The 288,358-nt window shown below is 39.3% G+C and overlaps 2 protein-coding genes and 1 pseudogene across 7 annotated transcripts; 2 read left to right on the top strand and 1 right to left on the bottom strand.

The window, feature by feature from the left end:
* Window positions 1-41,165: 41,165 nt before the first annotated feature.
* Window positions 41,166-42,735, bottom strand: LOC134042910 (inositol 1,4,5-trisphosphate receptor-interacting protein-like 1; annotated as a pseudogene).
* Window positions 42,736-130,582: 87,847 nt separating this feature from the next.
* SEMA3D (semaphorin 3D) lies at window positions 130,583-262,512 on the top strand. Of its 6 annotated transcripts, XM_062491666.1 has the most exons (19): window positions 131,018-131,176; window positions 140,395-140,519; window positions 172,040-172,233; window positions 187,848-188,008; window positions 200,217-200,279; window positions 201,917-202,036; window positions 206,377-206,470; window positions 209,757-209,885; window positions 215,668-215,810; window positions 227,875-227,989; window positions 228,427-228,496; window positions 229,911-230,055; window positions 240,289-240,511; window positions 243,546-243,634; window positions 245,469-245,510; window positions 246,728-246,885; window positions 248,875-248,939; window positions 251,144-251,283; window positions 260,979-262,512. In XM_062491666.1, the coding sequence occupies exons 3-19, from the start codon at window positions 172,119-172,121 to the stop codon at window positions 261,390-261,392; spliced, it is 2,286 nt and encodes a 761-aa protein (XP_062347650.1). In that variant the 5' UTR covers window positions 131,018-131,176; window positions 140,395-140,519; window positions 172,040-172,118; the 3' UTR covers window positions 261,393-262,512. The 6 variants fall into 6 exon arrangements, with proteins under 6 accessions (XP_062347647.1, XP_062347652.1, XP_062347650.1 ...); XM_062491663.1 differs by lacking the exons at window positions 131,018-131,176; window positions 140,395-140,519 and adding an exon at window positions 130,583-130,717; XM_062491668.1 differs by lacking the exons at window positions 131,018-131,176; window positions 140,395-140,519 and adding an exon at window positions 130,921-130,959.
* Window positions 180,177-181,728, top strand: LOC134042909 (inositol 1,4,5-trisphosphate receptor-interacting protein-like 1). Its single transcript, XM_062490838.1, is given in 2 exon segments — window positions 180,177-180,472; window positions 180,475-181,728. Coding segments are annotated over 2 exon segments (1,062 nt in total). The 5' UTR covers window position 180,177; the 3' UTR covers window positions 181,242-181,728.
* Window positions 262,513-288,358: the final 25,846 nt, after the last annotated feature.

Here is a 288,358-nt window from a genome sequence, read left to right as displayed (position 1 = left end):
GTAGTAAGAGGAAAGAATAAGGCATTTCTAAAGCTCAGTTCGGTCTAAAGCAAATACCTGGAAGAGTTTAGACAAATAATTTTACTATTTCTCCCCACTGACTACAAATAGAGCCTGGAGTGACCAGCTCAGCTACTGACACCTATTAATATAAATGCTTAGAGTTAGGTGAGACAAATCCCACCCTAACAATCTGCAAGAGGATGTCTTTTCCAATCCTCTTTTTCTGTTTCTCTTTCTCTCTCTGGGGTAAGATGGAATTTCTGGGAAATCTAGACTGTCATAAGAAAGGAAGTTACAACTACAGCAAAAACCTTTGGGTGTATAAAGAGCCTCTGAATGCTTAACCTCAAAACACCCTTAACAGCATCAACAAAAATGGATTGCTTTTGTTTCTTAGGATTAAAAGGATAATTATTTTCATGCATACCTAGAACCAAATTGTTGGTTTAATCTTCTCAAATATCTGTATTGGTCTTCAGAGGGAAATGACTTGCAAACCACGCTGTACTACAGACCATATGCTCTGTGATTAGTTCACTGGAACAGAGGGAAGTTATTTGAGGAGGTGAAGTCCACACTGTGTTACCACTGTGCATGGACAACCTGAGTGAAGGAAATGCTTAAGGAACCTGTATCCCAGCCTCACTGCACAGAGACAGTAACAGGGCAATGAGCCCAGTGTTAGCCCCAGTTATACAGGGTAACAAAAACTAGCCTAGTTCAACAATTATAGGCTTCCCAGGTCTCCTTCAGGAGGGAAAGGCTTACCTAAAGAACAGAAGAGAGTTAAGTTTTACTTGACTTCTGGAGGATTCTGTTTTTCCCTTTTAGGTCATTCTGGGAATAGAGTGCTTCCATAAATTTAGCCTTCCTGAAGAAATGTAGGGTCCTACACTGAGGACTGAAATGTATTTCCCTTTTGCCAGATCAATTAAGTGCTGTGAATCAAGAAAGAAAGCAAGGTTACATTCAGGAAAGGGTACACATTGTGCTGCTAAAACTTCCCAGCAAAAGAGTTAAGTGAGTAATAAAGCTGTAATCCAGTAGTGATGCTGAGACATGGCAAAGCACTGGCTTGTTCTCTTTCAGTGAGGTTATTTCATAAGGATAGATTGGGTTTATTAAGAATAGAAAGTAACCTTTTATTTTTCTCTTTAACTTTTGTAAGTTCTCATGTTAGTCTTAAAAAATCTGTTCTTCCAAATCTGCTTGCTGAGAGCTGCAGAATACCAATATACACTGTGTTAACAAGCCATCTGACCTCTTTAAATATGTGCCTATGTAGTGTAATAATATTAAAGAAAGGGATTCAAATACAAATGATAGACTGTTTTATATCTATATTGAGAGAGAATCTAGTCAATAGGTACATGAAATATGGGGAAAGACACACTGCTGTGTTGGTCTGGATTAGAAAACAGCTTCCAATTGCTTTTGTCTTTGATGATGTGGAATTTATTGGCTTTGTTCTTGTAAAGTCATAGGAGAGCTGGTAGGGAAGAAATATAAATCTGTTTAAACCCCCAGAAATACCAGGTGTACAGGATTAAAGCAAAACCTTTAAAAAGTTCCTATCAAGCAGACTCTATGAAGCATATAACTCTGATCTATTTTTCCCTGGGTAAAAATTCAGTGAAAGGGAAAAAAAAATGCAGTGTGTAAGTACAGAAGGTTTACAATTTTCCCTTCTGTATTCAACATGTAAATTGGATGGACATGGGCCAGTGGCCGGAAGAGTAGAAGTTACATGGGACAAGTTAATATGCATTGGCACAGAGCTTTGTATTCAGGCTTGCTTGCATAGCTCCTGCTGTTGTTATTAAAAGCTCTGGATATCCATTATAAGAGTCATGTACTTTAGCAATCCTTACTGGGGAGAGTTTTACTGAAACAAAATGATTACTTTCTTCTAGTAATGACTTTTCTAAATGCCCTTTTCTTACATAGCAAAGTTATTTGAAAAATGTGATTTGTGCTGTGACTTCAAACCAAAGAAACAGAGATATATATATAAACAAACACACTTTTTTCCTTCCCCTCCATTTCTTTACAACTGTTAATGTTTGAACGGCTTAAAACCATTGCATCAACTGGTTGCTTAGCGTGCCATTTCCATATTTTATATCAATTACTGAAATAAAAATATTCTGTGCTTTTTCTGACCACGAGCTGAATGTTTTGCTATTATGAAATTGAAAATATTCTCCCATGTCATGAATTGGAGTACCTGTGGTTGGATTCATTCTCCTTTTTCATTCTTTGTCACCTTCCTATACATGCATCTTCCTGTTCCAGTATCACTGTGTGGTTCTGCAGTTTGATTCTGATCAAGAGGCTGAGTTTATCTGTGCATGGCAATCCTCCAGTTACAATGATAATAAGTACTGTGATCATGGTTAGATATGCACACAGGAAACACTTTATCTCTCTTTCTTTGGAATAAAAATAGGAATGATTTCTGTTGTTTTTGGAAAGTAAACAAAGATTTGATTTGAAGACTGCATTTGGGGTAGGAGTTGGCCGCAAATTTGTTACAGCTGGACTTCTATAGATGAGTGAGGGACCTAAGCCACTGCTGAAGTCCATAATGATCTAGTCAATACAGTCAAGAGGGGTGAAGAGGGAAGGACATCACCTTTGTTTTTACTTTTTTTTAAAGCTGTCTTCACTTATATTTTTCATGCAACTTTGTTCCCTTTCTCAGTTATCTGCTACCCCAGATGTCTTGCCAAGTAGTGAGGCAATGCAGAGAGTTTTGCAGCAGACTGGATGTGCCCACACAGGAAGATGGCAACACCCCCTTAGCTACTGCTACCACCTCTCCGTCTTTCACTTGTTTTCCTGCTACATCAGCTCTCTGATTGCCCCCTTTGTAGAGCTGAGGTAATGCTGCAGAGAGGAGCTGAACTGAGGGGTCAGAGCTGGGAGAAGATCAGGACCTCAAGGTCCTACTGTGCTGGCCTCCAAGACCCACAAGTGTGACCTGGAAGGATGGAGCTCTGGACTACACTGCAGCAGTCCCTGTACAAATAGAAGTAGCTCACCCACATTCAATATTAATTTATTTATGCTGTCAGGAGCAGTCTTGATTCGTGCCATGTTTGAATCATGTCAAGGTATTTATGAAAGAGTGGGAATTGACATAAATCAAATGCTTATCAGGGATATGAGAAATGAAACTATCTGCAGCTACAGCACACAGCTTGAACTGGTTTAGTTTTGACCACAGACACTCCTTGACAGACCAAGGCAGCAATGCACAACTTCAACATGCACCCAAATTGGTCTTAAAAATGGCAATTTCTTTTCTTTTCTTAGGGTGGACAAAACCAATTTGTTCAATTAAAAATGCATTCAGAGAATGTAGGGGGTTATTTTGTTCTTTCTTATCTACTGTCAAGTTGGGAAAAAAGGATGAAAAGGATAACCACACTGTTTTTTCAAAGAAGACGTCAAGCTTAAAAGAACTTCTGGGGGAAATAGGGGGCAAAAGAAAGCACAACCATATCCTCAGAAAAAGAATAAAATGAAATATTTTTCATCCTTTCTTGCGACTCGAACTATTTGTTACAGCAGTATTCATTGATTTAATTGTTCCTAAATTACAGTCATGGAAACTATTGTATTGGTCTGAAAAAGCCAACAGGAACCATTTTAATAGTTAAAGCTTACCATTAAAATGTCTTCTGGGAAATTACTTTCTTGAGTTCTCATGGCTGTCTGTGGTAATGTGGCAAAATGTCTGGTGCATGTGGGAATCCAGGTATTAAGACTCTAGTTGTGTCAAAATTCCAAACAAAAATAACTGCTTCACTTAAACCCATACACATTTCACTTACAAAATAGTTAATTTTTTCAATGGCTTTACATTTTGTGTGCAAAATATATTCTTCAAATATGGATAGTAGCACCTACACCAAGTGCCAATTTAACCTGATATTATTGGGAAATATAAAATTTCCTTCTCATCTGTTTCATTGGAAGCTCCTGTAAATTCTACTCCCTAAGAGAATTTTGTCTGGGAATTGTGGCTTGGTTTATGCTAATTTAGGTTCTTGTTAGTGCTCCATGGGGCCGAATCACTGTCGTGTCTGTTAAGTTTCCCTGTTATTTGTGGTGGATATGGACATAATCTAGTTTCACCTGGGGTAAAGATTATGTTATTTATTGCTGTTTCTAAAGCATTCTGGGTGCTCAGAGTTAAGTCATGCAAAAACAAAACATGAGAACTGAAATCTTGAAATCTTTCCAATGTGTGTATGGCTCACAGAGAGAGATGAGATAGAAAAAGGGAAAACCTCATTGTTCAACTTGTTGGGATTTTTTTTCCCTACTATTCCATAATATTCTGACTATTCCATAATATTCTGTTTATTATAGAATGATGCTTAACTCTGTAACTGGAACATGTAGTCAGTGCTACATGGATGTACTTGCCTTGGTCTAATTTTAATTTCAAAAAGTTATAGATGTATATTTACAATTATATTCTGATTAATAAAAACCTTGACAAGCAAAATTGAGGTAAACACTTTTCTATCCTTCCCTGATTTTTTTTACTAGCATGGTCTCATCTCCTACACAGAGCGAGGAACATCAAGATCCAGAAATCATCCAATTTTCTTCTGTTCAGCCATAAAACCTGATTTGAGATAAAATTAGCAATGTGTAAGCATTCAGTGTATTGAACACTGCTCTCCTCTTCCTGGGGTTTGGCTTGTGTGAAGTGGCAACCCTACTATTATTCCAGTGTTTGTTTGATCACTTCTCCTCAGGTTTCCAGAAGCCTGCTTGCAAAAATCACAAGAGCTCTTAGCATTTGCTGCATCGATTTTGTTAATTATACAAGTGACAGAAATGAAACTGCATAACTAGTAAGCATCATTTCTGTGCATTAACAGCAAATGAAGGAAATTTGCAGAAACAGAAGAAACCTAAGAGCATCTCAGTCTATCCTTCACCATGCTGATGATACATCCAACCATATTTTTCATACATATTTACTCACACTATTTTCTTTACTTTGGTCCTGTTCAACAGTTAGTACTTGGGCAAAACAAATTAACAGTGGGAGTGAAAGGGAAAAATAGAGCCAAGTGTCAAAATCAGTTATTGTCCTTCAGAAAAACTCTTGAAATCAAACCCTTTTTATAGACTTTTTGAGTTTCCTACTTTGCATGTGAGATCATCATAATTTGTATATCATGGTTTCCCATTCATAGGAAAATCTCATACATTTGTGCAAAATGTACTAATGGCAGTACTGTTCCATGTGTTATGTGTTGAGGGGGTTTTGTTTCTCCTTTCTCAAACTGCCACATGCTTGGTGTTCTGGATAGACGATTGGGAGAGTGGTTGGAATAATCACCTATTGTAACAGTCATTCTTCACTTTCACATATATTCCCTACAAGCAAAAAGTTTATGACAAAAATCTACATGTGTAAAAAAAGAAGGAACTGTAATGGTCACTTACTCTTGCCTATGTGCATGCTGGCAGTCACACCAAAAAGCTCCCATGGAGCTGCTGTGACCCAGCTTGTGCACATCTACTCCTGTGTGTCACTGGGGCACTGAGACTCCCATGGTCCTGCTTGTCAGAAGCCAAGCAATGTGCAGCAATCACATATAGTGCAAGAAACACCTGCTCTTCTTTTGCTAAAGCATACAAATTTTTAGCACATTTCACCTCCTGACTGATCTGGGACAGCATAAGGGAGTACCTCACTACACCAGAGCACACTGAAAATCACACCTGGTGCAGGTGGAATACATGCATATGAGCCCTGGAATAGGCCAACCATGTATATCTTCTCTAATTTTCTAAGAAAATCACATTTGCTGCAACACCATTTGCATACTCTTGTGGTGTGTGTGGGTGCTAAGACAATAATGATTCAGAGTTGAAGGCATGAATCAGTTTATCAGTGCAGATACATCTTTAGTCTCCCCTTTTGTAGCACCAGAATCATGAAGCAAACTCCCTGATGCATTGCGACCACCTTCACAGAATGACAGATCACAGAATCACAGGATGATTGAGGATGGAAGTGACTTCATTTTTTCCACCCCCTCCTGTTCAAGCAGGGCCACCCAGTGGCCAGGACAGTTTTTTGTAATATCTCCAAGGACAGATATTCTACAGCCTCCCTGGGCAACCTATTTCACTGCTGGATTACCCTTAGAATAAATATAAATGTTTCCTGATGTTCAGATGACCCTTCCAGTGTTTCATTTTGTGCCCATAGTGTCTGGTCCTGTCACTGGGAACCACTAAAAACAACCTGGCTCTGTCCCCTTTGTATCCTCCCTGCAATTATTCACACACATCAGTAGGATCCCCCTGAGCCTTCTCTTATGAAGACTAAATAGTCCCAGCCCTCTCAACCTTCCATCATAAGCGAGGTGCTCCTTGCTTTCATATAACTGGAATGAAAAACACAAAGAACTGGAATTCACTAAGCATATGTCATGAGATTTTTTTGGTTTAAAAACATTGCTAGAACAGCCAAACACCAAAGGATAGTAGTTTTTAATTAGTCCAATTCATTTGCTCAGTAGTTTGAGTGTATGAACAAGATGGAAATCATGTTTTAAAAGGTTCAGACAAGGACTCTGTCTCATTGTATGATGTCTGTCTCATTTCAACAGAAACCTCTCCTAGAACTTCCCCCTGGCTACATCTTGTTGCTCTAGTCATTATTTTTTATAATCTAGTATTTCAATACAGGAGGGAAACGCAGTGATTTTTATCCTTTGTTATTAAAACACACATGGGATCTGTACTGGATGCAGACAGCCTGGTCTTTATTGCTCATTCTGGTTTGTGCCATTAGGAGAAACTCTTCACTGGCTGGCTGGTGTTTCACTGTGTCAGTTTGGGCTTTGTTTATTTTTCCCTTCTCACAGTAATGACTACTGAATATTGGGACAGAAAAATATAAAGCAGTTTCAAAAGCACAAAAAAGGTCAGTGGTGGGACATACTGAGGCCACTCTCCCACTCCCAGCACATAAAGAAATGTTCCTCTCTTAGATATTCCCTATTCTGCTTCAACAGACATACTTCATATCAGGGTTTTCTTATCAGAGAAATACCTTGTCTTCATAAAGCTGTTTTGGTTAGGAGTTTTGGAAGGCTAAAGAAAAGGTGGGTGTGATCTTAGTGTTGCTTGTTGTAACATATATGTGGTAAATCAAGATGCAGGTGTGTGTGCGTGGGAGTAGCTTGTTGCCACTGCTTGTGTAAGCTGTTGGAGGGAGAGGAGATCAATAAATCAATCTCACTCATGTCTGTGGTCTTTTGAAGGGCCAGAAAATCTAGCCAGATGCAGCTATAATGCATCCCAGGTACCTCCTGGTTTGTGCACTGGAATTCGAGTCAGACTGCGGTTAAACGGTAAAATAAAGCTTTCCTCCACAAGCAGACATTTAACCACTCTACAGTAATTTTGTCCCAGAGGGCAGCTTGGCAAAATGCTATTAATGAGGGAGTGTAGCAACATGGAGAGCTTCTTGGCACAGTTTCTGAATACTGGCTGGTGTTACACAGTTGTAACTGGAGCTGTTTGCCAATGTTGTGGTAGAGCTCTGTTCCTTTAGAAAGCTAAATCTGAAATCTTCTGGTCACAACATTTGTTGAACATCTTCCACCAAACGCAGTGTGTTGACTTCTTGCCATCTGCTGCATCCAGTGGCTGACAGAGCTCCAGGCATGGATGTCTTTAACAGGGAATCAATCCAGGACCTTGGGCTGCTGGAAGTATGGTGTCTCTGGGTCTGCGGCAATGTGCCATGGGGAACACTAGGGAAAAAGGGACTCCAGGGACTCTGGGGACTGGGACACACCCGCTGGGGGATGTTCAGGCACAGGCAACTACAGACAGTGAGCTAAGGCTTCAGGATAAGGGAATAACACCATTGGCTCCAAGGGAAAACCCAGAGTCCACTACAAGGTTTGTGGATTTTTCCCTCTAGATTGCTGGGGATGGGTGTAGGTAAAATAGCAGCTAGATAGGGATTTGCACCCCTTTCAAGTTTGGAGAGGAACTTGCACTTTGTGTGCCTATAAATATTTGCATTTTTATCAGGATTCCATTCCATTCCATTCCATTCCATTCCATTCCATTCCATTCCATTCTCCTATCATTCAGTCACTACTAAACATCTTTCAACTGCTTTTGGCTCAAGGCCATCAAGTGTAGCCCGAGTTTGCACTGCAGCTATCATTGCAGCCATATTTCCCAACAGGATCAGACTTGTTGGGGATTAGCAAAAGCAGAAAGGGGCAGAAAATTCACTGGTTCCACTCAGCCTGAAACCTGAGTGAGCTTTTCTGTAATTGCTACAACAATGCATATTCTTGCAGTTAGAATGAGGGAAAAATTGTGAAGGAAAAGATAGACAACAAAACACACAATGCCATAAATGCACAGCTTGATAGAAAAGACATACCAAGTACATCTCTACTCCAGGACATTTAGATTCCTATTTCTTTGAATTTTCTTTGTGTTCCCACTCTGGCTGCCATGTTTGGGCACTTATGAGTTTAGAAAAAAACACTGTTTTTTCAGTGTAATTCTCTGTATTGTACAGAGCAGTGAAGCTCTCCCAGTTACATCCATGTTGTAACTCCTGTGTTAGTCACAACAAAAATTTCACTTGGATATTGCTCATATGTTGAAGATTTCACATGTCGGATAATTTGCCACATCTTTCATCAAACTTTTGCAGTGATGAATTATTTATATTGTTGAAATGTGAATTTCTAGTTTGAATTTGCTTCTGGCTGTTAGATCTCACACATGCTATTTCTGATCTGTGAAATATATACTGTCAGAATTGTCTCCCTCCACAGCACCTTGCAATAACAGATCTCAAAACAGCAAAATACCAAAGGAAAAGGGTTCTTTTACTGTTTGTGGTACATGTACCTTGCAGGCTGATTTTTCCTCCTATCTTCATCCAGCAGCCTGAAACCGTTTCAGCCAAAGCTCTCTATGAACAGCAGCTCTCATTAACCTTGTACCTTCACTGATTTCCACTGCAAGACAGAGGCACAAAGAAGCAACCGTGAAAATTAACCCTCTGGACATGTTTTTCTCCTCACCTCATCTGCAGAGGGAGCCTGGTGAACCTGGGAAGCCAGGCAGCTTTTAGAAAGCTGACTATAAGCGTGATGGATCCCTTTTTACGTGATACAGGCTGTTCAGAGGACAACTAGTACTTAGATATCACAGTGATTGGCACTCTCGGATGAAAATATAGGGAACAAGTCCAGCATGCCTAAAACCCTTGCTTTCTGGTTGTCAGCTGTGACATTTTAAAGTGCCAGCATTGTAAGTGCACTAGGGAGGGTCATGGGAACCCTGAAATTTCTGGCTGCAGCATAACTGAGTGATCCATCGATAATTCACCATTATTAAGGTTCATTTAACTTTCCATCTCGGATCTGTCCAGGCCCATACAGCACTCAGAGATCCTTGGCTCAGCTGAAGAGCAGCAGTGCAGGGTGAGCCCATAGCACTGTGAGGGCTGACCACAACCACTGAGGGATGTGTGCCCGCTGGTGGTGGCTAAATGAGAGGGAAGTGTTGGCCCTGGTGGGCTGAGGGGCCAGATGTGCACCTACAGCTCTGAGGAATCCAAGACAGGGACGGAAGGAAGGGCACCCGCCACAGTCCACAAAACCAGGCAGTGACCTCATCGTGTTTATAGAGGAAAGCAAATGAGAAAGGAGAAAAACAAGGCAGCAGCCTTGTTGTGAGTATAGTTTTTAGTGTTGTACCTGAAGAATACTGGAGGTAGTGAGGGACTGCTAGCATTTTCTGGAAGGGTTGGTTGTGTCTCAGTGTCTCTTTCTGTATCTCTTAGAACACAAAAAAATATTCACTCTGACTGTCTTCTAAAGAATCACTGTAAGATCAGCCTTCAGTGAATCATTGTGTACATGAGAATGGTCAGGGATGGCCAGGGCTGGGTGGAGTTCAGAAAATAGTGGGCAGCTGACAGAAAATGCCTGATTCCAGAGCCTTGGAAGAAGTAAGAAGTAAGCCGAAAACTTGATGGAGCCAGACCATAGATAGAGCAAATCTGCCTATTGTCACCACCTGCAACTAATTTAGATTCTGAAGGCCTGCTGGGAACTCAAGGCAACCCATCAGTCATAGCTATGCTTGACCAATATGTCCATTTGTTGTACATGCTTTTCACTTTTTTAAGCTAAAGGCAGCATCCAGAGAAGCATCAGTCTGAATCCATGGACTGCAAAGCAGACTGGACAAGATATCTCACAGTGGTCCCTACAAATGCAGCTGTATTTCCTTATGACTGGACCAGAGCCTGAAGATACCAAGAAGCTGATGACTAAATATGTATACAGGAGCCAGACATCTGGGTTTTGTTCTCATCCGAGGTAAAATGTCCTACAATTTACAATCCTGATTACTGCACGATTGCACTCACCTACAAGGGGATAAAATCTCTCCCCCTTCCTCAAGTTTCTGAATTTTCTTTTTGTGTCTAGCACTTAACAAAGTACTTGCTTTCAGCATCTCCAAATTTATTACTATTTCTTGAATGAATAAAGTCCAATTTACAAACTGCATTATTCCCCCAAACCCACACACTGAGTGAATAAATAATTTTTAGTGTGAGAGAGAGCAGAGCTGTTCTGCTTTCAAACAAATTGTGGTGACACATGCAATTCTCCTTGGAGCCACCTAATTCACTGGCTTGTGGATAATCTGTGGATCAGACAAACTTTTTCTATAGTAACTCAGAATTTAGGTTGCTGCTTTACTTTTTTCTCATTGCTATTTTATTGATGCAATATCCTTTTTCTTTTCAGTTGTCTGTTATATTAGATAATTAGTTATATTTAGATAATCAATGCTCCTCAACTTTTACTCAGAGAGTACTTGTCATAATGGTTTCTCCTTTCCAATATACAGATATTTCCTAATGCAAAGAGATCCTCAGCACAGCTGACAAATGCCATTACCATATTAGTAGAGATCAAAAAAAGTGTAATTATGGTGAAAAGTAAACAACCAAGACTTTCCCAAATGAAAAGACAGTAAGTTTGCTTCTGTGCTTAGAGATGCTTTCCCAGCTGCAGATGGGAGACTGGAATCATTGCCACAGCCCAGTGGCAGCACTGCCCTGCAAATGCAGTTTGCTGTGCAGGAGAATCACAGAATTATTTAGGTTGGAACAGACCTCTAAGGTCATTGGGTCCAACTGTTAACCCAGATCTCCCAAGTCCACCTCTAACCCATGTCCCCAAGTGCCATGACTATACATCTTTTAAATAACTCCAGGGATGATGACTCAACCACTGCCTTGGGCAACCTCTTCTAGTGTTTGACAGCCTTTCGGTGAAGAAATTTTTCCTAATACCCAATCAAAATCTCTATAAGTACTTTATGGCTGTGGCGGTGGCTAGTATAGGAAAAAAAAAAGATTTCTAGCTGAGAGATGGACAGTCTGATTGATGTAATCTGTTTTTCTTACTCACACATTCTCTGTACTGTCAGAAAGAGCAGTATAATATTAGGAACCCTGCTTGGACTGGTACAGAGCTGCATTTTTTTGTTTATGGTCTGCTCTCTGAGATTTACAGCATCCTCCAGGCCAGAGTTTGGCAGGCTGTAAACACCAGAATTAAGGCAGGGAATGAATTTTTATCTCTGAGTCACCAGGACAGGGTGGGTGACCACAAAGCCCTGTGTCCACCCAGCCATAATGCTGAGTCAGGAGTCAGCCCATGGCACAGCCTTTACACACCCCCAGAGTGCTGAGTCTCAGCAAAAAGCTGAAAGAAGGGGACCCGAGTGAAACCACAGGAGGAGGCTCCTCCAGCCAGCACAAGCCCCCTGTGCAACACAAACAAGGAGGGCAGAAATCACCAGTAGGATTAGAGATGCATTACTTCAAGCACTTACTGTGGGGGAAAATGCATGCCAGGGGAGTAGCAAGCACAAACACACAAAATGTGCTCCAGTTTGCTTTGTAAAATTACTCTCTGAATATAAACATACCAGAGTTATTACAAACTGTAAGCCCTGTAGTGTGCAGGGGCTTTTCCAGCCTGTTTACAACCTTCCCTCTTCTCAGCAAGTGCAGAGAGATGTGAAAACCCAGAGTTTAAATCATGAAATGAACCATACAAGGGCAGAGACTGGCTGGTGTAGCTTTCAGCTTTATGGAGAGCAGTCTGTGACCATGACAGCAGTGGCTGAATGGATATTGAACAAATACTGCCTCTTTCCTCTTTTCTCATTCCTAGTTCAAGATCTGCCCTCTATCCTCTGCCATACCTGTTGTCTCGGAATAATAAATAAATTAGTAAATAAATAAACATCCTGCTTTTAACCTGGATGTGTTCCTTCCTCTCATTCATAATCCATCCTCTAAAGAAGATACATGAAACAATGAGTGGATGAAGCATGGGCAGAAGCAAGCAGTGCCAGGAAAAGGGGAGCAAGTACTGAGGTCATGGGGTTAGCAGAGGAAAACTGTAATAGAACACCAGTCTAGATGGCCCAGTCATTCCATCACTCCAAAGGCTGTTCATTGCTTCGATAAGAATTACTGGGATTCCTGGTAAGAGGCCAGTATGCCTTTGTGTTAACTGCTGCATGAACTTAGAATGAAAAGCTGGTTCATGCCCCAGTCTGGTCAGAACTGCAGACTATAATCAGTTCCTGCCTTTTTGGATGCTGTAACGGTAGTTTAGGATACCACTGCCTCTTTCTGTTTTTTATGAACTCTCTCATCAAGTTAGCTATCCTTCCCACATCAGTAAATGCCACACAAACATCACTTACACTGCTTATTACAACCCTCAAAGCCACTCAGCCCGTTTTGCTCCTACCTGATCTTCTACCACATCTCAGTGACAGAAATGATGAACACTAGGTCATGGCCAGTCACAGACAGTTCAAGGCATTTGCTAGACAGCTTCAGCATATTTACTAGATCTACCAAAGGACATCTGAATATGCCTCAAAATCAGGACAAAATTGCAGGACCTTACCTGGCCTAGACAAAAAATATAGTCTAAACACTGGGGTTGAGAGATGTCCATACCCACAAAAATAAGTCCAAGAGCTCACAAAATATTTTAGCCATGTCTTTAAAAGTGATGTTTTACACCTGGAAATCATGAAGACAGTGCATCATAGGAGCTATGCAGCTCTCCATAAAGTGCACACTTTTTTGGTCACCTGGTGAGCTCTATTGGCATCATTAAGCAACTAGGACCTTGCCTTGGTCAGCTGGCTACTCACAGCTATCTGTGGTGCTCCAGGGATCCTGCCAGTTCACCTACTGTCCCTTCAGGAGTTTGCCAGGTGTCCCTTAGGGGCCCATGTCTTTTCTGCTCCTGTTTTGAATAACATCTAGCACCTCATGTGACAAAACACACAGACTTAGGCAGCTGGATCACATCACAAGTATCTATTTCATTCTAAAAGGGTCACAGAATGAGTCAAGCAAATCAGTAGGGTGAAATAGCCCCACGTAAAGCTCCAATGAAATCTAGGGCTTGCACATAAATGTTCATGGGCAGGCTGTTGTAGGTGCGGGGACCACAAACAGCACACAGTCCATGGCTTTAGGAAATCACAACCCAGCACTGTCATGTATAAATCCAATAAATGGCTCTGCCTATATGTGGCAAGAGCAGGCGGAACTGTGAGTAGGGAAGCAGACCTGCTTGTGGTTAACAGAATTCTTACAGTAACTCTGGGAAGCTTACCTTGGAGCATACATTGATGCCTAACTGAATATTTCCAAATAAGAGCCAAGAGGAGCTGCCTCTTTGCTGCCAACACCAGGATCAAGTCCACATTAATTTTTATGTATTTTGTGTGTACATTGGCTTGAGGCCATAGTTATACCTGAGATATAGATAAAAATCACTGGCTACATCTGTTCTGGAGGTGCAAAGGCCCTCTGAGTTAGCTGAATACTCTGCTAACATGATGTGGAATTAAGAGTGACCCTGTACAGCACATGCAGGCAGAATGAATTACAAGATGTGAGGTACAGTGCAAACATGTGGTAAAGGTGGTCTCTGTGTCAATAAATACACTTTTTTTTTCCCAGAAAAAGTTGGGAGATAACAGCTACGTAAGCAATTCTACAGGAAAGATGACAGCAAAGAAAATGAAGTTAGTCATTCCTGTACATACTTGGAATCACAGCTTTCCTTTCACCTGAAAGTTTCGCACACATCTGCAGCTTTATTTTCACGTGTGTTTAGGGGAGCCTGATTCCCTTGTAAAACGTGTGGTTGAATTCTTAGCTCTAATGAGACCTTTGGGTTCAGTTTTCTGCTCAGTCTCCAGGGATTTGCAGCAATACCTGTTACTTTGCTAGTGCATCTTACCCAGATCACTTGGCAATGGGACTCTAAATCTTACCTGGGGAGTCTGTGACATGGTTCATAAAGAAGCTACACTTTTTGTGTCAAGAAAGGAACATCTGTTCATAGCTTGTTTAGGATATTTGGATGAGAAAAGAGAGTCTTATCTATGAATCCTGACAGCATGATGCATTTTTACATTTTGAGTAATTAGGTATTTAAAAAATCCATTGAAAAACCTCAAATTAATTGTTCAACTTTCATCTTTCAAGTTTTCAGAAGGCCTTTACTAACTCCAACCCAAGTGTTTTGCTCAGCCTTTCTGGACAGGCCACACAACATATTCTGGAGGCAAGAAAAGGCTGTAATCCTTCCTTAGTCTATCTATGTGCCATATAATCAATCTGTATATGCAGTAGGTCTTATTTCTCTCAAGCAAGCTAGGCTTGCTGCATGCTTTGCATGGCTACTGGAAATGGTTAATTTTTCTATCATTTTTAAAAGTACACTTATGGCACCAAAGCACTGAGGAGGATCTCTCCCACTTGTTTCTTTTCTCATCAGCAATTCTGGGACTCTCCAGTACTGTCCTACCAAGGCTGGAGCATGATCATATGTAGGCAAGTTTCCCTGTGAAACTTGGTCCTTGTATCTCCCAAAACTTAAGGGAGGAGGAACGTGTTTGCCACCTAACTACTCATTGAGGAAGAAAGCAGCCACCAGTATCTGTAAGGCACTCAGAAATAGGTTTCTAAAGAGCTATGACAGCTGTATTGCCCATGCTAACATGGACCAGCACACCTTTATTCTGGGCCACCAAACCTGTCCAAATCTTAACCGGAGATCAACATTAACCAGGCAGAAAAATGTGAGCTGGAGACATGGTATGATGTAAGACCCAGCTCATTTTTAGGACAAATACATAGAATGGACAAAGACACAGAATTATGAAAGTAGAAAAAATTGAGCTGCTTTCATTTACACACGCATGTTCAACATGGACATCATTGAAAGTACATTGTTTTTCATGGTCACTGTGTTTTCCTGAAGAGTAGGCATGTCATCTAGTAATTTAATGAGCCAAGCTCTTTATATGCAAACAATTTATGAAAAAACTGTGAGATTACATCAAAGCCTATCTATAGCTAATAATAAAATGGATTAATAGACATCCTCAGGGAGCATTTGTTTAAATATTTAGGCTCGTATCAAGACCATTTAAGAACTTATTACGTGGAAACTAAATCCTTAATGTTGCTACACTGCAAGTCTTTGCAACATTTTTCTGTACAGAAGCACAAAGAAAAATATTTAATTAGTGTTTTCTCTGCAAACTGTAACGAAATTCAACCCAATGTTACTATAGCAATAATAAAAAGGTTTTATTCCTGAACCCACATGATTTCATCTCTTTAACATCCCAGAACAGAATCACAGCTGAAATGAAGGGCAGTTTGACTAACTCAGTTCTGTCGTTCCAGCTCATTTCAGTATTTTAATACAATGGTCTCTAAAACAGTGGGGAAAATATGTGTTTCACAGTGCACCTGCTGGGAGGATGTGTGACTCACTGGCTGAGCAGTCTGTGGAAGTCAGCTAACATATAGCTGCAATATTAACAACAGGTCCTATTACTGTCATCCCCCAGCAAGAACATGAGTAATGTGGAAAGAGACACACAAAGAGAATAAATATACACTTTTCTGCACTTACAGTAAAAGTTGCCATTTTGAGCAGCATCAGCCAGAATATCTCCAAAGTAATTAATCCTTTTTGTGAGGCACCCTCTGTAACATCAATAACTGGAATTTATTTACCTTATAAAAATTACCTCAGTGCTATAGAAGCATCATTCATGCTGCTACGCTTAAGGTTATGACAGTGTTTCCAGCAAAAACTTCACATTTCAAACATACAGGATTCAGCTGTGCAAATCTGGGAGTTGAAATGAAAGTACACACACGGAACAGCTGCTACAGTGGGAGAAATGTACACAAAGTTGCATGGAGCCGTTAGCCTTTACATTACAGAAATTATCAACATGGGCAAAAAGGCAGGGGGAGAGAGGTTGCTTCCATCCTGCTGGCTCTGCCCAGTGTGGAAGCCACATGTTCTCCTCCTTCCCTCAGATCCCAAAAACCTTCAGGGTCTATCCCACCTCTTAGCTCCCAGCCAGGAAGCATTCTAGTTCACATGTGGAGCAAGCAGGAGAGAGTGTTTTTGCCTCTGGGCTGCCCTGGAGCAGTGGGCACCCAGGCTGAGGGACTGCTCATGACACAGCTGCTCAGAGATCACAATTCACAGAGCAGAAGATGAAGGCAAACCAAAATTGATGATATTTTATTTTAAAATACTCCCCCACAAAGAGTGTTGTCCTTTTTCCATCAGCAGCTGACTAGTGGGATGTTTTGTCACAGAAACTGTATTGTGTGGCCTTGTGACCCCTCTAAGTACATCATCATTAGTGTTTTAATTTACATCAGGAGTGTGAATTAGAAATGAGATGCCTATTGTCCCCAAATATTGGTTTTGGTTTGCTTAGAGAACTAGTCCCAAGGCACACAAACTGTTTCTTTTCACTAAGCCACAACTGTTTTCCTAAAGCAGAAGATAAAGTCTGGGAATGCTCTAATGCCAAAGGGCCTCCTGGCAGATTACAACTAGTTTGAAGTTTTATCCTACAGATACCCCCATGCTGGGCTGGATTTTGGGTAAGGAACACCATGTTGATACTTGAAGGTAACACCTCTGATTTCCTGGAGGATTTTGTTTTGCTGGATTTCATTTTTTTATTTGTTTTGTTGGTTTATTTGTTTCTGCTAAAGAAAAAATATCATCATTCCATTTCAGCTGACAAAAGACATAAAGACACAAAAGAGATATATTTTGATTGAAAATTGAAAAACATTGTGTTGAATTGTACTAAATACCTGTCAAACACTAGATTTTTAAATTCTATTCTCTTGAAAGGAACTGCTTTTGTTTGCTATAGCAGAGGACCAATGCTTTAGCTGCCTGGGAAAAAAACATTTGGACTTTTTCTATACTTTGTGTACTGTTTCCCTAAGCCAGGGGAAAAAAAAAAACCTCTTCTTCAGTGGCTTAGGTTACAATAGCAGGAGTGTTATCTCTTGATATACATTTCTTAGCATATGTTCATGCTCAATTCAACCCATAGTGATGTAGTTTCACTTAGAGTCAGTAGCTGGTGAAAGGATAAACCCAGTGGACAGCACTGCAGGTGTCCAAAGGGGCAAACATGGCTCCCTTAGGGAACTGAGCAGTAGTTTGAGAATTGCTGTGCCTGCTGGTGTAAATATGGAAACCATCAGAGAGTTAGGGATACATCAAAGGTCTGACAAAACTTTATTTGACTAAAGAGAAGTATAATCAAACCCTGACAATCTGCACTTATGTGGTTGTTGTTGGCCATTTAATGACATGTTAACTAAGCACAGCTGACTAAAACGTCACTAATTGGTCTAACATATATAGCCTGCTCCTCATACAGTATAATATAACATCTAAGGGTACATGTGTTTCATATCTATCTTCAGAAGCTGTGTGTGAAGGCTGCCGCACTATAAAGCACTATAAATTTTGTGAAGGTGTCACATAAGTGAACAAAGTATGATACGGGTCCTGCTATGTGAAATTTTCAAATAGAAATTACTTTTTACTCATTATACATACTCAAAATAAATTGAAAAAGTTTCAGGTTTGACCCCTGTGATGTACATTGCCACAATTTGGCAATACAGGCTAGCTAGCTCTACAAGGGATTACAAGCAGCAGATAAAGTCTTTTGAAATTGGGAAAGTGAGACAAGAGTAGTCTCCAGTCAACAGACACAAAAATGACTAAAAGGACTGCGCTACCTAATACAAGATACACTTGAGAATGCTCAAGCCTTTTCAAGACCAGAGTGGGTTGTAGCCCTGTGGCTCCGGGAAGATCCCAGTCAAATGCAGATCCTTCCCTCCACGTATGGGAGACTCCAGACTGAACTGTGTGTTGAGCCAAATAACAGCATTTTGAAGGTAAGAAAATTAAGCCCAAAAGTACTTCCCTGTCTTTCTGGTCTGAATCTGAATCTGTCACACAGGAAAGACGGTAGGGTCATTGCCAAATGGGTCAAATAATGGCCATGTCTCCTATGAAAAGAATAGCTTCCAATTTTTAAGGTTGTTTTTAAGGTTTGGTTTTTTTTTTTTTTTCTTTTTTTCCCCTGAGGATGAAAAGCAATGGGGACACTCCTAAAAAGACTGAGTTCCTTGTCTGGCTTGTCCTTGTCATATATTTGCTGGAACAAACCTTCCCATTTGGCTCCCTTCCTGTAAGGCTGGGCATAGCATGTGGGAGTGAAGGCGTGTTTTACATTTAATGTTACCAAGCAGGGCCCATGGAGTAGCCTTTCACTAACTGGGGGAGAAAATGTGTTTTTTTGGAGTTGGCTCACCCACTGTTACCATATGTAGAAGGGAAATGATGGGGCGCTGACTAACACTGTGGGGAAGCTTGGAAAATCCTCTGAAAACTGAAATAAGAGACTATCTTAGGCATTTCCTTCACCTCTGTCTTTTAGGTGCTTTCTCTTGCCATCTGCTCAGCCTACAATTGCTTCTGTGTTCTTTCCGCCTTCTACATTGCTTATTTTGGGCTTCTTCTGGAAACTGCCTTGAAACTAGAAAGGTGTTTTTCTAAACTAGACAAAACATTGGAAATATATTACTCTAGAGTGACAGGAAAAGACATAACTATTTCAATTCTGAGTTTTCCTATTTCTAGTTTCTATTATTTTCCGTAAGTTAAAAATGCATTAAGAAACATTTAGAGACATTTTTAAAAGTGTACAATTTTTTGCCTTTCTTCTCATAGAAACCACAGAGAAATCATCACTGACATTAATGGAATAAATACAGAAACACTATTATCTTATGCAAGAACATTTCAAATTTCCACTTTTTGGCACAGAGAGAAAGAAAATAGAAATGGCCACAAGCACGCTACTGTTACTATGATTATAATTGTAAGTTATTAATTCACTTCTTCATTTCTGTACTTCTGGTAGTCTTTCAGATAACCTGACAGTGTGTTACCAGGACAACCCCTGAGATCTTCTGCAAAAGCAATGAAATGGAGAGATTACGTCTCACAGAAAGGGAGGAATGATGAAAGATAGAAGCCTTTCATTAAAAATCACGATAAAATGGATATTACCCCCTTGGCGAGTTCTATTTCCCTTAATCCTATTTTTCTCCAACATGCTTTCTTCCCCCTCCTCCCATGGCTATTTTGTAATAGCAGAACAACTCCTTTCTTCATTGGGGTAAAAATGTCTTTTATACTGTGTGAAGGAAACTGATTCTCCTCACAGCTGACATTTCGGTGACATTTTTAATCTGTAAAGTATTGGTACCTAATGTTTACAGTTATGGTGTGCCATGGGCAATTTTATAACTTATTTACTATTCTTCTGAGCTAAATGTATGGGGCTTTTAGATGTGTAATGAACAACATACAAGATGCCTGTTTGTTTCAAAGAACTGCATTTATTCTAATTACATGCTGAAGTACAAAGAAGAATTTAGCAGTGCTCCCCACACTGTTTGCCAGGAAGTCTGTGAGGACCCCAGCACTCATCTTCTACAAAAGCAACATCTGTTTCCCTGTTCCGAGGCCATTTTGCTTAGATTGGATGGAAAGGATTGGTTCATTTTTGAAAGAGAACTATGCCAAAGCCCCTGGAGCTGGATCCAGAAGCAGATTCAGCAGCTCTGTGTTAGCTCAGCATTGCTGATCTCACCCCTGCTGAGCATCAGAGCTGCTTGGACAGGATGGTAAAGTATCAGTGCTGCTGTTATACCAGGCTGGTGTACACTGTGCCATGTCATGGGCTGTAGGTGAATAGATTTTCTTGGGAGGGTGTCCAGCATGCATCTCAATTCTTGGCAGATTTTACCAGTTTGGTCCAACCACAAACACCTAGGAATCATGGTTTAAAAACCCAACAAGATCTCATGACTTGTCTTTTGCTCTACTGTTTTGAACATAATGTTGGGATTATTAATTAGCTGATCACCTGGAAATAAATACTTGGCTTATGCTCCTGGGATGTGCAGGGAAATTATCTTAATTGTTAGTCTAATATTTGATTTCTCATTTGTTTGCACAGCTTCTAGTAATGTAACAACATTAATTGTAAAAATAAATCTAACAGGAAACAAAGGTATGAATCCTTGAAAATACAGGGACACATTAAATAATACACCATTTTATAGGTGAAAGTATTAACTTCAAAAAGGTGATTTCTTTTCTCCTTTATTTTTCACTTTTTGGAAAACTGCTTTGTCCAGTACACTGTGTCTTTCTCAAATATCTGGCAAATGTCTTTTAGGGATGGCCTAAAATTGTAGAACAGAGAAAATACAAATAGCATAATTATGGCTTTATTTTGGTCAGCTCATGAAATTGAAGGATTAGCTGTACGGGCCAGCTGTTAGTCAGGGAGGTGGCTTAAGGTCAGAAGGTTATTCTCTTGACTCCAAAGAAGATCCCTGTACTAGAGAGAAGAAAGCTTCAGACAGTAGCAAATTGATGTTTCAGCTTAATCTCTTAAGAAAAGAGAGTTTATGGGATCACTTATACCTACACATTTTGTCTTATCCCCTTCCTCACAATACCTTTTGAATCCATTTGTCAAATTCAGTGCATTTTGACAGAGATCTGAAGTTCTCAAAGATATTTCTTCCCTTCATGTGTTGAAGCAACTGACTAAAGGGGGAGATAGTATTTGTTTTCCACTGAGTGAAGGACTTCATTGGAGGATTAGATTCACCAGATAGGATGAGACATAATGAAGATGCTCATTAAAGGGAGAATTTCTGTTGAAGCTCACCCTAGAGACCCCAGCTGTGAAGGATCCATCAATAGGAAGCCAGGTTTATTTAGTTATAAATTTTACTGTAGAGGAGATGCAGTAGTACAGATAAGAAGTTTATGTGAAATATGCAGTAGTGTGTATACAGAGATGGGTGTAGTTTGCTGTGATCTGGCTCATCTTGTCCTTTAAGCTGACAGAGGCAGCCCCAGAGCAAAAGTGTGCTAACCATCTTAATGAAGAGATTTGTTTGAGCTGATGTCTGCCTTCCAGCAAGGTCTTTATTATCTCAAACACAGAATGATATCCTTACGTTTGATCTACATGGGAAGAGAAGGTGAATGCTCAGAAAACAATCCCAAGAGACACTGTGATCAAAGCTCTTACCATTTCAGTTCAGTTCGGTGCTTTAACCACAGCTTGCTTAGTGGCTTACACTGAGCACAGGTTTTATCCTGCAGTAGAAAAAGGCTGATGTTTAAATCAAGAATGATGTGAAAATGGACATTTGGGTTTTTGGTTTTTTTTTTTTCTGTGAAAATTCTGTCCAGAAGGAGAAGAGTTTTAACTGAAAAACTGCTTGCTGTCCCTTTTTACTTCTCTCTCTTCTGAAGTGTCCCCATAAAAATTTATTTTCTTTGTTGCTTTGCTCACTTACCTTTCCCTTCCCCTGCTTTCTCTAACGCTCTGATCTTCCTGGAACTAACCTTCCTAAGTGGCAACTGCAGTCAGCAGCTACCTCAGCTTATTTCTGTTTAGCTTATTTCAGCTCTTTTCTGCTTCTTCTGGAGACATTCCCATTTACCATCATCTGCTTCTTGTGTGTGAAGTGGCCTTGTGAGACATTCTCATCAGACAAGCCCTGTACATCTATTCTATACTGCTTCTGCAGGGATGAGTCTGCTCCAAGACCTACAGGGACACAACGACAGTGCAAGACTCAGACTAACCCCAGAAATGCATGACCTCACATACTGTGGTGACTTATGTGCTGGGAGCAGGGAGAGAGATCAAGAGGAGGCAGGAAACTCCCCTTCCCTCTGGGAAGTGAGTTGAAGAAGCAGCAAGAGCCACCAGATTTGGCTTGACACTAGAACTCAAGAGTCCTGGATCACTTCCTGCCTCCCCAGCAGCCAAAGTTTTACTCTGATCAATTTTCTCTATAAGAACATGTTTTTACCTGTCTCACCAACTCAGCTTTGATATGTAGAGCACATAAATTGTGTAATAGCATAAAACAGTTTTTTAAAAAAAGAATTTAACAAGAGCTGTCAAATTCGGAGACTTTGATCTTTGAACAAGGCATTCAAAGTCACATGCCAGAAGTTAAGTATCTAAAATAAATGTGTGGCTAGCTCATTAGAAGTGCAGAGGACCTTTCAGTGCTGTTGAAATCTGAACATTAAACACAAAACCCAACCAGAATCAATGCTTGTCACTCTGCCAGAAAAATTTAAAAAAAAAAGCCCCACCAACCAATAACTCACCATGTAATTTAAACACATCATCAGACTGCAACCTTAAAAATATATTTACATTTATCATTGTAATTAAAAATAAGGAAGGTCATTAAATTAGTAAAACAACAAACTCAAGGAATAGTATGTAGGTTTTCACAGAAAAATGGCATCTATTTACATCTACTGATCTTGTTCTCTGTGATTGTGAAGGAGATAACAGATTTCAAACTTTACCTAACTTACCAGGCATGCAGAAAAGTCCAAGTTTTAATGGAAGAAAATATGAACCTTGTGAATTCTTTCATCTGCTTTCCAGACCCTTGAGGCAGTTTTTACTTAAAAAAACCCTCCCTAAATCCCCCTTTTAGCTCAAGAAGGGAGATTGCTTGAGACTGTCCCTGAGGGAGTAGTTCCATGCTTATCTGAATGACAGATTCCTGGACAATGGGATACATGAATATCCACACTCCCTCTATCCAAGAGAATAAAAGGGTAGGAGAGCTGGCAGAATACAGCAGGACCTTTTTCATGGGATTATCTCAAAGTTTACTATTGCAACGATCTTCTTTTCTTTGAGGGTTTATTGAGGGTTTTGCTGTTGCTCCTTTTCATTATGCATGGGATTAAGAAGATTTTCTGTCAGTGTCAAAAAATAATAGATTTGCAGTGACTCTGAAACCCACTAAACCTGAAGGTGCCACACACAAGGAGAGGAAGAGTTTCCTAAACCCAGGTTGATATGCTTGGATCAGGATTCTTCAACTGAATAGAATAGCATTCCTGCAAGACAAATGTCTGTCCCTGTGTTTTCAAGGGGCACAGAGAGAAAAAATAAACTCTTTATGTGGCTTTCAAAGGATTGAAAGAATAGAAATTAAAGTAGGAGATCATGTCCTCCATGCGCAGGTGAGATATATCTCGCCCCATTTCAGCTATCTAAGGGCTAGGCATGGAGCTTAAGCCAGCCATGCCAGTACCCTGGAGTTTACGAAGAGGCAGGCACCTACAAAGGACAATTCATCTTCTCCAAGGACAGATGTATATGAAGGATGAGGAGGAAGTCTGTCTTTCATCAGAGACTACTGGGGGAGCCCAGATGATGAGCTAAGGCCAGATGCCTAACCTTTAGACAGTTGATGATAAAGGAGATGAATCTGTGACTTTATCAGAAGATGAGAGGTGATTGTACTGCTGTGTGACCTGACAAACAAACTGGTTTCTGAAGAATATGTGCTATCAATTTTTTAAAAATCAAGCTGTATTCTCTCCTGATAAGAAAAACACATCAATATTTGATACTTAATTCACTGGGCAGCCTTGCATGGGTTTCTCCATTAGTTTTGGACAATTACTTTTCTGACAGTAGAACTGGAACATGTCTAGCCAAAATTCTTTACAAAGGATGAGAGAAGAGAGGATGATAAAAACAGACAAGCTTGCTATTAAAGTATGTGACACACAATAATTGCCACTTGAAGGATGAGGGTGCTAAGTTGCTGCTCTGATGTGTCAGCTCTTTAGAGTATAGAAGGAATGGAAACAGAAGAATCATAGGATATGCTGAGTTAGAAGGGACCCATAAGGATCATTGAGTCCAAATCCTGACCCTGCATGGGACACTCCAGGAATCCCACAGTGTCCTGAGAGCATTGTCCAAATTCTTGAACTCTGTCAGGCTTGGTGCTGTGACCACTGCCCTGGGGGCCTGTTCCAGTGCCCAACCACCCTCTGGGTGAAAGAACCTTTATCTGATATCCAACTTAAACCTCCCCCAATTCAGCTTCAGGCCATTCCCTTGGTCCTGTCACTGGTAATGAGAGTGAAGAGAATGAGGTTTACCAGCACTTCATGCAGTCATGGGAATGGATATTTGGGATCGAGGCTCCTGTTGACCTCAGAACAACACTGTTATAGATGAGTATTGGGATGATTGGCTCTCACAATTCAGGGATGAACATTAAGTGTATGTTAAGGGAAGTTTTACTGATGTATAGTTATGCTATTGTGATTTTTTGTTTAGATGTCCTCTGTTCTCCTCATAGTCTGCTTTCCCCCGTATGGTAGCCAAGGGACAGCCTTGGTAGCCAGGACATGTGAAGAGAGGGTGTGTGCCTGTGCCTCTTGCATGGGGCATTTGGGAAGAGGGCAGCCTTGCTACTGGGAGGCATGGCATGGCAACACCTGAGCTTCAGTCAAGTTACAAGAAAACAGCCTCCACCAATGGACAGCAAAGAATAGTTGACAGACTGAGTTTGTGAGGGGCCAGGGTGGGCTGATACAACCCCCAGGGGTATAAAAGGCAGGACAGCCATTTTATAGATGAGCTTGTGGTGCTAGGTCTCCAACTCTGTGTGCTGTTCTTTTGTCTTATGCAGTCTTTTGTTGTATTTTCTTAAGGATTTTAGTAAACCTTTGAGATTATTAAAACTGAGCATTGTTTCTCAAAATATTAATGGCACAAAACAACATACCAAACACTTTCTGGTGGCTATGGCTTTCTTCCATAACCCTCATATTGTTTCAAAGCTAAATCTAAACATCATAGAATCAATTACTTGGATTGGAAGGGACCATAAAGATCATCCAATCCAATCCCCCTGCTGCAGGAAGGAACACATTTCACTAGACCATGTTGCTCAAAGCCCCACTTCCAGGGATGGGGCAACAACAGCTTCTTTGGACAACCTGTTCCAGTGCCTCAGCACTCTCATAATAAAAAATTTCTTACCAACATTTAACCTAAACCCACACTCTTTTAGTTTGGAGCTATTCCCCCTTGTTCTGTCACTACAGGCTCCTGTAAATAGTCTCTCTCCATCTTTCTTGCAGGCTGCCTTCAGGTACTGGAAGGCTGCAACAGAGTCACCTTCTCTTTTCCATGCTGAACAATCCCAACTGTTTTAGCTTTTCCTCATAGGAGATGTGCTCCCTACTTCTACTCATTTTGGTATCTCCCTCTGGATTTGCTCTAAGGGGTCAATGTTATTCCTGTGCTGGGGATTCCAGAGCCGGATGCTTAAGAAGAATGACATAGGCACCTTGAACTACCTAAACCCCCATTTTCTTGTTCATAGAGTCTAAAGATTCTAACATGCAGGCCATTAACACCCTAAGCCACCCAAACTTCACACCTCAGTGCTTCCTCCCTACACAGAACATCACCTTGCAGCTGCGCAGCTGAAGGGCCTATTTCTCAAAGAGAACACACACAGGCAAAACTCATTCCATCACTCAGGACATGTTAGCCCTGATAACAATAACACCTTCCCGGTGGCCTCTTACATTAGCTGAGAACCTCTGACTCTGAGCCGTTCACATGAGGTATCCAGGATGTGTTTGCAACACCTTACCAGTCACAGGGCTCCCTGATAATGACAGTACTGCTCGATAGCATAAAAATACAGGAGCAAATGGACGAGGTATTGTTCTTCAAATTACTCTCATTAAATCATTCTTGACACCCTTCAGCTTGGCATATACTAGGGTTGTGGAACCTTTAGGACTTTTCTTCTCAGAATTATTCTCTTTCTACCAGCTTTTTCAAATTTGTCTTTCACTTTCATGTTCAAAGGTAACTGGTTTTCTGGATAGGCAAAATTACTGGCATGGCAGACCCTTGTTCTCAGGAGAAGGTCCTGAGCTTTGAGTGAAAACTTCAGCAAGAAGTAGAAGGTGACTTCATGCAGCCTTCAGTCAAGTATCAGATTTCTCTGGATACAACCTTAGGCTCCTGTTTCTATCAGGTAGTTGTAAATGATCCACCTGACTCACAACTGGTTTTTAATGTACTTCTTTCTCACCAAATTTTCTATTGGAAAACTGCTTTCTGCTGTACTACGACACTTCTGATTTCCATTCCAGGGGATCAGGAAGCACTTTTGCATTTAATTTGCAGACAGTGAAGCCTTTCACTGGGCCTACCTCTTTCCCTATAAATCTTGTCAGTAAAGGAAAGGAACTCACTTGTCAGTATCTAAGCCATCAACAGCTACTTATGGGTAAATCTGGGCAGGTGTGGTGCAGTTTTGGGCTTCTTCCTCTAGGCCCGCAGCCATATTTTTCTTTGCAGGAGACAGACAGAAAATTTATGGTTATGCAATTATTGAATAAGCTGCAATGACTCCTGGGGAAGTCTGTATGCAAAGGAATCCCTGCAGAAAGAGATTATTTCATCTTGTTTTCATGCAAGTTTTCTGCATTGATAATCAAAGCAATTATATCTACAGAAGCATCCTGGCTATTAATTTACTCTAGATTGCTTTCATTTTCCTGCCTTCAGTAAATTCAGTTTCTACAGAAAGTTTCACATCAAACTTAATTAGTCCCCTTGTAAATAATTGAAACAGCTACAATCGCTTGTCATAATTAACATATTTAACTCTATTCTTTCTTCACCTGGGGCAGCAAAAGCTGTTCAGTTCAAAGGACTGGGGCTGTGACTTCATGAGACAATAAATCTATTTGTAACACTTTAATACATGATCAACAACTCTGCAATCACGTGAAGTAAAGCACTGATACGGTCTGTGTTTTGGGTTTACTCACTGTGCCGATCACTTTGCTAATTTAAACTTGTTCCAAAAAAATGTGACTGGCTAACTTAATTCCAGGTATTAGCTCTGCTCCTGCTGCTGGCATTCAAATGGAATTAGCTGGTATATGATTTTATGTGCCTACCTGACCTCATTCGTCCTGAAAATCCTTGTGTCACCTACCTCGACTGGACTGGCAGAGTCAGCCAGAACCAGGATGTCACTGTGGCAGCTCTCTGCACAGAGGGGCAGTGAATCTAGTAAAAACTTTTAATGGGCAGTTTTAGCCTTTTCTTATAGGTGCAGAACCCACAAAGGAAAAATGTTTGTTGGTTTGGGTTTTTTTTCCCATGAATTTGTATTTGAGGAAATGTCTCTCAGAAAATTCTCTTTTAACATTCTGTAACTGGGAAATAAAGGCTTTTAGAATAAATAACTTCTGGACTAGAATTTCAGCTAGTAAAACAGATGGTGAAAAATTAGCATCGTAATCACATTATACACTTCTGATATTTTCAGAGCATTTCCACTTTCCCAATTTGCATTTGTTTACTGGTATTAAAAGTTGGAGATTTGCTCTTTTCATCTTGATCTGTGAAAGGGGCTCCTTGATTTGTTATCTTTTTTGAAAAGTCTAAATCTTACCGTTTGAGCAAAACAGCTTCTTCCCCAGCATAACACTCCCCAATGACTTTAAAAGCCTGTCAAACATCTTTCTGTAGATCTGATTTATTGAAGCCATGCCAAAGGTGGACGGTACAACTCTGTGCTTACTTGACCAATTCAAAGGGGGTGTTTATGGGCAGATACTGTGGCCTAGAGGATGTTATCTCTTTCCCACCCCCTGCCAGGATGGAATCTGACACTTCTCACTTCGCTGATGTTTTCTTCTCCCTTGCCCCTGGCTGTGGCTAAGTGATTGTTTATGGCAGATACTTTAAATCATTATCACCTCCTGGGCCTTTGAGCACAGCTACATAATCTGCTGTTGCATCAAGGAAACTCTTCTTTCAGTACAAAACAAGACCAAATGTTTATCTGGTGAGATGATAGTCGAAGTGTCTCCTCTAATATTTAAAAATAAACAGCAGTGTCCCTGCTCTGTCGCAATGAACATCTGCTGGCTGAAGCTGGGCTGGATTCCTGACACTCTGCAGTCGGTGACAAAGGACTCCCTGGATGTTTGTTTTTAAAACATTAATAAAAACTCAGGAAACTTGGGGGACGGTAGAATATATGAATAACCTCCCCAAAATATGGTTTGTATACGGCACTGCCTTAGCACTTGAAAGCCTGGTTTGCAGTGTGATGGTGCCGTTTCTCCAAGGAGAGATTTGCTGTACCCAGCAGTGACTGCAGCAGACAGCTGGGCAGGGCAGGAGGTGCTGGGAGCACCAGGAAGGCCATGACCTCTCTGCCCGACTTGGGAAACCAAAGCTTGTTGTGGTTCCTCGGGGAAGATAGGAGTAGAGGGCTGTGATTAGTGATTATCAGCCAGCCGTATCCTGGGCTGCACCAAACGATGTCATTCTCACCCTCCACTCTGTTCTTGGGAGATGTCACCTGAGACACTGTCCAGTGCTGGGACCCCCAGTACAAGATGGGCATGGAACTGCTGGAGTGCGTCCAAAGGCTACAGAGATGCTCTGAGGGCTGCAGTACCTCTCCTGGGAAGACAAGCTGAGAGAGCTGGGGTTGTTCAGCCTGGAGAAGGGAAGGAACTTAGAGCATTTTGCAGTGTCTGAAGGGGCTGCAGGAGAGCTGGAGAAGGACTTTTTACAAGGGCATGTAGTGATAGGACAAGGGGAAATTACTTTAAACTGAAGGAGGGTAGGATTAGCTAGAAATAATGCAGAAATTCATCACTATAAGGGTGTTCAGACACTGGCACAGGTTGCCTAAAGCATCTGCCTCATCCCTGGGAAGTGTTCAAAGCCAGGCTGGATGGGGCTTTGAGCACCCGGGTCTAGTGGAAGGTGTTCCTGCCCATGGCAGAAGGGTCAGAATGACATGGTCTGTTAGATCCCTTCCAACCCAAATGATTCACAGTGAGTGATTTTATTAAAACAACCTCTCCCTGAGTCCCAGTGACTACAGGTATAACCCTCCCAACTCCCGGGGTAAAAGTGCTCTTTCAGAGTAGCTTCCACAAACATACCCTGGCTCTTGCATCCTTGATGGTGCCTCTCATCCTCTTAGCTCTCCTCAAGGCAGCAACATTCAGCTTTTTAAGGGGCTCAAATACCTTCAGCAGGCTCAGTCAGCTGCCATAGCAAACCTCACAGCTCGCTGAGGATTTCTAGTTTTCAAGTAGTTTGCTGGCAGAGGAAGAGTTCAAAGGGAGCAGTGGAAGGATCCCTGTCTGTTGGCTGGTAATAGTTACATAGCTCCTTTTATACACTGGGGCCAGGTTTATTTTCTGGGAAGCTTCTATTTGGAAAGGACTTTGAAAACAAAAGTCTCACCTACTGCAAGGGCTCAAGTGAGTGTTGAATATTTTCTGAATGGAAATTGGCCCAAAATTTTCAAGTCTTAGCAATCTTAGATCACTTGCTACTTAGTGAATGAGAAAAACACTGTCAAATATTACTGTATAAAACCCTAAAATGAGAGTTTGCTTTAGAATCCACACGGAATTTTGTATTAGAATTGAAGTTTAATGGTTTACTTGATAAGGAGCTGGTGTTAGAGTAGGAGATGATGTATAGGCTTAAATTCAGGTTAAAATGAAGTTCCTCAGGGCTTTGGCACTGACCAGAGCTTTTTGGAACCTTTTTAAGGAAGTGGATGGAGAGAGAGGGGAGGTATAGGGGACAGTGATTAGGAAAGAAATAAGCAGGTTTCATGGATATTCCCATTCTTCAAAGGGAAGCTTGCTGTCCAAAAACATTAACATCAACAGAAATGTAATGGGTTTACATTTTTGGTTAACCATACAACACAGCTGTTACCTCACTCTACTGTTCAATATATTGCAGGTTTAGTGCATGAAATCACTCTGACATCCAAGCTAATCCAAAACACAGTAGCAGGAATAAACACAACTAAATAAAGAAGTCCTGGTTGTGGCTTTGAAAGATTCCTACTGTTGCACTGCATTGAAAATGTCCAGAGTTGCCAGCAAAGCCAAGGCTGACTCTCAGCATGGGTGCCTAGGAAATGTTTTAGACAGCTAAAGGAGCTGCAGTTACAGTTCAAGCCAGAGACACAGTAGTTGTTTTGTCCTTTCTGTTATATCACCCCTTTCACAGTAATTGCCTGATAAAAGCAGTAGTGGAAAACAGCATAGGAGCATTTTTGTTGACTTTGCCCCTTCGAGCATGAATTGAAGGAAAATCTCTCTGTGTATAGGAGCAGTTAAAAGGTAGCATTGTTTTCTAGCTTGGAATATCAAGGACCAGACGTGGACTATAATGACCTAATGAGATTAACATCTTCAACATTGAAAGAGCGCTTAAGTCTGGCCCTTTCCTTATTCTTTTGGCTTTGCATTTAATAACTATATTGAATATATTACCTTTGCACTCATGTCCTTCACTCAAAAAGTATTCCTGCTGTTGTAGTTACATCTCCAAAACATAATCCAGCAAGTTAAGCCTGAAAGGACATCTAATCACCCAGATCCAAACCTTTGTGAATTGGACCTGAGCAATCACATTTTCTCTCTTTCAGCTTTTCAGATTTTATTCCTGGAGAGATGTCATTCTCCTTGCTGAACTTCCTAAGCATTACTCTGCATATTTATTTCTCATGCTTTATAAAGAAATTGTTGTTTGCCTTATTGGAATCTCTGACTCAACCTCACATCAGCCTTCTTCTTGCCCTATTTTTACCTGTATTTTTTCTTTCTGTCTAATCTGATCATTACTTACCCAGCTTTGCCTTCTACTTTCACTGCCTCAAAATCTTGTATAGTTCATTCCTTATTGTCTTGCTTTGCTTACCTCTCCCTTTAATGACCTCAGGATATGAATAGCTCCATTTAAGGGGATCATTCATACTTACTCTTTTACCTCAGCAATTCCAGATTGGATAGTCAATACGGAATTACTTTTCTAATCTCCCCCTTTTGAAGTTCTAATGCCAGTTTGAACTTCAATGTGTCTAAGGAGATAGAAGTACTAATTCCTCCTGGTATCTCTTCTGCTTGCTTTTCTCCACAGTTACTGGAAGCTTCACTTCTCCATGTCCACATTCTTGAAATAATTTGACTTTGTCTTCTCCTTGTCTCCCATGCTTTCAGTCATCTAGTATTTTTTATCATTTTCTTGTCCAATATTGTCAAACTTCTCTCTCTTCAAACTGTTGTTGTCCTGCTTTTAATCAGCCACACACCTGTGCTATATCTTGCTTCAATTAATCTAGGCTTTAGCTTTTCAGGTTTTTTTTTATGAAGGTGTAGATACTGTGTTTGACCATACCTTGCTCACAATGTCTCCTGGGGATCAAAACATTTTTTCACTGTTAGTGTGTCAGTCACTGTCAGGTTCTTGTCCAATTCATTGTTAAATATGCTTTTCCCTCTGGGTATTAAAAGTATATGAAAAAGGCTGATTCCACCACCTGAGGAGGGGTGATGTTACAACATGTTCTTTGATGTATAAGCCAGTGTTACGTGGGACTTAAAAGATCCCGAGTCAAATATTAAATCCTTGAAACAGAACAAGAGATTAGAACATTATTTTTTGACCGCCAACTCCAGCTGGAGAATTTTCTTCCATAAACCCATCAGTCTTAATGTTGATATTTCCTGCGAAACCTGGCCTACTCTTCCCAATACTGCAGTGTTTAAATGCAAGAAATTAGACTCTGGGAATTCAAACTATTAGATTACTGAGTTATTTCTCTTCCTCAGTTCAATACTCCTTAGTAGGACAGAGAGAATTTTCACTGCAAACTGCATTTCAGATTACCCTGACCATTGAATTATAGGGAGTCACTTGCTTTAGGGATGTCAAAATAAATTAATGCAAAAGGATTATGATTTTAATAACATCTTTTTTTCTAAATTTGGGCATATTTTTGAAGTATCCAGAACACACAGTGTATATAGTGATTTATTTTTGAAACTCACACAGCTAATTCCATCTAATATGACCGAGAAACAACCTGACTTTGGTGGCACTTTTTTTGTAGCAATATACTCTGATCATCTATGTAAATCTAAAACAACCAAAGGAAGAATTACTGAATACTGTTATTGGCATTTTTATCCTGCTGTTGGAGATCTAGAAGAGATTTGTTTTTATGTTTGGTTTGGTTTATTTCCCTTCTTAAGTAGCAATATTTAACCGTGATAAGGGGGAAAGGGAGGCAGGAGGGCAAATAGAGGGGAAAAAAGAAGCCCATATTTGTAGATTACAAACACAAGGATATTATGAATATAAATTCTATTTCCAGCATGCCCAAAACTGCACAAACCCTGAAGCCCTTTAATTAACAAGAAGGATTTACAGAAATGTATCCTTATTGGAACTTGGACGCTAATATGGCAAATAGTTGAGAGCTTTAGTTGTCTTAAGGAGGGAGTTCTGCTGTACTCAAACTCTTGAAATATGAATTGTTGTGAGTAGAAGGAAAGGGTTATCTTTTCAATTCTACCTTCTAGCTTGATGAGTATTTCTTTTCCACTGACTCTAGTCACAGCTATTTGTTAAAAGACTTTAATACACATTGCAATGGAAAGGAACATCAGTGATACATCTCTGGGGAACACCATTGATACTGTCTTAGATCATAACCCAAAATGAGCTGTTGATCTCACCAGTTCTCCTTTGTTTGCAGTATAAAACTACCGCATGGTTTGGCACAAAAAGAATTCCCTGTCCAAGGAAAGCTGTGGCTTTTGAAGGGTGAAGCAGGTTTAGTATATAATTGAACACAAGGAACACAGGAATGGCAGTGTTGTGTAATCACTGAACTGATTTGCACATGGAAGAAATAGATTTGTGTTTTCTACCACCAGATACCTTCCTGGCTCGATTATTTTTTCCTTCTCTTTAAATTCTGTGATCCTTTCTAATGAAGGGTTTCTTATTTCCTACCAGTACTGTAGAATTAGTCTACTCAGAGTATCTATGAGTTCATTGTCTAAATGCTTGCATCATTTAGTAATAAACACAGCTGACACTGTTTAGCTGATCAAGTCAAATTAAAACTTCCCTTTTCAGCAAACAAACCTGACCTTAAAGACAATAACACCTTGGTCTATTGCATGGCCTCTCACTATTTTCTGAAATTAATGTTAAATGAATAGGATGTTGAAAAAAGTTGCTTCGGCTTTTGTGCACCTGAAACTTAATTCTGCCCTGAACTGTTGCATGCTAATTAACTCTCCACTATTCAAAGTTAACACACAATTACATCTTCTATGTCAGTGTTCAATTTTTGAGGAGGAAGTATTCAATTAGCATAGTCAAATGAAAATGTAGACATTTGGTATAGAGAAGGAACCTTTTGTTGATTTAGAGTCAAACGGTGTCAAAGGCACAGCAGGAAATTGCCATTAGCCTATCTGGACTTTCTCAACAGGCAGCTCTGCATCCCATAATCATCAGCTTCTGAAGGAGAGCAGTTTAGGTAGCAAGTCAATCACATCTGTAACTTTGGCCGACCCATCTATGGCATGCATCTGCAGATGAGATGAAGATTACTTACACATTCCAGCTCCTGGACCTACTGCTTGACTCTTTTCTTTATCAGATGTGCCAAACACCATTGGGAGACTGTTGTTATTTTGGAGGCAAGAGAGTACTAGTTTATCTTTAAAGTTAAACCAGCTCTTTCATTTTATACAGACTGTATTGCAAATATTCAAGGTTGCATTTGGTAATTGATATTTACTGCTGTGTTCAGGAGATGAAATTGTTGAAAATTTGGACTAATATTCAAATGGAAGATGGAGTCATATGGAATGTTTTTAAGCAAATTTAGAAAGATGTGCTGAGTGTGAGTCCACAATTCATTTCCAAAACCAGTCAGTATTGGAGCCATGTGTTGCGTCTATCCCATTTCTCCACCCCACAACTGATGCTCTGTGCTGAGGTTGCACGCAATGATTGTGAAGTTGTAAGCTCTGACTGACATTGTGCAGCAGCTGTACCATGGGGGAAGAATGGACTTCCAAATGTCCTGCTCACTCAGCTGTATGGAAATTTAGCTCACAGACGTCTATTTCATAGAAAAACCTTACAGAACTTAATGGAATGAAAATTTTAGATGATGGTGATGAGGGTATACTGTGCCCTTGTTTATTAGAAACTGCAGTTATTTTAGTTTTAACTAAAAAATGAAAGGTGCAATAAAGATTAATTTGGTTTCTCTTGGAGATTCAGGTTAGTTGCAAACTCAGGGATTAGAATTAAACAAATTAATTAGTTAAACACACACTGATATAAAGTATCTTCCTATTCTTATTTTGTCTTTCATTTTCCTTTGTATGTACATGAAATGATTCAGCTCAGCTATAATTTCTGTAACTTTCAAATTGAATTGAATGATTGGAGAAAATAGTATGAATAATAAATACTTAGTTTAAACATGTACCTTATCTGGAGGGGGAACTTTGCTGAAAATGAGTAGATAAGTAGGGGTAGCAATAAATATCATGAGGCAAATGTTAACTTAAAACAGCACCCTTTGTGTATTTATTGCCTAAAGAAGGCACATCAAGAGATAAAGCTAAATATTCCTTTAGGCTGTAGATAAAGAGCACCATAAAAGATTGAGTATGCTCCTTGCAATCAAATGCCTTAGAGGGGTTCAGCAAGGCTGCCAAATAAATTCCCTGATCTTAACCTGACTTGCTATTTTTTTCCCATGAATTTGCCTTTACACTGGTTTGAATAACTGCTGAGTCCAAAGCCAGGCTAATTTTGGCACGAAATTCCAGAAATGCTGAAAGGACTAATATACAGGGTGACAGATACATAACTCAGCTGACACATGGAACCAATTCTGTTATGCTGGTCTGTACTTGTCCATTACAAAATCATCCCTGGCTGAAAAAAGTAATTCAAATCATTGAGTATTTTTCAATTGGCACATAACACAAGACCATGTGTTCTTACCTTGAATTGCCATGAAAATTGAGTTTAAATGTTTGGAAGTTGCTGTTGAGTTATAAGTTAGGTTCAGCCTACTCCTGGTGAAGCAGTTGCAAATCCATGATGACAGAATAACTGATGGTATGTCACACCACTGATGAGATAATGTCATTACTGATCTACATTTTAATAACACAGTAAACACCATGATTACTTCTTTACTGGTGATCTAATCTCCCACTTCTGAAAGAGTAATAAATATCTTGCCTTAGAGGATAAAACACACACAAAAGTAAACCATTTTAAAGGAAGTTGAAGCCATAGTCTCCAAGTTTTATGGTACGTGACCTTTTGTTATGGTATGAACAGCCATCAGTTTTCTTAATCGGTAGAAATATGTTTGCAGTACAGCAGAAAACTGGTTATTTGATTTCTATAACCCTAAAAGATTTTACTGGGTATTAAGTGGGTGCAACCTACTTTGAAATAAGATCAGAATACTAATAGAGATGTGTTAGCATACTTAAAAAGACCGAAAATCGAAATCTGTTACGTGGGGAAATCCAATACTTAAGGAGAAATATTTTTCTAAATCAGAACAGAAATTAGAAAGTCTGAAGTTTCTCCTGGAAAACAAAATTTCTAAACATTTTGCCAAAGATTCTGGCATTGGAGGTTTGGCTGCTACCCTGACTCAGGAAGAACCTTACAGTGCTGAAGGATGTCACCATTGGTAGCATGGGGAAAAAAGATTTCACTACAACTGGATAAGAAGCCCAGAAGACTAAGGCAGCCAGAGGGTTCTCCCACAATCATAGGTCTGTGACAGACATGGATAGTTTTCCTTCTATCTTCAAAGCAAGATAGTTGCTGAGTACATGGTCTTGTGAACCTTGAAGAAATGCCTGAGCAAGTAGTCTTAGGATCAGGAAAATATTATACTTGTAGATTATCAGGTAAGTGGGGTACACTTGTGATCAGGCTTAGGTCATCTATCCTTCTGATCCAAATGCCCTGCTAATCAAAGAAAAAAATATAGAGAGATAGATAGATTCATATTGCATAAACAAAGATTCATAGAAATCAGTATAATCTTCTGGAAAGAAAAAGTCTCTGCAGAAATCCAAATGGAAAAGTTGTACTGCAAATTGTTTTGTTTTTTTTTCAGGCCTTTCCTCTTCTGTTGTGTCTTTGATTTTTCCTGGCTGAGAACAAACCTTTAGAACTGAAGTTATGAATTCTTAATTTTTCTCTCTGCTGATGAAAATATATATATATGGGTTTTTTTTTACTTTAGTATCATATGGAACCATACAAAGGCAGACAGGACAAAAATAATTCAAAGGCTTCTAACTTGCTCAGGTGCTATTAAGAAGGGCTTGAAAATTAGAATGTGGCAGTGCTTTTCATACTGATTTTTACAATGCTTTTGTGTAAAGGATGATAAATGTTTTTCTGGCTATTTTCAGTAATGAGCTGGAGATCTCTACATCTGATAAAGTCTACTTCTCCATCGTGTGAATAAATATTGCCATAAACATAATTTTTTATTTATAAAAATAGAATTTTATATTAATGTGCATTTAATTCCTGTGTTTTATTTTTCATCAGGGACAAGTAAATATCCAGAGAGTACAATTATCACTACAACCAACTGAATGCTTTATCTATATTGTTTGTGGATTAAGAAACTGAATTAACTATTGGCTCTTTCTGATCCAGTCTGGATTTTCTTCTCCTGGAGAAAAGGAAATATTTTTTACTGAAAACACCTGTAACAACCCAAAATATTTTTTGGGTCACTTTAGAGCTTTGTCCGATTATTGAAAAGAATATGAAAAAAAAAAGGCAATACATAAAGGATAAGGAGCTGAAGTTAGAAGACCAGAGGGAAAAGCTTTGGTAGAGGTGGTAACAAATCTGTCATTCTTGGCTCTGCTGGGTGATTTCATTACTGAGAAATTAACACCCTCCTGAAGTTTAGCCTGAAAAACACATGTAAAAAGGAAAACCTAAATATACTGTGGTCTCACTGTGACTTTTGGCATTATTAATTCTGTTACTGAATTACTTTTAAAAAATAATTTACTTTATTTTTTATTAGGTCTTCAGAATTGCAGACCATGTGACATTCCACTCAAACCAGTGGAAAATATGTCACTGGCTGGCTTTTTGTCTTTGTTATGCACCAGTTAAAAATGCCTTTCTCTTCACTGACACAGTGCCACAAGACATGAAATAAGTTTCCTTTCCCAGATTCTTGGTTCAGTCCGCAAGAATATAATTAGAGCTTCGTCATGTAAGCTCAAAGACGCAAAATTCTGAGTTCAGAAGTTCATTGTTTTTAAGAGAGGTACAACTCATGAAGTGTGTCCTTTAGCACTTTAAAATTGTCTGGAAAATGGTTAAGAATACCAGTCAAACCTCCTAATTGTTCAAATGCCTCTATTTGTCCCGTTATTACCCTGTTTGTATGATTCTGCTTATAGGCTTATTAAAATTTATTAAGGTGAAAACTGCTTCCAAAAGCTGCCTGAATCTGATCACTCCAAAAGTGCTTGAGAACTAGCAGTCAGGAATAACACATGTACTTTTTTTCCTGGCATTATGCAAGATGAGTGAAAGATATTTTCGAGGGTGGGTCAGGAAGGGTGGAGTGATAGGGTGGGAATAAATAAAAAAGAATGTACCTTTCATTGAGCTTCCCTGTAAGGTTAAAAAACAAAATATTTGTTGTACTAGGCTATTAGTCAAGTTTATCGTATATTTTTACTGATCCCTGAGGAAGAGCTTATTACCATCACTCTTTTCTGGAGATCCCAGTGATGGATGAGAAAGTTAGTGATGAATAAGAAGATAAAATTCTTCTGCTTTTATGTGAACTTAGTGTTTTGTCACATTGGTTGTTGGAAATGATCGTTTAGATGATACAAGTCATAGTTCTGAGTCAGATTTTTATAAGCAATTAAACCTGAGATTTTGTGCAGATTTGGTGGAGACTTCAGCTTAGATTCATGAAAGGCTGAATGTGACCCTATAATGAAGAATCATTTCAATAAGATTCAGTTTCATAACCTGTGTTACTCTATTTTCCCTCCAAGGCTGAGTCCCCCACCCTCTCATTTAATCAGTGCATTTGCATGTGCGGTAAAATTCTTAAGAGTGGGACCATATTCAGTTTTATTTCAAATTAGGGAGTGGCAATTGTGAATCTAAAAAATAATCTTTTTATACCAGTAAGATTCTATGACATTTCATATTTCTGTAATAAACTTGAAGACAGCAGCAGATTGTCCTGCTGCTTCTGCTCATCCTATCTGGTAGCAGCTGTATAGAACACACCACCATTTTAAATTCTAAATCAATTTTGTGCTTTGCTGATGAAAGAAGCAGAAGAAAGAGAAAGGACTTGGCTTCACACTTGGAGCAAATGTGAATTTTCTTGTGGATTTCAGTGTCCAGCTCAGAAGAGATTTTCTTCAGTAAACACAAGGGACAGCTGCCTACAGAAACCCTGCCCTGACTCAAGAGCTCTTCTGACACTACTGGTACACGCTGGCAGTTCTCTGGCTGTGATTCATTTTACTCAATCCTGCTTTCTCCGAATGTGCACCTGACAGCAGGCCTTGCTCCACTCAGCCTTCGCTGACTAAACACAGTGAAGTGGTTAAGCGCCGCTCACAGACAGGCACCCCGGGAAGGGCCCAGCCGCCCGCGGGAGCCCGTGAGAGGCTGAATGTTGAATGTGGGCCGAGGGCCGGTTGGTAGCGAGGCAGTGATTGGCTGGGGAGATGCCAGGGCCGTAAGAACAGAGAGCTGATTGGATGTGGGGATGAATGAGCAATGACACCCAGCTGCAGCAGCCAATGAGCGCTGTTCTGGGTCAGGTTTCAGTTAAGTTCTCTTGCGGTTCCGTTAGGTTCTGGGGAAGTAAAGGCCTGGTTTGCTACAATAAAACCATCTTCAGAATCCTGAGGAGGTCTGTGTACCTTGGTTCCGCATTGCTATGCTTGGTCCATTCAGAATGCAGCGGCTTCACAGGAATGACATCAAATTGGTCACACATCTTCAAAACACTTCCATTTTAACATTTTTCTCACTATGTTCAAATGTACTGTCAACTTCCTGAGGAGTGCAATGTCCATAACAAAGGGGACTTTTGTGCAAAAAAATGAGAGAACTTCAAATTTCTCTGGTACAATACCAGTGCCAGAGGGCATGGGCCTGAAAAACACACTAGTATTACAGGCTTAAGAGCCACACAGAGAAGGGTGAGGTACTCCCAAAGAAGAATTGACAGGAGGACTTCCTCAGTTACTTCATCAGTGCTGCCTCCTGTTTTCAAGGCCTAGAAGTGTTTCAGTGGCAGCACTGGAGAGCTGTGTGCTTCAGCGCTCCCCTCCCTCAGCATGGCCTTCACACACAGCACGATTGCACTTGCATCAATACCAACAGCCACACCCGCAGTTTAACCACCTGCAATGACTCTGGCCCTGGCAAATCTGGGTGGATTGTGCAGCAAGAACACATGGAGGCTGTGCTTCTCCTTGACTCCGAGCATTGCTCCAGAGGCTGCACAGCTACAGCTGTGTGGTCAGGCGTAAGGCTCCATGACACACAGAGATGGAATCCTTGCCATTGAGAGCAATGGCGGGGGCTGATGAGCCCTGGATCTGGGACAAAGTAAAGGGCAGGTATCTGCACCTGGGGGCAGAGGAGAGGGGAAATAAGTGGGTGTGAGTGTTCGGGGGCAGGGGAGCAGGGAGGTCATTCTCCTTCTTCCACAAGCAGGGCCAGAGGGGCTGTGGTGGGGGCAGTGCCTGCCTGGCAAAGGAGGCAAAAGGCAGGGACCTCAGTGAGCACAGCTCCTTCTCAGTTCTGCCGAGTTAGTATGCATACTCTTTTGGGAGGTTCCTGCTTGCTCTTCCCACAGGGAGCTGCTTGTTCCTGTCCCCACAACAGGCTTCTCTCTCTGACATGGGCCACAGCAGCTTTCTTTTCCATGCTCTGAATGAGGAGGGGGAACTTTTATAATGACAGTGGGAGGATTCATTAATCAGTATTTTAGCTGTTTCGACCATCATGACTTCTGGTTGAATTCAAGAGGCAAAATTAATAGCCCTACTTTAGTGCTACAGAAGTGGAATACTGAGAAGTGACTGCCAGACACAATCACCTTTTGAGTCACTTAGTCATTTTTTCAGTATCTGGACTGGATGGAAATTCTTTAAGAAATTGTGGGTTAAATAAAAAGGACACATTTCAAGCAATTTGAGAAACTTTTCTCCTTTTATTATTTCTTCAAACATATATATGTAGATATTACTGAAGGGCAACTATACCAGGGTAACTCAATTGCCTAAACTAACAGTAACGGGAAAAAAAATGTTACACTAACTATCCTAAAGGACCTCTTGAGGCAATTCCTACTATGAAAACTACCTGTTCTATGATAAAGTGAGTTAAAACCACTATCTACATTTTCATATACTGAGATGAACTGCATCTTTACAAAAAACATTTAAAGTACAGATTACTGAATAAATACAATAATTCCCTAATGGGGTAGGTTTTTCAGTCTTCAAGGTGTGCCAAGCAACCTCCATCAGGTTCAGTGTCTTCCATAAGGATGTGCAGGTGGAGCCAGTTTCTGCCTTGTAGACACAGGCAACATTGCAACTGTGCCATTGTAACTGGAAGGTGAAAGCCAAGGCAACTCAGAGATGTGTGTGCACAAGGAATCCATGTACAGTAACATCTTCCTTCTGCAGGAGCAGGAAAGCAGCTTCAGGATTGCCAGTGACAAATGCAGCGTTCACATGGCTGCCATCAGGTGTGAGCCCCCCCCCAGCACAGCTCTGTGCAGGAAACTCCTCTCAGTGCCTGGAAAGCAGCATCCGCAGGTGAAATTGCAGCTGACCGTAATCTTGCATCGCCTCTCTGTGGGAGATCTCATCCAGATCTCAGGCCAGGCACCCAAAGAGGTTGAACAGCTCAACCCTTTGCATTGCCAGTGGCAAGCTGATCTCTGCAGGAAGCCTCTCTCGTTGCCCAACACAAAGTGCTCCAGGTGTTTCAACTGCAGGCAGTGGCACAAGTATGCCATGATGTCCCACATCCACTGCGAAAATTCCCTTCTGCTCCATCGGGACAGCGGTACAGTGGTCAACACATGCATGACCACAGTCTTCCAGGTACAGCTGGAAAAACCTGTGCCCCTCAGGATGCAGGTGAAGACCTGCAGGCATTTCAGGTGCAGGTTCTCACACAGCACCTGCCTGGCAATGTGCCAGAAGAATTTTACCTCTCCCATAGCGTACGTCTCAGGCCAAGCTGTGCTTGCAATTAAGTTGGCCTCAGCGAGCTGGTTGCTCACAAAGATGCTAGAGCCACCTTTCTGGGCCTCTGGGGGCTGGCTGACCACAAAGATGTCAGAGTCCCCTTGGCACATCCCAAAGAGAATCCCCACCATCAGGCTCTTCTTGTCTCTGCTCAGCTGGAATTGGCAGGACCGACTGCAGGGCTGAAACAACAAGTGCCATGAGTATGACTGAGGCACATGCAGCCACGAGGATCTCACCAACTGGTAGAACCAGCGGGAGGTTTTCACCACGTCCAGGTAGGAGCTGGTGCAGAGTGTCTCCAGGAAGCTGCGCTTCTGCTTCTGCCGCAGCTCCTCCTGCGAGCGGTGCAGGAAGCACAACAGCTTCTCGCCCAGCTGCTCCCTCTTGCACATGTGCACTAGATCCACACGGACGCTGAACGTCCTTGCTGCCATCTGCCCTGCGCTGTTCAGCTCTAGGTGGAAGGCGTGCCCTGGCAGGGGATTCAGCAGGACCAGCACACGGTACACCCCGTCCCCCTCCCGGGGACTCCAACCCTCAAAGGCACTGCCCACCCCAATGGCTTCCTGAGGCACCAGGTAGAAACTACTGCTCACGCTGTCCACAAAGACACACGTGAAGCTCTCCATCAGCTCAGCTGTCACTGAGCAACCTCTCCCCAGGTCCTCCACAGGCCGCTGTATGTGATCTACTAAAAGGATGGCTTGCTTATTCCCAGCATCTCGGGTGTCTTCTCTGTCTTCAGTTCCACCACTGCTTTCTTCCTTGCCACCATCACTGCCTTCTTTTTCACTGGCAGTCATTTGTCTTCTTTTCTGTCTTCATTCTTGTTTCCCTCCACATTTACACCACCCTGTTCTTCATCCTTGTTTCTATCATTCTCATCCTCTTTTATAACTTCCTTTATTTCTTTCTCGGTTGCAGCAAAACCATTACGGTCTACTTCATTCCCACGATCACTGCTATCTTCCTGCCCAGTCCAATCACTGTTTCTTTGTTCACTGGCATCATTGCTATCTTGCTCCTTCATATCTGTGTATTCTTCCTTTTCATCTACATTGTCTTCACCTTCATTTGTATCATCACTCTTGCCTGCCTTCATATTTGCACCATGGATTCTTCTTCATTTCCATCTCCTTCTTCTTTTCCAGCATCCTTGTCTTGTTCCACCTGCACATCCTTGTTTCCTCCTTCATTTGCTTCATCTAGGTCTTCTGTATTTCCAACATCGTGAGGTTCATCTTCACTTCCTTCAGCAGTATTGTCTCCTGGCACATTCCCATCACTCCATCTTTCATCTTTCTTTAAGTCATAGCTATTGTTACTCTTAACATCCCCGTCTTCCTTCACCTTTACATCATAATTTCCTTCAATGGCATCAATTGTCACCTTCATTTGCAGCCACAGGACTTCCTACTCTGTCATGTCCACTGCCCCTGTTGTCTGCCTCATATCCATCTCCTATCAATGTTTTCTCCACCTTTGAATCAACAGCATCATCTTCCTCTTCTTTTCTCTTATATCTGCCAAGATCTTGCAGAAGCTCTGGTCCCTGCCACTGCTTCTGGCTTCATGGCTCCTTCTCCTGCAGCTAAACCACAGGCCCAAGAGGAGCAGGACTCCAGCAAGAGCCCAGAATGGCCACTGCTGCAGAACACCAAAGAGCACGGCTCCCCAGCCCTCGTCCTGCTGCTCCAGGGGCCCCTGCTCCAGCTCCTGCAGCAGCCGAGCCATCTCGCGGTCCAGCAGTTCCTGACGCTCCTGCATTCGCCGGTGCGTGGCCCCATCCAGCCCATCCCCAGCTGGCTGGGGGTACTGGATCAGGTTTTGCACGAGCACGAAGAGCAATGACAATAAAGCCATGGTCTGCAGGAGGACACAGACAAAGGGTTCAGTGGGGCCGGAATGGAGACAGACACTGGGGGCAGGCGGCAAGGCCTGCAGCGCTGCCCCAGCAGGCACCGCCCTGAGCAAGGCGTTCCTGCCAGGGGCTGGGCCCTGGATGCAGGGGCAGAACACACGTCCCGGGAGCTCCTGCCCCAGCCCTCCTCCAGCCCCGTCTCCTCACTGGTGTGCACTCACCGCTTGCCCAGGCTCTACTGAGGCAGCGGCACCCGCCGAGGCCTTTTATAGCTGCCCCCATTGTGACACGGCCCCTGTGCTGTCACAATGCCCAGAGTGCATCACAGCCCAGCCCCGCCCGCTGTCCCCGGCTCAGGGAACTCATCATGGCCCTGGGCACCCAAAGCCCCAACAGACACCAAGTGCAGACCCGTCACTCAGGAACCTGGGAACCCCAGAGCTCCCCTTTACAAAGCAGGCACATGTGCCCTCCCACACAACCCTTGTCAAATATAATTTGGTGACGTGACCCATGGATGTTCTCTGTATACAGGTGTAAGCTTTTATTTATTATCCAAATCAGAACTTTTTTACTATTATTATTGATATTTATTACTGTATTGGTGGTGCATTTCCTCTCCTCCACTCCTTAGCTGGCTGCCGTGTGGCCTTGGCCTTGACACACCATCTGGGATCAGGATCAGCTCTCTGTGTTTTTGGGCAACCTCAAGCACAGTCTTTTGTGACAATTACTTTGGTAATGTTTGGGGCTGATTTTTCCTTTTTTTTCTTTCCTCTTTGCCTGTGGAATTTTCTCTCGGGGTGGTGGGTGTGTGGGGGGTCAACACCTCAATGTTAGAATAATGTGAAAGCAGAGTGGGGGGCAGTTGCTGGCCCTTGCTCACTCTTGGCTCCAGAGGAGGAATGTCGGTGCTAGCACTGCCATCCCAGTGTTGGGAGCTGTTTTCCTCTCCTGCTGTTGGACCCTGCACCCCTCTCTGCTAGGATGCCCTCCCTCTTCAACTTGCTGTTTCCAAGCGCCCTGCCTCTCCTCCATGCCTTCCCATCCAGGACACAGACGCCATCACCCCCAGCAGTCCTGCAGCCACTCTGGGATCACCGGATCTGTCCCCACCCGCCAGGAGCCTGCCAGAGCTCAGTGCCAGCTGTGACAGCAACTGCACCAAAGGGAAAAAGTGCCCGCAAACAAAAGATCTGTTACCGGTTCCTGTTCTGTTTGTTGTTAATTTCATAATTGTTGTTGTTTTGTTTGCCTTGTTACATATACTAGTAAACAACTGTTATTCCTGTCTCCATATCTTTGCCTGAGAGCCCCTTAATTTCAAAATTATACTAATTCAGAGGATTTACTTTCTCCATTTCAAGGAAAGGCCCTGCTTTCCCTAGCAGACACCTGTCTTTCAAACTGAGACAGAGCAGCATGTCATATTGGCTAATATTTATTTACTGGTTTAGTGAGAAATAAAGAAATCCCCACTGCTTGAATGATGCACAGAAGTTTAACATTATCCAGTCTTACGCCTTACACTTCTTTTACACTAGCACTGTCATGCCTCACAGATGTTTTGTGAAAACAAAGATGTCAGGGTTTCTCTTCTGAATTAAGAACACTTCCAAAGATCTGTTTATCAACTGACAAAAGATCACACACAACCAGCTTATGGTTTGCATAGCAGCGCAAAAATCGTCAGGCCCATACAAACTACTTCTTACACTAGAGATGGCTCATCTGACCCTGAAGAATAGGCAAGATAGGGTGTTATAAATGAGTTAATGTTTGGGGGTGGAGTTGTGTGTTATTAATGTAATGTAGTTATGAATTGTTGATAAATTTTTATGAAGTTATGAATGGTTATAGGCAGGTTGCAGTTGTCACGTTGGTGGTGCTGCAGTGTGGGTGTGTGTGGCCACTGAGGGGAGGGCTGATGGGTGTTCGGTTGGTTGGGTACAAGGAACTTTCTGGAACATTACATCATGGGGTGAGGACAGCGATTTGAACTGTGATTGGATGATGAGCTGGCCTATAAGATCAAAGAACTCTAAAATGATTGGATTGTTTTTACTGTCCACATCTATTACTATTTTGGCAAATTCGTTTTATTGTGATTTGACTATTACCTATAGATTTTATTGGCATATTTTTTCTTTGTTTCTGCCAAGAAACCCACTTATTCTAATTCTTAATGACAACATGTTTCATCTTTATTTATGTCTTGTAAGTTATGAACAGAAAACAAATTATTAGTGAAAAATATTACCTTACTATTGTCTATTTTCCTCTTCCTCTCTTCCTCAGCACAACTGAAACAGTTTATTTTGTTCAGTAGTCCTGGAAGGAAAGACAAAAATTGTCTTTACAATTCTGATAGCCATCAGTTGTTCAGCAGACATTACAAGACTGTCTTATCTCCTAATTACTCAGGAAAGCACAAGTTGCACTTTCAGGGCTCTCCTGAAATGCACTGGATTTCTATTTTAGTTGTACATGCATCTTTTGCTTCCAGAGAATCAAGAAGATGGTAGGAGAATCTTCCATGGAAAACACTATGCAGCTTTCTGACCAACAGGTTTTGAAGTCTCTGATGCTGAAATTGGATTTCATTAAGGGTAAATACAAACAGCTACAGAGCTGCAATGAAACCACTGAAGGTCTCCTTGAGTCTGTGAATTGTAATAGATGATGGCAATGGGAGAGCTAAAATAAAGTGTTTGTAAATCCACAATATAAAATCAGCATATGAAATGAAAAGACCTGAAAGATTAAAGAGTCTGTAGGAGCAAAACCTGATGGCAACTTTGTTTCATCACTCTCAAAACCTACAGTAAAATTTTAAAAATTGTTCTCATGAGGTAATATGAAGGTGAAAGTTTAAATGTGTGAAGGGAAAGGAGGAGGTGTTAGGGATGTTATGAGTTTGCTGGATTAAGTGATTTGGCTCCTAAGAAGCTGTGTTGAGTGATGAGGAAGAGAGAAGGAAAAATGGGGAATTCCATTCTAGCCAATAAAACATTAAGGAGAAGCATTACATGAACAGCTCATTCTCTTGCAGCTTGATTCCTCCCTGCTGAATGAATGTAAGGGTAATAAATACTTCAGGGTTTTCAGGAGAGAATGCACTGAAAATTTTTGTTCCAGGAACAGTTCCATTCTTTTATCAGTGATGTTGTGTGCTGCATGTAAACAGTTGCCAGGAAGAGTAAAGTGATAAGAAAAGGTTTAATTTTCCAATGAAAAAAGTGCATGGTCAAGGCTTAAAGAAATTGAAGTCTGAGACATTATTTTGAACTAATGCCAGCATTTTTTTGTTCATAGTCTGAGAAGAGCCACCTTGTTGCTGTGCTCACATATTTTCAGCTTTTGGGATAGAAACCTGATCCTTTAGAAAGAATCTAAAACAGCATCTACTAAATCTGAATATGGTGGGGTTTTATTCTGCTATTTCTGAGCAGCCTGTTCTTGTGAGGAAAAATCCTTCACTGCAAGGAGATCTAGGGAACTTCCAGGCCACACTGGAGATGTGAATGAAACAAGGCTGAAGTACAGTAGGGAAAAAAGAATGTATTTGCTCTATTCTTTATGCTAAGATCTTTCTGAACAAATGTCTGTGCATCTAGAGGCAGCCAAATCAACCATTTGGTCTGGACTTCTTTCTTCCTCCTTACTTGGATAAAATGTACAACAATGAGTATGAGGGAGACTGGGAAATGGTAGGTGTAATAGTGAGTTGCTGTCATGCTTCCTATCCCTTTCAGAAGTGTAGCATAATATTATCTGAAGGCCTCTGACTGTTGAGTTGAAATCTTCAACATGGCTGTCTTGCCCTTATGACACTCAGAGGTAGGAAGGATGGGTATCCAGATTGTCACAACGTCCCTTCTCAGTGATTCTTCCTGCCGAGGAGTGTAACTCAGCCAGCCTGAACATTTTTCTCTGCATTTACAACCATGAAACACAATGACAATAGAGAAGATGCACCCTTTATATGTCTTTATGAGATTTTGACCTGTGATTCATAGAAGGTGATCCTCACTTTCCAATCTGCCCTCTTCCTGAAGGCTTCCTGCTCAGATTTGATTGATCACTGAATGCGTTTTCCAGATATGCTTTTTTGCTTTTATTTCCCCTCTCCCCTCTCCTTCCTCATTTCTGAAATGAAGCAATGAGGGAGAAGAAATGAACTATAAAAGAAGCACAAAAGCAGAGGTTTGCTGAATGACTACAGCAAACTCAAGGAGCCCTCAGATAAGAATGGAGTAATTGGACAACAAAATATCATATGATTTCAGGACACGATGTGATAAGCATTCATATGACTTTGAATTATACATGTTCAAATACTTCTCTGTCTTCAACCACCATTCTTCTGGGACTCTCTCTGTATCATTTAGCTCACAGTGAAAGATGCTTTGTTCCTTTAGGTATACAGGGATTTCTTACATGTCCTTCAGCCCTCTGTGTAGAAGGAAGGGAGGACACACATTTGCAGCCTGTCGTGGCAAGTGTGGCAGGTCTGTGACTGCCCTCACAGCTGCTCAGTTTCCTCTTCCTCTCCTGTGGTTTTTGCACCTCTGCATCCAGTCCAGCTTTCCTCAGCTCACCAGTCTTCCTGAACATGTGCCCCAATGGCTCCTTGACTTCCAGTGCATTCCAGGAAATGGCTTTTGGTTTTAGAGTTGTTCAAGGTGAATATTTATTTTCTTGCAAAAGTTTTAGGCTACCAAAGTACTTATCTGAAAATACAGGCAAGTGAGGGGATTGGGAAAAAGCCTAAGCAATACAAGACCAATGTGGTGCCTGAGATCTCTCCTGTATATTGTATATTTTTTAACCAGGAGACACAGAAACTTTCCTTTTCCTCTTTTTGAATCTTCTGTTTAGGCTGAAGAAAATCTCTCTGCAACACAGTGTTGCACACAGTGGGAGAGTCTCAAAACTCTGTGACTAATGAAGAAGCAAGGGATGGGAATTCCTTTCTAATCACAACCTGAAAACCACAGCAACTTTTAAAAAATCGGTCTTAAAACTAGGCTGATTAGTACTGCCCTATTGTTCAGAAATAGCTGAGAAACAGACTGTATCTAGAGTATTTTAAAATGTGTTACTCTTTCAAACTGTATGGAGTATCCAAAACGTGTTTTGTATATGTGTAATTACAAATAACACCAAATATGAGATACATCATGTGGGTGTCTCTGCACTGCACTGGGTTAGTCACATAGGACATTAATTTTCTTAATGTTTCTTTTTTGCTGAAAAAGATTTTATTTTACATACCTTTATAGAGCCTGTAAATATTAGATATAATGTTTATTCTTTTAAAAATTAGACTTAGAGAAATCTCCTGATATTCATATAGCATGTCACATAAATCAGTTCTGGATACACATCTTAAGACAAGTTTTGTCCAGATGTAGCGACTGTGGCATAATTATGACAATTCTTCTGTGCCTTCAGGAAGGAAAACACTCCACCATTTATTCAAAACTGTGGAATTTTATTCCTTTTTCTGAGCAGAATATGCCATTAGTAAGCTTAAAATATGTATTGGAAGTGCCTACCTCAGGGATATGTTGCTGTGTCCCTCTCCCTGAACATTGAAAGTGAGCTGGAGTCCTTTTAAAGTTTATACAAAGTACAGCTGTAAAGACTTCAAATCAGTGAAATTTGCAGCCACTTGAGCAAGTTGCATCTCTTCTTTCAGTGGAAGAGAAAACTGAATGTTGTCTTGATTAGAAGAACATGAATAGGGAAGATCCCTGGAAAGTCAATAACGACTGTTGTCGCCTTTCCTGTGACTTAAATACCCTTATGAGAAGTTTATTTGTATCCAGTAAAACAGATAGTGTTATAGTCCTGCAGCAAAACAGAGAAAACATCCTGGGAACAGCACTTCTGTGCCAACAGCCATGTATTGTTTGAACCTTTGGCACAAGGAAGCTCCTCTCCCATCCAGGGAAGGTAGAAAAAGCACAACCTAGAATTTTTTTGTGCACACAGGAAGCAAGAAGGTCTCTTCTTCCTTTGGGTGTTTCTCCAAAAGTCTTCTGTTACATCACCTTTTCCTATTGCAGAATCTTCATAGTGGGGTTGTGTGTGCAGTATAGAACTCAGTCTGCCTCACATGCCAGCCATTGTGCTAGGTTTTTTTTTTTTTTAACTTATTTGTTTCATACTCATCTTTCTGTGGTTTTGACTCTGACACAAATATTTATAGGCTTTTTGGATTTCTTTTCACTGTAAGCGATTGTTTTTAATCAGTATAAGCTCCTGGGAAGTAATTGGTCCAGAAACCAAAATGTACTTTTCCCTATGTATGATAGCAGAAGAAGATCATAGGAATCTGTTCCCACATCTCAACTAGGAGTCATTTCCTTTGCTCTCTGTATAATTCTTCTCAAATCAAGGCCAAGAAAGCTGTGTAGCTTTTATAACTGCACTGTTGACCCCCATAAGATAAGTGAATACGGACAAAGATGTTCTATGTTTTATCCTAGTGAACAAGAAATAGAGAGGAAACTGGTGACTGTTTTCAGAGTAGCTACACTTTAAAATCACAGAATCGTAGAATGGTTGGGGCTAGAAGAGATGTTACAGATCACTTAGTTTCACTCCTCCTGCCACAGACAGGGACACTTTCCACTAGATAGGTTGCTCAAAGTCCCATCCAACCTGGCCTTGAGCACATCAGGGATGGGGCATCCACAGCTTCTCTGGGCAACCTGTGCCAGTGCCAAACCACACTCACAGAAAAATACTTACTTCCTTATATCTATCTAAATCTACCCTCTTTCAGTTTAAAGCCATCCCCCCTTGTCCTATCTCTCCATGTCCATGGAAAAAGTCCCTCTCCAGCTTTCTTGTAGATCCTCTTTATGCTCTGGAAGTCCACTATAAGATCACTTTGAAACCTTCTTTTCTCCAGGTGAACAATGCCCTCAGCCTTTCCTCGTTTTTTTCCTAGGTTTTGTCCTTGCTGTGAACATCCCCATCACTTTCATGATGCTGGTTCCCTACTGAGCAGGAGAATGTAGCCTCTATATGCCATCCGTTATCTTTTAAACCAAACATTTCCAAGTCCCTGGTGCCACCTCCATGCTCCATACTCACACTGTGGTTTAGACCGTGCTGCCCCAGGTATGGCTGTCCCATCACTGATCTGCTGGTGGCAGCATTTTGTTATTACTCTGTTACAGTACCATCCACAGACATATACAGACAGGGCTATAAATATTGGGTTCTCATTTTCACCCCAGAGTATTCTAGTGGACGGTGGGAGGAGGGTATGTTGTGGACAGTCATTGCTTGGGGGAAAGGGGAAATAGTATGGGAATGGAAAACCAGAGGTCATGCACGTGCTGCTGAGGTCAGTCACAGGGCCAGTACTCTGGGCTTTTCTGAAAGGGTCTTGTGGACAGTACTAGCACAGCAAATTAAACCTGGGATCCTTTCCCTAAAACTTTTCATCCCTCAGATACATACCCTTCCAACACATTCTTCATTACCTCTGTAATATTCCAAGAGAGATCAGATTCATATTGATCACAGCTGTCTGTTTCTTCAAGCTTCCAGAAGCTGCACGTTCATCTCCAAAACAACACATCTGCCATGACATTACCATGGGAATTTTCAAGGTACTTATACTGGTCTGACTGAGGATGATAAGCCCTTTGCTTATCAAGAAGTATTGTCTATTCAAATGCATGAGTATCCCCATTGCACTGATTGAGCCATTCAAGCATTTGGAGAAATATCCTTATGACAAGACTGCGTAGCATATCCTGTGTTGTCTAAAGCATTCCAGTGCACATGAGCAAGTAGCTGTTTGAACTCATCCTTACTCATATCTCTTGCTGCAGTTACCTCCACAGGTCATTTAAGCTGTTAATTTACAAAAGGAAAATATTTTAATGCTTCAAACACTGGTTTGTGGTGCTTTCTCCTCATCTCTCTGAGAAGTGTGATCATTTTGCTGCAGATACTGTGAATGGTGCAGTACAGTGAGTGTTAATGTGTAAAACTGTAGCTCCACCTGACCTAAATCCCAAGAATTCCTCCCCATGCATGTGCAAGTGCTCGTCATGCTAATGAGGAAAGCATGCTCCTTGGAGAGGAAATACACACATCATGCCTCACGTCTTAAAGTACTCAAGATGTTTTTTTGACATGCCAGAGATAAGTAGCATGAGGCACAAATACATCCAAGAGTTGATGAGGTACCATACTGCTTGATGAGATACCATAATATACACAAATCCATTATCACTCAGATGTCTTCCACTACACATGCTGAGACTATCAATAATCACACTTGGTTTGGATTTCTGGGTAATATCCTGAGCAGAATTCAAATACAAGTATAACCTGGCACTAAGAATTTTTTCCTGCATTACAGGAAAAGCAGAGCTAATTCAAAAATGTGTTGGATTCACTGAAAATTTTGAAGCGTGTGTCTGCAACTACTTGCTGCAACTGGAATTTTTTAAAGTTTTATCCTTTTTCTTCTCCATTTTTCCAACTCTGAGTTAGGAAAATACAGAATAAGAAGGTAATAATTTCATTTTTTTATATTTATGCAAAAATTATAAAAAAAAACAGCATAAATTGCATATTACATTTTTTTTAAGAAGTCTGGCCTTGGTCAATTGCCTTTGAAACACAAACCAACAGAAGCTTGATTAGACTCAAAGGTCATGCTAGATCAAGTATAATAGTTAAAGAATTAAAATAAATGTAACCAGACAAAAATATTATAAGCATTTTAATGAAGTCATATATAATAAATATATAATTCAATATAATAATTCAAAAGAAAATAAATTATTGACTGGCAGACTGGGCACTTGGAAACTTGAACCTGGCAAAGAAAAGAAGCAAACTGTTCTTTGCAGTATTTTAAATTCACAAATTACTCCAGTAGGTTAGAAATAGGGCCTGTAATAGGAACTATAATCTTTAGCTAGTGCCTAGCTGGTTATGTTTTCCACATTGCCAATGAATCAGAAAGCAAACACCTCAACAGCACTGCAGATTTCTCTGGGGTTTGTACTCATGTTATTATTTTTGCAAGGTCTGACTCCTCACCTACCTGTGTGTAGAAAACTCTTATACATGCCAATGAACACAGATGTAAGAAGAATGCTGTATTTTACCTAATTTCTGTATTGAGTAACACAGAAGAAAGTTTGTTTATAAGTGGTATGAAATAATCACTGTAAGAAAACCTCTCCATCTGGATATGTATACTATATTCAAAGAATTACTCATAACTACCTTGAAATTGACATTATTTGCAAGACAAATGGATAATATTGCAAAACCCTTTCATGGGCTGAGAGCAAAAATAATAACCCAGCCTAAGCACTAAACTGCTCTGGGGTGTAGGCATGACCAGAGAGAGAAAAAGTATGAAATAACACAGTCCATCCCAAGACCCTGCTTTGATGTGTCAACAGGACTCAGAATCAGATCATTACTTGCACAAGTGCATTGCAGTCTTGTTTTATTGTGTGAGCCTCTCTTTCCCGCAGTATGGCTGCATCCAGCAGAGCACAGGATGAGCAGTATTCCATGAGTGAGACTGCTGAGATTGCTTTCCATTTGTTACCCTTCAGTATAACACTATGACTCATTTACTCCACACTATCTGAAGTATCCACAGAGGAATCTTGTTTGTTGTACACCTCTGATTCTTACTGCAACGGTATTTGTGCACAGCTTCAACAAGGACAAACTCGTCCCTAGCTCCCAGTTTGGGGCAAAAAACTGTTATACATGTTTGGCAGAGAAAGAAGAGATTAATCCACTTTCTTCATATGATATAAGGAACAAATGCCAAGAGCTCAAAAAATATCCAGACCTCTCAGATTGCACTCTAATGCCCTAATTCAATTAATCTCTTCTGTTCTTGATGTTTTAAACCCCTATTCCTTGTGGTCTGTGCAATGAATATAAGAGTACCAAGACCAGCAAACATCATTGCAGGACAGTGCTAAGTTTGGCACTCCCTGCTCAGCAAGGAGCTGCCTTGTGAGCACTGTGGGACTCAGTGGGCTCATGTAGCAAAAACCCAACAGCAGGGCTAAGATCATTTTGGGATTTAATGGCTCTTTCCTAGTGTCTCTTGGACAGACTTAGATAGGTTATGTTGAACTGTGCAGTGGTAGAGGAAACAAGAAATTTGACTTTGTAGCTCTATTTTCTTGGCAAATATTGCCCAGTAGTCTGGAGAAAGGACAGCAGTGAAATGTTAGAATTGATTCAATGATTCAGCCCTGAGGCAATGCAAAATAGGTGAAAGTGTCTTGTGGTGCCAGATACTGCTTTTCACAGTCAAAAGACTCTGCTTCCATTAGCCTGTCCTACATGAAGGGAAGCAGATATTTGCAAAAAGGGTTTTATCACTTCTGGTATTTACTGATTCCTAGCACTGGGATAGAGCAGCTGCCCCAGCCTTTTCCCCTAATGCCACTCTATCCTCACAGTGCTCCAGCTGCTGCATTTCCACTACAACTTTCATTCACAGGAGAGAGTGGAGAGGCCTTTTCTTCTTGCAGGTAATGCAAATTTTCTACAGGGAAATATATTAACTTTCCTGCAGCATTGTTATGAAGAACTCTGCAATGTCTGAGATGCCCCAGTATTGCTATCATTTGGCCTTAACAGGCTGGAGAAGTGAGCTGATGTGAAATATGTGAGATTTGCACTTGTTTGCCAGTAAGTCTGACCTGCCTATTCCATTTCAAGTGTCTGCCATCCAAATCCTTCAGTCATGATGTGTTTGAGATTCAGTGGTAAGCCTTCCTAATGATGCAAAATGCCATCCCTTATTTTTGAAGATTGAATCTTCTGGGGAAAAAGTCATTTTGGACTACTGTTTGGACTGAGAAGAAACAAGCTATTCCAGATGGAAAAATTAAAACAGAGAGGCAAATGGAACTGAAAGAGGTGTCAGAGAAATCTTTGTGTAGCTTTAGGGACAGGGATTGCATTAAACATGCATTTCATTGCAGCTTCAACTCCAGCTGGGAGCCCAGCTATGCATGTTGTAAAGTAATACAGGTTGAAAGGATAGTTATATGATAAAAACAAAGCATCAGGGTGGACTAGGCATTGAAATAAGTTGTTTGGTCGATTTCTCTCTCCCTTTGAATAACTACATGTAAAATTCCTGTAGTACTCGCACACCTCTTGGATTGATAAGCTGATTTCATGGAGGGCTATTTTAGGTGGAGTACAAGGTGCTGAAATATTACTTGAAACACTGGAAAGAGTATTCCCTGTTTGCCTTTAGCAAAATTCTCAATCATTTAGCTAAAAATGTTTCAGATGGTGATGAGTTTTAGCAGTATAATTGATATGATCAGAAGTGTTTAAATGTACTATTTTGACCATAGGCATTTGGGTTTGGTTTTTTTATGGCCATAAGAATATTCTGTTGGTTTTATAGACATACAAATTTAAAAAAATATAAAAAACCTAAATATAACTTATCAAAAGTCTTCCTGGGTTATCTGCATAACCCAGGGAAGACTGTCATCCTCCAGATGGTCATTCTGAATCTCAAAATTAGATTTTCCTTTGAAACTGGCTTTCAAAAGAGTATTTGCTGACTATTCAGTGACTAGAGGATAATTAAATATTGGATGCAACTCACCAGCTTTCAGTGCCTGATAGGTACATCTTCACCTGAACTAGTCATTTAGGGTCAGTGGAAAGAAATACTTCAGAGTATAAAAACATTTCTCCCAAAAGATGCACATTTGTCCAGGCAGCCATAAACAGAATTTGGAGTGGCCATTACGTAAATGTTTCCATTGAAGAAGTCTCAAGTTTTATCCCTAATGTTTAAATACCTCTTTTTTCTCTGTCCTGCTAATGAAACAGATGTTCTGATTTTCTATAGCATTTAAATGATAATACCTTGATTTTCCACACAGCTTGAAATAAAGATTATTATCCCCAAAACAAGTATATAATTTGGTCTGTCTCTTACTCTGAAGTGACAAAACTTTTGTTGAATCAACTTCTCAGGTTCAGGATTTAATTTTTAGGTAGGAATGCCAAACTCAAAAGAGCCAGAACTTGGGGAGATCTGCCCAATTCAGAAGAGGAACACGAGGTTGGCTCTTTTCATGCCAGATGCAAAGCTTATCCTCCACACTGTTGGAAGTTCTACTCTAGGTGTCTCTTTTTCCTCTATCTATCACACTCCTTGTCTCCCTTCCCCCACCTCTGAAAGGTTTTGCCAGGTTTGATTTCCCTTCCTTTGCCATCAGAAAAGAAACACTATTTACAATCTAAATTCTGTGAAAAAACAGATTTTTTTTTTTTTAGGTCTGTCTGCTTGTAAGTATCCTTAGCATCAGCAGAGCAATATAATAGTTTTGTGTAAGTGGCCAGAAGCCTCTGTTTAAAAAGGGAAAAATATGCATTGTGGCAAGCATTAAATGAAAAAAACCAAAAGCCCCAGAAATACATAGGAAATTGAAATTAAGCTAGTGTTTCAAAACAACTTTTAAAATAATGTTTCATTTTGTTTTCTGGCTTCATTCAGTTTTCTGTTTCTATGTGTTCCAATTGGGTTATTTTTTAAGAGATGCATTATTGAATTCTTTTTGCTGTAGATACTTTGTGGTAAACAGAATTTGATCCCTCCTTTTCCAATACTTTGGTCAGGCTAAAGAAAATCATCCTAATGCTTTCTGATTTTTGTTTAACAAGAAGTTCACTCACATCTTCCAATTTCCTTTGTTTCAAAACATCAAATAATGAAAAAATTTCTCCTCTGAATGTTGTTTCCATCTTCATTTTTAGTCCTTTTAAATATTACTCTCTCTGCTCTCATTGAAAGAGTAGCACTATCTTGGTTTATGAACTGGGAGACTGTCACAGGAAAAATGGCTCCTACACAGATGATTTTGCTTAGGGTTCACAAGGGTTACAAAGGTTTGGTTTTTTTGTTTGTTTTTTTTTTTTTTAATGAGCCTCTAGTTGATAACAGAAAGAGGACTCCAGTGCAGTCTTCTTGTGAATATCCTAAAGTAGAAAAGCCCATCTTCATTTATCGTGAAGGTTTTCTCCTTGTGCTTGGCCATTCTTCATCTTTAATCTTGCTGCTCACTGTGTGTTCCATGACCTTCTTATCACCTTTTCTCCTTCAGATTTCTTGATCTCCAGAAGCAAGGTGCTTCCAGAGCCTATGTTAAGAGTTAGGTAAATCAGTTACTTGTTCACTCCAGGCCGCTGCTATCTTTACAGGCACCTGAACACTAATGGTAGTACAGAGAGCAAAACTGATGCACTTAGAATCCCAATCCTAGAGTCACTGAGTTTGAAAAAGACCTCTGTGACTGAGTACAGCCCTTAACCCAGCACCACCCTGTTCACCACTAAACAGTGTCCCCAGGGGCCCCATCCACGTGCTTTTTTTGAGCATTTTCAGGAATGGCACTTCCACCACTGCCCTGGGCATCTTATTCTAACACCTGACCACCCTCTCAGTGAAAATTTTTTCCAGATATGTAACCTCAACCTTCCTGTGTACCAGGCCCTCAAACCATAGGAAAGCCCAGGCAATTTTCAGAAAAATTACCTCTGTTCTGTTCCTGACACTAGAGCCTGTGATAGGTATGTTGTGTCATTGTCTGTACAACATACAGCAGCTCGTTCAGGATGTTTCTGCTCTTTCTTATTCTCTTCTGGGTGTTGATTATGTGCCCAGTCATGTATAACATTTAAGAACATATTGTTCTCTCGCAGAAGGTCGTTGCATACATACTGGATATACAATGCAATTCTAGACCTCAAAAGAGCTCTTTCAAAGTGATTTTCTTTCACTTGCTAGTAAAAAAGGGCAAAAAAACCCTGCATTTTTCAGTCTGAAGCAAATCAAAAGCAGAGTTGGATGCTCAGGAATTTGTTCTGCCAGAGATGATGTTATGCTTAGAGCACAGGGGTCATTAAATATATCAATACACTCTTACAAGAATAAGGAACAAAGGCTTCAGCATTAGTGTCAGATACCAAGGGTGAAGTGTACTTGAATCAGAACCCTGCCATGACTTTTTAGGCCCATCTAATAAATATCAGGTAACCTCAAGCTTTGTAATCAATTTCTCAATTCCTAACTATTGTCAACTACATTTTAGAAATTAATTAAATGCTTCCTGTGTGAAATGCTTTTTGTGAATAAGGGTAAGTGAAGATGGTGAAGGGCCTGCAGGGGAAGCCATACAAGGAGCAGCTGGGGTCACTTGGCTTGTTCAGCCTGGAGAAGAGACTGAGGGGGTACCTATGATGGTCTGTAACTTCCTCAGGAGGGGAAGCAGAGGGCAGGCACTCATCTCTTTTCTCTGGTGACCACTGGCAGGGCCTGAGGGAGTGGATGGAAGCTGTGTCAGGGGAGGTTTAGGTTGGATATCAGGAAAAGGTTTTCTCACCCAGAGGGTGGCTGGGCACTGAGCAGGCTCCCCAGGGCAGTGGTCACTGCAGCAAGCCTAGCAGAGCTCAAAAATTGTTTGGACAATGCTCTCAGGCACAGGGTGTGATTGGTGTGCAGGACCAGGAGATGGACTTGAGGATCCTTTTGGGTGCCACCTAACTCAGGATATTCAATGATTTTATGGTTCCTCAGGAATTTCTGTTTACTCCATCACCTTTCAAGTGACTTTGCATTGGCCTTCATATCCTGACACTGGCTTGATGAAGTCTTTTCTCACTATCCATGACACTGGCTTGATGAAGTCTTTTCTCACTATCCAACTGCACTTTTACAATCAGCCTGCATTTTCCAATTGCAATTGTACTTCCATTTCAGCATTTGAATCCAGCTCCAAGGCTTCCCTGACAAATAAATCTCAGAGTGGTTTAGCATCTGTACAAATGACATATTGCAGACACAGTACACTGAAATGTCGTAAAAATTCAGATTTTATATGGTAGTCTAAGATACTTGAGTGAAAGCACAAACTGTGCTATCCAAGAGAGGATGTTAATTAATAAGTCTTGTATCATGTGTGCTCTTTGCTCTTTATTGTGCTGGTTCAGAAGTATATTTCCAGACTAGCTCAGTTACCTCCAAGACAGTTTGAGTCTTCTATTGTCTCATCAGTCTAAGAAGACAGTCAAATTCTTACCTTTTGGAGAAGATATTTTGTCTGAGCAGTTCCATGTGTGCTAAAGCATATCCAACTGGCATCTGTGAAGGGAACGCAGTGTGATAAATATTACTACAAATTAGCATAGTTTGAAACCTTGGCTCCAAAAGGATTTCATTAACTGTATTTACTGAATGGTCTTGGGATGTGTTTTAAGACTACTCCCTGCAGAGAGATTAAGGTAAACTCAGACTTTGACACTGCATGCTTGTGTTTGTGTGTATGTATGTCTCCTCTGAAAATTTCTCTCATCCAAAATACAGGTTTTGTTTTCTTGTTCCAAATGGAATATCCAACAACTTAGTCATTGGCAGTAAAACTTTTGGGTGCCTGAACTCTTCAAAATGAAATGTCAATAGCTGAGGTTTTTTTCAACATATGACTCAGAGTAAAAACACTATTGCCAAGGTTTATCAGTCATTAAACTTTCACTCAGTGCAGATACAATCTGTGTGCCTGGGAGCTGAAACAAGAAAAAACACTTATTCCAAGGCATAAACAAAAATCTCATATGATTATAGTGCTGACCTATCTTTGGTTAAAATACCTTCCAGAACAGCTGAGGATCACTAGGCACATACTTATGGACTGGTATTTAATTGGCAGATTGATGGAGGTTCTCCTTTTGGCAGCAGCAAGCATTAGGTGTAGGATGAACAGCTGAAGAGAAGCAGCCAGTTTTGTGAGGAAGCATAAAAGTAGCAGCAGAAGATTAGGAGAGGCAATTGGAACCACTTCTAGACGGCTAGAGATGGAAATAAATTTGGAAAGTAAATTAAATTACAACTCAAGTATGTGCAAAAATTAAGAGACTGATAACAAAACACATTAGAAAACTTAAAAAATAAATAAAAAATTATTCAACAACTGCTCAGCTTTGCTGTGTTAAGTGAAATGAAACTCCAGATGGACCAACATAAAGATATGTAAATATGGTGAAGATACTTTAGTTTCATATCTTGTAACTGGCTTTGTACACTAGTATACTGGTCCACCTACAAAGTATCACACATTCATAGCAATGATTTCTGGAAGTCAGAAGGAATTTTACTTTACAGAATGAGAATAGGTCTGGTCCTCAGCTGATGTGAATTGCTATAGTTACTTTGATTTCAGTGGAATTATGCCAGTTAATTCTGGACTAAATCTTCAACTGAAGATTTTACTTGTAAAAGTTTCAAGTGTTTTCATGTGCTGGAGAAATTCTCTCCTCTACATTTCCTCTGTACTTCTGATTATTTTTCTATAAATTACTCAGCCTCTTTTTTTCAGTGAGTAAGGCCTTTTTCTGAATTAATTAAATTAGAACAAATATTTTCCAGGAAGACATAATAGGAATGTATCACTTGGATTCATTTGCAAGGCAGAGTAATCCCAGTCAAAATGATGTTTCAATTATTAATTTTTGGAATCTACAGTTACATTGGTATTTGTATTTTATTTGTTGGAATCTGGAATTGACTTTTAACATAGTTTTGGGGGTTTTTTATAAGACTCTTGACTCAGTACATTTGAGATTTGGTGTCAATGTAATATTCATATATATATATACATATATATATATGGGCAACTTTCTTTTAGGTTTATGTATATAAAAGAAGTTATAGGTAATTTTAATGCATAGTATAACATATTTATAAAATATATCAGAGATTAGGAATGATTGGGCAAACCCCACAATATAGCCCAAGGTCTTAAGAAACATTCTGAGATTTTCTATATTATCTTTGAAAACTGCTCACTCTCTGTGTGTCAGTTCCCCTTTACTTGTTGCAGCCAAGTCCCACATGGCCACTCACTTCCTCCCCCACCAGCAGGATCAGGGAGAGAACTGAGGGTATAGGGTATAAATAGGAACCTGAAAATACCCTGAGAGGAAGGGTATAAAAGCCAGAAAACTCATGGGTTGAGATACAGACACTTTATAAAGGGCACAAAAGTTGGACATGCAAGCAGAACAAGGAATTAAGTCCCCTCTTCCCATGGGCAGACAGGTTTTCAGCCATCTCCAGGGAGAGCAGGATGGGAAGAAAAACACCATCACTCCAAATGTGCCCCTCCATTCTTCCTTCCCCTCGCCTTATTTGCTGCCCACAATATCACATAGTCTGGAACATCTCTTTGGTCTCTTTGGGTCACCTGTCCCAGCTGTGTCTCCTCCCAGCCTCCCCCACACCCCCAGCCCCCTTGCCAGTGTGGCTGTACAAAAAGCAGAGAAGGCCTTGGCTCTGTGCAAGTCCTGCTCAGCAATAACAAAAACATCTCTGTATCATCAACCCTGTGTCCAAGACAAATCTGAAACACAGCCCCGTACCAGCCACAGTGAAGAAAATTAACTCGACCCCAGCCAAAACCTGCATATACTTCTGTTTAATGAGACATATTCTCTTTTCTTATGAACAGACAGTGAGGATAAAACTGCTGTCACCTCACATGCTGCCTTGACATGGTCAGGTGAAATCAGATTCATCCCACCCAACCTTATCTTTGGTGCTGCAATCTTTAGTCTACTTTCATAGACAAAGGAGGAAGACCTACTTCCAGAAGATGCTTGTTCTTATCCATCTTCTATTCCTCTCTTATGCCAAGGTGAATCCATCCCTGAGATGTGCATCTTGTTCTCTTTGGGTTGGAAGGACCTTAGATTTATAATCTTGAAATTGCTGAAATTGGAGGACTTAATCACACATTATTAATTCATTATTAATTACAAATACAGCCAAATAAACTGCCTTGAGAAGAGTGAATTTTATAAATTGTGATACACCTAAACCTACTCACATAATCACTGATGTTCATTGCTGGCTGGAAATTTCCCAGCAATTCATAGCAGAAGTATCTGAAGGAGGATTTTGAGGGGGGAACAGATGATTGCAATATAATCAGGTCAGTCTCTAGGGAATATTTTGCAAAGGATCAATTATCAATTATCTCTTTATTATAACCTCCCAGATACTAGACAAACCATGTGTCAGTGCTTCTGAGTTTGAAAGGGAGGAAAATACTCATGGCTGGAAGTGAATCTATGTATGTGTTGAGAGGCATCAAGCAGATATAAAACCAAATTTAGCCCAGTTTATGCTGATTACAGAACCACTACAGATCTTTGTGAAGTCTTAAATGATGTGCCACCCTTAAGATCTATAAACTTGCCTGGGCAATTTTATATTAAATATGTTTTATATTAATTTATATTAATTTATATTTAATATATTATATATTAAAAATGTTCCATGGGCAAACCATTAAAGTGATTTCTTATGCCTAGAGGCATAAGAAACCTGAACTGTTTTTTTTTACTTTTTCAGTGCTTTGGTTTTCTAGCAGGCCATAAACTCAAGCCCTGTGCCTGGAAGGCAGAAGCTCTCTGTTTGACCTGTGATTGCTCTGTTTATTCCAAAGCAGGTTGCAGGAACAACATTCAAGTAAGTAAGACTTCTGTCAGAAAGACACATTTGCTTGACCTCAACTTCCTGTACTATTTCTGGAGCTTATAATTTATATATAATTATTTATATTTAATTTTTATATATAAGCCAAGATTACCTTTAACAAACACCATAGCTGAACTAAATTTCCTTCTCCACACTGATAATTAGACTCCTCTTTGAAGCTCTGTTTGTGTCACCCATGTTTTCTCCTTTGGTTTTCTGCTGCCTGCAGAGATGATATATTTGGTCTCTGATGCAGTTCTTCATGCAAGGCAATGGTCACTGACTGTGTCCTAAAATTGGAGAGAACGTAATGTTAAGAATTTTGAAAAATTGAGTATAAAATACACTTTATGAATAGTATAATGAATAATTTAAATTTATTTTCTTTAAACCATATGCCAGAATCCATAGTGAATTGTTAGATTTTATTAACTTTCCATGGAATCTCTTAGGTGTTTTCACTGGCGAAATTCATAATAAATATCTGAAAAAAACATGTTAAATTAAATACACTGCAATATTTTAGATGATAACCTCTCTCTACACACACAAGCTACATTGGCACAGCTGTGTAATGCCCTTTTGCCTGAAACTGACAGCAGACTAGAAACCTGTGCATTAACTTTACTCTTGCATACAACTTCTTCTACTTGGTTCTAACTCATTACTGACTAAACATCTCTGGCAGGGTCTAGTGTATAAAAAGCATCAAAGTAACTTAAACTCTCTTTTGTTCCCCCATCACTTTTGTGAGGAGGTACCAAATACACAATTCAACTCATTGTGCTTTATACCACTTCATAACCAGCCCTCATCTAGTTTTCCTCTCACTAATGGCAGTAAAAGGGTTCTGACTGACTTGGGAAAAGTATGGCTTTAAATAATTATGGTTTCCTGAACACAGCTCAGATGGTAGATACACTCAGCCTTTGTATTTCCTGGGATATTGGCCTAACCAACAAAAAAAAAAAAAAAAAAAAAGCACAAAAACTTCATTCATTTCTCTTTTTTTAGTAGCAGAAAGGGATATTATGTAACTTTGGAAATTCGATAAAGATGCAGCTTCAGAGATGGGCGAGTTAATGGAAGTATTCTGGTTTCCTCAAAAGAACTATGTCTCTTTGCAACAATCATGGCTGAAGAGTCCCCCAGGGCTTGGAGTCTTCTTCTGTACTGCTGAAAGGATAATATTTAGAACAGAGACAATGAACTATTCATCCCCTGCCCTGATTTATGCTTACACTTTGGATAACACTCATGCAGTAGCGGAAATTGTCAAAGCTTTGCCTATCTTTTAAGCCCTGGGCAAGGATGGAAGGGGAATAAGAAGCTTGAATGAAGCACTGAATATAATATTCTGCTGCTGTGCATAGTAGTTATAGACACATTAATATGAATCTCTGGAAATACTTTTGACCTCTAGGTGCTCAGAGGCTCAGTTTAGTCCTCCTTTTGCCATGAATAAGAGCTTTTTGCCTACAGAATCTGTTCTAGGAGGCACCATAGGGAGTGACTACTACAGCTTATTTACAGTGTGACATGAGGTTTAAGGAAATGTCCAGAAATACGCAGCTGGAAGAGGAGAAAATGTCACAAGACAAGGAGGACTGGATGCATCACAGGTGCAGAAGGAAATACTCAGCTTAGAAGAAAGCCATGAGGTTAGGATATGTGTTTACCAAGACACATAACAAGGAGAGAATTTTTGTTTGATGGCATAGTTCTTGCTGGGATAAGAATGATGACTGGTAGGTGAGGTAATTTATTCACATAATGTTTAATAGTTTTGGCATAACTCAAAGAAAATACAGTCCTCGTCTCTTGGCTTTTAGTAATTTGTTGGGCTCTGGGCCACCCAGTTTCACCACCAAACAAATTCCCTGGAGGCAGCAGCAGGGAATAGTGGAGGGATTATTCTTTAGGCAGCAATAACACAAATTTTTTTCTAGAGAGGTCAGTGATTCTCAAACTGTTTTTCCTTTGCTTCTCAGTGGGGGTCCTTGGGATAGGACACAGTAATAATTATTTGACTCTATGGCTCCCAGGAACTGTAGCCCCTATTTTCTGCTTCTGCGTGTGAGGTCCCACTTGTCCCTAATCAAAATCACTTCTAGGACAGATAGAAACTTCTTGACTCTAAACTGCCACTGCTTCTTGTGGGAATCTTCCTGGCAATATGCCTGCTCTTCTTTTCCATTCTCCGTGTCTCTAGTTTGAGAACTCTGATCCTAAGACAGGTTTTGCTTACTTATATATATCTATATCTATTTTTAAAAATTTGGATTTAAATTAACTGGTCTCCTGAAGCTTTCAACTTCCTCAAGGTCTTTGGAGTTGATCTGGTGAATAATTTCAGCCTTTTTGCTTTGCTAGTGTCGTCTTTACTTTTCCCCTCTCCTTTTGTCTTTTAAATTCTTCTCCTTCATCTTCATGATATTACAGGGACATGTTGGGAGGATGAGGAAGGAAAGGAATAACCCCTTTTTATTGTCTCATTTCCCTGTGTTACCTTTACTACTCTTGTTTTACCACTAAGAAAAACCATTGCAGTGCTGTCATACTTTTTTTCATTGGCACAGATTCAGTGCTCTGAAAAGTAACCTCATGCTCTGAATGGCATCTCTATTTGCCAGGAAATCACTTATTTACTCATGAATGGCTACACGCCTTGCTGAAACTGTCAGGTGTTCTAAACACACATGGAACTTTTTTGGGATATGGAGGTTTTGGCTTTGCTGGCATCTTAACTAAGAGGCAGTACATATCATCAAAGTGGAAAGGATCTTCTTGAATTAAACAGAAATGTTTACAAAAAAGTTTAAAACAAGAGCTTAAAGAAAAAGGGGAGAAACTTACCAAGGATAATTTCTTCTTCGTCTTGAGGAACAATTCTCAGTAAGTTAAACCAGGCAGTCACAGGAAGCCCTGCCTATGACTGTTTTGGACTCAGAAAAGTTACTTTCTTAAATGAATCCTCCACTTAATCAGGTGTTACTTGCTTCACATAATTAACAGTGTGGTGGGTTAACGCTATCCTAGGCAGACCTGGTACAGAGAGCAATTAAACATGTCCATCACCAAATAATCACAAAATTTTAAGCATTTTTGGTAAGTGATCAAGTGTCAAGAAGTAGAAGCAACTGAAAAATGCTTCAGGATAAATATAGTAAAGAGTTTAAGGAAATAAATATGATTCTGCATTTATGAGATGTCCAAGTGCTTTCAAGAACTTCCCTGGCATCCTTCCTGACAAAAGTAATGCTCTTATAGACACTGGCTTGCCTGCTGCAGTGCCTGGCCAGAAAGCCTTCATATACAGAGAAGGATGATAAGCAGGAATTCTGCAGAAAAGGAAGATTTTCTGGGATTAATTACCTGACTGGCTGCAACAATTGGTATGGACCAAGCAGGCTCGTTCAGAGTGAATGAAGCTGATTTTCTGGTATTTTTACCCTGGCAGAGATTAGAATTAGCTGAAACAGAAGGTAACACTTGAATGCTGATGTCTCTATTCTGAAATGAAGATAATATCACCTGGCTTCTTAAATTATTTCTTGGTTCCAGCTGTTTGTTTGTTTGTTCTTTTAAAGGTAGAATTACCATCTTATGAAAAGGATATTCAATTAAAATTCACATGCTGAACAAACACATTCCCTAAAATTTAAGTACTAGCATGTGCAGTACAACTAAAGACCTGAGATAATTAAATAGTAATGATAACAACAACAACAACAAAAAGACTGTTGGTATTTTTAGATCGTATTTTTAGATCTATTTAAACTTTTGCAATTGTGAAAAACGAATCATTCATCCATTTAATATGAGGAGATGAAGAAAAAATGCTCTACTAGGCAAATGTATACCTTTTTCAAAAAATCTTATCTTTTTAAATAATATAAAATTTATATGCTGACCTTTCAAGAAGAAACCACTGGAAGATATTGAAGATGATAAACTTCATTGTGAATGCTGTAATACTGAAACACATTCATATGGTTTGCTATAAAAGTACTCTTTTTGGATTATAATTTTGACCAGTCATAAAAATCACCAAGCCCCAGCTCCACCTTCTGTTTGTAATACTGCACAATTGTACTGTCAGTCATTACACACAATACTGAGATTTTGACATTGTCAATGTGATTAAAAGTGCTTATATGACCAAATTAAGCTCATTAAAATACTGCCAACTTGAAATCTTCATGGACAAAAGGAGGAAATGTCTAATACAGATGCACTTAACCCAGTTTAACCCTCATTTTGCTTGTGAGAATAAATCTTTGGATTTTATCACTGTAAAGAATAAATTTCTGTGTATGTCACTGCTTTAAATAGGTTGGGTAAAAAAACCCACTCAAACCAAACCAGCACTCCCAACACTGACCATGCTTTAATCACACTCACAAAGCACAGGCATAAATTTTCAAATTTTTTAAATTTTCAGAACGTGTCCCAGTGGAAACATTAAAGATCTTGCTAGTGGAAATGGGCTATCTAATACCACAATAAATATAAATCTGCCTGAAAAGACCATGATTATTCTGGAAGTCTAACAAATTGAGACACTTGGTTTTGGTTAGGAAAAAGCTTTCAGGTTCTGCAAGTGTTATCTGCTCAATATTAATTTCATCTCATGCAACGCTTGTGGATTTATGTTAGACTGAGGTACAAGTCCTTCTATTTTTTATTTTTTTTAGCTACACAAAATACTTTAGAGTTCCTGTGGCTGAAGGTGGATGAATTAAAATGCAAGCTTTGGTGGGATATGTAATTAATAAAACACGTTGGGTTAAAAAGCAGAAAATAAAAATTATAGTCAAACTGTTACAGTCTTCAGTTTTATATTGCTGTTACCAGGTCTAGAAAAATGACAATGAACAATTATTAATATGTACTTTAAATGTGGCTAGTGTCTAATATGATATAATACTTCAAATAAATGTTTTGAGTGAATCTTATCTGCAAAAAGACATTTGTAGAAGTCTTATGCTCATATAAATATACATCTCAGATCTTATGATTTGGCTTCTATACAAACAAATAGATCATTTTTTTGAGACTAGAATATGGTAACTTTTTATCCAAACCATTCAGTTTTTCCTATTAGAGTAGACAATAAATTTCTGAAATAATCTTCCGTATGTCAGATGCAAATTTACTCCTAGGAAAGAAATTATTTTCTTCTTTGATGTAATAAGACTGTTTATTAGATGTTATTTGGGGATTTAAAACAATGAATCTTCTGAAGAAATCCAGAAAATACTGTTCTGCTCGTAAAGCTACCAAATTTCATTCTGAGACTTTTTGTTTGAATTCTAGATCTTACACTGGATTGATGCCACCAGTTACATTCATTGGTATTATCAATACCAGTGTGTCCTTGGTAACTTCTAATGCTTTGATCTCTTCTGGATACATCTTAAAATCATCGTTTACTTTGTGTTGCCTTTATATGCATTAAAGATTCAAATTATTCATGCCGAGTGTAAGTGTTTGCCATAACCGACAAAATCTCGACATCAAAACCTCTGGCTGGTCACCTGAGACTCTCTTTGCACACAGCAGAGCTAGTTAGCAGAGATCTATTTCATCACATCTTAAAATAAATGTTAAAAATAGGTCAAGTGTATCACATCCTGGAAGTTCTTATTTCTGTATATTGATGTTTGCAAACTCAGCTCTTGCTGTCAGCTGCAGAAATCTGAGGACAAGTGTTTATACTTCCATTGTCAGATATGATTAGGAACTTGCAAATAGCACTGAAGTGATCAGAGAAACATTCCTGAGGCCTCTACTCCAAATCTGTCCAACTATTGAAGAGATGTATTTATTCCACAATGAGAATTAAAAAAAAAAAAATCAAACCGGTTTGGAGCTATGACAATTTTATTTTCTCTGACTTTGGGATTCCAGTGGCACACGCAGGGGCACAGGCTGATGTGTGCTGATTGCAAAATTCAGAAGAAGGTAATGCAGCCTGGCATGACAGCTAATGAGCACCAAGTTCACATTTTACATTTACAGGCTGGACTCGGAATTGAAAGAAATGTTACATGATAACAAATATTCTGCCTGATATGAAAAGTCGTGCAAGAAAGCAAGCAAGCAATAGTAGGGCTCAAAAAAGATGGAACTCCTTAAAGTACTAAAAAAACCCCTGATATTTAGAGCAGTTAAGCTGAAGACAAAGAATTTTGATCAGAGAGGGTAAAGAAACTAATTGCTGCATCAGAGAACACAATAGGATGACAGAAGATGAAATCACAAGCAAAAGAGGGCCAAGTGGTTCTTTCTGTGTCTTTTGGAGCGGGTGATAATTGACAGTTCTTGGATTCAAACCAAGTCTTGCTATATTTGATATAAAGATAACCTCAATAGCTTGGAGGGTGTTTCATGAGTGTATCTTACTTCATGAAAAGAGTATGTATTTTTAACTGCTAACAAGTTCATTTCCGTAGACTAGGAAAGAAAGGTGGGGAAAACTGACTGATTTCCAAATATGATAAGAAAATAAGGCAGTATTTAGTTTAGAAGGTGTGTCTGACAGCAAGCTTTAATTTATATGCCCAAAAGCTTGGGAAATTTGGAGTGGGGGAAATAAACCTTAACAAAAATAGAGCAACCATCATTCTGAGGTATAATTTACCTGCATTAAGGAGGCAATACATATCATGCCTTGTTTTGAGCAAAGTCTCTAAATGTATGGAGATTAGATCCAGCAGCAATTAAATCATTGCCTCTGGAACACTGTACATTTTCAGGGGTATAAAACAGGGTAAGGAAAAAACTGATTTATTCAACTACCTGAGAAAGAAAAAAAAAGAAAAGAAAGAGAGAACGAAAAGAAGACAGACAGACAAAAGTAGAAATATATGTATGTTTTTTATCCAATATTCAAAATCATAGTATCAGTATGTGGAATACAAGACTCAATTATCATCATTTAACTCATTACTGTCTATCACTGTTTTCTGGAAATAATGGTTAGTTTTAGCCCACCACCAGGTGTGAGGTTATAAAATACTTGTGAGATATTTTAAGCTGATTCGCATTGCCTCACATATGAAATAGGATGAGCTCAAATATATAGAAATATGAGCTCAAATATGAATATATGTGCAATAACTTTGCTAAATCCTAATAAGGTTGTGTACTCAAGTCACTGAGCCATTAGATCTACACTCAGTCACTTAGGAGCATGCAGTACTTCTTTCATGTCTGTGGAAAAAATAGCCTTGATTTCACCCAGAAACAAATTTGTAAACCATCTAGGACAACTCTCCCATTCCAAATCAACACAATTTTTGAGGATGACAGCAAAGGAAATCTGCATCCATAAAAGACAGGCCAGTTTCTGAGAACTTATATTTTACTGTAAGAACAGATTTAATCTGGTCAGAATCAGAGACTTCCAAAAGTATCCCATGGATCAGAAATTTTCAGTGTTCATTTCTGGGGTTTTTTGTTTGTTTTTGGGTGGTCTTTTCCCCTCCTTATTTACAAAATCTGATGTACAGGGAAGCAGGTCTTGAAGTTTCATTAAAACTAATTCTGGTGCACCTTTCTTCAAGAAAGACTGTCCCTGAAGGAAACAAAGCCATAAAAGATCATGAAAAGCTGGTGAAATGCAGACCATTCTGGAAAACTGAGGTTCAGGGTCACTGGTCTCTTCACTGCAATCCTAAAATTTTAGCCCTGCCAAAGCTCTGGGACTTAATGGAATCAGGAATTACAGACTACCAGATGAATTACTCTTCCAAGGGAGACCATGGAAGCTGTGGCTTTACTGTTTTGTTTTTTTTTATAGGGAAGGAGAGGTTAGGGAAAATTCCACTTAACCCTTTCTTGAAATTAGCAAAAAAATCATTGAACTGGAAATGCTTCAAAACAATCTGAATTCAATAAACCACTCCTGAATTAATGCTGTTAATTAAATTTTCCAACAAGTTTTAAAGAAAAACATGAACTATTTCTGTTTCTGGATCTTTCAAATGATATTAACTGAAAGGAAAACAAATTTATAAATTTCTTTCCAAAGTAAATTTATAAATTTCTTCCCAGATTTTGTGTACATACAAGGGTCCATTTAGAAAGAGAAACGAGAAGGAGTTTTGATTGCTCAACAGCCAACAGACTTATCTGCTCCCAGCAGGGTCTCCTTGGTGTTGAAACACTGCTCTTGTGTCTAAATGGAAAGCAAAAAGTGATCTGTTTAAAAAAATTCTGATGTTGGTCTTGGGTTCTCATGAAAGGTGGGACTTCTAAAAGAAACATGCTAACTTCCTATATGCAATTTTCAGCATGCTATGTTTTTTCCTTTAAATCTGCAGTTAAACATGAGCCTACTTGGCTGCCTGTAGAAGAGCCATTAACAGATGCAATCTGTCCCAGTTACAGTAACCTGCAGCGAGTATTTCATAACTGAGAACTGTGGAGGCATTGGATCCATACCTGAAACATCAATATCCTTAAAGCACATAAACAACTTGAGTGGCAAGGACTCTTTTCCCACAAAGTTTCGTTGTGCTGTTGAAATTCACACCTGAGGCTGCAGGGTAGGGTTGTTAACAGCTGACTTGGAATAACTAGATAATAACGAATATACACTAGATAAGATTTATTCTATTAAACTGACTTGTCAGAAGTAGTTTCACTTTGAATTCTTTCCATGGAGCTTGATGTATGAAATGAATGTCTTAAATTAACACAGTAAATGAAACTTGACTCTTTGTGTTTTAAACATAGATCTGTGCACAAATAATTGATGGTATGGCTGTACTTTTCATGATGCAATGATGTTTTGCATAGTTACCAGCCATTAATGAGGTTTTAAGAAACCACATTTTTAAAAGTCAGACTACGTGTGCTCATGGAATATATCTGGCAGCCTCAGAGAAAGCCTGTCACACTAAACAAGTTATTTTTCTGTGAGTTATCTGATAAGTGGCCTGTATCCGTGCAGAGCTCTAATGTAAATCTTTAAAAAATGTAAGAAAGCCTCAATATGATCACAATATGGTCCTGGGTGTTTTGTAAAGCCAACAAGTCTTCCAGCCAACTTAATATTCCTGCCCTGGGAGGGACTCCTCCCTGTGTTTTGGGAGCTCTACAAGTTGTTTCTGAAATTCCAATATAATTACTAGCTTTATACCAGAAATCCCATGGAAGAGGCCTGATTGGAATGTATGCATTTTTAAAAACTGTATGATTTTTTTAAAGGCTTCTTTTTGTTTAATGGAACTGACTCTAACCTCAGCCTTACAAGAACAGAAATACTTTCCAACATGTCAAATATGGTCGCTTGCTCAGCTTCAGAAAGATTATATTCATATTTCTTTCCATGCTACTTCTCATGCCACATCCACAGGGCTATCCCTTTAACTTTTAAAGCATTCCTTAAAATTGTTCCCTGGGCTGTTTACAAACAAGCAAGCTAACATCAAGATAAGACCTTTGACTACTATTAGTGATCACCAGATAGACCAAAATTATTTAATTTCCTTAAAAGCCCTTGGCTACCTATGCATAACTGTTTCACCTCCACATTTATTTTTCAGCCTTTGGTCATATGGGTTGAAGGTCCAGTAGGCCTCCTCTCTTTATCCAGTGTAGATACTGTGGCATTTTATAAAAACAGACTTGGCATGGCATTTAGATCAAGGTTGACAGACTTACAAGAAAGACATTTTCATGTGCTGTATTTAATATCCTATCTAATTTATTAACAATATAATGAACATCGTCAATGAGATTTGAGGCTGTACAAGGCACTTTTAAAGAGGTAAAATAAATTCAGCTCAGTATCTCAGATTTAGGCGTCTAAAGTCATTTGGGGTGCTTGAGAGTATCAAGATACAGATACTGACAAATCTGACAAGCTACCAATGATCTTCTGAAGCAACACTTCAGGTAATTTCAAATTACACTGGAGGTCTAAATTGCATCCTTAATCTGAATTCCACATTTTGCATGTAGAAGGTTATATAGATTATGTAAATTTCTGTCATTAAGAGGGAGAGCCAAATATCTGTGACAAAAAAAAAAAAAAAAGGTAAATTAATAAAAGTGCTGATCTTCCTGGAGTCCATTAAATATTATCTCTATTCAGATGTATATCCAAAATTCTTCTTTTCAGTAGACACCTTCCTGGGGTTGTACATTTGTTTATTTGGTCTTCCCCAGTCTGGCAAAATCTCTATTCCTAAACCTGTGCAATTCCTGTGATTAATGCCTGATGCCAAGACCAAGGGAAAGAAACTTCTCGGAACTATTTCCCTCTAAAGCACTCAGTCTAGGGTGTAGATAAAAGGTACCAGCTGGACAAATTGCTTGTATCTTTCCTTACAGAAGAGAACACATTCTGAAGGTCTGGTAGAGAAGACTTACTCTGATCTAGCTGGTGGTTTAACTGGTTCTGATCTAGTAATTGCTCTTCTAAAATGCACTTTCAACAGGACTGCAGCCTAAATTTAGCATAGTGAATGTTTTTGTTCAAAGGCCATGCTAGTCAACAATTTCCAGTGCTGGAAAATATTATAAAAATTACTGGGAACAGCAGGCTGTCTGTTTTTTCCAAAAGTATTAGAAATTACCAGCTCTGAAATGAAACCCAGGCTCCCAGCTATTCTGGAAATGGAATAAGAACCACCTATTTCTCCAATACAGTTCTTGAATTGATTCTGGCTTCTGGTTGGAAACATTATTCCTTTTCCTTTCATTTTTGCATTCTTGAAAGTTATTTTTTATTGAAACTGGGAGGTGACATGGCAGGAGAATGCCAACTTTGTGCTGCTTGTTTCTTGAGAACAAGAAAACCAGTTCCTTGATGGAGACCTCATGGAAAAGTTCTGTAAGCCTGAGGGATGAGATGGGCTGAAGCAGAGAGGGAGACAGGAGAACAGGAAGAGAAAAAGGGAGATTAGTGAAAGAGGAAGCTGAAAACAGAATGCTGTAAAGTGGAACTTGTAAAATTTTTGGGTTGCTGCTTCCAGGATTTTGTTCTGGAAAGGAAGATTTGCTCCGTTTTTTCCAAGGATTAAGTTTGGGAAAGCAAGTAGAGGCAGAAATGATTTCTGGCCTAACCTTTCACAGCAGCTTTATTGAGCTGTAGACAATTTTACAGTGGAGATGAGACAAGTTTGGAAACAGGCTTGAACATGGAATAAGGGTGAACTCCAAAAGCCCCAGGTCTTTAAAGAAATACAAGAGGTTGTGTAAGGCTTTGAAGAGTATCTGAATTATAGACTTTGGCTATATTACTGTGACTTGTAGATATACAGATAGATATACAGACAGGTGTAGATATTTCACTTTCACCTGGTGACACTAATTGGAGTGCCTTTGCTGTGATCTGATAATAAATGTTTTTCAGAGATGAAGGTGAAAATATTTCAGTAAAAGATCATCAAATTAATCTCTGTACAAATAGCAACTGTTATCCATCTCAGAGGCTTTAAGTAAATGTTAATATTTGCATACTTGTACACAAACACATTTAATAGGAAACACGGACATACTCTGAAAAATCTTCTTTAAAGTAAGCCAGCCCCAAACTCAAAACAGCAGAAAAACCAACTAAAATCTTGTATGCGAAGAATTTTATTTTAGTTTATTCCATCCTTGATTAGTTTAAAGGAAAATACTTTATTATAGAAACATGGTTTAAGAATAAATCTCTGTTCAAGTCAGCACTGGAGTAGTTGCTTAATTTCCATTACCTGTGGGACCTAAGCACATGATTCATACTAGACAGATGCTTAAGTGCTTCCCTGAATAGGACTGTGACACAGTGACCCAGCCCCAAAAGTGTATTAATGCATTATATGCAGTCTCTATAATATGCCAGTAAACCAGAAATAAAATGGTTGCTTGTGCCAAAAACTTCTCATGATATGTAGCTTACAGAATGGTACACTGTAGGTTTACTACTGTAACTCATTTTTATCACTGCAGTTCAGCTGATTTCCTGATGGAAAAGGTAAACAGAACAGAAGAATCAGCACTCCATGATTCCTCCTAATCTAAAGAGATTTATTCTCAAATAAGCTTAGGAACATTCCTTCTGCATTCTGATAGACAGCAAGCAGATTGAAGAAAGGCCATGCTGTTCCTGGGGCTCTCAAACAGTAGAGAAATAAAATGATTCCTGAGACATAGATTGTAACTTTGTCAGCACTCAGCAGAAATTCCTCAAATGTAAGTGAAAAGCAGAAATGCAGTGGAAGAATACATTCATTCAGCAACTCCTCAGTTCACCAGTTGAGAAATACCCTCCCATGTGACAGCTAGGATAAGACATATTTTAAGATTGTTTCCTTATTTTTATCAATTTATTTTGTAGGTGCTCCCAGTTTTGTAATTAGGTATCTTACTCTTTTGCTTAGCTGGAATAGAATTTGTCTTCCTATTAAGTCCAGAATTCAAAGTGATTAGATAAATCTGGGGGAGTATGCAACACAAATTCAAGCAAAATACCCAAATAAATCAGTGTTGCAAGTAAGTTCATTGCAGGGTCTATATTTTGAGAAGAATTAAGGGTTTGAAAGCAATGGTGTGCTCTTGCTAAATTCCAGTGCTTGGATCAAGGTCTGAAGTAAATAGGAATTTCTCCTAGATGCTAATAGTCAATGCATAACTTAGAACTACACTGTCCCAGGGAAATAAATCCTGAACTGCTCATTGCATTGAAAAGTGCTGCAGCTGGAAGAATAAGATGGAAAAAACTCAGACAACTGGAGCTGGAGAAGTGACAATATGTAGGTGAAGATGTGTGGGAGATAAATTCAACAAGGTGAAGTCTGTCCTGTGATGCAAGGGCTCTTGATGCCTGATTCCCAAGAACAGCAACATGTGCACTGAGGAACAAAAATGCTCCAACTGTGAATTTCAAAAGTTTAGTGTTGAAGAGGATTTAAACAACAAGGTTTAAATTGCTGTGTTTAAACTGATTACCGTAGTTTCTGAATTGAACCTGAATTTTGGTACAATGACTGAATTGTAATCTAACTGATGAAAATATACATGACTTGTTCCCATGCTGCTGCCAAATAGTCACTGTTCACACAGCATTAATACTTGCTGCTTTTTCTAAACGAACTACAAGATGTATTTGGTCTGACCTGACTGATTTTTACCATTTTTTTTTTTCTGGGAAAATGATTCTATTTTATATATTGCTAAGACGGGCCTGTAGGTAAGTGTTCTAAATCCTATCTTCACTGAAATGTCCCCAAAGAAATGGGGGAAGTGATCTTGATTCCCACCTTACTCAATCCAGCCCTAGACTTGGGCTTGGTGGTAATTACTTTCTCTCAGAGGAATTACACAGAAGACAACTGCTTTAAATTCGTGGGTTGATACAGACCTGAAATCATCACCCACCTCTCTCTTTTTTATCTTCAAAAGAATGAACAAAATTGCAGACAACCATTTAAATGAGCTTAAAGTGCAATGTGTTAAAATATTTCCCACTAATAGCTTATTGAGGAAACCCTTCTCTGTCATTCAAACATGTCCCATTCCACAGAAAGCATACAAAAGTCCTGATAGGAAATATTAAAACAGACTACAAGAATTCTCTAAAAAATCTTTACAAATGCTCTAGTTTGATTGCAGCTGTATTTGAGTGCCTAAAGCATCTCTACTGTGTTGCTTTGTGAATTAAAAGGTATTTTTGTCTTCAGACATTCTTTCAACCACTGATGGAATTTCTAATCAACAGGAGCAATTTCATCCTTTGTTATCTTCTGTAAATTGTAAAAAAAGCTCCTATTTACATTGAGGGGTCACAGAGCAAAAGTTCACACATTGCAGGAGAAGCAGGTTGTGAATATCCATGATGTCTAATGTTAAATGTAATTTATATAATGTATAATGTGGGATTGAAGATGCTTTGCATAAAGAAAAAGGCAAATAACACCCATTGTCTCAGTGCATTTACCTGCAAATGCAGATCTGCCCAGCAAGGTAGTGTCCCAGACACATTACTTGTGTCTGAAAGTAGGAGAAAACGAGGGAAGGTTGCTCCTTTGTTACTTCATTTGGTCTTTGTCTTTCTTCATAAGCCAGACTAAATATCAAGTGGATAAAAACCACTTGGAAGTGGAAAAAAACAACAAAATACCACAATGCATTTCTTGAGTAGAATGCTTCTCCCAAAGCAGAACTCTTTTGGAATGTGGTGTTGGCACTCCAAGCCTGTATTCAGGCAGGGGTTGTGCGCTGGGTGATAAGGCACTTCCTCCAACCCAGACTTTTTCTCATCCAATCTGTCAGATGGTATTTGTCCATTTCCCTGCATCATTGTGACTCTTAATCACTTAGGACAATGCTCATAAAATCATCAATGGAGAAAGGTTAAGGGTCTTAATGTGCCCCAGGCACTATAAAAGTCTCAGAGAAGAGGCTCAGTGACTGAACAATATTATCTTAAAGGCTAAAGATGCTTTCTTTTCTCCTTCAAGTATACAAGTAGATGTGCTTTTATTGTAATGAGCAGAAGTAGTCATTTTATTATAAAGGTCACTGATAATACTCTGTATTTATAGAACCATTTAGAAATATTCCCATCTCTTCCCATGATTGTGGAGGAGTTTTACAATCCTTTCCTTTCATAAGGTTGGCCAATGACACAATTTCTTCTACAAAGTTTTTGAAACTTGGAACAATAGTCAGGAATTTGGATGAACATGTTTAGGCTGTTGCATATTCTTCAGAATTATTAAAACCTTTATTTACTCAGGGACTTCAGTGAGACTTTCACAGTTCCATATATAGAAATTAATTTATTCAGAGAAAAGATCTCTGGGATTGAGCAGCTTCAAGAACTTACTCTCTTCTGTCAAATTATCAAAACAATCATCACCTACCTAGCAGGTATTTCAGGTTCTAGGTTTAGCAGCATTGACATCTCACACTCTCTTTGTGTCCCTATTTTAAAACAATGAAAATCAGATGACCCACTACTGTTTTAGCAGACATTTTAATGGGTCATGGAACTTTTTTCTCTGAAGTGCCAATTTTGATACAACAATGCATACCCTGAATTAAATAGTTCCAGTAAAAGGATCAGTGCAGCCAACTTAGCTTCAAATTGACATAAGTTGGCCTAGCACACTGAATAAATCCTCAGGAGGATGGTGTTAAGATACCAGTGATACTCTACCACTGACATCCAAAGTACTTCAAGGAAGTAATCACACATTTCTGTTTCACCATGGGCACATCTGAGGCAGAGAAGGGCTCAAGACTGAGTCATGTGGTTGTGAAGCTTCTGTATACATGGTGTATAAAAGGGATATTTCAGGCTCTGGGATGCCCACTTGGCACTTCTTCAAGAATGTGAAAAGCAGGCTTAAATGAAAAATGCAATGTTTTAAAACAGCTGATTTTTCCAAATAATAAGAGACAAAAAACTTATTTACCAAAAGCAAAACTTTTGTCCAACAAAATAATTGTAAAAGAAACAAAATATATATATTTTTTTTCCCCCATGTGATGTGATCAGGTACATATGTCATGGTAATCTGTACAGTGCATGCTTTTAGCACTGTGTTGGCCACAAGGTTTGTGCATTGCAAAGGCCCAGTAAAACCTCAGAAAAAGCTTGGAAAACAGATCCTTGCTCACTGTAACTAGAGCATGGAACAGACTGAGCAGTGAGCTAACAAATGACCCATTACAGAGGTTATTTAAATGTTTGGAATAGAAATGGTAATGCCTCTTTAGGTACTTCTAATGGCAACTTAGGAGTTTGAATTCTCTGTTGTAACAACAAAATGGTACACAATTTAATGAGAAAAGCGTGAACTATTAAACCCTACAAAGGTCATATTAATTGAAATCTATGTGTAAGCCATTTAACTGGAACTTGTTTTTTTTTTAAATCTGGAAGTTGACTTTTCCTCTTCTGTGGTTAGAGTCTATCATTATCTAAATGTTTACACAATAGCATTGATACAGTTTCTCCTTTATGAGTGAACGTATAATCTACTTTTTGCATATCGTGATGGCTATCACAGTTCTGTATTTTTGTTTACCTTTAGCTTAGTATTTTTAAATATTAAGCACTGGTAACATAGTCACTGGCAGTAGAATATTGCCTCCATACACAATCCTAAGGGTACGGATCTGCACCACAAATTCACCCACAGTAAATTCAGTACTTTAATATTCTGTGCCTATCTTTTTTTTTAATAGTGTTTTTAGGGAGTATTAAGTGTGAAAGGCTTTCTTTAGAGCTGAGAGACCATGAATTCCAGGCTGGAGGTGAGGTTTGCCTTGTTCACCTCACATACATAGTAGGATTTTATAGGTACTGGTCTAGACTCCCCCTGTGCAGGGACTCAAGTCATTACAATATCATACATTGAGTACAGTCTGTTACATATAAAGGGAATTGAATAATGCTGCTAAGTGTCTTTAAAACATAAAGGAAGACATTTTTAAATGATGTGTGAAGGCTCTGGAAAACTTAAATTAATTTACTTGGTTATGAAACATTTTCTATTCACAGAGAAATATGTAGGGTTAATGAACACTGACACCTGAAAAGTCTTGGATATCTAAGTATTGGAAGCACATCATCTTACTGTACATCCCTAAAGTCAATGCCCCTTATCAGTCACTGCATAAGCAGTTCCACTCTCTAGGACTTGTTTTCCTTCAATTAAGATTGTTTCCTATGTTCCTCAGAAATCTAGCACAGCAAGCCAAGCTTTGTGCTCCATTTGCCTGAAACAATTATTCTGGTATTTTCACTTGGAGAATTTTTTTCACTGAGTGGTGATGACTAGAGTTTGGCTGACTTTTTTCTGTCTGGTCACTCTAAAGTTCTGTTATCTGGTACATGGATAAAACTCCATACAGACCATTCTAAGGTAAACAAAACAAAATGAAACTTTAATAAAATTGAAACAAACAAATGGGAATTGGAGAAGTGTTGCATGGGATGTACAGTATCTGCAGGCTTGTTATGCTGAATATTTCAGATAAAGAGTTGAGAACTTTAGCCAGTTTCTTTTCCTCTCATCTATAATTTCATGTTCATTTTTGTATTATGGACATAAACCCATCTGCTGCAAAACCATATAGAAAAATATTTCCATAAAGCTGAAATTGCTGTGGTATACAGCACTTTTACTTCATGCCAAAAGAAAAAGTCAGAGCAGTTTTACAGTACTGTAACCAGAAAGAGTTCTTTACCAGAAAACTTCATTTTGTGACTAGTATGTATAAGGGAATAAGTGATGGAGCATTCTGCAAAGCAAAGAATATTCATAGCAAACACTTGGCTGTACAGTAGGTTTATAGCTAATATTAGAATAATTCAAACTTAAGTCACATTCCCTCTTAATTCTGTAATTAGATAAAGTGATTTCAGACCATTCTGGCTTGTAGTCATAAAGACTACTAAATCCTTAGCATAGGTTCTTGTTTTTAGATCTCTCTTTCCACTGGTGGTGAGCTATTCAGGGAAACTATTAAACCAGCATTCTTCATCACATTAGGGACAAGCAGCACAATTTTCTCTTTCACTCCTGTCCAGATCTTGTTCTCCTGTTAGGCTTAATCCATAGCCCTGTGCATGAGGTCCACCAGCCTATCAGTGATCACGTTTGCTGCTTTTTATGGGCAATCTGTTAGCTGTCATCATTTTACCATCATTCATTTTTAATTAGAATGTTGAATGTTTATCTTTATATTATCCTTTTACATTAGTACCTTAAAAATCATCGTATTACTTATATGGAGCTGAAAAACTAGAGAAGAAAATATATACCAGAACAAGAAGAAATTATTTTAAAAGGGACTGACAGATTTTCTGAATAGAAATCACAGTTTCCCTACTGTTACTTTCATGACCTAAACCAGGATAATGTTGTGCCATACAATCTCAAATGAAAAATAAAACAATTTTTAACTTTGAATTTTAAAATTAGGAGGAAACAAAAACTGTTAACAACTAGGCAGTTTGTAATTTGTAGGGCTCAGGTCTAAATCTGGACCCTAAATTTAGGAGACTGTGATGTAAATATCTTCAGGTGAGTGACAGACATTGTTCTCTCTCTCATAGAAGAAGTCAGTGGAGATCTAGCACAGGATTTAGTCTGATTTGATGTCTGGTGGCATTTCAGGTTCCCTGTGGTAGCTGCTTGGCCTCCCTCTGCCAGTTGAGAAGGATGTGCCTCCCCTGTAAATTTTTTGTTGTATCTCCCAGTCCTGTGAAAGTCTCAGACTCCCTACAGCATTTCAACTGGTGTCAGATGTCTACATTTGGATAAATTAATCGAATACACGAAAAGCTAGAGATCACAGCTGGCCAAAAGCCAGGTTGTCTAATCTAATCTAATCTAATCTAATCTAATCTAATCTAATCTAATCTAATCCAATCTAATCCAATCCGAACTAATCTAATCCAATCCAATCTAATCTAATCTAATCCCATTTGAAATATTTCATAGAATCTCACCCAGGCTCCAGTTGTCACTGTCATACATCTGCCCATTGTTCTGTATCATCTGATAAGCAGCATGTCTTGTGTGGCATACACATACACATACACATGCACATACACATATACATACACATACACATGTACATATACATACACATACACATACACATACACATACACATACACATACACATACACATGCACATACACATACACATACACATACACATACACATGTACATATACATACACATGCACATACACATACACATACACATACACATGTACATATACATACACATACACATACACATACACATACACATGCACATATAAATACACATACACATACACATACACATACACATATACATACACATATACATACACATACACATGCACATATATATACACATACACATGCACATACACATACACATACACATATACATACACATATACATATACATACACAAATACATACACATACACATACACATGCACATATACATACACATACACATACACATACACATGTACATACACATATACATACACATACACGTATACATACACATACACATACACATACACATGCACATATACATACACATACACATACACATACACATACACATACACATATACATACACATATACATACACACACACACACACATACACATACACATATACATACACATATACATATACATACACAAATACATACACATACACATACACATGCACATATACATACACATACACATACACATACACATACACATGCACATACACATATACATACACATACACATATACATACACATACACATACAAATGCACATATACATACACATACACATACACATATACATACACATACACATACACATATATATACACATACACATGCACATACACATACACATACACATACACATGCACATATACATACACATACACATACATATACACATGCACATATACGTACACATACACATATATATACACATACACATGCACATACACATACACATACACATACACATAGACATACACATACACATGCACATACACATATACATACACATACACATATACATACACATACACATGCACATACACATACATATACACATATACATACACATACACATATACATACACATACACATGCACATACACATACACATACACACACACATGCACATACACATATACATACACATACACATGCACATATACATACACATACACATACACATACACATACACATACACATGCACATGCACATATACATATACATACACATACACATATACATACACATACACATACACATGCACATACACATACACATACACATACACATGCACATGCACATACACATACACATGCACATACACATACACATATACGTGCACATACACATACACAAAGACATACACATACACATGCACATGCACATATACATATACATACACATACACATACACATACACATGCACATATACATATACATTCACATACACATATACATACACATACACATACACATGCACATACACATACACATACACATACACATGCACATACACATACACATGCACATATACATACACATATACATATACATACACAAATACATACACATACACATGCACATACACATACACATACACATACACATGTACATATACATACACATACACATACACATACACATACACATACACATGCACATACACATACACATACACATACACATACACATATACATACACATATACATACACACACACACACACATACACATACACATATACATACACATATACATATACATACACAAATACATACACATACACATACACATGCACATATACATACACATACACATACACATACACATACACATGCACATACACATATACATACACATACACATATACATACACATACACATACAAATGCACATATACATACACATACACATACACATATACATACACATACACATACACATATATATACACATACACATGCACATACACATACACATACACATACACATGCACATATACATACACATACACATACATATACACATGCACATATACATACACATACACATATATATACACATACACATGCACATACACATACACATACACATACACATGCACATATACATACACATATACATATACATACACAAATACATACACATACACATACACATACACATACACATGCACATATACATACACATACACATACACATACACATATATACACATACACATACACATACACATGCACATACACATACACATGCACATATACATACACATACACATACACATACACATATATACACATACACATACACATACACATGCACATATACATACACATACACATACACATACACATACACATACACATGCACATACACATACACATACACATGCACATACACATATACATACACATAGACATACACATACACATGCACATACACATATACATACACATACACACACACACATATACATACACATACACATATACATACACATGCACATACACATGCACATATACGTACACATACACATATATATACACATACACATGCACATACACATACGCATACACATACACATAGACATACACATACACATGCACATACACATACACATACACATATACATACACATACACATGCACATACACATACATATACACATATACATACACATACACATATACATACACATACACATGCACATACACATACACATACACACACACATACACATACACATATACATACACATACACATGCACATATACATACACATACACATACACATACACATGCACATGCACATATACATACACATACACATACACATACACATACACATACACATGCACATGCACATATACATATACATACACATACACATATACATACACATACACATACACATGCACATACACATACACATACACATACACATGCACATGCACATACACATACACATGCACATACACATACACATATACGTGCACATACACATACACAAAGACATACACATACACATGCACATGCACATATACATATACATACACATACACATACACATACACATGCACATATACATATACATTCACATACACATATACATACACATACACATACACATGCACATACACATACACATACACATACACATGCACATACACATACACATGCACATATACATACACATATACATATACATACACAAATACATACACATACACATGCACATATACATACATATACACATACACATACACATGCACATATACATACACATACACATACACATGCCCATATACATATACATACACATACACATATACATACACATACACATACACATGCACATACACATACACATACACATACACATACACATACACATATACATATACATACGCATACACATACACATACACATACACATAGTGATGCATACACATCATGCAAATAGATGTCTCCTCTCAGAGCAGCTGAATTGCTGTCAGTGATATCAAAATCTCCACAGATAGTTATGAGATCTTCAACATCTATTGAATATATAAAAGTCTGCATATATATTCCTAAATTTAGAACATTCTATGCTACCAAAATCTGCACTACATTAAATTTTATTTTGCCAGTCTTTTGATTGCTCTAAATAGCCCTGCAGGAGGACAGGCTTTCCAGCTACCCTTGTTCAAATGCACAGATCCAGGAGAGCAGCTGGGAGTGCATCCATGTAAGTCAGCAGTGGACAGCAGTAGCTGGTAGCACTCCACACTAACACCCTCGAGGCCAGCTGACCCCTGGTTTTGGCTTTGTGCTCCACAGTCAAAAAACATCCCTGAAGGTGCTCAGTGCAAAAGTGCTGTATTTTGCTGCCTAAAGACTTGGTTAGACAGCATTTCCAAATGGAATACTGTCCAGGCCACGATGGGAGACTGGTCTTAGTCTGATGGAAGTAATAATAGCAGGTGTGGAGAGATCCCTTTGGAAACAAAATGGGCCAGCATAATTTTTGTGCTAATGCAACATGTGTTCTTAGTTTCATTTGCATGAAACCTTTTCTGTTCATGTGCACTTATGCAATTGAAAAATTAACATTATATAAAAGAATACGATGCAACTTTTGGAAAGCAAAGTTTGTATTTGGGAGAAAACTGTTCACATTAAGGCCAAGTTGGATTTTTTTTTTTTGATACCAATGCAACTCAGTAAAACCAATGAACAATCTTGTTGCTGCAACTGAACAAGATTTATCCCTTGCTGTCTCATTTTTACAGCTGCATGGGGTGCTTATAAGGGTCAGGATTCTGTCCTTTTTTTTTACCCCATTCCCCAAAATCTCAGCTTTCAATCAGCAAGGTCACAGAATCCTTGGGGGAAAAAATACAGAAATTGGCCAAGAATTTGTTCTTGCTCTTCTGTTTTTGTTTTTGTTTTGTTTTGTTTTGTTTTGTTTTGTTGTTTTTTTTTTTTTTTTTTTGTTTAGGTACTACAAGCTTTTCTTTTATCAGCATGAGCACAGTGTGTTTACTTTCTGACACTGAGGGGGTTTTGGAAATGCTTGATGTGATCTGAGTTTACTCTGTGCCTCTTTCTGTCTGCCTTGAAATAGTGCTTGACATTTCCAATGTATGTACTTCTGTTGTTTGAAAACTGAATGATAATAAAACCAAACCAAAAAAAAAAAAAAAAAAATGACAAAGTCAAGCCAACAGTAGAACACATTCAGAGAGAAGGAAAACAAAGCATGGAGGAACTCTGTTGGAACCTAATGGTGAAGATGGAAACTACGTTAACAACTCTGAGGAGAAACCTTGAATCTTGTTCAATTTGGATTTTTCATGGGAATGTTTGGGAACATTTCTGTTTAAGTTAGCTTGTTGTAACCTGGAAGAAACTACAGCTTTAATAACATTCATCTGTGAAAATCTGAACAAACTAATTATGTTTAGGCATGCCTGGGCTGAGGTGTTACCCTAATTTAAGGCAACGTTTTGTGGCTTAGTGGTGCAATAGTCACAAACCATAAGGAAACATAGAAGAGACTATTAAGTCTCCTCCTAGCAGGAAGAGCTGTGTGTGGTCCTGCATCCTACATGTACTCTCAGTAAAATCCAGAAATCACTGCAAAATAAAGATGATTAGTGGAGCAAGAGAACTCAGCACAGTGACTGGCAGCTCACATTTCTGGGTCAGCTGGAACTTAGATGTGTCCTTACTAAATTTCATGACTTGTCAAAGCCTTGGAAATTGCAAACTGTAAATGGAGCATTAATGTAGAGTGTCTGGGAAGTAGCCAGTTGCTCATGCAGTTGCTTCCCAAGAAATTAAAGAAGACTTTAAATGTTTTCGGAAGTACTTTGTGCAAAGAATAACTTCTGATTGTATATAATGCTATTTTTTATTGCAGTGCATTTCTAAGTCCACATTCAAAAAATGGTGTATTTGTCTCCTTGATTGTAGGAGCACCTAGACAGTTCACTATCATTTTACTCTTTGGGAGATATAATTTGTTTTTATTAGTGAACCTAGAAACCGAACCCAACCTATAAAACTGTCTAGCTGAAGGATTACACATATATAACTTTATTTACTCTTTTCAACTCTACCTGGCAAACATTTCACAACAGCACACCGCGTTTCAGTGGAAAGGAAACACTGTACTGCCAATGGGTTAGAAGAGGGTCTCCATCCTCAGCTGTAAATTTACCAATTTTGAGTGAGCAACACTGATTAATCCCACATGAGTATGTGATTCTCAAAAGCTGTCTTGATAACATTGCAGATCTGGGATGGAAAACTAGAGGTTATGTTTCTGTTTAGAGTGGCACAGTCACATCTCCAGTGGTCTTGTGTTTTGCATACCTTAAAATCAACAACTGACTTACCTAACCTGGAAGGAATAAAGCAAAACAAAACAATACCCACACAAAACACTCTTGTAAAATGAGGAAGATTAGAAACATGCCAGTATGGCCTTTATATCTGTCATATCTTGCTGACTAGTTTGCATTCCTATGCTATTGCAGCAATTTCTAAGTATGAAACTTCCTTTTCAGTGGCATGTGTGGTGGGAAGTTATAAATTAGACCTATAGACAAATATGAATCTGAGGCAGAATGTTAGTGTGGATTATTCACAACAAAAGAAGAAGCTGTCTTTACCAGAGCTGCCAGTGACTTGCTATCCCACCCAAAATACTAGATAATGATCTGTAGGAATGAAATCTCTGCTGGCAACCAGCAGAAGTAGCATTAATAGCTCTTCTTTACTTCCATATTTTAAAAAAATCTTTCAACACAAGCACAGTTTACTGGGTATCTGGGGACTTAACTGAAATATGGCCATTTCACTCACATTGTGATAAAAACACAAACATCTGAGCGTGATCTTTTTTCCGACTTGAGAAGGAAAGTGGCTTAAGAAGCAAAATGCTGCTTTAAGGAGTTAAACCTCTGATCACATACTTTCTTCCCACTCTGTGTGACTCTTTAAGCTGCCTTTTCAGTTTTCCTCTCATTTGAAAATTCTCTTGCAAGTGGGGAGATGGTGCTCTGGTGATTAAACACAGATTCTAGTGGTTTGCGTTATTAACAATGTCTCTGTTTCTGCCAAATGTTGTTGTTGCTTCAGGATTCTTTGGTGTGTACCAAGAGCTGGCACATCTTCCTGCATTTGTTCTGGCACTTTTCAGTCCCCACAGTGCAGCAGCACAGACACTAGAGGAGTAATCCAGCAAAACACCCCAGGGACAGAAATGCCAACTAGCTAAAGCCTGACTTGAGTAATGCAGCCAGCACACTTGAACTGTCCTGGAAAACAGGAACTGGAGTAATGGAATTGAATTTCACAAAAGATATTATTAAAGAGAAAAGGAAAGGGGAAAAGAGAGAGAGAAAAAAAACCAAAATATTTTAATTGAACTCAGTTTTAAAGCCAATGTGAGCCTGAGCAGGGAGCAGTGCATAGCTGCCCACAGCAGGGCAGGGATCAAACTGGTCCACATTTTCCCTGAGAGCATGAAAATTATTTATGCCATCTTTTTTATAGGCATTGATTGCTTTCTGCTTAGTTCTGGCTAGCAGAGATGAGAGCTGCCTGCCAACCATTCCCACGCACCTGGTGATGAGAGAGGCAAATTTTGACCTTCCCTCATCACAAAGCCTGAACATCTTCCAGAAATGCAATTGTTCCCATGAGAGACACTGACCTGTGTCCTCCTGCAGGAGAGCAGGAGAGGTCTGTGCCCATAGAATGCGAGGTAGGAACACACAGAGGCTTGGGAATATGAACTCAAGTGTACAGCTGAAAATGTAAGACCAAGAACCCAAATTTGCACAAAACACTGCAGAGCAGCAGTGTGGGAAGACAATGGAGCACCAGGCTGTGACTTGAAGCCGTAGTTTTCCATGGAGAACCTGAAGTCTGTGCTGTGATCTGCAGTGTAATGTGGAGATCTCCAACCTGCAAGGTCCCTGAACCCAGAGATGTCCCTGTCACAGGAAACAGACACCAGCTTGGCCTCATTATCCTAGAGACACCGAACATGTTCCAGCTCTGCTCCCACCCTGATCCCGGACTCGCAGAGAAGTTGCACAAAGGTCAATTTAACCCTACCTGCAATATGGGAATTCTGGCTCTTGTTTAAAGTGCTCTGCAATCTACAGCTAACTGTGAACTATTAATTTGTTTCCTGCTCAAAAGAGCTCTTGTTTCCATTTAAAAAATAAGACTTTTTTACTCAAATCCCTAAGTAATCTTTTGCTCTATCCCAAACAAAATTAATTTAAAAATATTATTATATTAATTTTCATTTATTCAAACATGTGAATAATCTTATTAAATCTTTTACAATGCTTCTCCAAAAGCTTTTAAAAGATATGTAACTTATACAAAGAGTCACTTTTTTAACACGGCATTTCTATAAAAAATAATTTATTTCTTTAGAGAGGACAGGTAATATTTTCTTTCTGGCATCACACTGACATTTTGACACTCTTCTGCTTCCCTCTGTTCTTGGATAACAGGAAACAACACTTAAGAAATTACAGGGGATTTATTTACAGTGAGACATTCATCATTGAGGTGGCAATAGCCACTCTGGTACTCACTGCAATCATATGAGCTTAAATAAGTTCCCAAACAGCTGTGATGCCTACTCTCTCCAGATGTGCTGCCCATGACCATTTTAAAGATCATTAACAGTACTCATGTAAGAGCAGACTGTTACAATCTCCATGCAATGTAAAGGTTCCCTGAGTCAACTAGCAATTTTCCATTACAATTAAAAACTGTTATTAATGGCAGGGATTTGCATACTTTAAAATACTATTTTATGCTTAATTTGTCTCCTAATGACTCCAAACATGAAGTGCTTCAGTAATGACCCTTTGGACTGTGTTCTGCTTTCTTTCTGAATTAATCCTGACAGCTTTCTCACCATAAAAAATCATTGATGTCATAGTGTTGCATAGATTTCAGTCATAGTCTTGAATCTGCATTTAGTTGTCATGACTGCAGCTGAACACTCTTCAAATGTTTAAGCCCTTCTGCTACCTCAACACCTTTTTAGAAAAGCCTCCTCCCAGTGCCCACCAGGAATTAGCCATCAAAGCAAAGGCAGTTACCATGGTCTGGGGAATCACTGAAGCATCAATCAGGAAGCCTTTTTTCTCCTTTATTTGCTTGTTACCTAGGAAGAAACCCCACTGTTTTTATGTTATTGATTCTTCCCTGATTGTTATCTCGCTAAGTAGATTAAACATTAGTGTTCTGTAGGGTCAGGCCACTCCTGCTGCTCATAATTTCCAGTTCTATTGCAAAGATATTGTCAGTTTGCCTCAAACTCACTAGCACATTTGTTTTACTTTAGAACTGAAATCATGTCATGCAGATGCAAATCGCCTTGTTGCCTCCCCAGGGATTGTGTGAATTGGCATCCCTCATCATAACCTCTCCAGCTTGTGTGTTCCCTTAGAGCAGCCACTTAAATTCCACCTTACACCTGCAATATTGTTCCCTTTAGAAAGAACTGCTTTCACTCCACAGGGATATGTCAGAATATAGCTGGTGGAAGCCAAAGGAGTCTTCGAAAAAAGACTTATTGTATTTGGATTTGAATAATAAAGGCTTCTCTGCAAGACTGCAGATTACCAAAGGTCCACTTAAACCAAAATCTCTTTAGCATTCAAATAATCATTTAGAGAGGAACTCAGCCACCTAAAGAAACTCCTTTCCACTTCATCATCATTTCTGGGAATCAAGCCCTGAGACTTTTCCAGCAGTCTACCGGTATAAGACTGGTGTAAGAGGAAAATCAGACTCAGAATTTTCAATTTTTCCAGCTATTAAGTGCATTTCAGTTAATTTCCTTTTTTTGCTATTAATACTGAAAAATGTCACTTCCTCAACCTTTTTGATTACCCCTCCCCCCTCCTTTTCCATTTGGGTAATGAAAATAGAAGGATAAGACTCATGGCAGCATTACAGCAATGCAATCATATTATTACTGCCTTCAGTTTCCCCATTCCGAGCACCATACTTCCCTACTGAGTTTGTATCTATCAATTCTTTCTGAGTATGGAACCAGGTTGCTTTTTTTTTCTATTTTGAAACAGAGCAATATTAAATCAGGTCTTTACTTTCAAAATTACTCACTGGATAGATCTTTTATTCATTAAACATCTTCACAAATTTAACTGACTGCCAGAAAAATGAAGGAAGGATGATTCAGGATTGGGTCATACCTAGACTTACTACAGTTTAGTTGATTTACAGATTTTATATTTTTTTTTAAATTGCACTTTTACATCATATCTTTGCTGTTGATGATATGCTGTGGGAGCAGCACAGGTGTTTGACTTGTGCTTCACTGACACACAAGAACCATTTGCCACCTCCTCAGGTCAATTATCTCATGTACTTTCCATTTCAAAACCTACCAACTGAATTATTTTGCAAGGAAATAATCCTACATGAATGGATGTCCCATGAGTAAAGTCTACTTACGCTGTAAAGCAATGAAAAATCACAGTCTTAAATTATAATGTTGGCATTTCAGCTCTTTAGTATCAGACTCCCAAGATCTGTTTCCACCTTTCTGACGTGGAAATAATAATTTCTATTAACATATGACAGCATCTTTCCATAGACAGTGTATCTCAGGGAATTTTTGAGAATTTTGTGCCAAACCTCTTATTTGGTTCAGTTGGTATTGGGAGACTCCCTGATGGTCAGTTCTCATGGTTGCTTGTAATCCTCTGTGATAGAGTTATATTACATTTTTTTTCCTTTTTTATTATTACAAACCCATCCTGATGGATTTTGCATTGCATTCTACCCAGAATTCTTGTTCCAGTTTAAAATTCTCTGCTGCCATGTGAACAGAATAAACTGTAGCAATGGTATGCAGACAAATGTGGCCTTTTGTTTATTGCAATCACATAAATCTGTGTGTATTGATATGGTGCGAAGGTTTCTGACCATCCTGAAAGAGAGAATTTGGGCAGGATATCAATCTCTTATGATCCCAAAATAATGCCATGAGATCTTTAACTTCCACTTGAACAAGCACTAAAGGCAGAGAGATGGAAACTTGGATTAACTTCTTAGCCAAGTGACACCTCTCGCAATGTTTTTGACCCTTACTTTAAAGCTGTCACCGGTTGCCTTGATTTATGGAAACACTATCCTTTTAAATCCTCCTCCCTCTTATCTCTGCAGGCAGTTTCCTGATTTGCTTTTCTTTCTCTTAGATCATCCATATTATTTCTTGACAGGGGCTGTGTGGACAGCCACACTTTCGATGGTACTCAGAAAGAAAAATGATTCTCTGTTTTCCAGCTGAACAGAAAATATTACAGAGGTTTTAGTAGTTTCACTCAGAAGACTTCAAGACTTTTTGTTTCAGGTTACATAAAGAAAAAAAATAATTTTAAAAAATGCAGAAAAATATCACTGCAAAGTCGTTTTCATCTTACTCTAATTTCACAAGCTAAGTTTCCCAGGAAAATCTGAAGTGTACTATTGTAACAGGATACCTTTTCCATCATTCCAAATAGCTTTCGTCAGTAATAAAGAACCTGTTGGGCTAACACTGATTCACCAACAAAAATAAAAGCTGCCCCCAGCCCCAGAGATTATGTCTATACACTAGCAGTGTACAGAACCATGACCAGGGAACAGGTCAGAGCATGAGCACACCAGTATCTCTGTTATTTAACAGTTGCCATGATCCCTGCCACTGCTCTGCCTTGTGCCATTTAGTGTTATCCAGACCATACCTGGGTGCCATTCAGGGGACTGCACACTCTTGTTTCCCATGGGAGTTTTCATCCTGAATGCTCTCTGAAGAGAAGCAAGACCCAGTGTGTGAAGTCAGGCCGTGCCATACCATCAGGGGTCAGGTCAGAATGGTCTTTGTCCATTTTTACAACTCAGACACAGCCAGAGAGTCTGCAGCTGAAGCACAAGGAAAGTGGCAACAGAAGAAGACAGTGGAGTATCAGCCTGGGGAAAGGAAATTTTGTGAGGCATCACCTGGGGAAACATTGTCTACGCTGGCATAGCCTCAGCTGTATTTAAAAAGAGCTTTTCTAGAATCTGTTGGTCAAGATGAAAGAAATAGTGAAGCCTGGCTTAAATGCTGAGAATAGACAATAGGGTAAAGTTGTTAGATTTTGCTTTTTAGGCAGAAATACAGATTAGTTTTAAAAATTATAAAGAAACTACCATTGGCCACACTGTTATTATCCCCTGCCCATACTGGTGGCTTTCACAATTTCCTTTGGAGAGAAGACACTCAAGCTAATTCTGCTCTCATCCAAAAAAAAAAGAGTGATGAGGTGGGACATGAATGGAGCAGAGCACATTTCTCCTGCTCCAGTGGTGGCTGATCTGCCTTGTGGAAGCCTGACCTTTCCCAGACACTCATTCAAACACACCCCATAAAATGTTCAATACTCTCTATTATGTTCATTTTTCTGCCATGGGTTAGGAAAATCTAAAAAAAAAAAAAAATGCCTGAAAGGTAATTTTGCAAAGATGACTGCTGTTAAATCGGTTACCGTATACAGCCTTACAGCTGAGATTGATACCTCTTTTGGTATGTGAGAAACTGTAGAAATAGACTTATAAGAGTTTGAAAATATGGACTAGCAAGTTGTACTTGAAGGCCTTCTGAAAAGGCATCCACAAAGGGAATAAAACCAGAAAAAAGAGTACAAAATAGTAAGTCAAATATGTCACTTGAATTTAGACCAATGATTTCGACAGAGTAATAACTTGAATGACAAAACCATTAAGGAGAAGGATCAGATCTCCTCAATGTGAAAATAAATGTGAAATAAATCTACCTCCAGAAAAAGTCTCTTTCTCTGTGATATTAGTATTGCAATGTTCTTCTGCAAGGAGATTGAAAATGTCCTGCCTTAATTATTTTACATGCAAAACAAATTGGGGACTTGTGACCAAAAATCTCTAGGTAAATTCATAGTTTTTTATGTTTTTCTTTTTTTTACATGGACCTAGAATAAGTTTCCTTTTATTTTTTTTTTTAAGTTAAATCACTTCTCTTGTGAAGAAGTGAACTGTAACGTGAATGCCAGAACTGTCTGCAGCTTGATCTCCTGCTGCTCCAAACCAGCAATGGGGGTAAAATCACAAACAAAACAAACAGCACAATCCCAGTAGGCTCCAAATGCCTTGAACTTCCACTCATTAAAGCTGGGCCTTAAAACAATGCAATATGGCTTCCCCTAGAGATACTTTTTTCTCAGAGAAAAGAATAATACACTGAATCTTTAAAATTGTTTTTGCCATGTCTTGAGAGTGTTGTGATGAAGCAGGGAAAGTACAGCATGATTTCATTATAGTCTTGACTATATACATTGTGAATATTAACTTTTTTTGTCAATTAAATTGTAAACATAGCTTGAAGATTCCACACAGTTTTAATACATGGTCAGCACAGTTACTCAGATACTTGTGGGTATTTTAAGAACATGCCCAGATTGCAGCTATCAGAAGCAGATAACTTTACTCAATGTAATTATTGCAGCTTCCTTATATGACTTAAAACGTGCAGAGTTGAAGTTCTCTTTTTCCCAAAGTCAATTACCACAAAGTTATGGGAGAAAAGCATTTTTTTCCACATGAAACCCAAGTTCCTAAGCTCTGTTCACACAGCTGGGCATGCAGAATCAGCAAAGCTCTTAAAAATTCCCCAGGGAATCAATGTGACTTAACGGCAGTGTAACAATGGGATAGGACTTGTCACAGTCTTCCCAGTGACTTCCAAATAAAATAAAATGTAAAAAATAAATAAAATTTTAAAATAACCATTCAATCTTCTCTGACAGAGATAGTTGCAATGTTGTTAACCAGAAAATTTGTTCAGAGGCTGTGACCCTCGCTGTGTTTATTGCAATGAGACCACTGCCACAGTCATTGGAAGTGTAGTATGAAAATTTTTTATTGTTTCTGCACTAGTTTGTTCTGCTACAGTAGCTGAGGCAATTTAAAGGCCAACTCATGGGAATTACTGTAGCATATATGCTAAATGTGACCATTATGTCACTATCACAATCCAGTCTAATTTAGCAGCTCTTTAAGGTGTATTAGAAGATGATCCCTTGTCTCCTTTGAGCTGTCTTTTCTTACTGTGGGGATGATTTTAAACTGATCACCGAGAGGCATTTTGGCTGAACATTTTACATAATTTTACAGTTCTTATAATCTTGATTCTTTTTTTATAGAGAAAAACTGGCTGGTCTTTTCATGTGAATCATTCTGTTGTTGGGAAAGGGAAAACAGGGGAATTGAGGGGAATTGAGTTACCGACATACCCCAAAGCATCCAAACCAGTAAAACAAAACACATATTATTCCTGAACAGTGTAGCTTCTTCAGAGGTACCAGATTGCTTCTCCAAAGTCCTATTTAATACATGATTGACAAAAAAATGACACGCCTTGTCCTGAAGCTGACATGACTGGCATCGGTGGAGGGTCTCCTTTCATCCCAGCAACCCTGAGCACTGACAGGTCACCTGTGCCTGTTATCTCTTTCATGCTGTCAAAGCATCAGCTGTGTTCCTGCTTTGGAACCTTGTGTTCCTGCTGCCTGGCACTCCAGTCCTGAGTGTCACAGCCCAGGGTATGCTCGGTGCCACCCCTGTGTGTTGATGGACACAGCTCGTCTTTGTCTTCTTCCAGACTTTCCTGCAGTTGTCCCAAGTGTGAGGCTCACAAAAGGCTTGATAGCAATTACTAAACTGGCATGGATTGTGTGGGGGCTCTGAAAAGAGTAGACCTGTAAGATTGTTTATGTCCACAACTGTATAAAAAGGAGAGAGGGAGAAAAAGAAGGTAGTGTTTGACAACATGCAACAGGTAAATCAGTTCAGGACTGGAAAGGTTAAAAATTGAAAACCTGCTCCTTTGTCCAGCAACCCAACCTAAAAGACAGTCCTGAAAAAAGCCGCTCCTGGAAAACAGCCTCATGCCATTCTGACTCAATATCCTGTCAGTATATGCTATCAAACCCTGGGCAGGATTCAAGACATTTAGGACTTCACAGGATTTTGTGACAAGGTTCAAGGCAGCACTCTGCTGAGGACATGTGAACCTACTTCATCCCACTCAGAAGGATGCCAGAAGTGCAGCATCATTCAGCTCTTTCTATTTCCATAGATTAAGATTCAAAAAATTGGAGCATAATTACCCCTTTCCAAGTGAACACCCCCAAAAAAATGCGTGGGATAACCAGTGCTGATATTTTTATATGGAAGGATGTATATTTAAATCAAAGTTCTCAAAGGAGAGACTGGAGGAACTTCCAACATTTCTGACATAAGATTGCCATACTGACTTGAAATCATACTTTGTTTTATTGAACAGTAATGAGAGTGATGAGAGGATTGCTGTGGGAGGAAAAAGATTTAAATTACTTTTTGTTGTTAGAAACAAAATTTGATCCTGTGTTTTCCAAATTCTGCATGAATTCTATTATTACTAAGTAAAAATGAAGACATTGTTTCTGTTTCTCTTTAAGGAAGACTTAAGAAACTTGCCTTTTTACTTCCAAACTCATAAAATTTCCTGAACACAGAACTCAAGAGTGCTACCATTAAAAAAAAAAAAAGGAGAAAAAATATTCAAAATTGCCCAGCTTTCAGAGTAAATCTTATTCTTAGATTTAATCTAACCTAACCTAATCCAGGCTTCTCAATTTTCTCAGGTGTACCACACAGTTCAGGGCCTCATTACTGTGTTCACACATCAGTATTTTTCCATTTATTTATTCTGAAAATTCTCTTAATCTTCTAATTCTTATTGTAGTTATTGATGTATGGGCTTCCTGGTACAGTGAGGAAGTAATTCCTGATGGAAGGCACACGGGGATTTTTTGGGAATGCAAGAAGGCAGAAATCTGAAGAAGATGAGTCAGAGAGTCACAAAGTATATATATTGGGTAGAGAATATTGTTTTTGCTGCCTGGTGACATCACAATCACACTGTGCTCTGCACTGAATCTGCTGTGATATACTTTATTTGAAGAAATACAACTCCCATGGTACAGTGTTTCCTAAAGCCAAAGTTGAATATACATGTAGAATTCACTTAGAGAGAAGCTTAACAAAACAAAAACAAACAAAAAACAAACAAACAAACAAAAAAACCCAAACAAACAAACAAAAAAATCCCCCTACAATAAGTAGGCACTCCTAAATTAAATACTTGAACTGCTTATTTTGGACATCACTTCTCAAACTAACATAAATTCAGGTCATGTTTTCATGTTTTCCAAAGAGTAACAGTCTTGATCTCTGTTGGCTGGGCTGTAAAATTATTGTGGAAGTTGTTCTTGAGGTGAGTGTGTTTCAGTTTAGATCATTGGACTCTGAGACAAAACCTCTCTTTTGGCAGTTTGTAAAGGTTGGGGCTCTACAGAAAGTCCAAGCAAGCCCCACCCCACCCACCCCCCAAGAAAAAAGGAAAAATAAAGCCTGGGGAAAGACATGGGCCATGAATTAAGAATCTCTTTTCCTACCAATTCTTTTATGAGGGGTAGAAAGGAAGGCTGGAGGCAGAGAGAGAGGGAAGCTTACTTGGGAGTAAGGGAGGCAACAGAGCTAAGTAATGACTTATGAATAATAATTTCTTTTGTTGTCATGACATTTTATTGCATTTGGCACCAAATGGCAGTGTCGTAATAGGGATTTATGTTCATGCCTCATTCAAATGAAAAAAAAGAAATTAGCAATTTGTTTCTAAAATAAAAAGAACATGCAGGAGCATTTGCAAAGAAAATAACCTCTTTAATTTAGTCCAGTTTTAATAATGTGTAAAAGTAGGAATTAATGTCCAGCTGGTTTGGTCAAATTCTGTTTGGTTGCCCCTGGGCTTTATGGTTAGCCAAGCACAGGAAGAAATCTGCTAGCCATGTTCAAAACTGAAAAAATATGAGTAAGATTTAAAAGGTTAGAAGATGTGCTTCCAGAGACCATGTCACTCCAGTTTTTGCTTCTGGTTCTCAAATTAATTACCACAATCCTCCATCCCTATCAGAATTCATCTAAAGGCTCCCTGAGACTTGAGCACTGGGCAGGCTGTGTTAGGTTAGAAATACAGACTTGAAGAGCTCGTCAAGTGAAACCAGTGGAGCCTGTGGAGCCTGGGGTGAGAAAACAAGACATCCCACCTCTGTCTAAACTGCATGTTGCATTTGCCTCTATCCTGTCTCGTCTCCGAGGTGAGATGGACCTATCACAGGACCCATCCAGAGCCTCCACATATTTCCTCTGAAGCTCCTAGGTTGCTTTCAAAGCTGAGTGACAGCAACATTTGCACTAAAGAGATCAGGAGTTGGGGTTTGCTGAACCAAAGTTCAGTGTCTGTGGGTGTTCTCCCAGTTAGACACTTGTGTGCCCACGGCAACTGGCTTCTGGTGATGTCCACTTTGTGGTGTTGTTCTTGGATGGCTGAAATAGAGAAGTCTTTTACAGCTATTTGCTTCACTTGACTGAGGATGGAATGGTTCCAGTTGTGTAAATAGCTCCTGGTGCTCTTCCAGTTTTTCTCCTCACTACCCCATGGAGATGAGTTTGCTTAAGCTGGGCAAGTAGGAGAAGAAGCTCTGTTGGATTCCTCCTCACAAACCTTCCAGCAAATCTCAGGCCTGACCTACAGCATCTCTGTTAGTACAGCCTGTGACCTCTCTGTGAACAAAAAGAACCAGTTTTACCACATTAAGTCACGGTTTTCTCTAACAGCAAATTAAGGGGGATAACTTAACCCATGTGACTTTTGGTAGGACTTGGGCCTCCAGAGACAATCAGTGAATATCCCAATCAACTACCCATTTGTCTATCCTCATATGAATCCCGTGAGATAACTGTTGCACAGAAAGGAATATTATCTAATTAACACATGCAGTTGGAATTTGATCCTCCATCTTCCTTTGGAATATCCCAGCTGAAACTGCACTCACATCACTACAGGATTTATGAGGATTACACAAAGTGCTCTTTCCCATACACATGGTGAGTATGAGTTTCATCCATCAATGCAAGCTTGCATAAGCCCTGTGAAGGAAGGGTGAGACGTGACTTTGAAATCCTATCTCAAGTGGCAGAAAAAATGGAAAGTGCAGTAATATAGCATACAATGTGTGGATATGATATTTTTTCCCATGCATAGTTATAATCTGTAGTTTATTAATGTTAAATTCAGGCTGGAAGGTAGAACAACTTGTATAACATAGTTTTCCTTTGTTTGCTTGACAACTAAATAGCATGGGAATTAAAAATCATCTTTTGATATTCTGTGTTGGAGTAATAACATATGAGAGCTACTGCTGATTTTAGAGTCTCTCTTGCCTCCAAATACCCACAGTTACAGAGTAAAAGAGTGAAAATTAGTACTTATAATCCCCTGGTTCCTAGTTCATAGCAACATGCCTAGAGAAAATGATGGAGAAAGGAAGATGCCTGAGTTCTGGTCTGATATAAATTCCCAAAGTTGCATTTGCTCCTGGAGTTATGTTATTGATGTCTGCTGAAGATATGACACACTGTTAAAAATGTATTTAACAAAAAAAAATAAAAATGAAAGCATTCATTGCTGACTCACAAAAATTACTCTACTTTTCCACAGGTACTGGAGTTGGCACAGAATGTTGAACCTAAACAATCCAGCCAGACAAAAAGTCCACCAACCTTTCCTGTCCAGGGACTATTGCCTGAAACATATAAAACAAACAAACAAACAAACAAACAAAAAAACAACCAACCAAACAAAAAAAAAAACCACCAAAAACCAACCCCCACACAGAGAAACAGTACAAAAATGAAATGGCTTTTATCCTTCCATGGCCTTTTAGGTTTCCCAAGGTCTCATTCAGACCTTTGAAAGAAGTGGAAAATAATCAAGCTTTATAGGAGAGACCATCTTTCCTTTTTCTTTCTTTCTCAGCATTAACTTCCATCTCAAGTCCTTCAGTATCCTTAAACCTCCTTACTCCAGGAAGTAGCATTAGGAGCAGAGAAAGTCCAGACAGAAAAAAAGTGTATTCCAGAGGCCACAGAGACAGGATAAGCAGTAGAAGAATAACAAATGGAAGACTTTTCATAAAGAGCTGATCTTTGGCATCCTCTGGCATATCCACAGAGGTGGAAATCATGCCAATTCTTGGGTTCTGTTCAAAAGAGTGCAAAAGAATGAGCAGCATCATCCTCACTATCTTTAGAAGAGGTGTCCTACTGCAGAGAAAGCTGAAAAAAACAAGATCACAAGAGAAGGAGGATTCAATCCAGCTCATGTAGTTTTAATGGAGCCGTAATTTGAAGGAGTGGTGAGCACTGACCTGGAAAATCAGTTTCTAACTGAGATATCTAAGAGGTAGAACCAAAAATCTCCAGTTAGTTTTATCAGCTGAGTCTACAAAATGCAAATTCAATTGCTCAGAGAATTCCTAATGGTTAAAAAATATCTTGTCTTGTAGGCTAGATACTGATCAGGATGCTTTACTTGAACGAATAATTTCTGAAAAATAAGACCCTATAAAACATAATATATTTGCTGGTAAAGAGATATTAATTGCATTTGTACCTCATTCTGTCCAGCTGGATTAAGTTCTTGCTAATTACATCAGACAGCTTTTATTTGCTTCTTGTCATGCAAAGCAAGAAGGCATTTAATGCTAGAAAATAGCATTAAAACTATATAAATCTGTGCAGCTGCAAAAGGACCCCCTGAGACTGAAAATCCTTGCATTTTAAAACAAACTCACTTTGTTAACATATTTTAGATCCAAATATTCAAAGTAGTGTTTAACCTTTGTTGTCTTTTCTCCCCTCTTACATGACACCCTTGTTCACTTATTGCGGTACACTTGATTTAGATTACAGCTCTTCACTTTTTGCCCAATACACTAATGTAAGCATAGTAAAGTCTCATCAAAGCAAATAAATGTAAACTTCAGGTCACTCTCTTAGTAACTTTGTAAGGCAAGGGAACTGATGCATGTCTTTCACTACAGAGTGATGTGTAATAATAAAAATCCTGGGAAAGTTCAATGGTCAAATCTGGATCAGATATTCCCTCAAAAATGTCATCATTCTGTAAACCTGAGAAGCTCAACAGGACACTTTACATGCCAAAAAATTAATAATTTAAAAGTGGGAGCACAGCCTAGATTTAGCCAAGTCCAGGCTTTAGAATTTAGCAATATACTACATGGCTTATAATAAGAATCTGACAGATATGGATTTTTATCTGTTCGCATTTGCCATATACAGATGTAGACTTTATATTTTATTTTTATAATTAAGTTTTCATAATGAAAATGTTTCTGGATCATATTAGTCACCTAGTTCAAATATCCTGTTAAAGAAATGTAACTCCTCGATTTAGAAAATGAATATTTTCATGTCTGAAAAGCTCATTAGTGCTAGAAATTTTTTTAGATTATCCACAAACTGAATTATAGATTGTATTTTGAAGAAAAAACCATGAATTTTGATGGAAAAGGATTGATATAGCAATTCACTCATAAATACTAAATGAAAAAAGACAAGAGAGTGCTGGAAACCATGCATGTTAGAAAAGGATGCTCATTCCAACACTGGCCTCTGGCTTAGGTCTGCTCATCCTCGAGATGTAACAGGTATAAGCTTCATTGTTGACTCTAAATTCAGACATTTCCAGGATTTATATCATCTATGGGTAGATTCTATTACCACTGAGTTGGTTGCTCCACTCCTAGAAAAGATTTGATTACCTGAGTCCCTGCATGCAGTGATTTCCCATCCTCTGTGTTAGCAGAGGTCCATGACAGCAGATTTCAAGTTGATTATCAGCCATCAACCAGTTTTTCTCCCCGAACTCAAAAGTTAGTTCTTCTGGCTGGTATTCATCTGGGACATACCTTTAAAGTAGGAGCCAAGATAATACAACAAAGTTAATTTTTGAATGTAAATTTAGAAACTATTTGAAAGAACCTCACTAAAACAAATAAAGGAAAAATATCATAGGCACCTGTATGCAGACTGAAAATTAACTACCCTGCCAGCTTCTTGTTGAATTGGCCTAAATATTCCTGTATCACCAATTGCTTTTAATATGAATATTTGGATTTAATTTGAGTGGTGTTGAAATGCCATCTGCATAAATCTTTTTTTCAAACAGTCTTCATTTAATGTGTGCTTTGCTCAGTCAAGGCCTAAAAACAAGGAAGAATTTTTTTAAAAATTAACAGGAACAAATTCCAAGGATGAGAAGATATCCCTCAGGAGTTTCAAAGGAACATATATTGAGTAATGTTACCAGGAATTCTGTAGGTAATATTAATTGTTACCATTCCCAAACAAGTGCAAAATCAGTCATTGGCTTACATGAGACTCAAAATCTATAATATTGTCCAAACATGGTTTTCAGATATCTTCTATTTGCTTTTTATTGCTGAAGTTGTTATGGTTTGAATTTCCAAGCTTTTCTCTGCCACAGCCTGTAAGCTGATGTTTTATCTATGTTTAATGGAAACTGATCTTATATGAACATACAGCTTGGAGCTGAATTTTCAGAAGTCTGCCAGCTATTTCAAGTCTTAAAATAATATGATGAGACTTGGAGCTGCAGAGGTAGGTAAGAAACCACCTTATGGCATTTTGCTTCTGTGATCTGGGGGTCCCTTGAGAGGTTCCCTTCCCAAAAGACCCAAATGCGTTACTTTAAAACCTAAGACCTGTTCCATGAAAATCTTGCTCCAAAGAGAGGACCATAGCAGTTTGTCAAGGCCCAGGCATTCATCTCTTGAGATCTTTTCATCACACCTGTGCAGTTCTTCATTGTACAGTGGTACAGTGAAGTTCATAGACAGCTCCACTTGCTGCCTCTCTACAAGAGAAGACATAAACCCCAGAATGTGTGAGGGACCAGAGCACAGCACTGCAAGACTGGTTCTCAAAAAGCTCATTATCAATGAAATGCACTGCATGTCATTCATTAGAATGTAAGAATTGTGAACCTAAAGTAATTGTACGATGTCTTCCTTACAACAGTCTTCTTGTATTTATCTTCTCAATTTCCAGGGAATTGGTACGAGACTTTCCTATAAACTGGGAGACAGGACACAAGAGATAGATTACCTTGGACAAGTCTTCAAAAGAGTTGAACCTGGGCCATCACCAGACCACACACTTGTTCCTAACCCAAACAGGTGGAATTCACTCTTTGCTTCGCTTTCACAAAAAATAGTTCTCCTTATGATTACACTTGGAGTTTCAGTTATTACTTCCTCCCAGTGAACACAGTAGGGTTGTAGCAGATTGATCTGCCTTTTATTTTGATCAGACAAGTAGCTTGACTTTTTAACTGACTTGCTGTGATTTCTGAGTTGAGGAAAAACACAAAAGGTTTTTATTAAAACCAAAATACTTAGCCTTTTTGAAACACCCTGCTTGGTATTTACTTTCTACACACAAAACCTGTTTTTCTTTTATCCCTCCAAAACATTTTGATGAAATGGATTCTCAAGCCTTACTATTCAGCAACTGGGGCTTTAAAAACAAATTTTTGGATAATATGAGTTTTTATAACACATCTATATATTTATTTCTTGGGTTAGTGTATTTAAGGGGCTGTGAGGAGCTGAGGGGACTGAGTGCTTTTTCTAAACCACATGGGGTTCTTTTGGCATTAATGATGAAGCTGTTCTATGCCAGATACCTAAGGCTTACGAACAAAGCTACTTGATTTAAAAGTTCATGCACAGGTTACAGAAACACCAGTGGTGTGAGCAGGTTTTCTTCTCCTCCCCTCTTTTAAACCCTTAAACACCTCTATTCCCAGCAACAGCTAACTCCAGCTAAGGGGCTTATAGAAGCCTCAAGAAAGCAAAATGTCTGAGCTTCTGCTTCTCCAGCAAACCTGGGCATAGGTCCTGTGGCAAACCCTCAGTTAGTGCTTAATTCTTTTTACAGGCAGCAGGTATTAAACAGCTTCTTGCAGCAGCTGTTCTGGGAAACACTGGCATGGCTGTAATCCTCCAGGCTGAAATGCTCCAAGGTATTTACTGACTCTGCTCAGCTGAAGAGCCTCCAAGCACTGGAGCCAGACCAACTCTGGGCTCCTGGTGTTAGCAGCCAAACTTAAAAAGCAATCGAAATTTATGTCCAGGACATATTTTAGGCTAAGTAGGAAAAACACCCAGATCAAAAACCTCGACAGTGGGGCACCCAGGAAGGTACTGTTTCGCTCTTGAGTCCTTTAACATGCTTGTGTTCTTTACAGTTAATTCAACTTTTGAAACGTAGAATATAATTTCATATTGGAATTAGAAATATATTTGCTTGTGATTCAAAAATATAAATTGATGGGTTTTTTTCCCCCCTCCAGTTTTTTGTTTTAGATGAAACTACCTTTCAGGTTGTTTTCCTCATTTGGTAATGCTGAAGTTTGGGGGTTTTAAAATTTTATTTATTTTTATGCAATTTTAGAAATAAAGTATTTACTGAAAAGCATCAGTCAGCACTTTAATCTGGGTGACACTTTTCACCCAGCACTGGAAAATCCCTTTGGAAGGAAATATAATGAAAAATATTCTCAAAGAAAACACTGAAACATAACCAGCAAACATCCTACTGCAAGAGGAACAGAAATATAAAAAAAAATATAGACTTCATTAGACAGATCAATTCCTCATAATAGACTAATCTAATAATCAGGCTGACTAAGGGCTTTGTGTCCTTTACTGAAAAGAAGGATGTAAGAAATGCTGAAGTCCTGGTTCACTGCCTTCTCTCAGACAGTTTAGTTTTATATTACAGCCTCTGCTGTATTGTTTTATTATTATTTTTAATACTAAGCTGCTTTAACCTCTTTATCCAGGGACTACAGTTTTATGGATGGTTTGAGCAGACAGTGTACCAGCACCTGAATTTAAAATTATTCACTTCTAATATTATAGAAAAAACAGGTCATTTGGAATGGAAAGCTTTTACAGTCTTTGTAACCAAAATGGGCAAGGTGGTTCTCAACATTTTCCATTCACAGGATAACTAAAGATATAACGTTATATATAAACTATATAAACTTTATATATAACTATATATAAAGATATATAACTAAAGAATTTAAGATACTTAAATTTGTCTGTTTGGCTTGGAAATGAACTGCAAGCAGCTCTAATATGAGCAGAGGGTTGAGCTTTCAAGCAATCCTAGAATGTACTGCTTCCACATTAATTTACTCAATTTTTTGGAGTCAGATAATAACAGAGCATGATGCTGTATATAGGAAACACACAGACACAATGAGGTTGTGAAGTAGCTCGCACAGAAAAATCTCCCAGTGAAAGCTATTCAAACACTAACATTTTTTAGGCCTCCCCTGCTTATTGTTCAGCACAATGTGGTATCTTTGAAGAAAAGTTAATGGCCAGGCTTTCTGTGCTATTGGAAGTGCTCTCACCTGGCCATGGCTCTGCAGAGGCACCAAGACTAAACCATAGCAACCACAATAAACAACAAACCATAATTGTCCTGCCCATGTCAGGGGGGTTGGAGCTAGATGATCTTTAAGAAAAACCTTCCAACCCAAACATTTCTAAGATTCTATTCTTCTCTAACTTGTACTTAGAAGTATTCAAATTACTTCCATATTATGCCTGGCATTTCCCCCTAATTTAATCTCTTTTTCTACTGAGTATCAGAATGCATGCACTGCACCAGACAAAGTCTGGCCATGACCTTGCACCCAGGCATTCTTTTCCTCATTCTCTATGGATCCCAAATGCCTTCACACAGCTCTGCAACACCAGCAGCTCACAGTCATGCTGAGTTTCTACTCTGCTCCTCTTCCTTGTTGCTTTCAAACCCTCAGCATTCAACCCCTCCAGTAGAAAGTTTTGTTACTGCCTAAACAAGTGTTCTCACTTTTCATGGCACAGAATTTTCTCCTATTTCTATCTCTCTAACAAAAGGCTTTCCAAGTCTTTCTTTATGGCATCCCCATCTTTCACTGCAGTGACAAGGACTTCAAATGCTCTGTTGTCATGTTTTATTAGCTCAGTTCTGGGTTTCTGTGCCAAAGTCATAATGAAAACTTTACATTAAGTTAGTCCAGGTCTGATCCTCAAGAAATCCCACTGCAATATCCATGTGATCCAAGGCTTCTCATTTAGGTACAGCTTGTCATCTTCCCTCTAAACAACTCCGCAGCCAAGTTCTACTTGGTGGAGTAGTTGTCTCCAACCCAAGAAATTTCCTGTGACCTAGTTCTAAATACTTTACTGAAGTCAGATATTTATTGCATTTTTCCTCATGAGAAATTGAAGTGTTTTATCAAAGGGAGCTTCAGTATCTTAATAGAAACATCTGGGCTAATCTGTGGTTTTGTCACATTTTCATGTAACTTTTCTCCTTAAGTTAATTTTTAATTTATTATTCCTTTTCTTCAAAGTTTCCTTCAAGCCTTAAGTAATGCCATTAAGGGTATAATTTTCTTTGTTTTGTTTTCATTTTGTTTTTTACAGCAGAGGATTCCCAGATAACTAGTTTAAGGTAGTATCAATAAAACAAATATCTACATGAAACCTTGGTGGAAAACAAACTCTTTTTGTGACTCACATTCCATTAGCCTGGGTGTATATCCGTTATAGGGCATTCCTGAATTTCTAGTCTACATCTGGCATAAGTAAGACTAAAATGATATTATAAATTGACAAAAAACCAAAAGACTACATTTAGTGAATTTGAAGATGAAGTATTCTTGTCATACAAAACTGGAAATTGTGTAGTAGCTCTATCACAAAGATCTTTAGATCACTATCAGCAGGAATGTAAAGATGACATAAATTAGATGTGGGCTTTGGTAAAAATGCAAGATGAGCCCATCACATTCAGAAGATGACCATAGATATTCTATTTTTACAATACACAGTATAAAGCTAACTTGTGATATTTTACTTTTGTTTACACAGATGGACCTCTGATGCTTTAACTACAGAATCACTTTTGACCATCACCTCTGATGGATGCCCTAACCATGACAGGCTGCATTCTTCTAATCAGACATTTCACCCTCCTTAGAAATGCACGACTGAAAATGACACATGTTCACAAGTATTAGGGATCAGTGTAGAGCCATTTTTATTTTCCTCCAAATATCCTAGATTATTTTCTTAGAAAATTTCTGATTCAGTTCTTCAAACCCACTCAAAACCTTGAGGACAGATACAGATAAAACAACAGATCAGGGAGGTACTTTCCAAGCCATCACAATATAACTTGGATTTATTCAGTTTTTCTCCTGATCTGCTCTAGGGAGCAGATGATATCTTCTTGCACTGGGGAATCAGGAGCTGCAACAAACTCCTGGCCATTTTAACTCCTTTTGTTTGGATCCCAGAGCCAGATTAGATGAATATCATCCCTCATTTCTGATTCCAAACATTACAGTTCATGTGGAATAAGACTTGTATAGAAGTCCATCTTAGTGGAAGGCAGAAAGCATTTAATGACATCACCCACCTTCACTGCCCTTGAAATGTGTGTTATGCCAGGAATGAGGTTACCTGGGTGCAATATATAGATTCTTGGTTTCACAGGAGCCATATACAAGAATTAAAAACTGAGAAAAACCAGTGCTGCAATAAAAATGAAATAATTACATTAATCTGCTTTAGGGCAACTGGTGTGTTAGATTAGAGCTAATCAATTAGCCAGGCAGAACCATAATAGCCACCATACTAGGACATCATACAGGCACAGCAGATGGATTTTTTAGGAGTAACAAAGATACTTTGACACCAGATAGACTGACTTGCATTATCTCTTCACACTTTGTATAACCACAGAGCAACCCCCTTGGCTGGCATACACTCACTTGGGTCAGTTGAGCAGAGTAGAACTAAACAGATTTACAAGAGCTTACATTCAATTCCTTATACCTCTGTTTCTCCTCATTCTGCTTGCACAACTTAGCTTTACTTGCAATTTTAATCTTTTTGGGCTGCCTCTACAACTTCTAAGAGGAAATTTGAAGCAAAGTAATTTATTAAAAATAAATCATTCCACAATAAAGTTTCTCTTGGTTGAAAATCTTGCACCACGCTTGATGATCTATGAATTTCTTCACATCTGACTGTGTTGGAGAGGGGGCATTATTATTTTTCCGTTTTCTCTTCACATCAAAATACGTCAGTTTTTAAAACACTTTCTGAATGCTCACACAAGTGGTTCTGCTGACTCTGTAATTATGGAAGCAAAACACAATGCAGAGAACCAGTCCTCTGTGAAGAGTCAAAAATGGTTAAAAGTACATTGTAGCCCCTTGACATTAGACTCAAGTTTTTGAGTTAGCCAGCTTGAAATCTAATGTAAGCTCCCATATTTATACATCTAGCTTTGATAATTTTAGCTGACCATCCTACCATGACAGCTTGCACATTCAAATACTTTTTATAGCCCACAGAATTGCTTTGTTTTTTCATGCTTTTATCAAATCAAGCAGAGAGAAATAAAAAGAACTTAGATTTTTTGATTTATTTAATCCTTCCCATAAGTCCTTTGTTATTTCTTTATACTTCAATCCATCACTGGGTATAGTGAGAAAAGGTTAAAACTATTGACGGTGGTGAAACACTTGATAGTAACATAGATATCAATTTTTATGAAGCTGACAAAAAAAAGTACTGACACACAACACTTCAGTATTAATATAACAGCTTCAATAATTTTTGCTAGTTTTATTTTAACTCAAGCACAGCCTAAATTTACATATATATCAAAAGAAAGGTGTTGCAGCAGACATCTCATTAGGGGTAGAAATGAGCCAAGACACAGACTGTCATTCAACAACATCAAAAGGGTCCTGGTTTATTCTTCTTTACAGCTCAGCCATCCTGACTCTGACTACAGCAAGCTCCTACTGCAGGGTCCAGCTGCAGAGTGACTGTGGCTGGCTCCTGCTGGGCTGTGACTGTGGGGGCTGGTTTGCAGACTCTGAACACAGCTTTCACCCAGCTCAGCTCTGACTGCATCAGACCCAGACTGACCTCACAGCAGATCCTTTCTAGCAGCAACTCTCTTCCTTGATTTAGTCTCTGTATCTCTATAGATCATTCCTTCTTCCTCAGGGCTCCTCTACCTCCTCAAGGTCCTCTTTTTCCAGGCCCTCTGCCTTCAAAATCCTCCTGAGCAGCCAACCCACCCCTTTCATCACACTTATCTTTATTAGTCACAGCAGTGACCCATTGAGGGCAAGGCTGTTCCTCTTCTTTGGTAATTAGTACAAATGTGACTTATCAGGGCCAAGGTCACCTGTAACCTCTTCTTCTACACCTACAGAAAGTGAATTTCTAATATGCATTATGAACAACAACATATGGTTGTATACATTCTTAACGGAGGAAGGGATCTCATCTTCCAGTATTTGAGCTTAGTAAGAAAACTATTGGACAGTAAAGGATTAATTCTGATGAGGACTGAATTCTTTGATCATTAAAGCTACCACTGGTTTGTACAAAGTGGTTTGTTTTAATCGTTTAGCAAGTACATCCTGGATTGCTAAACATGATTTTAATTTATAATGGTATTAACACAGCAGTTTGTTGCATTGTCACTTTTGGGAAGCATGAAATGAGACATAAGAGTTACTGGATTTGTTTGTAGGCACATGGGAAAGTTTCATCACAAAAATCATTCTCTTGGCACTGAACAGTTCATACTTGGATTTTTTAAATAAAACAGGACAGACACTAAATATTTCAGTAAAATTTTGTTCTGTATTAGAGCTTCTGTTGGAAGAAGACCCTAGAGAGGGTGAATTTGAAGTGTTTGTTTGTGTTGCTACAGAAAATCCCAAGTGTGCGCTGGGATCCCACTTACAAACCTAAATCCCCAGGGCAATCATTCTGTCTGCAAAGTATTTTTCCTTATTTCTTCACCTGTGGAAAAGACTGAAGAATAAATCAGGGAATTGCTCTAACTACATTGTGAGTGTTGTGTGAAACTACAAATCTGTCTCCAGTATTTCCTGCAGCAGAGGGATGCACAGCCCAGGTGGCTCTGAGCCCGTGCTCTTGCTGCACAGTTCCCTGTGAGGATGATGAGTATGATGTGTCCTCACACTTGCACTGCTGGTGGGGAAGGGGGGTGTGGAACTGCTCCATGATCACCTGGACAGCCTTTTTCACCATCTTTGGAAGCATCTCATGTCATCAGTGCCTGTGGAAAGGGGGCAAAGCTTGAGGAAAGGATGAGGGAGCTGGGCTTGTTCAGGCTGGAAAAGAGATGACTGAGACACAACCTCATCAATGTCAGTGTCTGAAGGGATGAAGAGGATGGAGTCAGGCTCTCCTTGGTGGTTCCAAACAAGAGAAAACAGGCAGAAACTGGAAGAAAGTTCCATCTGAACATGATGGAGAACTTCTTTACTGTGCTGTCACTTTTCTATGATAGAGACTTCCTAATATAAACCTGATTTTTATGATTTTTTTTCCTATTTGTTTAATGTTTAATTCCTGTAGGTTTTTGGCATCCACCACAGCATGCCACAGTCTACACCACAATTTAACTCAGTACTGTTGTTTTCCTGGGACCTGACACTGGGTAATTTTTTGTGTCACAGGAAAAAGCAAACAGCTGTTTCCAATATGATGGGATCAGGAGTAGCAGAGATAAACTGTATGAAGTGCAGATGTGATAAAGAACCTAAAGGACAAGTACTATCACAAAAGTAACTAACAAAGAACCTAGGCTACCTCAAGGCTTTCTTTTATGTCAGCAACCTCTCCCTGAAATACTGTTTGTTCAAACTATTTGGGATCCTGTGACTTTATTCATGACCTCCACTTCCAATTGCTCTGTGAGTACTTTTACTTGTCAGGAAAAGTCTGTTCTTTAGCGTCATCACTCTGAAATTACATCACAGTGGCCAAAAGATCTGAAATGTTGGATTTTCTGCACACTGAGAAGGAAAGTTCTATAAAGCAAACGGAATGATTTTGAAGTGTGTGGCAGAGAAAAGACAGGTGGATGTTTTGGCAGTACCACCTGGATGGTGTCAGGGATAGGGCTTCGGTATTCCACACAAAAAACCCATGCCAGCTGGGTCAGCATGGTAGGCAGAGCACTCATTCATATGGATGTACACTCAGAATTGTTTCCAGATTGTCCAGCCTGGCAAAGTGATTCTGAGTACCAGTCAGTCATAGCAAACATCTCCCTGGCATTTTCATTCCTGAGAGTTCTGTGTGCCTGACAACAGCCCTGCTGTTCCTCAGGGAATATATCTCACAGGTTTCCTGTGACAAATCTGCACATACACTGCAATATGTAAACAGCAGCATTGGCTTTCCCTGGAAATGTTCAATATGCATCTGTTAATAGGATCAAATTTCCACGCATTTTCCAATCTGTTTATTAACACAGTGCTCAGATTACTGCGGCAATAGTAGTGTTCTTGCTAGCAAAACACCCTATCATTGTGAAACCTGTAGAGATGTCAGTTTGCCATGAGAATGGTTACAAAATGTTTTAGTTTGGCATTCTAGCCCAGAGCGAAACTATTATCTAAGCTGCTTGTTTCCCATTCCATGTTCTTGTTGAGTGCTGAGAACTCCACTGTTCTTTCCACTACAAATGATACTCTCTTCTTCTGTAGCAGACAATTCAGTGGCAATTCTCTGTGATAAATACAGGACGGGATCACTTATTGATTCTTATGTGCTACCTAATGCTTATTCAATACTCTTACTTCATGTCCTATACTTATGGGTTTAGGATAATTGGGTAGTTATTTTTACAAGTTGGAAAACTTTGGAAAAAATCTAGGCAAAGCTAATTGTTTTGTCTTTTAGAATGAGATTCAGCTCATGGACTAAACCTGAATTTGAACATCATTATGTACTTGTGAAACTGTGTGCTGAGGTTGCCATTGTAGTGGCAGCATATGCAGATATGTACTAAAGCACCTCAGATAACACTAAATTTCTACATTTAAGCTACTGATTTGAGTACAGAGTACTCAAAAAAAGTCATAGAAGAGAGGCCTATATTTAATTTTACAAAACTAATAAGCATGAAACTTGTCAGTTCAAATGAGAAAGATTAGTAAGGTTAGCAGGAAGCATGAAAGGCCCCCAATTATAGCTTGTTTGCAGGATGGCAACACAGTTTAAAAGAACATTCTAGGAAATAAGCATTGTTTCCCATTATTTTGCTACTTCCTTTAGCATCTGAAAATGCAAGTGTGCCAACACAATGATGCACTGGGACATAGCAACTCCTGGAACATTTTAAGAACATTAAATTAAAAAACACTAGGTTGAATAAGTAAAAGCATGCCCTCCAATCTGTTTCAATAGTTTATTTTATTGCACTGCCAGACAGCACTATTTATAGACTTCAAACGTTTTGAGTGGAAAAAGCTAACAAAGGTATGTTTCTTTCACAAAATGGTCCAGTTCCCTTTGCACATCAGAGTATGTTCTCTGTCAATGTGTGTCACTGCAAAGGCAGTGGGTTTGGACACATATAATCCTCTCCATGAAGATTTTCAGGCTGCAGCACACATCCTCACTGAATTAGATAACCCTCCCAAGCTGCAGCATGACTTCTGCATTTCGAAGCTTTATCTGCATTCTCCCTTTATCTGATGGAAGCAGACATTTTTTACATAACAAAGCTGTTAATTAGTTCTTGAAAAGATTGATAAGGACTTGTTTTGTAATAATTAGAGCTAATGCCATTACTCCTGAGGCTAGGGCTGTGCTGGAACAGAGATTGACAAGCTTTGTAGTTAAAAACAGATTCAAAGGCACTCCATAAACAAACCTGTTTTGTGAAGGTTTAATAGACATATGCATGCAAAATCTGTGTATGCCAAGTGTGTTCTGCAAGAACACATTATGTGAAGGAAAAGCAAATTTTCAGAGGTTGTAATGGGATATAATAGAGTAGTCGCATTTCTTACAGGCATCTGAATTTCTAGACTAAATTCTCTTTCTTTATACTTTTTCATATCCAGTTCTAGAAAGAAAACAATTTAGCTTTTCTGTGGAAGACCTAAAATAAATGCTTTTCTAAGGCTAAAACTCTGCCTTTGAACCTCTGCCTTGAGGTAAAACTGTCCTTTGCTTCACTGGGTTATTTGGATGATGAGCACATAATAGGAGGTATCAATAGGTAAGTCAGAAAGAGGAGTTACTATTCATACATACCCTTTAGAATACAAAAATAGTCCTTTAGACTTCCAATTACTTTTGTCAAGGATAAATGCACAGCAGGCTTTTGTTTAAGGCTTCTCTGAACCATTGCCTCTTCTCTGGAGAAAACGGGGATTTCTGAATCACAGGATGGTTTGTGTTGGAAGTGATCTTAAAGATCACCTCATTCCAACCCCCCTGACGTGGGCAGGGACACCTTTCACTAGACCAGATCACTCAAACCCTCATCCAACCTGGCCTCAGACACTTCCAGGGATGGAGCACCCACAACTTCTCTGGACAACCTGTCACCACACTCTCAGGAGATAATGTCTTCTTAATACCTAGCCTGCATCTACCCTCTTTCATCTTGAAGCCATTTCCCATTATCCTGTCACCACAGACCTGCACTAAGGTCTTCCTCGAGCCTCTTCTCCAGGCTGAACAGCCCCAGCCCCAGGATTCTTCACAGCAGAGGTGCTCCCTCCCTCTGACCATTTTCATGGCTCTCCTCTGGACCCATTCCAACAGGACCATTTATTGTACTGCAAGCCCCAGAGCTGGATGCAGCACTCCAGGTGGGGTCTCACCAGATTACCATAGAGAACCGTGAATTAAATACAGAGAAACCATGATGTCAGTATACACTTGCAAGATTAAATTTATATGACTTAGATACGGAGAGTAATAACCACTGTCTGAGTTTTAATCTGATAAAAATGTGTTCTTGAAATTTTATACCAGATGAATATAAAATTAGGAACCTGTCCCAAACTTTACTGACTTAAGAGAAATAAGCATCACTGAAAGGTTTTACTGATATGATAATTTAATGTATTTCTTTACTATGCAGGAAAGATACACATTTTGTTTTTTAAAGTATCTGTCTTAAATCCATCTGCAAAGTGCATGTTCTGCACATTCTAGATCCATTTGTAAACCTACCTCATCTGAAAAAAAGTCTAGTTTTTTTAAGTTCCTTTTCCATGATGTCTGCTTACTTGCTCATAGTCTTTGATAAATTGTCTAATTGAAAATGGCTGCAAGAATGCTTTATATCTGTAAAGTGCAATAAATACCATTAAAACTTTTTTTTTTGTGATACATAACTGTTACTCATACAGTTACCTAAAAACTGCAGAAAAACCCCAAAATGAAAGTAGTATGAGAAAAGGAGAGCAGGGAGTGACTGCTGGCAAATTATCATGATACATGAGCTTCATGGTACATGGGCATCAAATACTGAGTGCAAGATGAGTGGTCCAGCAACCAAAGGGAGGTAAACTATTAACATATAATTAAATAATAGAACTCATAAAATACTGTGGACAATCAGATCAAAAGTTCCAACTGACCAATTCATGAAAGGAAAGGACCGTGGGAGGTTTTCTCACATGAAGACACCACCTCAAACTTGAGGAGGCCATTTTAGCTTCAACTGAAGTCTTTGGCAGGGTTTGTTCAAGTGTATTCCTGAATAAAAATACCACTTGCCTGCCTTTATTTTGGTGTGACCACCACTGTTTGAACCAGATACTGACAGAGATGGGTCCTTGGGCTGCTCCAGGACTGCTGTTCTGAGGTCCTGTGAAGCTGTTTTTTCTTGTTATTTGGATATGGTGTTCAATGTCTTAAATCAGAAGGAGCCTTCCTGTTTAGATAAGGTATGAAGTGTAGAACTTAAGCAGAGAAAAATTCAAAAGCAGACTTAAAATCTTGGCTCCCTGGTAGTTTACATGGTAGTTTAACCCAGCCTGTGGATTAAGCAGAGCAAAGCCTGAGTGTCTTTGGGCAGACGTGTCCTTGGGAGCCAGACTGGACAGATGGCCATGGTACATTGATGCCAGTGGAGGAAGCTGGTCACTTAGAAAAGTTTCCTCCTCTCCTTCCCAAACTTGCTAGCCGGTGTCAAAAGGAGTAGGCCTTGTGGAATCCCATTCTTGCATCTCTGGGATGCAAGCACTGAACTTTAATAGGTTATGGGTCCAGTGCTCCATCATGAGCCACCTCATCTGCTGTTTGAATCTCAGTGCTCTAACACTGCTTTCAGCCTTGAGAGCAAGAGCAAAAGAAAGTGTCTTGAGAGTATGGAGCTATGAAGTAACCACATTCTGAAGTCAAGCACATTTTTAAAGCTACAAACTGATCTTTGCTAAAAACAGATTGCATTCTTGTACAAGCAGTATTCCTTTCTCCTTAAACTGGAGTACAGCTGCCCCAGTCTTGACCTAATCCAGCTCTATAGAAAGTTTTCTGCATGATAAATATGACTTAACTTCAGATGTTAATCATTTCTCCTCTATTTTTTCCAAGTCTTATTTCTAACCACATATATGAACCATTCAAGCTTCAAAACTTTATACCAAAATTCTAAGAGCAGGTCATTTTATCATTAAATGAATGTAAGGAAGCACATACTCAGATTGAAATACTGTGCTAGGAAAGTGCCTATGCTACTTGAAACAGGAAATAAATTGCCTTGAATTAGTATTCACAGCTACAAAGAGATGTCAGGGATCTGCATTAGGGATCCCAAGCCATCTTTTAGGTGCCACCTAAAAGATTCATCAAAATGCCACCAAACCCTTTAGGTAATTTAAGTGCCCAGATTAAGAGATTAAGGTGTCAGTGACAAAACTACAGCATCACGCTGCTTTTTCTGTTATTAATGGGCAGAAAATAACTCCTACAGGCTCAGTCCAAGTGGCTCCATCAGGCTTTTGCTCTGAAATGCCCTTCAGAGCAGATCCTTTTTCTCAGCAGGGAATAAAAGGATGGACATTAGTCTCCCACATGTTATCCTTTGTGATTACTCCACATAACTCCCCATGTGACATCCAAACTGAGAAACTCCAGAGAAGAAGGTTCCTGAACTGAATGTAAATCTTAGCCTGTCCTAACTCCACGTGAGAGTGGGATTTAGCACCCCCCAGACATCTCCCAAATCTTGTTTACTGGGGAAAGATAACTGAGGCTCAGGGCGGCTGTCATCGATGGTGAGCTGCCCAGGGCTCTTTGTTCTGAAACACTGCAGTGTCTTCTGTGCTGCAGAGCTGCGGGTCAGCTCAGGAGCAGTCCAAGAATTTGCAGTTCTGTGCCAGGAAATGTCTATTTTGAGGATGTCCAGGAGCAAGGTGCTGAACTCAAGACTTCACCCTCCAGCATGACTACATCCTCTTGTTTTGCCCAGCTCACCTGCACGGTCTGACCCAACAGAGCAGCTTGCAGTTTGTCTAACTCAACAATCAATAACAGATATATAAAATAACAGATCAGTAACTGCAATACTGGTGCCTTACCACACACTCCATATTTTCTAGGCTGCAAATTCCCCTCTTCTGAGATTAAAACTGATTTTATATGAAATGCAACGCTGTTCATTTGAGCAGCAAGTGGAAAGTAATTTTCTGTGCAACCTGTTCATGTTTTTGTTATAATTATCTATAAGGTTAATTAAATCATGGGGAGATGAATGTTCGAGGATTTTCTTAAAGAAAATCTGTTATCTTTCTAAATCAAATGGAAAGATTTATTTTCAAAACTTCCTGCTAATTGGAAACATGGAGAAAGTATTTCGAAAATTATTTTTAACAAAACCTAGGATCTTTTTAATTATTATCTTTTTTTTTTTTTTCAAAACATAGAAAGTTTCCTGAAATCCTGAAACTACATTAAGAAATTAGAAGGGACAAAACTAGCAGCCAGCTCTCTCTCTCACACTTTCAGATTGCCAGAGCTACTCCCACTACCCTCAAACCTCTCCCAAACACTTTCTCACAGAAATATTCCAATCTTAACCTGTTACTTCATCCAGAGACAACTCAGTTCCTGCTATTACCAAGTGCAAACCTGGTGAGAGAAGAACTGAGAAACACCACAAACATTGCTTGTTCTAAAAATGAAAACATTTTACTTACCTATTCAACAAACTGAACGAGCAAAATCTATACAAGAAATCACTTTGCAAAACATTGCACAGGGCAATTCAATCTCCTCCTTGACAGAAGAAAATTATGGAGATGATTTACATGTGAGAGCTGTTCATCATGTGTAGAAATGGTTATAAAAATATTGTCAGCACCTTTTCTGAAAAAGGCTGTTTTAGCAACAGTGATATATTTCAATACAAGGTTACACTGCTCCTAGCAGGGGATTCTTTGATCTAAGAAAAGAACATTTCATTTATCAATGCATTAAAAAATTTCCTTTGTAAGCTGCTATGTTTTTTCATCTTGCATGTTAGTTTTGGCATAGCATTTCACAGAATTTTGTAAGTAGCACATATGTAATCATATAAAAAGTAATAATAAAAATGCAAAGAATCTGGAAACTGAATTCAGGGCTGCTCAAAATTCTGTTCAGGTCCAGCAACACCCTTTAACAATTTAGTGCATAATTACCCTCATAACTGTACCTATATGGAGGTAGATGTATAGCTATCCTTATAGTGGCAGCCAGGCTTTCTACCATGGATTACTCACCTTTCAGTTACTGCTTGAACCTTAAAAACTTCAATTGAATTAATTTCTATCAGGTTTAAGTAATAAAAACAAAGCTCCTGAAGAAGTTTACTGCATAGGGCATCAACCCCTGTAATTATAGTGATTTAAACTATATCTTTTATAGTTTTGTATATACAAAACTTCCTGCCTGATTTGCTCAGTTTCCCAAAGGTTGAAGAGCTTGCTTTGTCTTTTATCCCGTAATTTTCCTACGGTTTATTTTAATTTAGTTGATATACTCAACAACTCATGCCCTAGAGTAAAATCCCTTCACAGATTCCTTTTCATATGGAGGAATTACATGTTTTTTATGTGCATACATTGAAGATATTTAAAAACCATCCTTCTTGCAGGCTTACATTGAGAAATAGCAGCCTTTTCTTTCTCCCTTTCAAGGTAAAAATCAACTTATCTTTTATTAGCAGTGAGCCAAGAACTTGTCTTGTTCTCATTGTGCTCACACATAATGAATATTTTAGGTTTTCAATAATAATCTTAATGAACAAGTCAGGGAATTAGTTGGCTGCATAAGTGACTACGATCAGGTCACTTAAAGGGTAAGACAGTCTTAAAATTAGTGAGGCACTGGGGAGGGCTATTTAGAACATTTCAAAATGTATATGTTGAGATATTCAAGAAACCCTTTTAACTCCATCTTTTGCTATAAAGAAAAGATCTCCCACTAGCTGAAAAATGACAAACCATCCATATATAGTTTAATTTGTTTTGTATAATTTTACACATTGTTTTATTTGGAATGAAAGGCACAAGTATGCAAGGCTTCTCAACAAGTCTCTACTTGAATTTCTGTGTTTTGGTAGTGCACAGCAGGATAAATACATGCAGAGTTTCTTTCACCCTTTAAGTAGTGGAGACAGAGAGTGGAACGGAAACATCTATCTATGAAAAGTGCTTGGTGCAATTCCTTTAGTCAGGCAGGTCAGCAGCTGATAACACCTGGTTGTGATGACCATAACGTGCATGGTGTGTTGTGTGTGTCCTTCCCTCTCACAGCTGCTGAGTCCAGTCAGGATTATCAATCAGGACAGTGGTTTATGTGTCATCAAATATTTTAGAAAACTTTTGTATGTTACATAGAATTTTACTGTCATTAAAAATGTCTTTTTATGTGACAATGTACAGCAGAAATACTGATTCTTACATAGGTGAGTGTTTGACAGTAGAAAAATAAAATTACAAAAGGCAAAACTGAGATGATGGGGTAGGTTTGTCAGACAAACAGAAGAAAAGCTAAGACAGGATCAAACTGGTATGGAACAAAAAAGCATTATGTCTGTGAACACTTCAGAAATGCTTTTATAAGAAGTATGTTGTAAACACTGCTATTGCACAATTGATTGTCCCTGCTCATAGATTCATGAGGGTCTGTGTAGAATTCCAGTTCAATAATGAGGATGAAAAGCCAAAGGCAAAAAAATCATCCTGGGGAAATTAATGTTTGTCAAGGTAAAAATGCTTTTGAAGTTAATGTTTTAATTTATTCTGTAAACAGACCCCAAATGAACCCCAGCCAAAACCCCACTCACTGCAAAATGTTGACACTTTGAAAGGATTTTACTGCTGTCACTTGACATGTCAAGTGGAGTCTGCCCACACCTAGCACAAATTAGCCATTCACTATTGAAACCAAGTTTCTGAAGTTATGGGTGCTATACATAGAAGACCTACTTGTTTAATGTACTTCAGCTCTAACCCACTCCTCCAATGGATAATGAGTAATTTATAATTTTATTTTAATAAATTATTTCACCACTTGTTCTTTTTTGAGAAAACAGACTGTATTACTTGGCATAAGTGGTCGGATATTGTGCAATTCACAACAGAATTCATATTTTCAGTCCATTGCAATGTTTCAGCACAGCTTCACCGAGGTCAGAGCTGCTGCATCAGCCAAGGATCTGCTATTGAACTGAGCTGCAAATTTAGTGTGTAACACACAGAAACAGGGAAAAAAAGCCCTATTCATAAAGAAAAAGCAGCAACAAAGGCTTGAGTCCCTAGTAAAAAAAACTCCTGTAACCAACAAAATTTTATGGTTATTGTTAATTTCAATGGCTCACAATTCACTCTTCACTAAGCCATACGAGTATTTGTTTTGGAGTATTTTTCTATTCCAGATATAGAAAATAACACATCTTAAAAGTCATGGACAGGGCAAAATGACATAATGAAACACAGACATAGAGAAATCAGCAGAACTACCTGGGACACCAAAAATACAACAAAAAAACCCTCTCTGAAAAGTCTATTGTTTATGTCAGCAGAAAGACTTGAGATGAAAAAAGAGTGACAAATTACAAATGTTTGACTTTTTTTAAATGAAAAATTATGTTTGCTTTAATCAAATATGAGAATTTAAAGCACCTACTTAAAAATCCCTCTTTTTGGTTGCAGAAATGAAAAAAGAGCACAACCATTCAAAGCAAAAACAAATCTTTTCCTGTCCTCATCCTTGCTCCAGCAAATGCCACTTTTTTCAAATCTTGGAGGAAGGTGCAAAGATTCCGCTAAAGGACACATGCAAAATAATCTGCCAAAAGTGAAGATCTGCTTAGAAAAATATATGCCATTTCTGAATGGTGCTCACCCTGAAAAATGGTAGAGCTGAACCTTGAGTCTACTTTCATACATTATCTTTCAATATATTTATATAATGTTTTAATATATATACCTCTCATATATATCATGTTATGAAAAATGTTAGCGCCATTGTGGGGTATCAGTTAAGAAAAATATGGGAGTTTTTGTATTACATTTCCTTTACAAATTGGTGAGTTTATGTCTGCCAGAAGATTATCTGTTTTTTGGAGAACATATGTAATATGACAGTTGTAAATTCTATCACATTTTTCTTCTTGAGTGTTCATGGACAGGATGCTGCACTTTAAAGGAATTCTGTGAGACTAAAAATTTGAGGTCAGTGGGTCTGGATGACTGTAACTGAGTAGATATTCTATATTTAATTAAGTGGCTGGTCTTGAGAAAAGAATCTGCTGCTTCTCCTAACCTGAAGATGTGACCATCCAAAACTTTAAGAGTCATTCCCCAAAGCTGAGATTAGCAGTTGAAGAACCCATCCTGTGACTCATGGGATCTGAGATTCACAAGTCTTAAACCTCCCTTGTTTTGCAGGGGAGTAGTGAAATTTGGCTGGCTCTGGGAATTTTCCCTGGTGGTTTCTATCTTGCCTTAATTGCTTTGCAGACTTCTAACCTGCCCATGTTCCCCTATGGACTGCATGGGAATAACAGGGATGTTCTGAGGCTATGGCATTTCCTTCTCAAAAAAAAAAAAAAAATAAAATCTTGAGGCCCTTTGGTGAGTGAGTGCCATGTAGAGGTCTTGACACAAACAAGTTTCTGCAGCAGCCTTGAGAGGGGCTCACGGTGATTGAAGGCAGAAACTCCCCCTCCATCTCTGTCCAGCTGCTCTTTCCCACAGCTGGGCTCCTCAGCTAGTCCTTCCAAATTTGGCTGAGGTGTTTGTGCATTCCCATCTTACCTCCTTTTCACACAGTTTGTTCTCCCACACGTCCTCCTTCCTCACCTTCGCTGCTATTTCTCACTTTTCCCATTGCAGACCCTGCTGCAGCACAGATCTTTCAGAAATGGAATTAAGAAAAAAAAAATCCCCATGTCCTAGACTGAAAAACTACAGAGTGCTAAAGATTGCATCTCTGTAATTGTTCTGGTTTTCTGGTGGTTTTTACATCCGTGGATTAGGATGAAAACTTGGATCTCCTGATTGTCTCCAGATGAAAGTAAAACATAAAATTCTGTTCCCAGAGGGATCTTTTTTTGTTATTTTTGTGCATGTTTGGTTTTGCATTGAAATATTATTATAATAACTTCTGTTACTACTTTTTTTTTTTTAATGTGTGTGTGTGTGTAGGGTTTGCAAAACCTCTCATTGTTCTATCCCAAAAATAAGTCTGACGTGCATGAGCTGCTTCTCTTGATGCACAGGACTTGATTCTGATGGCCACATATGAAAGGAGCGGAACTAATGGGCATTGTCCATTACAAAAATACCATTTTAATTCATGGTTTGTATTTTGCCTCATCAGTGGTGTGGTATCACAAAACAAGGCTTAGATATTTTTCAGTGAATTCCAAGCTAACAGTTTTGGAATATGAAGAATGTGTGCCTGCATAGGCATACAAAGATATGCCATAAAGCCATGAGCACAGAACCCATTTCTGCCACAAGCACCACAAAAACCGGGAGTGAGTTGCTTCAGATCACTCCAAAAACCACCTAGATCCTTGCCAAGTCTGTTTGCCTTTATAGTTTAATTCTAGACTCAATAAACACAAAGAAAAGGCCATCAAATGAACAGTATGCATGTAATTTACAATTAGAGCATGCAACTGGTATATCATAAAAATATGGACACAGTTATGTCTCTGGGCTGAATGGAAAGAACCACAAGTTTTGACAACTTGCACCTGCAACATAAATTTTGCTGGATTTTTAGAAAAGTAAAATACTGCATTACATGTACACAAAGAACATATTCCTTAGCTATGGTCCTCTTTTGAAATCGAGGTCCTGAACAATGCTGCCAAAAGAAACAGCTTTTGTGCTTTCAGACAGCCAACATCTTATAAAACCAGGCACATGAATGATGTTATGTGTAAGGGATGAATAAAAATATCAAAGACTGAAGTTCCAAACAGGCTTTGCAGGCCAAGAAAACTGTATTAAAATTCATTCCATAGAAAATAAAAGCAAACAACATTGGGACCAACCTGGGCATTTAGTTTTGTTCCAGAAGCTAAAGGCTTTTGAATATTCCTGAGACAGATTGATCCCTCTTTTTGGGGTGAAACTTCCTAAGGCTTTAGACACATTACTAGTCCAGGTTTGTTCATTGATGATAAAGGTGTGAGCTTATGGTTTATGAAAGTGTTTTGATTAAGTGGGTATGCTTATTGCTCTTTGATGTTGATAGTATTCAGAGTCATGCTCTTGTATTCTGGCTTTTGAATTTGGAATGAACCTTTTGCCATCAATGTCAGAAGACTGGATTTTATTCTGACTAAAACCAGAAAAAAAGTTTTGGTAAGTCAGACTGACAGCCTTCCCAATTTAAATTATAGAATTGCATTAAACACCCCCCAACTTATGCTTGAGTTAGCACCTAATAATGAAGTATCATGAATGCTCAGGTATCTCCAAAATTATATATCAGTGTACAACTTAAATTAAAAAATTCCCTAATTCATGTTAATGAAAGAATTGAACCCAACAATAATCAACAAAGGCACACACTGCTTTTTAGCTTTCTCATGCCAGTAAAATATGCAGGTGCAAATTTCCTCTCTGTTCTTCAAAGCAATTGCCGGTTCAATCTGCTTTCAGTTATTTATATGCAAAACATGAATATTGGTACTGTAACTAAAGACTTCAGAAAGAGCTAGATCTATTTATCAGATGTTATGCAAATGCACAGAAAAATCCATTCTTTTCCTAGGCTACACCAGATTTTAATCAGAACCTATCAACTGACCATCAAAGGTGATAAGAAGAATGGCACTATACAGACAATACAGACATCCCCTGTGGGTTGGTTATGGGTGAGAGTCACCTCACCTGACTTGACATATCTGCAGATTAAAGTTCAGACAATGAACTAGTCACCATGCTCTGCCTTTGGGGGGCTTCTCCAAAGGAGAAGTCATCTGACCTTTCTAGAGCAGGATCACATATTCTTTGGAGGTGCCTGTTTCCCTTCGTGGACTAATTGGGAGTCTCAGGTGACTGGACCATAATTAATGTCTTACTTTTGGCTTGTACTTGCATGGTTGATCTTTCTGCATGACCAAGGCGTATCCCAAAGAGAGAAACAGAAGAGGTCACAAGCTGAAAAATAGGAAGTGAGGAAACAAAAGTGTACTTTCACCAGTATTTTTAAAATGCCTTTTTTTAATGAGAATATTCCTCCTTTATCTTATTTTTCATCTTATCTAGAAGAGGGCTGCTGTAATACAGAGGGATTCTGGCAGCAACCTTCAGTGTTACAAGATCCATCTTGGAAGAATGTAGGAAGCTGGATCAGCCTCTGTCTCTCAGTCACTTAAGTTACAGCTCAGTTATATATTTGAGATTTTTATGGCCTTGCAGATGCTTCTATTGTGACCAGTCACTTCATTTGTCTCCCTCATTCTATTTTATTTGTGTTTTACTATTTTCTATTGAAAAACATTTTTAATAATGTTTTTTTTTTTTAATTTCTCAACCAAGACCTTCACAAATAGAACAGTGTAATTCTTTGATCCCTCATGACATCCAAATATAGAATAGATGTAAATACTCCCATGTAATTACTCCCAGGTAAACTCTAAAGTTATCAGGTATTTTCAGCCTGTATAGACATAACCCAGAAACCCCTAACATGCATCTGGATCTGCTCTGCTTTTCAGTTTTGCCAAAGATCCATTTATATTTGGTAAATAGTCTATTGGGTCTCATGTATTCAGAGACCTTCACGTGCCAAAATAATTTGCTGTTGTACCTTTGCCTTCCAAAAATCAGGATGATGAAACATACTGCTACAATGCGATTTGCTCTAACACTACCTAAAAATCAGTTATCTTGATAATGATCATATGGGAATGATTTCTCCAGAGATTTATCTTCTTTCTAGTTACTTGGCTATTTCTCTTCCTCCCAGTTACTTAGCTCAGGACTGGCACTTTTAAAATGTATCTGTTCTAGCTCAGCCTGAGGTTGAAGGTTGAACTCAGCGATCATTCACTGAAATTCCTGAGTCAACTCAGAGATATGTGATCAAATCACAGTTTTGGCCTTAAAGTATTTCTCTACATAAACGAAGTCTTCTCATTGAACTGACATTAATGTGTAGCTGCCAAGTAGCTGAGACTAAAATAATTAATAAATAAATAATAATACATTATGGAAATATGTCTAGTGATACCAATGGAAGAATATATGTTAAGATACTAGCTTAACTTGATTTTTTCCTGTTTCCAAAATAATTATTTAACTATGAAAAAATTAAGATGATAATATTTTTCTGTGCTGAACAAAACTGTTGAAAAGTACCCAATTTGTAGAAATTGCACTCTTCCTTTTTAATATAGATCTCTGGTTTTTTTAAGTTTGTCAATTACCTGAAAGCACCTGGAGCTTTGCATCGACTTGGTAGATGCAGCATCTTTTCACATGTAAAAACTGTTGGTGTAAATGTCTGTTTTCAAAAGGACTTTGTGAGTGCAGCACCTGCAGTGCTGCTTCTTTTCTACAGCCTCAGGTTCTGCTCTCATTGCAGCCAGTGTCTCAAGTCTTCATCTACTGAAAGACGAAAATTTGAAAGAGAAAATGTTAAAATCCAGCAAACCAAACCAATCTACATTCCATGTTGCAGTTCATGTCTGCAGTTTGCTAAGACAGAAGTTATCTCTCCAAACCAATGTATCAAATTCTGGCTCTTGAATGCACTGGGATCCTTCCCATTTTGGGTCAAGTTACAGTCTTCTCAGCTGATAGAGCCACTGAATATATGAGCATTTTATATAGATGCACATGGTTTCAATGATGCTGAACTTTTTAGACTTTTGTTGTTGTTGTTATTTTTTTAAAAATTTTTTTAATCCCTAGCCCTGAAGACTGAATGGCAGCCAGGCATAGCCACATCTAGAAATGCTGCTGATGTAAACTGAATAAAATCTAGTATAAGGCTGAATAAATTATTTATATGGAAAGTAGAAATATACAAAATCAATTAACAATCTGTTAGTTTAGTTTGAATAAAATAACTTTCCATCAGACTCTGACGGCAATTCTGTTCAACGAGGAACACCAACATGTGGCGGCTCTGTTTCCAGGTTGTAATGCTGAGATGAATAGCACCTTTCATAACAGAGTCCTCAATAACCTCTGGACTTGATCCTGAAAACACTTTGTATGTAATTATGTTGGCTTCAGCTGTACTACTTCAGGGTGGGTTTCACTCATTTAACATTAGACATTTAGAAGAAGAAAGACATGGAGGCTCCCTCTGCAGTCAAGGGAGAGATATGGAAAACACTACGGGACAAGATGTTTTCCTTGTCTGAAGTACCTTTAATTATTTTTTTTTTAAACGATGGGGTACCTCATCACAGAGGGAACTTGGCACTGATCTCTGTTGACTGCCTAAGGAGCAGCTACAATTCCAAACCTAGGTTTTATGAAATGAGATTGTTTGAAAATTTGAATGCATTCAAAATCTGGGGTCCTTACAGCAGTCAGCTGAGCTGCTTGTGGAGAGACCCAATCAGTGCAACATTCTTCACTTTACATAGTGCAAAGCATGCATTGGTAATGACTGATGTCTCTGTGGCAGAAAAGTGGTACTCTACGGGCCATCAGACCTGGATGCAGTTGTGATGCAAATGGGAGTAGTGTGCAAGAGAAAACAGTTCATCAAATGGACCAGAACTGTGGTTGATGCAGTGATGGCTCATCTACTATAAATCTACATCTGGCCATGTGGGAAGAGGGAGTTGTGCTCCTGTAAAAAGTTCTATTGAATTGTAAATAAATTAAAAATAGAGAAAAAAAATAGTACTGTTGTTTTCCCAACAGCTCCCCACAAAATACTTTTCTAATTCAAAATGTAGCTTGCTGTGGATGGTTGAGATACTCAAAATACGATGATGCAGGGATTTTGCTAAGCTTTTGGGATTTGGCTTCCATTCAGTGGGATTCAGATGTCTCACTAACTTCTTTTGGCCAGGCTAGGTTTCTTGTGCAGAGAAACTCAAACCTTTGAAGTTCTCTTCTAGAGCTCTCAAAATCCACAACTTCCATAAATATATGCCTGCCTACATAACAAGGGGTGATCTTCCAGTTAAAAACTCTTTTACTTCAAACTTATTGCAGGTATTTCATGAAAGGATTTAAACAGAATACCAACAGAGAACAGACAAAGCATGTAAACAAACCTGGTATATCAACTTATATAACCAACTTGTTTTAATCCTTCTGACAGTGCTGAAAATTCCCATCTACCAAACAAATTTCATATTGACTTGGCCAGTAGCACACTGAAGCTACTGACAACAATCTGTTCTCACTGAGGAGGCTACAACAAATTTAATGTGTAAGAGTTTAAGGGAGGTGATCTTATAATACAATCAAAATAGTTATTTATTGAAGACAGTGAACATGAGCCCACATAATGTATGCTGTAAATCACCAAAGCATGTGGTTCCATTTAACACTATTTTGCTTGAAAAGTGATCACTTAGAGGTAAGGTTTGCCCTAAGTTGGGTAGGAAACAAAAATATGCAAGAATAAGTAATAAATAGGGTGTGTTTTTTTGACAAAGCTATCTTTGAGAGCCATTCAGAGGACAGAACATTTCTATCTATAGAACCATTGCTTGGATGTTTGTCTTCTGTTAACCACAAGTACATATTTTCACTGGAAAAATGCGACTTTCAGGCATTCACAAAGATTTGTTCATGCTAAGGAAAAACAGAACTAGATATCCTGTGTTCTGAGATAAGAAAATACATGGTACCATTTAATGTAATAGCACTCATGTCTTATTAAAATGAGGGTTCTTTTATTCTTATTTCTACAGCCACTGAGGGGAAGTGGAGTTCTCTGGACACAGCTCAGAGCTGATTTTATTCTGACCCTCCCCTACTTGGTGCTGAAGCCCATACATCAATACAGCAGTCATTGCCACTTAGGGAGACCAGGATAATGCCTTAAACCAATTAGTTCAGTGGCTGATTTCACTGGAAGCAGAAATATAGAAGTTTAATTTATACAAAGCAGGAAAATTAGCTTCAGTTAATTTTTCATGGAAATTATTTTCTGACTCATAAAATACATGGAACTGTGGGCTCTGAGAAGCTGATTTTCTTTCCTATCCTGGACATAAGTGGAAATGCAACAAACCTTTTGCTTGACATTTTCTTACTATTTATTTTAAAGACACTGAATGAATATCCCAGATACAATCTGTAGACAGAATTTTTATTCTCACCATATCTGGGCTAGATCCCGCATGCACTATTTGTCTGACCAGGTGCTGGCCAGGGTGAATTAATAGGGTTAATTCCTGCAGCAGTCAGGAGGGACATGGCTAGAACCCTGGGGTTATTGATACCACCTCACAGCCATGCTCAGGGACAGAGTGGAGTGTTTCCCAGTTTTGTTGTTGCTGGTTTTTTTGTTGTTGTTGTTGTTGTTTTTTTTCCCAGAGACATAAAATCAGCATGCATTACTGTGCAGGTGTTTCATTATAATTACCAACACTGGAGTAAAGCAGATTCTCCTCTTCCCAAAGTGTTGGGAGAGGGAGAGAACAGAGTTCTTTGTCTTTCTTTGGAGAATCCCAAGGGTCAGCCTAGCTGCATCAGCACAGGGCAATGGACAAACTCTGCCAATTCCTGTGCATAAAGAGTGCAGAAAAGAGTCTTTATCTCCTGATGGACTGCAAGGTGGAAATTGAATACCTTACTAGTACTGTTCTTTTTCTTACTCATCCTCCTTAAAACACCTGCCTTCTAGTAACTCTCTGGTATGTGTGTGCCTGTGTGTACATATATATATGTATACATATAGTCTTCTCTATATAATCCATTAATCAATGTCGGTGCCATTACTGGAAGTGGAAATATGACTTATGTCTTCAGAGAACACTGATCCAGATTCCTGGACAGTGTTTGATTTGAATTCCAAGTGTGGAACTCTGACTGCCAGTGAGCTTGCACAGTTACTGCAGGAATTTAGTGACTCAAGCCTCCCCGGGGAAGCAAATTTGGTGGCCGTCACAAACACAGGCATTTGGGGCTGACTGGATGAGGTGATTTCTTGTGCTGATTGCTCCCTCTCCATCCTTACAAAGGCTTTCCCACTTGTGGATCCTTCACTGCTCATCTGGATTTCCAGTAGATGAAGGTAAATCAGTTCTGGTCTTTAGTGGCATTACTTATCATGTTAAACATTTTCTTGTTTTGCTGGAAGCAAATTCGGGGATGGACAGCAAAACGACACCTCACTTCTTGGACTTGTAAAGAGTGGGAGGATCCTTTGAAAATTTTCAGAATTGGACATGAATTACAGGACCTTCTCAGTGTCACCAAATGCATGGTAATTCAACTTGAAGTGATTCACTAGGCACAGCTTAGCCCAACATTTGGAAAACAATCCCTTCCTAAGAGATTTAAGCAACACCATTGTATTGCATCATGCTGCAGGCATTTCTGTCCCTGCTTACAGAAGGAATAATAGTGCTCAGAATAAAGATAAACACTTACAGTGTGGCAGCAGGCTGCTGTCTCCTGTTTCTCCTGCAGCCTTTACTAAAGGACCATCTATTTTACCATGACAATTAATTCGACATGAAAATAGTTTTGCCTGAAATATTCCAGTCTGGCATTACAGTTTCTGGACATTGTTCAGATTAATGATCAAGCACAAAATTAAGCAAATGGTAAGTAACAAAAATAGCTGACCTCTCTTCCTCATTTTAGTTATTCATGAAAGATCTGCTTGGACATTAAATTCATGCTTGTATCATTGCCCAATGAGAAAACAAAAATGCAGGTAACTAATGTTCAACTTCTGCTCTTTCATGAGCCACTTAACTTTATGGGAAATTTGAACAGTTGCTCTGGCACTGGGTGTGTGGAATTTGGCTTTAGGGAAGCCCCAAATTAGCTACTAAAAAAAAAAAATAGAGGGAGAAGAACTCCTCACTTTTGAAAATAGTATTTAAAAGGACCTGTCAAATGCTTCTGCCATCCAATAGTCAGTGTCTTCTGCACGAAAAATAATGGCATCATCCTCACCTTCATAATCATCACATCTTCAAAACATGGAAAGGAACCTTTCTCTTCCTATGGAAACTTTAGACCATTTCTGTAAATTTGGCAGAAATTCCTGTTTCGGGGGGCACTTCCAACACCCTGTTAAGAGCAGAAGCAGTCCTGACCAAAAAGGTCAGTCAAACAGGTGACATTAACACATATGCTGAGAAAGGTAAAATTCCTTCTGAGTCTCCCAGTAAAGCGGTACTTATCTGCTCTGGGAATTTCCTAACAGTGGTTTAAAATACAATGCCAAGGAATGCATCGAGTGATCATTTACAATGATATTGTGCAGATGGCGAATGCCTGCTCAGGCTGTGTCCATGGCATGACCTCGTGTAACCTTGTCTGAGAGCCTTCCCAGCGAGCCACACAAAAGCGCGTTCGTTCCCTGCTGTCCTCAGAGAAATGTTAATTTATCAGTTTTCCTTTAGCCAGCAGCCACAAGAGGGCAGATTTTTTCCTGCTTTCATTCACTTCATGAAGAGCTTCTATTTCACAATAAAACCATTTCCAAAACATTTTTTCCTCCCTACATTTCACAGAGTCTATAGACTTGCTCCGCAAATGAAAAAAGGAGATATTAATGCTGACTCTTTTTACACAGGAGTCTAAAACATCTCCAGAACATGAAACAAACAGAACTTGGCAGCACATTTTCTTTTATCAGGATTCATGTTCTCAGCGTACCTCAAACCCCTATTCTGTAGTTCTAATAAATGCTTAAAAAAAACCCCAAAAAACCCACAACGATTTTTCTTCCATCAACCTGCTCCTCATTTTCTATTTGTTGAGCTTCTTCAGTTGCAGAAAGGGTTATCAGCAGAATGCCTGTGATCTTCAGTGAGTGGGAACAAGGTAAAGTGCAAGAATTATTCTGCACTGGAAATTTGAAACACAAACTGGGCTCAAATCTGCATCATACTCACCCGAATTATATTTCTATTAAGCAGTGCCATATGGTGATTAAAGCAATGGAAAGTTTTACCAGTGATAATGATATGAATGTGGAAATGCAATATAAAATCTTTTTGCAGGCCTTCAACAGTAGAAGCCAACAGTCAACCTATCTCCAAATTCCTCCCTTTGTCTTTTGGGAATATAAAACATGTGTAGATGAGTACAGTCTATATTTGTGTGTGTAAAATTTATAAAAACAATGTCAGTTTGGTACTGTAGTAGCAAAGTGTTTAAAAAATGTAGATGAAAAAAGGTGTAAAGTTGACCTTTAAAACATCCTCTTATTTAGGTGAACCTAAAAACCTCCTCTTATTTAACTTCTGTCCTGTATACCCAGACCACCCATCTGACTTCTGTGTCAATGGTAGGTGAGGATGAAGTTCTGCTGAGGTGAGTTACATGGTGGAAACTCCAATATATTTCTCTGGACTTCTTTGGTTCTGCTGTTATTTCACGGGAGCAACAGTCTGGGTCTGTTCCACAACTGAGCTGCCAGCTGAAGACTTTCAATCTGAGCCCTTCACTGAGGGAAACACAGCTCTTGAAAGAGCCCCAGTGTGTCTTGTCTGGAAGTGTCTGATACTGCCTGTGCCATGTGTGCAGTGGCTCTCGGCCTGCGGGCAGGAAAGCTCTTCCTCGGGCAGCCACAGAAGGAAATATGTTGGAGAGAATGGTTTGGTGTGGGAGTGGGCTGGTCCAGGAGAGAAATTCTCTCTTAGGAAGTGGTCTGAAGCATGCGAAAGCCAGAGAACCACCAGTGTAGCACATTCCTGGGGCAAAACAAATAAATGGAAAGGCAGATGTGTCCCTGGCAGCTACTGCCCAGTTCTGCACACGGGCAAACTCTTAAATGCGCACCAGCCCTGAGCTCCGGGTCGCTTATCAGCGTGTGCGGAGAGCCGGCTTTTTGTACTCAATCAGTCCACAAGCCAGAGTCCTGCAGTTCCGTCCCAGAGGGAATGTGCCATGGGACACCGTGAGCGGACCTGCTTTAGCCATGCGGACGAGGAGCAGCAGCCGCGCACGGCGGTCCCAGGGACAGGTCGGGATGCTCCTGTGCGAGCTCGCAGGTGTGTGATCGTGATCCGGCGATGCCGGAGAGGGCTGTGCTCCAGGCAGGGCACACGGGCTCAGGGTCCCCGTGCGGGCACATCGCTGCTGGCGTGCGCAGCCCGGCGCTGCCCGGGAGCCGCGGGCCGGGTGCGGGAGAGCGGCGGAGCAGGGGGCGTGTGCCTGCGCCGGCTGACAGACAGACAGCCGGACACACAGGCGCGCTCTCAGGCGGCAGCCCATTTGCTGGAGGGGTGTGCATGTGCGTGCGAGGGAGTGGAAAGGGGTGGCGGGATGGAGGGAGGGCGGCCGAGGGAAAGTCTGACACTCGCGCAGAAGGAGCGAGACCCTCCGCTGCCGCTGCCGCTGCCGCCGGGGAGGAGCCGCGCTCGCACAACGCCTCCGACAGCCCGGCCCGGCCCGGCCCGGCCCGGCCCCGCTGCGCCGCGCTCCGCTCCGCCGCTCTCCGGCCCCGCCAGGTACCGGCCGGCCCCGCGGCCGCTGGGGCGCTTTCCGCCGCCGCGGAGAAGGGGTGGAGGGCGGTGTGGGAAGGAAGGCGCGTGGGGTCCCCTCCGCCTGTCCCGGACCCTCCGCCCGTCTCTGCCCCGGCAGGAGCGGAGCGGTGCCGGCACCTGGCGGCCCCCGGGCCACCTGCCTCGCTGTCAGCGGGGAGATGGGGCTGGCTTAGGAAAGGGCTAAGCTCTGCCAGCGGTGGGCTTGGGGGTGAAGGGACAGACGGAGTTAGTTTTGGGGAGCGGGGCGTAGAGGCTGTGCGATGGGAGAGGAACTCGTGCGCTCAGCCCGGCACCCCTGCCCCTTCTCCTGCTCCGCGGGGCTGGCTCCGGGCTCTGGGAAGGCAGCAGGGCATGAGCAGCCCATGCTCCTCAGCAGAACTGTTGCTTGCTGGAGCGGTGGCAGAATTCCTTCCCTTGTGCTCAGTCCTCCAGCATCGCCGTGAGCGCGTCCGTCCCTGGGAGCGCAGCGCACCTGGCTGGGCGCGGTGCTCGCCGAGGGCGCATCATCCCTGCTCGCACGGACCACCGCCACTTCGCTTCGCGAGGGAACTCCCAGGGTGGGAAAGCTCCTTGTTTTGCGGCGAATATTGCAAAATGAAAGTTGTTGCTTGTAGGAGGGAAACATTCCTGAGCGCGTTAGGTAATCGGTGACTGTGCTGCAGGAGCACAAAGCAACCACCTATGTTTCCTCAAAAAGAGCTTCACTTCGATTTGAACTGGAGCAACTTGTCCAAGAATAATAGAGATAAATGGGACCAGAAGCTGAGAAAGCAGCAGGTCACACTGTGTCTGTGTCTCTGACAGAGGCCAGAAAGATGCAGGCAAGAACTTGAATTGTAGCACATCACTTTCTCTCTTTTACTTGCAAATCTCCCAGACCAGTAAAGAGACTTGATTTCACTGTTTACCATTTGGAGGTGTTTAATGCCAATGGCACAATGCCTCTATACTGTTTCTCAAGTCTTCAGTAATATAATTGATGTGATTTTCCATCTTTGCCTTTTAATTAATTTGTATAGGTTATTATGGGCTTGATCCAGAAAAGCACATCATCTCCTGCAAAGTGTAAAGGCCTGAGTCTTCTGTGAAAGTTGGGTGTCTAAATGGTTTTCTATAGAGGAGTTGGGGGTATTTTAATCCATAATTGTAAACCTACTGTCAAACAGAGATATCCAAATTCTGCAGGTGCCACACCTCTTTTTCTTAAAATTTCCAAGACAAGTCCTGCTCTGAGATGTCTCATAAATTGAAGCATTTTCGCCTTGATCAGGCTGAGCAGCTTGGCTCCACTTTTAGTTGAACTTTATTTTGGCTTCGACATCCAGACTGGCCTAAGATCCAGGAACTAAATTTGCTTTCCTTCTTTTTATTACTGGATTGATCCAGCAGGGAATTTCAGGGTGTGGGCAGCTGAACAGGCTCCCATTAGGTGCAGTGCTGAAACACTGGGAGTTGTTCTCTAGACCAGCAAGAAGTGTTGTGAATCCAAGTCTCCTATAGTCATTGTGTGGGCTATGCCCATTGAGTGCTTCATCCAGAAATGGAAATAGTAGCTTCACCAGTCTCTGTGTCTGAAAATACAAGAATGACTTCTATTACAAAGGCTGGTAGGTGCTTTCAGGACAATAATCCCTAGAAGGGAGAAGTGCCTTTCAGTAGCACTGAATAAGGTGGCTAATATGAGAAAGATATAATTTCGAGTTTTATTCCCCCCCTCAGCTTTGTCTTGGTGAGTAGCTATGGTCAGATCCCCAGAAGACTGGTACCTCTTTCTGACCCTACTCCCAAGTACTGGCCTCTGCCTGCTTATTTCCCAACTGCAGGTTGTGCCATCAACCAACCTTCCAAAACACTGTAATTGCTCTGATGTTACTCTGCTTCCCAATGGCTCTTTTTTTGTTTTCTGAGAGGTGATGTTTTCACCACAGATACCACTGTGTTCATTACGCAAATTGTGCTGCAGCCTAGACATTCTACTGGGATTTTGCAATTGAATTAAATGAAACAAGACCCTGAGGGGGGAAAAGTTTTAATTAAGCTAGAGCGTTAAATGAAAATAGATGTCGTTCATTGGGGAAGAGCCCTTTAAAGTGTTTGAGGATCCTGCATCTTTATTACTCAGAGATTAAGTAATGATAATTAAGCAGCTAACCATGTAAACAGCAAGGTATTGAAAAGCAAAGGCAAAGGATGAAACACTCCCAACAGCACCTGTCCTTATTTTGATCCTAGCAGAAGGGATATATATGCTAAGCCTCTCTTCCATGTCACAAAATAAGCAGAGGAGCTCATGTCCCACGCAGTCAGGATCTTCACAGTTCAACTGGCAGAAAGCCATGATCATTGGAGTCACCCTGTGAGCCTGCTGTTAGCTCAGGGTGGCCAAAATAATGATGCCTTTCTTTTTTTAATCGCTGTTTTGCTTTTCCTCTCATTCTTTTTGCTGTTAAAAATCCCGCAGCTCTAATCTCGGATGTCGCTTCACTGTGCCACTGCAACTGTAGACATGCCCGTCACCTGTGGATGCAGAGAGGCTGATTCATCAGCTGGGAATCAGCTGAATTCCCAGCACATGCCAGGATTTCTTTGGCTAAAACCCCTGGTGCTGGAATTGGCCACTGAGCCACCTCTGTGCTCTTTGAGGTTTCCCCTGTGAGGGAATCCTTTGGGGCTGGTTAAGCAGGATTTCCCACCGCGCTCTCTTGGCAAGGCAGCCTGCGGGATTGCCGGAGATCTGTTTGGCCCTTTGTCTTTTAAACCCCTGGAAAGAGCCAAAGGTGTGTGCTAAATGTCGTTAAATCAGATGGACGCAGGGAACATGCCATGTGTTTGTTTTCCTTGCTTTCTGGATTTTCTCCAGCTGCAAACAAGCAACAGAGAAGCTCACAGTAAGGCCATGTGCATGGGACCTGAAGCGTAGTGGCTGTATTTATGTGTGAAGGAAATTTTGCTCCATGGGTGTGCTATTTTTAACTTTTTTTTTACAGTGCTGCACCTCTGTTGCAATTCTCAACACAGTTTCCCCCTGCCCCAACCCAGATTTCTGTCTGGGTTTTATATATTTTATAAACTTTGCAATGGCAGTGAGTCTTTATTTAAATAATCCCTGTATAAATCTTTAGCCCTTTTATCATCTCCTTTCTATCCTTGTGTATTCAGAAAGGCCCCTCTCTGGTATTGTTGGTTTTTTTCCACATTCTAGAGACATTCTGCAAGAACGTGCATGTGTTATCTGACAGTGGGTGATAGAAAAAAAGAAAAAAATCACAAAGAAAAAAAAGCACAGCCCTTTTATTCTGCACTCCCCAGCTTAGATGGATCCAACGTCACATGGAGGGGATCCAGGATGAGTCAGGAAGCAGCACTGTGGTCCAAAATTCCACTTTGCATTACAGCTGGAAGACAACATTTAGCATCATGTGGATTTATTTTTTTTTTTAAAGGGAACTGCAAAATAATTTATGGAAGTCACATAACCTAATGGGCAGAAGAGATAACAGTAAGCCAAGAAGAACCTGGATTCCCATCTGGGTTGAATCATTGACTCAATTGACTATCAGTGTGATGGGTGTGGTAGTTTAAGCCTGGGACATTATACTGGCCTTAACTAAGTCATTGTGCTTCCCCACAACGTAACTGGAAAATGTGATTATTGTTCAGAGCTCTGTTGGTACCTGAGAGTTTCCCTAATAGTTTCCCTGTTCAGACTCAGCACTGGACATTAGGGACATTCATTTTCAAACTTAATTTTCAGGACTAATGCTAAACGGCTCAGAACATAAGTGGCTAAAGACAAATTTATGCTTTAGAGCTTATATGTGCATGGAAACCTGTAAACTGTGAGGACTTTCTGCACTGCATGAATTTCACACTGGGTGTATTACTCAGCTTTCAGTAACACTTACCCTTTTTTGTACATCTTTGCATATTTTTCTTCCTGTGCTACTATAAACAGAAGAGTTGTGTGAGCTTTTTCTTTTAATGTGGTCAGTTTAAAAGCAAAATAAATAACCATAATTAAACTATTTCCAATTTAGCTGGTCAGAGAATCAGGAGACTTGCAGGAAGCAGATGTCATGCAGTAGAAGAGAGGCTAAAACCTCTGTAACATCTAAACGTACTCTAATGACGTGTTGGGTTGTTGTTGCTTTCTTATTTTCTTTTTCCAAGGGGGTGGGCAGAAGAGAAGTTACTAGGTTTCCTGGAATATCCTCTTCCAAAATTCCTGAAGACACTGCAGCACCAAGTCTGATCTCATCTTGTGTCAGCATAACTCACGCCTAAATGCACTGGGAACAGAAAGCCTAGGATTAACTAAAATTATACAAAGCTAAGGCTGTCATAAAATGAAAGACTTGAGCCTGTACTCAGTGACTTCAAGAGACTTAAGCCCATGTTTAAGATAGGCTGCTGTGTAAAATGTTTTCTTGAAAGAGTTACTTTCATTAAGTCTAAGTTTGGAGTGAGATGGAGCCTTTTAAAAGTAAAGTGCAGTCCTGAGGGCTGGTGTGGTCAAATAGTCCAGCTTAATCTTGGCTAGAATTGTAAGATTTTGAACAGCTAGAGCTAATGGTATGTGCCTACCTAGCTTGTTGTATTCCCCTGGAATTTATCAATGACACACTCCATATAATTGTGGTTACTTTTTGTCTGTCTAAAATCCATTTTTGGTTTTGCAAGAAGAAGACTGCAAGGAGGGAGTATGTAAAAAATTCTTTCTTAAACAAAAGCAAAAAGTTGATTTTTTTCCCCCTTCCACAGTGAAGAATTAAAACAATGTCTGTTGCTCTCATGCTTAATGTCAGCATCTCTGCTAAGAAACAGTAAGAAAAAATAAGATGAATTTTTCATATGGAACTTATTCCCTGTAATTTTATAATACATATGTGTGAGGTTTTATGAAGGCTTATACTAAAAGGCTTTAGTAATAAAGGAAAAATGCTCATAACATCCTTGGGTATCCAGAAAACTCCACGTTGAGAGAGGGAAATAAAATAAAGGGCAATGACAAGTAGTAATAGGCTGTTGCAAGTGCACTTAATTTTCTCCAAGATTTACAGTTAAGAACCAGCTCTAACTGTAAAGTTCTCTGCACTATCATAATCTGTAGCTTTGCAGAATGCAGCATTCTCATATCCATTCTCTTATGCTGTGGAAGAAGGATTCCACTTGCATACAAATTATCTCTAAATAAATCCTTTACTTAATTTCATGTGTTATTTCCCTTTTTTTAATCAGGTGTTTGAACACCTTTTTTAATAACATAAATAAATCTTCAAAGCTGCTGCTATGCTCTATTCTACTAACAGAGTGATCGTATGTTATATTTCTCTGAAGATCCATTTTTATTTAGTAGAAATCAGAGAAGACACAGGATCAAATTTGTCACTTGTGTTTATATAGTCATTAGTTACAAGCAGTGGGCCTTTTCTCATTCAGAGAAGGTTTTATTAATTCATTAGCTATGTTTCATTAACTTTGGGAGGGGCCTGTCAGACATCATAGAATCATAAAATAGTTTGGGTTGGAAGGGGCCTTGAAGATCATCAAGTTCCAAGCCCCTTGCCATGGGACTCATTTGGGATCCTCAGCAATGAGCTGTCACAGCAGACACATATGAGTAGGGTCAGTCCTTAGTTTTGCCAATATTTAAAATGAAAACTAAATTGTGAAAGAAGCCTTTAGCACATGTTTCAGTGGCTCAGTGCTGAGGTGACGTGGAAGGGGAGTTTCCCAGATGTGGGTCAGAGCAGTGGTGTTGCTGGTGTTCAGGAACGCGGCTTTCTCAGCCACCTCAGTTCCACATTTTTGCTCCATTGTCAGTCCCAGCAGGAAGAGACTGGCTTTGCACCATCTTCCAGGGATAAGACTTCTTTTACCGGATCTGCCCCAGTTAACGTTTTGGTGTCAGTGTTGATATTTCCTATATTTCCTTGGTACTGAGCTACACCATTGAACGAATCATAATGAGACCAATCCTGCCTGTTCCCAAAGCGGTGTGCTAACCCTGGAGCTGCAGGATGAAAGGTGTTGGGAGAGGTGGATCTTCTCCTTCCAGTCTGTGGGAGAACTGGGCACTCTGGAGCCCAGCCCAGCTTTGCAGGTAGGTGGGCAGAGCAGTGCCTGTCCCTGAGCACCACAGCCACGGAGCAGGCACAGCTCTGTGCTGTGTGCACCCTGTGGGCAGCGGGGGCTACATGTGAAGCCTGGAAACAGCAAAAGACAGCTTTATCTGGTCTTTAGGGCTGAACTTGGATGACTGAAGAGTCAGTTAATATCATAAATCATTGTTATTAATCTGATTTTTTCCTAAAACTATTTTAATAGGCAGGGATGCTTTACATAACTACAGTCTGAATCATTGTGGTCAGTGGATCTGATATCTCACACAATCTGTAGTCTTGTCAGGAGTGAGGTTTTCTCAGACCTCATGAAACCCAAGGTGTTTATTTTAAGACTCAATTTATTATTTTGCAAATTGAACTCAAAGCTTTAAAGGCTTTAAGGAAAAGCTGACTTGATGTAATTTTTGGAATGTCACTCCCACCTAACTGAGGAAAAAGTAAGAGAATTGGTGCATCTAAGGAAGTAACTAACATTGTTCAGGCCCAAGGGGCTTTCAGGTGCTCTTTCTAGGAAAAAAAAAAGGTGCATTTAGCTGTGCTCCTCTGTGCTGTTGATCTTTTTAAGATGAATGTCCTGGGTAATACTGTTGGCAGTGTACAGGTTTGTTTTGGAGTTACAATTCGGTGTTTAGAGTCCTCTAGCGACACCTACAAAGAGCAGATAAATTTAATTTCATTTTTTCAGCTTGAAAAAAAAGTAAAAAATGGTTTTATGGCTAAGAAATACCTTCCCCAGTATAACATCCCAACAACCTGTGCAACTTGCAGTGAAGTTAAAGGAGTTTTCACATGAAAAGATTTTCAGTCCTTAACTAAAATAATTATAAACTTCTTAGGCTAATGATTGAACTTGCATAATAAAATTTATGTCAAGGGGGAAATGGGGTGATTTTCTTAAGGCATCTGTCTACAAATTCACATGTCTGTGGGTTTTTTTTTTTTGTTTCTTTTTTTTTTTTTGTTCTTCTTTTTATTTCCCTGAGGGATTTTACACTTCTAAGTACAGATAAATTGCTATGCTGTCCTCAGGAGACTGAAGCTCCTGTGTCCTTTGCTTCCTGTGACTTTGCTACAGCTCATTACTTTCCTAAATGGCAACATGAGCCATTATGAAACTCGTAACACAGACTGTTATCTCCTCAATGGTACTTAAAATCAAATCCTTCCTACTTGGTGAAAGATGAGTTACTGTGCTTTGGCTCCTTAAGTGATGGAATGATGTAAGGATTGTTTTTTTTCTCTATTTGTTGCTGTTGTACACTGATGTGTAAGGATGAAGAATGAATACTGAGGTACAGTACACTACTGAAAGCACCAGTGCCAATTTCTCTAGCTTTTCTCAGCATGACAGAAGAGCAGGTGTGTGCAGCAAACATCACAGGGAATTTGTCTCAATCCCAAACCTCTGCTTTCAAAGCAACAGAAAAAAGAAAAAAAAGCAGAATGCAATTGTCTGTTATTTAAAAGACGAGGTGAGATTCTGTGTGGGTTAGCCTTTTTTTTTTTTTTTTTTTTTTCCTATTGTGCTGGGTCTGTGCTACTGCCACCATGTCCTGTGGCAGTTCCTAAGAGGAATTGACTATCCTTACCTATTAGCAGAAGCAGCAGTTCTCCAGGTGGTTTCAAGTCACAGGACAATCTGCTTCTGCTTACAAAATCCCCACTGAAATTTCATCTTCCTACAGTTAAACTCTCTCTTGTGCTTTTGTAAAAGCTTCAGGCATAGTTTTCCTGTATCCTGTCAATTCCCAGAAATGGTCCTGACATGATGAAAATCTCTCACTCCCCAGGGGTACTCTACTCTAGCAATCTGACATGTGGGGTGTTAAATTGTTAAAGGGAGAAAATTCAGACAGATTTCAGGTCTTGTGCCAGGTTTTCATGACAATAGTAGAAATGCCTTTGTGATAACATTGATATCACAGGCGCAGCTGTTCTGCAGTTGGTCAGTGATGAAATATGGATAGTCATTTTCTCAGTGAAGACAGGCTTTATTTCTATTTTTATCCTAGGTTACCACCATTATTTATGGGTAATAAAATCTGTTCTGGTAAAAGGTGTTTAAAAAAAAAAAAAAGTAGTTTACATCCTTTCTGTGCTTTCCTTCCTTCCTTTCCCTACAAACAAGGTAAATGCCGCTGAAGTGATGTGAGAAAAACATTTTGGAATGTTTGTGGATTTGTTGTGTTTTATTTTCCATCCAGGAATTCAACATGACACAATGGAAAGTGGGATTTGACATCTCCAAGATAAAGTATTAGACAATCTGTAAAGTGCTGCAGTCATCTTTATAAGATAAATAGTGTGTAAGGCCAGAATAACTGGGACACAGTGGCTTTGATAACAAGCAGCATTGTTATCTTCGATGCTAGCATCAGCAGAGATTACAGGGGTCTGCTGTGGTGGCCCTGGGGGAATCTCACAAGGCCTTGCAGTGGGCAGCGTACAATTTGTTTTCATTCTTTTCTCAGCAAAATACTGGTATTATGCTTGGAAAGCATGACCCTGTTTTAATTGTGCTGACTCTCTTCATTCTGGTTTGAGCCTCATGGGAGAAGAGGTGTGAGCACAAGCAGTTAGAAAAGTTGAAAAGCCACCGATGGAGGATGGAGAAATTGTTGATTGACAATGAGCAAGCAATTTGTTCTGAAGAGCCACCAGGACTCTGTGGGCCCTGTGATCCTCAGTCAGTGTCTGCAGTATTCTCTCCTAGAGCATCAGTAGCTTTTTTCCAACTTGTTTTACTAGATCTCACCGATGGGATCTGGTCTGAGCTGCCCTTATATCATATTATGGAAATCTTGCCAGGCTTAGCCCGTGTGTGCCACCACTCAGAAGGAAAACCCAGCTATGCTGAGGAGGCTGCAGCAATTGCTCTGAGCTCTTTTTGGACATCTCAAGTTGAAGGTGTGACCTCAGTCCCATCGGTCTCTTTTCTTGTGTAGCAGTCATTTCCATCTCCTGCTTTTCTGTTAGGCTGGGAGAAAGTCCCAAAATAGGCATCTGAGTTTTTGGCAGTGTTTTCTGCCTAAGCACTTACTCCTTGTTCCCCTACAGAGATACAGTGCTGCCTGGGATTCTCTGGTGTGTGTAAAACTCTGAAGTAATTTGTTCCTCTGGTGGTTTGCAAGACAGCTTGGAAACCCTGACATGGAACAAGCATTTCCTTGTTCTGAAGCTGGGTGAGTGGGCAGAACTTTCTCATACTGGTGTAGGAGATATAACTTTTTCTGTTTCAGAAGAGAGACAAGGCAGTTCCATGCAAAGGATGTTGCAGAATCTTATTTTCTTGATATTCCCAGAAACTGAGTCTTATTTCGACAATAAGAGCTAGTCCACAAACAAGCTACTGGATTCAATATAAGGGTAACTGTGTAAAGTTTTGGGAGTCTAGTTAATACATGAGATGACCAATCAGAAGTCTGAAAACCCTTTTATAATTATTTCAGTATCTTTCTTGAAAGATGCATGGTACTTTACCTGTGTGTTTCCCACAAGCTGTCCATACTCTCTGCTCCTTATTTCTGAAAACAGAACATAGTTAGACTTTGATAATTCAAGGCTGATACGTGATTGTTTTGATTAGTTAGGGATTAAGACAGCTATCTTAGAAGGGGAGAACTGCACTTGTTTAGAACCAGTGTTTTTATCTTGTCATTTGCTTGAATAGGATGGGACTGACACCTCTCTCTCTCTACAGAAACTGCCTTTTCTGTTTCATTTTAATTAGATAATTAAAATAAAATATTTCCAGATGAAAGGAAAAGGGAATGTTTTATAAATTGACCCATACTGTTACCCAGGTGCAAGTTCCAGGCAAGTCAGAGGACATGCTCAGCATTCAGCAGTTCTCCCCAAGATTATTCTAAGAGGCACATATCACCCAGTGCTGATGCCTGCTCTGGACTGATAAAGTTTGTCTACATGTGGGAGTCAGCTGCTGTTCAACTGGAATAACAGTGTGCAGAGTGGTATCTTCCTCACACTGACTCTGCATGGCCTGTCACAGGGTGTCTGCCCTAAGGCTGTTGTTAAAATGAAGTTGCTTCCAAATTAAGGAAGTTGCTTCCTTCTAATACACACTTCTGTGTGATGTGATCCCAGAGCAGCCAGTGTGCTGCTAATTCAAATCTTACTGTATCTGGACTCTTGTGTTGACAGGCCCCAAGTATTAAAATTTTAAGGTCTTGGTCAATTAACGTCTCTGAGTGCAAGAGACATGGTGTCAGTGCATTGTGCTGTGATGCAGAGTGCTCAGGAGCTGGACTGAACTGAACACCAGAGCGGAACTCTGAAGTGAATGTAGTATTTTCACTGATTTTAGTGCAAGAGACAACTCTGTGCTGGTGCTCATGTGTTTAGTTGTATCACAGTAACACCTCAAAAATCCTGGAATTTTGGCCTCACTTGGCTCTTACTGGTAAGTTAAGATATAAGGATGGCTTAGAGAAGACAAATAAAAGTGAGAAGGGAGGCTTGGAATCAGGTTTGATTTATGGGGAAGAATGAAAGGCTTTGAGTGTGCATAGCTTGTTAGAGTTTGACAAAGAAGACATGACTGTAAATACTTCAAAAGTTTTATTCAAAAAACAGCAGAGGATTTGCTTGATGTTAAGGACATTCCAAAGGTTAGGGCAGCAGCTCAGGAGACCTGGGGTTAATTCCATGACATATGTCCTTAAGGCAAGTCACTTCTGCTTAGATCCTAGCAAATTCCTAAGGGCACCCACTGCTTTGTCTACATTACTGAGTATTTGTCAGCTGACTGAAAAACACCTAATTTAGACAATTAACTTGCATGTTTAGAACTTGGCCTCTGCCTGCCTTAGCTGTATGTGTCTGTAAATGAATAAAAATTGCCATTTATCATAAAAAGAGTGTGAGGATTACAGATTTGGAAAGTATGGATGTTCAGATATTGTAACAATGCAAGTACAGTGAGTGAAAAAGCTAATTAAGATGGCATTTATTTCACTTGTCTGAAGTGTGAGATTGTCACCTAATCTTCCTCTGTTTTCTGTACAGGATGAGGTGCTCCTAGGGGCAATGCAGTATCTGAGCCAGGAGATGAATTAACTTGGCAGTGCCTGTCTCCACCCTCTCTGGAGGGAGCCAAGACAATGCCAGCATTTTAGATGGTTGAAATTAGCAAGATGAACGTTATCTTAAGAATATAAGGATCAAATAAAATCAACTCAGCTTGATTTTAAGGGGGAAAAATGTCTTCATTGAATGTGTTTGCCGAAATGTGCTTTTAAAACAATTACAGAAACCACCTCAAAGAACTTGTGTTTTCTTCTTTTTATTTCTTGCAAAACATTCATTAAGTCTTTTATTAATATCTAACTACATGATAGAGCTTCCATTTCTCCTGTTTCCTTGGAGCAGTCCTTACACAGACTAGCAACATCCCAAGAAGTGCTGCTGTGCTGTGTATTACTAAAAATGTTGTATCATGTACAGCCTACATGTCCCATGTTGCCTAACATTACACTTGAATATCCAGACCTTAATAACTAAATGGGATCTAAACTCTTTTGGCAAACTACTTCTGATGGCTCTTGCTTTCATACAACAGCCTAAGTAGTTGGAAATACTGTGTTAGCTCTAGGTGGTTGCTGTCTCCTTGAGAAGGACTGACCTCAGAGGAAATGCAGTTATTGGCATTGTGAATTAAAAAAAAAAAAAAGTGGGAAAATTGAAGTAACTCAGAGAAAAGTTAGAAAAATTTTGAGAGTTTCTATGTGTGCTGCTGGAGGTCCATAAAGCAGCTGTAGGATGCCGGGGATCTGAGGGAAAAGTAGGCAATACAGATTCATGAGGAATATCAGGATGAACTATCTGAGGTCTCTGCTGACCCATGCAGTGGCACAAGTTCTTACTTCAAAGAAAGAGGAGCTTAATTAGTTTATCCTGTTGTTGGTGTGACTTGGTGTCAGAGTCCTTCCCCCCGGTACTATCACATTCGTTGCCCTGCAGTGACTTTGTGAGCAGTTTACTCTTTTTGATTTGGACTCTTGAAAGAAGAGGGCTGCTTTCAGGCTTTATCCCTTTTGTTTAGATAGCTCCCACCTCCAACCTCTCCAGAGCTCACCTTCACACAGCTGGAGTCTGACTTTCCGCACAAGAGCTTGTCACTTCCCTTCTTGTCTGGCTCTGCAGGGAACAGGAGAGTCCCTTTGCTGTTCAGCCCTTGTCCTCTGGCTCATCTAGTGATGAAGAGACAGCGATGTGTGAGGAATCCGTCACTTCAGGGACAGGGACCTGGTGTCAGAGAGCCTGTGAGTTTCCAGTATGATGCTGAACTAGACTTACACTTGGGAATGTCTAAAATATGCTCAATTCAGAAGTGTTTGCAGGAATTTATGTTTATTGTTTTTTATTTGACCTTGCAGACCCAACACTATTGCTTTGGAAATCAGAGCTGAACAGTCCTCAGAACTTAGAGGGACATTCAGGGTTTGCACAGAGGACCTCAACACAGTGGGGATTCTATCTGTGTCTAAAGCAGTTGTGACTCTGATCAGGATGTGCAATAAGTACTCTCTAAGTTAAGAAATGCATTTGGGTCACAAGGTTATGAGCTTAAAAGCCCATCTTCAACCAAAGTGAGACTTAGTGAAGTAGGTGAGCGGTGCTGGTTCCCTGGACAGCCTGGGCCTGAATTAAGACTTGTGTTCCTGGACACCATAAGGACTCCCGGCTGTTCCTGCTGCAGGCAGTGTGAAGGGGAATAAGGACAGAGATTATGTGGATTGCACTGAGATCAGTTGCCTTCTGAGCTCCCTTGACACCCCATGGGTCACTCCAAACCTGTGATTTCACATCACCCACTCTGTGCCCTAATTCAGCAGTCAGTGGAAGGTGTTTACATGTGCCCAGAGCTTCAGACCTGCAGAGGACAGCTCCGTGTATGAGTGTTTGTCCTTAGGTCACTGCAAGTAGTAAAACAATACCGAGGACACAGAGAAAACAGACAACAGTGGTAGGAACTGTACATTGCCTGTAGCTGTGCTCTGCCTGCCACTCTAACAGCTGCCTCACTTTTTCCTCCCTCTGACTGTTTTCTCCATCTGGTCTCATTCAGTATGTATTTAGACTACAGGCTGCAAGGAGGAGAGGCCCTTGCATCCTACTTGATAGTATGTGAAGCACTTTGGGGTCCTGCCCTGGCTGGGGCCTCTAGGCACTGTCCCAGTGTAAATAATATATAAACATAGATCAGCAGTGTAACATCGATCAAGAAAACCATACAGAGACCTAACGGTGTTTTAGTATTGAATTGCTCTACTGTCTACCATATAGTTCCTGCACTAACTTGCTGTAATTTTCTGAATTAAATGACAGATCATACAAAGCCTTGTATCTATGGGTAGTGGGCAGGGAGCTTGGGAGAGCACTGTAATTGCTAAAATCAGGAAGTGGGCCAAAGTTGATCTACAGTTGCGTGGAAGAACACATCTTTTGTGATGTTCAGGATTTTATAATTTTTATTTTGGAGGCTTTCCAAGATTTAATAGCAAAAAAGCAACCAAAAAATTTGGAGGCGAAGCAATCAGACCAAATTTCAGCTGCAGCAATAACTGCAATAGCCAAGGCATTTTTGCAGAAGTTTCTTCTCTTGTGACACAGCACCAACTGCTCATGTTACACCAGGTAGGATTACATTAAGCAAAAGAACTTAAGTGATGCAGACAGCTTTTGAGGTGTGCAAGTGCAGTACACAACAAAAGTAGGTATTATTGTCACCTGCACTGCTATAGTTCATCTGCACTCAGAGCCTCACTAGACTATTTGCTGGGTACAAAGAGCATGAGTTGAAACTGATGAAAGAAATGAGCAAGTATGTTAGAGACCAAAGGTACACCTCAGAAATGAGGTAGGACTATTTTAATTCAGCTTGGAGTCAGGAAGGTGCAGTGATTTGCTTTTGCACAGTTAGAGGCAGTTAACAGTTCCTTGCAATCAGTTTGATGGGATTGAAGAGGAGGTTTGGAAGGTGGCAGTGGACAAGTCCATGGCCACTGAGGATACGTTTCTTGTGAAAGCAAAGCATTGGACCTGTAGCATCAATTCTCAGATGCTTTACAAGAGAAATTGAGAGCATTTTCAAACTGTTGATCCACTTAAATTTGAAAGATCATTTTGTGTAAGTCCTTTTCTATCTAAAAGGAAGTGCAAGTGCCAAGAACTGTGTGAGTGAGACTCCTGATTCTTTTGTATCAGACAAACTGGTGGCTCCTGGTTTCAGTTTCTTCCTACTAAACAAAGTCCTTATGTTCTGCAGAAATCTTTACAAATACATGTAGGGAGGCTGAGTCTTTGGTTTCCACTGTTCCATGTAAACCCATGAAAAAGTTTCTACCATTGCTTTCAAGGAAGAGTCAGGCAAATGGCAAGCAGCAAGAGAAGAGGTAAGCACTTGTGCAGTTTCCATTGATATCATTCACACTCACACATTGGGAAAAGAATTACCCAGCTTATGAGTGGGTTCAATATTAGAAGAGAAACACCCACAAGGCTTCTGGAATAGAAAAAAGAAAAGAAGCTGCAGAAGCTCAACTCTCAAAAATTGTTAAAAAACCCCAACAGCTGGCTGCCAGAAGGGCTGTTCTTTGACATAAAACACTTCCTGAAATTCTTTCTTCTAAGATCCGTGCTGATTATTTTTTGTTTTAGTTTTTCTTTCACATGAATTATTTAAAAAAATTAATTGGGCATCTCATCTGAATATGACATGATATTCTGGCAACAATTCTGCTAATTTCTTAACTGATCAATTATTAATCCCACCTTCTGAGCATGTGGTGGAAGAGAACAAGAGACTCATGACATACCTTTCTTTGTCTCTAACTCTGCCATCTTAAAAGGTTATTTCCCATTTCCACACTCATTTCATCATAAGCCTTCTGTCCTCAGTCCTGCAGATCCATATCCAGCAAGCACAGCAGCACTGAATGTCAGGTGTTTATGATAAACAAGCCAGTGCTGAGTGCAGCTGAGATGAGCTCCATGAATGGGTCCTCTGGCAAAGAGAAGAGGTGGTGACATGTGGCATGAGGGATGTGACAAGCACTGGAGATCAGTAGTGTCTCCCTGTCACAGTCACGTCTGCATGGCTTTTATCCCCTTTCTTCTGAGGTTGGTATCTCATGGGAGGTGAACTAAGCACATCTGTGAAGAAATCTGTGAACTTCTCTAAAACCAGCAGCACCTTGTAGGAGGGTATCCACTTGTGTGTGGATACCGTAGTGAATATCAGCTCTCTACTGTTTCTTTCCAGTTGTGTCAAATCTATTCTGACAATGGCTTCAGTGACCATAGAAAACCACCTGATATTTTAGCCTAGCACTGCCTTCTTAAAAAAAAGAAAACAGAGTTAAATTTCCGAACAGTTCATCTGTAATTTATCACGATAATAAAACCTAGAACTCCCTTCCTTTTTTGATTTCTGCCTGATGGCTGTGTTAGCCTGATTGTGATGTGTATTCACACTGCTGGAATATTTTGCAAGGTTTTGCCACGTCCTGTATTTTCCACAGGAATTACACAATAAAAGGCAGTATTTTTTAAGTGCCAAAACTCGATGGGATATTTTTCTGGCTCTGTCACTGGCTGATGGCTTTAGTGACAAATTTTCCTTGTGAGTGCAGGGACTCTGAAGCTGATCACAGGGGAGACAGAAGAGTCTCATCTGTATTTGCAAGTTAAACAAGGCCAGAAGACTGTGTTGGCCTGCACTGGCCTGTGGTGTTTGTTAGTGTGTTCACTGGGCTGGTTTTTCCTCTTGTCAGTGAGCACATTTCCAAACTGCCTGATGGTAAGCTGGGGCGATACGAGGCCTCCCAGGAGACAATATGGATGAGACCACTTGGTTTTGAAGGGAATGAGTGCTTAGCTTTATAGACAGAAGCTGTGCCAGGCTGCTTTGTCTCAGAGTCTGCAAATAGTGTCTGGCGCGTTTTATTTATTGCTCCAAACTTAGACTTGGGGTCTGGAAGCTCAAGTCTGAGCAGCTCTAGGGGTGACTGTACTATATTCCTGTAATTACAAAGGCTTTTCCTTCTCCCATCTTCTGTTTGTTTTATTTTCCTAGATGTAAACTCATCAGGGAAGGTACTGATACTTGCTCTTTATTTGTAGAGTATTTAGTGCCATGTGGTCCTGACCTGCATAGATTTCGGTTCAAATAAAGGCAGTTGAATCTGCTCTTCCCTGTTTGCTTTCAGCTTACAAAGTTTTCCCTGGCTATAATGTACTCTTAAGGAAGGAACAAAGGATAGCCTCTTAAGAGCTGTAAAACCTGTCTCACTTTAGTCCTGGCTATTTAATTTCGTAGGCTTATGTCAGACCCTTAAGGTTAAAAATGTTTCTTTTCTTGTCTTGGCTTGAACAGCAAATGGAATGTTTTAAAGGAAAAGAAAAAGAGTCCATAGGCGGCAAGCCAGAGTGATGCAGCCTTGCCTGTTTTTCTTGATCTGAAACACTGTATTAGCTGGAGCACAACATGGTCTGGCTACCTCAGTTTCCATCCCATTTTTGGATGGAAAGTTGCTCACCAAACAAGAGCAGAAGCAAGCATTTGCTTCTGAAAGGGAAGATTTTTGCTCGTTTTCTTTGCAGCCTAACATTTTCTTCGTTTGACTTTTCTTCATCTCTTCCTTCTCCACGAACACCCCCAAAGCAGCAGAGTAAATAATTTTGGCTTGCAATGGATAAGTCTCTGAGATGATAATGAGAAGTGGTGATTAAACTTTCCCTGCCTTACATGGGGCAGACTTGAACTCTGCTGAAGGGGCCACATGCAACAAGGTCAGGAGTGTGATGAAGTATAAGTTTGGAAGGGGAATCTGCAGGAAAGATAGAATAACCCACTGAGTGATAAGTGCTGACAGACTGGCACCCTGGTGTTTGAAGTGCTTTTCCTTGCAGGAAAAGTATGTCTCTGATCCTGTTGTATTATGGGCAGGCTCAGTCTGTTTTGAAAGCCTATACTTTCTTCACATGGAGACTCAGGAAGATTCAGGCCGAATGTGTTTAACAGAATCCTGAATTTTGGGCCACGGATAAAGCCAAATTTTATAAATCTGATATGGCTTTCCCAAAAGGTATTTATAACAATAATCATAAGCATATGCCAGTATATTTAAATTATTATTATATGTTTACAATGTTTTTCTAATACTTCACCATTAAGTAACTGTGTTTAGCATACTAGTTCAGAGAATAAAAATATTAAGTTATGATTTCAAGGGAATGATAAAACAATAACACTGGGGAAGTTCAGTCAACTTAACAAATGGAAGCATAATTCAATCTGTCCAGGCAGGCTCTTGCATGGTTCCTGTTCTTCTCTGTTTCTTTACTGTGGGTTTTGCTTGAGAATGCTCCCAGTATGGCCACACAGGGAGACAAGCTGAAATATGTGAGACCCAGGGTGGGAGGCAGAAGATTAAGTGAAACGTCCTGGGACCTTCCAGGAGAAAGCTGCTCTGCTCTTTACCCAAACTCTTCACTACAAAGAAGTAGAATCACAAGCTAGTCGGATGGTTTCAGTAATATGAGCTTTAAAAAAACCAGTAGTGATAGGTTTTCAGTTCCTTGAATCAGTTTATTTCGGTTGCATTTGCAAATGTATGTAAATAAAGAGAACAGAATTACAAATTTTGTAAATGAAAAAGGCTGGGAGAAATAAAAAGATTTTTCTTTTTTTACCTTCAGTTTCTAATGTAGGACTGGGGCATGTTCCCCATCCCATTTCCTGTATATCCAGAACAGCAATATTCTGCCACTTTTTCAGAAGACTTCTGGTACCTGACATGGCAATTCTGTTGTCTAGTCTGATTCTTTGACAACCACTGCTCTGAACACTTTGATGCTTTGGAAGACAAGAGCAGGCAAGGGTGGAACCCTCAATAGCATGCAGGACTAATCAAGCCTCTTTTAACTACTTGAACACAGAGGGTATATCTATAATGAATAAAACTGTTGTTATTTTCAGCAGTAATAATAAATCACTAAACATACAGATCTATCAGGTTTCAGTGATTTGCAGCCATGCTCCCCTCCATTTGAATCAACGAGCTAGAACTTGAAAGTGTTTTCATTATCAGCATCCCAAAAGATCACTGTCTGCACTTCCATCCCGTCACACTCTCTAATGGATATGCACTAGGCTGCACCTTTGGATCATGCAGTCATGCAAATCAGAAAGGATGTGCTCCTCAGGACTCCTGAGGAACTCCTCATTGTGTGTGTTTACTGCAGAGGGTGGACACTGATTGAGAAAGACACCAAGGAAAAAGAAACGTTGTCTTGCTATTTTTAAATGAGCTGAGTTAAACACTGCCTTTATTTTTTCTCTGCTTCAGAGTTTTGCTGTAAGAGGCAGAGACAGATTGTTTTCCATCACATTCATTCCAGCTATAATTTTTGCAGCTTTTCACCTCTTGACCATGTAATCTTCTCAATCCATTTGTGACAAAATCTCTGTTGTAAAAACTGACATTTTTGTTCATTTCCTCTCAAGTGAGAATACCACCACAGGAAGGACATGCACACCTAACATCACTGGCATACTTTTCTGACTTTGTAGCAGGAGGATGAGAACCTATGACACAATTATTGGAGGGATTCTTTACATCCTCCAGCAGAGGAACATGCTCAGATATGTCAGGGGTGTTTGTGATTGTTCAGTAAAGGGCATTATGTAGTAATGGAGTAACTACATGTAGATTTGTAACTGGAGAAACAAAAATTGTTCTCATAGAGTTTTTGTAGAGTTTGGAAGCATTTATTTGGTCTGGGTATAGTGAAATACATAAACAAGTGTCAGCATAGACCTACATTTTTCCTGCTGTATAGGATCTGAACCTTAAATAGAGTAATGAGAAGGCACAGCTCAGGTTGATAGTTTCACTTTCCAGTGGTTACTGTTCCTCTCTGTTGGTTTTATGCATAGCTTCAAGTCACCAGGCTGCCACCTTCTGTTTTTCAGGTACCTGCATTGAATGGAGGGGAGTCTGAGTCTTCCTGATACTATCAAATATTTTTACACTAAAGTAACTAAAGTCAAACTCTACTTTGATTCAAATTACCTGAATGAATATTCTTGTTAATTGTTCTGTCAAAAGAATTTACCACTGGAACTAAGACAGGATATTGAGTATTTTTGTACTAGTGACCACAAATGTCACCAATATTAAAGGGTCATGATGGCTATGATCCTTTTCTACCTAATTTAGTACAACTTCAGTGAAATCAGTGAACATGCACCAAAATGCACATTATTGATTCATCTCTGCATTACTCTCATACAGCTCCATAGTGCAGACTTTGTTATGAATATTTACTGCAAATCACTTCTACTTGCATTAAAAGTGTGAAGATATTCACAAAGTTAATTGCTGGGAAAAGAAGAAGGAAAATGAAAATGAGTAATTAGGTAATTGCTGTTTGCAACTGTAAACTTTTCTGAAGTATTGAACACTGTTATTGAGGCAAAATAATTGCATTTGCATTTTTTATCATGTTTAGAAACTGTGTGATATCGAGAGGCTTGAAAACCTTCAAAGATACTGAACATGGGCAATATTATTAGCATGGGTAATAGTATTCTTACCAGTTTATACATATGATCTAAGTAGACATCTCATGAAGAACATAAATTAGTCTTAATTTTTAATGTCATATGTGGGTTTTCAGAATTTATCTATCTAAATTAGATTCAGTACAAAGCTTTCATGTTTACTTTTGCAATGCATTTGCTCAGGAGAATCAATTTACCTGATGGATACCTTGCATGGGATGCCATAGGTCTGTGCCTTTGTAGAGATCCAGTTCATCTTTGTGAAAACAGGGTGAGGCTGGCAGTGTGCAGTTGTTCAGAATAATCTCCACACATCACTGATGTGGTGGGTAAGATCATAGTTTACGGATCTACACAGGATTTTAGAAAGAATTCATAGGGATTCCTAAGGGGCTTGACCTCAGTGACAGTGTTATTGACATAACTCATTTTCTTCTCTGTTGCACAGTGGAAATCTAAAATGCAGCCTTATTAAATAGTCTCTAATGAGGCTAAATAGTTGTTGTTGAGTTGTACGAGCGTTACTACTACTCTCAAATTTTTTTTACAATTTAAATGCCATTTGTTAACAAAATTCCTATTAGGATAATTTTCTGTGCAAAGGAATGAAACAACTATCATTATATGCAATTAGGAAATATTTCTAACAGGAGATTATGAAATAAATTCCATGCTTTTGATTGATGAGGAGTGTGAAAGGGGAAATAGTAATGTGGGGGTAATTCTGTTTTTCATTCAGACACTTCTGCATAACAAAAATTATAACACTTCTGATACAAAAGTTCTAAAAAGCTCTATAGAAATTGGCAAAACAAGGTGGTTTTGCATTATGATGCTTTATATTTTCTCAGTATTACACAGCATAAATTCAGGCACCATTTAAACAACAAATAGATTGCTAGTTAGTGACTTGTTTTCTATTGTGATTCTGAAGAATCACTAACTGTATTATGAACATTATTTTGCAACAAACTTTGCGGGTCTCTAATTGATCACTGTTTTGCTGACTTCTCTTCCTTTTACACCAAAAAAAAATTTAAAAAATAAACCCCATGGTCTTGCCTTAAAAAAAAAAAGGAAAAAAAATCACATATCAGATTATATTAGCTTAGTGTATTGAATGTGTTGCCAGAGATATGCCTGAGAATCTGTCTTTTTGTACAGTGATAGTTTTTAATTAAACTTCTTGTTCCCTGGAGGGCCCTAGTTTTGGCTTCCAAAGAGTGAAAATGCAATGTGATAGATGTGTCACTTTTTTTCACTTGAGATGAATGGAACAAATGTCCAGATTTGTCTAAATTACTGCCCACATGTAATCCTTAAAAATTTAAAAAAAAAGGAAAACCCAAAACAAAGCAAAAAAACCCTTGCAGTTTGTTTATTTGAAATAATTCTGACAGTATTTGGAAGCAACATAAATGCAAGAACAAATGGTTATTTAATTATTTTAAATCAATAGTACTGCATTTATTGGCCTAGTGTTTGTGCTAGATTCAGCTGTTTTCATGATGTTTAGTCTTCTTAATGCAAAACATAAATATACAGTTAATAGCCTGAGGATTTTTTAAAGAGATGTTGTCTTGTCAGTTGTTTTTTAGAACTGACTTTGTTGTGACAGTTGTGTCAGACTGTTCCTTAATCAGTTCACACAGGGTAATCACCTCAGCTATTTCCAGCTCTATTAAACCTACTTTACCAAGCCCAACGTGTTCCTCCCTTCCCCTCCTTTTGCAGGTGCTTTTTGCAGGGATGCTCTGCAAAGTCCAGCCCAGCAGGGCTGAACAGGGCGGGGAGGTAGGAAAATCAAATCCACAACTTGGCTGATGGGGTCACATTGTTTTTTGGAGACACATCAGGTCTGTACCTCAGTCACACATTCATTCCCAGACTTGGCTGTGGCTGATGGCACATAGCTGTCAGAAAGGCAGCACTGCCTTTTTGTCCCCCTCAGAAAGCTCTGCTTTTATTTTGAATGCTCTAATTAGAGGAATTAATGCAAAAACATTTTACAGGCAACATCCTGCCTGGAACCATATGTTGGACAACACTGAGCTGGAAGATACACTTTGGGTCAGGGTTAGTCTGACACACAGGAAAGAAGGGAAGTGTTGTTGCAGAGTTTCAAAATCTTCTGTCCTCCAACTTGGAGGAACTAGGAACTGGGCCAGTTCCTAGTGAATGTACCCATCAGTTCATTACTTGCTTCTAGAATAGGCTCTTGGAGAGTTCAGTTGATTTTTTTGTTTTCTTTTACTTTTTGGATTTTTTTTTTTCCCTTTGGGTATACTAGGGAGTCATACCTAGCTTAGCTTTCTAAATTCAACATCACTTTAGAGTTACATGCTTAACATGAGCACAGAGGTTTTGGGTCTCCTGTGACTGAGTTTGATATTGTCCTTGGGTAAGACAGTCTGTCAGCTGCAGGTATGCCTATTCCCATTCAACTTTGGCTGTTTAGGTACTGAATAATTTCAGTGTAATCTAAGTGTTCCTCCAGTTTTGAGTAAGACCCATCCCAATCTCTGCAGTATCCATCCCCATTTTAGTCTTGCACCAGCCTATCTGGACACATCTGAACACAGATGCAGTGATGGTATGGGGCATCTCTTGCAGGAGCAGGTGCTGGCTGAGGAGCCACCATCCTTCCTTGGTGTCACCTCCCTTCACCTCCCTGTTCTCAGCCCCAGCCATCCCCCAGACCAGGGCTCAGCCTTGCAATGGTTCATTGCAGCTTCCAGAGCCGCATCACCCAGTCCCTGTCCTTGCTGCTTTCCTCTCCCTGTCGGGGGTGCTCGTGACAGATGACAGCACTGTTCCCTAGACTGCTCTCTGGGATTTCTGGCCATGCCTCCTGCCTCAGAGTTTGGCAATTGCCCTTGCACAGCATGCTGAACTCTGCATGACCAGCTCGAGGGGTTTCTCAGCTGTGGCACGGCACAAAAATCTGACTCCAATTAGCTGGGGAGCACAGCTCTGGACATGTGTTTGGTTCAGCAAATGCTATTTGTTTGCTGGGTGATGATGTTTTTCTAAGCTTATGCCTTATTCATAGCACAACTGACATTTCTGCAAGTGGTGATGTGTCTCTGGGTTTTAGTTCTCGTTTTGGAAAAGCACTTCAAACTGCTGTAGCAGTTCACATTACATAACCTATGTATGAGTAAAATTACAGTGATAACCAGGGGCTTATGAATTAAATGAAATAAATATAGACACTAGGTTTTAAAAACAATATGGGTTTACTGTGATGAAAGGAATAATTTTGATTCAAGGATGGACTAGGTCTTATTTTTAAATTTAATTATATATTACAGTTTTGCGATTATCATTGTTGGATTACTCATGGGATTAAAATGCACCTTTTAAAGTGAAAGGTCGAGATACAGATTTTTAAACATTTCATTTCAAGATCATCAGTTACATTATTACCTCAGCTACAAGACAATTTCATATTTTCTCTAATCCTCTTTGATCTGTAACAGATAGGAAACAGCCTTCAGTAGTCTCTCCTCATAATGTTTCTTTTTCAATATTCCCAAGTCTTGGACTAAATTGCTTCTATTGAAGATCTGCAATGGCCCAAATGACCATATTTGAGCTCTGAATTTGTTGCATCTCTCTTCCTCTTTTTTATTTTGGCTTGTTTTCAGATTAATTATGTAAGACTAGATAAGCTTCAGGGGAAAAAAAAAAGAAAGTCTATTTCATCATGTTAACCCAATAATACTATTAGGCAGCATCAGATAAAAAAAAAAAAAAAGCTGTGTGTTTCTCCAGAGCCCTGAGACAAATACCTTTTTTGAAACCTGGAGATTTATATTCCTGTGGGAATGTGAGTGATATCAAGGGCAGCAGATTTTGAGTGCAGCTGTAGTTATCATTAACAGAGATAAGTATTTGAAGAAATTTTGATATTTCAGCCATGGTTTATTATCAAGGGTCTCTTGTGTGAAATATGCCAACCAGAGCATGGATGACCATTGATGGCTACTTTTGACTTCATTAAAAAAAAAAAAAAAGAAAAAATATTAAATTCATTATGTTTTTAATATTTAAGAAATAAGTTCATAGTAGCCCGGAAACTCATACTCAGGTGCTGAGAATGACAGGAGTTTCTTATAGAACAAAGCACTGCAATCTGTATTGTGTATGTCTGTATCTGAATGTGCGTGGGTTACTTTTCTGTGAATTGCACATCTTTTATATCTTTTGATTGTTATGAACAGAAAGGCATTAAAACGACTTTAAAATTTCTTTACATTGACAGCCAGAATTTTGCATCAAATACATGGAAAGAAATGCAAAAGTATGGGCATTTCTAAGATTCTAGAGTTCCTGTAGTACCAAGCAGTAGAGTTTATAGTCCCTCTAGTTAACCTTTCTTGTCCTGTAATATGGAATATAAAAATAGGATTTTTATGTAGTGCCTAAAAGCCTAGAAAATAATTAGTTTTAAGTACTGCCTTCAGCTTTCACAAATTTCATGGGGAAGTGAAGACTCACAGCACTAAAGGAGGTGTTCAATAGCTGTGTGTAATTGATCAGAGCAGTTCCATTATGTTTTATTTCCCATCCTTTTTTTTTTTTTTTAATAATGTAAGATGTGCTTTTGCCAAATACCAATCTCAGAACTTTGCACCCTACCCTCTGACAAGAGGCAGCAGTATAAAAGTGGTGGGAAGAGAGGCTTTAGCAATATATTTTCTCCTTTCGCCATTCTCCCAAAACAAAACTTGGAGTCTCTCTGAAGCCATTTGCCAGCATTTACTATTAATCTCCAGACTATATCTACATATTAAAATTTTTTTGGAATTATATTCAGTGGGTCATGTAAATAAGTATGCTCTCCAGCCATTATTCATGTAAGATGCAATGCAACCAATTTGTATTGTGATTTTCCTATTGCAAAATCTCGTCTTTTATTTTTTTTTTTTTAATTTACAATGTTTTATTTTTCTGAAGGCAGAATGGATGCAGACGATGTACCTGCCAAAGTCAGAGAGACTGCAGACAGGGGTTCCAGTTTTTATTTTTCCAGGGCTTTGTGTGTTCAGATTCAGGACTAACTTTGAACATGCAGATATCTTAGAGCCATTTAATCTTGCGAAGACAGAAGTGGTATTGGCATGGAAGAAAATATACAAATGCACTCTATAAGGCCATGAAAAAATGTCACTGCATTACAGCAACTTAACAAGTTATCATACATCAGCTGAAGCTTTGCAATTGTCTGTCTATGCACTTGAGCTTGCCCAGAGTGAGGTAAACATCCATATGCTCCAGGGATTACTCATTAAATGAAACATTATGTTTTAGTACTGAGAAATCTCTGCTGTCCTTCCATTATTTTCTACTTCAATGACAAATTTCTTCTCCATAAGAGTAGTTTTAATTATGCAATTTGCTGTGTGTATATGTTGGATGTTTTTCAATTGCTCATGCAGACTGTAGACAAACACATACATGTGTGCGCACACAACATTTTTTCCCCACTATAATTTGGTATTTCTGGCACTTTGCAATAGTAGGGTCAAAGCCAAGCTGTAGCTACCTCTGGAAAATTTTAAAAGCAGCTGAAATTGAAAAAGGCGGTGTAACTTTTCTGTTTTTAAACCTAATGAAGACTTTTTTTCAGAAAGTAGAACGTTTTTCATCATTGTTTCAATGTTAGTTTTTGATAAAGACATGAAACTTTTGAATGTGTGTGGTTTTTTGAAACAATTCTGAAATTCATTAGTAGCAGAAATGCCTTTACATTATTGTGATCCACTGCAGATACTAACTTAATTTGAAATTTGACTTTTGATATAGTAAAAAGAATGAAATTATTCAGAATTCTAAGTAAGTAAATATAACTAATTTGATCCTCTGCAATAATTACAGTTTATAATACTGAATTGAAAAGTCTGTTGCAAAATGAAAGGAACTTTTTTGAGGGCTTACTGTTTTAGTTCTGTGAGATGTAACCCTTTTGGATATTTCCTACCCCTCATGATTCACTCTGTTGCTAAAGAAGTTGTGTTCTGACAGGCCTTTAAATTAATTCCTGTGCCTGTATGAAGCACAACTATTGAGTACCTAAAGTACAATTGTTTTAAGTATTTATATTTGTCTACTGATGCACTAGAATGTAACAACCTCAAAGAAGGAATCCCTTTCATGAGCTGTAAATTTCAATTTCTGACCTATCGACTTCATGAGAGTGAAAATTCTCCAGTGGGAGTAAGATGTTCATCATGTCTTAACATAAAGTCCAGGAGTCAGGGAAATGCCTGGCTGGAATAAACAAGCAGCTCATCCACTCTGCCATTCTGGAACCAAGAGTGGGTAAGACCAGATGTTTCAACGGAAGGCATAAATCTTCACAATTTTACTGTTCTATATTGCAAAATGGTATTTCTTACATCACTCACACCCTAAAGCATGAAGATTAATAGAGCTTATATTTCCTCATAGACGGTAGCATAAATCTTAAAGCACATTTCTTAAATTATTCAGTAATTTTGAACGCAGATTGTAAAGATACGTTATCGACTGGTGCAAAAGTAAAAACAAACCCTTTATCCCCCTGCTGCCTTTATTAGAGTAAAAGTTGTGGATATGAGAAAACCCTGGCCATTTCAGTAAAGTGAAAGTGAATTTTACTGCAGTGTGAGAAAGGCAAAGCCTTAACAAGGAGAGATGTGACAGATCTCCCCAGCTGCTGGGTGCTGGGAAGTCTTTTCCATCCTACCTGCCTGCAGGTATTCACCAGTTCATGTGTGGGAGTCCTTCTGCTGCCAGTGTTGAACCACTGATGGCTGTGAAGCCTGAAGGGTTTGGTTTGTCTTTCACTGATCTAAGCTCTGGTTTTGCCCCACCCATGTATTTGCCAGCCTTGGAAAAGACTTACTTCATTGAATTGAGCTTACTTTGTTCAGAGCTGGTCCTGGATTCTCACCAAAGATTTAGTTGTGAAATACTATATCTCATCTTGTGCAGTGACCATAGCAAGATATTTTTCTTTGGCAGCAAACACTCATTAGAACTGATGACTACTATCACCTTCTTAACTTTCTCTTGACCAATTTTCGCTTAATTTCCCACTCACTCCATGAGACAATTACACAAAATAAAATAATGAGGCAGCATGTGCAATGCAGCTAATGTTGCAACAGTTGGATGATCATCACAACTCAATCAAGATTCTCTCTTTTTTTAATTGCCCAATGGGATCCACTTTCTGGCTAATAGTATGAAGGTGGTGGTGTATGAGGGGGAATTAATACATTATCACATTGCACTGTTGGTATTGGAAGTGGTTCTTCACACATTGGGTAGCAGACATATAAAATTGTTTGCCAGATGGTGTTGCAGATGCAAGAATTTTACAAGGGCTCTTAGGGATGCTGTACAAGTACTTGAAAGTGATACCTACTTGGGGGCCTGAAAAATAGACAGGCCACAATAGACTCAGGAAATCTCCTGAGCTGAAAATAGATGGAGGGGAGGGGGAGGACTAAGGGCAGGGAAATATCATATATAAATGTTCTATAATTATTCTTCTTACTGTTGAAAAGAGACTACTACACTGAATGAGCCTTCGTCTTGCCATTGCAAACATTTTTCTATTCTTATTTAAGTAATGAGTTGTTGTGTGAGAGGATTCTTCTGGAACAGGAAAGTAATGTTGAAGGTGGAGAAAAGACAGAATTTCTTAAATTTAGAAAATTAGTAATATGTTTTGTGATCCATATTGCTAAGGAAAGAAAATTGAGAGACAACTTTAATGCTGAAAGATCAAATGTGATACTCTCTCAGTTACTGACTGCATAGGTTTGCAGTCTTGCCTTTTCAGCTTTTATATTTCACCTGACATTACCATGAGGAATACATCTTCATTATTTTTGTAGTGATTTCTACTGGTAGTTCTCCAAGTACACATAGAATGTATTTTCTGGTCTAGCTGTATATCTCCTTCATCCTACATGCTTCTTCCTAAACCTGTAGCAGAAGTCAAGTTCCATAACTTGTACTACAGTACACATATATTAATGATAAAGGAAAAAACAGCTGTAGCACTATGTCTGCTGAAGATATTCTTCTTTTTCGGAAAGCAGATCCTTATTTAGAGCAATTAAGAGGCATGGTCAAGTTATAGTTCATGAGTCAGTTTAGTGACTCACAATACTGAAATTTATTAGGCACATAAGGCATTTATTTTGATCTTGTTTTTTCATTTGTCTCATCCTTTGTTGGGGTTGGCCTTGCATGCTGGATTCTTATCTTTTTATTGTTTTATGTTTTTTAATGTTTACACAAGCACTTCTGAAAAAAGAGGGTGGCTGAGGTGCTTCTAAAGAAACAGAGATGCCAGGGCTTGAGTGGGCTTTTTGAATTCACTCACTCTGCAAGTCCAGACTATCAGAGCTGGGTTCTAACTTGTAAAAGTCACTAGAAACAGCTTACTTTCTTATCATCCATGAAATTTAAATTTGCATCTGGCAGAATTTTTGTTGCCAAAAAAGTTTAGGAAAAATGTTACAGTTATCATTGTTCTTTTGCTGTTTTTAATATTAATAGGATTAACAATGATGGTGAAAATTATAACTGTCCTTACTCCCAAAATTGCTTTACTTGATATTAAGAAGACCAAAATTCTGCTGCAGTGTTTTTCTTTGCATATTTTAATGTTTTGACAGATAATATCAGCTACAGACTTTATCAGCTGTCTGAAGTTGCTGCTTGCTGATCAGTAGCATGACTACAACCTATGAGCTTATAGATACTCTGAAAACATTCAAGAATAAGTTCTGTGAGAAGGTATTTTTCTAGGAAGTCCATCTGTAAGAAGAACTGATTTTTGTGTCCTCCCAGATTATTAGTGCTGTGAGACAATAATAATTTAACAATCATTTTCATGGTACAAGGTATTAGTCATCTTTGTTCTTTTGAGGTGATATTTTCAGAGATTTTTTCTTTTTTTTCTTTTTAATTGCCATTAATGGCACTTCTGTCACCATCTGGCTTAGTCAATTAAATATGTCCAGAATAACAAAACTCACAGTTTGCATGTATGTGTCTGTGTTTTTCTTGGGGTCCAGAGAAATGTGACTATTCTGTGCTTCCTAGAAAGGGAGTTGTGAGACCTCAGCCCGCATTGCACATTACACAGAAGGAATATGTAATGAGCTTTTTCTGTGCCTCAGGAGGAGCACAAAGCAGCTGGAGTGGGACTAAGGGTCTAGACAGCTGAGCTCAGTGGGGATGGAGGATGGTCAGCACTACAGAGAAAATGTTTGATAGCTTGTCAATTCATGACCCTGAGGTCTGAGAGGCTTCCATTCCCTCAGACAAATGCTGATCCCCATTAATATGAATGGTTGAACTTCATTTGACATCAGTCAGTCCAGGGTCTGAGTGCAAGTACATTATTCCCTGTGCCATTAATGCAAGTCACATACCCCAGCTGAGCAGACAAGGGAAACAGAATTTTCAGTACTCATTGTTGTTTTGCTTTGCAGTACTGTGTGGAAGTGGTCAATAGTTTTATTCCTCATGCTTGATTATCTTCAAGATATTTGTTGCATTCTATAAAGTTCATCTGCAAACTTGTGCTTGCTTCTTAAAACTGATACGTTTTGTATGTGATGTCATGTAGCCCATTTGACTAGGTAGAAAGAAGCATGCCATGTTTAAGATAGTGACACTGATAATTAGTAGTTAGTACCTAATTCCACTCTTTTTTTCACTTCAATTCCTCCTAGAATATCTACTGAGTACATTTAGCATCAGCTTCCCCAGCTGAAATAGTAGGGATACATTTCCTTTGTAATGACTTGATGTATGCACTGTATATTTTAAGTTGAATGTATGAAAGGTATAAGTTTTGAAAACTATCTTAGTAATGTTTTATTCTTCTCTAGGCACAGGAATTTTGATTTTGCATTGTGATTTAAATAGACAATAACTAAAAGTCAAGGCTTAAGTTGCTTAATTGGTTGTCACATATGTCAGTTGAGGGCTGGTTACCATTTAGTTTTCCGAGGGACCCAAAGACTCAGATTTGTTTTGAACAGCCAATATCTAGTTTTTCTGATGATTTATTTATCGCAGTTTGGTTTTTGCAATTCCTTGTGAGGAAATTGCCCTTCATAGGGTCTGTCTATGTAAGGTTGTTGTATAATGCATGCTCATTTGCTTAGTTATATTTGTGAGCTCCAGCTGTGCCCATCACTTGCTAAATCTGTCATTGAAGGATTTTGTTTTAAATTCTGCCTGGCTTTGTTTTCAGATGTCTCTGAATTCCTTCCTGTGTTGAGTCACAGCTGTGAAAAGAGAAATCTCCCTCTTTAATTCAAGGGGTCAGTGGTTTAAAAGCACTAAAGCCTGGTGGGGAATGGCTTAAAGAAGGTAGTTAATCATGGTGATCCCAAGGCTTCATAAACTTACACATGGCTCATCTGACAGGGAGAGTCCTGGATATCTTCAAGCCCTAGTTTCTTTGAGGAGTAGCTGTTTTACCCGGGGCTGGAATCCTCTATGGAACAAGCACCTGTGGTGAGTCTTTGCCACCTGCTCAGCTGTGGCTATAGAAACACAACTTAATCTTCTCCACCACCTCTTTTTCTAGCTAAGCCAGCATGGAGCCCAAATCCTTTCTAGTTGTTTTTTTTTTTTTTCGCCCCACAACGTTGACAAATATTTAATGTGGTAACTACAATGGCTTCCACTTCTTGGTGCCACTGGGAGGTAATAGACTGGCAGGAAGGAGTTGCTGATCTGGATAGGAGAGGTCAGCCTGGAACACGCAGATGGTTTTGTGTACTGGGTGAGCAGAAGTCATTAGTATGCTTTGGGTGTCACCAGTTCATCCATTGGCATTTCTCACCTAGCTTCTTCAAACTCCAGTGAGGGAATCCTGGAATAAATCCCCTTCTTGTCTTGTCAGTGCAGGCAAAAGCCTTATTTCCCATACTGTGTTAATAGTTTTGTGACACTCAATTCTATGCTTTGTTTTCATGGTATGGGCAAACCAGAACTGTATGGGTGAACTGTACCTGGAAGCTGTGAGATACTGAATTAAGTTATACAGTTGATGCAGTGCCTGCACCTATGCTGTGTGTACTCCACTTGTCCTGTGCACACATTGCTGTTCTTGATACAGGAGTTTATTATCTGCCTATGAATCAGTTCTTGAGTTGCTGCAGTTTTTGGACAGCTTTTTTTTCACAAGAGAAAAGTGACCCTGTTTTCAGTCAGGTTTTAATAGTAAAGTAGTAAATTTGTAAGCAGATCAAGTAGACACTGTCCTTATCAGAAGAATCTTTGGGAAGATGAGATCACTAGAGTAGAAACAGTCATTTGATGGCTGTCAGACATCTAAGTTTAAGTGGAAGGGTGTTGGATGTTGAGCAAGACCTTCAGTGTGTAATTCAGTTCAGTTATTCATTTGTCCATTAACTGCTAAGGGAAGTAGTAGAAAAATTAGGCTTGAAGGAGACATGAGGAAGTCATATAGTTTCATTTGTATTTCAAAGGATGGATAACTTCAGCTTTGTATTACATTGCTTAGATCTATGTCCAGTCAAGTTTCAGATGTCTGCAAAGATGGAGAATCCATGACTTTTCTGAGCTCCTGTTCCAGTGTTGACAATCCTTGTAGGGAATGAAACCTCAGAACTCCCTCAAGATTGAGATTGCCTCATCATCTTAAGGGACAAATGACTACTGGGGAGAAGGAAATTAGAAGAGGTGTTTTACATCCTACCTTTTTAATATTGGTCTTCTGGTTATGGAAGCTAACTGGTTAGCCATCTGAAAAACATTCCTTTTTTTCAGTGAAATAATGATTCATCCTTGCACACTGTGTCCTCACTTTGTCCTCACGAGACAAAGGAAAGTTTTTGTGGTTTTAAACTAAAGTGAAAGTATTCCTTTGTTGAATGGAGGAGGTGATGCCTGAATTCTTGGTTTCTTTTTCAGAATGGCTGTTTAAGATTCCAGGAACTGTCATGACAGCACCCTTCACAAAGCAGCTTAAAAATAGACCAGCAAAACAACTACTTCACCAAATATAAATTGATTTCTGCTGTGACACAAACAGAAAGTTCTTTGAGGGTCTGATAGCACCACATTGTAACCCTTGAAAATGGAAAAATTGATCAAAGGACACAGGACTGTTAAAGCTTTGATAACCTGCTGTCTGAACTCACACTGGCAGCATGTTATTCCTTACGCAGCTCTGTGAAGTTCTTTGTAGAAAATGAAACTGTGATTGCTTGTAATTTTCTGCAGTTTGCACAAGCACTTAAATCACAAATAAAACACTGGAAGAAGTGATATGCGAGTCATGATTCTCACTGCAGGAGTTACAGGTCTGTAGTCCCTGTGGAGAAGGTTGGCTGTGTGACTAGAGGGATGTGGGTGCTGGTCCTGACTGCTACTGTGACCTTATCCAAGGGACGTCATCTCCTGTGGTAGCATTTAAAGAAATCCAGTTAACTCATAATGACAAGGATACAGGGTAGAGAATAGAGGCATTAAAGCTTTTAAACTGCTCAGATGCTGTGATGATGACCTGAGGGAAACCCATCAAGAGGAATAGGTCTGCGTTGAGTCAGAGACTTGTGTAAACTCACAAGTGGGATTTGTTATAGAGGCTCTGTTGATTCCCTGTCACACATACTCCAAATTTAAATGAAATCAAATGTTTGAAAAAACCAGGAAGAAAGCAAATGTGTTCAGCCTAACAATAAAATAACTGGGTTAGTGGGCCAACAGAGATCACTTCTCTGCAGTGTACACGTTCATATGTGTATCTCTTTGCATTTTGGCTGCACAAAATGTTGATCCAAAATTAGTTGGACAATGGATTAAAAAACCCTTCTCCAATAGACTTCAGGCATAGAGTCATGAATTATTAAATCAGTTTGTTGGAAGTGTAAATTAAAATCCTTCCGGCATGTCTTTCCCTATAGTATAGTTTATACATGATATCGTGCAGACTGTGCTGTACAGAGTTCACTGACAGTGCATCAAATAATGAGGCCATACGATGATGAAAGGAATTTTGGGAAAATATGCCATAGGATATAAAGCAAGCATATTTGATCAAAGCCCAGCTGCCACATGAAGTACACATTTTTTAACCATTCTAAGCTGTATTAGCCTGAATTCTTTTGAAAACTATGGTTTTTAAACTTCTACACAGCTGACAATAAATTAAACAGTACTGGCAGTTAAGGAAACATCCTATCAGGATTTGTAAAATAGAAATAATGATAATAAAAAGTTTAATTATATTAAGATTCTGACTACAACATGCAATTGCCTCTACTTAACATTTGTAACATTCTGTTTTTATCTGAGAGTCTATAGACTTTTGATACAGCTGGGGAATCTGTGATTGCCTGCAAACAAAAAAAATTAAACAAAATTACAAACTATTTGGCAGTACATTAATGCTTGCATCAGATAACCTAGCTACAAATTTTAGCACAATAATGTATTGGCTGTGAAGTGAAATTAACATTTTAAATATTTATGTAAATGTAAATCTTTGTTCCATTATTTCTTTCTGCTTTGTGGAGAGTTTGTTTTGGTTGAGTTTTTGATTTAGTAGGGTCTGCTGCGTTGTGATTGCGTGCCTGGTCTGCAGGTTGTGCCTGCACAGAGTTGGCTGGCTGGTGGTGCCTCAGATGTGTATGGCTGAAATGTGTAATATACTGCTGTATAGTGTGCAGTCACTGGAGCCATGCAGCACTAGGAGCTGGCTGAGGTCTGGATTGCTTGGACCAGGACACAAGAGCTGCACCTAGTCAGGTCTGTAGATGTATCCCTGCAGACAGCTCGCTGGCTGTACCTTTTCAGGGAATGCACTGTTACCCACCTTGCTGCTGTATCTGCAGAGCAGTAAGTCTGGGTTTGATATATCACAGATTTCACCAAAGTCCTTCACTATCTTCCCATCAAGCTGGGTTTTTCACAAACGTACAAAAGTCATGGTAGGGCAGATTCGAGTAACTAATCTGTAGAATACCCCATTGCCACACATTACTGGTAATGCCCGAAAATGTCAGCCAGTTGAGACTTCTGTTCCCTGCTAGAGGACTGATGCTTCATTTTCTGCATATATTGGAAGGTCTCCTATGAAAAGAAATAAAAGAGAATGGTTTTTCCATAGCAAAACACTGGTGAGAATTCCTGGAGGTGAAAAAGAGACTGTAATCCTTCCTTTGTGTTGGCCAATGCAGGTTTATGTTTCTTCCAGTAGAAGAATGGTGGCTGCAGGGTCAGTGGTTTAGGTGGCTTGACAGTGCTGCCTGAGGTTAATTCAGGCTGCAGCAGGACAAATGCAATCTGCAAGAGTTCAAATGTTCAGGCAGGTCTCCCCAAAATGAGCATTTATTTTCTCTGATGGCCATCATGACATTTTTCTGGCTTTCCAGTATTTTCTCAAGCACAGGCCAAGGCTGTTCCACAGGCAAAGCTTCCTGCAAGTGTTGTCTCCCTGTCTCCTTTACTCAGAGCTGAGCCAAACCACCCTGAGTGCTGCAGGTGGTGACAGACATTTCAGAGGAAAATTCTCTGTCTCTCTTTGAAACCCTTCAGACGTCACAAAACTTGGCAGAAAGTGGTTTCCATCTAGTCTACCTTTTCATTAATGTCTCTAGGAATTTTTACACTACTGTCTTTTTCTTTTCTTGGATACTGAAGTTACGAAACTCATCTTAGAATCACTTTTCATAGCGCTAGTGGGTTTTTTGGTGCGCTGGGGAAACATGCTGTACTTAAAATAATGTAACACTGAGGTTTGGCTTAGGGCTCCTTTTGATTCTTATGTGTTGCTAAATCATGCCTTATGCTGCTTTCTTCTTTGGCTTGTGTTTGGGTTTTGTATTTTTCTTTTTTTTTAATGATCAGAATTGTAGGGCATTCTCATGTCCTTCTAAATAAAGAGCCTATGGAAAGCTCTTATTATGGATGTAATACCTGAAGTCATAGTTCCTTCCCCCCCCAAAAAAAACACATAAAGAAACAAGAGCAAAAAGAACCCATAAGAGATACATATGCATCTAACTTTAGAGTGAGAGGCATGTTGATATTTCTGTGCAAAGATCCCAGCTGCACATCTGACTGACGGAACACTTTATTTATGTGCTTTCCTCCTCTTGGCAATATCATTATCAGATGACAAGTTGCTTTCCATCCCATCCTTTTTATTGAAGAATAGATACTGTGTTTGAGAAACAGTCTATAGAATGTAAAAAGTTATGAGTCTGGGTTTTTTTCTGGTTTTGTGGGGTTTTTTCCTGTTTTTTTTCTTCCTTTTTTTTTTGTTTGTTTGTTTTGTTTTTTGGTTTTATTTGTTTTTTTAAGGAAACACAATCTACAAATAATTAAGGTTAGACAACAGCACTCGTTTTGTCATCAGTCTTGGTTTTATGTGTTACATGTCCAAAAGATACAAAGCCACAGATAAAATTTCTCACTATAACTATTTGTAATGATACATAACATGTCTCTGTGCATGGCTGTCTATCTGCCACTTTTCTGAAAAAAATACTTCTGTGTCTGTGTGAAATCTTTGGATGTAATCCTGACCCCACTGACATTGCCCTGAAAAATATCCTGATATCTTTTGAGGATGAAGTGCTCATTTCCTATGTGTATAATTTTAGGTGCCCAACAGTAAATTTCATAGTCAGATAAGCTCTTCAGAGCAATGTGACTCAGATCTTTCTGTGAAGTTTCTACCATTTCTGCCAGTGTTTATCTCCAAGTGGACTACATGCCTGTTAGAATGCTGCCACCAGTAGATTCCCTTCAGAAAGATGCTGAAAAGTATGAAAAAGTAAACAAAATAAGGGAGTTCCTTCCTTCTTCTCTCATGTTTCACTTCCTTAGTCACTATTTTTATTTGATCTTGAGTTCATCTCAACAAAAAATCCGGTGTAATCCTCAAATGTATTTTCTCTCTATTGGAGAGCTTTATTTATTATTAGATGGTTCTCTGCAATAAAACCAGATTTTTTTGCCGACTCTTTGTTCCCTCAGTTGCATCCTCATTGTCTCTCAAACCCTTCATTTTTCTTTGCTCTATTTGGTTCTTCTCAAGTGGGAATCAGAGCAGTGATTTTTCTTGCCAAGTTATTGGTGTTGAATGGATAGTGTGCAAATCCTGTGAGGAGCTCAGTAAAAGTTAAAGCCTTTAAACTTTTGTAAAACTCATTGTAAGCTATGCTTAAGGGTTATGCTTCTTATGAGTCTTTGCTAATCTTTTGGGTATTTAACAATAGCAAAGACTTCTCTATGGCAAAACCTCATCTAAACCAGGTACACTAAACCCAGTAATTTAAGCAAAACAAAATAAAATAAAAAAAAAAATCACCCACTGTAGGCTCACATAATGTTTTTTTGATTGTACCATTGTCTTTTTATTCATTAATTTCTCCTGGTTCTGGGAGGTGAGGTAATGCTGATCTGGGATTTGTGTAAAAAGCAGTATTTTTCTGAATCCTGAAAGAGAACATTTTCTGGATTATAAACAGCACAAAACCTACTTAATAAGTAGGGGGATAGTAATGAATAATACTGTTTACCAGTTCTTGGATGGAGTTAGCTTTAACTGAGACTTCACAATGAAGAGAAAAGCATCTTCTGCCAAATAATAAACAGACCATCTATCTAAGGGGTACAAGAACATAGTTTCATTGTGCTCTGGATAAATGTCATCTTTTTTATTGCAGAACTAAGTTAAGAATGTTAAATAAGTCTAAAGATGTAATTTTATCTTTAGTCTATTTGATTTTCTAAATTACTTATCTGAGTCATGTATGCTTACAGTTTTCCCTCTTATCAACAATGACAATTCAATATCCAGTTCATGGTTACAGTACAGTTTTGAACCACACAGCAGACAACCATAGTAATTTTTCTTTTAGAATTTGTATAATAATTTTAAGGTGAGATATCTACATAATGTATTGGAGACACAAATATGTATATCTGTAGTTAAAGCAATATGTTTTAAATTTGTATGCATATAGATAAAGTACATATACTTGATAAAGAGATAATATAGCTTTCAATAAATTTGAATTGTAGGTGGGGTAATTTTTGTTTTTTCTTGTAGTTCTTTAGTTTTAAAATTTTTAAAGCAATATGTTTGTCTGACAGGCCACTCATGCTATTTTGTTTACGTCTGGAAGAGACATCTTTTGCTCTCTTCTGACTCTATAGACCAAAACAAAATAAAACCCCAAGATCTCAAACAAGGATAGATGAGGAGAAGCAAGAAAAACTCTCACATCAGTGATAGAAAATTACATATTGAAGCTACATGGCCTAGGCAACTTACTCATCAGGTTTATAATGAATTTATAAGTTTATAGTGACTAGATTGCTCCAGATTTTCACTTGTCACAATTTGCAACATTGCTATAAGATCCATTAAAACCAAACATAACTCTTTATTGAAATACAAAATTCTGAATTTTAAAATGACCTTGGAAAACTAGTGCTGGAAGCAGGTTTTAAATTATCCACCAATTCCATAAAGGCTTTTTTAAATAGAATTAACCGAGTGTTTCATGAATACAGTTTAAAAAGTGTGTGCTTGCAGGTGGGTCACAGTCGTTTCAGCTCTGGACTTGGTGACGCCAGGAGAAGCCGGAAACTACACAGTATTTGTGAATGCAAGATTTTGCATTTAGATAGGTTTGAGCTGAGCTATCTGAAAAAGCTCCCATAAGCTCTGAGCTCCTTACTGTCTGTGTGTTTGAGAAGGCTGAAGAGCTCTGTTTATTGCCACAAAGGGCCTGGAATAAATTACGTTTAGTAAATTGGCTCCAGGTTTTCTTGTTTCAGACAGTAGCTTCGGAGCAGTCTGTTTTATGGGCTCCACTAAATGTGACCAATTGCAGGGAGGTGACACCTCATTTCAGGGACGTGACATCACACATGTGCCAGTCAGGTCCATCCCCTCTCTCCATCAGGATGGCAGGGCACCAGCAGTTCAACTTTCTGTCTTTTGGCAGTTCAACCCGCAGCCCTTTCCGAATTTATGGGCCCCGCTGGGAGGTCCTAGCAGGATGGAGCCAGGCTGCTCAGCCCCTCCTCAGCCTTGCACCTCCCGCCCCTACATGGGGCAAATAAAAGCTCCTTTATTCCTCTGGAAATGCCCCTGTTTCAGCGAGGTGTATGCATGGCTTCCTTCCCTGGTCGGTCTTGCTGGCGATAATTAACACAGTGCAGAGCTATTTCCTAGCTGAAGCCAAGGTGGGAAAGCGGCTTTAACCTCAGCATTTTTCTTTTCAGACTCCTCTTCCTCATTTATTTTGGATCTGTTCATGGTGAGGAAGTTTTAAAATGTGTTGGTCCTTAGCTGAAGTATCAAAGAACTAAATAAACCAGTACTTTTTCCTTCCCTGACCGAATTCTTCTTACTTTTGAGGGGAGGAAGGAATGGGGGTGTCAAATTTGCTTTTAGGCTTTATGTTTTATTTCTGCTCATGGGACTGTTTGCTTCTGATCAGTGTGAGTGTGGGTCTTTTCAGCACAGGGCACTGATTGACATTGCATGTGTGATGGAGAGGAAGGATATTTCCTGAAGATTAATGGTAAGTTAGTTGGCCTTAAGTTCATTAACCTGAGCTAGACTGTTGGAAGGACTCTGTGTGGAAGATGGAATTGTATTAGAGGATCATCATAAACTAAAAATATATGTGACAATCTGGCCAGATTGCAATGAATCTAAAGACAGGACAGGGTTGGCACGAGCTCACAGAGCAGCTGCCTCCAGTGTAAACTGACTGCCTTGTGAAAGCAAATGGTTTTTCACAGACATTATTCAAATAAAAGGGATAAGGGAAAAAAACCCCAACCGGAAAAAAAAAAAAAAAAGGAAGGAAGGTTGTGAGCTATGGCCAAAGGCCCTACTTTGGTGCTGATTCTCAATCAGTTCAGCAAATGACAGTGCACTGACACAACTGTTTTTTTAGTAAAATTTAGTCTTGATTCTTCACAGTAATTTGCCTCAGGAAAATGAGCCCCAAATCCTTTGGTGTGTTCCCTGTTGGCTGAGGCCCAGACCTTCAGGCCATGACTTCTCAACATACTTGCAGTGAGACTGGCTGCCTCTTAATTGCTTCTTTTTGAAGTATGTTTTGTCACTATCATCCTGCTGAAGATGAACAGTGCTGGTGCTTCATCTTTATATATTCTTTCCCCTCTTCCTCTCCCCTCCTTTTCCCCTTCTTTCCCCTAAATAAATTTTTTAAAAGCAATTTAACCCTAGGGACAGTCTAATCTGCATCAGTCCTTTGTTGTCCACCCTCAAATAACATGTGTTGGCAGAGAAGAATTAAGGGTCTTCTCTTAGGATCTCGGACTCTAATAATGGGAAGGGAAAGATGAAACAGGCGTTTCATGTTTGTTATCTTGCCCTGTCATCTCATGAACATGTACTCACACTCGGCCAAGAGTAGTGCACTGAATGTGAGTGTTGAAGAGGGGGCAGAGAAGAAAGAAGCTCAGTATTCTGCAATAGGAGCTATGCTTTGGGCATTTTACAAATTGTTTCCCTCTTTCACCATCGTGCTCTTCTTGCACACTTCCTCGTCTTTTACTATTAGCAGAAGGTCTGGAGCCTCAGAAAACCCAAGTTTCATCTGAGAGAGATTTCCTCTGTCAGAGAGAACTGTTTCCATCCTTTCATGCCAGGAAGGATGAACTGCCTGCATCAGGAGGTGCTGAATTGGTTCTGGGTGCTGCTGTAGCTCACAGAGTTTGCCTGACCCAGTGCTGCAGGAGCTCCACTGCCAGACTAGGGGCCACAAGATATGCTGCATCTCTCATGGGCTTGTAAGGAACCTCTCCTTTGATGTCTGTGCAAATGCTGGCTGATGTAGACATTAGAATTGCTCTTTTAATCAGGCAGTTTCAGTACCTTTCAGAAAAGAATTTTCATGGCAAGTCATGAGCCATTAATCTCTTGACTAACCATAACATTTCCTTACTCCTTGGTTTTACAGCATAACTCAAACACTGATATTTGTCATTTCACCAGCCATCTCCCTTGACCTCTAGCATCATGCACTTGCAGGAGGAAGGATCTGGTCTTACAAATATTTTCATACTCTGATCTCTGTGATTTATTAACCATCAAGTTTTGCCTTCAGAGCTCAAGATGCCATTTCAAATAATTTCATGTGCAAAAGTGGCGTTATTGGGCAAAAGGGATCCTTGATAGCTGGGTACAAAGAACATCAGGATTGCTGTTGCTGTTTTCTTTTCAGCTACTGTACTAGCTGTGTGACCTTGAGGAAATAAGTTCACTGCAGCTTTATGGTTCTGTTTTTGCATAGGGAAAATAAGGACAGTGATAATTGCTTTCATTTGTAAAACACTTAAAGATTTATGGAATATGAGTGACACTTATTAAGTGAAAAGTACTGCAAAGCTGGCTTAGTTGTACACTGTGCTAACAAAATCTTATATCAGCCTATTGACCCCAGCCTGAAACACTCATTAAAATTTATAGGACATTTTGGTGGATGAGTTGGGTTATTCTGCTGGAAATACCATACTTAAATACATTGACATTTTTTCCTGTTAAAACCAAACACAACTGCTTGTTCTATCAAGTTTTCTTAGTTTATTTATGGAAGTTTTGATGGGTATGTACTCGTTGCTAACTCTGCTTGTATCCCCATAACATCTGAGACATTACAGTTGATTCTAGTCATAGTGTAAACGTACAATAGCTGTTGTACTGAGATAAAAAGAGTTATAAAACATAAACATATCCAGTGGACTGGTATGAACTAACAAGTTGCGTGGTCACTTTTGAATGGCAAATGTTCTTTTTGTGGATACTGCATTAATTTAACTTGTGCTTAAACTTTAGCAATGCCAGACACATGTTTGAAGAGTTTACATATTTTTCCAATGTCAAAATGTGTAAATTTAGTATTAAAGAAGCAAAATGTTTTTACTTGTACTAGAGGAAAAAATAGTTTTGTAGCAAAGAAATTAAATGAACTGCTCTTTAAAGATAGGTCTGGCTTGCTTACAGAATTATTACTTATGCAGTAATGCAGGTCTACAGATATTTTCCTTTTTCTCTTCCAGATAAAACTTGGGTTGTTTGAAAAGTGCGTAGATATTTCATCGTAGAACGAAGGAAGATACAGAAGAAGAAGAGAGCAGAATGAGAGCTTTTCAAGTGCCACATGCCTGCAGCTTGCTGTCTTTAGTGACACTTTTCTTTCCAGTCACTGGAACATCAAAACAAAATATCCCAAGACTGAAGCTTTCCTATAAAGGTAAACTTTTCAGTATTTTTTTCTGATTCTGCCTCTTTTGTTTTGATGTGATGTTGCCAGCAGTTCATTTGTATTACTTACTAGGAAAGCAAAACACTGTCCCAGAAATACATAACAGAAGCCTTAAGGTTGGATGAATTCTGCCTAGGGACGGTATTACATTCTGTGGTTTTTTTGTCATGTAGGGGCACATGTTTCTGAAATATAACTGTCTTTTTAAACTATTTTTCTGTTTGCTCCAAGAGAACATTAACAGACTATGTAAATTAGAGGGGAGCGGTACTTGAAACACTCCTGAGGCACGTTGGAGACATTTCCATGCAGCTGGTGGGGATTATGTGGGACATGGGAGAGATTCATCCCTTCCTAGAGCATCAGGAAAAGTCAAGAAAGATGCCTCAAATGTTTAAAGGGGCCTGGCATTTATTTGTGTAATTCTTTTTCTATCACTAAGTCGGTATGTTAAAGTCTATATGCGGTTTTCTATGACAGCACAGAGCTGGACTGTATGCGTCATAGAGGGAGGAGGGGTTTGGCTCTAGAGAGCCAATCCCTGACGAGAACACACGCCGCAGCTATTGGCCAGTGAGGTGGGTGGTGGCCAATCACAGCCAATAAGGTTTGAACCCAGAGTCCTTGAGCAGGGCGTGTAAGGGCTGTGCAATATCCGCGTTAAACACAATGCCGCACAACCCAGAGTATTGTGTCATGTCTCCCTCACCGCCAGCTGCCACAGTTTTCTTTCTCCTTGCCTCTTTGGATCACAGAGGCATGATTCCCTGTGGAATTGCTTAGTCTTGTGTGTTTTTCTTGAGAATGGTACCGTCTGAGGGGTTTTAACACTGACATATTTATGTATTAAGACACACATATTTATGTATTAGTGGACAGGTTTTTAAAGAAGGTAGATTTCTTGTTGCTTTGAATGTCCAGTACACCTCCACAGGCACAAAGATGTGTCACTGATGTGTCCTTCCTTAGCTCAAACAAATGCTCTCCAGTTAGCTGTGTTTCGACAGTGTCAGCACCCTGCCCTTATAGGAGCTATTTCTGCTCTGTTTTTCAAACTTAAGTCTTCCTATGCATTGCAGAATTGCACTCAGGATGGTGTGATGGGACAGGCTGTAAAGCCTTCATCGGGGCTTATGATATGTTTATCATGAGTTTAACACCTAGAGGAATTTATTGAGTAAGCAGAATGACATGTTACTTATTTACAAGCTTCTCTTTTGCTAGATTTGCATGCCACTGTGCATGCTATTCCACTGTGTGTAGATGTGTTTGGATGTGTTTGTGTGAGAGAGGTGGAGGAAGCAAGATCAAGGGATCTTTGACAGCATTTTTATAAATTCAGGAAACAGTTGCACTCACTGAAGTCAATGAATATAGAAATGGAAAGACATGACATGAGTTATGAAAGTTAGCAGTAAAACCCTCCTAACTTACAGCCAGCCTTCTCACAGCTAGGCCTTTTGAGATAATTCCCAAAAGCAGCATATACCATACAGCAATGGCATTTATTGTGGATTTGACACTCATGATTAGTAAATTCCTCTCAACTTCTAAAGCAGATAGCCTTTGGCAAAATCCTGATGGATGCATTTGGCAGGTAAAGAGGGGGAGAAAGAAAAATTATTGAGGCCAACACAGGGAAAAAAGAAATGGCTGAAATTGTAGTTTAAAATAGTGGCAGAGACCTGCTAGGAGTGGTTGGGAAAATGCCTGAGCTCGTTTAAAAAGACAATGAGCAGATGATTGATATTTAGGCCCTGACCCAAACTTTTATTAGCAACTTTATAAACCTTTCAGTTTGGTTTGAGGGATACCATTTCCTGTCCAAACGTATCCACGTATATCCCTGTAGGGGGGGAAAAATCAACAACAGATACAGATGCAAAATAGCACATAAATCTTAATTTGGAGAGCTGTGATGGAACTGAAAAGCCAGAAGAAAGAGAATGACAAGAATTTATTGTGCCTTGTCTAACTTTCTTCGGGTGGGTGAAAGGTGTGTATTTTTCCACATGGAACAAGAGAAAAAATTACTGCTGCTTTTTTTTCACACTTATGTATTGTAAATTATTCCAGTATGGCTTATGATAATTAAACCATATTTTTATTGTTGATAACAGGATGTCAGAAGTACTGAATATTTAATAAAGTTGTCAGAATTAAGTCTATCTTCCTTTCCCCAAGTGTTTCAGACAGAACAATTCCAAGGTTTCTGCAAGTAAGATGTAGGAGAAATGAACTGTCTTGCCAGTTCTCATAAAATTCTTAGTCATGTCACTGTCAAGTCCTGGCATCTCTGTTCTTTGGAATTAAGACTTGAAATATCATGAGAAGGAGAATACAGAGTTCTTTCCCTTCTTTATGGAAAACAGATGAAAACTGGCCACATCAGGCAGTTCCAAAAACCTGGTAACTCACATGTCTTTGCGAGGAAGGTTTCATTGCCTTCAAGGTGCAATATGTTTATGACATAGGTCCATCTTCCCAGAAGAGATGAACATTTTCTGGGGCAGGAGAGCTGAAAGTAAGCAGGATTTTGCTCTGCAGTTGTGGAATCTCATAGCTGCATCAGTCAGTGGTGGATGGGGAAAGAGAGAGAGGGTGGGGTAGTTAAAGATGTGTCTGTAACTGCAGGAGTGCTTCAGTAAACCACAGCATGTCACAGCTCCTTTGTGCTTGGACAGGAATTAAAATTTTAGACCTTCTCTTAATGGCAGTTATAGGTTTTTATCTTCTCTGGGTTTTCATCTTAAGGAGTGGGAATCTGTGCTGGAAATGTTAAGATATTCCAGTGAGTGATGTGGGGATCAATGCAATGTCATATGATGGATTTCCTTTATTGTTTGCCCCAGTCTAAAAATGTGCTCTAAAAAATAATGCACGTATAAAACTAAAACTACACACAATTCAACTGAAATATGTTGTAATACAAAATCAAAGTCAGATATTCTCCACATGTGTTAATATAATACAATACGCTATGATCTTTAATCACATATCTCGTCCTTTATTTCCACATTTTCCCTGATCCATTAGTTGAAAAATTATCTTCTTCACTTAGACTTAACTTCTAGATATTGGTTCATGTCATTACTATGACATTAAATTGTCACTGCTCTTGCAATGTTTTTAGGGTGCTCTCACTGCATAGACCTTACTTAAACTATGTATCTTAGATACTTCTGTAAGTTTGAGGTGCTTTAATTATTATGTTATATCTTTGATGTATGGAGGAGGTAACAAACTGTTTCTAATGGAAGATTGCCAACTTTAGAAAACCAGGAGATGATTTTTGAGTAATATTCCATATTTTCATACTGTTTGTCCAGCACTTCTTTCAGTCTAAGAGAAACAGTGTGTATTTATCACTCATTTTCATGCAGCTGGAGGTAACTCGTGACCTTCATGCAAACTGCAGAACTCCTCAAGCACAAAAGTGATGTTCAGCTTCCCTAAGCAGCACATCCTCATGGTCTGCTGCCTCATTTAACATCCTCATTCCAACCCCTACAGCAGATGCAGAAGGTTTTCATATATCAGTTTCATTCATTAATGTAATTTTTAGGACAGCATCAGTTTTGATACTAAAGAATGGAAGGTTCTGTGTCCTAATTTATATATGTTTAATTCATACACTGTGGACAGTCTTGTTTCTGTCTGTCTTCTGAGTAATAATCTTTGAATTCATTGAGAGGTACTTCCATACATATTTTTGAGTGTTTCTCTAGCTTCTACTTAATAGGGAAAAGTAGAGAATAGCCAAACCAGAAGGTTGATTGCATTCTAAGGAAAACACAAATTAAACTTTTTTTTCAATTTGTGGCTATCCTAAAATTTCCCAGCAGAAATGCAGATTCCTAATTGCAGATTTAACCCTATTGATTTGATTTACTTTGATGTGTTTTGTGGATATCTTTGCAAGTGTAGTCTTTGTTCTCAGTGAATGCATTTGTTTTGCAAAAGTGTGCACCCTGTTTTATTGGCTGAGGGGGATGCCCCAGCCCCATCACCAGTGACATCCACAAACATACATCATTCCCACATGGGAATGTGGCCATGCCCTAGAGCAAGCCATGCTTGCTGTGAGCAGTGGTGGCTTGGTCAGAGGACCAGGAATCCTGCATTGTGACACAGTATATAGGAAAAAGCATCACTGAAAGCCACCTTTGGATTCTAAAAGAGGATTTACTTAGCACTGAGAAAAACAACTATGGTAGTAATTTAAATCTAATAAGCAAGAGCATTACTCTCAGCTGATACGTTTTTCTCTATTACATTGAATAGATTAAGATGCAGTCTCACTGCCCCTGAAGCCATGGCAAGAGTTTGGCCATTGAAGTGAATTGAAGCAAGATCAAATTCACAGTCCTCACCTTTTTCATCTTACATAAGTAAACTAAAGACAGGCAGTTCTTTCTCCTCTGCTGAAGGATGACAGTGCTAAATATTCAACTCCACATGGAAATTAGCCATGTTTAAGGATTGTTTAGTTTCATGCAGTGTTTTGCACACAGGATTTTCTTCCGCCTAAGAGTGACCCATTTTTTTAACATGGTGAAAAAGCAAACAGAGAAGATTTTGGTGCCAGAATTCTTTTGAAAATTTAACTGGATGCGTACACTTGCTTAATGTTCAAAAATGGTCCTTTGAACATGCTACTTTGCAATGTCAGGCATTCCATTCTCTATATTGTTTTTGCTTTAAGCCTGTTTCATTTTATAAGTGATGAGATTCTTAACTGTTGCATCCAAGCAGTTAGTTTAAGTTTCAGTACAGCTGGCTTATTTCCATGTCATGCATCGTTTAATTATACTTATACAACATAGCTTAAATTGTACAGCTCCTTGAGCCTCACTTAAACTGTCTGTGACACTGCAATAATCCCAGTACTCTGGTGGGGTGTTTCACAACTATGACTGGTTAGAATGTAGTAAACTTGTGATATATAAGAGAACCTAGAAATGAGTTTGCATTTTGCATCTGTGCTTGCTCTGCTGGAAGAGGAAGTAAAACCAGAAAAAACCCTGCTGTTGTGGTAGTATCAGCAGCTGTAAATCTCAATGCTTATGAAAATCAAGGAACATGTGCTGAATGAGGAAGTGGTGTTTTTTCCTTGTTTGTTATTTAATTAATTTTTGATGGTTTGTTATTTCTCAAAAAAAAATCTATCTCAGATTCCTTTGCAGAAAACACATGATGTGTTTATGTGAGAGCAAAGATCCTAGTACTGGATGATTGTATAGTTATGCAAAAGGCTTTGCCTGTTTTGTCTCAAAAATGCTTTTTGGAGGCAGTGATCATTGAGACTTAAAATATACCCTAGCCTGAAGATGGATAGGCACTGCTGTCTATGTGAGGAAAGTCTCTTGTATATGCAGTAAACTAAATATAAATGTGAAAGCATTTAGGGATGGGAAAACCAGCAAATTTCTTGCGGAGTTTTTTTTTTTTTTTTTTTTTTTTTTTTTTTTTTTTTTTTTTTTTTTTTCCTTTTTTAAGCTACTGGACTTGGAGGTCAGATCCAAGTATATGTTGCATTTTCTGTCATATAATTATCATATATATAATGTCCTGGAGAGCAACCTCCCGTCACTGGCATCAACAGTTTATATACCAGGTAAACTAAGAATAACCTTGGAGAACTGACCCATATCAACCTCTTAGCAGTGTAAACTGTAGCTTACAACAGTTTTTGTTTTTTCATGGCCACAGAAGGGCCTCAGTTGGTTAAAAGAAGAATTGTGTTCAAAAAATACAGAACTATTCTGCTGAATGTTCACTTTATTAAATCATGGAAAATGAGAGGAAACAAAACTGAAAGAATGATAGTTGGCAAACAATTTTTGCTCCATTGTAAAAAGAAGGATGGGACAACATCAAAAACAGCTTCTCTAGAAGAATTAAGGAAAATCCATGATTAGTGGCATCAGCTTGGAAGAGGGTTCAAAACTTTTTCTTTGACTACTTTTCGCAATGATATCAGTTAAGCAAATCCAGTTCAGAGAAGTTTCAGAATCCCAACATTTTTCACCTTCTGTGCACTAATGGGAGGGCATGAAGTAACTGACATCAGTGTCTGTCTAGCAGTGGACATCTGTGGTCACTATGCAGGTACTCGAGTCACATCCTGTTTCCTTTTCCTCCCTCTCCGTTGCTGCAGTTCCTTTTATAGATGAGTTCCCCGAAGAAGGGCTGAGTATAATCTCTCCTGTATTCACAGTCCTTTGGTAAAATACACAAAGAGATAGCAGAAAGAGACAGAAGTGCCTTTATCAGAGAGATTGGCCAACTCTGTTTAAGGGAGACAATTTTGAAGATGGTGGGAGTGACTGAGATACATCTTTGCACTAATTTGAAAAAAACAGACATTTTACCTTCTGAACCAAATCCTGGTTGTACCAGAATTTTGCATGGTGTTGAACCATAGAGTCAGAGCTAAGAGGTAATTGAAGGCATGGAAATTTTGTAATTAACTTACTTGCCCTTTTTAGGATGGTATTAAATCTTTCAGAAGGATCCCTCAGTAAATCTGTACAAAACATTAGCCTACATGACATCCTGCCCCAAAAGTAATAAGTAGAAATACTAATAATAAAAAATGTCCCACTCCAGTGTTAAATAAAAGCTTATACCTGTATACAGAGAACATCCATGGGTCACGTCACCAAATTATATTTGACAAGGGTTGTGTGGGAGGGCACATGTGCCTGCTTTGTAAAGGGGAGCTCTGGGGTTCCCAGGTTCCTGAGTGACGGGTCTGCACTTGGTGTCTGTTGGGGCTTTGGGTGCCCAGGGCCATGATGAGTTCCCTGAGCCGGGGACAGCGGGCGGGGCTGGGCTGTGATGCACTCTGGGCATTGTGACAGCACAGGGGCCGTGTCACAATGGGGGCAGCTATAAAAGGCCTCGGCGGGTGCCGCTGCCTCAGTAGAGCCTGGGCAAGCGGTGAGTGCACACCAGTGAGGAGACGGGGCTGGAGGAGGGCTGGGGCAGGAGCTCCCGGGACGTGTGTTCTGCCCCTGCATCCAGGGCCCAGCCCCTGGCAGGAACGCCTTGCTCAGGGCGGTGCCTGCTGGGGCAGCGCTGCAGGCCTTGCCGCCTGCCCCCAGTGTCTGTCTCCATTCCGGCCCCACTGAACCCTTTGTCTGTGTCCTCCTGCAGACCATGGCTTTATTGTCATTGCTCTTCGTGCTCGTGCAAAACCTGATCCAGTACCCCCAGCCAGCTGGGGATGGGCTGGATGGGGCCACGCACCGGCGAATGCAGGAGCGTCAGGAACTGCTGGACCGCGAGATGGCTCGGCTGCTGCAGGAGCTGGAGCAGGGGCCCCTGGAGCAGCAGGACGAGGGCTGGGGAGCCGTGCTCTTTGGTGTTCTGCAGCAGTGGCCATTCTGGGCTCTTGCTGGAGTCCTGCTCCTCTTGGGCCTGTGGTTTAGCTGCAGGAGAAGGAGCCATGAAGCCAGCAGCAGTGGCAGGGACCAGAGCTTCTGCAAGATCTTGGCAGATATGAGAAGAGAAAAGAAGAGGAAGATGATGCTGTTGATTCAAAGGAAGGTGGAGAAAACATTGATAGGAGATGGATATGAGGCAGACAACAGGGGCAGTGGACATGACAGAGTAGGAAGTCCTGTGGCTGCAAATGAAGGTGACAATTGATGCCATTGAAGGAAATTATGATGTAAAGGTGAAGGAAGACAGGGATGTTAAGAGTAACAATAGCTATGACTTAAAGAAAGATGAAAGATGGAGTGATGGGAATGTGCCAGGAGACAATACTGCTGAAGGAAGTGAAGATGAACCTCACGATGTTGGAAATACAGCAGACCTAGATGAAGCAAATGAAGGAGGAAACAAGGATGTGCAGGTGGAACAAGACAAGGATGCTGGAAAAGAAGAAGGAGATGGAAATGAAGAAGAATCCATGGTGCAAATATGAAGGCAGGCAAGAGTGATGATACAAATGAAGGTGAAGACAATGTAGATGAAAAGGAAGAATACACAGATATGAAGGAGCAAGATAGCAATGATGCCAGTGAACAAAGAAACAGTGATTGGACTGGGCAGGAAGATAGCAGTGATCGTGGGAATGAAGTAGACCGTAATGGTTTTGCTGCAACCGAGAAAGAAATAAAGGAAATTATAAAAGAGGATGAGAATGATAGAAACAAGGATGAAGAACAGGGTGGTGTAAATGTGGAGGGAAACAAGAATGAAGACAGAAAAGAAGACAAATGACTGCCAGTGAAAAAGAAGGCAGTGATGGTGGCAAGGAAGAAAGCAGTGGTGGAACTGAAGACAGAGAAGACACCCGAGATGCTGGGAATAAGCAAGCCATCCTTTTAGTAGATCACATACAGCGGCCTGTGGAGGACCTGGGGAGAGGTTGCTCAGTGACAGCTGAGCTGATGGAGAGCTTCACGTGTGTCTTTGTGGACAGCGTGAGCAGTAGTTTCTACCTGGTGCCTCAGGAAGCCATTGGGGTGGGCAGTGCCTTTGAGGGTTGGAGTCCCCGGGAGGGGGACGGGGTGTACCGTGTGCTGGTCCTGCTGAATCCCCTGCCAGGGCACGCCTTCCACCTAGAGCTGAACAGCGCAGGGCAGATGGCAGCAAGGACGTTCAGCGTCCGTGTGGATCTAGTGCACATGTGCAAGAGGGAGCAGCTGGGCGAGAAGCTGTTGTGCTTCCTGCACCGCTCGCAGGAGGAGCTGCGGCAGAAGCAGAAGCGCAGCTTCCTGGAGACACTCTGCACCAGCTCCTACCTGGACGTGGTGAAAACCTCCCGCTGGTTCTACCAGTTGGTGAGATCCTCGTGGCTGCATGTGCCTCAGTCATACTCATGGCACTTGTTGTTTCAGCCCTGCAGTCGGTCCTGCCAATTCCAGCTGAGCAGAGACAAGAAGAGCCTGATGGTGGGGATTCTCTTTGGGATGTGCCAAGGGGACTCTGACATCTTTGTGGTCAGCCAGCCTGATGGCAGCCATGTGAATGCTGCATAATTGCTGCATTTGTCACTGGCAATCCTGAAGCTGCTTTTCCTGCTCCTGCAGAAGAAAGATGCTGTGGCACACGGATTTCTTATGCAGACACGTCTCTTCCTTGCCCTTCGCCTTCCAGTGACAACTTTTGTGCTGTTGCCTAAATCTATGAGGCATAAACTGGCTCCACCTGCACATCTTTAAAGAAGAGATTGTAGCTGATGGAGATTGCTTGGAGCACCTCAGAGACAGAAACCTAGCCTGTTAGGGACTTGATGTAGTTATTCAGTGAGCTGTAGCTTTAACGATTTTGTAAGGATGTGGTTCGTAGTATATGAAAGTAGGCCAGATAGATTTAACTCACTTTTCCATGGTAGAACAGGTAGTCCAAGTTTCCATAATGATATTTATTAGCATTCCTTCCAGAGGCCCTTTAGTGTTGTCGGTGTGTAAATACTTTGCAGTTACCCTTAGTTTAGGGAATGGAACTACCCTACTGTAGTTGCTTGCCTGCATTTCAGTAATATTTGAATATTTGTGTTCGAAAAATCAATAAAAAGAGAAAATTTTCTCAAATTGCCTGACATGTGTCATTCTTTGTATTTAACCCTCTGCATCTTAGAGAATGTCCTTCCTATACCCCTACCTGAAATAATAAGTTCTTGCAAACAGAGATGTTGGATATAAGTAAGTATGCTGTCTCTCAAGCATTGCCATAGAAATGCCTGAAGCTTGAAGTGAAAATACCCTGAAGTGCCTGAAATTTTGCAGCAGAGTACTCTTGAATTTTTTTTTCAGGAATCTTTGGAAAAGTTTTCTTTACTTTTATAGGCTCCTGGGGAATTTCAGTCCTAAAAGATGAACAGAGAAGTCCCTAACTGCAAAATATGTGGTTTAATACATAGTTCTTTTTTTGGCTCCCCATAACTAAAATTTTGACACAAAATTGTGACAACAGAAAGTCATGTTTTTTTTCTATTCCTGGTTATCTGTATCCTTCTGGAGAGACCCTGCTGTTCTATGAATATTACCTTTTCCACCAGGCCTAATAATATTGTATAGCAGTGAGGGCAACTTTGCATGCACAACTTTGTCCATGATGAGATGCAGCTAAACAAAATATAATTTACTTCTTGCAGTACATAGTAGGGATTGGTAGTAGTTTGGAAGTATTTATTCTCTTTGGCTTTGTACCAATACACCTGGGGTCATCTGGTCAATTTTAAACTCAGAATACCTTGGGAACTGAATAAATTGCTGCAGACATGCTATAAATACTATATCTCAAAAGTTTGGTTGATAATTTTTACAATGTCCATGCAAATCTTCATGTGTATTCTCCAGCATGAGAAAGGACTTGCTCCTACCTAAAGAAAAGTGATGCAGCCTTTGTTCTTTGCTGTATATGAAAATTATACAGTCTTAATTTCAGAGTCCTTCAAAGGTATCATTAAGTATAACGGTTTTGGAAGAGGTTGAGATGTTCCCTTTCCGCTAATTAAGGTATGGCTTGTCATTAAAAAAAGTCTGTAGCTAGTTGCAAAGGGTATTCTGAAGTCTCAACCAAGTTGGTTCAATATTGCTGTGTTCTTACACTGTGCTGGAGCTGAGGAATGGTAGCGTGGTCATCACATGTGACTTGATGCTAAAAAGTCTAAATACATCTTATAAATGCAAATACGTATCAGAACAGAATGACATTTTTACTTTTGAAGGCTTTTTGCTGTGGCTCTGCTGCTGGAGATTTTTAAGTAAGCCGTGATCATGCTGTTGTAAGCCAAGTCCACTGGATCCTGTGCTAAATGAATAAAACCCAGACACTATTCCAGCTTCTACCACTCAACAGTGAAATATTAACCCAGAAGGGGAGTAAGCTGGATGGTTATTTAATCACCATGCTGGAAAAAAACTATTTAATTTTGAGGAAAACAGCAAATAGAGACTATAAAACTGAGTGTGGAACATGTACTCATGAAAGACCATCCCTGTAACTAACTTTGTTACTGTGCCTTGTGAGAATGCTGGTTCTGTGTTAGCCAGGCTACAGAGATGCAGTAATTCAAATCAACAGCTTTCTCTAAGCTTGAAAATCATTGGGAAATGTACTTTTCACAGTAAATTTTTCCAGTGTAATATTCTTGGTGATAGTAAATATGTGTTACTGTGATGGGAAATTTCAGTGCATAAGATTGGATTGTGTTGTTTTATGGTGTGAGAACAATGATTAATTTGGCTGCAATTTAATCAATCCTCTGTTAATGTTTACTTGTGAAATTTTATTGGGTCATGTTGGACTTACAGTGTTATCAATGGTCATGCTCAGTCTTATTTCCAAGCTGTTTTCAATAGTAAATGACTGACCAAACATGATTCTTCACTACTTTACAGCTTGTGTTGTCACCTGCATCAGTAAGGAGTGTGCAGTGTTGTCATTTCAATCTGGAATATTCTACAGATGTTTTCCTTATGATGTAGTGAAATAAATTATTGTACAAGGCATTGGACAGGGCTCAGTCCGACTTGGCCATTTCAGTCATGAGGCAGCATTTTTCTTCACTACTGTAGCTGTTCTAAGTGGTTTGGTGTTTTTTTAACTGAGCAAATCTAGAACTGTTAAACAACAGATGACAAATGTCCATTTGAAATGGTCCCTTCAGAGATAATTCCTTTCAAATAAGAAGGAACTGGGAAGTAGAGAGCAGTCTCAGTCATCATCCCTCATGTATGTGGAGAATCAAATCCACATTTTCTTGCAGCTGACACTCTTGCAAAGGCCCGTGCTTTTCATGTCTCTAAGCAGGGAAAGTGCTTTAGAGTATTTGCATAAGCATATCATTTATCCTTCCTTAGATCAAATTCCTATGGCTGCAGATGGGGAGGGATTTTTCCCTCATGTTCTGTACATTAGTTACTCATGTCCTGCAAGTAGGAACTGAGATTTTTATACCATGTTAACCATAAGCTGCTCCTAAGTAATCTTGCTGGCAATTAATAAACAGATCTTTTAAAGTGTTACTAATTTAGAAAACAAACACTGACATCTTTGTCTTCACAGAAAACTTGTGAGAAAGGACAGTGCTGGTGTATAGCAGTGTAGTGCCCAGCATTGAGTATAATTTTTCAATGTGGAGCAGGATTTTTTTTTCCAACATCTTGCCAAATAAATCTCCCCTAGGGGAATAGGACTGGCAATGCACAACAGTTTGTTTTCAGATTGTACCTTAACAACACCCTGCACCAAGCCAGACAAACACACGCAAACTTAAGTAGAAGTGACTAAGCCAAAAAATAATTGTCATAACTATATTCCAGTTATTCAGGTTAATAATGATAAAATATTTTTCTTCCCAGACTGCTGTTTATTAGCCAGCATCAGAACTTAATCTTTTCTTGCCATAATTTGTGAGAGACCTTGGAGAAAAATGTTTGGGTGGGTTTTTTTTCCCTTTATTTCATTCAGGACTGTTTCTTCAAAACACTGGCCCTGATGTTCATCATGATCAGGATGTGCAAATAACTACAGCAGTAAGTCTGGCTTTTATAGCAGGAATGCTATGTTGTCCATCCAGTGCCAGGGAAATTGAAATACCCTTAATTTTATGTTCAGTTAAATACAGGATTTACCTTTCTCTCTGATCATTTCCAAATAGTTTAGCTTGGAGAATTTGCTTGTGGAAGAACTGATTTGCATGTTTATTTTCTTTTCCCCAAGTAATGACTACCTAACAAGACTTAACTATCCTTGTGCTCTTTTCTATATGTTGTTTGTATCCTCATCCAGAATTACGTCCACAGACTATGCATTAGGCAGAATGTTACAGAATTTTTATTTTACAGCCCTTTAGCTTTCTTGCAGCTGCCGTGGTTTAACATAACTTGGTTTTATTTAAAGAGAAAATCCATCAGTTACAGAAGTGGTTCTCTGTGAGGACTGCTGACAGCTTCCTTCAGACCCAACAGAACCAATCAGCTGCTAGTTTTGAATATTGACACTCTGATAAGCCACTTAAGAAAGCTAGAGATGTCTCTGTGAATCACATTTCAGAACGAACAAACCCTGGGAAGGTCTCTCTTGTTTGCGGCAGTTGAAGAGAGAAGTTCCCCCCCGGATAGCCGGGCAGGGGAAGGGAAGCCACAGGCCCAGGTGAGGCTGGGCCAGGCCATGGCTGCTGACTTCTTGCCGACACTGAGCACTGCCCCGCCATCCGCCCAGGCCAAGTCGGGGTCTGCAGGGCCCAGGGAGCAGCTCTGGGCTGGGCCAGTCCTGCTCTGCCATGGGCCACAGGACTGGCAGGCTGGGCCGGCCCTGCCTCTGCTGCTGTGCTGGCCGGGCCGGGTTTCCTCCCCCAGCATGGCTGCCAAAAATGCCACCACCATAAACAGCTCCGTCCATTGCCTGGCAGAGATAGCATGACCATCCGCAGGCCCGGGTGAGATACTAACTCTTTTAGTGCACAGATGAAACCTGCAAACATAAATCCTCTCTCGAGTGAGAAAAACGAAAGAATGAAGATACCTAGAGAGAACAACCTGAGACATGATGGTCAGTAAAGAAGAAGTCAAGTCCTAGATGGGAGGAGAATGAGAAGATGCCTCAGTCTTGGACTGAAATTCTTTTGTAGGCCATGATGATAGACTGTTATACACTGAAATATCGTTGTAACTCATTGAAAAGCATGGAGGGATGGAGCATTCACGTTGTAGACATGGGCAAAGACATCCATGCTGAATCAAGTAGATGTTGAAATAGTCATGACTCCATGGGAGGTTTGAACAGAGAGCGATAAGAGTGATGAGGACCCTTTGCCCCCAGGAAAGAAGACGTCTGTTCCCAGAGATGAAGATGATCTCAGAGGTAGATGAAGAGAACCCTTGTTTCTGAACAGCTCACCCTTACAAGTGTACCCTATTAGCTAAAGAAGGAGTCCTTGAAAACCGTTGTGGGGAAAGCTGTAAGCAAGGGGAGGGACTTTCACATTGGGATAGATTTCTGTCTCTCGGACAGCTGCTTTGCAGTGACCCAGAAGCCACGAGAGAACTGTTTCTAATGGAGAAGTCTCCATGGCATGGCAAGAGAGACTCCTATCCCTGAGGAGAGTACATTAAATGGGTGCACTGGCCAGGAAACCTAAAATTGGCAAACCAAAACCACTACAGGAGCATTACAGATTCTTTCATTAGTTTCACAGAGTGTCATTTTTTTCTTAATTACCTTTTAAAAGAGATTTGAAGCTATTGTTAATTCACAGTAAAAATTTAGTGTCAATTTTTTGATTTTGATAGGGATCTTAGAGGTGTTGCTACTGGATGTTCCCCTTACTATACCATCCTCATTGAATTGGAATAAATTATCTTTGAAGATCCCTTGATTGGCTGGAGAAGGAGGCCTGTGTAAACCATGTGGAGTTCAAACAAGGCTGTAGGCAAGGTCCTACAGCTGGGTCAGGGCAGTACTTGATATCAACATAGACTGGATGATGAATAGATTGTGTGATGAATAGGTTGAGTGCAGCCCGCAGACACAGGCTTGGGGATACTGGTGAAGGAGAAAACAGATATGAGCCAGCAATGTGTGCTCACAACCAGCTGTACCAGAAGAAGTGTGTTCAGCAGGTAGAGGGTGGGGATTTTTCCCCTGAAATCTGCTCTGGTGACACCCCACCTGCAGTCCTACATCCAGTTCTGGCACACCCAGTTCAAGAAGGACGTGGACCTTGAAATGAATTTTGAGAAGAGTCCTGATGGTTAGAAGGCTGTAACACCTTCCATAGGAGGCCAGGCTGAGAGGTTTGGGGTTGCTCTGTCAGGAGAAAAGAAGGCTCTGAGGAGACCTTATTGCAGCTTTTCAGTGTATAAAGGGAGTTTGTAAAAAGAGATGAGCAAGGACTTTTTGCCAAAACATTTAGTGGCAGGACAAGGGGCAGTAGTTTTAAACTGGAAGACAGTAGATAGAAACTGGATATATGAAATACATTTTCTATTATGAGAGTGGTGAGAAACTGGCACAGATTGCTCAGGGAAGATGTGGATGCCCCATCCCTGGAAGTCTTCAAGGCCATGTTAGGTGGGGTTTTGACCAAGCTGATCTAGTGAATGGTGTTCCTCCTCATACTGAACGAGTTGAACTGGATGATCTTTAAATGTCCCTACTCAGTATTTCCAGCTCCTAATTATTCTTGGCTGGCATTGAACTTTCTTTGCTTCTTTATATTTGGATCACCAAATATGGTGAGGTATTGATCCTTGAGCATGTGTATCTATTAGTAGGATAATATAAATGTAATTAGTTTTCTTAGAATGAAGATATAGCACACATTTTGCAAAGATCTTCCATGGTTTCTAATTTATGTTGAATTTCCGATTCTTTTATGCCATACAGATAATTTATTAAGAATACTTTGCATAGAAAAATATTTTGTGAAAGTAAATATTACCCAATTTGGAAGTAAAAAAACCCCAGAGAACCCCAGAGGTAACAGGAACTGTATTACAACTCTGGAAAGACATGCTTCAAGATTGTACTTATCTCACTGGTATACTCCATGCTGGTTGCATATATTTATAAAAGGCACTGATGAGTCATATATAAACATTTGGATTATAAAGATTTTCTTTGTTTTCCCACAGACTTGCTGCTTTCAAACAGCTGCATCCCATTCCTGGGCTCAACAGAGGGGCTTGATTTTAGAACCCTGCTGCTAGATGAGGAGAGGGGCCGGCTGCTTGTTGGGGCAAAGGACCACATCTTCCTGCTCAACTTGGTTGATGTAAACAAAAGTGTAAAAAAGGTCAGTGCATTTTCCATGGAGTCTATCTCCTAAGTTAAATTTTGTTAAATTCTTGTTTGTTTAGTTGGTTTTGTGTTTTTATTTATTTCTTGCTTCACTGGGTAATTGCAGACTCGTTGTGCAATGCAATTTTCCAAGATTTGATAATCTCACCTTCCATAGTTATACATATTATCTTTAATCAATTGAATTTCTCATGCTATATGATTTCCTGTGTGACTGATGACCTGCAAGAGATCAGCTATGTGGAAGAGCCCTGCAGTGCATGAACATAACTTCAAAATATCCACAAACAGGAAAAATGTAGCTCAAAGTGTTCACTTCTCAACTCCTCTGGTCATGGTTACCCTCTTTATTTAAAAGCATTTGGAAGGAAATAACTGAAGACAGCATTTTCACTGCTTCCTGGCTTCACTGGGATTGCTTTACTGTAGTACTGAACAGAGCAGAGGCAATTTGGATGGTTTAAATTATAGTAAAACGTAAGTGGCAATTTTAGTATTTCTGTTCATATCTAGAATTACTAGTGATAGGAAAAGCTTCCACTGGGATCTGCTGTAGTCCCTTGCCCGTGCCCAGTGACAATGTGTTAACTTGAGATAATAAGATGACAATTTAGCCTTCAGTATTTCTAGCAGACATGTGCTTTTGTAAGCACAGTTGACTGCTATGAGTGAAAACCAGATGCTTGCACAGGAACACATGAAAACTGGTTTCCTTACAGATATGAAGAAAATCTGAATTCTCAGCTGTGTTTGGTATTTTCTTTAGGCACCAGAGGGGGGTTTTAAATTACTGTGTTGTGCTGCCAGCTCTGAGGAGGTAACTGATCCTGAATTAATGCAATTGCAGGCAGGGGCTGAACAGGTGGAACAAGAGACTATTTTGTCCACGTCTGAGAGCAGCACTTGCTGCTGTATAAAAGGGATACAGTGCCAGGTGAATATCTTGTTCCTCATCTTGACTTCAGCAATGCTGCACATACCAGTTTTTGTAAAACTCAGATTCTGAATATTTCAAGGAATTTCTTCTTGGGATGCTTTATCCAGCAGTTACCTTGCTTCTGTCATCTCAAGTAATTGACTCAAAATCCACCACCCCCTCAGGATATTTCATTAATAACAGCACTGCTAATTATAATTGCAAATTTTCAGACTACAAATTGATTTTCCGTGTAGGCTTTCTGTAGAAAACAAGTTTTGTTTGTGTGAAAAGCAGACTTCTGTTTCTGTGGGGTGCTGCTTGCCTCCTGAGAGATGCTGAGTGCTGTCACCTCCCATTATGTTCAGTGGGGCTTTATGAGCCCAGACCTTGCTGGAGCACCCGGCATGAGCCGCCCCTCAGTCCAAGCTGGTGACATTTTCCCTTTGGCCAAGTCACCACTGATCATTATGGATATTGTGCTTTACAAAAAGAGTAGAACCCAGACAGAGCCAGGAGAATTAATCTGCAATGAGACAGTAGTATAGGTGTTACAGAGAAAAGAGACTGTATTGGAAGGAAAATTTACATTTTCTAAGATGAATAGAGGATGTATGCTTACATATCTATGGTAACCTGGAAGAAGGGAATAAAATTCCTAACCACTTGCATATTTGGACTAAATATGTTTGCAGGTTCAAATACTTCTTTTAGTAGGAAACAAATAGTTTAACTATTCAGATAATATTTGACTTTTCAGAAGAAAACACATGAGGCAAATATTATATTTAACTGGGAAGAACTGACTGTGAGAAGCGTTGCAGAGCATCCTGATGTGATGATTTCCAAGGCCTCCATGGGCATTTAAAAACGTTGTAAATGCATCTTCATGTGTGAATGCTCAGGTAACACAGGGCAATGTCACACGAGTGTTTATCCTCAATTCCACTGCGTTTGGCTGGTTGAATCTTGTCAGTGGAGGGACGGGATGAGATGAAGGAGGTTGTGTGAGGAACTGAGTATAAATCTCAGTGGCTGAGGAGGATGCTAGAGGATACTCTACAGTAGCAGTGAAGTGTCAGAAAGTAGCATTTGCTGGTGCTGTGTTTAGACTGACCGTAGTTTGCCTTGGCACAGGGCCAGGCAGCTCACTTCCAGGCTTTCCCAGCGTGAGGAAACCACACATGTTGGGACTACAAGGGTCTGAAGTGTGTCCTTTGTACTCCTCTGGAGTACGAGTCGTCTGGAAAAAATAATCTGCTTGCATAAAGCCACTGAAATGAGTAGAAATTTATTAGAATATTAAGTTTCTGCCTATAAATGATGTGTTTATTAATGACTTTGAGGAAGGAGTGATAAAAGCAAGCTGAGGAGACGAGAGGTGTAACAACTTTGAGACTAGAATGTAAGATTGTGCATAGTTTAGGGTTTCCTTTCTTTAAAACAAAGCTGAACATGAACCTTAAAATGCTCTGTGCTGGGTTGATTAATCTTATTTTAATAAGGCTCTCAATTTCAGATATTTGTTTTGTTAGGAGCTACTGATACGTCCAAAAGCCAAGTCAGAATCCCCAACAATTTATTCTCATATGTGGATATAATTAGTTGGCAAGATTGTATTTTAGAATCTAAATCTCTATATTAAGTAATTTCTGGAATATTATTCAAAGAAGCATCCAAAGTATTGTATCCTGCTTCCTTCTCTAATGTACACATATATATAATTTAATAACTTCCTTTTAAAAGCCTATTTATTTATCTAAATTAGTTAATTTGACTTACATATATTAAGTTATAGCTTTATTTCCTGGTGTATTTTTCCTTATAAAATAAATCAATAGTTCTGGTGGAGTCTCAGTTTCTTAAATCATTGTAGTTTTTATTCAATTTATTGTGTAATAGGTTGAAAACTTCCTTAGCTGGCAGCATGAAAAAAATTTGTCCAGTTTCCAGTGCTTGCAAACCTCATTATAAAACAACAGTGAGTACCACAGTGTAATAAGCAAGTCTTCCAGAATGACAGGCAAATGCAGAAAGCTAAAGTGATTATAGTCAATAAATATATAAAGTTTAGCAACAGATAATCATCTTTTTGTAGCAGGGATTTATTTTCTCTGAAGTTTTCCTGTACAGATGTCTTTAGCTCCTGTTGCTGGAGTGGCATTATCAAGTGCCATAGTCTTTTTTTGAAAGATCCTCAGATGCCTGACGAATTCTGCAAGCTATTTGCGAACTGGAAGAATTGTGATTTCTTCCTATGGGTAAAATAAAGATGGTCAGCAAAAGAAAGTAGTTCTACCATAGGCCTCTGCGCCATTACCATGAGAAGTGCCATGTAAAATAAAAGGATGTTTAATGGCATGAGAGGCAGGAAAGCTGGAGAAGAAATTCTGTAGGAACACCAGGCTCTGGGATCCTGCTGGAAATATTACTTTAGTGCATCGAATTTTCTTGTTAGTTTGCTTAAAGCCTTTTCTATTTTACTCCTTAAGCTAAATAAATACGAAATACAAAATGCTGTCAGCTGGGTAAACAGTGGGTAAATAGCTGCAAAGCAGTGGTGCCCCTTTCTGTGGCTGTGCTAACAGTGCACACAGGGTTACATGTCAGCGCGATTATCACGGTGTGATCGCAGTGCGACCTGCCCGGCTCCGCAGGAATAGGAATGCTATCAAGGCCTGACAAGCTTTTGAAAAGCTGCCAACCTGCAGGAGCTGTCAGTGCTAGAAGACACAGCCCCATGTGGGCCAAATAGATAAACATGTCAGATCCCCAATAGCAGCTTTGGAACAAGTTGTTTTCATCTGTCCCAGTGTGCACTGGCTCTGGGTCACAAATTATCATGGCTTGGAGCATCCTCGCTTTTGTAGTTGCTACTATTTTGCTGGCATGTGCAGCTGTCTTGTGACATCCTTGAATGCCCTCTTGTGTAGACTATTATCTGTATTTCACAGGGAAAAATATGCACATGCATAAATATATATTTATCTGCTGGGTAAACGCTTATGAAATATCTGCACATAATTTTTTCTGTAACTCCAGTGCCTGCCAACAGTTTGAATAGGCTTGTATTTCAGCACTATTTGCAGTGTGACCCACCCATCTCTGCAGGAAGGGGAACATATATGTAAATAGATATGCATATTTATGTGAAATAGCACCCTCGAGATGCAGGAGCAGAATTTTACATTCATTGCTCTGAGAAACTTCCTGTCAGTCTATATAAGCGTGTTCTCAATTAGGAATGAACCCATTGGGAATTTAGCCAGTACTGAAAGAAGGCTTTGGTTCTTGCCATCAGACCTGAGCCTCAGGAATACATACAGAGTCTGAGCAGTTTGTTGCAGCCTTGAAACACAGAAATAACAAGATTGGTCCTTCTTAAAAAAAAAAAATAAATAAAATATGTGTTGCTTATTCTATAGCTCAAAGGAAGTTAGCTTCCTGCCTATCAGCAAAACTTCAGACAGTCTGAGAGTGAAGCTTCCTTGACCTGTCAGAAGAAAAAGTTTGCCAGGAAACATAATTGAAGGCCAAAGAGTCATTTGGAAACCACTGGAGATAATTAAACTTATGAAATTGGGGCATCAGGACTGAGGTAATCTGGGATAAACCCAGTGAAACTTCAGGTTAGGGGCTTCCAGGGGCAGAGGTGATATCTTGGTGCTTGCTAGCCCTTGGAGGGGTCTTACCTCTGAGCTATTTACTCTATAAAGTTGTTTGACAGACCTAAATTTAAGCACCTGTGTAGACAAAGTGAAAGCTTTTGAAAAGTGTTTACAGACACAAAACAACAGATGGAGCAAGACGTGAAGAAAGCAGTATGAATCCAGAATGACAATAGTCCTAGGTGGAAGAGGGTGTCTCTGTTATTTCCTTTTGCATCGTTGCCATAAATTATGTTTCCATAAACATCCGCTGTCATTTTTATATTTTACCCATGTGTTTAGCTATAAAGAATGGCCAGTATCCTGCTCTCTGAAAACATTTGCTTATATTGGTCATTGGCTTTTTCAAAGGTAGGATTTGTTTTTAGTCTGAAGTGATAAACATGTCAGGAGCAATGCCATTTGCTCTAAAAATCCTGGTGTATGGTTTCCTTTTAGGAGAAACAGACAGTGCTCAGAAGTCTGCTGTGGTTGCACTGTGGAAAATGAAGTGTAGAAGCACTGAAGCCTTTCAAGATTTAAAGCAGTGTAAATGAAATCAGCATCTGGTCTATTTTCTTTAAGCTTTCACATGTGTTTATAACATACACATGAAAATGCACTTTTCAGAAAACCCTTGAGGCTGGAAGTATTGGCTGCTACTTAAGTTACATTGGAGATCACAGTTTAAGAGAACTGGGGCATGTGGAGATGTTGCTTTGTCCCGGACAGATGCAATATTAAAGCCCATTTGGTTCTAATATGAGGTTTCTCTCTAACAGCCACCTGCCAAATTTAAGCTACCAAAGTCTTGTGAATGTGTCTTCCAAATACACAACTTTCATTTTCCTGTGACTTCCAGTGCATTTTACTCAGTTTGACAGCACCATGAAAAGAGTGTGCCGTACGCTGACACTGGCATTCCTGCTGTGTTGTAAATAACTTTGAAAGAAGCATCATATTCTCTTTTACCCCCTTCCTGTTACATCAGATTAAATCTGTCAGAGATCCAATTTTCTGTTATTATTAAATAATTGGAGATGAGAATTCTGGTCAGTTTATTTCTTGTATGTGTGTTGCAGGTATGGGAAATAGTACTGCAGGTGTATGTCTGTGGCAGATGTAAAAAAGATTAAGGATACATTCTTGGCTTTTAAGGATCTCTTAAGTATTTCTGGGAGTTAGCTAAACCTTGATGAAACTGCTATAAAGAAAGCTAGATGAAAAAACTCTAAAGACAGCCTGGTTAGTTTTCTAATACAGGGAGAAATTTAGATGAGGAACTTAAATATATCAGCTTCCTTTGCTGATGACTTTAAAATACTGAATTCCAGAGTACAGCAGTTTCAGTGGGATTCAATTACAAGACCTGCTTGGGGTAGCCTTCCTGTTGGGATTTGTATGTGAGAACAATCTGTCCAGTTCCCCAAGCTGTGGACTTCCATACTGCCTGCATTAATGCAGCAAATGTGGGATATTTAGAGAACAACTGGCATACAAATATGGTGTGCTGAAATCAGATCATTTTCTCATTAATTAGTGCAGCTGGTTAGAGCATGGTGCTAATAATGTCAAGGTCATGGGTTCAGTCCCTGTACAGGCCATTAATTTAAGAGTTGAACTCAATGATCCTTGTGGGTCCCTTCCAACTCAGAATACTCTGTGATTCTCTGATAATTGGAACACTCGTTGTTTTCCACAAAATAATACAGAGACTGCATTAAATTCTTTCCAGTGTTTTCTGGGAAATTCAGTAAATTTTTAGTGCTTGCAGTAATTTTCAGTGAAGTGACCTGAGGTCAGTATACAGCAGTGACAAATGCCCTAGTTCTCAGGATGCAATCCATGAACACCCACTCTTGTAGCATTGGGGCATGACATTCATGATATTGTCTTATGCAGCAGAGTGACATTCTTATTGGATCATTGTCCTATGTTTTCTCAGCGCTCCTTGATCTTACTGTTTTGCTTTGCTTTTGATTTCTGAGCTATGAATTATAAAGTTCTTCAGAAAATCAAGGAAAAAAAGTTGAAAAGAAAGTCACGTTATTGTCATTTTACTGGTGGGAAAATTGAGACCTGACTGTCACATGTAGTAAGGCAATAACGAAACTAGGATTAGACTGTCTCCTGGTTTGCTTCAGTCTGCTTGGCTCATATTGCCCTCTTTACTGTACTTGTTTTATGGTCCCATTGAGCTAACTCGTGAATCCTTCTTTTTTTCACACATGGGGGTAGTTTTTCATGGAGAAGAGTTTCTCATGGGGAGTATATTGCATATGCTGATGTGACAAAGGGTTTACAACTCAGTCTGGCTTTGTTCTTTGGAACACTAGTTGGGACTGTCATATGGGGAATTTATTCATACAAATGAGCCTAAGCTTCTGAGTTACAGTGTACATGCTTCACAAAGCCTTAATAAGACATTTTGATGCCCAGAAAGCTGTAATTTTATTGCATACCTTCCCTCAAGCATTGGTACGATGAATATCTAGTACATAGGGAAGAAAACTGGCATTCTCCTGCTGCATCAAGCATCTCTTTAAAGTATTTTCATCTAAATGCTTTTATCACCTCTTACTGCTTTAAAATAGGAAAGGAGGAATCCCTTTCTTCACAGGCCCCAGACTGAGTGAGTGTTTTGAGACATGCTGATGAGCTGATGTTCTTCACAACTGCTAGGGACACACCCTGCTGCTGCTTAGTGCACCACTAATAGAGCGCTTTGGGATGTCTGGTACCAGAGGGCACTGATAGAGAAGTGCTGAAGCACGTGCACAGCATCAGGCATGGGAGAGGCTCCAGTGAAAGCCCCAGGGCTGCTGAAAGCTGACAGCCTCAATGGGACACTCGAGTGCTTGCTGCTGGCATGAGCATGGCTATCTTGGGGACCTGAAATTGGAAGGAGTCACGTTGGTCAATTGGTCTCACTCGCTGCTATCAGCACCACCTACCTCATGGAGCAGTTATTCCTCTCATAACCCAGTCCAAAGCTGTTGTAAGTGGTCCTTTGGGATACTTCATGCAACTTCTTTAGGAATGTTGTTGCTGTGGAACAAATCTTTGTTACTTGTTTCAGATTTAATTTTTGTTAAAATCTACAATCTGTGATAAATATTTATTTACGAGCAGTTTATACCCATTTCCTCTGGCTGTTTATAATTCTGGTCTTCAGAGCCCTTTGATTGTTCCTGCATCATTTAACTCCTTTTGTATTAGTGATGCTTCCCAACTTTCTGTAGCCTGCATGGATTGTGGCAAAGTTCTGGGTTTGTACCAAGGCTACTGAAGGGTACATGAAATAGATTGTTTCTTGAGAAACTTAATGAGTAGCTTTCTACCTCAAGTTCTTTACTTATCAGACCTTCTTTTTCCCCTTGTAATAGTGCCTGTTTTTTTCAGCTGAGCTAATCAGTTTCCACGCGACAATTTAGTAAATACTTAAATGGAGACATGACGAAGAGCAGCTCTGGCACCTTAATGTAATTAAACTGGGTTATTAAAGTACAAGATTAGAGTGGACTAATGTCTCTTTACCAAGTTATATTGTCTTCTCTACCATACTCCATTTTCACTGGAAACTTGTGTTATTGCTTGCCTAAATAAACACTTGTTTTGAAACTTTAAAAACATATGAATTAAGACCAATGTGTTTTTAAATTGTTTAGGTAGCTTATCATCTTCCTGTTTTGTATGGTGACAATATATAGCATTTTCTACTGATTTTATGAAGTCCTGCACCATCCTAGATTTAGAAGACTAATTAGAAGTGATTCTTGAAAGAGCTGTACTTTCACATAATTTTTTATTTTTTGTAATCAGACTTCACTGTTTTATTTTTGAGCATCCGTTCTCCTAAGGATTTATAGTCTGAAGTGTTAGCTTAGGAACAAAATCTGATAGATAAAGATAGATACTGAAAAATGAGTAAAATACCAGTATTATTAATTCATGACAGATGGTAGCTGAAATTAAGCTCTTAGAGGCGGAGCCATAAATTATACTATATGTACATATATATAGTATATAATACATATTTTAAAAAAATTGTGTTCCTGTTCATTCCTTTCTTATAGTAAAAATGCATGTTTAGAGGACAGGAAAATGTTACTTTTAGAAGTCTGCTGCTCCTGATCTGGAAAAGACCTTTGTGGTTTTAAATGCTTTGTTTTAATCAAAAATAAATTTCCAGCTACCCTTTAAAGTGCTACTTTATCTGTCCTATGCTTATGTACTGCTTAATTTTGTACTCATGGGAGGTTTTCTTTCTCTCTGATAGAAAAGAGCTTATTAACTTTCATTTATTAGGAGAATTTAATTTCTTTCCTGTTGCTAAATTTAAGAAAATATTTGAAGAATGATTAAAAAGTAATGGTAAAGCTATTTTTTTTTAATTGGGCAAAAGAAGATAAAATCTGGAAATCATGACAGTAGCCAACCTCTGGAATTTTGATATGGTTATTTTAAAAGGAAAATAAACCAAAGATTAAGAAGAGAATCCTATTTAAGTATATAGTTCACATATTCCAACAAGGTGCATTCTCATCTTAAATTCAGTAACTCCACTAAGCTATTCTAAGATTTCTCCACACATTTCAAATACAGATGCAACTATAAAATATATTAAATATATAATTTGCACTGTTTGTAACACAGAATGGTTAGAATTTAAATCAGTGCTGTTGTTGCCTTTAATATATCATGCCTGGTTATCTTTTTTTTGTTCCCATTTCTTGAAGTATTTACTTACTGAGAAATTTGTGAAAAAAAAAAATTAATAAGCTGTTACCATTGTGAATAAGGCATGTAAATAGGAGAAAAAGAAAAATAAAAACATTATCAGTTTCAAAGCTTCAAACCATTTAAAATCTCAATTATTTTAAATCTAAAAGAAACTATAGGAGCACGCAGTGTTATTTTTTTTTTTTCATAATGTAAAACAAACTCATCAGAATAAAATATAATAGTGAAACTTAATTTCACCCCCTACAGAAAAGTTGGTACTGATGTGTAATGTTACTTGCGTCAGTGTTTGAGGGAACCAGACCTGTGGTACTGTTACACAGCATGTCTTGTAATAAAAAATGAAGTTTATGCTTTCTCGCTCAGCACATGGACTTACTGTTATTTATCATGCAATTTTCTTGATCTCTTACAATTTACAACTGACAGTTTCTGGGAACCTCTCATTTCTCATATGTAAAGCAAATAAATATCACTTTTAGTCTCCCATATATAATTGAAAATTGATTTTCAAGTTGGATCTCTTAGCTTCACTTTTCATTGTCTAATGTGGCCTTATATAATGCTAAACACTGAGGCTGTTGAGTAACTAGAGAGTAAAACAATTGATTTTTTAATATAATTATCTGTGGTCAATTATCATAGAAGTGGGGGTGTGTATATATTTCAGCCTTGTAGGACAAACACTAATTCCCATGAAGGAATCTGTAGAAGAACTGAGGGTAAGTCAAGTCCATTAGCACTTCTGATGCCTTGAAGCAGATGTCTAACTCTCAGTTTTTAACTCCTCCAGTTCTTCTGTGCAGTTGGGAAGGAGAGCTGGGCATTTTCAAAAGCCTACAAAGGGCCATCTTTGCCGAATTGGATAACTAAACTTTGGACAAAAATCTCCCAAGCCCCTTGAAGACATCTAGGGGTCCCTGTAAATAATTCAGGGATCTTGGGCAGAATTGGGCATAAAGTTTCTGTACAAGAGAGCTGACAGCTCAGACAAATATTCCTTGGCTAGATGTGTTTGGAGATCCATGATCCTACATTTCTCTGTTTGTTCCTACTCATCAGCTTTTCTTCACTGGGAGCTTTTTGTCAGCTTTTCTTCTTCAACTTAACCTGTGTTGCAGTCGAGACTCATCGTGCTCTGCCCAGTCAGAGACCAGACTGGACCTACCTTCAGCCCTTCATGATGTTCCCAGTCCTTATCTCTCTGCTTCCTGGCACTGTGCACTGTGCCACCCACACACCCTGGCACAGCTGATTTGAGGTTGCATTTTCATACCTCGATGCTATGACAGCATCATCCTGAGAAAATGCTTTGGGAAAGCAAATTTGTGCTCCAGTGCTGCAATGCTGTTACACTGTCTTATCTCTGACTCCATGTAAATATTGTTGTCGAGGGTTAAGGTTTAAGTAACTTAAACTACATTATCTCTACTAAGAGGATTTTATCAGAAAGGTAACTAAATTCACTTGAGAGGAAATTAATTTCCTTGCAGAAATCCAATACATCCATTTTCACTGGGAAGGAAAGAGGAAGAAGTAAAATCAAAAGTGTTTCCAGATTGAGAGAAACAGTGACTGTAGGTTTTGGGAAGTGGTAAAGGTACTTGAGCCAGGACACTGGCTTTTTGCTTTCCTTTCCTGTGTGGAACTGAGCCCATGTATGTCAATCCACATCCTACAAGGTGCCAACAACTGGGTGAAAAGAAATACGACAGCAGTCAACTCTTCTTGTATGCCATTGAGTTGTGCATCCTTCCTTGATGATGTTTTTGTTTCTAATGCATATTATAATAATTCTTCATTCTTATATATTTTCTATTTAAGATTTTGTAAAGCACGATTGGCAACTACTCTAAAGCATTTGTGAGTACTAATGATCTGACCACTGGTGCTGGGACTTGAGGCAATGTACTAATCAACGTTTGCTTAAAAGTTAGTGTGATTTGTGGTGTTTTTACTATTAGTTATGATAAAAAGTAGTTTTGTCTTGTCAAAATTAGAAGTACAGAATGCCTATTTTTATCACGGTGGTTGTAGAAGAATTTGTATTCAGCTTCTATTTGAAATTTAACAGAATCCAACATGTACTCAGTCATACCCAGTTTTGACTGCTTATTTGAAATCAATGAGGCAGAACCTGAACTATTGTTCATTGATATTTCTTCACTAACATAATTTGAATTGCAGTAACCTATAGTATTTTGTCATCTGGATTCATCTACATCAAAGCCTATTTTATAGAGTTCTTTGGGGCAGATTAAAAAAGAAAGAGAAAGAGTATCAATATTTAATGACAAATATCTAAGGTCCATGATTACTCTAAACTTCTGTTTCATTTTCTCAGTGAACTCAGTTAATGTTGGTGGGTGACATTTTTAAACCATGCACTGTTGATTTCTGTCAAATGTACTTTTTGTTTTACAAATTTCCCTTGAGCTATCCTTAGTTTTTTGAACCTAATTATTTTCATTTGAAAATTGGCAGAAAGAGCTCTAAGTATTTTTTCTAACAGTTATGCCAAGTCCACTGGCCCAAATTCTTCACAAATGTAATTTGCCTGGTTTTGCAATCAGTTAGTTTCCAGATGATTTGGCTCATCACAGCTTTGAGGGAAACACATAATAGTGACAAGGTGCCCTGGCCAGATTAACTGAACACTTTTTAAAAGTACATGTAGCCAATGAAGAAATAAACAAAGATCAGGAAGGTTGATTTAAAACCTCTTAACTTTTAGTAATGAAATCTTGTATTTGAAGTCACGTTCATTTCAATTTACAGGCAAGGTCCTTCACCATGCATAAATCTGTTTTAACTGTTTATGCATGGAACAATTAATCTACAGTCATAGGACAGTTTATAATCTTAATAATCTTTGTCTTATTTTAATTATGTTACAGATTTACTGGCCTGCAGCAAAAGAAAAGGTAGAATTATGCAAATTAGCTGGGAAAGATGCTCATGTAAGTATGATGTATATTTTTTCTTATTGCTGAGAACTATGAATATCTGTGTATTTGTTACTAGATGCACAAAATGCATTAGTAATCTCTTGTTACACTTCTTCTGAAATAATGTCCTAAGTGTTTTTTCTTAATTAAAAAAAAATAAATCTACATTTCTTTTGATTTTTAAATACTAATACTTAAAAGAATTCAATATTGCAGGCAGCAGTTATGGTAGGTTGTTCTTTTACTTAATAAATGCAGCTGAGAAATTAATGTATTTTCCTCAGAAATACTGGCAATACTTCCATTAAATCCACTTTTTTTTTTGCATATTAAACTGCTTCTTATTTTTCCTTGGGAGTGTCCTGAATGCAACTTCATTATAATGCATTAAAGAAACAGAGTAGTAGAGCAGTGTACAAATCAACTCTAACTTGCAGACAGCTTCAGTTAGCATTAAAAGAAAATCTCAGACTCAATGACTTTTCACTGGAACCACAAATTTTCTGTAGGAAGTATATTTAAGGTACATACGTGTGCACAATCCAACTTTTATATGTTTTGTGTACCACAGAATACATCAGGTGTCTAGAGCCCACTGTAAATGTAAACATTTCCTGGCTGTAAAATAAAATTTCTTCCTTTTCTCTCAAAAAGTCTTAATTTCTATCCAGCGTGTCGGTTACCAAGGTACATTCCAGCTCAAAACACTCTCAGCTCTCTGCCTGAAGAATTTCAACTTCTTGCTCTAATTTGTTGCTACCATTATCTTTACCGCAGTCAACACCTAAACACCACCTTTGCTGAGCACTGGGGATATTCATATACTTGTGTATATGGAAAATTTGTGCTGTTCTATGTCTATACTAAGAGAAGAAGGAAAGGGTCCTGGGAGGGAAGTACTTGTTTTGGACTCACACTTAAGTGCAGGGTGATGTCTTGAACATATGAACAGATCTTGTGTATTCCCTCTGAAGTATTTGTTTTGTGTTTCTGTATTAATTTCATTTTGGGGAAAGCTAGAGCAAGCCTTTTCCTCCACCCCATGTATCATCCTTGGAGCATGCAGCAGCTGCCTGTGTTTACCAGCAAGGACCAAGCCCAGCTAGAGCCAGGATAGCCCATTGGACTCAGAAATGACCAAATAAAAGGCACCAGTAAGATGTGGTTGGTGCAGAGACAAAGCATACCCTTCCAGGTGTGTTGAAGCCTTTCAGCTCACCTCAGTTACTTTAATCATGTAATCCTTGGTGTTAAAGCACGTGCAGCACCCTGAGCTGGAAAGCAAATGCAGGAGGACTGGTAGCCAGACAAACCCAGTGGCTCTGCAACCTCTGCCCAATTGCTGACAGGTGTTGTTTGCTACAACACGGTCTGAAGAGATACCCTCCGCACTGTGCTGAGTACACAGCTTCTTGTGGCTATAAGCATTACAGCAGAATTAGGTTTGCAAGTCTGATTGATGAACTGCCTGGTAGATAGCCACTGTCAAATTGTAGTTGTCACAGCTCTGAACTACTTTGTAAACAGTCTCTACTACAGTAGTTTTGATTTTAAGTACACCAGTGCTATGGCTGTAACTTGGTAGAATGTATAATATGAAAAAGAAGAATAAACATGAAAAGTAAACTTTATCTTTCATTTCCCAACAGACAGAATGCGCCAATTTTATCCGTGTTCTTCAGCCGTACAACCGGACCCATGTTTATGTCTGTGGCACAGGAGCGTTTCACCCTCTCTGTGGATACATTGAACTTGGAACTCACAAAGAGGTAATTTAACTTTCTCACTAGTCTGAGATGTCAAGGAATAGCCCTCATCTTGTTTAGCATTCATCATAGATTGGAAAATACTATGTGAGTCTGTAAAAAATGACCTGACAGCAGCTTGCGTAAATAACGGGGTAAATGGTGGATTCTGCGGGTCATACGGGAACTCTTGTTCTCACATTTGGTATGTGCATATCACTTTTGAACAAAGCACTTTCCTCAGGCCTAATACACAAAGTTCTTCGGAATGACACTTCCATGTGATTAACGAAGTGAAGAGAACATCTAACCCAGATGTCTTCCTTTCTAGTAAGTCATTTCTGCACATACTTGCCTTGTGCACATACATTCAGAGTTCAAGGTGAAACTCTTAATTCTATCTTTTAAAGTACATATACCCTTGGTCCACAGAGGGATTCCTATGCCTTGTGCAGGAGAGTAATAAACACTTTGAAGAGGGTCTCTGAGCCTGAGTGCAGGCACAGCGTCTCAGGACTTTGCAATGTGTTGCAGTCTGGTGACTAAGGAGGTGTTGGATGTCCTCCATCACTAGTGGCATATTCCTGAGCTGAAGTTAGCAGCTGATTGGTCTTCATTTGCTGGTGACAAAGAAATCTCTGTCCTAATTGTAAATGTTTGAGACCTAACCCCCACAACAGAAGAATTTTGGTGTTGTGTCAAGCAGCCACTTAGTACACAAGTCTCTTTTTAACTCCTGTATGTATCACACCTTGGCTATATTTATCCCACTGATGCTGTTCTCAGACAGTGTTGAGATGCGTCCTGTCTGGCTGCTTGCCTGTGGTGCAGGTTTGCTATGCTGCTATAGAAGTAGCTTTCTCTTTTCTTCAAGCCTAGGTAAAATTCTAGAATATAAGAAATGGCATCTAAAGTTTCTAAAGGGAATAACCTGAAACAGGTTAAGAATCGTAGAATGGTTTGGCTGGAAAGGGCCCTTAAAGATCACCCAGTTCCAATCCCCCTGCCGTGGGCAGGAACACCTTCCACTCAACCAGATTGCTCAAAGCCCTTTCCATCCTGGCCTTGAACACTTCCAGGGATAGACCATCCACAGCTTCTTTGGGTAACCTGTGCTGGTGCCTCACCACCCTCACAGGGAATAATTTCTTTCCAATCTGTAATCTAAACCTACCTTATTTCATTTAAAGTTATTCCACCTTGTTCTATCAATACATAGAATCAAGGGAAGATTCTTACAGAAGAAAAAAGGGACTAATGCTTGTCCAGGCTGAGATCCATTATTATGTACCCCATAATCTGTGGATTAGATGGCCAACTCAGAGGGGCTACCTGTGCAACAGAAAACTGAAGCTGTGAGAAATCTACACAGTGGCGTTCTTTGTCTAATAAACCATTAATGCTCCTGGTATTGTCTAGTATATGATGTATTATTTGGCTTACAATGAAATAATTCTGTAGACCTATTTGCTTTGCTACTTTAAATATTCCGGTTGAAGCAACTGAAATTTTAGATCCCTTGTATCATGCTGATTTCTTAGCTGAATGATCAAATACACAGCTGAATGGAACAGAACAGCTCTCAGCAAGAATATAAGTAAGGCTCTGGTTTACCTCTAGGTCATTAGCAAGATTCCTTATTCACTCTACCATTGCCCTACTTCATTTCATCTACTTTATTTGTGAAGGTTGTTTTCAGCAGACCTTATGAAATTATGGATTTGGTCTGACTGTTCAGTCCGACAGCCAGTCTAGACAAGGGGTCTGTCTCAGTTAGACATGACCAATTACCTTGTGAGAGGAAATGGAAGAAGAATCCTGGTATTGTATTTCCTAATCCCCTCACTGTCCCCCAGTCCTGCCTCTCCCACATTCCTCCTGGTTGCTCAGCTGCAGTGGTAGGTTGGACAGTTTTAAGCACTGCTCCTGCCTCTTCTGACAGAGCAGCTCTTCTACAGCCTCCTACTGAGTTATCAGCCTTGAATGGCCTCAGGCATATTTTCCTTTTCCTTCTTAGAGGCCCCAACACCCTTTAGCCACCATCCGTCGACTGCCTCTCCAGATAAATGTGACAAGGCAGGAGGGTGCTGAGGATAGGTCCAGTGATGTGAATTTGACAGGCAGTTAAAAATGTCTCCTTGTTGGAACTGAAGGCAGGAAATCCATTCTCTTAGATTTTTTTCTTTTTTCCCTCCCTTACCTCTTTTTAAAGTTTTTAAAAATTTAAATCTCTGGGTTATAATAGCAGATAATGAGTGTCTGGTAATTAGCAACCTCTCCAGGAAGATGTGGGATGCTTGGGAGATCCCAGAGATCCCATGAGGCCCTGAGATAGCCTCATGGAGTCTGTGAAGCCAGGCAGCGGTCTGCTGACCTTTGGAAGCTGCTGGTGGATCTGCACAGCGCTCTCTTGGCCAGTGCCAGTGCTGTGAAAACAGAGAGAAAAACATTGTGGATCAGGTGACTCAAAACCACAGCAGACACTTCTTTTGAAGCAGTACAAATCCCCAACGGGATCACACAATTAAAGGGGATTAAAGTCCTTGTCTTGTTATTGCTCGAGTTGCTGCCAAAACTTCTCTTGGCTGGTGAAGAAGAGGCTTGGCCTGGTTGGTGCTGTTAGCCACAGCTCTCCAAGGGATGCTCTTTTCTTCGAATGCTCTGCCTGAAGTGAAAGCAGGAGGTTAATTCTGTGTGAATGCCTGGTAGTGTCCATTAGTTTGTCTGGGTGAAGTCTGAAATATTTGATGCTGATCTATAACTCCCTTGATCCCATGAGTACTGCTGGACTTGCAGACAGCCTCTTCACATGTGTTAAGGCAAGGGTTCTCTGAGCAGCTCAGAGTTGTACATTCTAGAACAAAGGACAATGAGACACCAGCACTGTCAGGAAAAAAAAAAAAAAGCCTAATTTTTAGTTTATTTTTGTTGTTGCTGTGCTCACTTGAGTAGCCTGAGAATTTGGTTTGGCTGATACTCTGCAGGTTTGGGAAGGTAACGAGTATTTTTTTTTACTGATTAAATTATGCTTCATATGAGCTAGGATTGCTGGAGGAAATTGAATTTATGTTCCCAGATTGGAATTGATTTTTCTTTTCTCTTAAGGAGCTTAATTATTCAGTATCCTGGGCTCATGTCTTCTGAGCCTAGAGAGTTTAGGAGGCAACTCAATAACATAGAAAGGTTTGGTCATTTATAATCTGATGTGCATTAAGGATGAATGGAATTAATGTGTTGTGAAGTCTAATCCTACGTGGCCATCTTTGGGCATACTTGCTTGTCATTTGTACTCTCCTGGCCTCTTGCAAAGCAGAGATACAGAATAATTAAAATCACCCATATTTAATAATTTAAATCATGGAGATGTTTTGACTTTTTTAAACTAGCTTCTAAATTTTTGTCTCTATAATACATTTATTAGATTTCTGAGTGCTAGTGGGATAATTAAATATAACTGGAGGTAAGAAGGCATGTTAAAGAAAAAATACGTTAAAAGATCTTCTGTAGGCAATCTCCCCTCTCTTAATGGCAGCACAGTTCTGAAGATGAAGTCTCTATACCTGCAGAGAGTTCACTTTACTTCTCTGAGCTATCAATTTGCCTTCAGTGGGACTCACTATGGATTTAGGGTTAACTGTACTTGCAGGAAACCATTGAAAGGGGCAAGAATCATTGTTGGCAATTCAAAACTAAAACAAAGCTTCAAATGGATGTCTGCAGAAATTGAGTTGTTGATTGCCCACTGAAAACATGGGCAATAATTTTTAAATAGTTTATTTTCTTTATCTTCCTCTATGCCCTTGTTCTGTGGCCCAGGAATTAATCATACTGTATTTGGAAAATACAAGGAAGAAACTATTTTGATATCTCTTGTATCTTTAGCCTAGTTAAAAATAATAAGAGAGAGCATATGCTGCTTTCATTTTAAAAGGGTCTGAACTGTGTCTCTTGTGAATATTATTCAGCAGTCTGTGGAGAAATTTCAGAGTCAGCCAGAATCCCTTCAGAGTCTCCTGTTGCAACACAGTCTATCAGCACTTTCCCAAATTGAAGCTAGTGCCTTTTAAGTACAATCCAGATTTTAATTGAGGTAGAAATGAACAGTGGATCTCTTTTTTTTTTCCTGAAAATAATTGTGTGGGTTTTTTTTTAAGATTTGTGTTTTGCTGTAGATTAACCAGGATACAGTAAAACACTGAGTGAAAAAATCCAGATATAAAACAGACACAGACTGTAAACATCAATGCTGAGATGACAGCTGCATGATCTAACACACCTTCACTTTGTACATTAGCAGAACAGGCTGTCCAGGTGAGTTTTTCCCCATAACCACACCAAGATAATGAATTTGTGTTTCTTCTCAGGAGACAGTATTCCGTTTGGATACCCAGAACCTGGAATCTGGCAGGTTGAAATGCCCCTTCGATCCCCAGCAGCCATTTGCTTCAGTAATGGCAGGTAAGGATCCACCAGAGCCAGGTGCTGCTCTTGGACCTTTGATGGCTCTGTGCGAGCCCAGGGGCTCAGCAGATGTCACTGCTGGAGCTCCTCTGGCACTGGTCATGTTTCCAGTGCTGGTTTGTGCTCTCAGAGCTGAGGAAGCCTTCAGGCTGCAGAGACCAGAGGGCTGGAAGGGCAGCAGTGCAAACAGAGGCATTAGAATGGCTGTGAAGCCTCTGTCAGTCGGGCAGGAAGCTGGTTTCACCCTCACCCAGTCATTGCTCCTTTAAGAGGACAACAAAAAAACCCACATTGACAGAGTGTTTGAAGCCCTTGTGGGCCTCTTTCTGCAATTATCAATATGTTCTGCCCTTTGAAGTCTGCTGACATGCACTATTTCCATAAATACGTTTCTGAGGTTTCTATTTACTTGAGTAGCCACTTCTGAAGCTGGGAGCCAAGGAACAAGATAGTGCACTCTGCCTGCTGCGAGCATCACAGCACTGTGTGGTCTGACATTTGGGGCCCAGGAATGTCAGCTTGACCTCCGGATTTCAAATCACCATAAGAGCTACTTTTGTCATGGTTTGGTTCTTAGCTTTGGACAATTTTCATTTAACTTGTCTGTCGAGCATATGAATACAAGATAAGAGTGAAGCACCATGACGTTTTCATTTACAGCCAAAGAGCAGTGGTGACAGTGCTTTGAAGTATCGGTCACTCTGTGTTATAAAAAGAATATGACTAATGTTCAGTCTTTATTCTCAGATAATAAGATAGATGATTTGTGATTCTGACCCTACAGATGGGGCAGGACTTCCTTTATTAAAAACAATAGATTAAAGCCTGTGCTTATTCTTCTCAGAGACTCCTAGTACTCTTTAATGACCGTGAAGTCTATTTTTAAAATGGGATTCTAGAAACTTAAACTTTTTTTTTCCTCTTCTTTTACGATGCAAGCTGTAGAACTGTGATTTACTACTGTGTTGCCCAATTTCAGTAGCACTGTCATGCTTTGACATTTCTATTAAATCTTGTGAAATGAAGAAGCTGCTGTCTTTTACCTACCTTAAGACATGAACTTTGCTACCTAACAATTTTTGAGCAATATAAAATTAGTGCTCAGGGTATTCCAGTATCCCTTTTTTGAGTGTGGCTGGTCTCAAGTGCTTCACAGTAACATACAAGAAGCATGGTAATGAGTTACAGGCCTGACCAGAGAATGTGTTTTTGGTCTGTCTTTGGATGCTTACCTTATTCCCAAGTGAACTAGGAGAGCAGTATAGTTCATGCATAAGATCCTGCCCTGGAGCCTCAGGTGAGATAATTTCCCTTCTCTGCCACTAAGCAGGGTAACCTTGGCATGTCACTTCTCTCTATCTACTTTGATTCATCTGCCAAATGGCAATAAAAATTACTCATATCTTTCAGAAAACACCTTTTATTTGGTTATACCTTTATGAGCTAAGTAATATCTAACTATATTTTCACTCATATATGTCAGTTAATGCAACTGAGTAATCTTAATTCTTTGTAGAAATAAGTAATCTGAGTACCACATGACACATCACTTCAATAAATCCCATGGATAAATTTGAAAAACTAGTTTTTTGACTAAAAATTCACCTGCTCATCACCTATCCTCTGTCATGAATTACCAGTAACCAAAACTGTTCAGGAGGTAACAGGAACTTGGAATGAGAGATACCAAATGCTGAGAGAAGTGCTGAAAATGCCTTGTCAGCAGAGCCTAAGCAAGATGGAGAATTTCTGTTGGCCCTTCAGATGTATCGATCACCCAGTGCCTGTCAGTTAGCAAACACCAATTACCCTGCCCATTCCTCATTATGACAAATACCTTTCAGAATGCACTATTGTTTCTTTACAAAGGCAACATGCCGTCTGAAAGATGTGCTTTCCACAGCTGCCATGGAAATAAAGCAGAAGTAACAATAATAATGAAGTAAAAAGAAAGATGATAGATCTTTTTTTGGCAAATATAATGCTTGTGGATCATGGGTTGTGGATTGGTTTGTTGATTTTTTTTCCCCCCTTGATCTTATTTTTTTAAGTGCATTTACATCTTTCACAAATGAAAGCACAAACATCAGTGTTGAATGGTATTTATTCATTCTGTATTCACTCTCAACAAAGACTTCTCTCTAAAAGATCTTGTGAAATATTTCAACCCAGGAGTGTCGGAAAACCTGGATAAGGAACTCTTGGAAGGGGATTTTTTATATTTTGTCGTATAGCTTTTTATAAGATTTTAATTTATGATCATGAAATCTTTTGTTTTTATGAATTCTAGGCATTTATTTTGCAACTCATAAAAAACCCAAAACAAAACAAACAAAAACAAAAAACCCAAACAAACAAACAAAAAATACCTCTTCTGACCAATAAAATTTCTTATTTTACAGAAAAAAGGAGTATTTTAAAATGTACTATGTGGTAAAAAAAGAGAAAGGTTCACATTGATACTGTTTCTTTGCTTCTTTTTGAAAAGTACTGAGATCTAAAGGGAAACAGAAAATACTATGTATTTCTTAGCATTTTCATTGCCCACAAAAGTGGCAGAAGAGCAAATAGCGACTGCAATTGCAGCAAGGTCACAGCACTGTGTTACAGATGTAATGTCCTTGTGAGGCAAATTCTGGATGCCTTATTGAAGCAAGATGTGTCGTTTATTTTACCGAGACCACTCTGTGTTAAAATTATGATGATTTGTGTCTGTAGCCATATTCCTGCCATTAACAGAAATTCCCTGAATTTGTGCCTGAATTCCTCTTTGTGAGTTGTGTTGGATGGAGATCCTTGCTCCAGGAATGGCCGAGCTACAACATTCCAGTGGGGAAGCATCCATCCTGTTTTTCTAGCTCAGGAGCAGCAAAGATATCAGACCATGGCGGTCCTGGGACACGGGAGGTAGCTGGAATGGGCAGGTGGCCATGCCCTCACCATGGCTCCCAGGTGCATGGGGCAGGCTGTTCAGATTAAATAGACCTTTATACTCTTAAGAGCCCAGTACCTATTAAAGCCTGGGAAATTTACTTTTCTGAGTGCCTAAAAGATCTGAAAATTAGGCTTTGACGGTGTTACTTCTCAGACATATAATTACAAATATCACTCTCATTTAAATGTAGGTAAATTCGCAGAACCAAAAAAAATCCATTTTAAAACATTAAATTAGTTTATAGACCAGTTAAACACAGGTGTTGTTCACCAAACAAAATGCAAATAGTCTTAATTTTTTTTTTTTTGTGCCACAGCTGTAGGAACCCTATTTCTTTTTCATTTGCAGATGAGTATCTTTACGCTGGAACAGCTTCTGATTTCCTTGGCAAAGATACTGCTCTGACACGTTCTCTGGGCCCTTCTCACGACCACCATTACATCAGAACTGACATTTCTGAGCATTACTGGCTTACTGGTAAGATCCCAAACATATGCTGTTGTCATTGTCCCTGCCTCTCTGAAGTTAATAGCTCCTTCCTTAAATAAATATATGTCCAGTAACTATAAATATAGATATTGTATCATGGGGTCTTTGGATTACGTAGGCTTTAAAAAAAAAAAATCAGTGGAACAGAAATGCACTTGAGAAAAGTCACAGAGGTGAAAATGGTAATTAAGGGAAGAGTGGGAGCATGAGACCTAATCATATTTTCCGTCTTTGATCTATATATGTGTGTATTATCTTACAGTTGAAATAATGTCATTACTTAAATGCTTCTATATCCAGTCTTGTTGGAATAATTTTTTAACTGTTTTTTCCAATCACTTGTTAGAAGCTGTTCTGTAAATCGTGTTGAAATGACAGACTAGAAATCCCACATTTTTTGGTAGGAGGTATTTTTTTTTTGTTTTCCTTTTTTACGGGGAGAAATACCCTTTGTTGCTGTGAGGATAATTTTAAAACCACTAAGGGCACACTAAAATAGCTTCCCTAGCAAAACACTACATTTTCTTGCCTGTTAAAAAACACTGTGAGCTAGTAAACTCTCTAAAAAACTGGCTGCATTTGCACCCAGCCAGTCTTAAACCACACACAGAGTAACATGGAAAACCTCACTCACAAGCTAACCCAGCTCAATTAAAGCATCCCCCTCTTAGCTGTCAACTGTCTTTAAAGATGTGGCAACACTGGCCCAGGCTCAGGATGCCTGTGTAGCTATTATGGGTGCAGTGTAAAGCCAGGGCCTACTGACCACAGGGTTAAGCTGTCTTCCCAGCAGACATTTCTAAAAAAGACAATTTTGCCTCTTAACTCTTTGAGACCTCAACAAGAGGAAATGTTTTTTTTTCCCCTTAATAATTTTTCCCTACCCCTTCTCTTCTTTCTTCTGTATTGTTGCCTTAAATTTCTATCTAGACGTAACTCCATAACCCCAGGATTTCTGCTGTGAGATGAGGAGAAAAAGAAAACCCCACTTAAAAGTAATGTCTACCTTTCCAAATACGAGATTGAAGAATCTCACATCTGACTCTGCTGATCTATCCCACTTTCATTTCTGTGCTGAAAATCTTTCTTGTCCCATGTCTCCTATCTCATCTCTCTCGTTTCCACGCACCCCTTGCTCAGTGCAGAGCAGAAATGGACTGTGATAGGGACCAGGGTGGGTCCTTCCAGAAGTCATTTCTCTAATTCTAATTAGCCATGCAACTGCATATCCAGTTTTATTGCTGATGGCCTGCAGACGCTCAGCATGGAAAGGTGGCTGGGTAGCTGCTTTCCTGAGGGATGCAATAATAAGCTAAAAACAAAGATTTACGGTGGTTTGGGCCTGAGAAGCATCTGGTGTTATCATTAGTATAGATCCACACTGATGAGCATTACAGGGTTAGGTTACCAGTCCAAAAGAACTTGTAGCTTAAAAATACAGTTCCAAACATTTCTTTCTCTTACTATTGTTCCTTCGTGAATGGTTTGAGGCAAGGGAACAGTCCAAGAAAACAGAATAAGCTGTAGGTTTGAGAAATTTTAGGTGTTTGGGGGCGGGGGGGTGGGGTGGGTGTCTGCTTTTCCTCTCTCAATTAGATTGATTCATGATTTATTCTGCTTTCACTTAAAGCGTCTGTATTTGTGAAACTTTTCTAAAGAGAAGAGTATATTAATATGTCTGGGTCTGAAAAACAGCTTTAGTGTGCTAGACTGTGAGGTGAAAATTGCCCCACACTACATAAATACTGAAGACCCTATATATTCTTCAGGTTTACCTTGTTTCCAGCCGTGTAAAACCCTACAGCCGCAATTCTGTCTAAGACTTCACAAACACAATCCCTTCAGTGTTATACTAAGAGGCATAGACGTAATCTAGGTCCTTTTAATATTTTGAAACAGTCCTTTTAAGGTTGGAGAAAATTTTAAGTGCAGCTTGAAATGACGGCATCATTTCTGCAATAAGCCATAGGGTGGCCAATATATTTCTAGTTTATTGTGTAATGTTACCAATTACAGACTTCTGTGCTTTCAGCTGATACTAGTATAAAGAAAATATTTACTTGATTTCAGGTTTAAAACTCCCATCTCGTCTAAATCCCCTCTTCCCTAAATCTACTGCCCATTTACCAAGCATGTGTTAGACCTCCATGAAAAGTTCTACATACTTGAATACTTGTACAATTGGAAATAAATTATTACCATGCATGACTCGTGTTTTACTTAGGATAAGCATAAAATGTACAGTTGTTTTCTTCCACAGGGCCAAGGAGGTTTTGCTATAACGCACCTTAATATGTTTAAAGTTTAGTCTTATTCTGTTTCTGGAAACAAAATTATACTTCCTGGATGGAAGGGAGATAAAGACAAAGCATGAGGGAGAAATGCGTGGGATACCTTGCAGGGCATCTCTATCTTGACTAATTAAGACATGTCCTAATCTCAGTGGCTGAATAGCAGCTGCACAGAGGGGAAAGGAGGAAAGCAGCTAATCTTTCCCATGACTCAGGCTCACAGGAGCTCACACTCCCTCAAGGGTGGCACTGGAGCAGAGGGGAGCAGGGCTGGGGCTCAGGCGCTCCCACAGCTGCAGGGGACGAGGCACGTGGGGCTGGTGGCCCCTCTCCGGATGGCAAAGCCACCCACTGGAACCGAGCCTGCCCCGTACCAGCCCGTGGGCAGAGGAGAGCATCCCGCCAGCCCAACACACAGGCATCCACTGAGCAGCTGCACATTCCTCCCTCCTTCTTAGGAAGAGAATGGCTGGAACGAGGGCTTCCTTGAATTGCATTCATCTGTCTCTTTTTTTGTTTTTTCCTTTTTCTCCTTTTCACTTTTTTCATAGCAATTTAGTCGTATTTTCCAGGGCAAAGTCTTGGAGGCAATGAGTTCTTTATATCCTGCGAACTTTGGATGGGATTCAGCTCCCTTAGCTCTAAAAGGCAAAAGCTAGCATCCTGTCTGAGCTCGGTCCTTTTGCTTGCATCTGTAATTTACTGAGAGAGGTGACACTTCCAGAGAGTGACTCACACTGCCTGTTGTAGGAATCTGTCTTAAAATAGGATTGTCACTTTGTTCTTTCCTGAGAGAGGACCTGGCTGAGAATGGGCTAGAAGCTTGACTTCTAGGTGGTTATGGCAAAGCAGGTTATGGCAAATCCTTTCATTCTGTCATGCCACATATTTCTGGCAGCCCAACTACACAGAGGTGCTGCTTCCCACTGTTTCAGGTTGCTTTTTCATTTCTTTGTGTACTGGGACAGCCACTCCTTTGTGGTTCTCTTTTTCTGAGCCCAAGTTCTTCATGGGTTGTGCTGCCAAAAATCTCTGCTGGTTTCAGAAGGGGGTGATGGTCTGCAGGTAACCAACAGCCAACCCCGCAATGAAGGACCAGCTGTATCAGCTTTTCCCACCAGGCCACATCAAAAAAAGCACAAGGAACAGGTCTACCATCTACTGTCAGAGTTTGTGATGCCTTTAATCCCTGAGTTGGTTACATGCAATCTAGCTGTGAAATTATTATGTGGGAAGATCTACTACTGAAGCAAATGGTGAGAGGGATAGCTCTGTCTATGGGAAAACAAACAGTAGTTTAAAATCATCATCATCATTAGTTTTTTCTCCTATGCAAAGAATCCAAAAGCCTAATTCACAGTTTAAATGGACTTTTATATGTTGGATAGATGGGTTAGAAAAGATGAGACAAATATCTCAATTACAGAACATTATGTGCTTTTGAGATCATAATGTCTTCCATTTAATTATTTTCACTTTGTCTTCATATCTTTTACAATGCATTTCTGTTTGGATTTAACTTTCAACTTCTGTGTTTTCAGTTGTGATTTAAAATTGTTAAATATTGGTGTTCTGTTAATTTGTTAGAGATTCTTCTAAATCTGTTCCAGGAATTGGTATTGAGACATTTGTTTTTGCATTTGGCTTGCCAAGGAAAGCAATGAAGTTTAATCTTCAGGCCCCCCATACATTCAGTGTTTTGTTCTATGAATGTGGATTAAGAAAAAAAATGATGTGACTTTCAAAAATGTGGTACAGAAGAATTTCACAGGTTTCCTCTTAAATGGCTATTTTGCTAACCACATATTTAAGAAACCATACTGGAAGCATATTTATGTATTTATTCATGCTTAGAGATCTAATCTTCAAAGTATTCTTACAGGCCCTGGGGGGTACTTGAGTATTTTCCTCAAGCTCATTTTGAAATCCTAACTTAAATTTGTAGCTCTTGATGCCTGCATAATTTCATTTTTTCTGCTGACACCATTCTCTAGTGTCAGAAGTTTAAAATGGATGCAGCACTGTAGCTATTTTCACTCATACATTTATTCTTCTGAAATAAAGATGCACACTGTGCACTTAAACAAATCCCATTTTGTCTCAGACTCTGTCTCAGACTGCAAACTTTTGAATCAAGGACTCTCTTTTTGTTCTGTGTGTACCGTAGAGTTCATGGTGAAAATTCCTCAAGGCTAATATAAAGTAACAATCATTATGAAAAGGACAAAGGCATGAAGATATATTGAAAGCTGATAATAGTATTCCCCCATATAAACAGTGTGCTCTGTTTGCTCTGCATTCTTACAACACCCTCCTTATTGCTTTCTACTGCAGCCTACCTGATACTGGGGGACAAAGACTGTGTATTTTATTGCTGAAAGAATGTATTTTAGAGTCAAGGGTCTCTTTGCACTGTATTTGTATAGCCACTTCTGTTTAAAGAAAAACATCATTGATCCAAGTGCCCTCAGAAGAGCTCATCTATTGTAGCACACTGGGAGATGTCTTAAAAATCACTGCCCCAAGTAGCTGGTTCACTTGTGCAAGGCTGGGTTGTTGCCTGCTCGGCAGCAATCATGGACCCTGGAATTGCTTCAATTTCTGATTGTAGTGCAAAATTAAAAGGAAAACAAGCAAGCAAAAACCCCAACATCAAAACCAAAAGCCCTCAACTAGTGAGCAGGTAGAGCAGGATTGAAGACCACGGATGAGGGAGCTTGGGAACAGTGAAGAACACCTTGACCCAGTAAGCAAGTTGGAAGGTGAAGGCAGACACCCAAGCTTGCCTTGGAAGAGAACAGGAATAAAATGGCACAGCATGCCACGACAAGGCATTTTTTGTGATTTACAAAAAGCAGATTCACATAACCCAAACAAACCATTACATTGATACAGCCAATCTGTTTTCAAGCTCAAGGAACTGTGTCCTTAAGACCGACCAACAGTTTGGAGTTTACTGTGCTAACTGGGGAATCCCAGCCTGGCGCTGTGTTGGGTTTAGCAGATACAGTCAGTGAGATCTCTGTATGACAGATACCTGGGAAACATTCCTTTGCAAGGCTGTCTCTAATAAGCAGTAGTATATTTCTCTATTCATAACTGCTGCAATGAGTAATTAAATTAATCTAAATTCTACCAGGTGATTTCAGAAAATCTACTTACCTTCATTTTGGTGGCAGGAGCAGTAAGGTAGATTTGTGTAGGCAATACTTTCTACTGAGGGTTACTCTATTTCCAAACAGTGCTGCATGTTTTTGCAAGTGGTAATAAGATCTGTACACAAAAACATCAGACTAACAGTAAACACTTCAGACTCCGTGGTGATTTTCACTTGGAGTTAATAAGAAACTCATTGTTACAATCTATATAATAGTTTTATTTCACTGGAAGATGTAACATAAATGCAGAGATTTAACAGTAAGTACTAAGGCTTTTCTTCAGATTTTTAATTCCTTTTTTTTTTTTTTTTTAATTTCTAGGAGCGAAATTCATTGGAACTTTTCCTATCCCAGATACCTATAACCCAGATGATGATAAAATCTACTTCTTTTTTCGAGAAGTATCACAAGATAGTGGCACATCTGACAAGACAATCCTTTCCAGAGTTGGGAGAGTTTGTAAGGTGAGGACTCTATCTTTTTTGATAAAAACTAAGCAAGTTTGGTTTATTGCTGGGAGAAATGTGTTTTCCCCTTTGTCACCTAATGAGCAAGTGCAGTAATTTTTCTGAACATAGATTACTAATGACATCTGAGATTTACTTGTCAAAAATTAGACTTGATATTGATGGTGTACCTCTTTTAAAAAGCTAACATCTTTATAAATTATAATCCTGTGTCCAAACAGTAAAGTCTTGACCTTCAATGCAGCAATGTCGTGCTTTGTTTTATGAGCTTCCAGTGAGGATGGATGAGTCAAAGTGTACACAGTGACAAGGTATTTGGGGTTTTATGGAAAGTGCCCACTGATGCATGGACATACAAACCCCATTCCTTCAGCTTGGCTCTGTACACCATTCCTGGGCATTGCTGAGAGCTGGGGGCAGTCATTTATTTCTCCACATTGCTGATAACCTGCTGGGGTGAGGAGAGGCTAAGAAAGTACACAGTTTCTGAGCTACACCCACATCTGCCTGGAGGTTTCCTCCCTGGGGAAGAAGAACAATCCTTGACCCATTGACCAGGAGGAACCAGACCCCCCATCTCCTGCAGTGTAAAAGGTTCATTTGACTGGTGCCTGACCTCCTTTAAATGATTGCTCCTTCACTTTCTCCTTCATTCTGCTTGGGCTTGCCCCTTATAAAGTATTTGTGCTTTGGTATAGACTCAGGCTTTCATGAGCTGCATTCTTCTTGGAGAAGCATCTCTCAAGGGCAGAAGCCTCCTCAAAAGATGAAAAGAAAAAACATGAAGACAGCAGTCAGTGTAGTTCGCTGTTTAGCAGCTTGATGGTTTTACTGAGGTCTCTACACACAGTGGCAGAAGGGTCTGTAGTCTTGTGTCAAACACACACTATCCACTCGCTTGTCCCCAAGGACATTCTGTTCCTCTATTCTGTAATAACAGAAGCAGTCAGTAGAAGTGCTCCCATCCTGTCCTTGGGTCCTCAGGAATCACTGGTAAAAGTCAGAAAAATGGAGCTTGAAAGCTGCCCTCATATTAGTAACATAGTAAATATAAACGTTGAGCTAATGTTTATTTCATGATAAATTAGGTATCAGCAACACCACAGCAGTCACACAAATAGGAATATTTCCATGATTTTGTTCAGTAGTTTTAACTGACTTGAAATTTCTGAGCAGTGTGACTCTGCTGGCAGTTGCTTGAGAAACTTGAAAATAAATAAATGAACAAAAACATTTGTGATTTGCAGTAAGATGTATGGGGGAGAAGAGCACTCATTCAGCTATGGACACACTGAAAAACAAGTAGTGGACAAGTGTATGGATGTGTAAATCTACAGCTGCTCTGCAGTTTAGCAAACTGCCATCTCCAGCTGAGATTTCAGTGGCTGCAGCCATTTCACACTTCTGTCCTTGACCTAAAGTGTTAAAATAACAAAACATTCATTCATAAATCAGGTCTCTAGTAGGTTTTTAGCCAGACGAAAGAATGGATAATCTGTAGTTGGGTATTTCACAGCAGAGTGATTAATGGCAGAATAGAAATGCAAACATTTATGATTTGCTGCTAGACATGGCATTTGCTGATTATGAGAGAGCACTTAATGCATTAGAAGAAATTGATAGACAATATTTTCAAGCCAAGGCACATGAGAGAGTATAGTAAACTAAGATATATTGGCTAGAGAAAACCAGCATCCTTTACCTAGAGAAAAGGGAAGATAAGCTATCATAATAAAAGCAAATGTATTGTAAAGAAATCCTAATGACTGTGTATAATCATACCTCAAATGAGAATGAATTTGTAGAGTAATCATGTTAATGGGAAAAATGTAATGAATTTTATTTTTAGTAGTCAAACCAAAACATTGAAAGCTGATAAGCAAGGCGATTATTATTAATAGTTCTACACTGTCTTCTTTATTTACTGAGCACTTCCCAGTGGCTGCAAAATTCTCTTGATAATCCAGACTCCTGCTTTTTATGATATTTGTCTTAATTATCAATAAATTTTTAAAAGTATTGTCAATTATTAAAACAAAAATATAATTATGGTGGGTATTTAATATAAATTAAATCTGCAAATGGATTTGTCTGTTCATCAACTGAGATATTTTGGATCTATGCTGGGGTATGAAACATCTGCTGAGCTTAATCCCGTGTCTCTGACACGGGAACAATGCCTTTGATTGCAACAACTGATAACAACAATTTCTACTTGCACTGTCTCATTAATGTGACCTGTACTGCTCAAAGTTAAGCCTTTGCCTCTTTCCCTGTTAAGCCGAGAATAACAGTAAATGGGAGGAGCTCAGCAACCTCAGAAATAATTTGCTTGGTGTAAACACATTTTTTTTCTACTAGAACACACTTGCTCTCTACCTCACCATGCCTTAGGGCTCCTGTCCATTAATGCTAGAAACACATGCTGAAATTAGAGTAGGCTTTGTTTTTAATAAGAAGCTTAGTCAATGCAGCCTATTCTTCAGCTAGTTTTGAAGGGTTCGACAATATGGTCTCTCAGTGATCCCCTCCCTTAGGGAAAATCTCTGGAAAGCATTCCCCTTTCCCAGCTACTTTCAGACCCAGCAGACTGCAGTGCTCTTGCTGGCAGCTCTTTGCCCAGAGTCCAACAGCTGTCACTTGTCCTGTTCACCAGACCGTCCACATCGGTGCCCTGCAGCCTGTGCTGCAGCTCTGCACAGCCCTCACTCAGGTTTACATCATCTGTTCTGTGTCACTGGGGGTAGCACTGCCACTGGGGGGGAGCTGCTTTCAACAGACACTTTCAGAACCACTTGTATCATTTATCATGGCAAAAGGCATTTCCTGGTTTTGGTTTGAGCAAGGCAGAAAAAGTATCATTGTCCTATCTGCAATGCCTTGATACTACTTATAGTGGATTCATACTTACATAAATTGCAGTGTTTAAGGTTATTGGTTTTCTTTCATGTAAGGTCATAACCAAAAAGAAAAATTACTATTGAAAATTAGCCAGAAAAAATGATTTCTTTTTAAAAATGCATATAGTTACATATACGTATATTAAATGATCACACAAACCTTAACTTCTTAAGAGCATGGATTCACCTATTCCTATTTCCAGAAACACAGGCATAAGCTGTTACAGCTACACTGTCTTTACACGATGCTGAACCACTTTGCATCAGATAGACAGGACGCAGTCCTTACACATTGAGGAAGATTTTTAAAAAAAAAATACAATTGCAGCATCCATACACCATGTCCTATGCAGTCCAGTAGCAAGTCAGCTCAATTTTTGTATATATTCACCACTATGATTGCACAATTGTAATTCTGTATATTGACAGCCTCATATATGTACAAGTATAGCCCTAGAAAAGACCCAGTTTTCCCACCTATTTTCTCACTCAAATAAGGGGACAAATAAAAATCTGACATAGAGGAGTCACAGAAAAGTATTTGAAGAGGGAGGAAAGTTGTTGGAGCTTTTGTTTGTTTGTTATCTATATAGAAACACATCTTTTCATAGTTACAACCTCATCCTATTGGAATGAAGTGGAAATTAGCCAAAAGCAGTAGTGTCTCTGCTGCAGTATGAAAATCCTGTTTATTATTACAGTGGTTTGCATTTGTTGCATTACAAGCTTCTCTTTAATGGTTTTGGTGATGTATTGCAAAAGCTAAAGCATGCAGTCTTAGAGACTGGTTTCTAAGACCTCAAATGCCAAGAAATCAGACTTCAGCCCCTGATGTTTTCCCATATTTCCCAAAGTGTTTGGTATCCAGAAGCAGCCTTTGTTCTAGTGGGAACAAGTGAGGTCTTTGTCTCTCTCTCTCTTTTTTTTTTTTTTTTTTTTTTTTAAATACCATTCCACCTCTATATATACCAAGCTGTACCTGGGGAAAAGAATACTGCAATTAGGCACAGCCCTCTTGGTTAAACTGTACTTTCTAAGCACACTGGAATGTAATCATTTTAAGAGCTCTTGAGTTGAGAGCCGTGGACACACCCTGCATTCCACCTTTGGGTAATGTAATTTATTTCCAAAGCCATGAACATCAGCAGAGTTCAAGGCTGTGACCTTGCCTCCTGTCTGGTGCTTAAAGCAATTTGTATTCCCAGAGTGGCAGGAAGGCGCTATTCCTCTGCAGCTCCAAGTCCAGAGTCTCCGGTGGGCTTTGCCACAGGGCTGCTTGTATGTGGAAGTTAAGAGGTGTTTTTCTTGTCCTGGATATAGTCTAGCCATGCCTTTATTGTGACTAGGCATAACTGGCCCATTATCATTATTGGTATTTCTGTATTGTGGAGATAATTGATCTCTCTCCAAAGCCCTTGGAGCTGTCCTGGCAGTGTCCTGCTTTCCCGTTCAGCCACACTAGTCAGGTCCCGGAAGCCAAATAAATAGCCATGTTCACATGTTCTCAGCAGGGCTAATTAGTCTGGGCTCAGAGCCATGCTCGTGCAGCTATCCTGCTTCCAGTTCTGGAGGCAACTTATTCCAGACGAGATTTAACTTCCTGTGTGTTACATGCTTACATACCTCCTTTGTCACCATAACATTGCCTAGCCACAACTCCAGCCATGGGAAATATTTTTTTCCCCTTGATTCCTCAATAACGATGATTAAGAACCCACTGAAAAAGTCGTGCTAGAACAACCTTGGCCCTCATTTGCTCGCTGAGTATCTTTGCAGTCGTGAGTCTTTTGGCAACCAGCTCCTCTTGGACTTTCAGATTTGATATTTTCGTATCATGTGCCATTTGAAAGTTTTCAAATTATGTAGGGAAGCAGATGCTCATCATGATGATTTCATTTTTAAGGGCTGATGTGTTGGAGACAAGCCAGTTCCATAGAGTATCTGCTTCTAACAATGATGGATTAAGAGATACAACATCAGGCTTTGTCAGGTCTTTTGCTCCAGCTTTCCTTATTGGCAAGGGTTATATAAGTAAAGGAAGTTTCGTAAATTTGTGTCCCTCATGGGTGTGTTTCAGTAACTGGTGTTTTGAGGGGGGAAATAGTGATTTAGGGATGAAGCAAAAATATGTAAGATATGCTTGTATGTAAAGAGGTGTGACTGAATTTTACTGAGCCTCAGGGAAAGTGAGAAAGAAGTTGTAGTGTCAAGACAGATCTTTAAAAACTGGACTAGGGAACTGCAGCTGCACAGCCTCTGAAGAAAACTTTGGAAGCCATCCTAGTTGCCAGAGAGACTCATTGCATAAGACACTGTCAGTACACCTTGGCTCAGAGGTGGAAGCCTCTATTATGTGGAGTGGAGTTCCTATGTCTAATCCAAAGTCCCTGACTTGTGAGTACTTTGGCTGAGATACTCAAATATCTGCAGAGTAGCAAATAATGACTTTCTGATTTTGAAGTTTCCTCATGTGATTGAGTTATCTTTCTGTCTTTTTTTTCCCCCTGTCAGTACATTTACTATGAAAATGTACTATGGTTTGCAGTTTGGCTGTTGCTGATTGAGTACAGTGTTGTTAATGCAGGTGTTTCAGGATTTGAGATTCTAAAGGACTCTCTGAGATGATGACCTACCCTTGTTCTTTGGTACCATACCCTTCCCACAACATACCCTTTCCTTCTTAACCTGTGGTTATCAATGCTGTGGTCACAGTATCTCATGCAAGTGACTTCAGGCACTTGTATATATCCAAGCGAGGAAACCAATGATCAGGCATTCCCTTCCTTCAGTAAAGGCAGATAACTAGTTTTTGGAGGAAGACTCTTTCCATCTTCAACCCAAATCACTCTCTGAAGGACATATTTTCCACTGACTATGAAGGGGCCTCTCTCCTACTGAGTCCCTGGAACCTGAAATTCAAGACATTCTGATTTAAGAATGTGAAATTCTGAATGGCAAATTCAAGCTTATTTGTTCATAAAGAAACCGGTTTATTGCAGTGCTGGGTCTCATATTCCTCCAGTTTCACAGTGCTGTCAGTCTGTTCAAATCATACAAGTTCTGATCTCCTGTTTGACATTTATTGCATGATCCATCTAATTACTTGACTTGCCTTTAGCTTCTTTATCAAGAATGCTGCATTTCATAACCTGAAGGTTTTGTTTTCTGTCTCTTTATATCCTTCTTCTGTATGTATAACATGTAATTTACATGTATATGAAAATTTAGATGAAAAGTAAAAGCAAGTCAAACGCACTGGAATTAACCATGGACAGTTTATACTCAAAATTTTAAGTAGATTTTCCTGAGAATCCCATAACATATTTTATTTCTTCAGCTATAGGACTTTGCTAACTTCAGATTCCCATTGAAGTTAGAATGAACAGCCTAGTGGTGGATATAGTAGAGTATATTTCATTTGTAGCAGCCTTTTCACAGTTTAGGGGAATATTCTTAATTAGCACGCCTGCTGAAGATAGTCTGAGCAGGATTGCTGCATGGTCTTAAGATAAAATGGTGCTTAATTTTATTTTTTTATTTATCCAAAACCATCCTTGTCTTTACCTGAGCCTGCTAGTTTCTGGATTTTGGAGATTTTTTTCATGGTATGTTTAGTAACAGTCCATATTTTTCTTTGCTGTGTAGTTGGATTTTCCAGTCTGGATCCCATCCAAAGATAATTTGGTAGAAACTTCTGGGTGTGATGCTTAAATACCTTCCAAAATAAAAATAAACATTTTCCATAGTGAACCAAACAGTTATGCATGCTCAGTGTGAGTACTTTCTGAATGAAATAAAAACAAGCCCAGTTGAGGAGAAGGAACTGAACAGTCACCACCTCATTGTCAGATGGGAACTGCAGACACAGAGGAGAAGTGACTTCCCCAAGTTTACTTAATGTGTCCATAGGAGAGCAGTCCAAGTTCTAAAGTCTCATGTGCTTTCTTTCTCTTGCTTATATTGCAAGTGTGCTTTTGTTCTCTGTCAAGTCAACACTTCATGTGCAGCTTGATGTTTTCACTGTAGCCTGATGAAATCAGGGGAGGAATTTTCTTTTACATTAGTACAGTTTGGGCAAGAAATTTTGCACCTGAATTCCTGAAGGAGCAAATTTACCTTTCCTGTGTTAGGTTGGCACTTAACAGTTGAGTGGGGACAGAATGTGTAAAGGAAAACAAAATAATTATAGAAAGAACTGTGAATCTGAAGACAAAAGTTGAAAGGAGGCTGTTGGCTGTTTCTCCATTTATAAAGTCAGTCTAAAGGTGGGGTTTTTTTCCTCCATAATATAAGGCTTTGCTTCAGGGGATGCCATTTGTTTCTGGTAGCTTGGTCACATAGCTAAGCTTCAATAAGAGAAAGGCTTCAGGGTCTTTTGCAGTTTCAGCACTTTTCCTCTCTGGTCTCCAGCATTTCCTTTTATTAAGGCCAGGAATTCTCTTTGGATAGTCCTTTTGCACATCTTGCCTTTGGCTGTAATTAATAACCTGCTTCCAGAAATTCCATTCATTGTCTTTTTTCTTTTTTTCTTCCTTTATTTTTTTTAATTGTTCCTTTTAGAGGCTGTTCAGAATAATTACTGTCTTTAAAGTTTTATGAATCACAGTGTTTGACATCTTTGATGTAGACTGATTTTTCAGATAACTGCACTTTTTGTTCTAATGTTCAATTTGTCACTGTTACTTACAAGCAAATAAGAGATTTAAATCCCCAAAGATGCAGATGTTCTTTAGTTTCATTGCCATCTGTTTTCCTGCCTACTGGATTCCAAGACTAACATTTGTTCATTTTAATGAAGCTACATTTATATGGTATACAAGATACAACAGAGCAGAAAATAGATACGACAGAAAGTCTTTAATCCAAGTTGATTTTTAAATCACTTGATCATAGAGCAGTATCTTTTCTGATGGCTTTTATTTTCATATGAACTTATCTTTAACTAGGTGGTTTGAAAAACCTGTTTGCTTAATTGCACATAAATTGCAGATCAGAAGACTGAAATTTCCATGGCAGACTCCCAAGAGAGGTGCATGATATGACTTTAATTTATTTCACAAAATTTACACTGTACCATTTAAACAGCAGTCTTCCAGAATGTCAGAAAGCCATACAATTACCTATGCCCATGGAAATGGGATATCTGATACTTGAATTCTCAACATAATTTTGTAGAAACCTGATTTCTCATTCCAGCAAATTGTTTTTTGTAACCAGCTCGTTGAAAATGAATGAAATTTTAGGATTTCTTTAAATAAGAGCCTACCTGATTTATTAAAGTAATATTGGATTACTTCCCCATTTATCTAAGTAATTTGTAGTTAAAATTTTTGTGATATTTTTGGGTAATATTTCTTCAACAGGTGACAGACTGAACAGCCCCTCTTCTAGCTGGCTATTATCTGCATTTCTAACTCAGACAAGCACAAGTAACAAAGATTTTACAGGCACTTCTTTCTGTTATAAAGAAGGTATTTCAGGCAGAAGTGTTGGTATTTGTTACAGCTTGTGAGATTACAAAGTAGTAAGTGCTAATTAAAGCTTTATTTATATTCAAAATGAAGTATGCAGTCCTAAGTGCCTTCATCTGTCCAGTAACAAAGTTTATAGTAAACACAGCTAATCCAGTGTGCTTAGAAGTGATATTTTGGGAGATAAGAGTTCAGATACTTGAGGCTGGTTGGCTGTTACAAGATTAGCCATATTTTTGGAATGAAAGGCTTGTTCATGCTGCCTTCCCCTTCTCTTAACACTTAAATTTATCTTGTCTCTTTGTCCAATCTCCCTGATATATTTAGAGTTCTACATATTCAGACCATATCTCTTGTCAAAAATCATTTCAGTACATCCAGTTAATTACTTAAACAGGCTTGAGGCATACCTTTGCTTGGTATAAATCAGATGAATGGGCTTCTTAGGAGTCTATGACTTTGTGTTTAGTCCTTACTTCTGTTCACCCGTTGCACTAACTGGACTTTGCTTTGGTGATTTTCACTCTTTCCATGCATTTCTTCTAATCTACTGACTACCCAGCCTGTACATCCTACTGTATTTATGTCCTGCTCTGCAGCCAGCTTACAGCATTTGAGCACATCAGTGATTCATTCCAGACTGCTACTATTAAATAATCTGTTTGGTGAAAGAGACTGCCTTCTTTCTGTAGCATCCCAGTCCCAAAAATAACTTGGGCCAGTATTTCCTTTGTGCAGCCTCTCAGAGGCCAATAACCAGGAATGATGAGGGTCCAAGGAATCTCCGCCAGAGTGGGCAGATACAATGCAAAGTCAGTGAGTACACATCAACAGGTACAACAGGTCTGAAGGAAAGGAGAACAACTGCATGTTCTCATGTTGTCCAGCACCTGAAGCCTCAAGATGAGCCAAAGACTGATCTAATATGCACCAAAAAATAGAATGAGGAAGGAAGGGGTGCCCTTTCTTAAGAATAAATAGACATTTACAGAGCTTAGTAAGATAAATACTACTTGAGACTCAAGGAGCAAAGACATACCTATACTGTTTATATTTATGAACGTCCTTAGTCTGAGCTGAACTAATTCCATTTGTATATAAAATCATCATGGCCTTTGTCACTTCCTGCACTTTCTCTGTTGATCCCAATGAATCTTAGGCATGTTGTAGGAAAGACACTGTATTAATCAGAGATAATGCATAGAATTGAAGAGTACTGTATGGCTACTAATCAAAAAAAATGCCCCCAAAGCCTCGCAACAACAAACAAAAGTACCTTCCTAGTAAAATGTGCTTTTTATTCCACTCAGCCATGGCAGTAGGAAAAGCATGTTGAATGATACATCAGCATATTATATGTGCAACTGTCTAAATCAGTGAAAGGTCTTTTCAGTTTCTCTGCACCATAAATTTGTCACTTTCTGGCTTCAGAAGAACTCGGTAGGTCTTGGAATGCTGGCTAGTCATTGAATCCCCTTTGCTCCATTATGAACTGTAGAGTGTTACTTTGACAGCTTTTGGACATGTAAAACACACCTAGTGAATGTCTGTTCTAATGTCTCTTAAATTCAAATAACATGGTTAACATCATGTCCTGGCTTGAAACCAAGCAAATATGGATACATCTAATATCCATATATTTTATACTTTAATGCACATAGCACTTGCTAAGATTGCTTCCTTTGAGCACAGTGTTTGGTTCATACTGCTCTCTAGCAACTTCATGGAACTACTGACATATTTAAAATAAGCATTTGTGAAAATGCTGTGGTGGATCACAACTTAAGGTTGGTAAAACACGAGTGCATATCTTCCCGTCTCTTGCAGAAGCTGAATGCTGCAGTGACAGGAGTAGGAACTAGACAAGGGTCCTTCGTCTATTCCAACCCCGTCGCTTGCTCCACGCTTTCTTCCTGTTTTCTGTTTTTAGTCAGGGAGTTAGAGACATCTCATCACCGGTGATGCTGCACTGCTCCCCCAGAAATCAAAGTGGGAGCCCTGCAATGTGAGATTTGCTTAGCTAATCTGAATTGCCGGAGGAAGGAAAAGCTTTACACTCCTTGCTTTTTAAGATTCTTTTTTGCATCTTGTAGTTGTTTGGTTTCAACTGCACAACAAAGTCAGTTTGCTCTGCCTTTGAACAGAACACACACATGCAGAGGGTTTTTTTGCTGTTAGCTTCAGGCTGCTAATTTTGACACCTTTGTAATAAATCTCTTGGGTACATGCAAAGCTTCAGGCTTGGCAGAACCTCAGGAAGTCAAGAGAAGAGGCAGCAATTCTTGTAAGAGCAGGAGTTCCAAAGGCCATATACTAACAGGAATCATTTCCAAGTGAGCTAATCTATTTGAAAGTAGCAGGTACATGGAAAGGGAAAGCAGTTAGAGTGCATTACCAGAGAAGTGTTACTCCCTGTGAAGTGATTTCAGCACTTAAAGCCATCTTCCTGAATGCCTGTAGTATGTATGATACAACCCTGAAGGGCCAAATACCATCTGTGGTGATGACACTGCCACCGCGCAGTGTTTCCTACTGTGTCTGGTTCTATGCCCTCAGATGGCAAAGTGAATTAACAATAAAGTGATTTCTCCTAATGAATATGAAGGGGCTGAATATTTATGGCTAAATCTGTGGGCCTTAAACTTAGAGCACAGATGCCCTAAGCTTCAGAGTCTAAAACTGAGAGAAGTAGGCACCTTTCTGGGATCATTCAGAACCTACAGCTGGGAGACTACTGCTGGTGATAACATTTTTCTTAAGTGTTTCAATTCTTGGTTCCTGCTGGTATATCATTGCCTTTACCACTTTTAGGATGAAGAGTTCTGGGGCCCAAATAGCTTTGCAGAACCTAAATAGTTCTGCTGTTTGGAACCAGCAGGGTCCTCCATGTAGTCAGTGGAGGAAGTACATGAGCAAACTCCTAGTTTGGCTTCTTAAAATTTAGGTCTTTTAAAATCCACTATCCATACAACTCTCCAAGCCACTAGAAGGTCACTTATCCTTCAGAAAGATAATTTCAATCTTAAGTGACCCTTTGTAGGTTTTTTCTTTCTTCAGTGAGTAAAGGAAATTTGAGTGAGCATGCTTATGTTTTGGAAACCCATAGTAAAATAAATAAAATAAGTCCCTGTTGTGGGAGAATGGAATGATATTTCTGTAACAGTGATTATTAAAATAATGTGACTGATTTTGCCTGGAATGCATTTTTCTCTGTACTGTGTACACAAAGAAAGCAGTGCAGCATTTACATTGTAAACTGCCGATGAATATAGTTTTTCTTCTTTTTTTTTTTTTTTTGTGAAATATATCCAAAATGTTCTGTTGTTCTATTATTTGATTTGTAAAGAATTTTGAAGAACAACTGATTGTAAAAATTAGCCTCACAGGGAACAAGAAACAATGTGATAAAGACATTCCAGTTAAAAAGCTGGTGAAGGAACTTTGTAATCAGTTTTGAGTATAATTTGGAAATTTGAATTGCCCACTCTCTGAGCTGATAAGTAACTACAGAAACTACTTAGAAAAAGGCTCTCCTATGCTCCTTTAGGAAAAAGAAAATGAAAAAAAAATACGTTGTGTGGTTAGAGCCAACTTTGGAATTAGACAGAAGATGCACAGTCCATACTGTGCTGCCATGTGTTAAAGCCCGTGCTTTTTTAATATTCAAGTATTTAATTTTATTTTTGTTAGAATGATATGGGAGGCCAAAGAAGCCTAATAAACAAGTGGACAACTTTTCTGAAAGCCAGGCTTGTGTGTTCCATACCTGGTCCTGAAGGGGCAGACACACATTTCGATGAGCTGCGTAAGTTGATTTATCTTTAATGGTCTGTTTTGACATTAGTAATACCTGCTTTTGTTGGATTTTTTCTCCCTCTGTTTTATAGAAGCACTGTGTCTTGTTTTGATTTTACTCTTCTTCTAAACGGGACTGGTAATACTCTAACTTTGATCAGAAGTCCCTGATTATAGATAATATTGATCTGATCAGAATGACAGTTTTTCCTTTTCCCTCCAAATTCTGGAAAGTAAAAATCTGATTCAGTATAAAACCCAAACTTTATGCAAATGAACACATTTTAGAATATTGCTACAAATTCACACGGAAGAAGTTAATATTCCAACAAAAATAAAACTGTGTTATATTTTTGCAAATTTCCAAATTACAAATGGCAAATGCAGAAATAGTCAATGGATGTTTAACTAAAAAAAAAATCCCCAAATATATTTTTCTCATTGCAGAAGATATATTCTTACTTTCTACAAGAGATGAGAGGAACCCGCTTGTGTATGGAGTCTTCACTACAACAAGGTATGTGTTGGGATCATGTTTGCCTCTAGAAACAAATGATGAAGATCTTACTCAGGACTTTTATACTTTTGTATATACTCAGGTCTTCTAGACTAGATCCTGATTCCTGAGAGCAGTTAGGAACTGCAGCAGGATTATGGTGTCCATTGTCTGGGCTGTAGTCACTGAGGACAGTATTTTTCAGAACTGGAAATAATAAATTATGTTTCTAAACCTTTGTGTGCCTAACTTTAGAGAGTGATTGTAAAAAATAATGTAAATATAACAATCAAAAGCAAACTAGATTATTTCAACCTCATCCAGTTGAACTTGTAAATTTCTATTGTATTTATTGAGCAACCAGTAGTTGCTATTTTAGGCAAATTATTGTTTTGAAGCATTTCTGTAAGCAACACTTTGCATCTGCTATTTCTTAGTATCAAAATCACTCTCTAAACTGATAGTTACGCGATTTTATATTACGGAGCTAATGAAAGGATAACCCAACTTTATTTCAGGGGGATGCACTAATTAATTAATGACCTTTCATATCAATAGTGAGATGCTCTCTGTAGAATTTTCAGAAAGAAAAAGAATAATTCTTTCTTTTGTGTCCAGAACCTTTGAAGTAAGTGTAAATAATGTCTAGCCAAATGCTGACCAGTATGAGTACAGTGAGAAATTGCCCAGACACTCCTTAATTCAGAAGCAGTTGCCACAGTAGCTCCCTAGAATATATAACCACAGAAAATATTTAAAATCAAAGTAAATACTGCAAAATAAATGAAATGGTTTGTGAAGTAACTAATGTACATGCTATTCAGCAACCTGGCGTGGTGCTCTTTGGAAGACTGAAATGTTTTGCAATTTTTTTAGAAAAATAAATTAGAAAAAGGAAAAAAATACATGAAAATTAAATAAGGATTTATTTTTATATCTTGATTTATATATATCTTTATATCTTGATTTATTTTTATATCTTTATATCTCTTATTGATTTTTTATATCTTGTCTTTTTTGTCTTTCCAATGCAATTTGTAATTCTCAGGGACCTCACCTATATCACTAATATAGGGACTTCCAGATGTGAGCACAATGTAGATGAACGTCCTTCATTTGGATAAATTTCTAATCAAAAGAGCTAGTAACTAATAGCTGGAAACTGTCCGCCACTAGAAAATATGACTCTCTATTAAGTAGTCCCAGAGGCCAAACCAGGTTTCAACTGAGCAAAGCTTAAAACTCTTAACAACAGAGACATGAAATACCTGTATTTACCAGACCTGCGCGCGTTGATGTTTAGCAGCAGGTTCATCAGCCGGAGGTGTAGCACTGACCCCAGCCCCATCAGGCTCTGGAATTCCTTTCCTCCCTGGCCGAGCACGGCCAGCCCAGGGTGTGTGCAGCGTGCACATGGGCGCATCCTCTCTTGCAGCTCCGTGTTCAAGGGCTCTGCAGTGTGTGTGTACAGCATGGCCGAGATCAGGGCCGTGTTCAATGGTCCCTACGCGCACAAGGAGAGCGCGGATCACCGCTGGGTGCACTACGAGGGCCGCATCCCCTACCCCAGGCCTGGCACAGTAAGTGGCTCCTTCATTGCACACCTCTGTTTTTACTCAAAAGCAGTCATGCTTCACACCCTCCTCGGGCTGGTAATTTATATTTTCCGCTCAGGATGTTTCAAATTATCGTCTCAACTCTTCTGTTGACAGCTCAGACTTCTACCTACCCTGTAGGTATATAAATACACATTTTTCCATGTCTATGAGATAACATTGTGCTCAGATGGTTTCCTGATTGTCTCTCGTATTGTGCTCTCCCACTGTACAGCTCTATTTCCATCTGTTGGGATCACCTCTAAGGCATCAACAAAAACCTAGAAGCATTTCTTTATACGATACTAATTTTTAAATTTGTATTTCTGTTATCTTCATGTCTGTTAAAGTCATTGAGATACTGTCATTGATTCTGTTGTGTGTATTTGTGCATGTGTTGTGTTTTGAAGTAAAATGAGGAGGTAATTGCTGGAAATTTTATGTGATAAAAAGTAAGTAACAGGAAGAAAAGAGAAATTTGGTATCTGGAAATACTATTAACCTCAGTCTCTTTAGACTTCAGCTGTAACAGGCCAAAACAAAGAGGAAAATATTAAAGTCTTCCCACTTCTGTCAGCGTATTAAGTTTGGAAAAGCATGGGCTGACATTACAGATGAGGAAGAAACGGTATTTTCAAAAAACACATAAAATTTAAAAGCATCATCACAACTTTAAGCAACTCTTTATACATAAAGTGTAAAAGAGCATCAATTTTATCTAGAGTAGCTCTTCATTCTCTTGGTCAGGTATTCGATGAACAAGTATTAGGCAGCCAGCTGTGAGCTGTCAATGATGGATGTGGCCTAGAAGCCATCTGACCATTTCTGCACTATCTCTCTGACAGCAGCACTGGTGTAACCTCTGCCTCAAGCCACATTATCTAGTTAATTTAGTTCATCTTTTCACACATTTCCTTGTGTCTCTGTGTTTTCTTCTTTGTCCTTTTGCTGAACTGAGCTGCATGGTCCAAGCTGATGCTATTGGTTGTACATGGTGGTCCTAGGGCTCGCCATGTCATGCCCAAAGCACTGATTCCCTTCTCTCAGCTGAGGATGAACCTCAGAGCAGCTCTCTCTCTCCAAAGACCAGAACAACTCAGACCCTGATTTGGCCTGCCCAGGATTAGCCCTGATGGAGCAAATCTCAACTTATTTGGACAATTTAGGCATTGCCAGCTTACACATCTCTCTGTCATGCAAAATACATAGTGCTCCCAAAAACAAGATTACATTTAATGTTTTTGTGTGTGTGCAACTTCCATGGCTGGTTAAGAAGATCAGATAATTTAATTTTAGCTACAAAAATGGTGCCAGAGAGAACAATAGCTGGTCCCATGGCATCTAAAGAGATTAAAATAACTCTTGAAAAACTCGGAGTGCCCCATAAGGATGAACACTTCACAGAGAGAAGGGTCATAAGCTCATTGCATTTTTGAGTGTATTAGCCATCACATGGTTGAGCTGGGATTCGCAAGGAAGGAAACATGCCATGCTGAAGCATGTCAGTGCTGATTTTTATCATTCATTTGCGTATCCATGGTTGCAAGTCTTGTAAAAGTTGAAAAATTTTAAGATAAATATTTTCTCTAAGCCAACCCTTAGCTCTTCCACTGCTTCCTTTAAGCACCTGATAACAGCTGTGAGACAACAGCACCTTAAAAGTCCTCAAAACCTTCATAGTCAATGGATTTCTGTGGCAGTTTGTCTGACCAAGGAGAAGGGAAATGGGTTTATTGAGGAAAGCTGACAGAAGAAAGATGTCTATCATGTTTGCTATATAGATTAGGTAAATGTATTGCTGCATAGCTTTTTATCTGTTTTCTTAGTGAGCTGGACTGCAAAGTACTTCGGGCTCAGTAGTTTGATATAAAGTATCCAAATAAGTAGATTCATGCCATGCTTTTGGCTTGTGATGGGCTATGCCAAACTTGGACATGAACAGATTTAGGGTGGGATCTTGGTAAGCAGTACTGTGCTTTAAAGGGAAGCAAAAAAAGCAGCATGAAGAGCACTTGAAGAGCACTGCAGTGTGAATGCTGAAATTCTCTTCATTAAAGATTAATTTCATCATTTTTTGCCAACTGTGAGGTGGTTCAGGAATGCTCAGGACAAAGCCAAAGAGGGATAGTCTACCTTTTTTTAAGTTACTGGAACATTTTTGAAATTTAAGCTCCTCTTAAGTGTTGCCTACAGATGGCATAGCTAACACTGCTCTAATTCTAAATTTCCTATATTTTTAGTTACTGGCAAAGTCTAAAAATGTATCTTTACAAACCAAGGGGCTATTCTAGGAAATGCATTTCTTTTGGTGGTTGGCTTTAAGAAGTGCACTCACTTCCTTTCAGCATTTATACAGAAGCAGGAGTCTGCATACCCTAATTTAACTTTCTGCTCTGCTGCCTTTATCTCCTAAGTAAATAAAGCTGCTCACTATAGAGACTGTGAGCACTTTGATTTTGAAATTTTGACAAAATGCTTCCTGTGGCAATTTGTGTGTGAGATAAACTTCCAGCATGACCATGATATCATGCCTTCACAATGCTGAGTGGGGAGCAGGCAGCAGCAGCAGCTCCTCTCTGCTCATGTCCCAGAGCTGTGGCAGGCTCTGCCTGCCCTCTGCCGTCATCAAAACACCCCTGGACATGGTGACAGGGGACCTCTGGCACACTCCACACCACTGACACTGCAGAACATGCAGCTCTTTAACTTCTCTCAGTGGTATTAAAGTGCAAGTGGAAATAACAGGAATTAAACAGAGGCAAGTCTTCAAATCTATTTCCATTTGGAAGCTGAAAATCAGAAGAGACAGAAAAAAAACAAAAAAAAAAAAGAAGCATGAAGCAGGCAGCCCTGACACAAAGGGAGACTTGAAAACCAAGGGAGGTTTTGGTCTATCTGCTTTAGCTGTTTAAATAATTGGAGTTGCGTATCTGCAGCTGTCCCCAGATAACAAATCCAGTTTTCTTCCAGTCTCTTAGGGTTTCACTCAGGAAATGATCCATTAATAAAGAAACCATGGATAACTCCCTTTAAAGAGTGCTCTGCATTCTGCAGTAGAGTTTTCATAATGCCCTCCCAGAAATCACAGACTGCATTTGAACAAGACTTTCAGTGAATTAGGAGAAAGAAAACTTTTCTGGTTTATTTATTGAGCTGTTGACAATTGCAATATCAACTCAGCATGCCCATTTGGAAATTCTGATGGGGTACACAGGTGTCATTTCATTGATGGCAAATAAATGTCATTAAGGTCAGATTTTTAGAAGAATGTCAGTGTAAGATGCAGGTTAACACTCAGTCTGATCTACTGCAGTACTCGGGACTGTTAAATGCTAGCCACAGCAACAGCAAATGTTTTTGACGGGTCTAGATATCTTACTGATCTGATTTGTCAAAAGATCTAAACAAACATCTTAATGAACAAAGTGAGAATCTGGTAGTCTGAGTCACTTAGCTACAAGAAGAAGCAGCCCAGCACATTGCTCTTGTCCATTTGAAGAGTTTAATGTCTCACCTCTTTCTGCTCCAGATCTGAATACAGTCCTGACCTCTGGAATTCTTTGTTTTCTTTTTATTAAATGAGTTCCTTTACAGCCCCTCAGATTTCCCTGTAATCATGGAATCTTAGAATCATACAATCAACTGAGTTGGAAGAGACCCATCTGGATCATGGAGTCCAACTCCTGGCCCTGTGAAGGACACCCAAGAGTCACATCATGTACATGAGAACATTGTCCAAATGCTTCTTGAGCTCTGTCAGGCTGATGCTGTGACCACTGCCCTGGGGTCCTGTTCCAGTGCCCAGCCACCCTCTGGGTGAAGAACCTTTTTCTAATACCCAACCTAAACCTCCCCTGACTCGGCTTCATCCTTTTCTCTCTCAGTTGCTTTCTCTCTCTTTCTTCAGTGAAACCCCTTCCTTTATTTCTTCTGGTGTTCCAGTGTGCAGGCTGATCAAGATGTCGTGTCCATCCCGTTGGGACTTGGCTGTGCCAAAGAGAAATACTGCCTGCCAAAAAGCTTCCCTTGTCCTCTTTTTTGGTTAGTTTTGCTGCTTTAATAAGCTTGTTCATAAAATATTTAAGGTTGCACAGGTTTCTCTTGTTATTTTTAGACTTATTTTCCCCTTTCACCTATCTTTTATAGGATAGACTGCATTCTTCGGTTCTCCAGTTCCTCTCTCCTTTGATCTCCCTACTGTAAAATGGGGCAGCTTAATTAAGTGAAATGGTTCACTTTATGGTTTTATTTTCCTCAGAAAGCCTCCTACACCTCCTGTTACTTATCAACCTGTTTTCCCCAACATGAATCACCTTCAGTTCCTAACAGCCTTTCACAATGCTGCAAACCTTGTCACCTTTCCTCATGGCAGAGGTTGTCAGAGAATTGCAAAGTGCCACCTGCAAAGTCAACACTCATCCAGCTGGTCTCTGCTCAGTGAGTCTCAGATCAGTGCTCAATTTTCTCAGCGTTTTCTACCAACAGCACAGGTGTGTTAAGTGGAAAAGCAATACAAACAAGAAATCTTGCACAAGCAGTGGGATACAACCACTAACAGAGGATTTAAAATTTTTGTTTGTTTTGTTTGTGCTTTTTGTTGTGGGGGAAGAGTGAGTTTGATTCCCTTTGAAATTGGCACTGTTTGTTTTTCTCCTACAAACCTGATTTGTTCCCCTTACCCCAGGCCTCTTCCAGGCTTACTGAGTAGCTTCAAGGTTACTATGAAAGTCTCCCCACTGAGTGTTCAGTCCTCCTGGCACAACTCACTCATCTTGTAGAGAGCATTAAGAGCATTAAGCATTATTTTGTAGACAAATACAAAATGGTTTGTGCAGCTCTGATTAGTCTACAGAAAAAAAGCCACATGGTATTTAGACCTCTCAGGAACCCAAGTTTCACTTTCAGTGTGTTGTCCATGTTGGAGGTCCCCATTTAACACAAAATTTAGAGGATGAAGACAGTTCCTCTATTATATCTGCTTTTTCCTTGATGAATCAGTGATAACACAACTTATTTAGAGCCTGGAAGACTTTACACTTACTAGTTTTGGCTAAGATGAGAGGTTATTAACCTATGAAAAGTGAAACATATTCAGCAGGAAGGAGCAAGGACTTCCCAGGTCAAGGGACACCTCCTCAAGGAGGGGAGCTCAAACTAAGACATCTAATTCCCTGATACAGGAGAGGTTTAAGAAATACTTCATTTTTTCATGTTTCATACAGGATGCTTCCAGTACTCGCAAAAGTGACTTGCTGGTTCTCAGTTGTCCTTGTGAAATCCATAAAAATTCCCAGCCTGGACATTATAAAAGCAAGCAGATGCCTACTTCACTGATCATGATCAATCTACCCTACTCTGTGGGTGCCTCAGTCTCAGTGTTAAGTGGGTCTCAGGATACGTGTGACAAGAAACTTTAAAACTGGGATTTTCAGCACGCTTGTAATAGAAACCCTTTTGAAGTTCCCAGGGAACAGCATTCTGTTTTCAGTTTGTCAGTTGACATCAGCACTACTGAACTACAGATGCATCATCATTAATGAAAATGATATGTGTTCATATACCTTATAGCTAGATTCTCAAATAATTGCCACAATTTTAATAGGTGTTAGATTCAGCAGCTCTTACTGAGTTCACAGGATGGTGTGAAGCACTATCCAGTTTGGCAAATTGGAGGTTTATTTAGGAGCCCAACTTCTGGCACCAGCTTTTGAGAAACTTGGCCACGTTTCCCACGTAATGTTAACACAGTCACACTGTATGTCTCAGCATTGTGTGAGATCCACACATCTAGCACTCTGCTAAGCTGCAAACTTAATAAGACAAGTGAAAAAAGGAGAAAAGCTTACATATATGTGGTGGTGTTAATTTAGTGTGTATTTGCTTTTATTTGAGAAAGATTAGCCTTAACTTACCACTGTGTAACCACATTTGGATACAAATAAAAGGTGAGGGGATAGAAGGCATCTTTGTAGAACACCTGAAATCAGGACTTAGTCCAGAGTGATTATTGCCAAACTGAGCTCACACAGAAGGCATTTCAATAAAATTAATTAACTATTGATTATTCAAAAGATTTGTGCCACAGAGTTTATAGAGCAATTGAATAGACATGCCTTTAGCACTTCAAACAGTTGTTTCTGTGGGTTTTTGAGGTTTTGTTTGTTTGTTTGTTTGTTTGTTTGTTTTAGGTGGTTGTCTTGTTTTGTTTTATCCTTCATTTCTTGACACATATATTTTTATCAAGTTATCATTCATGGCATCAAAAGCCTAAGCAATCTCTGAAGAATAGATTATATGGTGAACAAGCTTCTTCCAAAATCATTATCTAGTGGTACTAATTTGACTGATTTAATGTGATTAGTTTTGTTTTATATCAGCTATGTAGAGGAAAAGCATCAAATCTGAGCTGCTTGTTTAGAATTCTCTATCAGAAAGAGAAAGATAGGCACCTCTTCTGTGCAGCTCACATGCAGCCAACTTAAGAATCTAGGTCAGGTGGGATGAATCCCACCCTGTAGCAAAAGCTGAAGGTGCTGGAAGAGTACAGTGATACTGTTATGTGAACTTTTTTGAAGACAGATTCTCTTGTAGTCCACATGAAACAACTCTGCCAACCAGCTGCTGTGACATTTGATATAAAAGCTATTATCTTATTGTCCCCGGTGGGAGATGTCACTTATCTGAGACAACATCTGGTGCTGATGATGTGAATAAATGAACTATGGACTGGGCAGAGAACACCGGTATCACTGTCATGAGACCTGCAACAGGATGTGAACTCACATTGTCTGGCATGAAAGGTTGTTTCATTCACCCACTTGACCATCCTACATTCTACTGATTGCTAGGAAAGGAAGCACAAGCCTACAGGAATTGTTCTGCAATGATGGGTGGACACAGCTTTAAAAAACTGCTTGAGAACTTTGCTAAAGGGTGGCCAAAATGGCTTTCTCATTCCCCTGTTCCATCCATCGTGCCACACTGAGTGATGCCTCTGGAAATAACTCGCTTGGCCAAGCATAACAGTCACACCTGCCCAGCTGCTCTTGGTGGTGATGCTGTCTTAGGACAGGGTCCAAAGCCCACTGAAATAATTGGAAAAGGCCCTGTTGACTGAAGCAGATCTCTGGATCAAACCCTTAGTCCTTATTTCTACTAAATTAACTATGCAAGCTGGCAGAAGATTTCCCTGTATTGTGCATGGTAGGGCTTGGGCCTTGGGGATTAGTGTAGCAGCTCTATAGTACCATATTGTCAGAAATTTCATCCCAGTGGTTTTTAGTAAGTGATACCACTGCTTTCATCTTCCTCTGATGATGGATTTTTGGCAACAATTTAGGACATTTTTCACATAGAAATGGGCTTCTGGAATTGAGTTGTTAATAGGTGAGCAGTCAGGACATTTCCAGTAGATGCAGACGGTCACTGTGAGTAATGAGTGAGAACTTGAACCACAGGAAAGGGACATATGGGGAAAATCAACCTGTTGTCCACCATGAGGGAGAAGAGAGTTACTGCATGGTTGGGAAATTAAAAGGGTGAATTTGTTTCTCATCCTTTACAGAATAAATTAATGCAAAACTCTGATTCAAAGACAATTAAAGTTATTATATTTCTCTCTATTTATCCCAAAAATACTTTCATTCAACACCTCTAAATGTAAGCATCCTTTTGTAATCGCAAAGTCTTATTTTTTGTCCCAAAGTCATGTTTCTTTGTGACACTGTTCTACTGATACTGTTATCTTCAAAAGCCAAGGTGAATAGAGCCTACCTCAAGGATGTAGCCTTGCAAAGACTTTGTAAAAGCACAGCAGAAAACAGAATGTGGGAGATGATACTCAGCAAACCAGAGGGTGAAGTTCTTACAGGACTGCTGGCACAAACCCCCTAGGGATAGCTCCCTGCAATATGTGTTTCCAGTGGAACTGGTTTTTTTAACAGGACTTTCCTTTTCTTCTTTCTTACTTGTATTTAACTGTATCTTCAAGGAATGTCTTTTGAGTGATTATCACAGGACAACACAACCCCTTTTTCTCTTTTTCTTGTCTATTCTTTCACAGCCATAAATGGGATTGTACAATGAAACAAAAATGACTGTGTGATGGAATTTATCTTAATTAAACTGGGCACAGGTTTACTGTCCATGGGGAAATTGTTAAAAGCTATTAGGTGATCCAGGCTTAAGATATTTTTCAATAAACTGTTTCACATCCATTATGAAGGTGGGGATGCAGAGGCTTAACTCTCAGATTGAAACAACACTAAGCGAATGGACACTGGCACAAAGTCTGTTAGCTCTCTAGATGGCCATAAAATTCAGTTCAAGTAAGGAATGGAATAGGCCACAGACTCTTAAATCACTGGGCTACACCTCTGTTAACTAAAACCAGAGGTAAGGTTCAAGTGCAGACCCCTAGTCACTCTTTTTGTTAATGTGAAGATGGGCTTTGCTGTACTTTAGGCATGGCCCAAGTGGCACCTTCCCTATGGTAGTTCTGTGGCAGTGTTTGGGGTCAAAGGTGGACCAGGAATTGACCCCAACAGGCATTTCAGATATGGCCATAGATGTGGATGTATAACATCAGCTGGTCTGTGCTTTGCTGGTCTGTGTTGTTTCTGAATATAGAGGTAGTCTCAGATACTTTTGTGAAGCTTTTTCCTCAGTCAGAAATTGGTTGCTATTTTAGTTGCTATTCTACCTTACATAGTGGAAGAAATCCTAACCAAGCCCTTAACTGGCATCATAGATTCAACACATGTCAAACAGGGTAGTTGGGAATGTGAGCTGAAGTCCTCTCTTTAAAGTCAAAAAGACTAAAGTCTTCTATTTTCCAAAGTCAAAAATTCCTGTGAAGGAAGGAGGACTGTAGAGCAACTGCACCACCAATCTTTTAAGTTTCTCTTGACGGCGTACAGAGGTTTTTTTTTTTTTTTTTTTTAGGGTTCTTTCTTCACAGGCTGTGTTAGAGCTCCATCTGGCAGTAAACACAGGGATTACATTGTTTAAAAAAGAATATTTAAAAAGAAGCAATGAATAGATGAATAGTTCACCTTAATTTTAGTTCCCCAGTAAGACATCAAGATGCCTCCAGATTCAAACCAGAAGTTTTCTCAGGCTTGGATTTGAGACTAATTGTAAAAGAAGGGACAAAAAAGAGATGCAAACAGCTGTGGGAAGGGAAGCAGACATAGGTGATGAGAGACCATGGGTCACCAAAATGAATCAACTTGCACTGTCTGGGCTTACTCTGAAAGGCACAGAAGGGAAAAAGCTGATGGAGGTTGGAAAGGTAGGTTTGTGGGTGGTCTGCAGGGAACGTATTGGAACCAGCTTTGAGTAAGATAAATGAACAGGTGGAGTGACCATTTTGTCAGTAGAGGTCTAATAGAGGTGGGAGTGAACCCCAGCATGGGGAAGTGTCTGAAGGACTAGAAGAGGATGAGACTCTGCTGTTAAAAGGTAGAGAAAAGGATGCTGCAGCAGCTGAGGCGGGGGCCTGGTGAAGATTGTCAGCTCAGTGAATAAGTGAAGAAATCAATTTTGAGAAGTAATGAGCACAAGGATTGTCTGGCATGTGGAAAATACACATTTTTTAGAAAAAAAAATACGTGTGATGTGTAGGAAGTACAGCTCACTGAAAATGAATTGTTTTCAGGCAATATGCAGGGAAAAGTTACGGCCTCTGATTTCAGCCCCAAGGCAGAAACTCAGCTTTGGAAAGAGGAACAGAAACGCTGGAAGCAGAAAAGCCTTGAGATGCTGCACTCGAAGTACGCGCGGTCCTCCCGCAGCAGCCACGGGAGGGCAGCCCAGGCTTGCTGTTGGCAGCCCCTGCTCGGGACCTGAAGCACATTTAACTGTGCTGCTGGCTCTGCCCAGCAGTGAGTCCTACAGAGCATGATAGCTCTCTTTTCCTCTGGTCGCATTCTGCTTTTCTGTGTAAAATACCAGATGTGGCATTTTGGCCATGAGTGTGGCAGGGAACAAGGAAGTAGAATTCTCTGCACCCATACTGAGCCCACCATGAAAATTTCTCTGGTTTTAAAGCAATTACGTCAAAACATGAGGTATTGGTGACCAAGTGCTGCTTTGAGATGAGAACAATTATGGAAAAATGATTATTACTGTCTTTACAAGTGTTATTGCAGAAAACTTGACTTCTGCTTATACTTCTTTCCTAAAATTCCTCTCATCTTCTTGTTCTGTCTCATTCAGTGTCCAAGCAAAACCTACGACCCGCTCATAAAATCCACCAGAGACTTCCCAGATGAAGTCATTAGCTTCATTAGACGGCACCCACTGATGTACAAGTCGGTTTATCCGGTGACGGGAGTCCCGGTGTTCACGCGGATCAACGTGGATTATCGCCTCACCCAGATTGTGGTGGACCACGTCATGGCCGAGGATGGGCAGTACGATGTCATTTTCCTAGGAACAGGTATGAGAGAGGACTTCTAGTGTCATTCTGCACAGAGCCCATCCTTTTAGAGCACCTTTAGTCCAGTAGGTCCCGTATAAACCTGAACAAAGCTCTAGATTAACATATTTTTCCTATGCATACAGCTTCAGGAAGCATATAGGTGCTCCTGGTTCTGGTCCAGGTCTCCATGCAAGTGCTTAAATTAAATTAATTTGTCAATTTAAGATACTGCTGTCAGGATTTTAATGCCTCTTGCTGCCTAGGTGATAAACCATTTAGGGGTCAGAGTACCCGAACTTTCTTACCCTCCAAGTACTACTCAGCACCTGTCTTTAGGTTACATGGCAGTCTCACTTCCGGCTGAAGGCACATCAATAAAACCATTGAAAGAAAAAAATTACCTTGATAGCTTCAAGGAGTACTTCCTATTACCAGTAGTGACATGGTGCTTCAGCATTTTTATCTCATGCCATGCTGAACAGTTAAGAAAGGTTTCAAATTGAGCCTAAGGCAACAATTTCAACTCAAATAATTTTAAAGATGTAAATTAGCAACACGATAGCTCCAAATGTGGCAACCAGGATTGGACACAGAGAGGTTAAGCTATTCTGTGAGGGAAAATACTGCTTTGCCATTTTTCTATGGATAATTATATATCGATTTACATTTTTGAAATAGATAAATGCCTTAAGGAATTTGCCTAATTTTCCCCTAGTAATTAAATAACTGGATGAATCACCCTACAGCAAGATATGCTAAGGAATATGAATATACCTATTCATAACATTTCTGTTCATAACATCACTCCGCTGTGGTTTTTGTTCTTATTCTGTAATTCAGCATTCTCTTATTCTCATTCTGTATAGGTTTTAGAAAGCACTTTTCACCTGTAGATCTGAGTACTTTCATAAGGAGACCTTTGTCATTCCCCATCTCAGAGAAGGTGAAACTGATGTACACAGAGATGGCAAGGTTTATCAAGTGCAGTGGGTGAGCTATTGCCATGAGCTGCAGAGAAATTAAGATTCCAGTTTGAATACAGTGCTATTGGATTTCCCAGCATTTTATCTGGCCTACAAGCAAATTTTGTCATATAGCACGATTTCATATGTGTGGATATTTTGATGTAATTTGAGGAAAGGAGTGAATTGTCATAGAGCTTCATCTCTTGTAACATCTTCAAGGCTGTCTCAGCCTTGAAGAGTTTTCTTTCTGAGTTACCCTGCTCAGGAGTCTAGAGATAGCCTCTCTCTCAGAATTTTTATGTCTTTCAGCAAAATTGGTTTCACAACTCTTGTCTTCCAAAAAAAGGACAATGTCACAGACCCTCTGTGATCCCAAGTTTGTACAGTGGTGTCAGAGAAAAAAGCACAGTTTCATTAAAAAAGGCTAGTAAAGTGCTGTTTTCTCCCCTGCTGGCTCAGATGGCTGGGGTTCGGCTTTAGGCATGATGGTGGAAAATCCTTGTTGCTTTCTGAGAGCAATGTTAATATAGTCAACAAAATAAAAGGAACTTATTCCCAAACTGTGTGATGCCTAGGATTTGGGAGTGCTCAACTGCAGCTTACTAACCTTCTCAGACAGCTAAATTTTAAATTACTTTTTCTCACTCTTATCAGAAGAAGACTTCACTTGTAAAAATGTACAAAATATTACTTTAGTGGCTGAAGAGCCTGTATTCAGATGTTTTCTGTCCTCCATTTTAAAGTTTTTCATAGAAATAAAATTATATGGAGAGACCTGCGATCGAATGTCCTGAGGTTAACTATTCCTACCTGGCACTAAGACAAACACTTCAAGTGTAAGTAGTCAGGTGTAGAGGTGTCAAGGCCAGCAGGTACCATTCAGTCGCTAGATGGCACTCCACAATATACAGACATTTATTCTTCTGCCATGCCTTCCTTAAAAGTGAGTTTTCTTTTCTGTAAGTGCATAGTTTTGTTCTATTTTATCCTCTAAACTCCTTGTAAGGAAAGAAATTAACTAAAAGATAAAATTTCAGTTATAGAGACTGAATAAGAATATAACAAATCACCCAGGAGATGTTGAGCAGCAGCAGATCAGTAGCTTATTATATGTTTGAACGTACACAACCAGCTTGTATATGTGCAGGCTTTGACAATTATGTCAAACTCTGAAAAAAAGCTCTAATTCATAAGGCAAACTGTAATAATTTGGCTTTAATTGGTAATATGAACTTCAGTGCTTTGGGAAAAAAAAAGAAGGAAAATCTCATTCTTTCCCTTATAGTGCATTATTTTTCATTATTTCAATACTATGCATAGAGCTTAAGACTAAGCTGCACTGCATCATTCCTACATCCCAGCACCCAACCTGCTTCCCTGAGCAATTTCTGAGTTCTTCTTAAGGCCATTCAAGGTTCACTAATGTGTAATGGTCTGACATGAAATGAGCAGCTATTTTTTTCACCAAGTAAGAATTCAGGTTAAAATTGATGAATAGATTTAACTTTAAAAAATTCTCTAGATGACTCGAAAGAAGTAATGAATAAATTAAGATTTTTTTTTTTTTTTTTTTGCTAAAGGAAGGGGCTTTTTTTCTTTTAAATCCTTAAATAAAAAAATAAATTTAAAAAGTTCGTTGCTTGACTCCTTACATTAAACTGAAGCTTACTTCTGATTAAGGAGCTATACTGGAAACAAATGAATTCTATAAGAAAGAGGAAGCAATGTTCTGCCAATTTCGTCCCCTGAGCTGGTTCTCTTTGGGCTCCAGTTCTTGCTCAGGGAAATGTGCAGAAAGTTGTAGCTGGCAGCATGGACATGCTTGTCTGTGTTGGTGTATTTGTTCAGCAGGAGAGTTGGGCCATCCCTGCCAGGAGCAGTCTGTGACCGTGTTGGCTCAGCCATACAGCAAACCCATAAATGCGCTGTATGGAGAGAGCTCTGCAGGCAGCAGTGGAGCAGAGGGGATAGATGTGGTTCAAAAGCAACATCCCTCATGGATTAGCTTTATCTACGGGGCAGGAAATGGAGTGGCTCATACATATTGAAACATACTTCTGAGTTTACGCGATGCACATTTGTTTCAGATGTAGGCACAGTCCTGAAGGTCGTGAGCATCACAAAGGAGAAGTGGACTAAGGAGGAGGTGGTCCTGGAAGAACTGCAGATATTCAAGGTAAGCATTAATAACCACAACATCAATTAAATATTATTCAGGGGACTTCGTGACTCAAACTGGCTTTGTCTGTCTGGTTGTTTGTTTACTGGAACTCGTTCAAGTTTCCAGAGGGACACTACGTAAATTTTTAAATGCCTTAGTATTCTTTGGGCAAGTCAATTGAAAAATGTCCAAAACCAAACAGACCGTGATTTTTCAAACCTGTACAAAGTCTCTTTTAGCTTGCTTTGTTCTTGTATGAAATCTTATTATGACCCCACATTTTTTATTATTTATATGTATTAAAATAGTGGTATTGTATTTTTAATGTAAAATTTTCTATGGCCCAATTGGCACTGGCGGTATTGTAGGTACAATCATATTTTTTAAAAGACGAACACAAAAAATTCCATGGGTGCAGAGAAATCCTTTAAAATAGCAACATTGAGAATTGAAAACATAAGGAAAATAAAAAATAAGTTAGTTTTGATTATCAGCATGCTTTAATTTATTGGTGAAGGCTGACTCAGTATTTCTGACCTTTTTGATTTGGTTATTCTGTAACTGGAACCCTGCTGACACCAATGACTCCTTCATAAATACAGCTTGTAAAAAGCCCAAGATTCCTTTTGTTGCACAGGCACGATTTCTGATTAACTTCAGTGCTGGTAAAGGAGCTGACATCAACATACTTTTACATCAGAAAAATGGAAACCTTTGTCTTCCCTACTGATTCTTTTCCATTTATTAGTTTCTTCTTAGTTCTTTGCATTCTCACTTTGCTTTCTTCTCATGCTACACAGATCTTCTTCAGTTTTCACTTTGCTTTTCTATCAAAGTTCGTCTGCATGCACAGCATTTTGATTACTTTCTCACACATCCTCTCTCCTGTGTGCTGTACAGCCCAAATTGTTGTCCATACTGAATAAATGAATTTGAGACTTTTCTGAGTGTAAGCACAGGACCATTAACAATCATTTCAAAGAGTTCATTTCTTCATATGCCTTTTAGTATGTCATGTGTATGATGAGACTTTGATTTAAAGGATCTCTATGTCTTCTTCCCACTGTCTTGGACACCAATTATAAATATCACTCAGAAAATACCAAGATTACTCAGTGGCCTGCCAAATAATGAGCAGTTCCAGTATGTGCACCAATTTGCTGCATTCTTAAAACATAACGTCAAGGGAAAATATGCCATATCATATTTAAAACAAAAAAAGAGGTCTTTTTTTTGCTACTCAGCAGACATTCCTTCACATTTTTATTGGTAACATTTATAACTGCTACCTCTATGTTTTTGAATCCAGAAAACTGAAGTGGGTAATGGCTGAAAAAGCATGCTGTATTTCCTCAAACTGGATTAATATTAAACAATAGGCTTAGATTAATCTTCTGTTGGGTGATAGATAATACCCTGAGCTTTGTGCTGTTCTTACATCAGTCACAGGCAAAAATTTCAGTGTCTCTCATAGCCATGAAATATATCCTGATGCAGAGATCTGCCCATGTATCCCTTAAATGGCAACAAAGCCTTTCAAGTAGTGTTTAATATGAACGAAAATTGATGTGAGGGCTCATTGCCCAGGATGATGGGGTAGATAGCAAACTCTGAGAATTAAAGCTAATTCTCTCCTTCCAACTGGGGAAACTTATGGGAGTTATTTTTGGAAGCATGAATCTCTTGATTTTTTAATTTTTTTAAATTTTTTTTAATTTTTTTTTTATTTGTTTAAACCATGCAAATGAACCTGGAATTTTATTTACTTATTGTATGTTAAGTTTTGCTCTCTTTTTCACAAAGAACAGGGAATTTGTAAATTAATACACCTTGCTATTTTATTTTTCAGCATCCTTCATTTATCTCAACCATGGAGATTTCTCAGAAACAGGTAATCATAATCTTGTTTAACTGCTGGAGGAATATGGGGTATAGTGAACACGTTATTTGCTTGTTGCTTAGTGGCCAAGCTTTCCATGGATGGCTCTTAAAATGTAACTGGAAGGAAGGAGATACGTTTGAAATTGTTTGCCTGCCTAATTCCTATTTGCTTACAAACAGTAATTTGTGTACCCAGGCTGGTAATTATTCAGGGAAACAAACCTTTAGTCATATGGTAGTGGGATTTGTAAGTGAAGCCAATGCACATTCTTTTTCCAGCCTCCAGAAATACTTGTCTCTTTACAATCTAGTAATAAATTATTATTACGATTTTTGTTTTTTATTTTTATTAGTAGTCAGGAGAGATCAGGGCCTCACTGTGCTAAAATCTGTATGCACACAACCAGTCCCCCTCCTCTAAAATTGCAGCCTGAATCTGGGTGGTCCAACCCTGGCAGTGCAGGGGCCAGTCCCAGTGCAGTATCTCCTGATGGGAAACGGTTTTATGGCAGCTCCAAGCTCTGTGATGGCTCCGTGCATGTTCAGGAGGCAGTGTGACACCAGAGCCACCCCTCCCTGACCCGCAGAAGTGGTCAGAGAAGCTCTGGCACAACAAGGCTCACTCACACGGGAGGAGGTGTTTTGCCTTTCAGGCACGCAGAGCACAGCTGGGTCCCATCTCCCATGAAAAAAGGTGGCAGGCCAGATGGAAGTGTTGCGTGAGCCAGCTCCAGCTTGGACCACCCTTGGCTCCACAGGCAATGCACTCGCACGCTGGGGAGAGGGGAGTAACATTATCCCTGTTCTACCTCAGGATCAGAAGCAGAACATGAAGTTTATTCACACAAGGTCACCCCTAGTTCCCAGATTGTTAACATCATGACTGTCCAGCCCCTCATTTTTAAATGTATTATTATGCCCTTCTTTCCATCGTTTGGCTCTGATCTTTTACTACAGTACACATCTAAAGGTGTGAGGGTGTTGAGTGCTGGTGTCTTTTCCAGGACTGCAGTCGCCTTTCTTCTCTGCTGTGTTGCTGGACTGGGTGGGCACTGACCAGTTCACACTGAGCCCTGAGAAACATTTTACTAAAGGAGGAATTTTTCCCTTGTTTTATAAAATCTGGGATAAGGTTAAAAACATGCAACTGTGGCACTGAAGAAGGGAACTTTTTACACTGGCTACTTGGAGAACACTCCTAATTAATTTGCTTTGCCTGATTTGCAGCAACAATTGTACATTGGTTCCAGGGATGGATTGGTTCAGCTCTCTCTGCACAGATGTCACACGTATGGGAAGGCTTGTGCAGACTGCTGCCTTGCCAGAGACCCATACTGTGCCTGGGATGGAAACTCTTGTTCCAGATATGCTCCCACTTCTAAAAGGTAAGAAAAAAACACGATGTGCTATAAAAGATCTTGCAGCTTGCAAGAATTTTTGATGTCCCGATTCATAACTTGTTGCCTTTTTACTTAGCATATCATTTGCCTTAAAATGTGATCATACTCTGGCCATGTTTCACATTTCTTTTCGAAGAGCTGTGAAGACAACATAGCTTTGTTTAAGTGTGTGTGACAGCAACTTGGCTACTGCAGCTAACATCATAAATCCATCACTTTCCTTTTTTATGCTGAATGCTTTAAGGAACAAGATGCTCAGATGGAGGTCCAGGTTGCAGCTAACTCTACCCAAGAGGCAAGAGCCTCTCTTAAGCTTCTGACTTTTTCATAGTAATTAGAAAGCAGAGTTTAATGTAGCATCCCAGGGTGGTCAATAATAAAATGTGTTTAATTCCCTGACCTAACCCAACAATTGTATTTGTGGTCTAGCCATGAGATGGAGACAGAGATTTAAGTACTATGATTTGACCACATTGGCAGCAGTCTTTCCACAGTGAAAGAAGCTTCATCTGAATTTTATATACCCACCAGCACCTTGGATCTGGATGGAGGGAGAGCATACTGCAGGGTCTAGCAGTGCAGTGCCTGAGCTGCTGGATCTGTCTCCTGAAGTTTTTGGCTGATTTATCTGGAACCAAAGTCCTGCACAGCCTCTTCATTCCACAAAGTCCTCCTGACAGTAACTCTTGTGGTGGGGTTGCAGTTTGAGCTCAGGCTCTGGAATGACACTTTCTACATTAGGGGTCACAGAGCTAGGTCCTGAGCCATTGAAGTTAATGACTCATAAGTTATCATTTCATGGTGTCGAGAAATTTATGTGTTCTACCTCATAGCCAAAACAAACTAAATTCAGAGAAGCATAAAGGAAAGGAGAAAAGCAAGTGTTCAGGCTCACTGCAAAGTTAGTCACACATGAGCCTTGCTGAAGTCTGGGGTAGGCTGGGACAGGGAGATCTTTGGTCCATGCTTTTTAACAGATGTGCAGCTTGGAGAGAAGGCCAAAAAGTCTGTCTCCAAAACAAAGGATGACTGGCCCTGGGAATCCTGCAGTAGATCAGTTACTTGAATGTTTTCCTTCCGTGCTGAAGGTTGTGCTTCCAGCATGTCTACAGCTTCTGCCTAGTGGACTGATCAGCTTCGGCAACCTGATCTCCTTCCGAGGCATTGCTCTGTGCACGGGAGGTCCCACTGCTGCTGCTTGTGAGGAAAGAATCACTTCCTTCCTGGGTCTCCAGTTCTTCTACTGTGAAATTGAAAAAGTTTCCATTTTTTCCATAGCCCTTGTGAGATAAATGTAATCATACACAGAGGAAGAGTTTGCTTTCTTTTTAGTGCTATTACACTGAAATGGCAGTAAATCATGGTGAGTTCATGTAACACACCCAGAGATTGGCTGGCAAGTCTCAGACCATTGCTTTATGTTCTTTCAGTCCATAGAGATGAAAGGTAACTAGATTTGTAAATTGTTTGTTAGCAAACTAAAATACAGGCTCTTCTCTCTTCATTTTAATAATTAGTTTGTTAGTCAGTATTACCTTGGGCTAATACTGAGCTTTATTTTGAATATCACCTCTTGAACTTCAGATCTTCTTCATGATCTACAACATGGAATATTTTTAGGTATTTGCGTCATAGTCCACCCCACCATTAGACCTGTGCTCCTAAAGCAAGTTCAGACACTATTTCTGTCACTGTATTACACGCTCTTTATTTTAGGCAGATCTTTTCTCTTGCTTTTTCTCTTTCTCCTCCTAGCAGTTTCCCCAAATCACAGGCTCTTCTCTTGATGTCAGTTATACAAATCTCTCTAGGCCACATGCTGCTTTGAGGGTGACTGGTTTTAGTTAAGACTCTAATTGTCAGCAGTAGGATGGGAGCAATGCAAGGCCACATCTGCTGAGCTCCTCTGTATTTTGTTGTTGCATTCCAGCAATTGTGTCTGAAGTGTTACAAGTTTGCATGCTCTTCCCATAGGCGAGCCAGAAGGCAGGATGTCAAGTATGGAGACCCAGTTGCACAGTGCTGGGATGTGGAAGACAGTGAGTATTTTTCACCTTTCTCTCTCTTTTGTCACTTAGGCAGCAGATTTTGCTGTGAGGGTCTCTGTCTCCAAAAACTTGCTAAGCTCAATGGAACAGTTGCCTTTGCCGTACTTCATATCCATTACCCCTCCCACAGTTAAATTTTCAGAGCTGGAGCTGGTAAGGGATAACCAGCATTGGATGTCACCTTTGCATCCCTGATGGCCAACCCTCCCCAGCACTCACACCAGGCAGGGAGATACGCCCCTGACACCAAAACATCACACACATCCCTGAAAGTAGCTGATGGGATGTGCATGATTCTCCATCCAGAAACAGCGCAGCAAATCCCACAAAGGAAGCCTGCAAGGTTGGGTGGGGAACATGCCATCTCTCCTCTGCCACTTGACACAGGCCCCAAGGCTGAGCTGCAGCTGCCAAACCAGCCCCTTCCCCTTCCCACAGCTACTTAAATACTCCTGTTACTAAAAAGAACCTACCCCCTTCTCCCTGCCCGCTTCCCCCTCCCTTTCCCACACCCTCTTTTCAGATGCCAAAGGGTCTGGCTGCTCCTCTGGCATCTGCAGCCCTTGTCTCTCAGTGAGCACTGTCAGTATGAAACCCTGCGGTTACGCAGCAATCTCTGTGGCAGCATAAAATAAATGAATAGCATTCAAACCCAAGCGTGGCTTTGTCTGGGGTTCTTCTAGCTGCTTATTAAAGTGAACAATCCAGACAAAACAGTATTGATTGTATCACCACGTTGAACACTGGCTTTGGGACAAGCCATCCCTTCCCACTGATCTCCGGTTATTCCGTGCTGCTGCGGTGCTGGGTCCCTGCTGCAGACCTCAGTGGGAGGCAGTGCAGAAATCAGAGCTGCTTGCAAGGGGATCAAAGCCTGAAGTCAGTTGCACAGTCTAGAGGGCTCTGACTGTACATGTGTGCTTGCAGACATAGTTAAAAAGTCAGGGTAAGATCTCATTTCCATCAAAGTCAACGACAAAACTCCGGTTCATCCCAAGGGCCAGAATTTCCTTGCTTGCTGCTTGCTATGACTCTCCAAACACTGATATCTGAGACTGTGCAAAGCTCAGGGTTATAGAAACCCTAGCAGAAAGGCTGACAGTGTCACATTTTCCTTGAAGGATAAAGAGATACTGGAAGAGTTAGCTTTATTAGACAAATCTACAGTCTCGTAGCACAGAAATTGGTATTAATTCTTTGCCCTGACATAGTGCCACCAATAGCAATTTTATCCACCTGGAGTGACTCCTGTGTGCCATAAACCCATGAAGCTGGTCTTTATCACTCCCCGCTCTTGGCTTATTTAGGCCATTTGTGATAATTAGTAATATTATGGTCCCCAAACTTATTTAAATTCAGTACTCCACTGTGTGATGTTCTCTCCCAGAGATTGTGTTAGGTGACTGAAGTTGTTTGGCTCTATCGAAATCTTAGTGGCACAGGGAAATAATGGAGTGAGCTTTAATTTCTATAGATCTTATACAGGTGCTTGTTGTATTGAAAGCATGATCCAAAATTGTTTTAATTTTGACTTGGAGCTAACTTCTGATTCAGGAGACACCACTGCTTTCACCTTCCTTTCTGTTATTCACAGGACATAGCAAGGGATTAAATCTGCTTCTTAAGGTAAATAAGACACATATAAGACAGACTAGAAAGAAAAATGAAGATGCAGAGATTAGAAATCACTTGCTCAGATTTACAGAAGACCAAGAAAGGATTTCAGATCTCCTCATGGCTCCTTCAGTGTTTGTTCTGAAACATACTACAGAGCATTTCAAATTGCACTGAAGGGAGGCAAACTTCAGTTTACTTTAGCCCTGAGACTCCTTTGGGTGAAGAAACCAGACCATACAATCTAACTTCAGCAGGTTTAGCTCAGATTTAGTAGTTGCATTACTTAAAGGAAAAATACAGGTCAGATTTTAAATTCCTCATAGGTGAAAGCCCCAACTTTAAAATGGAGCAAGCTCATGATACAGATTTTATTGACCTCCTTAAAAACCAGTTGCACTAAAGGAAGGTTAGCAGCCGCCTCTAAATCCTCACAGTTATAGTTTAAGCTAAAAGTTAAGTTTCCTTTTGCGTTTTTATAATTCACTCACTCTTATAGCATCTGTTCTGAATCAGGCTATTTTCCCATTGCTTTAAAAAGCAGGTCAGGGTTAATCTCCTGTACCATGTTTGCTTTCCAGGCATTAGTCATGAAACTGCTGATGAAAAGGTGATTTTTGGCATTGAATTTAATTCAACTTTTCTGGAATGTACTCCTAAGTCCCAGCAAGCCTCTATTAGGTGGTATGTTCAGCGCTCTGGAGAAGAACATCGAGAAGAGGTAAGTTATAATCATCAGGGCAGGTTTCCTCCATAGAGAATTCAGCTGAGCATTGAGAAGCAGGAGTTACTGGGACTAGTCAAAGTTTTACTTTTCCCTGCCTCACCTTAGGTATCACATAGCATTCTGCTATCACCATTTGGGGCATTCAGTGGGGAAGAGAGAAGCCGTTTGCACTGTATCATAAGCAGATTTTGATATTTATTTTGTCTTACCTGCTCATCCTAATAAAAACAAAAAATAAAAAAGGGGGATAATATAGATCAGTGATAAAAATTCAAAGCTGTCGTTGTTGTCAGATAATTAGCACATTTGCTTCAGCAGGTAAAAGTATGTTCAAACCCCTGTGTTTCAATAAAATCTCAGCTCTATTTAGAGTCTGATTGCTTCCCCTTACCATGTTAAGCTGTGTAGCTAAGAATTACATGTATGGTTTGCTGCTTCTCTCCATCTCTCCCCAGAGGAGGAATGGTCTGTGTGGTTAAAAGGCTTTTTATTTGCTTTTTTCTTGTTATTGGAGTCTGATATTTTTGCTTAAACGGCACTCTGCACTGATGCAGAGAATTCAGTTTAAGAATTGCTTCTTGCATCTGGTGTAGAAGGCAGTGAGATTTGTGATAGCGCTTAATTTGTTTGGGATGAAGCTTTGGGGTCCTCACTGATGGAGAAGCTCTGGAGAAGACTCCAGGTCACTGGAAACCCCCTGCACAATTTCCTGACTATTTCTGTCTGAGCTAGTGACAAAGGGGCTCTCCAACATGACCAAAAGGTCAGTGTACTGGGGCTGGTTTGGACTAGGTTTTTGAGTGAGTTTCAAACCTCAGGAGTTTTCATAGCCTTTCTCTTACATGAGTGATTTTGTGTCTGAGGCCAAGTCCTGCTGGGATGGCAACCATGGCAACAGGGAAGGAGAAGGGAAATGAACTGCTCTTTCAAAGGATCTGGTCCCAGGTGCTAGATAAGCTTTTCTGTTAAATGTTCATCCAAGATAAAAATTAGTTTAAATGACAGGAACTATCAAACATACAACTGGTCTTCCACTCTCAGTGATAACTCATCCTATGAGGCTTCCTGAGTGCAGAGAACATGCTGGCCCTTTCCAAAGGCTGGGGAGATGCAGGCCAGGGCAGGTGTCTGTGAGAGAATCACCTCTAGGTGAGATGTGACTCACGGTAATCACCCCAGAGTTGCAGCCCCAGTTATGTTGTGGCCCAGAAAGCCAGAGTTATTGGATACTTCTGCTTTTCTACCAGGTAAAACAAAAGCCTACAAGGCTGTATATTGACTGTAACACTCCAGTACTTTTAATTTATTCCCCTTCTCATACACATGTTTCGGATTGACAAAACTTTTTCCTCCTGCTGGGGGAAAAAAAGCTGAATTAATTTTTAGACAGGTGCATTAGCACCAGAAGAAAGAGATTACTACTTTGAAATGCTACCTGTAACACCCCTTACAGCCCATATGTGGGAAAAAAAACCCAAAACCTTCTAATCAGATGGTCACCCTCTCAGCCACAGGAGGTTGAAGTGCACACCCAGATAAAAAGTGTATAGGCATTTGAAGACCTATGGTCATTCATTTTACTGAAATGGAGTTACCTTTACTCTCCTGTCAGGAGACTCTGTGCTCACATTCCCTAAGGCAGCAGTTTGTAAATGCACTCACATATTCAATCAGGGAAACAAATAAAGTACTTTCTTAATTCTTACCATGTGTTTAAGACTAATTTTAAAGTAAATTTAAGCAGATAGTTAACAGGTTTTTGACTTGGGGGTTGAAGTGAGAGGGGGGTTTTGTTCTTGTTATTTTTCTTTTCTGTGTTTTTTTTTTTTCTGAATGAGAAGTTACGTCAAGTTTTGAGAGGACTCAGTCATTTAAAAAATAATGTATTGCAACTATATCACGAACCGCAAACTTTGCATAAATGAGCCAGTTCCCTGTGAAGAATATAATATTTCTGTATCATAAGAGATTACACATTCAAGACTTAAAGGGCTTTGAAGGGCTGCTTTTGAGTCTTTGTGTCAATTTAAGGAAAAAAAAGATATCAGTTGATTTTCTCATAAATCACAGGTTCATCTAGGCCTCTGAAGGTCATGGAACCAAGCTTAAGCTGTCTTTCTTGTTTGATTGTAGAACAAACTGCAGGGCAAACCAACTTTTGAGCAAATTTTTGGCATGCTAATGTGCATAACATAGACTAAATTAAGGCTACAGTCTTTCTTGACATACTTTTAATTTCCAAAAGGTGGCAGTGGCCTGGCTCCTCCTACTTGTTCTGAGCCAAATGCCACTTACCCAGGCCTGGTGATGTCCAATTCAGCAGGAGTGCCCAGCATGCCAAGGATGTGCACGTTGGGAGGGATTTAGGGAATGTGTGCACGTGTGGTGGCACTAGAAGCCCCAGCAAGCACACAAAATTCATCTTTGCACATTACCAGCAATGTTTACTGAGCTTGCTCTGTGTAAACAGTCTGACATCTGTTTGCATGAGAAAAGTAAATCTTTCCTAAAAGTCTGGATTAACCTCTGAGACAAATTTAGTAGAAAATCTGAAGGAGAAATCTGCACGGATTTTCTACAATATGAATGTTAAAAGTAGGCAAAGAGCTTTTTGCCACACGTTGTGTCTAAAGCCACACCAGTGCCTCTGTGATCTAGTTTTGGTAAAAATCAGCTCGTTGGGTGGTTCTGGGGTTTTTTTTGGTTGGGGTTTTGGGGTTTTTTTGGTTGGTTTTAATTTATTTTTCAGTCTGAAGATAATAGCCTATAGAAATGCATATTCACACATTGATGATTAGAGGATCAGGTCATTTAAAGACAGTGTATAAATATTAGTTTTGTTTGAAGCTTCCCAGGAAATTCTAGTAATAACAATTTCTAGTATTTTGACCCAGCTTATTTTCAGGATCCTGAGAAATTGAACTCTCAACAAACTCAGTTTGCATTTATTGTATTGGTAGATACAATTTTTAAAAGAAACAAAGAAAATAAGGTTTTTGTTTACTTTTTAAAAGAACCATATTGGTGTAGAAATTACATGTTTTCAAATGCGTAAAGTAAAATTCCTAATTTCATTTATGGATCCCTAAATGATTGATCAGGTCTGTAGAGATGCTGAACAATCATTCCTCCTATTTGATGAAATAAAGGTGAAATGGTTAAAATGTTAATCCCTTAATAATTTGCAGATCCAGAAATTGAGGCCTCCAGGTTTTCTCACTTGACTTACCAGTGAAAATGAGTTCATCAGTATAAAAACCTGATTGGAGACCTTCCTAGAAAATCCAAAGAACAGAGTAATTGACTTTCTTTTCAAAGTACTTCAGTTTGACAAAAATACCATATGTGACAGAAACAGTGAGGTCATATATAATGTATAGCTTGATCTTTGCTCAACCAAGTGCATTACCATAATTTTTCCCGTTACAATTATATTTTCTGCTCTCTCTGTCTCCCTTCCTGCAGCAGATTTCTCAAATAACACTGTGCATTCTTTTAGTGCATGTCTCAGCAGTGTAACTTATTGTGATGACGATACCATGCATTGCAAATGACTCCACACACCTGGAACTTAGGTTACGGACTTTTAGTTCCAGGGCTGGAACTGTAACATCTCAGCAAGTCTTTAAACTTGGCTTTACAAAGAGATGGCTTTGCACTGTCCCAGACATGCACTGCAGCTTCCTGAGGGAAGGGAAAGGGCAAAATCCAGACTAGATGGGAAGCATTTGGCTCAGCAGGATTTCCCTGACATTTCACCTTTAAGGTCACGGTTCAGAATGTGACTTCCAGGCAGAGCAACCTGTGGGGAGGGACAGGATCTCCTGTGGTACAGAAGCTGTCACCAGGTTATTTTGCTGCCAGTGGGAGTACATTTCCCTGTAGTTTAGGGCTGTTTTAAGGTCAGGAGTCAAATATCTAGTGTTTTTGTGGTTAGTGTTGCTCACGCAATTGATCATGTTTGTTCCTGTGCGTGCAGTGTTAGTCAGTGGGATGACGAAGAGTGTTTCAGTGCCTGAAGTTCATAAAAAACCCTGGGGATGTCATCTGCTCATAGTGTCTTAAACTGCTGAAGCTCTCTGAAGCTTTAAACAGATACTAGTTATTTCTCAAAAAACGTCCTGTGGTTTTTTATGTATATAATAAGTGTCAGGACTGCAAAAAGCAAATGCGTGGCTCCCTAAAAAGGCATTAGTGTTGGTGCCTCGCTGCTCTGAAAAGCATCAGCCCCTCTGCTTTAGGCTGCGCTTCACCCTGAGTCTCCTTTGGCTCCTGATCTGCCAAGCTTCCACCTCAGCAGCAGGGGACAGAACAAACCATATGGTCTAAAGTGACAGAATAGGTGAAGATCACTTTTAACTTTCTTCTTTCTGCTCTTCTCATAGCCACTGGTGAAAATAAATCCACCAAAAATGCATGGGAACATTCCAGTTTCTCCTTCAGCAGTTCTCACCCTTTCTGCATTCCTGCTCCACAGCCCAGACTGTTTTCCTCATGGACCAAACTTAAGGATCATCTGGTATTTTGGTAGATATGAAAGCTAGACCCACTTTTATGCAGGACATTTTGCAAGGCACAACATTGTGGCCTAGCTCCTCCATCAGAGCAAGGAGATGTTTCATTCCACATTTTAGGCATTTTTTTCACTTTATCCAAGACATAAGTTTCCATATATTTTTGCATCTGGAGGTTTTTGCGTCATGGTGGCCACTTCCTTTGTTACAAACATCTGGTCTAGCAGAATGTTAAGAAAAAAGGCCACAGATTCAGTGCCAGCCCTGAAATCTAAGAGTTGGGTAATGGTTGAGTAAGGCAGAGGACGCACAGCAAGGACTGAAGTTCCAGAGTGTGATTCTATGTTTGAGTCTTTAGTGTAGCGTCATGCCTACGACTCCACACTTTAGGTCAATGAGAAAGAAGGTCAAGAGAGTTGGGGGAAAAAAAAAGGAGATTAATTCTGCAGTCTAATGACTACTTGTAGTTCTCATGCTTTCATTCTTTTATTATATAACTCATTCACTTTTTTTTAATACTTTCAGTGTCTTAAGTAAGACTAATATTTTTTACAGTTTCGTGGGGAAAGAGAAGTAACTCTGAACTGAGTGAGATTTCTGATTTGATTTGGATATATTGTAGGAGTGATAGGAGTGGAGGAGGTTAAAGTTTAATCTCAGAGTAAGAAGTAAAGTTCACCTTGAAACTAATAGGAATCATGCGTTTCCATAATGACGTTGTACCAGCAACACGTTCTTAATTTTTCCTGAGGCTGTTGGTAAATAAAAAAAAGATGTTAAAAAAATTAACTCTACAGCTGTGTTGTAACTGCATTGTTATTTTCCCATACAAGAGAAACAGTCATGTGTAACAATATTGTCAGAAAAACCCTAGAGTGATCTTTATTTCCAGTCAAATGAAGAGGATGAAAAAGAGAACAATAGAAAAACAAAGATGAATGTGAATTCTCTGCAAATGTTCCTCATTTTCTTTTCTCCTTCTCTCAATTTGTTCATGGGTTGCAGCTAACCCATGATTAGTCCAGCTTTACCTCTAGCATTTTTTCACATGTTGATTAATGAGGAAAGGCAGGCTTTGAAGCCACTTTCTTCTCCCAGACAGGTGCAGTGTTTTAACTGTGAAAGAGTTGACATGTGAATTATTTGTAAAGAGGGAGCTATCTAAACACATCATTAGCAAAGGACAAAAAGCATTGACCTAACCTGGTGCCACAGCACTTTCAAATCCTTGGTTGTTTTCCAACTTACTGATTGTTTAAAGATTTGCCATCATTATTGGCAATATTTTTTTTTTCTCTATCATTAAATTCAGGTTGTGAAAATCAACTGTTAGATTTGCATGGGGATCTTTTCCCTTTATCATACATTGTCAGTATCTATTATATGTGCCATAATTCAGGCAATGTAATTTTGGAAAACTTATGTGCTTATCATGAAGGATGAAAGTGCAATTTGTTGATACAAACTTGTCAAAAATCTGCTCCCAATTTACTAAGAAAAGTAAGCTATGGCTAATCAATTGTTTCATTTTTTGTGATTTTTAGGTTGTTTCCTATGGAACAAAACCATGTCTCTTATGTTAGTTTTATTGTATGATCAAATTTAAGGACATGTCAGCAAGCTTTTATGAATTTAAGCCTGTGTACTTCTGAATTGATAAATCCTATTTAGAAATATTTTGGAAGAGTTACTGATTTTGATGTGGTGGGGGGGGGTGAAACAGGATCCACAGTTGAACAAAACAAAATTTATTTTATCTAAGTAGTCTTTTCACTTTCCTCAGAATTTAATAAAATACATTTTACATCTATAGGTCAGGAATCAAAGACTACATTAAACATTCAAGTGAAAGGTTAAAGATCTACTACCAAGTAATGAAATGCCAGGTGTTTATGAAACTCCAGAGCCCTGTGGGGAGGAAAGCAGAGAGGAAAGACAGGAGGAGTTTTGAACCTATGGGTAAAACAACATAAACAGGATACCAAAAAGAGAAGTGAGGGGGCAAAGCAGTAATGAAGTGTTGCTCAATATGTGTGAAATCGGAGCCATAATTTTATCCTGCCAGAGGATAAGAAAGGAATGAACAATGAAGGCACAGAGGAGGAGGTGACAGTCATCCTAAATCAACGTCCAAGGTTAACACAGGACACTGTAGGAGCTCTGCTTCATTAAAAATAGGAGTCATGATGGGCTGGGATTAAGGGACATAAGCTATTTTGACTTATACCTTTCTCTGCAGTATCCCAAGGTAGATAGGGGCACAGCTCCATCAGTTAACACGCTTATGACTAGAAAGGGGTGGCTGATACACAAATGGCAAATAGTTATGAGTAGCAGCGTGCTGGACGGGGGTACAGCAATCTTTTCAAGTCTAGGTCTGCCATTATTCTGCCTTTCTTTCACTGGAAAGAGGCAAAGCCCTAGAGAGGGCACTTAGGACTGGCACCCAGCCAGCCAAAACAGCCAGCTGGAGGCTTTCCAAGTGTGGGAGGTGCACAGCTGTCAAGAAGCTCTAGACTACAATACTGGCAGAGCCACAGGCAGGCAGATGCTACTGCTGTGATTGCATCAAGCCCCAAGCTCAAAGACATCAGTCCTGTTTTCACTCAGACAATGTGGGAACTTGGTCTTTGCACAGTGCCTTATGAAACCCAAATGTCTGGAAGTTAGCTGCTTCTTCCCATGCTTTTTCCTCAGTTTAGCAAACATGTATCTTCATGTTGACATGAAGCCTGGGCAGGAGAAAGGGATTTCCTTCTTGTCTTGCAAAAGCCAGGCCTCCAAGCACTTCCACCTGGTGCCTGCTCCTGATACCCTCTGTGGAGCGCAGCACCACAAGGAAACACCTGCCCTAGACACATTTCTGCCTACAGCTCCTTATTTGTGGATTCTTTTGTAAATTTTATGCTCCTGTTTTTACTGTAGAAAAGGAACATTTACTTGGAGTGAAGTGTCACTAGCTGATCCAGTTGAGGACTTGTGCCCTGTGCTGTGGGTTCTGCTAAAGAAGAGCAGCCTTTTCTAGTTTGTCTGCCTGTTATCTTCTGTGCACGTGCTTGTGGCTTGACCGTAATTGCTCTGGTTTAAACTCTGTGTGGTGAATCAGAAGTAGCTTGTGCTCATGTAGCACCTGTTGTCAGGACAATCGATTTTCCAGGAATTTCCTGAAATTTGTGTAATTTCACCCTCTGGGTGCCAAGTAGACATGCTTATATACAGTTTACAAACAATTAAACTAAAGCTCCCAACACAAACAACTGGGGGAAGAAGCCAGAAAATACTTGGCCAGAGGAACAGGCAAATAGAGCTAAAATTTGACCTGCTTTTGTAGCAGCTGATTTCTTGTGTCTGCTGCTCTCGTATTAGTGGCAGTACACAGGCCTATATCCATCCATCGATATGACTTGCCTACATACCTGTCAAATCCATATGTAACTGAAGGCTGTTACAGTTGAAGCAGTAGGGAAAAATAGTCTCTGTCTCTGGTTGTATTATATTTATGTGTATTGTTTTTTTTCTGGTGATCTCAATATGGTCTCTCAAGCTTTTTTTTAACAATTTCTAAATCATTGTCATAGAAACTTAGAAAAGGGTAAGCGAAAAGCCCTGGAAGGTCATCTCATCCATCTCTTTGCTCCAAGAGACCCTGTTAAGATAAAGTACTAGTGAGTTAGAATCATAACAGATGGAGATTCATATGTATGTATAAATTTTTTCCCATGGAGTAGCAGAGGGAATCGTGTGCAGATTCTTTACATGAAGAAACAGTGTGTAGCTTATCCACTGTGAATAAATCTAATTTAGTCATCTTTATGCCTCCCTGATCTTCATCCCCTGAAGTTTGCTGGAGGGTCAGATGTGCACTCTGGAAAATTTTGCAGATTCTGTGTTGGTTTTTTCTGCCCCCAGACCTCCCCTTCTCAAACCCCCTACCCAGCCTCAAGCTGAAGTTTTCCCCCTTGGCAGTGATGCCACCAGCAGAGCCGAGGCTGCCTCCAGCAGCAATCCAGATCTGTGTGTGCTGGCTGTGCTGCAGCCTCTGTGTGGCAGCAGAACACAGCACGCCTGGGAGGGAACAGCTTGGGACAAACTGGCATCATTTTCAAAGGAAATGCTGGTGTTGAATGTCAGGAGTTAGGGCTCTGCTTTCTACTTCCACCTCTGCTACTAATCTTTATATGGTCTTTGGCAAATCACTTACCTCCTATGGTTCCCAGATGCAAAAATACTTAGGTGCCCAGTGCCCCATCCTGTTTTATGATTTGGTTTTGGTTTTGGCTTGTTTTGTTTTGTTTTGAGGAGGGACGCCTATTTTTTGATTTAGGCTATTTTAGAAATAATTTTCAGATTACCTGATGCATACCTTACCTGACAGTGTTAATAGTCTAAGGTACTCCTTACTTTTAACCTGTGAGACCCTGTATTTTTTCAAATATTTCTATTTGTAAATGAAATTACACCTCCATGCTGTCAGACTTCAGCTCCCACTTGCAATCTTATTATTTTGGGGGGGGGTTGGGTTTTTTTTATTCTTATTTTTCTCTAAGTTATTCTTCACAGATCTTAGCAATAAAAGAGCTGTACTTTGTTGTATTCACCCAGGCTTATTGCCTGCTTTTAATCACATCTCATTGAGTCAAAGCCAGGATCAACTTCCTTCTGTAAAACTTGGTTGAAGAAGATCAGAAACACAGCATTTCACTGTAAAAATCAATAGTAGTATTCATATTTATTGTAACAGGGCCTCAGCACTACAGATCTGTACAAGCACTCCGGTATTTTGGGTGTATTACAGATACCTCAAATAGAGCAGTTAAAAAAAAACCAAACAAGAATGGGATTTGTGGCAGTAAATAGCTCCCCTTCCTTGGAGAATACAGCCTCTTTCACTGCACTGTGGTGTGATGAGTGTTGCTGTCTGTCCTGTCAGCTGTACAGCATGTGTCCTTTGCTGCTGCATGCTGAGTGTCCGTGATCCAGATGTTACAGTTAGGAACAGGACTCAGGCCTTGGAGGAGCTGCTGGTGTTTGTCCCAGCTGTACCATAGGGATGGGACACACCATGTGTCCTGTGTCTCCACCAGGCCTTGTCTCCACCTCAGCATAGCACTGACACGTGTCTCATTTTGATGACGGGACTCACCTCCTATGTTCTTTTCTTGTCCAACCCCACAGCTGAAGGCTGACGAAAGGATCATTAAAACAGAGCACGGGCTGCTGATCCGCAGCTTGCAAAGAAGGGATGCAGGAGCCTATTTTTGCAAAGCCCAGGAGCACACCTTTGTCCACACCATCATGAAGCTGAATTTAAATGTTATCGAGAATGGACAGATGGAAGGCACTCAGAAGACTGAGGACGAGGAGGGCCGGGTGAGGGATTTACTGACGGAGTCCCGGCTGAGGTACAAGGACTACATCCAGCTTGTCAGCAGCCCCAGCTTTAGCCTGGATGAGTACTGTGAACAGATGTGGCACCGGGAGAAGCGGCGGCAGCGGAACAAAGGTGGTGCCAAATGGAAGCATGTGCAGGAGATGAAAAAAAAGCGAAACCGAAGGCACCACGAGCCAGCCAGGCCACCATCGACGTAGTTTGTGAATGCTATTTAAAGGACATTTTCCATTAAAAAAAACAAACAAACTGTGTTCTGGTTTTGTGCATCTTGCCTATGAATTAGTACGGCTTCTTCTTGAAATCAGAAAACTTACCATCACTAATTATCTGTGTGAGAATGTACAGTGAGATTCAATGCCAAATGAGATGTTCTTTATTGGAGTGCCACAAACCAGACAATAATTTCAAATGCATTCATTAAGAAAGATAAAGTGTACACTTCTAGCTAATTTCTGGATAGCCTTAGACTGCGTGAGCTTTACTTCCTTCATAATTTTCACATAGGATTTAGTGTTTGTGTTCTGTATTAACATTTGCTGCCACATTCCACCCCAGAGGTGGCAACATTTCAGGGGAAGGCAGATGCTTCCAGTTCTTTGGCATCTTTCTGAATAAGAAGCATGGTAGAAATGTGTGACAGATCTGCAAAAATACCCATTAATTTACCCACTGGGCCTGCATACAGGCACACGGGTGGGGTTTGCTAGCACAGGGAGGCACGGCAAAAAATCAAATTAAGTTTTGGCTTAGGGACAGCATTCATTCTCCCCATAAACAAGAGAAAGCATAATCATGGTTTAAGAGAGGGGAATTATGGAGTGTTACTCGTTAGTGTTTGAGTAGCCACCAGTTTTCAGTCCATCTGCTGAAATTAAATGTTGACTCTAATTGAAATTGCCACCGAGATGCTTGGGAGTAAATTTCCGAAGTGGTGTATGGGAGGTATGTGCACAAATCCTATTAACAAATAATGGGTCTCCTGCCTGCACCTCTCCCATGTCTCTAAAGGTTTGACTCTGACTGTTTCTCTGGCCCTTTGCTGGCTTTGTTTTATGCAGAGGAAAAGAAAATTAAAAGACAACAACAAGGCTAAAATGAAAGACGATGAGGGAAATAAGTAGTGGCTGAGACCAGTGCTCTTGACACGGACCTGACATTCCTCAGATGTGTGTATTCTTTGGGATTTTTTCTCAAAGGTCTTATGTATTTTTAAGTTGAAAATTTGCGTTGTTGGAATTAATACTTTTATTATAATTAAGTAAGAGATGTCCATGTGTAAATAAAACTTGTAAGTTAGAAATTTGCTGTATACCATAATTTCATTTGTAAAGTGTTCCTTGTTCCTTGGTTTATATTTTGGGTTTAATAATGTTAATTTTTACACATAAGCAAGAAAAGGCCTCATCCTTGTCTGTTTTACATCAATATTATTCAATTGATTTTATTCCTGATATGCAGCAACAAACACAAGCTCAAAATCAGGCCTAGTGTCTCCTCTTGTGAGTCACAGCCCGCCTCTCCTCTCTTCCATCTAACCTCCCTCCTTTTGCCTTTCACGCCTTTTTGAGTGTGAAATGACAAATTAGCCACTTCCTCACATGGAAGATAGCTTTGATGGATACCAAAATGACAGACTTTGTTTCTCATGCGTTCTACAGATCTTGAGAGCAAAGTCTGTGGGAAACCCGTGCAATTGATGTGCACCTCATTAAGGGACCAAAAGTGTTGGCTCTGAAGCCCTTGCCGGTGCTGGTGTTTGTGTGTGCATTGAGTCACAGATCTAAAATTGTGAAGGTCCAATTTGCATCGTTGTTCATTTCCTCTCTGTTGAAAGTCGGATATGTCAAAGTGTTTGTCAGATTTCAGAAAGGAATCTCAGCTTACCCACATTTCTTGTAAAACCCAAAAGCTGCATTTGCATGTGTTGTACAAAAGCCAGCGATACCATATGTCATTAATTTTAGATGCTTTTTGAATAGGAGATGTATGACTTAATTAGAAGATATTAGATAGCATGCGTACAATGCTTTGATAGTGTAAAGCACTGAGTGCTAAATATTATAAAATACATCTGTGGGGAGGAGGGAATTTCTTAGCACAGGACCTTTAATCAGCAGAAAGACTGATGCTGAAGATACTAACCAGTCGTACAGTATTTGAGAACATGCAGAGGACTTTCTGGCATTTTTGCTGCAAAATAATGTAGACCAGGCATTTCACAAGAGGCTCATCAATTTGGGTACCTTGATTTTAAGGTCAATTAAGACTACTTAGGGAAGGTACGGGGGGTATTAAACTACTATATATAAAGTGCAGGGATACTTAATATTCTTGGCTGGAAGGTTATGCTGTCACCATACAGAACCTGCCTAGTTATTCCTTATTAGATTTTTATCAGTCCACAAAGTCCCATTTCTCTGGCTTGGGTATTAGGGAAATGAGTGGAAGCACACCAAGGCTGTGGAATGGCAGGTGGGGTGCATTTGCAGGCACTGGCAAAGGATCCACTCTGCTTATCAGTGGTGACATGGTACTTCAGTTGACAACTCTCATCACATGTTTGCCTACTTCATAAAAAAGCAAAGCAGGATCTTTTGTCATACTTTTTCTCCTCCATGAAAACTAAATCATCTGATTTATGTTTGAGTATGACTGGGGGTTTGTATTCTACAAATGAACTCCCCCCAGCTGACTTTTGTAGCAGTCTGGGATAAGGGTCTCAGTACTGGGAACATTAGATTTCAATGTTTGAATTAAAATGTTATTGCTCTTAAAAACTACTTTCATTTCTTTTATTTCAAATGTTCGTGCAATGAGATTCTTCTTAAAGAAATGACCTCATGATTCTGGGGTACAGTGGTAGCATAAAACCCAAGTGAGATATAAGACCTCTTCCATCATGGGAAATAAATTAAATATCCTGCAAATCAGTGTGTTGCATTGGGTTCATGCTACTCCAGGGAACATATTTAATAATTCCACATAGATAAAAGTCTGTGGTTTGGTACACTGGGTAAGATGAATGCTGTAGCTGGCAGGGCTAGCACATCTCGTACAGTGCAGGTACTAGAACTGCGAGGAAGCTAGAGGACCTTGGAGACCAAGGAATGAGAGGGATAGATTGAGAATCCCTACTGGAGGTAAGGCAGGGTTTTGTTAGGCAGGACTCAGCAATGCAAACCCAGGAACAGGAGGAGCAGGGGGTCTTTTCCACAAGCTGCAGTCCCAGAGGGAGGTTGGGAAGATGAACTAGACCAGAAATGGTAACAGAGGAGTATCCCTCACTTTTCAAAGAGGTTTCATCTTTTGTGTAGTTCAGAGGCTCAACTTGAAGTCTGCTTAAATTTCAGTTCAATGATTTGGGGGTCAGCTGGGCTGCTGTGAGCTGTACTATGAGCCACAACAGGCCCATAGTTAAAATGAAACTGAGCCCTGCCTCTGTGAAGAGCACCATAAAAATTTAAATTGAATGAATTTTTGGTACAGAGTGGAAGAAAAGTTGCCTCCACATTAATAACTGTAGCTTTTAAACAGATCCTTTAGTGCATTGATCCAAATGTCGTGAGGTCCAACAAGGCCAAGTGCCAGGCCCTGCACTTTGGCCACAGAAAAGCCACTTCAGTGCCACAGGTGGGCTAGAGAAGCTGGAAAGTGGCCCAGTGGAAAAGGACCTAGGGGTGCTGGCCCACTGTGGCTGAGCATGAGCCAGCATGTCCCCAGGTGGCCAAGGAGGTCACCTGCCCTGTATCAGGAGTAGTGTGGCCAGCAGGACCAGGGCAGAGATTCTTGCCCTGTACTTGGCACTGGTGAGGCTGCACCTCGAGTGCTGTGTCCATTTCTATTCCCCCCAGTTTGGAAAGGACAAGGAGACACTGGAGTGTGTCCAGCAAAGGGCAAGGCTTGTGAAATGACTGGAGAACATCTTCTGGGGAATGCCTGAGGGAGCTGGGAGTGTTTAGTCTTGAGGAGACTCATGTGGGACCTCGTCCTTCGCACAGCTCCTGAAAGGAAGGTGTAGGGAGGGGTGGGCCAGCCTTTGCTCTGTGCCTGCAGTGGGGATGGGAGCAAATGGCCTTAAGCTGAGACAGGGGGATTCAAATTAGATATTAGATATTTTGCTGCCTGGGTGGTGAGGTATTGGAGTGGGCTTCCCAGAGAAGTGATGGAATCACCATCCCTGGAGGTGTTTAAGAGGCACCTGGGTCTGGCACTGAGGGATGTGGTTTGGTGGTTCAAGGGTTACAGGGGCAGTGCTGGGATAAATGGTCTAAAAGGTCTCTTCCAATTTTATGGTTCTATGATTCTAATATTTGCTTCTATATGATATATTTATTTGAATGTGCATTCAACAGGGATTACAGTTATTAATACATTTTCTTCAACAAAACCTTTCTATTGACCGTACTTAAGCAACAGGTCAGTGCTCAACTGAACCAAAGTGGTTTCATGCAGATTCTTAGACTAGCCAATACAATGTGAGCTGTGGTTATAAAAATACTGAAAACTGATATAAGCTTTAAAGCCCAACAGGGCTCTAAACTTTGCAGCAATCTTGCAGTCCGTTAAAATAAAGCAGAAAATGGGATTAGCAGGAAAAGGAATAAAGTATTAACACTTACTCTGATAAACTGGTTCTGTTACTGGAAACCATTCCAAAAACAGGTGTGAATGTGTGGTCATGCCATAAGCAAATGTTTTCCCCTCTAGGCTGTTAAGCTCCTTGAGGTATCTAAGAAGCTGAGTACTTTCCAGTTCATACGCAGATTTTGTCCCCTGTTCTTACGTCATTCATAATGAAGTAATTAGGCTAGATGCGACAGATATCCCCTGGTTCATGTGCTTTTGAGATCAGAAGATCCCTACAGTTCAAATGGTATGAACCTCTTATTTGAACCATTATGGGTATTGATCTTCATTGAACTTTTCAGGTAATGAATAATTATTTGTTATCTTTACTCATTGATCAGGTAGTCAGCCTGTGTCCCATAATAATGTCTCAATATTTAATAACAGCTAATGGAAATTGAGTTTGCTGGCATTTTTTCATACAAGTATATGTGTTTAGAAGTGCATATACAAATGTCTTATTTTCTATTTATTTTGTAACAGAGGTTAATTTGCAAAAAGCAAATGTGATTTCAAGAGTCAAGGTTCATTTCAGTCTCTATTGACAGCAGAGATTAAAATCTTTCTGGAACTGAACTGAAGCCTAAATACACTATAATACACTATTTATAGTCTGGTAGTCAAATCCCAAATCTATGTGTTGCTCTGTGGAGTATATTGGCCTGGTTCTTCTTGCTCACATTTATAGATGAGACATGGAGGTCTAAGGAATTACATCTACATGAATGGAAAATTAAGCCCACATGTCTCTCTAATATATTCTGTTACATTTTATAAACTTTAAATGGTCTCTCTTGTAATATTTTACCCTAGTGTTGCTAATGTTACCCTGAACTAGTCTGCTGTCATTAGCTGAAGTGTGACATTCTTTGCAGTTGTAATCCAGATTTCAAGGTTGATAAAGTAAGTTCATTACAGTAGAAAAAATGAAGTCATGTGAAAAGAGTTTAATTATTAATTCTACAAACCACATTTATAAGATTTTATTTCCATATATCAAAATAGTGGTTATACTAGAATGTGTGAGAAACACCAGTATCTGTTTTCCTTTTCTGTGCAGGTAAGGATACATAACAAATTGCAATCTTGAGAGTCTCGCTTGCCAATATGTGTCTGAAACAGCTGGTGTGGCAGCTGTGGCAAGACTCATTTTTTACTTGCTTGATCTTTTCTTTTCCCAGTAAGCCCATTGTCTCCTGCCTTTCAGACCCTGGTCTAGCAGCTAACCCCACTTTTATGTGGAGGAGGACTTTGGAATCAGGTGTTTTGTGACATATAAACACCCCTACATAGTCATGATATCATAGTCTGCCTTCAGGTGAAGACTTTCCTTAGCATTAACTATAGCATTCAGTTGCAGATGCAAACCAGACACTGTGAAGTAAATTGGAGACCAGATGGAGTTTTTGTTCACAAAGAAAATTTTTGGGACTGCTGCTGAGAGGTTTCCTTTCTCTTTTTGTTCATGTGGTTGCTGTGTAAAATTTAAAATTAAAGTATTTTGTGCTTAAATGCATAAGATTTTCCACATGATATTAAAAAAAAGCAAACCAAACATTTTCAGGTGATTGGGTTTTTTTTATTTTAATGTGGACTACTTGTCCAATGTCAATGCATTCATTCAGATAGTACAAGCCAAGAAGACAATGTTTCCAAACAGATGGCTGTGATATCTGTAAGGACTCCAGATGCATCTCAGTTTTGGTGGTATTTCATATTCTTCTCCTTTCCCTCTGTGGTATAGAAGTGCTTTGACTGGATTTTGGGAATTTTTTGGGGGAGGTGTTGGTGGGGGTGGAGTGTTTTTTTGTCAGTTTGATTTTTTGGGAGGGCCACTTTTGGTGGTCTGATTTTTTTGAGTTTTTCAGACTTTTTGGGTTTTCTGGTTGGGTTTTTTTTGTTTGTTTGTTTGTTTGTTTGGTTGGTTGGTTGGTTGGTTGGTTGGTTGGTTGGTTGGTTTGTGTGTATGTGTGTGTTTGGTTTGATTTTTGTGTTCTACATTTTTTTGTTCTTTCATGTTATTTCTCCTGCTAAAAGGGACCACACCCCAGGCCAGGTGCTTTCTGGTGGTGTAATATATGGCAAAGCAATAAGAGGAACAGAAGGCTTGGCAGGTATTTTGGTATGGAGACAGCACAGTCTATTTGCAAGACACAAAATCTTAGGCTTAAATGACTATGTTGAAAGTTCAGAGATCATAGTGCCCTTCCCTGGCCTAAATTGAAATTGCAGTAAGATTTATAGAAGGAATATTTTTTTAATTAATGATTTTTTTTTTTTCTTAAAATGTTTTTTTTTTAAAAATCTGCACAGTCAAATGTCTCTTTGGAAAAAAATATCCAAGACAAACAAACCAAAAAAAATCCCCAGAAGCCGGAAGAGAAATCAGCATCAGGGATTTCTCATATTCTCCTTCAGAGATTTCATGTAACGTTCTCCTGTGATGCTTGTTGTAGAAATTACTTGTAATAATCACATATTAAGACTGCCTGTGAAAATGTTTTGGCTGTAAAAACTGGATGCAAAGCATATGAGTCTATGAAAATACAAATTAAAAAAATAATACTATTTTACATTATATATTTACGTATTTACATGTTTACATTACTTTTCAGTTTTGATGATACATCTCCATCCCGTCTTTCCCAGTGACTGTCTCAGAATGTCACTTGGCTGGGAAGAAAGGAAGAGACTGCAAAAGCATATTATCTTTAAATCATAAACTATAAGTCGTATTGAATGGACTGGATGCAAGGATTATGATTAATATCTCACTTTTGAACAAGAAAGACTGTGTTTTCTCTTAAAGTGAAATTTATCACTCTGCCCAGCACAGGAATTGTATGTCATTTGGCTTCTTTTTTTTTTTTTAATTTGTAAGGTGTGAGTGGTTCTCAGGTTGATTTTGAGAATTAGGGGGCTTTTCAGTCTGTAATACAACTATTTATACAGCAATAATACTGAAGTATGTATTTGTACATGTTGCAGCTCATTGAGTTGGTATTACTACAGAAGTACAGCTTAAATAATCTACATTTTTTTGCCAGGCCTGGTTTATTGCATATTTCAATTTTATATGCAAAGGTAACAAATGTATATTTCATTAGTACTATAACAAACTGAAAAATCTGAGGTTTTGCCTCTTTTTAAAACCCATGCAAAACATAAGATTTCAGAGAAACAAAGTGCTAAGGAAATAGCTGGGATGTTAAGGCAAGGTTCAGTAATCTGAAGTGTCTTTCTCAGAAGTCTTTCCAGAGTGAGGACTGACTGAGATTCACCACTCCACTGAGAATGTGTTTAAAGCCAACAGAGTGAGTTTACAGACAGCTTAGAGAAGCTATGGACTGCACAGTGGTTGAGGCAGACCAATATACATTAGGTAACTCTATGCTTATTAATTTAAATTCAATAATAGCTTTTTAATGTGTGCATTTCTAGATGACGAGCAACAACCATTTTCCTTGAAGTCTACGCTGACAATGTGCTTGAAACTTACCCTCAAGCCAGATTGATCACCCACTAATCTTGGGCTGTCTCTGGAGCATTTTTGGCTCTAGAGTGTGATTCTCTCCCTCGAAGTGTTTTCAGGTTGGGGATAACTGGGGGATAACATCTTTTTTCTTTTTTTAGTCAGGCATTGCTGCATCTGTCCACAGTTACGGGGAGAAAGTAATTTTTGGGAAAAAAACATCTCTAGGCAGGAAAATAAATAGGCTGACAGGTCCACCTCCTGTTCTAGCCTTCAGCACAGCACCCTGTGTTTCAGGGGATTTATGGAAGGTTAAAGAGGCTAATTTGTTAACAGACGGTCAGCATGTTATTTCCAAGGACAGCCGCATCGCTGCTCTCAAGGATGCCTGGTTCCCAGTCCCATGCTGTGTCCATTAGACCACTGTGCTCCTGACCCTTTCTGGGAAAGGTCTCAGGGTACTGCTGGCCTGAAAGCTGATGCCAAATCCCAACTGCGGCAGTAGCATTCTGCTCACCTAAATTCCACCTGCAGCTGCAATTGGATACGGCACTCTTCATTTCCGAGCGTGAACTCTTGTTTCTGTGTTACCATGCGCTGCTAAACAGCTGCTGTGCTCCCCCTCTCCCTCCCCTGTGCTCCCCCACTCCCTCCCCGCAGGTGGCTGCAGTTGATAATGTCTCATGTAGGATCAATCTTGGTCCCATTGAAGTAAGTGGGAATTCTGCCAGCGTGTCCCAGTTCTGGCTCTGCATCCAGCTGGTAAAGCGCTTCCAGCTCCTGCAGAAGAGGTGCTCTGCTCAGCCTGGCTGATTAGCCACGTTCATTAGCAGAGGAGGGTGTCAGAGGGAGAGAAAGAACGAGAGAAATCCTTCAGCTTCCTTCTGACACCACAGCCTCGGCAAGAGCTTAAATGCAGCGCTGGTTTGTGTGCGCTCAAGGAAACAAAGGCTAATTAAGCTGAAATCTGTCATTTTCTCTGTAAGAGTTTAGCAGGGTCAGACTTCAGGACAATTAGTGATGAGTCTCAGGAAGATGCACACAAGCTTTTCTGTAGCTGCTCAGAAACATTTTCTGTGCTGATTGGCTTCCTGAGCTCCCCCGGCTCCACATTTTTTCCACGTGTGATGCCTCTTTTCAGGCTCTTGGAATCCAGGAGGGCTGTTAGCTGAGGAAATCTGTGCTTAAAGTAAGAACTATGAGGTAAAATCCGGCCCTTCATGATTCAGATGGCGGGAAGTGTTCTGGGACATGCTCACACACAAAGTCCATGTGTACTGTGACAACAAGCTAACAGGCTGTTCATAATCATTTCTGTTCCTGCAGTGTAAAACATAGTTCAGGGGATACTTAGGGGTTCATATATTTTGCAGCACTGTGTCCATGTAGTTACTGTGCGAGTAACAAGGGATAGTGTTGCAGAATGAGAGAATCTACAGTTCCCAAGAATGTTTCTGCAGGAATGCTCATCAAATACTGAACAAAAATGTACACCGGTGTAGACAGGACAATTTATGAATTGCTAATACACATTATCTCCCTCTCTGGTTTTGCTTTAAATTCTTTATAACAATTTGTAACTGAATATATAAACAGAAAAGTTCAGCAAACAGTTTTAAGAGTTGCTAGATGAAATTGAGGTGTTGTTAAGGAAGGAAATGACAAATCTTGACTCTTTCGCCAAAGTTTGATTCTTTCCCTTGCAATAAAAGTGTTAATGGCTATCCTTCTTAACATCTTCCAGTGTTGCAACTACATTTCATTACAATTACATCTTCCAGTGTTAGATGTATTTCCACATGAAGGAAGGAGCAAGCTGCTTCTTCTCTGCTTCTCTCATGGGTTAGGTGGGGCTTTTAACTTTCTCCCAAGAAAACTTGGCTGTTGTGTTTTTTTTTTTTTTTTCCTTCAGGAAGAAAACAACCATAAACACTCAGTGTTTGGACTGTATCTACTAACACACACCAGGCTTTCTGGTCTCTGTGGATGGATCAGTGTCAGGGATTTCAAGTTGAGCATAGGTGTTGCATGTGCAGCACCAAAACTTTTGTTTTAGCTTTGGAATTTGACAGCTTGGGCACAAAGGACATTTTTAAAAACACACACATGACAATCATTGTCATTAAGGTTTATTAAGGAAACACAATGTTTTGTTATTAAATCAAAGTAATATGTGTTTTGGGTGATGCTGCCATACAGGGAAGATGGGTAGCAGAATAAAATTGTTGCTGTCCTTTAAGGAAAAGCCCTCAGATGTCAACAGCCAAGGAAAACTGCTCCATTTCCTGAAGCACAGCAGTGGACTGAAGACTTTTGATTAGAAGTTTTCCAGATTAATAATAGGAAAGTTGAGGGAGACACTGATAATTCTTCTTTAATGAAGTATGTTGCATGAAACAGGCTGTGCTGGTTTCAGCTGGGGCATATTGCATCTTTCACTTAATATTACTTTTTTTTTTTTGTAAAAAGAAATAGTAGAGAACAGGAACAGGCAACAATCAACCCACATCTGCATATTGTTTTCTTTGTATCTTTCCCTTCCACCTGGAAAGTATTTTTACTTCTTGTTTTATTTTTCTCTTACTTGTTTTTGAGGAGATGTCATATTCTCACATGGGGTATATTTCTATGTGCATTCCTGATCATAGGACTTAAAACACGTTGAAGAGGGTAACAATGTTTACACTTAATACTGTCTAAACTCCATTTTGTAAAGGTGCCTTTATTTCAGGAATTCTTAATTAGCTTGTTGCATACTTCATCTTCCCTCCTTTTCCATGTCACTAAAATGGTCTGTGAAGGTCCTCTTTGGCAAATGAAAACGCTCTGGAATATCAGTGGTAGGAAGCACATGCTATTTTATGCACCAGTGGAACTCCATTCTGTTCCTATTAAAAGAATGTTTTCATCATGACTGTTCTTGTCCTTTTTCTCCACACACAACACTAAAACCTCTGGGTTTTATTTTGTAGCTTTTGTTCTTTGCGATATATGTTCTGCTTTTGTTTAGACTGGAAGGATAACTTTTTTATTCATAACAGAAAGTAGGATTATATTCATGTATAGATGTTATTTTAAAGAGGAAAACAATACTAAGAAACTGCCAGAATTTCAGACGTAATACAAGAAGCTTGTTTTATGCAATGCGCAACCAGTTGGTTAAATGAAGCGACAGGAACTCAAAGACAGGAAAGTCTGTGTGGAAGGCAGCTGCATGTCTCATTCTATATTGCATTGTGTCATACACCATGGTTTTTCAAAGATGAATCTTTTCATTGGCATAATACATTTGATCACAAATCTGAACTTTGGGTGAGGCACGCATATAAATAATTGCAATAACAGGAGCAGTTTTAGGAACATAGTGACAGCAATATGTGTGTTAGAAAAGTTGAGAAGATTTAAGATTTGGTGTTCTTGGACAGGGTTTTGGTATATGATACTTGCAGGAGAGAGAAATACAAAATGTGGACTCTTGAGCATAGCTTTTGGGGAACAATAAGGGATAATGTGTGATACACTTTTAATGACAGATCCTAAAATAAATTAGAAAAAGGTAAGTCCTAAACTAGCTGAGTGATTAGAACTGTGTTGTAATAAGTCTCATAAGCATTAGTGTTTCAAGAGTGGCTGAATGGATACAAAATTTTACACTGAAATGAAAATTATTTTTTTTTCTTTCTCTTGATAAAGAACTAATGGAAATGATAATGTGTTTTCTGGTTTGTATTATTTGGGGGAAAATACATCTGTGAATGTGCCAAGTGTCTGTTCAAAATAAGAAGATATACAGATGTTGAGTATTTGGCCTGTGTCTTTGTGGATATTGTTGCAGAAGCACATTATTTAAAAGAAAAAAATAAAAATCTTTCAAAGCCTTTTCTGAAACGCTGTTTTATAGACCATACACAAGGATCTTATTTTATTACAAAAGATATTCTATCAAAGGCTATTGGCAAAAGCCATCATTATCTGGCTGTGTCATTTGTAGCTTTACTTCCTATTGAAATATGGGATCCATCTGCTCACTGATCACAGGATAACAGCCATCATTCCCACTTGCTTATCATAAATGATATATCTGAAAGTACCAGAAATGTGATGGAGTACAATCCCAACCCCTGGTCAGTTTCTTAAATCATTCATAGTTATCTTAATTTAGGCCAGGCTGGTATGCCTCCTGCATTTTGACTGAACTCCAGCTTCAGTAAATTCAGTTTGATCCACTTGAAATTTCCAAGGCATGCCTAAAATTCTCATCCTCCTTTATTTTATTTTTGTAATAGCCTATTTGCATTGCTGCTCCATTCTGGTGCTGTGTTGGTACACGTGAATCTGGCTTTTGTTTTAGCTTACTGCTGGGCTGTAAAGACTGCTTTATTTCATCTTAAAATGAGTGTGTCACAGAGTTTGCAGAATCGTAGCTATGAAATCTGGCACACTAAGCATCGAATCCATCATGAAACAGCTACGTGGGACTCGGTCACAGACTAAAAGAATTTGAATGTCACTAAAAAGCGTAAGTTATTTGTCTGTTGCCATGTTGATCTGTTCTCAAATTGCAAGATGCCTGTATATAACATTTTCAAAATAAGAAAACTTTATTTAGAGTTTGTCTTGAGAATGTGGAGTCAGCATCAAAAATCTGTTTTTTGCACTCTGATAGGTATGAGTGATATAGTACACAGCCAGAATTCAAACTGCAAGAAGGAAAGTTTCCTAATCCCTTGTGTGATTCACAGATTATCTGAAACTTCATCCTATAAATGAATCTCATTCAACAGCCATTACCTCTCTGTCGCTCTCCCCAACCACTGTCCAACCTCGTAAATATCTTAAACTCCCAAAATTTAAAATGGTACTTTGAAGAATATTTTGGATATACCTGTCACCAGATTTGCTTCTGATAACTTCTATCAATATAGGTTTATCTGCTCTTCTTACCCAAAATTGTTATTCAAAGCTTTTTCAAAAACGGTTCTCCTGATGAACCCACCCTTGAAATGCCAGTGAACATTATTTATGTATGAGTGGCACATAACTCTGCTGAGAATGGCCAAGTGCTGCTGCCTGTGGTTCCCTGTTAACTGCACACAACCAGTGATCTCTCAAACTCCATACCAAAATTGCCTAAATCACGTCTTGACAACAAATGACTAAATAAACGTCCTTTTATTGTTCAAACTTCCTTCCAAATTAATTGAAGTGATTTAAGATCAAGATATAATACACCTGGAGCCCCTATCAGCTAAGAGAATATTCTTCTTCCACCTTAAAGCAGTATGTGTCAGCAAAGTACAGAATTATTTGTGCTGCTGAGAGATTACTGCTTGGTGTATTCATTTAACACATAATGCAGCACATGGACAGGCTCATAAATTCGTTTTGCTTGAAAATGGGAAGAAAGCCCCAGAGCTGCACATCTATTCCGTGTGACTTGACCAAAGACACACTTGGACTGCATAACTTTAGAATCCCATTTTGCTGTCTGACCTGTGCTAATAGGACTCTATTAAGTCAGTTGTCTTCTTGATATCTTTTGACCTCTCTGTGATTAGTTAGGAGATGATGTAAGTGGCATTGAAGAAATGGGTTATAAGTCACAATCTGACATTACTCCTCACTAAGAAGCTTCTGCATCAGAAAATAGTTCAAATGAGGCAACTTCTCTCTGGTAGCAGCATCTGAAAAGGCTTGGGCAAATTTCAACTGAACTCAAATCTAGAGTTAGCATTTGTTACTTCACAAACTGTAGATACATCCAATTTCAGTTTAAAAGCTTCAAATTGAACCATGTAGCCAGAAAATTGGCAGAAAATCCTGCCAATTACTTAAAAATATTTGCTAACTATTTAAATTTGTGACTCCCCCTATAGAAGAATTTTTAAATGTGGTGTATTTCATTATTTCATTGTTTTATATGTCAAGGTGCCTAAAAATCAAACAGCTCTTGTGTTGCCTGGGATGAGTTGGGGAATAAAATAGCAAAAAACTAAGCTCTCATTTGCTGATCAAAATGTAGCTTTCTCTGAAGCACTTTTTTCATGTGTTTGTTTATTTTTTCCTAAAATCAGTGATTTAGTATTGAACACAGTATATTTCTATTTGCTTTGGAGTGCAAGAATAGAAACCAGTGGAATGATTTGTTGATTTACATTAAGACATTGTCACAAACTGTGAATTCAGTGCTTCCAGGGAGTCTGACTTCAAAGAAAAGATTTTCAGAACCATGGCATTAAAAAATTGCTAGCATGAACATGGGGATTTGACAGAAAGACTTTCCTTTTTCTTATTTCCAGCTAGGAAAACATGGCTAAGCATCATTCCAACTCTATGTGGAAACAGATGGTTTGTGATAGCGAAAGACTATTTCAGACTGAAATATGCTCACTTTTTTTCCTTATGATTTTTATCATTTTTGCCAACTGTCCTTCATTATAGTAATTTGTGTGCATATTTTCTATGGAGTCTTCTTTCAAAAACATAACCCAGACCTTTAACATTTTCTATGCTTCTGTGCTGAATCAAATCAAACCAGGGTCAGCAAAAGAAAGACGCTTGTATTTTCTATATGTGCATTTTGCCACCCTGATCATATCATTTAAAAAATCTAGTTAAATCCACACAGGCTGGTTTCATTTGTGCATTTAACCTCTGCAAAGGTAAGACCAATAAAGATTATATCCAACTGTCACTGTGTTCGATCAAAATCTCAGGCTGAACACGTGGTACAGAAAGGTTTGGGTATATAACCCTTGAATCTGGATTTGTGGCATAGAATTTCTGCTCTTACTTGGTAAAAGATGTGACTGTCAACAGTGCAATTTTCTCAGCTTATGTACCTGTGAGTCTGGCATGGTGATATATCAGTCCATATTATAAATAGAAAAAGACCAGGCTTTAGTGTGTACTCTTTCCAAATGTCCACCAGTAACTGTTAATAATTTAGTAATTAGACATATCTTTATCCAATGTAGAACAATTTCAATGATTCTTACTATACTTGCAGGATAAATGGTGACTGACAGAAATAGCTTTTTTGCTGTTTGTTTTCTATAGGATAGTATGGAACTGTAAAGTGAATTTCTGGTGAGCTCTTTTTACTAAACCTCAACTTCTGGACATGAAGAACAATGTCAGCATAAGTGACTAATTAATTCAGTATTGCAATTCTTAAGAGAATAAAAATCTCCCTTGAGTCAGTTATAAAAATAATTTTAAAATAAATCTCAGGACACTTTTAAATTTATTTAAATATTCTCATTTCTGCTGCCTTCTTTACCAAAATCCAGAACTGTGGCTATGACAATGAAAAAGAAAAAAACTAAGAAACAGATCAGGTAAAAACATGGAAGCAGAAGTAAGACAAAAATATTTTTTGCTTAAGTTTTTTAGTGTTTGTTTTTTTCTGTTCTTTTTTTCTATGCTATATTTTACCCTAGATTTATGTTCTCTAGCAAGTTTCTTGAGCAGGGAGGAATTGGTGGGGAGAGAAAGTACTAGAACTCAGTAAGGTACTCAGAAATACAGTATTTCAGAGGAACAAATGGAAAATTCTGATTTCCAAAAGGAGTGAAATTTAACATTAATTACATATGTGTCATAATAAATAGCAAAATCTTTCCATTACTGTATGGCTTTTCAGGCTGATTTTTATAACAAGTAAAAGCTTTTTAGTCAACAATAGTTAATCTCACTCACAGATTTTTTTATAGATCACAGGCGGGTTTTTTTTTCATAATTCATGTTATTAATGTAGATTCCATCTTCCACTGTGAACTTATACTAAGCTGAGTAACTATTTAGATAACCCTCAAAGGCAATATTTTCCTGCAGACATTTGACTATTGTGGAATGAATCATTAAAGTAATTTACTTTAGCAAAAAGAAAAAAAATAAAGGCTATTTCTGAAAGAGAAGTTTTTATTCCCATGCTGGTTCAGAATTTATTTGCCTATTATGATTCCATAATAACTTAACTGGTCCCGTTCCATTCCTGATTCATCCAATAACTTCTTTGAAAGTTGGAAAGCTAATTGCAAAAGTGATTATTTATAATATCTGAGTGTTTTATTCAGGGGGCCCATTAAAAGCATAAACAGTGGGGACAGAGAAAGGTTACAACTGTTTTAATGAAAAGAAACATTTGAAAGTTTTATACAAATATCACTCATAGACTCCTCCAGATTTTAAATAAAAACTTCTAATGAAAATAATGTTTTCCTTTCGAGTATCCAGTATGTTCCATTCTAACCAAACCTGATTATTTTATTCCCAATATAGCTATTCCACTTTACTTGACAGTGTTGTTGTCAAGGTTTCTTATGGTATTACCAAAATCAAATGTTTTCTTAAAGCCACGATGTTTAATGAAATAGTGAGTATTTCAGCTTAGACTGGAAAAAAAAGAAAAAAAGAAGGGCCTCAAAACACACTACTCCATCTTCAAATGATTTTTCTTTGGTTTGTGGTTTGGCCCTCTGTTTTTAAAGAATCATTTCACCATAAATCAATGTGTTGACTGTCTGGGATCAGAATATTTTATATTTGCAATGTTACCAATCTGCTTTTAGATGAATATGACACCTCTGAGGGCCAGAAGGACAAGTAACATTCTACACCATCTGCTGTTCCCTTGGACAGACTGGATCGTCCAGAAGTATTTTACTTATCACTTTCATGATTCATTTGTGAAATGATGAACTGTTTAAAAACGATGGGTTTTACTTTCATATGTTTCCCTTTTTTCATGGTGTTTAAAAAGCCAAACCAAAACAACCCTTAGGTTCTCATGCCAATTGTTCACAAAGAGATAGGCAACACTTTTGATTAGTTTTTTGTTGTTAAAATATGATATTTTGTTAAGACAGAAAAGCCTTGCTATTCAGTTTCAAACTATTTCAGTTTTAGTTTCACAAAAGATGATTTTGTATGGAAAGAGAAAAGAAAGCAGAGGTCTGTTTAAGCCTCCTTTCTTTCTGCATATTGGTCTTATGCATTAATGCACAATGACACTGAGGCGGGATGAGACCTCAGTTTAATCCATCTGCAACTGACAGACTTTGCAAGTGTGCAGAGCCAAAAAGATGGTTTGGAAATCTGAATATTTCATATCCCATGCCCTATGTGTGCATTCAGCTCACACTAACATTTGAAATCATACTATGGGACAAGATCATGAAGATTTAATTTCCAAAGTGTTGTTTACATACAGCTTGGAGTTTTGCAGCTCCTGTGAAGCATTGCTTTCCTTTCTGATGTAGAATAAACTGCTGTGAACAATAAATTGAGAGGAAATTCCTATCTCCCATATAGACCCAATCCTGAATATTTCCTATCCCCACTGGTATAAATTTTATTTTGGGATGTTCAGTGTCTCTAAAGTGTTTTTACAGTGAATTAATATTTTCCTAATAGATACAAACATGCTAATGCAGTTTACTACATTTTTTTCTTTAATTTAACTAGCACTCTTTCATATCACTTGCTGTTTTAACCCAAGGCATTTCTCTCTTCTTTCTTTTGCTTCCCAGCCTTTGGACAATACAGAACCTGAGACGTTGTATGAGCCAGCCATTATTTTATTCTGCAGTGCCAAGTCTCTGCTGTGTCAGTAGACAGAAGTGGGAGACATGTGAAGAGAGTGAGGGAATAGAAACTTCTGTGGATAGACTTGGGAGGACAAGGATGTGGCCTGAGGACAAAGACAAGGACATCCTTGATATTGTGAGGCAACCCATCCTTTCAGCACATCTAAGTGTTTTATGCTACATTCTTCAGGCTACATCTGAGAAATAGTTAAGACTGTGGCTCATAATGCCAGTATGATGTGAACAAGAATCCACATCTGGAATGTAGATGGCCTCCTGCAGAGTTAGGTAGCCCAGACATCTGTATCAGGATACATCCTGGAGCAAAACCAGACCCTTACATAAGGAACAGTGCAATGTCTTGACCTTGGAAACATTCATTATGGTCGGAGTGGGATATTTTAGACAGCGTATTCTTACCAACCCTAATTTTTAAGTTGATGGGTAGGCCAGGGGATAGATTGTGTTTGATGTGGGGAAGAGGAAGCCATGGCAAAACTCTCCACTGAGCTCCTCCTGGGAGACCAGAAATGAATTGCATGTGAGCGAAGCTAGTTGCTCCATGAATAATTGGAAGAGCTTCAGATACAGCAGTGATGAGAGCACTGTAAGAAGCCATGGAGAGTGTAATCATGAAGGTAACAAAAGATGGGGGGGGATGTTCAGCTTCAGAGCAACATGCCAAGAACATTATATAAGATGTTTAACTGGCAAAAATATCAACAGATCAAACTGAGTGAGGCTGAGACATAATGTCATCCTTCAAACTGCGGATTTGGGACTGAATTTACACTTAACAGTTTGAGACTCTTCCCACTGAAGTCTGTGGCAAGCTGCCAGCTGACCTCAGTGGGAACACACTTAGGCCAGAAGCTACTGTGCAAGTAGAATTCACAAAGTGCTGAATTGATGCATTAAGATTCACTGTTTGCATGCCAGAGAAAAGGAAGAAGGGCAGGGACAAACCCACAAATATCTAAGCCAAAGGATAAAGGACAACATACAATCCAGGATGGAAAGTCAGTGGCACCAGATAGTTGCGAAAGATAAGGTAATAAAAGGTGAACTAGAGAAAGAGAGTGAAACTGGCATCAACATCTTCTTGTAAGAGAAGGTTCAGGTTCTCCAGCCAGTCAAGTGGCACAGCAAAGGTGTTCTGGCTCCTGACAGTGGAAATGTGGTGCTGGAGCAGCCCTGCAGAGGACAGATTCAATGGGATATTGAAAACAATTTCTATTTGTGTAGGCATGATTGGGAATTAAAAATATGCTGATTTGGTAGGGAACTCTTTACTCTTGTGGCCACTGGGTAACCACAATAATCAGATGCAAATTCTGAATAAAAAACCTGTCTACCTGAAAGGAAGGATAGGGCAATGCAGGTTTGAAACCAACTGTAATACTGAAGAACACACTAGTATAAAAACACTAGTATAAAAACAAAGGAATAAATCAATTTTTTAAAAGAATAAAAAGTGCTAATATAAAACAGAGCTCCTGCCCTGATGTCAGCTAATGCTGTGATCTGCACTTGGGGGAAATCAGCAATGATAGAAACAACCTCAGTGCTCTGACCAAACAACAAATGACATGTAATGTGATTTGATTGAACAGTTTGAATTAAAACGTCACATTACCAACAACCTATGCTTCTCTGAATTAATGCATTAGGAAATTGTCACAATAGATCTGCCTTGGAACACAGCACAACAAATGGAAATCACCACAAAAGGAAATCACCAAGGACACTGCTATTGTTGTCACTAATTCCAGGCATTAGCTTCTTGACTTTGATGTGTGTTTGAGTTCTCCAGCCTATTAGCTTCCATTTCCTACAAGTGCCCAAGCATTCCTAACAGCAGCTTTTCATGGAAATCTCCCTGGTATGTGCAGTCACTGGAGCACAGATCACCCATCACTGGAGCATGTAATGGGGCTGCTGGAGCTAGTGGTGATCCACTCTGTCCCTGCTGCGACACCAGGATGGCACAAAGTTACCAGCTCTGGCAGAATCACCATGACAGCTCTATTTACTCCACTGTGGGGGCCAGAGTCTTTGGTCTGTGTCTCCTCCTTCATCAGAAGTGGGCTAGCACAGAATTTTGCCTACATAGAAACCACATGTTCCAACTGATCTGTATTTTTATTAGCAACCAAAATTACTAGTTGTTTGTGTTGTTGCTTTTGAACTTTGTTTTAGAAGAAAGTTTTATCAGCATTTTTGGTACAGAAGATTGAAAAAATATGGTGACTTCCAAATAAAAATGATTGGTTCATAAAGATTGCTTAATCTCTAAGGTATATGCTTACCTAAGGCAAGACATGCATTATTAACCTAAGGTAGGGCATACACATTAACCTCACTTTTGTTAACATATATATCTGAAATCAAATATCTCAGTCACTTGAAAAATAAAAGTTTTATTTGAAACCAATAGATTTTTTTTATGTTTTTAATGCTCACTTTTCAGTGCTAGGTTTTTTTTCATTACTTAGGACAGCATAAATCTATAATATGCTTTAATTAGAAAAATATTTTTAATTTTTTAAAAAATCTAAATCTGGATGTGATAAGCGATAGCAGAATTCTCATTAACAGAGTTTGTTCTATGGAGTTGAAATGCACTCTACCAGCTTCAAATTTGTGACTATTTAGTATCAATGGACTGAATGGTTTTTAGCCATTTATCCATTGCTGTGGGCAAACAGGGGAAAAAACCACCACCAACAAAAGCATTATTGGTTCTTCTATACTCTGGAGGAGCTAATATCAGTTGAAACTGAGGCACATTTCTATGGTTATTGGAATATTGAATCTGTCTTTATAAATCTGAATACAGAAGCATGATGGACATCTGTAAGAACAGCAGATAACAAGATGAAGGATCAGAGGCTTAACCAATTGCTCCCTGATGTCAAACTGAGAACCAGCAGAAATAATCATTTTGGCATCAGGCAGAAAAAGTCAAAGGTCAGGATTTAATGCCATCATAGAAGGATTCTTCAACTAAGCCAAGCAAGTGCTTACTAAAGCATGATTATTTGTCGTGTTTAGGGATTCAGAGAAAAGCATGATGTGAATAGGAATGGAAGGTCTCTGTGTAAAAAGAGGGAGAAATATCTTATCTGGAAAATCTTTCCCACAATAATTTTTTACTTGAACAATTCCACAGAAAGTAGGTGAATAGGCTTCTCCTCTTTTCTACTTCTCCTCAGCTAGTAAGATCTGTATTTAAAGGATTTTCCTTTTTGCAGTGGAATACAAATCACTGTTCTACTTCTCTGAAAGCTGGATGTGCTGCTGAACAGGAAGCAAAAAATTGCTCAAGTTCCAGCTTGTCAGGTCAGAAAAAATGCCTTAGTTTTTGTTCCAGCACAGAACACCAAATGTGACTCCTATTGACAAGGATGTTCTGCTGCTGAACACCAGAAAAACTGCAGACTGCACTGATATCCCCCAACACAAGAAGGTGTTTATTTGTGCAGTCCTGCTTCTTATCAGTCAACACATCAGTGCCAAGTTGAATGGAATCTTGGATGAAGCTCCTGGATGTACAGATCTGTGCTTTGTATGCTGGTTTCCACAGAACCTCAGAATATCAGTTGTTAACTTGACAATATGAACAAATTGTCATTTTTTGTAAGTCCTCCAAGTATCACATTGTAGTTGAAATGTGAGCTTGCTACATGTGCTTAATTCAAAAAGCTGCTATCACACACTCCTCAACAGCTCCTAGTATATTTGTCTATGAGAACTACTGTGAGAAATAGAACAGAAAGGAGGAAATGAACAGTTCATGCAGTACAGTTTACCTGTGTCTGATATCAGTCCTCCTTCTGACTTTTGAATAAAAATAAAGCAGTCCTAGAGACATGCCATTGTTTGGGGGTTAGGGGTAATGAGAAAGCAGATCTAGCTCCATTTAAAAATGGTTGGAGTATTAAACATCAAATCTGATGCTGACACGCAGTTGTTCAGTGCTAAAACTTTGCATATGAATTACTTATCCCTCATTCCAGTTATCCCTCATTCCACAGGGTGGTCAGGACGGAGGGGAGGAGTTGGAACAACCTTAGATTGCTTCTGCAGGACAGGATAAAGTTTTGAGGTCATAGTAAAAAGCTTTTCTCAAGCTGTTGGTTGTATCTTCAGAGATTGCTTGATTCCCTTCCCTGGCCTTGCAACGGGAATTAATGCGTATATGTATATATATGCAAACTGTGTAATCAGTTGGAGGTTTCAGAGGTTGAATGTTTTGCCAAGTCTTGGGGAATGCCTCAAGTTCGTTGCTCCTTCAAACTTTAATGATATCAGAGGCAATAAAACAAATTCCCTGTACATGTAATAGGAGCAAAATTCATGCTCAGGATAGCTCAATATGGAGTGCGTTGGAAGCCAAAGATTAAGAAGGGAGAAAACAAGACTGTAGAGACAGCAACTGAAAATAAAAACAGAGAGTGAGACTGCTGCAGGCAGCATTGACTATGCCATCAACCTTGTCTTTAAACTTTGTACAAATTGCAGTTAGGGATATAAACTTTTAGATCCTTGAGAAGAACTCCTTTCCAATTTCTTAGATAGCCCTGTGATGTCCATGTGGAGCCATGGAGCCATGTCCATTTCTATCATTGTAAAAAAACTTTTTCCATTATTTTTGCTCCATCTCTTCCCCCCCACCCAAACACCTTACAGTATATTTAGCACGTGCTGCAAACCAAGGGAGGAATCTCCGGGAGGACTTGAACACCTGCTGCTTCTGTTGACACTAGCTGGGGGGTTTAAATGTTCTGCTAACAAAGTTCCTAATGGTTTTTAAAATTATCAAATAAAGTAACAGTTTCCCATTTAAAGTAAACAAGGAAGTTTCCTGATCCCTTTCCATGGCTCGCTGTGTTGTCTATTTAAGACACCCAAGTCAGAGCTGCTGGATTCCATTGCATGAAATGAGTCATTTGGGTGAGGTATATAATAGCAGAGGAACTGTTTTAACAGAATAGATCAAAAATCCATTTTTTCCAGCATCTTGTCTCAATTCAGAATACTTCAGAAGAAGGTGCTAAACCCACTTAGTGCATGTGATATTATACAACAGGGGATATTTCTTCCTTACCCCATCTGGTGATCAATTTATACCCTGAGGCTTATGGATTGAATTCAGATTGAAGCCATTCAATACTTTCATTTTTAAGATCCAGAAAGAGTATATTTCTAAATGCTGCTGCATCTGACTGCCAGACACAGCAAGTCTAGTTTCAAGCAAATATCCTGTAGCATTTTGTTAAAAAACAAAAAACAACAACAACAACAAACCAACAAAAATCTAAACAAAACAAAACAAAAAACCAAACAAAAAATCAAAATCAAAATACAAGCAAACAAACAATAAAAACAAAACATACCATCAAAAAATCCAGCCTCAGAGCAGAAATAAAATAACAGGGGAAAATAACCTAATAACCTTTTAATCTAAATTTTTACTAGTTTCTGCAATTATATTTGGGGAAGAAAAAAAAAAAAAAACAAACCAAAAAGCCCAAACCCCTGCAACTACTCTAAAATATCCTTCTGTTTGAGTAATTCCAGGATTAACTCCCAATCATTTCAAGCTGAAGCTCTGAATCATGTTCTTTTAACTAATGTTGTGACATTGAAATTATGCATGTTTCCACTACTTGAAAGAAGAATAAAGGTTAAATGTCAATGAAGTTGTTCTACTTACTGGGTGGAATCAAGACATTATTTTGTTTCCCTCATGATTCTAGGGCCAAAAATTCAGCAATCTGTTGTAGCTGAGGGTGCAACCTGCTCTAAGGTCTTCCTTCCTTTGTTCTTTGTCTCTAAGAGTTTGAAAGGAGTGGAAGGATGATTGTGATCTAGTTCCATTCAATTCAGTACATGGTTCCCAGGTCCCAACATCACTTATGAAAAGACTTTTCATTAGTTTATCCAGAAGGATGTGTTCCCAAGGTGCACTTTAATGTTCATTTTTACAACTTACTGCAAATGCTTAAGAGTGCACTCTGAAACTGTCCCAACCCACAGGAAATTCTGACATTTTGACATTTGTTTTCCTTCTGAATTGTTACATCAATATATCAAACATGTTTAAATCTTATGTCAAACAAACTGCTGAAATATTTCTGTCCTGACCTTATTAAAATATTTTAAGGTAGATTGTATTTTAAAGGTTATTTAGTCAGATAAAGCAAGTGTTCTGGGTAGCCTCAGATCCTTTTAAGGTACATCCTCACAAAAATAATTGTTGATTAAAATGTCATATTCCTATGAAATTTTCAAGCTCATTTAATCAATGCTTTTGCTAGAAAACTTTTCCTTCAGGAAAATCATAATACTTACCTCTTCTGTAGCTGATCACTGTAGTGTTGGACTGTCGAACTATGGTGAAAAAGCGTAAATTTATATTGCTATTGTCATGGATGTTCTTATTAAAATACAGATCACTTGAAAATTGACTAATCAATCATAAATTTGAATAGTCACGTCAAGTAATATAGGCAGGACTTGATTATTCTTGTTTAACTGTTTAATAAAGTAGCAGTGTTACTGATATCCAGTGTGGTTTCTAGTTAAAAGTATTCTGAATTATTAAAATTAGTCCAAATTAAATTAAATTAATCCAAATCCCAGTGAAAAAGAAGCTATGCCAAAACAGCCTTTCAGCTAGTTGCTGAAGGTGTCTTTCATGATTTTTCTTCAAGTGAAAATTTACTTATTTTTAAGACTTCTATTCTCTATGGTGTAATGCATTTGCCTCATCCCATTATAATCTCCATGGCATCACTACAAAATAGCAAAGTATGAAAAGGCGAGATTTGTTCTCAAGCCCTACAGTTAGGTTTTAAACAACAGGTAAAAAGTATATGTGGTCCCACTGCAGTGAAAAAAAGAATGACACAAATGGGAGAACGTTGCCCCCCAGAACCAAGTACCATGAAGGTGAGTATTAAAGGAGGCAGAATATTCAGGAACAATCAAGACAGCTAACACAATTTCTGCTGAAAGCAAAACAAGCAGGTTTGACCATAATTTCTTGTGTCCTTTCCAAATAGCAAAGTGTCAAAACTGAAAAACGTGGTCTGCATGTCTTTGTATTTCCCCGACTCAATGTTTATCTTTACATTCTAGAGGTAATTTTGAACAAGCCTTCTAAAACTGCAGTGCAGTTTCTTGAAGGGGAGTAAGTTACAGATGATGTGTTACATACTTGAGTACTCCCACGTAGGGTTAAAGGATACCCACCATGGCACCCACTTATACCACGTGCAGTTGGTGTTATCTGGAAAACACAGACTTCTTGCCAGCAGGCATTCCTGGTCATTCATGTCTGGGCAAAACTGCACATCACAGAGAGGGCACATGCTTTGATTTATGCCTGATACTCTTATACTCCATTACTCACATGCTTTAATAGCAAAATACTGCATGAGCACATGTGTTAGAGGATGGAACTCATTTACTGCACAGTCCAAAGGGGAAGCATCAGGTTTTCTGGGCTGATATTTAGTACTTGAACAATGCAAAATCTTATGTCAAAGCCAAAGAGCTGGAATGACTGTCATTCAGCTGGTATAATTTTTGCTCTGTCTTTCATACCCTTTTTGTAAACAGATATATTTTGTGCAGGATACATTTGATACTCCAAACATGTCACCTCTGTTAAATTAAATACAATCCAGGAGAGAAGGCAGAGAATCTCAGTATTTTGGCCAGCCTTGAAATCAAATGTTTAGCTAAAAGTCTTTCTATTTTTAATTTTTTTTTTTCATTTGAGAAGGTTGAAAGTCAAATAGCTGACACATTCATGGGGACTGCTGAGTTAGTAGGAATATTACCGAATTATGTTCTTGTGTCTAGTGAATTAGAAGATGTGGATCAATGGCACCCTAAGATCTTCAAAGACTGATTTACAGTTAGTTTACTGCTGATTCCACTTAAATAAAGTTTCCTGGTTTGAGTCTCAGAGTAGGATATTTAAATAAGCATTTTAAATAATTCAATTAACAGTCTATTTCTTCCCTGTGACTTTAAACTTGCAAGGTGGGACCTTTAAATTCTAAAGCTAAAGGGAGATCAGATCTAATCTCTTCCCTGATCCAGTGTTTAAAGTTGTCCTTTAAGTTTGTAGCAGTCTGAAGCTGAGTGCTCAAACCTGCAACTTAAATATTTTTAGTAATATTCTGCCTGTAGTATACCTTCATATAATACATCTTTTCCATAGAGTACAATAAAAATATAAGTAAGCTCAATAATTTCTAGAGAAGATATTTGATGCTTAACATGAGTTATTGATTCTTATTAAATCTATAAAACACTCTTGTATTCATTTGCTTTCCAAAACTCCTCTGCAAAGCTTTAGGTATATACAGGTTCTAACTGAACTAGAAGTATTTCAGCAGCTAGAAATAATCATGGAACAGAGGAAGTGAAAACCTGAGATTAAATTTACCATAAATCCAATTGTGAATCAAAGACAAAAGTAGAGGCAATAAAGTGTTGGAGAAAAAAAAATCTGTGAAATATGGAGAGTTTACACCACTTCAAAATCTGACTTTTAATCTATTTCATTAAATAGTGTAGCTTGCTGCCACCGGTCCCACGTTATAATCACATTTTTCTGTCTAATTTGCTGTTATGATAAATTCCTTGTGTGTCTGTTATTAACTATTTATTAAGCATAAATAGATCTTAAATGACCTCTGGGAAGGGACTGCTGAAACTCGGTTTTAGTGTAACGAAATGATATTTTCCTGCTTACTTGCTTTCCTGAGTTATTTCACTTTATCAAATAGTTTTTCTATCTATCTATCTATCTATCTATCTATCTATCTATCTATCTATCTATCTAATCTCAATGAGGGTTCATTACATGATGCTCAGTCTTTTCATTTCTGAAATAAATAAGAAGTGGAAGAAAAAGAGAGAAAGCACCACAACATTACAGTTGTTCATTCAGGCTCCCTACTAGATTATTTAGATGTAAATATACAAACTAAGCCTGCTTTATGCTTTAATACCTATGAAAAATATTATAACTGCCACAATAATCATAAAATGCTTTTGTCAATACATGGGAACTGTGGGGAAAGACAATGTAAAAGGTGAGAGAGAACTGTAGAGAAAGACTGAGACACAGTTCTTACTTTTTAATAAGCCTCACAAACGACTTAATATCCTTTAAACAATGGTCGCACCTTGGACTCCCATCGAGCCCCCTCCCCACTGATATTGCCAGTGCAACACCTCTTATCCCTTTATTAACCTCACATGTTATGATCTGTTAGTCAGGGATGCACAATTGCTTCAGGCCATAACCACAGCACCTGCCCAAGCACGAGGTATCTGAGTGCAGAGCAGGACAAGTGCTGCCTGCAGTGGGGATTCCAGCATCCTGGAGCAGCCAGCAGAGCAGGAATAGCCTCAGCTGCTCAAGGGGGAGCACACTTGTGGCTGGCTG

Source organism: Cinclus cinclus, chromosome 4 (assembly GCF_963662255.1).
Source record: "Cinclus cinclus chromosome 4, bCinCin1.1, whole genome shotgun sequence".
Taxonomy (NCBI): domain Eukaryota; kingdom Metazoa; phylum Chordata; class Aves; order Passeriformes; family Cinclidae; genus Cinclus; species Cinclus cinclus.
This window is presented reverse-complemented; position numbering and strand designations above follow the sequence as displayed.

What these genes read in the sequence shown, in the direction of transcription:
- SEMA3D (XM_062491663.1), top strand. Translation starts at nt 172,119, where the DNA reads ATGAGAGCTTTTCAAGTGCCACATGCCTGCAGCTTGCTGTCTTTAGTG. An exon ending in AAGAACTGCAGATATTCAAG is followed by an intron (nt 243,635 to 245,468) that starts GTAAGCATTAAT and finishes TTTATTTTTCAG; the next exon opens with CATCCTTCATTTATCTCAAC. An exon ending in TGGAGATTTCTCAGAAACAG is followed by an intron (nt 245,511 to 246,727) that starts GTAATCATAATC and finishes CCTGATTTGCAG; the next exon opens with CAACAATTGTACATTGGTTC.